This window comes from Squalius cephalus (assembly GCF_949319135.1).
Source record: "Squalius cephalus genome assembly, chromosome: 3".
In the NCBI taxonomy this organism is placed as follows: Eukaryota; Metazoa; Chordata; class Actinopteri; order Cypriniformes; family Leuciscidae; genus Squalius; species Squalius cephalus.
This window is the reverse complement of record NC_137124.1, coordinates 32898728-33135878: the sequence shown is the minus strand read 5'-3', so window position 1 is coordinate 33135878 and position 237151 is coordinate 32898728. Positions and strand designations below refer to the sequence as shown.

At 38.9% G+C, this 237151-nt stretch overlaps 2 protein-coding genes across 2 annotated transcripts; one reads left to right on the top strand and one right to left on the bottom strand.

The window, feature by feature from the left end:
- Positions 1-46156: 46156 nt before the first annotated feature.
- On the bottom strand, positions 46157-85303 carry LOC307155441 (uncharacterized protein). The gene is made up of 2 exons (XM_079866052.1): positions 85294-85303; positions 46157-48383 (listed from the first exon to the last, which is right to left on the bottom strand). Exon 2 carries the CDS (start codon positions 48187-48189, stop codon positions 47206-47208), a length of 984 nt encoding a protein of 327 aa, XP_079722178.1. The 5' UTR covers positions 48190-48383; positions 85294-85303; the 3' UTR covers positions 46157-47205.
- LOC307155254 (uncharacterized protein) lies at positions 64594-202732 on the top strand (the record flags this gene model as incomplete). Its single annotated transcript, XM_079865817.1, has 4 exons — positions 64594-64616; positions 149123-149161; positions 160386-160625; positions 202634-202732. The coding sequence occupies exons 2-4, from the start codon at positions 149138-149140 to the stop codon at positions 202730-202732; spliced, it is 363 nt and encodes a 120-aa protein (XP_079721943.1). The 5' UTR covers positions 64594-64616; positions 149123-149137.
- Between the last annotated feature and the right edge of the window lie 34419 nt (positions 202733-237151).

The following is a 237151-nucleotide window of genomic DNA, read 5'->3' as shown; positions in this document are numbered from 1 at the left end:
TTTCTGCTGACAAAATTCCTGTAAAATTGGCCAGTTTTCACAGACAAGCCCTGCTAGCATGGAAATTGGTATAAGCACAATTTTTCACCAACTATTTCATATGGAATAACAAAGACATACTATTTAAAAACAAATCACTATTCTATCATACTTGGTTCAATGAAGGGATTATATTAGTAAGGCAATTGGTTAATACCAATGGATATTTGTTATCATATACTGAATTTCTACAAAAATTTAAATTACCAGTTAAACCAAGAGAGTTTGTTATTGTTCTTGATGTGATTCCAAAGAGTGTGATGTTACTCTTAAAAAAACGCTGATTCAGTGGAAATCAACATGGACAATCTTTGTGATAAAATTTTCATTGATAATGTTGATGTTTTAAAACAAAAATGTAGCAATAAGCTTATAAGGAATGCTCTTGGTTCTGTGTCTTTTCTTACAGCAAGATTCTTTTAGTCTTCTTTATTTGGTGATATATCTTGGGTTAAAGCATGGAAATTGCCAAATAAGTTTTGTGTCAATAACAAAATTAAGGAAGTGTCTTACAAAATACTTCACATAATTTATCCTGCTAAGCATGTTTTGGAAAGATTTAAGCTTAATATTTCATTTACTTGTGAATTTTGTGCATTAGAAAAAGAAACAATTTTGCACCTGTTTTTTCACTGTATTTACTCAAGATTATTTTGGAAAGATTTAGAAACCTTTATTAATAGAAAACTGAAGTGTATGATGGAAATTTGTGTTTTTTATGTGCTTTTTTATACTCAGAATGACAATTTGGAATGTAAAGAACAACATATTATACAGTTATTTATTTTATTAGGAAAATACCATATAAAAAAGAAGTGGGCTCAAAGTAAACCAAATTTTCCACATTTTATAAATGACTTTACATTATATGTACATCTTTTGGAACAAGCTAAAAACAAAAAAGCAATGAAAACATGTAATGCTTTGAAAGCACTGGATTTTATGTATTTTTTTTTCCATTTCCTGGCAGCTAATGTTAATATGATATTGTGAATATGTAATACTTCTTGTTCTTGTGGCATTGAATTTTTTTTTAAATGGTCGGATGATTTCCAGGTTCTATGAACCTTCCACAGCCTGGAATACGGGGGGAGTACTTTGGGTTCGGGCCGAATACCGAGCCCGGAGCCTCTCCTCGGACAGTACGCCAAATATGCATTTATTCTATCTAACTTATTTGTAAGTTTGAACTCGTGAAATCTCAATTCTCCAGCGGCAGTCATCTTTGTTGTAAATGAATTCAACCCAAGCACTCTTTGGTGACGTGGATGATTACGTTACTGTTGATCATCTGTCCATCATCGTATAAAGCCCGCCCTGACAATTTGACTGGTCCGAACAGCTTTTGTTCAGGCATAATAGCTCCACAACGGATCAAGTCCAGACCGAACTTCCCGACCTAAAAATTTTGTGGGTGGGGCTAAGTTCGGCTGGCATCCAGGCTAATTATTAATATATAATTTTATTCTCTTAACTGTTATCATTATTCTATTGTCAACATATCTAATTGCAATGTTTCCTAACATTTTTAATCAAAACCGCGATTTTTTGTTTAAAAATAATAACATTGTGGCAAAACATTAAATGTGAATTCATCAAATAAAATCTGAAATATCGCCTTGCCATACTTGTATGCTATCAGTTTTCTGTCTTTCAGTCACTTCGACATTATGCTGACTGACAAATGGGGTCTCACTTGGGAGCCCCAATCCCCTCTGAGTTTTAGAAAAATGGCCAATGAAATTGGTGAGTAGAATTTGCATGCCAAACCACTACCCTGTACATATGGGTATATAAGATGGCAGCATGCATGCACTCATTCGATTTTTGATAGATCTGGAGATTAACAAAAGGTGCATTCAGCTGTGTTTCGCCAGTGTGTGTACAGATACAGTAAGTACAGTGATTCCCACCCTTGGTGCTTCAGCCTAAAAGAGCAGTTTTCCCTTAAAGAGGCTCAGTGGTGTTCTATTACCTCAGTGGGAAGCAAAGACACCCCTGTTCTGCGAGCGGAGTTTGCGGTTCTCTTGGCACCCCCAAGTTTGGTTCGCAGAGATCGACCTGAAGGATACGTACTTCCATGTCTCGATTCTGCCTCGGCACAGAATGGTTTCTTTGGTTTGCCTTCGAGTGTCGGGCGTACCAGTACAAGGTTCTTCTCTTTGGGCTGTTCCTGTCTCCCTGTGTCTTTACCAAAGTGTGGAGGCTTCCCTTGCCCCATTAAGAGAAGTGGGCATTTGCATGTTTAACTTTCTTGAGATTTGTTGTGCGAACACAGTCTGGAACCTCAGCCATCTGGGGCTTTGGGTCAACTGGGAGAAGAGCAAGCTCTCCCCTGTACAGACCATCTCTTTTCTCGGTATGGATTTGGGCTCAGGCAATATGATGGCACGTCCCATGAACGAGTGTGCATAGCCAGTGTTCAACTGCCTGAATATGTTCAGGGGGAAGACAGCGGTCCCACTGAAACAGTATGGCATCCACAGCCGTGGTAACTGCCTGAGACTGACTGTTCGGTGTTTGGTCAGGAAGGCAGAGGGGCAGTTCTTGATGGTTGCGCCTTAGTTGCCCACCCAGACCTGGTTCTCGGACCTTATGCTCCTCATGATGCCCCTCCCTGCTGGATTCTCCTGTGGAAGGACCTTCTTTATCAGGGATGGGGTACAATATGGCACCTGCAGATGACTTAAGTGGCCTACCCCTGGCAATCCCCTGGCAATGGACGGTAGGTCACTGGGAAAGCACAACCTGATCATCAGGTTCTTGAGAGGCACCATGAGGCTAAATCCTCCCAGGCCGTGCCTTATCCCCTCCTGGGATCTCTCTGTAGTCCTTTCGGGTCTATAGAGACCTCCCTTTGAGCCGCTAGAGTCAGTCAAGCTTAAGATCTTGTCTCTAAAGACAGCGCTCCTGACCACTTCCATCAAAAGGGTGCGGGACCTGCAGGCCTTTTCAGTCAGCGAGTTGTGCCTTTGATATGTGCCCAAAGTTCTCACCATTCGCTTCCGGGACCAGGTGGTGAACTTACAAGCACCCTCAATTGGCCCACTGGATAGTGAATGCCATCGCCTTGGCATACCAATCCCAAGGTGTGCCGTGTCCCCTCGGAGTGAGGGCTTACTCCACTAGGTAGACATCTGTAGAGCTGCAGGCTGGGCAACACCTAACACCTTCGAGAGATTCTACAATATCCGGGTTGAACCAGTTTCTTCCTGTGTGTTGGGTACAAACAGGTAAGTGGCGGGAAATCTCACTCGGTGTCTCCCTTGCAGCGCCATTCCCCTCTAAGGAGGGAGGCAAACACCTTCCATGTTCTCGATGAGAGTCCCCTAGTTGGTGAGCCCTGGATTGAGTATCCTCCAGGCATCTTTTGGACAGTCAGTCGCGATGGAGGCGTCCAATGCCAGGCCCAGTACTTGAGATGCATGCATGGTCAGTCAGCCCCTGTACTGGGCTTGATGCCCTACATGTTGTGATTCCCTGCTGGCAATCCCATATGTGTATTCTTCCGTGGTATGGTTTCCCTCTGTAAATCTGTTTTTTCCCTAGGCAGATTTGCTCTGGCCCATCTCTACATCTCCATATGTGTATTTCCACATGTTCCTCCCTACATATAGGATGTGGCCCTCTCCTCCTGGACTAGGTACGCTTTCCCAGCGTTAAACACACTGGTCGTGACTGAAAAAGGAAAATGGGAAGAGAACCAATCGAAGAACTCTTCCATGAAGAACATAGAAAAGCAACAGCAGCTAACTACCGTCTCCATAGTAAGCCCTATCCATTCCTCCCCATACAGCATGGAGGACTAAGATTTTGGGCTTATGTGGGGCGCTGAGTAGGTTACGACTTACTACTGTTACTACGCCAACAGGTTGCCAGCTTCTACATTGCTAGCACTCATAACACAGTTCAGTGGTTGTGGTGCTTTCCATAGTGACCCCATTTGTCAGTCGACATAATGTCAAACTGCAGTTTATTGACTCCAGCTGACTCAGGATACTCAGCAGTTCTTGTTTTATTGGACCTTAGTGCTGCATTTGATACCATTGACCACAATATTTTACTATCACGGCTTAAAAAGGTGGTGGGAATCCATGGTATAGCGCTTGCATGGCTTAAGTCCTTTCTTTCTAACAGATGTTTTTTCTGTAAATGTCTATCAAGAATATTCCCAACCTGTCTCTTTGCTTAGTGTGGTTCCACAGGGGTCCATTCTCCTCCTGAATGTTTACTTTGGATATGTTACCACTTGGGCCAATTTTTTCTAAGCATGGAATCTCTTTTAATTTCTATGCAGATGATATCCAAGTGTATCTTCCTTTGCAAAAGAATAGTAAGAAGCAAATGTAGTCTTTGTTGGACTGTATACATGAAATTAAATTATCTGTCTTTTAAATTAAATTTTAAATCTGAATGAAAACAAAACTGAAGTTGCGTGGTTTGGAGTCCCAAAAAAATCCTCTGATCTGGGCAGTCTAGCCCTCTTTTGAAAGCCAGTAGTGTGAAATCTAGGAGTTCTTTTTGACAGTGATTTTCAAGTTTGAGAAACAGATTTACTCTGTGGTTAAGTCCTGTTTTTATCACTTGAGATTAATATTGAAGGTGAAACAATTTCTGTCCATGCGTGATCTGAAAAAAGTAATTCATGCTTTTTTATTTACCAAATTAGATTACTGCAACTCACTATATGTTGGTATTATAAATCACTGCTTAACCGCTTCCAACTGGTCCAAAATGTTGCTGTGAGGCTTTTGACAGGTATTCGTAAGAGAGACCATATTACTCCAGTTTTGAGCTATTTACAGTACAATGGCTGCCAATCCATTACAGAATCAATGTTAAGATTTTGTTTTTTGTTTATAAATCGTTGCATAGTATGGCTCTGTTGTATTTGGTGGAATTGATTGAAAAACATGAGCTAAAATGGTTTTTGAGGTCAACTGACAAGCTGGCCTTAATAATTCCAAGAACTAAACAAAGAAGTGGATATTGAGCTTTTTTAGCGATAACTCCTAAACTTTGAAAGTATTTACTTTTTTCTCTTAGATCGGCACCCACACTAAGTGTTTTTAAACACAAGCTTAACAAATACCTTCTCGGTGTTGTGTAAAAATGCTCAATAAATAAACAAACAAACCAAAAAGTGACTGACAAATAGGGAACATCTTGGTTATTACTCTTGTAACCCTCGTTCCCTGATGGAGGGAACAGAGACGTTATGTCCCTCTTGCCACAACCTTAAACTACCCCGGTGAATGGCTGGTACACTGTCTCGTGTCCTCAGCACAAAGCTAATGAGTGAATGCCATCTTATCTACCCGAATATATGAGGAAGCATAAAATATAATACTAAAGTCCCCCTGTGGTGAAAATCAAGATTGTAATGTTGTTATGTGTATGTGGTGGTTTTTTTTTCTGCTTTAAGAAAAAACATGTGCAAATTCATGTCAGCACCATTGCTGAGCATTTTCTCAAAAACGTGGTTTGAAATCGCTTGCACAAATCACAAACTACCTTGTAACCAATCACGTCAATGTGTGATCATCAACGAGTGAATCTCTGAGGACATGGGGACTTTAAAGATGAACAGGCTAGTAATGTGTTATTTTAGCATGCTAAACAGTTAAAGAACGAGAAATATTTAATTTCATATACACAATCTATATCTTTGTTTATTAACCATTATAAGTTACAATTTTAAAAGGCAATTATAGTAGTATTTACGTAGTTAAGATGACATATATCATCTCTTCTATTAAAAAAGCTCCACCAATAAAAATTGTTCCAAACAAAGCCATGTAAAACCATTGCATACAGTACCTGTATTTTGTTCCTGAATGATTTAAGTTGTGTCCCAAATGATGCACTATACACATACTATGCATTATGTAGGCCTGTCCTAAACGGCACACTTTATATGCACTTACAGAATGCTTCTCAAGCGGAAGCCTGAATCCTAGTGAGGCTGCATCCTTCCTAGTCCAGTCCGTTGGAGGCTTGTAGGCTTCTCAGCAGTAGGCGCTAGAATGAACTGGTCTAGTAAGTGCACATGGCTGCGTAATACAAATGTTTCTGCCCCCGCAGTCACGGCACAAAAATACTATTACAATCATAATTTGAAAAATACTTTATATCAAAAGGCTTTATATTACCTGACTTTCTGTTAATGAAGTACAGGTAATGACAATCATCTGTGGTCTCCCAGTGATTTACATTATGCAAAGTTTAGCATTATGTGATTGCGTTGTGAAGTTGGATGAGCTCAGTGCCTAATTTTCTGATAATATTTTTTTTGTGAATTGAAATGTGGGTAACACTTTAGAATACTGTTCCTTCATTAATGAATAATTACACAGGAACAAATGAGTAACGAATTATTAACATTCTAGTAACTACTATTAACTAACAAGAAACTCTTATTAACAAATTAGTAAGTAATAGCGCTCAGATGAATGTAGTAGTTCACTATTAGCTAATCAAGAACTACTATTTTTTTCATACCTCCCAGAGAACTACTATCTACAGGTTCATAATTAACATGAATAATGCATAATTTATAATAAAAGGTAATGGTAACCCACTAGTAATGACTCAAGTATTACTACATCATTCTAAAGGAACTACTAATTATTTGGATCAGTATTCTAAAGTGAAAAACATGATAACTACCTAATATTGACTGAAGTCATTGTAAGCTTTTGAGATTTTTGTAAGGTTTTGAATAGCAATTCCTTCCAATGGATTTGATAACACTTGAATCATTACTAGTGTGTTCCCATGATCTTCACTTTAGAATACTGATCCAAATAATTAGTAGTTCCTTTAGAAAGATGTAGTAACACTTGATTCATTACTATCCAAAACAAAAGCCTTAAAAGCTTACAATGACTTCAGTCAATATTAGGTTGTTATCATGTTTTTCACTTTAGAATACTGATCCAAATTGTTAGTAGTTCCTTTAGAAGGATGTAGTAACACTTGATTCATTACTAATGGGCTACCATTACCTTATATTAAACATTGTGCATTATAAATATTTATTAACCTGTAAAGTTCTTATAGTCTTCAGTGAGGTATGAAAAATAGTAGTTCTTGATTAGCTAATAGTGAACTACCACATCCGACTGAGCGCTATTACTTACTAATTCGTTAATCAGAGTTTCTTGTTAGTTAATAGTAGTTACTAGAGTGTTACTAATGCATTACTCATTTGTTCCTGTGTAGTTATTCATTAATGAAGGAACAGTATTCTAAAGTGTTACCTTTATAAGTAACAATTTAAAAGGCAATTATTGTAGCATTTACATAGTTAAGATGACATCATGAGTCAAGTGTGTACAGTAGGTGTACTAAATAGACCAACCAATAAAAGCTTTTTTAGCCAATAGAAGTGGACCCATTTGTGCTTGGGCACCCATTGTTTACAAAACCATATTTCATACTACACATACTATATCGAACATACTTTTTTAACAGGAAGTTCTTATTCAAATGTAGGACATAATAAAACAGAATGCAATTTCGGATACAGCAAGTGTTTTGAATGAATGTTTTAATGACTCCTACTTATATATAGGGACAGTCACTTGTCAGCGTAACAACTTACAGAAAGAGTCACTGAACAGTCCTCACCATTATGCACAGAATCTGTGGATCACACACACACAAAGACAAGTGGAGTTCCTGAAACTACCATTTACTGTAGATGCAAGGAACTGAAAATAATTGTACGTTAAATAAAATATATTAAATAAATAGTTTAAACAATTAGCATATTTTATAGATAAATACAAGTTTAAGTTAGAAGCAAAAAAAGAACTGCAGTATGTGCACACTGCATATGATGACATCGAGATGTACAGTTTCACTGCTCGGATCAGATATCTGTCATTTTTCTTTGTGCCAGGGAAAAGGAATTCACCTGTTGGAAATAATAGCAGGTGTTAAAACTGTAGTGGATTAAAGCCTGCAGGAGAAAAAGAATAACGATTCATGTTGTTAAGAAAATTACTTCATAATAGACTGTCTGGTGAATTAGAAGAAAAAGACTGCATGGAGGATTTTTACTGTTCACTGTTTGACTGATTAAATGACAGATTTGCTGTTTGTCATAATAGACAATATACTGTTGACCTGGAAAAAGATGCGATATTCACTACCTACTGTACTTAATCAGCTTGTGCTTTGGCAAAAATGGACGTGACGTTTTCACAGACAGAATTCAAAGTCAAAAGTTGCTTTATCATTATGCTTGGATGGAGATGAAATGAAACGCAGTGAGCCACAGTTCAGAACATTTAAAGGAATCATAAAAATAAATAAAAACTTTTAGCATTCTGTTCAAATAGGACAGTAGATTAGGACAAAATATATAGATACAAATACATCCATTTCAAGTACACAAAAAGTACTGGACACAATATATGGGTTTAGAAAAAGGGCAGCATAAAAATAATAAAATCACATGCATTGGTTCACAAGTTAACTGTGATTTTCAACGGGTGTGATGCACCAACATTCAAGCTGAGACCAGAGTGTTATTCTACCTGTGAGCAGATCAGCGATTTTGCAGAATTTGCCACAAAGTTCAGGTAAACTTTGCAATTTACAGTTAACAGCTAAATCATAAAGAGTATGCACCCTTTTAGGCAATCTAAAATAGCTTTCCATAATGCGGTGCTAAATGGATAAATACCCAGTGCATCACATCCAAAGAGAATTTAGTCTGCTTTCCAAACAGCAACCCTTTGTTCTATTGTGTTCGTGTGTGTATGTGTGTGTGTGTGTGTATGTGTGTGTGTGTGTGTGTGTATGTGTGTGTGTGTGTTTGTGTGATTAGGCCTCTGCCACATATCCCTTGTGCTACTAGTGAAATATGAATTAAATTATCTGCAAAAGAGAGAGAAAGCAAGAGAGTAATAACAACACATTTGTGGCATCATTTCAGGGCACACGGAATAAGATTTGGTCTCCAGACTCACCCGGCCCCGGTGATGCACGGTTCCAGAATGGACACGGCTGAGGTCAGTGAGGCGAGAGGAGGGGGCCACTAATGCACACTTTGGATTTATTGTTTTAATTAAGTGCTACGGCATTTCATCATAAACTGTTTATGGACATAAGTCCACCGGTGCAAGCTATTGTGCGAGGGGAGGAAGTGGGGGAGGAAAACAGCTTGTTTTGTTTGAAAACCATTTCAGTCCTCTGTTCTCCGTAGCAGCTGTCAAAGTGTTTCATATCTTTGATACATTAAGTATGTTTTGACATGAATCATAGATGACTAACGCACTTATTGCCACAGGTCAGATGTGGCACTGCGCAGCCCCCCCACAATCCTCCAACCACAAATCCTTTCGAATGACTCCAGGTTGTTGTGTTTATTTGTCTGACTCCTCTGTATGTTTTCCAGATGACATGCATGCTGGGGAGTAGATATTGACGGCAGCCTAAATGTGACAGTTGTGTTTGCTGGATGACGTGCGAGGAAATACAAGTTGCTCTTGCAGCTCCTGGCCAAATTCACCGTAGAGCTGTGATGGAGCAAAGAAATAGCATTGATGTATGATTAAATGTTTTGAAATGGCGTGTAGGGGGGGCTGGGGTGTAAGAGGTATGTGGAGCGACACAATCTATCCGGACCGAGCTACAGTAAATAAACACACAGGTCATTCGCTGTGCATTATGCATTTAAATGGAGCGGCATACGGGTTGCTATCAGGGCTTGAGCCTTCTTGTCTGAGTGTTGTGGGCAAATGTAACGCCCCGCCCCGGCACCGCAGCACTTGGTCAAATGGCACATCTGTCTTGCTCTTTGTGATTTCATTAGCTCTAATATCTGCACTTCCTATTACCCCAGCTGCCTCTCATTCAAAGGCACACAGGCTCACTTCTCTAATGCAGAGTGACACGCGATATACTTTCACTCACACATTACGCGTTAGCCCGAAGCAAGGCCGCCTGCTCCTTTGAAAATGTTGGAATTAGGTTATTTCTATTGAAGTATTAAAGCAATTCTTCAGTTTAAGCTATTATTTCATAACTTTTCTCTCTCTATTTCTGTGGGGTTTTTTCCAGGCTGAGAGTGTGATTGAGAGGGAAACAGCGATTAGGGTTCCCATAACCTCCTTATTATCCTCTCTGTCCAAACAGAGCTCTGAGACGGATGTACTGTGTGAGGATGACATTATTATAACACAACAATCGGTTTCATTTCTCTAATATCTCAACAACACCAGTCCGAAGGCTAGATATTTTGTGATGTGGTGTTGTACTTTTCATAATGTAGTGAAGGTGATGGACAGTTGATTCTCACATTTTTTTGCACATGGTATAATGTTAATACCATAATAATACCATGTTATTCTTTGAAGTGCATGGTATACCTTCTAAATCAATATCATAAAACCATAGAGTATGAATCATTCAGTACAATGTCTATTGAGGTATATACATTACCTCGAGAAATCTATCCGTTAACATTTCCATTCACCTTGAAGGCAGATAGGGTTTTGTGTGGGACCAAGTAATTATTATATTTCATGAAATGTAAAACTAAAATATTTTTTTTTTAAAGTAACAACAACCAAAATAAAATAAATAGTTTGTTTACCTGCATGTCGTGACCATTGTCCAACATCAGTATGAATGTGTAGTTAAATTATTAAAGTAAGAATGAAGTTAAACTCTCAAGGGGTACTTCAAATTAATATTTTAGGTCAAAGGGATTTGGCTGACAAAATCTCTGCCACATCTGATGCCTTTACCATTGTTTCACCTCACTCACTACTAGTTTAGTCCAGTACGATAACGTTTTGAGTACAGGCTACTTGACACAAATTAAATGTGCCATGTGACACTTATCTGACTGAAAACTTATGTCAGTTCAACATTATGTTTTTTAATCACACAAACCAAATAACCTGTTTTTACAGCATATAGAAATCTGTCATAACAGAGAAATGTATTCTTTTAGATGACATCAATTTATCAAGTTACTGAATGTCTACTTAACACAAACAAAATGATGTCAGAACTTAATTTTACAGAAAACCATTTATTTCATTTATTTTTTATGTCAAACGAACATAAAATTCAGTTTATTCAGCTAAATCCCAATTTACTCACTCTACTCAACATTTTTGGAAAATGGCTTGCACACAAAAAAAGTCAGTACAGTAACATGAAATTTATACAACTGAAAAACAAGCAAACAAGCAAACAATAAATATGTAAATGTCACATGATTTGTCAGTTTAACAATTTTTATTCGAATGATAAAATCTCTTGTTTTAAAAACAGAATTCATAGAATCCCTATCATACTGGGTGGGAAATTAGTATTTGTGCATAACCATTTAATGTCTTTTAAACCTACTTGTTTTCTTTTATAAAGCATCCCTCAGATACTTGTGAATGAAAAACATTGTATTTGTATGTCACACAATCTTAATTTACCCACTAAAAACATTAAGTCGACATTACTAGAAGTTCAGTCACCTAAAGAAAACGGCATGTACTGTACATTTTGGGAGCATCATCTACTCAAAAATGAACATATGCAGTTAGTATAAACATTTCACTTGTGTGGAAAATGTTTATTCTACCAAATAAATTCAGCATCTCAGAACACATATTAATTAATAGAAGTACTGCTGGTGGGTATTTTATTATTTGTTTAGTTGTTCTAAGAAAGCCCAGCAAGTTCATCTACACACTTGTAATACCGATGAAAGTGATAACTCTCATTATAGAGACTTTAAAATATTGCCTTTATTTACTAATCTGTATAGCCTACGAATGTGAGAGAAATGCTTAAGATTTTTTTCAGTTTGTGAAATGATGTGTGAATCTGTTATTTGTGTCCCCTGAGGAGAAAGTGATCCAAACTCTGTCTCATGGTATCACTCACTCCATCCCAACTGACAAAAACATCGCATCACTCAACTGCTGTTCATGTCATGTTCAAAACTACAACAACAGTAGTGCCCATCTTCTCTTCTGTCACGCTGCCACCATCATCACATCACCACAAGTCCACACTTCTCGCTGAGGGCTGCTCTCTCTGCCACTCACCGTCACAGATTCTTCAGAATCCTTCAGATTCAAACGAAAGAAATAACATTCTTGTAGTCGAGAAGTCAAGATCGTTTAAAAAGTAGAGTAGGAGTGATTTGAGCACCTCTAAATGAAACAAAAGCTCACTTCACTGACTGAAGCAGTAATTTTGAAAGTGTCCAGTGGGTGGCGATATAGGTCTACGAGTACATGATTTTCCTGTCTGTCCAGCCATGACAAACCTAGATAGGGATTCATTTATCTCCCCTTTGGTCCAAACACAAGAACACCTCTGTATTTAGCTGTGCGTTACTCGCACAATAACACATAGTATTTGTGTGCCACGAGAGGTCAAAAGAAGACAAAGCTATATTGTTTTCTCTTTTTTAGGGGTTCTCTTATTTTCTGTTTTTCCCGTGGTAAATTGATGTGATCCATCTGACCATGTGACTCCTGGAGCATACTCCCCCTGTGACCACTGAGGGCTAGAATTGCATTGTGAGTCTTTAGGCAATAAGGGACAATGTATGTCTTCCATTTTGCCTAGGAGAACAAACAAAACATCAAACCATACCCCCTCTCTTTCTCATTTTTTTTTTCTCTCCCATACCTGCAGTCTAAAATATGTCCCAGTCAGTTGGGGAAATGTCGGTTTGCGCACTGGTCTTGGTTGAGAAAACATTTTCAGTTTGCCGCTGGTCCCTCTGACTCTATTATTCAGCCCCCTGTAAGATTTCCTTCTCTATAGCGACTATAACAAGTGTGTTTGGATTGTCTCTACTTTGCTTTCACTCTGTCTCTTATAGGATATGGATATAGGATATGCAGGTAACACTTTATTTTAAGGTGACACACACTTTGCACATTCTATAGTAATAATAGTGAATTATGCATAAATATAAACAAGTAACCCTAACATTTTAGGAGTTCCCATCATTCGTTTTTTATAAATTAAACAGTTTATAAATATGCTTTATCACTAGAAAAATAGGAAATAACCCATTAAACATGAAAGCATTATGCAATCATTTAAAGGGATAGGTAGTGAACATTTTGTCATCATTTATTCGGCCTCAAGTTGTTCCAAACCAGTATGATTTTTTCTTCCTCTACTGAACACAAAAGAAGATATTTTGAAGAATTTCAGTAACCAAACAGTTGATGGGCCCCATTGACGTCCAGTATTTTTATTTTTTTCTCTATATGGAAGTCAATGGGGCAAAAATATCTTAAAACAAGTAACCCTATATACGGGTTCCCATCACTTTATGGATTTAATTTAAATTAATTTTGTTTGAATTTTAATCAAATTTTATCAAATAAACAGCTCATAAACATACTTTATCACTAGAAAAATATGAAATAACCCATTAAACAGGAAAGTATTATGCAAACTTTTAAATGGATAGTTCACCCAAAAATGAAAATTCTGTCATCATTTACTCACCCTCAAGATGTTCCAAACCTGTATGAATTTATTTATTTAGCTGAACACAAAATAAACTATTTTGAAGAATGTTGTAACCAAACATTGACTTCCATAGCATTTTTTTCCCTCTATACTATGGAAGTCAATGTGGCCCAGAATATCTTCTTTTGTTATCAGCAGAAGAAAGAACAACATTAGGGTGAGTAAAGGATAACATCATTTTCATTTTTGTGTGAATTATCCCTTTAAGACATTTCTTTAAGACACCTTTTTGACATACCGGTAAATGCTTCTTTGAAATTGAGTCAAGAACCATAGGATTCTATATAGAACCCGCACTGAACCTTTTTTTCCCAAGAGTGTAAATGTATTTTAAATATCTTTGATTTTCAGTCAAATGACCTCTAAGACAAAGGATGACATCACATTCCATGGTAAAAAAAGAAAGAAAATGAATACATTCTCAGCTTTTTATGTATTTATTTCCATCTAGTGCCTCATTCTCATAGTTACATAACCATGTTACAGTTTAATTTGATTGTTCAGGCATAAACGCCATATATTTCTTTAGGTGGTAAAATGAATTACTTATTGATCGGAACTGTGTAGGACAAAATTAAATAAATAAAGGAATGAATGAATGAAGGAATAAATAGCGCTGAGTCTCTGCACAGGTGTCTGTAATAATACTTGCATTCATGGCATTATACTTAGCACTTTCTGTTCCTCAGCAGTCATTAATATGGAGCTTAAGGGAGTGTGTAGCCAGCGGGTTTGCTGGCTGACCCAAGCCTGGGTTCAACTGAAAGCGTGTTAGTGACAAATTGTAACCATATGCCATACAGCCACAGGGCTCTGGCCACAGTTGGCCTCTAACGACCGATCTTGGACCAGGTTTTGGTGTAGGGCCTCCTGTAATCTTAATCAATATGGGAGAAAAGCACTTAAACTGACCAGGGATCTGCTGACATGAACACAAAGTGCTCATTGGTTTTTTTAGACCCCCAAAGGTCTTGGGCTTTTAGTGGAGGGATGTTTAGCCTAAGATATTTTGAATGGTCCTGTATCCTTTGTACAGAGTAAAAGCATTTTGAATCGACTTGAATTAACTGTCAGGTGTGACAAAGCTGAATATAAATCAACTCAATTATGTCTCACTTTTACATGCAGTACTCACAAATAAGGACATTTGTAAAAAGCACAGCTTTTCTTATAATCAATGCTGGGGACTCTGACCGGGACAATGTGCAGAAAGTTGTGCGTTAATTGAGCATTTCTTGTGAATCTCCTTAAAGACATATCATTAACACATCAAAACAAGTCTGGCAAGCTAATAAACATTTATTTATAGCAAATTATGGCCTATAATGTATCAAGCTAACAACATGCAGCAACTACGATTTATACACAACATTCCTGACATTTATTACATTTACTTAAGCTATTCACAAAGCTGAGCACTTTTTTTTGTACAAACCTGATCTTTATAGATTACACTTTATGATAAAATATGTTACATTAACAACATTCCGTGTGTTTTTGTTTTTGTGATTTATGGTCTCTATAAAATGTGTTTATTAGACTGGTGGATGTAATTAAATGGTGGAGTTTTAAGTGCAATATTCACCTAATGTAACGAAATAATGTGTGAAGATATTGGCTTGTAAAACAGGAATTATGACACAAGTCAAGGTGTCAGTGTTTTCTCTGTGATAAATCTGTCGGTTAAATAGACGCCTGGTTGTCCAAAACGATGCGGCCTTTGTACTCCATAACAGATATGCAACCGTTAGATGCACTTTGCTGTTTATTATCAACATCAATAAGATTTGAAGATTTTAAAATTCTGTTTATTATATATATGAAGAGTTCAGATGCAAAAGCCTCTAAGAGCCATCTGAAATTTTCTTCTAAAATTATCATTTTTATCAAACTCGTATATTTAAGTTCAGTAATTTCACTTGAATGGCAATGAAAATGACCTATTAATTGTCATTTAAGTGAAATTACTGAACTTAAATATACGAGCTTGATAAAAATGATCATTCTAGAAGAAAATTTCAGATGGCACTTAGAGGCTTTTGCATCTGAACTCTTCATATATATATATATATATAGTCAAATACAGTCAAACATAATGTGTTCTTTGCTTTCTTGTATAGTGTCTGCTCTTTGAGTGGATCTTGTACTTCTATAGAGCCCTGCTGCTTTATTGACTTTAAACAGGCACTGCTGTTTTGGGTAAGGAGCCCAGCGTGTCTCAGGGCCCACACAAACAGATGTTTACTCTGTAAAATCTCAAAGCCAATCCTGTGGGTTGTCAAGGCCAGATATATTTATGGACAAGGGCAGCACGCAATCTCAAAGTCCACAAGTGAAGAAAATATGGTTTCAGTTGGTGCTTTCTGGCACCTACTGAAAGTAATGATTGATTATAGGCAGAGAGAGCCTTCTGTACTAATTTCATCATTGCTGACAAAATAAATAAATAAAAGAAAAAAAGGCACATAAAATGTTGTTTTCCAGTGTCTATCTTGTTGGGTTATTTTCTCTATTTCTTTATTTTGTGAGAGTGTCAGGGAAAATTAATGTAATTAACTCACCCTGAGGCAGAGTGTTGCACTTGAAGTTTGTCACCCTGAAATTCTGTTATCTGGGAATGAAGGAGAAAAACACAATCCCCCTCTCTGCTGTTATTTTTTTCCCTCTCATATTGAATTTTTGCTCAGTGCTTGAATGTCTTGAAGAGACACCGATGTTGCTGTCAGAGCTTCTGCTCTCATTTGGGCTGGAGAAGGCGAAGCGTGCGTCAGCTAGGCTGAAATCACCGCTAATACGTCTTAATGAGTAACGCTGACTGTCGCTCATGATTTGCCGTAAATATTTTCAATGCTACTTCGTCCTTTGCTTAACGTCTCTCTGGCGGAAGGAATCAAACAAACCATAAGTATCATCGCCACATGAACCGAAGTTATTTTGGGTGTCCAGCGGAGAGGAGATTCAGCAAACGCACTCTTGATGTTTGTCAAATGATCAGGAACTAGCTAGTCCTCCATATAACATCATAAAGCACAGACCTGTCCTGCATCAACCTCTGATGTGACACTAAAAGGCGTTGAACATACCTGTGCTGTCTGTAAATATTTAAACTTCACAAAGCATATTTTACTTTGAAAATCCCAGGCGCACAACCATATGACAAATGATTGCACAATGCACATAAGTGCAAATGGAGATGCAAAACTGGAATTAAACTCAGCAGGAAGGTAGATCTTTAGGAGCAGGATTGAACACATTTAATTCAGGATTTTGCTATATGTGTTGCCAGATAATGTCAGGAGGAAATTGCACATTTTGAGGCAGCTGGATCTTTGTGGTGTACATGTAGGCAGTGACCTTGTTTCTCTGCTTTTTGTGTTCAAGTCCATTAGCCAGAGTCACCACCACAAAACTGCCATTCACTGTAACCCTAAACCTTTAATGCACATGGAAAAGGAGTGCAACATGATTACATTAAGAGCTGGACTAGGCCAACACGACCTCTAACTGAACCGATGACCCCTCTGGCCAGGGTTTTCAGATGCTGTGATTACCTTAATTTGACATCACCTCTCTAAAATTACTAACATTATCAACAATACTAGCATTAATAGATCTCACTGAGCCCTACCGTAAAAAAAAGCGGTGACCAGCAATCGTTACCTTTAACAAGGGACAGTTCACCCAAAAATGATAATCCTGACATCATTTACTCACCCTCATATCATTCCAAACCTGTATGACTTTCTTCTGTGGAACATAAAAGAAGATGGTAACACTTTACAATAAGGTAACTAACACTGACAATGACCAATACATTTGTTGCAGTATTTTTTTAATCTTTGCTGACGCTAGAGCTGTTCATTGTTATTTCATGTTAGCTCGGGTATCAGATACAACTTTTGATTTTAGTAAATGTTGAAATTAACATGAACTAATCATTAACATTAATAATAAATGCTTTGGAACATTATTTTCGGTCTTAGTTCGTGTTAACTAATGTTAACATGCAACCTTATTGTCAAGTGTTATTGAAGATATTTTGTGAAATATAAAATTAAACATTTTTCAAAATGTCTAAAAGAAAGACATACAAGTTTGGAAGAACATGAGGTTGAGTAAATGATGACAGCATTCTAATTTTTGGGTGAACTATCCCTTTAAGAAACTACCCAATCTAACTAAATTCAGTTTTGTTAGTGTGATTTAACCTATTTAATTTGTTTCAGTAATGTTAGTAAAGGTTTTTGATGTAAACACATTTTTAGGTTAATATGTATTTTTTCCATGCACATTTTCCCCCATGCACTTATGAATGATTAGTGCATTCAATTTCATTAATTATAATTTAATAGGAAGGACAGAATCATAAGGACAATGTTCTTTTCCTTTTAAAAAAATGAGCACTATTTCAGCATGATTTCATTGATCACTGTTAGTCTGACAAAGCACTGATGAAAGCCGATACATCATAGACAGAGATGAATTCATGAAGGGCCTTAAAAGACTAAACCTCAGAGGCTTATTTGAGGCCAATCTTATTCTAACCTTTGACCCCTGAGGCTGCATACCTGACCACACATCCTGACCCTCACTCCTTACCGCCACTGTGGTGTATATACCACTTCAATTCAGCCAGTCTCTAGCGGGCTTTAAAATAGCACTGTGTGTAATTACACTATAGCAAAGGCAATATGTAGGGCACTGCCTAACTACAGGCTTTAAGTTTAATTAGCACTTAATTACCGACATTGCTTAACTGGTTATCCAGGAGGACTAGCAGGCATTAGCAGTGCAGAGATGAGAGGATATGGAGAAAATATGGTGACGCAAGGCTGCGGTCCTACCATTATTGCTGGAGCTCTGGAGAAACAGTACGATTGTCTGTGCAGCATTTTAATGAATTTGTTATGTGTGGGTGAGCCGTACAGATTTATAGAAGAAGAAAAAAAAAAAAAAACATTTTGTGGAGGCATAACTATGAGGCATTATTCTAAGGTGTTGGTCAGTGCCTAACACCAGCATATGAGAAGTGTGTGTGTGTGTGTGAGTTATAGGATACTGGAGGCTGAATGATAGGAGTGTGTGGGTGTGAGCGGCAAAAGAAAGACAAAAGGGGCACAGGACTGAATGTCATCCTGAAAATAATATAAATTAATTGGCTGGAGAAAATCAGAGAGGAAAATCTGCCCTGCTAGTAATTAGGTTCCAGATTAGTAATGACTGGATTCGGAAAAAAGGCAGTTTCCCCATTTAATTTTTTATCTTTTTGGTGAGACTTAATTTGTCATGAAAATATATTTTTAAAGGGCACCTAAACCTTGGTTTTAATTGGGGTGAGTGGACAGGCTACAAAGCATTGTTGGATTTGTACTGATGCTGCTTGTGTGTATCAATTTTTCTGAGAATGAGAATTTTCGTTGAACTTAACTAAAGGTAATTTGTTTAATAGTACAAAAAACAAAACAAAAAAACTTACAGACAATATGGTGCGGCTATCCGATTTATCACATGCAGATGAAAAATAGAATATGAATTTAGTTTTTAATTGTATTGTTTTGTTTTTATTTTATGCATGAACATATAATATGTATCCTGATATGTAAATATGACAAATATAAATATAGGCTAAATATGAAATGTATCTAAATATTATATCCTGTGTTGATCTAAAAACATGGTGTTTAAATGTAGTGTCCATTTCCATTTTTCTCTCTGCATTATGTTTGTAGTGATGTTGATATGCCATCATATGGGCTTTGCGTGTGTGTGTGTGTGTGTGTGTGTGTGTGTGTGTGTGTGTGTGTGTGTGTAGAAATGCCCAAAGAGAGAACACATTATAATAAAAGTATTTAAAATGTACTTTAAATTAATTCAAATGAAATGAAAGGGTACTTCAGTGTACTGTAAGGGATTACGCTGTAAAAGTATGTCTTAACATAAGACATTAGTTTGTAAAAAAAATTATTAGTTTTAATATTGACTATCATTTGTCATATTTGACATAGCCTATGTATTTGTCATGTGTTGATAGAAGTAAAATAAAAATAAATAAAAAATTCCCAAAAAAAATGAATTCCAGTGCATTGTAAAATACTGAACGAGAGGTTTATGCATCGCTTTTGAGTCTACATCACTGACAAATGACTTGATAACATTTAATGCTGACTTTAACCCTACAGAGTGCTGTTCCTGATCTATGCCCAGCAACCTTATTGCCTAAAAAGAAGAATGTGTTTGTGAGTGCGGGTATTTTTGCTGCTTATAATTATGTTTTGCAATGTCAATAAGGAGAAATACACAAAGACAATTAAAGGTGTATAGCTGCTAACAGAGATTTCTCAAAAAGTATTCACGTCATATTTTCTTCATGTTTCAAATGAAAAAAAAGCCACAGTACCTCTTTCCAGTCAATATCGCAAACTACCAACAGATGGCGCTCTCTATCATCTCTCTCGGCCTCGTTCTCCATCATGCAGTCTCACATTTACAGCACGCTGATGGTTGATTCGCAGAATGTAAGTCTTTGTTTCCAGTCCTTCCCTTCCCTTCCCTCCCGTCGCCCGCCAAAATCACACCAGATCAACAGCACATTTGCGTGTCCACATAGAAGTGACGCATTATAGGACAAACGCCATTTCATGTGTTCAACTCTCATTTGCATACAGGATTTGAAAACGTAGGCTATCTGCGGATATCCGCTGCTTTGACTTTCTCAGCATATTAGTGTGTGAGAAGCATGTGTGCTCAAACTTTTTACATAGACACTCAAATATATAATTTCTCTATCACACCATTGATCAAATTCCAACAAAGAATAACACATCTCTCATTTTTGTATTCAAATGAAAGGCCTGTAAAACATTTCATAGCATTTGTCCCCGCTTAGAGGATTATTTGGACCGACGCTTTCTAGGTTTTGTGATGGCAGTTAATCAGAACCTATTAAAATCATCAGGGAATGCTCAATTTAACCAAAAGGACGGGAAAGAAGAATTTGTTGTGAAGAAAATGTGATTTTTTCCCCCCGTCTTCCTCAGGCGCCCCCTTTTCTCTTTCTTTTTCTCCAGTCATTCAAACATTAGCATTTAGATGTGCTTAATTTGGCGTCCTTGCTCTAGTGAAAACATAGACCTGTGAGGCAGGTGACACTTACATAACTTTAATCAGCCTCTTCATCAGAGGAAAGGGGGAGTGGGCGAGAGAAAAAGAGTGAGAGAAGGAAAAATGGCTTCAGTGGTTTGAAAAACAGCTAGAAGAAAAGCTTCTGATGTAGCACTTGAAAGTAATGGTAAACATTTGACATCCTGCATCTTGGTTGTCAATAAAAGCCAGGCATGCCGTTTGATGTCTGCTGGCGGATCATAAATGGTAAAGTCGCGGCGCGCTCTCCATTGCCTTGTAGACCTCTGTTTGTAAATCATCTCGTACTACACCTTCACCTCACCAAGAATGCATTGCCATCTAATAGCACTTTGTTGTGGCAGGCACACGGCACGCAGTGAGAAATTTTCTCTGATTAAGGCTTAGAGTTTACATCTGCAAATATACATTCTTGAAATGTCTTGGCAGCTAGTGGCTAACTGCAGTTTCCTCCCACATGCTTTCAAATTGATGTGCTTGTTTACTTGTTGTTGTCATTTTTTTAAATGTCACATCATCATGCTATAGGCTATTTTTTTTTTCTTTGAGTAAACTTAAGGAGTCATCAAGTTCTCTAAATTATCAGGTGAACTAAAAGCAGCATTTTCTTTAATTTATTGTGAAAGTGAAATGTTATTGCTCATAAGTTGTTTTCATAGCTCATGGAGACTTAATGTAGTTCTCAGTATCATCTTCATCTTGGATATTCCTCCTAAAAACAGACCAAAATAAGACCATTGAAGACACGAGTAGCCTATATAGAGCTGTAAAACGAGCATGGGTAGTAACACAGACAATTTGGTCTTTAAAGAGTTTAGGAAATTTTAGTTCATAGTGAAATCTCTGGCTTTTATACTTACAGACTGACATTGTTGAGATCCTTTGTGAAATCGAATAGATATTGTCTTATTGTTTGAGATTACTGTAGTTGGACCTTTTTCTCAGAAGAAAAAAAAAATCTGAAAAGCAGGAGTCTCTATTTGTCCTCCATTATACCACATAAGCTTTTTTGTCATTTTTGACGTTTATTTATTTGTTTATTTTGATTAAAATGGATAATCAACGGTTTGAGAGGCTCAAACCTTGGTGACTTTTTATATAATGCAATCTAAAGAAAAATATGTCAATCCTTGGCTGTTCACTGTCAAACTTGACCAACCATAGGAAAATGAATGTAATTAAGTTAAGTAGCAGCTTTGGAGGTGTAAATAATATCTAAATAACCTGCCCCCCAAAAAAGTGCATAATTGTATTGTTACTTTAGGGAAGTTAGTTCTACAATATATCTACATGCAGCATTAAGATTTAAGACCACTAATTTGTGGATGTGATACTATACGTGTTATATCTCGCTTAAATGTCTCAGGGAACAGGGTTTCCATATTCACAGATGCAGGAGAGAACAGATAAGCTGAGTGCATCCTCCACATTAATTGAGAATGATGGAGAAACGGGGAGAAGAATGAAGGGAGAAAGACAAGGAATGATAACCTGGACTTGCCTTCATGCATTCATTGAGAGAATTAGAGAGAGGGACAGAGAAGTGAAAGGAGCGGCAGGAATGTGGTGTCTGCTGAAATGCTGCTCATGTCGATAAGTCATTGACGGTGATTGACTGCCTTGTTTAGATTGCTTCTTTTCTACTGCTGGTGAAAATATCTCTTCCTAATTATTTTAGTAAAACACATAAGCAAACAATCATTTTGCCTTAGGCAGTTTCTTCAAGCTAGTGCTTCATGATGTGATCAATAATATAAAATTGTCTATCTATCTATCTATCTATCTATCTATCTATCTATCATAAAATATTTAATATTTTATCAAATAAACAACTGGTAGTATATCATATTGAACATCTCTATACTCTGTTTCTCTAATTATTTGAACCCAGAATAAACACATCACACATTCTCACACTCTCACAACCCAAAAAACACAGTTTAACAAAAGTACAGCTAAGTACAGGTCGACAGACCTGGACTTTGGTTGGTCCTGCACTTGATCCAGCGCCTCTATATTGTCATTCAGTTTGTTTCTCCATTTTTGGGGGCTCTCATTCTCTTTCTATCTTCTGCTGATCAGGGAAGATTGATGTCTCTGTTTGTGTCCCCGGCTCTTTCTTTATAACGGCCTTATGAGTCGGCTGGCCAGCCGATAGTGGAGGCCCATTTGAGTTATGTCCCCAGATGGCTGAAGCAGTCCGAGCCAATGGGTTTTCACCCACCCTTAGCCTCCGCCAAAAACAAAGAAATCAAGACAAAAATGTGGAGAAAATGGGCACGAAATGAAATATTGGCAGCAAGATGGCCGCCAGGCATCTTTACAGAGTGTTGTTCTCTTTCATGGAAGTGAAGGTAGAAGTGTTTGTTGTATCAAAATAGTGCTCTTTTCTTTTTTTGTGTGTGGAATATAGTGGAGGCTATATTCCTGTAAATAAGTGGTCTCTTAAAGGGATAGTTCACACATAAATTAAATTTGTCATAATTTACTCACCCACACCATTTAAAACCTGCATGACTTTTTCTTCTGTGGAATACAAATTAAAGCTGTTCCAGTCTTTGATGAACAGACTGAAATCTAAGCAAAGTAATCAAAGTTGAAAGTGCCAGTTAATATTAATTCATAAAATTTGTTAAATCATAAAACATTCTTCAAAATATCTTATTTGTGTTCCACAGAAGAAAGTCATGTAGGTTTGGAACGACATGAGGGTGGCCATTTACTAACCATTTAAGTTCTGAAATATGAGAAATACATATTTCTGAAATATAAGATGCTTGCATCTTTGCTGTGACATATTGAGGCAGTGAGTCTGTAGTACTTGGTTTTGGGTGGTAGAGAGCATACAAGCTATTTTGAGATGCCAAATAATTATGGAAGTTTGTGTGACCTGTTTTTTTTCGTACGTGGCCTCTCCATAGGTTTCAAGAGAAGAATGTCTGCCCTCCTTTGTGTGTTTGTGTTTGCCTATATAAGTGTGTATGTAAGCACAAAGAGTGATATGGTGTGCATCTCTGCCAGTTTCTGTTTGAGATGAATATGCAATGCACTCGCTGTGTGGTCATAATTTTTGTACGTTACGGTGCTGGATAATTGCGCGGTGGACTTTGCAGCCCATACATGCCCATGCATCTATGTGAGTATGTGTGCAGTGCTCTGTGTATCTCTCTGTCTCAGAGATGCCATTGTTTAGCCTCTGGAGGTTTCATTAAGGCCTTGGTGTTCTGAGGTAAAAAGTCATTCATCTCTCCTGTTGCAAAGTGCCAGCACTACTCTTTGTCCCTCTCTCTGTCTCTCTCTTTTACTCTCTGTACTCATTCCCACTCTCTCTGTCCCTTCCCAGCATCCACTACTCTGAGATGGGAAATAAAAAGAGGGATCAGACAGACCACTATGGCCTGTTTGATGTGTGGCAGACTGACTTGTCTAATGAACCCAACGTCTTGCCTCCACGTTTTTCCAAACGCTCATTAATTAGCCCTGTCAAAACTCCCCCTGCCCTCTTTTTTTCAGGAGGGGGGATGGCTTCAAGAGCTTGAGTGGGATACCGTTAATTAAAAATATATCAGATAAAGACCCACGAGTGCTAATCGTGATGCATTAACCCTTGGTAACTGACAGCGAGAGTTGAACCAAGCCGTCCAAAGCTAGATGATCCCTTTTGTCCTAAAGTTCCAACGCATTGAAGTTTCCAAGGCCGGCAAAGAGAGAAAAAGCTTTGATTTAATTGCATATGTCCCATTATCCCAGCCCTAACGAGAAGACTTGACAGTGCTTTCAAATGTTTTCGTGAGTGGAGGCTGTGCGTTATGAAAAGAAGTGCAGATCTCCAGTGACAGAAGCAGGAGGAAAAGCACAGTCAGCTCGTGAGCTCACCGGATCGGTGAGGCCGGTCCAGGTTGTTCTGTGCTGGGCATCTTGGTCTTATCCACTGCGCTTTTGTTCCGCTGATAGAAGGAATATTAATAACTTGCGACTGCTTGTTTGAGTTACAGTGTGCTGGTCGCTGTCAGTTGAAGGCTTGTGGAACACACATTTTGCTCGTAGTCAAGCTCCCTCTCTTGGCCCAGTCACCATCTCTTGTTCATATCAGTTTGACCGTTTAAATAATTTGGAGGTAATCATGTGCTTCCGCAGAGTCTTAAGTTGGGGGTTGGGGTGAGCAAATGGGAAGCCGGGCAGGACCAGGACTTGTTCCAGCATGTTCTCGGGCTCTCTGGAGTGGAGAGAGCTGCGGAAAGAGACAAATGGGGACAGAGGGGCCAGAAGCCGGCCCAGGTCTTCCCATGCAGAACTCTAATTAATTTTGTGCTGTGTTTGAGAATGGATTGTGGTCATTGCTGTTTCTAATTTGTCATCCGTTTCATTCAGCCCCCTCCCTTGGCCCAGCTCTTAAGAGTAATGGTCATGCGTGTGCTGTACACATGTGTTAGCATGAATCAGACACACTCGTGTGTATTGCTGCTAGATTGGGGCTTTTGCATGTATCTGTGCATTTAACATGTACCCTCCAAGCTGATATGCATGGCATTTAAATCTGCAAATGTCTCTGAGAAATCTAATTATATGCAGATTTTTTTTCTGTGTTTTGCCAAAAACTGCCCGGTCATAAATGTTTACAGGTTTATAAATGATAACAGGTACAATAAATTACATATAGAACGAGTTTAAATAACAAACGCTTTTCAAAGGGAAAGGGAGGGGGTGTCTCGCATTCCCTTTATTTCCATGCACACCTGCTGTTTTTTGTGCATGACTGAGGCTAATGTCACTTTAAGAAAGCTTGTCAGGCTCAGAATGAGTAAAATTAATGAATTTGATTATAGCTTTGTCTAATAGCTTGTGTATCAGCTTTTCCTGTTTTTAATCACTACTGCTAAAGCTTACAGCCCAGGGGCATGTTTTTAATTCTTCCTCTCTTCTCAAGCCCTACTAACAAAAGAGAAAGAAAAATAATAATTGTTTGGTTCAGATTTAATAACAAGCAATAAAAACCAACCAACCACATTTTACTATTTCGCTTTTCAATCTCCTTGCCGTGCTAATATTAGTGTCAGGGATCAGCCAGGCTCCATTACCATCCAATCACAACGATCACTATCACCTGAGTATTAATCACCAGCACCTGCACGCCATCTGCTCATCACCACAAACACTTATAAGCACACACCTCACTCTGGCACATTGACTACGTTTACAAGCTGTCAATATTCGGGTTATGGTCGGGTTAAGGTCACTATTTGGGTTTCTGAAACATTCGGAATAACCCGTTTACATGCGTGAGTAGAGAGAGTTACTCCTGTATACATGGAATTTGTAATCAATTGGCAATATCCCGATGTAAACGGCAACTCACTGTTAGCGTCTGGACGTACGGACAACCTTAAGACGCAATATGCGTCATTTCCGATTCTTCTTCCTGTATCCAAAGACAACAACAACAACAGCAGCACGCGGATAATGAATAGTTCGGGGCAGATAGCGATCGCCTTTGTTTGCGCTTTCCTCCTCGCTCCAAAAGTGTGGTGCTGTGCTGCGTCTCGCCATGTTTACCTCTACTTCTTGTTTACTTCCAGTATACTGCACGCGGGTTTTTGTATGCGCCGTCTCTACTCAAAAGACCAAGATTCCTTGCGAATAGAACATGCGCAGAACACAAATCAATGTTCCTTTTGATGGGGATATGCCGATACGCGTTTACATGACCGAATATTCGGGTTAGAAAAGGGGTACCCCAGGTATCATATCCGGGTTTTTAAAAACCGGGATATGAGCATATTCGGGTTTTTGCCGGTATTTACATGGCCGTGCGCGACCGGGTTATTGCTAATATCACGGTTTTGAACGGGTTATTGGCTGCATGTAAACGTAGTCTTTGTCTGGTCTCGTACATGAGTAAGGACTCACCTCATTGTCTTCGCCTACCTTCCATGCGTCATTGGCAAAGTATCTTCGTCTCCCAGAGTGTGTCTCCTAGTCTCCAGTGTCTTCCAGTTCTTCATCATCCTCCAATCACTTATCTCTCTTCCCGCACCGGTGTGTGCTTCCACCATCCTCCGCTCCATCATTCACGACCTCCTCGACCATCTAAACAGAAAAGACTGTCAGTATCTCTGTTCATCATTACTCATAGACATTTACCTTTAAAGGTTCCCACTACTGCTATTTGCTTCATATTGTCAATAAACCTGTTTCTCACCTCTACCATTATTGTTTGGAGTCTCTGTTCCGTAACAGAAGACTAGACCAACACCGTTGAGAATGAGTTCCCCTGATCCATTCCAGGAGGTTGTGGATGCACTCAAGCGAGCATTCACCGGATCCACTTCCACGCCACCCATCACCCTTCACCACCAGTGGCCTACAGTCCCGTGGCCAATCCAGCGCCCTACTCTGGTTCGGCGGGGGATTGCGACGGATTTCTCCTTCAGTGTTCGCTGGCCCTGGAGATGCAGTTGCTTCGCTTCCCCACTGAGAGAGCGAAGGTGACTTTTATTATTTCGCTGCTGACAGGGAGAGCGCTCCATTGGGCCCAGACCATCTGGAACCAAAATACTGCCGTTACACAGTCTCTGAGTAACTTCACCTCACACTTCCGTGATGTTTTTGGGATTCCAGATGGTGATTCATCAGTCGGTGAGCAGTTATACCATTTTCATCAAGAGAAAAATTCTGTTTCTGATTATACCCTCAAGTTCCGGACCCTAGCGGCTGCCAGTGGATGGAATGAGCACTCGCTCCTCACCGCCTATCGGTAGGGACTAAATCCGCGTCTGCAACTGCATCGATCTCTCTATTGGTTCTGGAGAATTCCACCGCTGGTATCATTCTAGGGCACCCATGGTTATTGCAACACGATCCCGTTCTCTCCTGGGTAATGGGAGAAATCCTGAAGTGGGGCGATAGCTGCTTTCCACATCTTCCTCAACTGGTGATTTCCCTTCCGATCAACTCCACCTCCATCGAGAGCCCTGTAGAACAGCAGTCTATCGACATTCCAACCTGCTACGCCTGCTTCAGTGACATCTTCTGCCCCAAACGGGCTGCATCGTTGCCGCCACATCGGCCATGGGACTGCGCCATCGACCTCCTTCCGGATGAGCCAGTGCCCCATGGTAAAATCTATCCTCTGTCTCTTCCTGAACAAAAGGCCATGGAGAAGTAAGTGGAAGAGGCCCTCTAGCAAGATTACATCCGCCCTTCCACCTCCCCTGCTGCTTCGAGTTTTTTCTTCGTGGCGAAGAAGGACAAAGGCTTGCGGCCCTGCAACGATTACCGAGCCCTCAACAATATAATAGTCAAGTTCCGATACCCACTTCCTCTCGTCCCAGCAGCCCTGGAACAACTTTGTGGAGCAGCCATGTTCACTAAGGGTTAAGCCACCACGTTGCGGAGGTCCTCCAACATCTCAGATAACATCAGCTCTTCCTTAAAGCTGAGAAATGCTCATTCCATCAGTCTACCATCCAATTTCTCGGCTACAACATCAGTGAACACGGCATTCAGATGGACGAGAGGAAGGTGGAAGTGGTTCGGAACTGGCCAGCCTCTTCTACCATCAAGGAACTTCAGAGTTTCCTCGGATTTGCAAATTTCTATCGCTGATTCATTCACAACTACAGCTCCATCACCTCTCCGTTAAAGGAGAACTTGGCAACTTTTTTAACTTAATAAAACTGTCTAGAATTCATTTGGATGGTTAAACAACCTGTTCTGGTGATATTGGTGACTTTCCCCGCTCCCCCCAGCGTTCCCAGGCGGAAAACCAACCTTGCAACTTGGGGACTACCGTCCCGGCAAGATAGAAATTGGAAGTCTCGTGAGAAGCGAGAAGCGAGAACGAGAACGAGCGCGAGCGCGAAACACAAATTGCTTTACGGCAATTCGACATAAACACACACGCATGTATGATGTATTACCAGATTACCCACCTCGGTAGACATAGCTCCACACGATACAGTTGGCTTGCTCCGATCAAAACAAACGCACATGAGCAGCGGTAGAGAGGGGGAGGAGGCCGCCGCAAGTGAGTTTTTTACGACCGTGTTGTGAAATATACGCCCCCCCACAGCTGTAGGGGGAGCTCGTGGGGAAAACATGCGACAACAAAAGGAAAAATCAGCGAAGAAGTGACTAGAGTTCGCTAGAGTTGCCGAGTTCTCCTTTAACCAATCTCCTCAAGAATAAGCCCAAGTCTCTGTCCTGGACACCTGCTGCCACCCAGGCTTTTCCAGAGCCTCAAGGACTTTCACCAATGCGCTGCTCCTAATCCACCCAGATCCCAACAGGCCGTTCATCATTGAGGTCGACGCCTCCACCGCAAGTGGATGGAACAGGGTAGGAGTGGTGCTATCTCAGCAGCAGGGGAAACCATATCTCCATCCATGCGCCTTTTCCAAAAAGTTATCCCAGGCGGAGATCAATTACGACATCGGTAAACGAGAGCTACTGGTGATCAAGCTCGCATTGGAGGAGTGGAGACACTGGTTGGAGGGTGCGAAGGAAGAATTCACAGTACTCACCGGCCACAAAAATCTCCAATACCTCCTAGACGCCAAACGACTCAACCCCAGACAGGCAAGATGGGCTTTATTTTTCACACGGTTCCATTTCACCATCTCCTATCGTCCAGGTACAAGAAATCTTAAAGCAGATGCTCTATCCCGTATCCATACTCCCGAAGAAAGATCCGAAGAACCTGATCTTTGCGTGCCCCATCCAGTGGTCCCACGATCAACAACTCTCCTTCTCCAGTGTCTCCGAGCCACCTCCGCCGGGGTGTCCTCCCAACCGCACCTATGTCCCAACTCCCCAAGTCTCACCGCACCAATCTCACTCACTCGGCACATGCATCCATGGGCACTGGCCATCCAGGAGCCAACCGCACCTTCTCACTGCTACAAGATCGCTTCTGGTGGCCCAACATGGCCAGGGATGTGAGAAGGTTCGTTTAAGGATGTCCTGATTGCGCCATCTCGAAGAGCCCACGCCACCTTCCATCCGGCAAGCTCCTTCCGTTGCCCGTTCTCCAACAACCCTGGTCACACCTGGGACTAGACCTGCCTCCATCTGAAGGTTATACCTGCATCCTCATAATAATTCACAGATTTTCTAAATCCTGCCGTTTAATCCCTCTGAAAGGCTTACCCACAGCCATGACCACTGCGGAGCTCCTCTTCAACCACGTATTCCGGTAGTATGGAATTCCAGAAGACATAGTATCTGATCGAGGTCCCCAATTCATCTCCCAGGTATGGAGGGCCAGACAGAAGACCCAAGCGGACACTTGGAGAGCCGAACCACCTACCTTCCAGCCAGGACAGAAGGTCTGGCTATCCACACGGGACATCAAGCTGCACCTGCCCTGCAAGAAGCCGAGTCCCAGATACATTGGCCCCTTCACCATCATCCGACAGATCAACCCCGTCACCTACCAGCTCCAGTTACCCTCACTACAGAATCCACTCTACATTTCATGCCTCACTACTCAAACCTCACCACTCACCTGTGTCTGTTCCCTCCACAGAGCCTGGCCCGACAGAGGAACCCCCTCTTCCACTGATTCAGGAAGACGGAACCATCTACACAGGCCAAGAGATCTTGGACTCCCGGCGCCGTGGTGGCCATTTGAAGTATCTCGTGGACTGGGAGGGTTATGGATCAGAGAAACGTTCATGGACACCTAGAGAAGACATCCTAGATCCAACCCTCCTTACCACATTCCATGAGACTCACCCAGATCATCCAGCACCCCGAGGAAGAGGCCAGCCACCGTGACGTCGGGGTCCGCGGCCCTCAGGAACGGGAACGGGGAGGGGGAGGGGGAGGGGGTACTGTCAGGGATCAGCCAGGCTCCATTACCATCCATTCACAACGATCACTATCACCTGAGTATTAATCACCAGCACCTGCACGCCATCTGGTCATCACCACAAACACTTATAAATACACACCTCACTCTGGCACTTTGTCTGGTCTCATACATGAGTAAGGACTCACCTCATTGTCTTCTCCTACCTTCCATGCATCACAGGCAAAGTATATTCGTCTCCCAGAGTGTGTCTCCTAGTCTCCAGTGTCTTCCAGTTCTTCGTCTTTGTCGTCCTGCAATCACTTACCTCTCTTCCCGCACAGGTGTGTGCTTCCACCATCCTCCGCTCCATCATTCACGACCTCCTCAACCATCTAAACAGAAAAGACTGTCAGTATCTCCGTTCATCATTACTCATAGACATTTACCTTTAAAGGTTCCCGCTACTGCTTTTTGCTTCATATTGTCAATAAACCTGTTTCTCACCTCTACCATTATTGTTTGGAGGCTCTGTTCCATAACAATTAGACGATATTTTGTTCCCTTATGTTTCTTTTTTTTCTAGATTACAAATGATGATATTGAACATTTTCCACCGATAAATATTTCAGTTTGGTTATGAAAGGGAGAGAAGGTTGTCACATGAATATGGAATGATATTTCCTTCATGCTTCATTATCATTGGTCGCTTTTTGTAATGACAGCCTAGACTGGGTAAACCCAGCCCGATCTGCTGGCGATTTGATTTTGCCTCTTGTGCAGTAGAAAATACAGAGCAGACTCCCCAGACTAATATTCATTCTTAAAAGATTGAGCTTGGTCTGGTGATAGCCAGACTAATGACAGCCCAGGTGATATATTTACAGGAGGCTTTTTTTCGGTGGCCATTTAGCCCCAGCATTAGTTCTGAAGGGCACCTGCTTCATCTGCCTGCTTGTCATCTTATAACTCCGCTACTGACTGGAAAGTTACTTTGTAAAGGCATTTTTTTTGTCCCTGTGTCCATGAAATTCATTTTTTTTAAAAAGATGTACAATGGAGTTGAGTGGCTCTTTTATCTAGGTTTTGTTTTCTCTATACAAAATTGCAATGAAGAAAGTTAACATGTGTGTGAGAGAGGGACTATGAGAGTTTTGTAAAAGTTTAGATGTAAGCCCACCTTATCTACAACAGGTCTAAAAATGACTAGAAGCAACATTAGGAGCCAAAACTAACTTTCTAGCTGCCAAATCACAAGCTAGTTGTTCAGAAATGTGCATAGCATAGCATGCTTAACTTTTAATAACAATCAGTGTTATTTTTTTGTAGTTTGTATTCATGCAATATAAATATCACTCTGTTTGGTAGGAATGTGTCTGCCTTTTGAAAAAAGGTTCAATGTTGTGTTTTCATTATAGTTCCAAACAAAGTATCTCTACAACAGATTCAACCTTTTTAATTCAGACCTTACTATAGTCCCCATTTACACCTGGTCATTGACGGACATTTCCGGCTTTCCGTGTTTTATACAGTAGGGGGCATCATATGAAAGAGTACTGAATCTCCTGATCAAAAGACGTGAAGAAGAAGCAGAAACAAGGATAGCAAATGTAAGCAGATGTACAATAACACGATCATCAACATTAAACAGCATATAAATCAAAACTGCCTAATGTTACTGAATGAAATGTCGACTCAAGACGCGTTATAGGACTGTGGAAGTGTTGATGGACTTTATCTACCCAATCTTTGTTTTGATCTACCCCGTCTTTGTTTTGATCATCGTATTGAATCTGATCTAGATATAGTCTTTGACAAAAATTTGATTTTTCTCAGCTTTTTTTTTATTATTAAACTTAACTAACCCACATTCAAGTGTTGATAAAAAAAAAGAATGCATGAAGCTAGAATAAAATGTTTGTTTGTTTGTTTGTTTAAAAGCAGAGGTTCTGTTCTTTCTTTTGAAATATCGCATGTTCAGATATTCATACAACAAAAGCATTTTCATCCATCGGATTACAGGTGGATGACGCTAAATACAGGTGTAAACGGGGTCTAAAACATTTTGAGCTTGTCCACTTTCGACCACTTCCCGAGGTGGTCAAAAACGCACTCGACCGGATTGCTTTCGTAGTGTAAACGCTCATGTGAGGGGATTTAAACTTTGTTGACTGTAGACCCCAAGTTTGGTTTGAAGACGAACAACATACCAAGCACAATGTTCTCTCACAATTCCTGATTTCTAACATACACTCGCAGCGTCCGGCGTGGTCTTGCGGCTGTCCGAGCAGAAACAAAAGCTGCTGCTCTCCTTATTTTTTACATCGTCTCCTTTTGTGTTCATAGTAAATTACGCAAGGCCGCAAGCTTATTTTGTCTATTAGATTGAAAGATCTGAAAAACGTCCATACATTTGTCCACCCATATACCCTCCCCTTGAAGAAATCATGACACAAGTAGTCGAAAGTGGACAAAAGAGACGGATTAAAACACCAGGTGTAAACAGGTATGTGTCTGCCTTGTCTACTTGTGATCCGATTGACCGAAACGCATCTTAAAACCAGGTGTAAACAGGGCCTATGCTGAACAATTGCTGAACCTATGCTGTAGAATATTTGAATATTTTTTTTAGCATGCCATTTATTGCAAGAAAACTATGTTGTCATATTTATCACATGTATATTTAATTACATGTTTTCATATTAACAACAAGTAAATAGACTGATCCAGTTTCATGACCCTATGTTTTATAGACAAGTACATAACGGAGTCTATTGTAACTTAAGTGAACCATTCACTAAATGAGTGAGTTTGATTCAAAACGTCATGAGCGAGTTTGAGGTTTCTTAAATCTGATGACTTAAAAAATAACCTGTTCATAAGAATTTCAAAATAGTTTCCTGACAGCCACTAGCAACTATTGTCACCATTTTTTATTTTTTTATTTGGTCACATTTGTAACCATTTTAGCAGCAGTTTGAAGCCCTGCAATACTCTACTATATGACTGTTGGGAATTCATTCTCTTAGTATGAACTTCTGCAGACTAGGGGACTTTCGAGTATCATGACATCATATAAATGATCAAAGCCATTTGTTCCAATGTTTATGACATGTATAAAGTGCAGTTAGATTTGGCCATCTGACATTAACATTATGAGACTTGCATTAAAGCAAGACCCTGGAATAAACTTGAAGATGGATTCCCTGAGTTTTGGACCTTCTTTTAGGTCAGCTCTGTGTAGTCAAATCATTACTTGCAACCTTTCTACCTTATTCCACTCTTTTATGGACAGACATGCTTTGAAACATCATATTTTTGCAGGAGCACTTTCTGAAACATTGTTGAGCTTTATTTATCCTCACCGCCTCCCACCTGGCTCTCTCCATCGCAATATTTGCTGCTCTCAACCTGGGACATGAGCCTAGCTCAACCCCTCAGGGTCAGCGTGTTTCTGACTGTGTGTGAGTGAGAAAGAGACTGAGAGGATGTGGGAAGATGGGCGAGTGTGTAGGTAAAAATGTCAAAGGTGTCTCCATGAAATAGAAGAGCTAGAGTGGAAGTAGATGGGTGCTTGTGTAAGGTGGTGTGTGTGTGTGTTTGTGTGTGTGGGTCTCACAGTAAGTGCATATACATCACTCACGCTCTCCATCCCACAAAAATGCCATCTGACATCTCTCTGTCTGATTATGTGGGCACTTTACGGGCATAAATATTAATGCCACTCCATTTTATTCAGGATGTTGGCCTTTCACTGTGATAGGACACAGTCAGCTGTTTAAAATGGTATATGTGTGTGAGGGTGTGTTTGTGCGAGAGGTTAGGAGAGGGCTGAAATGTCATCATGTGTGGTAGACAATTCAGTGCAGTCTCTGAGACAGCCAATACTTTGAAAAGGAACACCATATGGATAGAACAAAACTACCTACAGGCCTTAGCCATGAAACAAAGAGATTAGGGATGATCTGAGGCTTTAGATACATTGACTTTGCCATCAAGAGAGCAGTGAGATGTGCAATGGGCCAGTGAAGCATTGCAGAGAGAGGTGAAAATAACTCCGTGTTCCAATCACCTGTTAGTACCCTGCAAAGTGGACTTTACAAATCTATTCGGCCATTACAAAAAAATATTGAGGTGGAAATGCACCCAACTGTCATTAAATATTTGGGGGGAAAAAGTGAGGATCCGACTTATTTATTGAGATTTTATGTTTCTTTTTTTACTTTGTTTTAGGGGAAATACAATTAAGCTGTCCATGACCATACAGAAAAATACTTGTCTTACTCAGACACTAAAATGCAATGGCCCATGTTGTCCTTTTATTAAATTTTAATGAGATGCTTTGGTTTGGAAATTTCCCCTTGCCATCTCCCCACAGGAAGCCAGGAAATATGTGACTAGGTCGTTTTTGTGTTACTTTGTGCAGCGACAGCTTGAGGTTGTCTAAATTCAGGACTGCAAGTGACAAGCAAATGTTTGCAATTGAAATCGATATACAGTAAATATATTGGGGGGGGGGGGGGGGGTAAATTTATTTTAAAGAATAAAGTTCTTATTCACTTTTGAATAAGAAATAAAAGTCTATAAACCTTGTCAAAACTTCGTGAAGCACAACATGCATATCTTTGAGAACCAGAACACTCGTTTAAACAGCATGCACACAAGGACATTTGACTGAACATCACATTTTTGACATTATTGATACTGCTTGCAATCGTAATGCAATGTACCGGTCTATACGGTACATAAATTAAGCCTTCAAATAAAAGGGTTATTGAGCTGTTTACTGTTGATTGAGGTATCAATCTGGCACAACATGAGTGATACCAAAGTGCACATAATCATGTGGCAAATCCCTCAGCCCAATTATGTAGGGCACTCAAATCAGCATCAAAATAAGTAGCTGACTTTGACTTGGCTGTCTGAAAAACCATTAAAAATGGAATGGACACACTTTTGTGCTGAAAAAAGTATCACCTGAAGCAACCATGGTTAAGCTTTTACCTTTGAACTGACATGAAAGGAACACAGAAAATGACTAATGCTTAAAGATGCATTCCGTAACTTTTTTTGGGTTAAAAATTATCCAAAATAAATGTTTTTTTATTTTGTACATAACTAGCCAGTGTTCAAAACTATCTTCTGGCCTTAGCTCGATTCAAAACAGTAAGCTTGTAATAATGTTTTTAATTCCAGTGGTACTGGTGGATTTCCGCGGGAAATTCGAGCATGTCTTTGTCATTATGTCACATCTGTACACATAAAGAAGGTGTCCTGGCTAGTAGGCTATGTTACGTGTGAGGATGTGTGAGGTGGAGATTTATAGATTTATAGTGGCTTTTCTCACAGCACTTGATATAATTAAACTTATCAATTTGATGGCGGATCCAGAAAGGTTCAAACGACAATCACCCATGACAACTGGAGATTCACCCGTTGTAAAATGGTGAAAGAAAATTCTTATGTTGGTCATACTTCCAAAAAGTAGAATCTGTGATTCCGAATGACAGTATCCACACCGGTGACTGACAGCCGCACGTTCTCCTCAAAACATTGGATTCATCCGTGCTGTGCCGTGCCGAGGCACAACCCATGCAAAGTTTATAATTCCGCGAATAACTGCAATTGCAGATTTCGAACAGAGATGTCAACAAAGAGGAAAAACTACGGACTGCAGCTTTAAATAACTGTATTTTTAAAGGAAGACCACCTCTGTGACAGAAGTGTTTTGACCACCCCTGACCTAGCCTCTCCCCTGTGGCAGTCTTGCAGCCTTCTCTGCAGGTCATCCTCTCCTCTGAAGACCATCTGTGAAGTATCTCCCTCCATTCATTACAACTGTCCAGGGAGGCTTGTGTTTTTTGGGGCTGCTTCTCCTTGTCTTGTTCCCTCTCCCCCTTGTTTGCATGGGACCATGGGACACAATATAACACCGGTCTAAGACTCTCTTTTCACAGAGTCACTCTCATACATCTTCACCTACCACATGCCGGCATCTCGCAGAGATGGAACGACCCTGACACCATTGCAGACCTACGTTACCGAAAACCAGATCGATTCAACCCCGTTTTCCTGGCGTACCAAAGCATGGGATTTGTTTTGTAAGTCATATAGGGATATAGGAGAGGGCGTCTAAGAGACCGAGACACAACAGAATTGAGTATACTTCTCTGGAATGCCCTGGGTTATCAGACTCATTAATCTACATGTCATGGGCAGTGGATGAATAATTGTATGTGGAATTTATCTGCCAACATGATGCGGAGTTGCTCATCGTCTTCCCCCTGCGCCAGCATCCCACGCTTTGTGCTTGGCCCTTTAATTATTGTATGCTTTGTCTTTGCCGTCTCTGGTCTTCAGGGGAAACGAGGGCTGAAATATTTTATTCCTGCGTAGAAGGACACTTTATCCTTAGCGTGACACTGATGTTTTCCTAAAACAAGGAGAAGAGGGAGTCCTGATCGCCCAGGACTCGTCTCAAACAAATATACAATGGAAACTTAAGGATTTTATATATAAACCGTATGTTGATTACTATATACAGTATAGAGTCATTGAATGGTTTGTAATATTTTGATCAGTAAATTATGGTATGTGGTATATATTTTGATTGTAATACCATGTTCTTTAATTACCACATGTCCTATGTAGGGTTGTGGGGATGCTGGAGCTTATCCCAGTGTCTTAGGCCAAAGGCGGAAAAACATCCTGGACAGGTGGCCAGTCCATCACTGGGCTAAATGCACAATATGTCCGACCATATTGGTTATCCAACCATATTGTTATCAACCAATCGTTTTTTTTTTTTTTTTTTCTCTCCATCCAGTTATTGGTATATTAATCAAATCAATACATATATATCAGCTGGTATTGGATATTTAATTGTGCATGCTCATTTCTTCTATTTTTAAATTTAGATTACCTTTGCTGTCATCATAATTTTTTTTTTAATAACTATGCTGTACATTATAGCGTTGCGAGCCTAAATTTACTTGTAGCATTTACAATATTTAGTGTTTTATTTTTTATGTGTTTAGACAAATGCTATAACATTTTAATACTGGTCAGTTATTGTTTTTTAGCCATGGAAATGATTGTTTGCTTATCTGTATTATACAGAATTTAATATTGGTGTATTCCTAGTTTGATATATACCATGGTTCTGAATAATTACTTTATTCATGTGCTGTGATATTTACATGGTACTCCAAGGTACTTAAAAAAATATTAAGATGCTGCCATGGTATTATGTTAAAAAAACATGGTATTATCATGATACTTTATGGTACTATATTGTTACTTTTTGGTAGTGGCATATCAATTATATAGAATACTTTGATTTGAATACTTGTTGAATGTGTTATGAAATTACAAGTGAGAGACAGTACTGAATCCTCCTCGCTGGAAAATACAGAGCTGTAGTGCCGATGACTTTCAGACGCATCATGCAAACATCTCCCCCAACATTTGTAAACGCCTCCTCCTCTTTGATAGTTCCTCTTTGTTACCTGATGCATGGTTTTAGAAGATGAAAAGAGATGAGGCAACATCAAAACACAAACAACAAAGTTGTTGACAATGAAAAGGGAGGGGGTAGACATAACAAACATTGCTTAGGTCTTTTGTGCTTTGCACAACCAAAAGGGAGAATAAGAAAGAGGGAGAGAGAGAGAGAGAGGGAGAGGGAGAGAGAGAGAGGCTGAGAGAGAGAGAGAATCAGTCAAGCTATGTTTCTTGTTCTCTCAGAAGTGAGAAGAACAAAGAGAGAGAAAGTCTTTTGAGATGAACCTCTCTGTTGCACAGAGGAGTGGGCCATACTTGGAGAAAACGACTCCTTTGCCATATATACCAGGAGCTGATGATGATAAAAAAATATTCCATTTTTTTCCAAAGGGCCATTTTTTTTTTTTTTTTTTACACATTCTGGTTGGAAGAAAGACAAATAACAGCTGATTCATCTTATTTTGCCTTTAATTCTTGCTACACTTATTCATCGCACCCCCAATGTCACCTGTGTCAGTTTCCAATACCCAAAATGCTCAGCGCTGCATTTATTCCTTAGCGCTGTTGAAAACGTGAGAAGTGGGAGCAATGGCAACCAGGTCAACCTTCAGATGCCCCTCTCCATCTCAGCCTCTCTCCCCCAGACAAAGAGAAAGAGGCAGTGGGCTAATGTATTTTAAAAAGATTCCCTGACCTGTGGGTGCATGGCTGAGGCTATACTTAATGGACAAGCTATAGTTTTAGAATGTGCTTTGTGTAGCAGATTTTTACCAATGCGCTATTACGTTTAAAGGACACCCACATATTCACCTGTGCTTATGAAGGTGACAGAGGGCATCTGTGTAAGTCCAAGGTTTTGGCCAAGGTGTCCTGGGTAATTCCAGTTCACCTTGGTGATCCTTTGAGTGAAATGCAATGAAGTTTTGAAGGTCAGAAAATGGAGGTGGTACCGGGGTATAATGTGTGTATGTGTCTGTCTGTTTGTGTGTGTGTGTTGTGTTCCACAATAAGGGTGAAGGAGAAAAGTTAGGTTTTATGATTTGATATATTTACGTAGAATTGTTTTCAAACTTAGCACACTAGAAAAGCATGCCTCGGCCATATTGTCTCAATCGTTTGTTTATCGTCTTCGCCTTATATTTGCCCAAAAGTTTCTGCTTTTTATTCAGCTACAGTGATAGCTGGATGCCTTTGTGCATATAAGGGATTTCTTTTAACGTCATAAGGTTTTTTTTTTTATGAGTCTGTTTTGGATTTTGTGCGAAAGAGCGCCTTCTTAGCCTGGCAAGCCAGACCTACATCAAGATGTTAGGTCTGGTAACTCACCATAGACACGGCTCAATCCGAGGGGCGGGATAAACGGCTGTCTTTCAAATTCACTCTGCACGCAATAGGACAGCGCTTTAACCAACCAGAGCGTTTTCCCAACAGCGGAGCTAACGTTAGTTGATAGATTCAACTTTTTAATCTGGCCGGCAAAACTACGGACATATCTTCCTTTTTTAAGAATGACTTAAATGCTGTTCTTTGCTCTTTTCTCAAAGAAAAACTTAACTCCAAGTCCTCCAGAGTCACGGCCAAAGCCTATTCGAAATACTGTTCTCCAGCAGCAGCCGCCATTCTTTGTTTTCAAGTAGCAGGGAACCGTCGCAACTCTGCCGTCATTATGTTAAGCCCGCCCCGCCTACTCTATACACGATGTGATTGGCCTGACCCAATTTAGGTTTTTACAGCTCCGAAAGTCAACGGAGAGTTGCTAGACTTCCCTGGCTGCAAAATAAATTTTGCTGCTGCTAGGGTGCGTCTAGATTTGTAGGCTAGCGCCTTCTGGCTTTGAGTATGAATTTAACGGTTGCATCTCAAATGACGCACTATACACTATGCATTATGTTTTATGTACTCAGCCGTGTAGTGTATGCATTTTATAAGGTTATTTTGTGATTCAACATTGGTGTCTAGCTCCTCCCCGACAGTTGAGTGTGTTTTGCAATTTTTTTGGTTAATGATGTGTGTCAACCGGGTGAACACACTCCTTGCACTATTTATACTACAGAAACGGCATAGAATAGTGGATTAGGGAATACGTGAATTGGGATATGCCTTATTATATTACATGAGTGTAATATAATTATTATATTACATTTTGGGTGAACTATTTCTTTGAAGTGGTTGACTGGATGAAGACACATAGACGACTTTAGATTGATACAAACCAGCAAAGCCTCCCAGTGTGGACTGTGATATTAGTACCCAACTGGCCAAATTTAACTACAGGTGTCAAATTACGCTATCAACATTGGCAAATGAGGAAAACCTGATCTGGTGTCGGTTCAAAAAGCTGTTGAAAACCATCAAACTATCAGCAGGAAGTTCACACTTTACTGCTGGAGTCATAGTTGAATTTAGGTTTAAAATGTCTAATGTTCATTTTAAAACAGCCACGGTGGCTAACTGCAATTTTTATCTCTGCTAACACTGAGTATGTGTACGGAAATATTTCAGAAATCCCATTACTCAAAAGATGCTAGTTGTGCCTTATTACTTTTCTCATGGTGTGTAGCCTTTTGACAACCAATTTGGCACCTACAGTTTAAAGCTTTTATTTAAAACAATGTAAAAATGTCATTTGAAGCCAAGCTTGTGGAATGAAATTGGAGATGAAAACAAAGCAAACAATCCTTCAAAATATGGATGCATAGCATTTGGGTACTGAGCACTCGTACTGTCTTTTAACATCAAATCTCTACCCTTAAATTGCAGATCTTCTCTCTGGGCACCTCAGTATGCAAGAGAGCCAGGGGGCCGTTTAGGGCCTGGGCGGGGTGAGGGCAGATCCCTTCCAAGCCCCCGGGTGTGTCGCCGCTGTTTATGATGTGCTCGTAATTAAGCGTGTGCTGGGCTGGCATTGAAGTGGACACAGAGGAACTGTAAGGGCTGCAGGAAGATAAATGAGGCCAGCAGATGTAATATCTCTGGACTTATGGGACTGCCCCACTGTTGAAGACTGTCAGTAGTGATTATTAATGTATGATATCCCCACCACTGTAATGAGCACGTAAAAGCAAAGAGCATGAACACACACGTACATTCATATACTTCACACACACACATACGTGCATATGTTGTTTATGGGCTCGAGCAGGCTCATGTGGACATAAAGCTTAGAACACAGTCCTTATTTTGTCAGAATAAACACAGCTGCCACAATGACTCACAGATGAATGCCAGTCCATGATACAAAGAATATCATAAAGAGAGTATGGATTGTTGGTCTGTTTAAAACAGTCAGATAATATATAATATTATTTTAGTAACTTGTGTCAAAAATATTTGGAAAGATGTGACTGTGAAAACAACATTCTGCGATTATAATGGGATTTTGGCAATATTGCGATTAAACTTTACCTCATGTAAACGCAATTTTAGCTCCTAATCGTAGTAACCATATTTGCATTAAATTATGTGGCGTACGCCGGTTTTAATGGCAATAATCGCATTATTGGTGCACATGTTAAAGGAGAATTTGGTAACTTTTTTAACTTAATAAAACTGTCTAGGATTAATTTGGATGGTTAAACAACCTGTTCTGGTGATATTGGTGACTTTCCCCGCTCCCCCCAGCATTCCCAGGCGGAAAACCAACCTTGCAACTTGGGGACTACCGTCCCGGCAAGATAGAAATTGGAAGTCTCATGAGAAGCGAGAACGAGAACGAGCGCGAAACACGAATTGCTTTACGGCAATTCGACATAAACACACATGCATGTATGATGTATTACCAGATTACCCACCTCGGTAGACATAGCTCCACACGATACAGTTGGCTTGCTCCGATCATAACAAACGCACATGAGCAGCGGTAGAGAGGGGGAGGAGGCCGCCGCAAGTGAGTTTTTTACGACCGTGTTGTGAAATATACGCCCCCCCACAGCTGTAGGGGGAGCTCGTGGGGAAAACATGCGACAACAAAAGGAAAAATCAGCGAAGAAGTGACTAGAGTTCGCTAGAGTTGCCGAGTTCTCCTTTAACATAGTCAATGTCATGGATCAGTTTACTTTTACAATGCACGGTATGAGCAAACCAGATTAAACTCATTAGATTGAGTTTGTGTTAAAGGAGTACATATTGCATGCGTGGAGTAGAAGAATACAGACAAACGTGAAAATTGCACTTTCACTTTAAAACAAGTGAATGACATGTAGGCTATATCGTGTTTTTGATTGTGTTTTGATTCATTGTGCAGCCTTATAAGACAAAGATATAAAGTAGAATATACATTCTGCTCATAGACTTCTTGGTTATTTAAGGGCCTCAAACAAATGTCACTGCACATTGTAGCTCCCTGCTATCACGGGCAGACTTTAAAAACCTGCTCACCTGACTCCTGGAAGTTTTCTGAAGCCAGCCAATCAGATCGAAGCTTGTGCTTCTAATGTTGAAGTGCTTGTATGAATTGATATGAAATACACGATGTTTATGTGCAAACGCTTTCTCTCGCTCACACACCCACAGAATGGCACGCAGTCAGAGTTGCAGAGGTGTGTATCTCAGTGGCAGTGTCTGTACTGAGCTCCTGCTGGTTACTGACATCAGGTCTCAGGAGACCCGTGTGGATCTAGACTAGCTGGAATCAGCCTCGACTGTATTAAAGGGGAATTACATGACACGGTCGCTACACGAGTGCTTTATCTACTGGCTCCTGCTTCTCTACTACACACACATAGAAACACACCTCCAGGCACCCTATGGGTCACACTCACTCAAATGTCACTCTGCCAGTGCTGTCCAAATGGCAGCGATAAAATGAAGCGGATTAGAGAAAGAGAAGGACAGATGAGTGGCAGAGAGCAAGAGAGAGAGAAACTGCAGCAGTGGCTGTTTAATAATGTATTTTGATAAGTCTTATTAAAGCACAGGGCCATGTTGGACTGCTCACAGAGAACTCTGTTTGAACATGCAGATGGATTAATTGATAAATATTTAGTCCATAACATGCAAACTGCTGCTTCAGTCACTCATCACAGAGGAGAAGAGGTGAAAGGTTTGGAATCGCTCCCATTTTTATCTTCCTCACGCACGTACACACACACACACACACGCACACACACACACACACACACACACACACAAGCAGAGTGTTTACTGTTTCACCCTACAGTCACCAACAGATGGTGATGCTATGGGCAATCGCACAGCTTTACGAGGGAAGAGAGAAAGAAAATGCCTCTCCTCTATCATCAATAGACAGTTAGTCTGACACCTCAGCCTCCACTGCATCTCTCTCTGATCAGTATATTCCTTCATATTTGTGACAAACCACAGCCTTAAAACACAACAGGACAACACACTGAGATAAAGAGGACTTTTTGATTTCACAGTTCACTCACAGAGGAGAATAACATTCAAAAGAAATGCTTCTGTCTCCTCCTTTGCCCTCTGCTGAAATGCCGCAAGGTTCAATGGTGCTGGAATATGGATGGAAGAGATAAATGTGTTGTCTGGGTTGTGTATGACAAAGTCTAAAATGTCAGTTTCACATTATTAGAGATGCAGACGATGGATAAAGCAGGTTACTAATTTGGTCCCTTGTTGGGGAAGCTATTTTAAAACTGTAGCTTGTCATGATTAGCTAGTGGCAAGCTACAGTTTAGCTGCTTTTAGTAGCACTTTTTGAACTATTTAACTAGCTAGCTAATTATTTAACTATAGTTAAACTACGCTCAAGCAACTGCTGTTTTAAAAATAGCATTTAAAAGTTTGGACATTTGTAATGTTACAAAAGATTTCAGTTTCAAATATATGCTGCTCTTTTATATTCATTAAAAAATATTTGAACAAAAGTGCATCACTGTTTCTGCTAAATTATAAAGCAGCACAACTGTTTTCAACATAATAAGAAATATTTCTTGAGAACAAAATCAGCATATTATAATGATTTCTGAAGGAATATGTGACTGAAGACTGGAGTAATGATCTAAAAAATACAGATTTGACATCACAGCAATAAATTACATTTATATTAAGATGGAAAACAATTATATTACAATGTAATATTTAACATTTATGACTGTTTTACTTTATTTTTGATCAAACAAAATGGAACTTCTGTGAGCATGTCAAAAGTATTTTTTTTCTCTTTAACCCTTAAACTTTTTTAGATTAGACATCAACCTTATTAGTATTCCTCAATCAATTCATTATAAACAATAGAACAAGGAAAAAAATAATAATTATAAAAGAATGCCCGTATGTTTTCCCCATTCATTTTTGTAAAAAAAAAAAGCAAAGCAAGTAACTCAATCTCATGAAATACGTCTCTATAGCATGCATTGTATTTATCGGGCAATTTATACACGGACATGAGTTTTTACGTGCATATGATACGCACTAAACCCCTTGGGTAGGATTAGATGTGTGGACTAGGGGAGCTCAGGTCACAACATAACACGGGGCTAGTTGTAACACACTTGTTTTAAATACTTCCACACATGCTAGCATGACGGAACTTTGTGTATTTACTAGTTGCCATATCAACACTATATGATACATATGAACCATATACATTTTTTTTGGAAGATATCCATAGACATTTATTAAACCATAGCAAAAGTAAATTTCTTAAGTTAATTTTTTCATCTCTATTTTTTGTGTTTATTTAAAATTAGACAAATCTGATATTATTTTAATCTCCAATATGTTATCTAACAGTTGAGATAGTTCTTTAATGCTTCGCTAACTAGCAGAAGACACTAGCAGGGTTTAAATTCCAGTTGTGCAGGCGGGGCATGTTGTAACACTGCGTTACAATGTGTCCCTATTAGAAATATGCTATTCTATTCTATACTTTTATGAATTCTATTGAGAAAACATGAGAAAAAGGTGAATAAAGACTGAGAGTCAATGTTCAGAAATTACTAATTATTAATGTTTTGAACTATGTTGTATAGCTGTGTTTTCCTGTGTTCGTATCAAAACGCAAACATTTTAAAAAGTTTATATTTAATTATTAAAAAATGCCATTATTTTTTATGAAAAAGTTAATATTGTATTTTATTGAGAAAATATTTTAATTTGTCTTGTTCGTTTGTTTGATTAGATCAGATTGCATTTTAAGCTGTCATATGGTCATGTTACAATGTGCCCCTCACATGTTACAATGTACTATGGGGCATGTTGTCACATTTCACTTCCATTCTTTTGGGGTATATCAAGAAAAAAGTATACAGTATTAATAAAACAAAACCACATAATTGTACTAGACGTGTGAAATTAATGTGGGAAAAAATCTAAGTAGATTTACACAAACTGAGAAAGTCAAAAAGTGTTACTTTGTGCCCCGCACTCCCCTACGTGCGTATTACACGTCATAAAGTGCGTATCATATGCACGCGAAAACTGCGTATCATATGCACGTAAAAACAAATTTTCGCGTATTGCACGATAAATACAATGCCTGCTATAGAGAATCATTTCATGAGATCAGGCTGTCACTGTCACTTGATGGTGTATCTGGTGAAGAAGCTGTCAGCGATCAAAATATTGATTTTGAAGATGTTGAAAATGATAGTTTTGATCAAAAATATGTTTGAGATGGCGAATTTCAGCCAGATGCTGAATGTACTGGGAAATGAGCTCTGACGAGGACAGTGATGGTGATATAAAACATCTGCTCAAACTGAACCCTTCCAAGATCTAAAAGGTAACAAAATATGCTTTATTTTATTCTTCTGTAATTGTTACTCTAATATCAGGAGAGTTTTATATTATCACGACAGGTCCATCCGTGTTAGATCCAGGTCGCTAAAGACCCGAATATGTAAAACTTATTGGCGAAACATTCATACATTTAAGGGTTAAAAAAGATGGCAAACTTTTGTATGTGTGTTTATAAAAGCAGTCATATTGTATACTGTATTGTTTATTTACAAAATTTTGACTTTTGAACAATGTAAAAAAAATATAATAATTTATTAATATAATAAAGACACAACTACCAGGCAGAGACTTCTTTATAGAATCAGGGAATACTTTTTTTATTTTTTTTATCCATTACATTACAATCTGAACGAACCGATTCACTAAAATTAATTAAGCTTTCCAAACACTACATATGAGAGTTCAGCCAGGTTTTAGTGGAGTGCATTTTTTTCTGCTTTGGTCGAAAGATTTTTGTCATTTTAATTTTGATCGCCTGGTCTACAAATCAATCTTCTTTAGATATTTTGGATGCCGAAAGTGCCAAGGACAGCACATGGTGTAATAATGGTGTTTAATTGAGGCTAAACACAGATGCGGTTTGAAGTAATGGTGCATGAGGGTGTCTCCATCTCTAAGTGCAGCTGTTCTTTAAAAATGTTGGGCTGGATCAGGGTCGGCTCCTCAGGTCGACTCTTAGTCATGGCTGCTGCTTGACGAGAGAATGCAATCGAATTTCTAACCACCTCTCTCATAACGCACACGCTCACACACAGTCACCCAGATAACCCCAAACTTTCTCTTTTCAAACTTTTCCCTCTTGTCTTTTTCTTCCTGTTTCTCTCCCCATCTCTTGCCAAGCCTGTGAATCTGTGTCTCTGATTGCTATGCATTGTTTAGTTTCTTTCATTAATGCTGTGTGCCAGTCCTGCTCCTCAGATGAACAATAGCAGGCCTGCTGCAACGGATCAATAGCAGATTGCTGATAGTGCCCCGTCCATTCGCTCTCCAGATTACATGATAAATGGTCTGGTCCATGTGTTTTGACACCCTTTCGTTCTTGTAGGGCCCGGGACCCGGCACCACAGCCTCCTGCGAGCCCCCTGACAGTAGCCTGGCCTGAGAGGAGAACAATGAGTAAAAGAAAAGGAGACGAAAAACAAACGTCCAAATTGGCAATCTACAGTGAGGGCCGCTCTGTGGAGGGGCCCGCGTCTATCAGCCGCTGGTAATTGTTGCTAAGAATGAACGGAGAAAAGAGGGCTCGGGAACATTTGATGCGCTGATGAGTCGCTGGCGAGATTGTGTATGTTTGTTATGTCAGCAGTCACATCCTTACTGAAAGATGAAAAAAGCAAAACTGAGTAAAGAGATCTGTGAAATGTAAAGTTGGAATCTGTGAATGCAAAGTTTTTTGTCTCTCTCTCTCTGTCTGTCTGTCTCTATATATCTCGCTATTTGTCTGTCTATCTTTCTAGCTATCTGTTTGTCTGTCTCTCTATCTACCTGTCTATCTACAGATTCCTTCCTTCCTTCCTTCCGTCCGTCCGTCCGTCCGTCCTTCCTTCCTTTCTTCCTTCCATCCATCCGTCCTTCCTTCCGTCCGTCCGTCCTTCCTTCCTTCCTTCCTTCCTTCCTTGCTTCCTTGCTTCCTTGCTTCCTTCCTTCCTTTTGTCCTTCCTTCCGTCCTTCCTTCCTTCCGTCCGTCCTTCCTTCCTTCCGTCCGTCCGTCCTTGCTTCCTTCCTTCCTTCCTTCCTTCCTTCCTTCCTTCCTTCCGTCCTTCCTTCCGTCCGTCCGTCCTTCCTTCCGTCCTTCCTTCCTTCCTTCCATCCATCCGTCCTTCCTTCCGTCCGTCCGTCCGTCCTTCCTTCCTTCCTTCCTTGCTTCCTTCCTTCCTTCCGTCCGTCCGTCCGTCCGTCCTTGCTTCCTTCCTTCCGTCCTTCCTTCTGTCCTTCCTTCCTTGCTTCCTTCCTTCCTTCCGTCCGTCCGTCCGTCCGTCCTTGCTTCCTTCCTTCCGTCCTTCCTTCTGTCCTTCCTTCCGTCCGTCCGTCCGTCCTTCCTTCCTTCCTTCTTTCCGTCCTTCCTTCTGTCCTTCCTTCCGTCCTTCCTTCTGTCCTTCCTTCCTTCTGTCCTTCCTTCCTTCCTTCCTTCTGTCCTTCCGTCCGTCCGTCCTTCCTTCCTTCCTTCCTTCTTTCTGTCCTTCCTTCTGTCCTTCCGTCCGTCCTTCCTTCCTTCCTTCCTTCTGTCCTTCCGTCCGTCCGTCCTTCCTTCCTTCCTTCCTTCTTTCTGTCCTTCCTTCTGTCCTTCCGTCCGTCCGTCCTTCCTTCCTTCCTTCCTTCTTTCTGTCCTTCCTTCTGTCCTTCCTTCCTTCCTTCATTCTGTCCTTCATTCTGTCCTTCATTCTGTCCTTCCTTCTGTCCTTCCTTCCTTCCTTCCTTCTTTCCGTCCTTCCTTCCTTCCTTCCTTCCTTCCTTCCTTCCTTCCTTCTGTCCTTCATTCTGTCCTTCCTTCCTTCCTTCCTTCCTTCTTTCTGTCCTTCCTTCTGTCCTTCCGTCCGTCCTTCCTTCCTTCTTTCCGTCCTTCCTTCTGTCCTTCCTTCCTTCCTTCCTTCTGTCCTTCATTCTGTCCTTCCTTCCTTCCTTCCTTCTTTCTGTCCTTCCTTCCGTCCTTCCTTCCGTCCTTCCTTCCTTCCTTCCTAATGGATAGATTAATGACAGTGTAGATGCAAAGTCCTAGGTTAACTTCACTTGTATTATAGTGACAGGAAAATGGGTTCTTACTCATCACAGAAGTCAGTCAAGATACATAAACAAGTGCAAGTTTAATCAAACAAAAATCCTGTTGCCTCCTGCATCCTATGATATACTTGTTAAGCCTTTATCTTGTGTTACCTTAAACGTTTAAACACATTTTATCCATAAATGACAGACAAAACGGTAAGAAAACTGTTTCTCCCTTTTTTCCTTGCCTGAACCTGTTCAAGTTCAATCTTAACAATTAAAGAAACAGAACAGAAATTATACATCAGAAAACATAGGAAATAATACTGAAATATATACTGTATAAACAAAAGAAATATCAGAATTGCCTCTCAAAGAAAGATAGTTTCAGTTAGTACTTGCAAAATCAACACTATAAGCAAACAGTAATAATGTACACATTATTGACATTAAATTGGCTCTTACAGACTATTTTATTTTATTATTCATCTATTTTATTTACTTTAAAAAGCTACAGAGACTGAGGGATAAACAAGCATTTTTACAATTTTTTTTTCTTTTATATTATTAGATTTTTAAAATTTATATTATAAAACCTGACATGTATATACTTTTAAATATACTTTATCAGGCATGCCCTTTGCATTGTTCTCACTGATTAGTCTAGTGGCCAGCTGTAGACATGTTTCTCCTATATTACAAACAAAAGCTGTCCTATTTATTGGAAACTGCAACAGAGGAAAAACTCAAGGTCCTTTGGACACAAAAAGTGTGACAGGAAAAAAGTTAATTTCCTCATTGACACATTGTCCTTTATAATAAGTGAAGGACAGTATTTCTTTTTTTGTCAAGACTAATGACCTCCACATATGGCGCGTCGCCCATTTTAAAAAGAAACAAACAGCCTCTGGCCGCGAGTACATGAGGCAGGAACTTAACCCCGTCTCTGCTGCTTCACCTGTTTTCCAAAAATGAAATGTTCCATTTGCTCTGCAGTCAAGCTCCATTAATACTTCTAAAAATTACCTCAAGAAGTCACTGACTGTGTCAATGTCTAATATCGTGGGATTAGCTATCCACATGCAACATACTGCTACTATCTCTGTTTTCTGAATTTTCTGATGCTAGATGGTCTTTGTTAAACTGAGAGAGAAGCAGGTATCACTCCCCCTCTCCCTGGTCTGCCATTGTTTCCATCAGGAGAGGGAGATTTATGAAGGAGGAGAGGGGCCCTCCATAACAATGTGAATAATTCACCTCTGTCATCTGTTCAGAAATACTGCGCAGATCCAACCTCCTGTCTGTCCGCCCTCAGCCAGTACGCAGCAGCTCCAGGCCCTTTGACAGACGGACATCTGTAGCTCTGTTTGTGAAGCTGCCAATAGGACTGAGGTGCTTCAAAGGCAGGAATCACAGTGACTGCAGGCTAATTCTCTCATTCATTTCAATCAAGTTCAATGCCACTGTGACCTCCGGATTATGAGAGCGGAGTATAATTCATCCTTGCATGCTTTGAGAGGGTTGTTTGATGAGCGTGTTTATCAGAGAGAGGAAATGTGTACTGCCTATGTGATCTGGACACTGCAGTGGGTTTGTCAGGTGTTTTTGTTTATTTTGGAGATTGTGGTCTTGAGACCACTGCAACTTTTTTTTTTTTTGTTTAATGTCACACAAAACATTTAAATGCTGGAGTGAATCCTCTAGATATAACATTGTTTTGTTTGTGTATGGAGTGCAGGTGTCACACCTGATTTTGTAATTATGGAAATAATCAACCAAAGCAGTGTGCTCAGGGCTGATCAATAAGAATGGTCTGCCAGTGTGAGAGAGTTTAGGGCCAGTTGACAGAACAGTCACTTGATCTACTGTGCTGCATTTTTGCTGTATTTTAGATTTGATGATCCTATACAGCATGTATTTTAATGGCTTGGAAAAACATGTTTTCCCATGACCTATGGTTGCCAAATCTTTGTCATTCAAAGGGACAGTTCACCCAAACATGAAAATTGTGTGATCATTTACTTACCCTCTTGTCGTTCCAAACCTGATTTTCTTTCTTCTGTGGAACATAAAAGAAGATATTTCAAAGAATGTTGGTAACCAAAAAGTTTTAGTGACCATTGACGCACAGTTGTAGAGGAACAAACATTCTCACAATGTTCCACAGAAGAAAGAACGTCATACAGGTTTGAAACGACATGAGGGTAAGTAAATTAAAGGTCCCATGACATGAAATTTTCACTTTCTGAGGTTTTTTAACATTAATATGAGTTCCCCTAGCCTGTATATGGTCCCCAAGTTTCTAGAAATTTCAATCGGTGTAAATCGAGCTTTTGCTATCTTTCTCTGCCTTTGAGAAAATGGAAGCTCATACGGGCTGATCTTGAATCTCCTCCTTATGACGTTATAAGGAGAAATGTTACCTCCCCTTTCTCTGCTTTGCCCGCCCAGAGAATATTTTCCGCCCATGAGAAAATGCGATAGGAAGTAGGAACACGCGCGCGCGATTTTAGTTTGTCCACGAGAGATATCATGGCTTTTGAGCGAGCGATGCATAACAATTGCTCATGTACAAATGAACACCGAAGGGTCAATACAGAGCTGGGCTTGCTGAACGTCTGAAACTAAAGTCTGGATCACTCTCTTTAGCTCAGCTACACACCTCGGACAAGTAAGTCAACTAATGATATATAAGTGTGTTGCTTTACTGTTTATGGTTACCTAGATTGTTACACGTAGAATGTGGCTGTAACATTAGCTATGCAGCTATGCAGTTTATGTGTGTGAATACACACACTGTAACGCGAGTGTTGTACACTTCTTTGTTATTTGGATAACCGTTTTCCTGTTGGTTATATGGCGCGCGCGATATCCGCATTTCAAGATCGCAGAGCTTGATTGTAATAAGATAAATACAGACGTTACAGATCTCTCATGAAAAGGCAACAGTAGGTTCGCGTTAGCTACATGATAATAACTGTAAACCATCCGAATAAAGTACCGTATCCAGACATAATATTTTAAACTAACCATTCGGAAACGTCCTGCTGGAGTCGCTGAGTTGCAACTCCTTCATCCGTTGCTTCTCCATCCGGATCAGATTCTGGGTCAAACTGAAATGCTTGAAAGACTGCGTGTCTTCGTGCCATTGCTATATCCAACGTAAACATGCACGCCACGGTACCGTTGCGCAAGATGGTCAAGGCCACACCCACCCTCCACCTTGCGCCGCCTTTCTCCTCCTTATTAGTATTTAAAGCTACAGACACCGAAACGGCCTGTCTGAAGGAAGCTCATTCTGGGACTGGCTTGTAGTGGCTATAATTCTGCACCGAGGCTGAATTTTTGGAAAGAGATTTCAGATACAGTACTAGGGACCACTAAGGCCTATATTAAAGCCTACAAAAAGTAGCATGTCATGGGACCTTTAATACAAATGTTTGTTTTTGGGTGAACTACCTCTATTAAGGAAAAATACTTTATTTTTTATTTTTTTATGACAAACCAGTCAATAATGTTTTGCCATACTTTTCAAAGCAAAATATGTACATGCATTTATGACTGTCTTGGAGTTTCTGGTATAGTTATAATACCTGCGTAATTACCATCTGTTATATAATAATATTTAAAAAATTATATATGTATGTATAATGATACATTTTAAATTAGTGACTATTTGCACTAAATTTTCTAAGCGATATGCTATTTACACCAAGTAAAAATAGTAATAGGTTCTATTTACACTATGGAAAAATATCAGTATTTTATTTGCAATAAGTGTACGGTATACAATAATAATATAGAATAGAAATGATTATATTTATTAAAATTATTAAATGGATGCCGCCCTATTGGGACAATAAAGGCTACATAGCAGTACATTATCATCTGAAAGTTTTGTTGACAGTTATACTGTAGTTGTCACTATAAGTAGTATATTAATAATTTCAGTTGTAGAATACAGTTGCCTCTCCTGTAAATAAACCAAATACACAAAAATGTGTACAGAATGAAACTAAGCACTCAGACAAGCCTGTGTAATTTATTTGAAAGAGGTGTATAAGCTGTATCGAGCACCTTTTCTTGTGCTTTTACCATGGTGAAAAGGACCATGACAGTGGATGTTTCTTTCTCTGTGGGGGGCCCAAGATAATGCTCTGAGGAATGTCTTGTTTCTGAACACGCACACATGCACATTAAAGACATGAGCAGTACATGATGTTAATCCTCTCATTTTGTCACAGCAAGTGGCAATTCCATCATCTCTATCAGAGACAGACACATCTCATCTCCTGTTGCTCCATGTCCAAAAGTAACTCCCTAAAACGCTCCCTGTTTTCCTTCTTTGTCTGTCAGTGCTGTAGACTGCGGTTCTGTCTGTGCTTTACCTGTCTGTCTGTCAGCTCCAGCAGCCAGAGGATGTTCCAAACGTCAGTCAGCTCTGCCATTTCACCGTTCATCCCTTCCAGCTGCTCAGACAGACGCAGGGGGCGGGACGTGTTGCTATGCGTGTTTGAGAGTGTTGCTCTGTTGCCCCATGCTCTGTTCTCACCCCAAGGCTATTTTAATAGCTCGGATACAAGTTTTAGGCTGATGCTACATCACTTTTCCTAACTGTTATAAACACAGTTTCAACTTAACAGATTTTAACTGTCCAAATCACCTCATGAATGTTAACATATTTGTGTCTGATTGGTATACACAATTTAGAGAACCACTTCTGCTATTTTATTTTTTTTTTTTTTTTTTTTTTTTTTTTAAATTTTTTTTTTTTTTTTTTAATTTTCATTCTGAGGGTTATATTAAATCCAAACAGAAGCAATGTAATGATAGGTAGGGATAATATTTAATAATCTAATTTTTTTTTTTATCAGATGAGCATTATAATAATGTATTATATTTTTTAACAGTAGAGTCCAAACAGTACAAGTAGAACTGTAGAAGTCAATTTCAACAAAACATGAGGGTTAAAAGTCTGAAAGCCAATGTGTGTGTGTGTGTGTGTGTGTGTGTGTGTGTGCGTGTGTGCGTGTGAGCAGCTTTGTGTGAGATGTGTGTGTTCTTTTTGTGCATTTGTGTGTGTTCAGTGGGCCTCACCTGTCCGGTCCCTGGCGTGTCCAGTGGCTCATGTCTTCTGTCAGAGTGAAAGCAAGAGAGAGACAGTGATGACGTGACCAGCGGGGCCAGCTGAAAGGGTCAACCCTTCAACCATTCAGAGATAGAGGGAGAAAAAGAGCACGAGAGAGAGAGAGAGAGCAAGAGAGAAAGAGAGCCATGTGGCAGTGATTTCCCTCTGACAGGCTGTCAAGGCCATCAAACGTTGCCATACTGCACTGTCATTCGCACCTGCATTCTGACGGCGCTCACAGCACATTGAGACAGTGAGAGAGGGAGAGCTAAAGAGGTGTTTTTGAATCAGCTCTTGAAAGTTTGAAAGTGTATTTTCTCAAAATCTCAGAAACTTTTCTCAGAAACGATGTGCTTTTTTTTTCTTAAAGAGCCATATCTGATCCGACCCTGAAAAATGACATGTAACCTGTAGCCTGGTCGATTCAGTCATATAGAAAAATATAATAATAATAATAATACTATAGTACTTCTTTTTCTACTTTTCCTACTTCTTCATAATAATAATAATAATAATAATCAAAATAAAAACTACTACTACTTTTTTATTATTATTATTGATGTTGTTGTTATTGTCAATGAAATAAGACTAGTTAATGTGGCTAGATGTAGAATTCAGAAACCCTTGCTGTGAGCGACACCGGTGGCCGTTAAGTGAACTGCTGCCAGCAACTTACTGCTCATGCTCGCACTCATACACTTGTAATTTACGAGAGACTGAGGGTACGTTTGCACAACAACGATATGCTTAAAACGTTTTTATTTGAAAACGCTGTTGCGTAAACAGCCCCTGCATGTGATTCAAGCCAAGGCCCCGATATGCACATGGCAAAGATCTTTTTCTTCCTTCGTTTAGGGGTAAAAAATAAGTTGGAAATACCTTTTCAGTAGGGCTGCATCTGAAGATTATTTTTGTTGCTGATTAATCTATCGATTATTTTTCGATTAGTCGACTAATCTAACGATTATTTTTCCGATTAATTGAAAGATTATTTTTTGGATTAGCTGATTCATCCTTTGGCTAACTTTCCAATAAATAATAAGTACAACTTCTATCATTAGTATTTCAAACTTTTATTAAATCATTTTCTAAAAAAATACTTTGAAACAGTGACATCCTTTTGATGAAAGAAATCTTGCACACAGCTTTGCATCTTAAACACAAAAATAACATCAGTAACATATTTAAACATGAAATCTATGAATGCTAACAATATATCAGCTGTATCTGTATATTATTTTAATGTGAAATCTATGAATGATGACAAATAATTGTATTTCAGAAAGGGTAGTGTATTCGTGTCATTTTATTATGAAATATACGAATGCAGGAAGCATTTTAAACTTTATTTTCAACTAATGATATTATTTATCATAAAATGTGAGATGTATACATTCACAGTGTAGGCCTAATTAGGAAGTGTGTTGTTTACTATAATATGTTATTTATTACCGTAGTTGGTAGTATGATTTACTTAATTAACTAGTCAATAGTAAACGAAAATGCACTTGTATTTATGTGCAAAAGGTTCACATACACTAGCTTACTGCCTAGTGTTAATGTAAATCTAACGTTAGTAATTTATTTTTAAAGTCTACCTGTGCATACACAACTTCTAACAACTGGCAAATGCACTGAAAACATTGTTGCAAGATTAAAGTTGAAGTTATAAGTTAAAGTCAGTTTTATTGTCGCTGTAATAAAGTAGATCTGCACCATTAGCGATTAACATTAGCATTATTACCTAGTACACAAGGACGTACTAGCCGACAGCTTTAGCTCTAAAGAGACTTCGATGAGTTTTTGACAGAAACACGAACGCATCAACAACTCCCAAAACTCACGCAGTTGGCTCGTCATTTTGAGGTCGGAGAGTCCCAGGATGTTTTCTTTTAAGGTGCTCGTAGCAGTTGGTATGCCATTTCAGCTTTACAGAGTGAACAAAGCACCATTTTATTTGGCCTCGGTTTACAGCATTCCCACACTATTGATGATCGTGTTCTGGATCGTGTGATAGATTCTCATTTTCACCGTGCCCGGGAGCAGTAGCCGGCATTATTCGAGATAAGCGTAAATAATGTGACCGTAATCGATGCGTCGATGCATTGTTGCAGCCCTACTTTGCAGCGATATACTGTTAACGAACATCCCGACGCCATCCATGCTGCTGAGAGCACCATTTAGATGAACAAGTGCTGTACTCTTTCCTCTCAATAACAAAATGAACACAACAAAAAATACTGCGGTGTGAAAGCAGCTGTTTAGAAAGCATCAGTGATGTGGAAATGTTTGCACAAGCACTGCAATTCATCGGCATGAAATGTAAAAACATATATGACCTGACATGAGGGGTTTTATATATATATTCAACCTGATCTCATGAAATGCGTCTCTATAGCACGCATTGTATTTATCGTCCAATTTATACCCGAAAATGAATTTTTATGTGCATATTGCATATTATACGCCATAAAGTGTGTATCATATGCACGCGAAAACTGATTTTCGCGTATAAATTGCACGATAAATACAATGTGTGCTATAGAGGTGCATTTCATGAGATCAGGCTGATATATTTGTATTAATGTCACTTGCCCTTCCTAGTAGAAAGTTCTGTACGTCTCATTATATGGACAATGGAAAAAGCAAATATAATTTAAATGTTTATATAACGTGAGTATTTGTATGGTACAAGAATGGTCTGGATTTGCATTTTAAGGGTATTCTGTGACTTCACCTGCCCCCAGGTGAACACAGTAGGAAGCGATTGAGGTGAGACCCCCTGCGGGCGTGCGCTGATCTGACGGCAGCTTTCGTTCAGCTCTTTACTCCCGGAGTGAGGGTCTCCCCTGCAGTCAGCTTCACCCGGAGGGAACCAGCTCCTTTAGATCTGAAGCCACGTGGGTGGATGTCTTTGATCACAGTGCTGCCTTATTATCGAGGGCCGCTTACTCCACACAGTGCCAAGAACTCTTACCTTAGTCGCACACACACACACATGCACAGATATGAGTTTCACATTCACAGTATTTACATCCTCTTCCTCAATCGGGTCCTTAAATAGCAGCACAACCTGAAGCATAGATAAGAAGAAAAGAGAAAGAGAGAGTACAGAAAAAAAAAATACAAACGACTGTGGCTAACTGGCCTAATCCTCCAACCTTTAATTAAAACCTTCTAATGATCTATGAGAGCCAATGAGAGAGAGAGAGAGAGAGAGAGAGAGAGAGAGAGAGAGAGAGAGAGAGAGAGAGAGAGAGAGAGAGAGGCAGAAGAAGAAAAAGAAGGAAAGAAGCAGAGCGAGAAAAGAGAAAAAGTCATTTTCCAGCACTGCAGTCTATTTTCTCCTCATCCCTCCCAGGCCTGCGTCTCGTCACCTCCAGACACTTTTTCGAAGACATTTGTTGAAGGATTTACTGGACTCCGGAGGGGCCCTAAATTTGCAATGCAATAACCAGAAGCATAAGAAAATGTAGCCTGTACAGACACTTTTAAGATCCTTTTATTATCCTGATAAGAAGACAGAAAAACATTTAAAAAAAGGAGAACTGGGGAAATGGAGGAGAGAGAGAGAGAGAGAGAGAGAGAGAGAGAGAGAGAGAGAGAGAGAGAGAGAGAGAGAGAGAGAGAGAGAGAGAGAGAGAGAGAGAGAGAGAGAGAGAGAGAGAGAGAGAGAGAGAGAGAGAGAGAGAGAGAGAGAGAGAGAGAGAGAGACCATCGTGCACTGATAAATTAAATATCTCAGAGGATAGAGTGAAAGAGGGGAAGTTGGGTGAAGGGATGGAAAATCCCTAAACATTTTACATTTCTCACAGATAGATTGAATCCAGAGAAGAACTGCTTAACAAACCTGTTGATAACAGATTGACACATTCAATAGTTTGGGGTCAGTCATTTATTCAGCAAGGATGTGTTAAATTGAAAAAAAAGTGGCATTAAATGTGTAATGTTTTAAAGAATTTCTATTTTGAATAAATGCTTTTCTTTCTTTTCATCTATAAGAATCCTGAAAAAAAAAAAAAAAAACTACACATAATATTTCCACAAAAGTATTAAGCAGCACATTTCAACATTGATAATAATAAGAAATGCTTCTTGAACAGCAAATCAGCATTGGATTATCTTCTCTTCTCTCAGGTAATATATATATATATATATATATATATATCAAGCCAATCAGAATCAATTGCAGTGCATAAAAGACGGGCATTAAGTTGCTGAAAAAATCTATTGTTCTTAAGCTGATATAGGCCTACTTTTAAAATGAACAATAGACTGAGGAGCCATGCAGAGCAGTGGCGCGGTCTACGACATGGAGCAGTAACTCACTTGAAGGGGGCTGAGCACTTGTAATCCTTAATATTACCAGGACAAGATCCTCTTCATCTGTGAGCCAATCACCCTTGTGCTCTGACAGCTTATTGTGCATTTTTCTCTCTCTGTGAAGAGACGCACAGTTTCAACTCATCCGTCTCCCACAGCATGGGGTTAAGACTAATCATACATGGTCTAGTGCTTAGTCACAGTTCAGTATCCTCCCATGAGCTGTTCAGCATGTAACTTTGTGAGTGCATAGGTAGTGTATGCATTACGCAAACACATATTATATTACACATAATGACATTAAACAAACATAACAACGCACCACAAAAGTATGTTCTAAGCCTCCTGAAGTCATACGATAATTTTGTGTGAGGAAATCTAGTACTGTTTTAGCCAGTTATGTGGGCAAGAGCTCCGACACAGGATGTGGATGCACTTATACTGCACTCTACACTCTAGAATTTTCAGTGAACTGTCACTTTAACCGAAGGCCCCATATCGTGACACACACAGTATGTTTACATTAACAGTTTAGAGCAAGTAAATGTACAAACAGGCATGCATATTAGCAAAAAAAAACAGCTTTGCATATGTTCCTGTAACTCATACAGCATAGTGCTGACACTGTAAACACACTAAACAGTATGTGTGTATTTAAGTAGAAAAGGCTACAATTATCTGATCAAAGATACAGTGAAAATAGTAATGTTGTGTGAAATATTATTACAATTTAATAGAAAACTAAATGTTACGTAAAAAAGTCGTTAAAAACATTTTATGTCCTGTAAGATCAAATAGGAATCCTATTTGAATAGTTTGCTAAAAATATTTTGTTTTCATTGCCAAAGGAGCCAAGTGTAAAACATTATCAGAAAGCGCAGCTTCAACCTCAGCTATGGTGTAATGACCTCCTCAGTGCTTTAATGTAAACCTTTCTGCTTGCTTCTCTTCTCTCGGGTAATTACTTACAGTCTGTAACTGTCTCTCGCATGCATTTACATTTTCAGATTGGTTGTCTTGCTGAGGCCATTTTAATGTCCTTTTTGTATTCCAAATCTGTGCGGTTCCACCCGCCTGGACTAATGATTTTTTTCTGTAGTGCATTTGTAATCAAATTCATTTGTTTTCCTGGCCGAAGCGCTCATGCTAACCTCAGTTGACGAGTATCCGTCTCTCTCTCTCTCTCTCTCTCTCTCTCTCTCTCTCTCTCTCTCTCTCTCTCTCTCTCTCTCTCTCTCTCTCTCTCTCTCTCTCTCTCTCTCTCTCTCTCTCTCTCTCTCTCTCTCTTTCTCTCTGTCTCTTTCATTTGTTTTTCTCCTTTTTGCAGTAAGGGCAGCTCAACATGATGAGGTGTGTCTTTAATATTGGAAGTGGAATAGGAGCACCTCAGCAGGGCATCTAAATTAACTTGAAGCTGAGGAATGAGGAAGTCTCATAAAGAAAATGAATAAACAAACAAACAAACGAAGAGACAATGACACTATAATCACCACCCATTGAGTTGGAGCTGTAATACAGAACGAATTGAAGATCCGAATACCAAGTTGCGCTTTTGTTGAATGTGCACATTTCCCGCAGCGAATGTTTTGTGTGCCTCGGTGCCTGAAGAAAGTGACAGGTGCTGTTTTTGTTGGATGATGTTTACAGGTTGGGTCATGCAAAGTACAGCACACGAGCTTGCTCGCAACGATCAGGATCAGTCGATGTGGAATCCGAAGCGTGCTTTTCCTGAGTCCTCATGACAGATGATTGATAGGCCTCAGCTGCGGCGCTCCCAATCTGATCCTCGCCGCCGATAATGCATTCTCCTTTTGTCTGCCTATCACCTAATGCAGTGGTCGAAGATGACAGAGCGCTCGCCGCACTTTGCGGAGAGAAAGAAATGATATCTTTTTCATTGGAGCAAAACCAGAAACTATGAGGAGGGGGCAAAAATGGAGGGAAAGATGGAAAAGTTCCCCCGCTTTCTGTCTCCGGAGAAAGAGAGGCCTTATTATCCGCCTGCATTTGCATGATGAGAAAACACAGCTCATATTCATCTTAGTAAAGTTGTAATAAATGATTTCAACAGCATCATCATCAATTTTACGCAGGTGCGCTTGTGAAAATCACTCACTTCAATCAAAAGAACCTTAGCTCCCCCTGTTAAAGACGGCTCATTTTTTACTATCACACACTATAACACTGAAATTTGGAGGAAAGAGTGAAAGAGCGAGGAGAGAGAGAAAGAGAGAGAGAGAGAGAGAGAGAGAGAGAGAAGTTGAAGGAAAAACAGAGACGGATCATATTCCGCTGGATGGCGCTACAATTAAGAAGAATGACAACCGAACAGCAAAAAGATCCGTTATGATGGTGGTGGTGGTGGTGGTATGATAATGACAAAAATGTATTCAAATGGAACTAAGACAAGTATAAACAAACAATAAATGAAGAGACCTGTGAATAAACCAAAAGCAAAGAGAGAGAGACCCGGGAGATGAAGAGGTAGGGTGATGTTCTGGGGTCACTCTGAGCTAAATCGACTACTTCAGCAGAATTCCCAAATGCCAAGACAACACCTCAGCCTATAATGACCAGAGATCCTCCCCGTACGCTTCAAACACACAGCAGCACACAGCTTGGGGAATTAACAACAGCATCATACACGACGCCGGCTGGATTTACTCGTTGTTGTGCTCCGCACACCTGCTCCTCAAGAAAGTCTTAATTGCCAATTACTGCAGTGCTTTTGTAACACTTGTATGCCTGATTGTGTTCAATCTAATTTTAATCAACAAAGGTCAAATCCAGGACAACAGCTAAAGTAATGCTTAATAAAGCTTTCTTACTTTGTAACAAGGACATATTGTTCATATTAAGCAGTGATTACTAAGATGATTAGATTCATTACACATTTATTGAAGCAGTGCTGTCTCTTTCGCTATAGCGGTTAACAAAGCTAGTCTGCATTTTGCAAAAAAAGGTTCAAAATACTAATCAATCAAATTTGTGCTTTACTTTTTTTAATTAACCATATTTTTAATGTTTTCTTTTTGGTAACATTTTACAATAAGGTTTAATTTGTTAAAATTAGTTAACTTCATTAGTTAACATGGACTAAGAACAATTCTTCTACTGCATTTATTAATCCTAATTAATGTTAATTTCAACATTTACTAATACAAATTTTGCATTTGTTAACATTAGTTAATGCACTGTGAACTAACATGCACAGTTGTATTTTTATCAACTAATATTAACAGATAAAAAATAAAATATATACTGTAACTGTGTACTGTCACTGTAAAAAGTGATCAGTTGACTTCATGCGTAATTGAAAAAATTAAGTAAATGTGGAATTGTCGAGTTCATTTTTTGGCCCTTATAGTCATCACGGCCGTAATTCCTTGTATGGGCACTTCTCCCGGAAGAGCGCGCGCACACACACACACACATCAACCAGAGAGAGCAAGTTCCTTACGGAGGCCAGCGCTGTCCTATTTTGTTTAGAGACCACGAAATCAACAATATCACCAAAAAAGTGTGTTTTTTGTTGTGAGGGAAAGATAACCACGTTCAGCTTCCCAAAGAACCCAGCGTTAGGGGAACAGTGGATGCAGTATGTTTTTCCGTGGCATTAAATGGAGTTGTGCAAGTGTGTTTGTTTCTTCCCGCCATTTCGGTGACGAACAAGGCCCCAGTTCGACGCTGGATTTGCAGATCGTTTGAAACTGAAAGATAGAGCAGTCCCAGCGAAAAAAAATCCAGATCATGAGTCGGAATTGCAGGCGGTAATATCAAATGTTTTGTTGGCAATCGGCGCATAAGTGAATGTAAACAACATGAAGGTAAGGTATAGTGAATCAAAAGTTATCCATGGATAATGCCATGATGTATTGTGCGTGACTCATTAGCTCCGCCCACGGCAGTTTTTTTCGGGGGGGGTGGGGGGGTGTACAGGTACAGGTACAGGTAGCCTATCTGTCTTTTATAAATCTGATAAAACTAAAGACTCTTCGGAGATATGCAGGGTGCCAGTGCCGTCGCTGGTGGGGTGCGAGGCCCTGCTTTTTTATGTGTACATTGTGCATGAATTACAGTCACACGGACGTAGCTGTTCTAATTCTTTTGCACGCATAATCTTGCTGCAATACGTTTTTTATCAAGTAGAATAATACAGCATAATCATGCACATAGTCTCAGCTATGACTTTTTGCTATTTATTTCAGAGGGGAAAAAAAATCACCTGTGCCACCACGAATGGCTTTACATCAAGTCAGCCCGAGAATCCGCCTCCGTAAACAACGTGTATCTTAATGGTCCAGTGGTAGAACTTTCGCCTAGCGTGTCAGAACTTGTAGGTTCGAATCTGCTCTCGTTTGGTTTTATTTTTCTCGTATAACGTTAGTTTTTTTCTCATCAAAACCGATTATGTTAATCAGTGGTTGTATATCAAGCAGGGACACATTTGTGTGCATTATGTTAGAGTATCCACAACGGATTGAAGCGCGCGTCCAAATGAAGACCGTGCGGCGTGTGCGCAAGCCACACGAGAAAACACTGTATCCGCGCCACTGATCGCAGCGGCAACGAGCACTTTGATCACTTGATTTACAAAACACATTTCAGCGCTAGATCTTCTCTTATTAAAAAAAAACGAACGAAATGAATGATCTGCCAGTTAACTGGATATGTTTTATTTATTTGTAGAATTGTTACATTCGTGCCGCGAGATGTTTTAAAAAGTGGTGAAAAAAACAACAACAAAAAAAAAACAACAGGATTGCGAGGCCCCCTATTGGCGCAAGGCCCTGTGCGGTTGCACAGTTCGCACAGTCTATGCGACGGCTCTGCAGGGTGCAATACTACTCTATTAGCCTGTCATACTTAGTCTAGATTCTAGTCAGAATATCTGATGCAAGCGGTAACCTCCCTGTCTCTCTCTTGAAACCAAGCGGCAACTTTCCTTTCTCTCTCTTGAAACCAACACGGAAGTGAATTAAATGGGAATTCATCAACTGGCCGCTTGAGGCTGGATGCAAAAGTGAGTCAAATCTGCATCTCCCCCATGTTGAAATGCCCAACTTTACAGCAGAAAAAAAAAACATGTTTACAGCCTGGAGCAAAAAGTGGCTTTGGTCTATACAGCTAATTTTGCCCTTCATGACAACTGTGAGGGGGGTGAATTTTTTTATAACTCATCCATTTAAATTATATTAAGCCTTAAATTTCTACATAATTAAGGGTGTGTCCACTTTTGAGTGACAGGTGGATTCCCGCTGCTGTGGTCATTAGTCATCATTAGCCGTTTGTCTGCTGTCTGTTAGCCGTAACGTTAGGGTTTTTCGCCCATTTTCGTTTATCCGGGAGTGACGCACTGCCAAGATGGCGACGGTCGACTACGCCCACTTTAGGCTTCAAAAACGTTCTTCAGAAACCTACGGGTGACGTCACGGACACTACGTCCATATTTTTTTACAGTCTATGGTCTGATGCTGCTCCTTTGGGCTGTATGAGGCGTTTTTCAACTGAACCAGGAAAGAAAATGCCGCTGCACTCAATTGGATAGACCTACAACCAATCAGAGCAACGGAGTAAGTGATGCATGTTCTTCATTCTTCTTTCCGATCGACAAATGCCTTGATCACGGTTCTCTGTTCCTCTTTTAAAATGAATGCGCTGTCGATATCTTCTTTAACAGACGCGATGGCGGAATCTACACATCTCAATTCTCCAGCGGCAGTCATCTTTGTTGTAAACTAATTCAACCCAAGCGCTCTTTGGTGACATGGATGATTAGATTACCTTACTGTTGATCATCTGTCCATCATCGTATAAAGCCCGCCCTGACAATTTGATTGGTCCGAAAGTTGCTCCACAACGGATCAAGTCCAGACCGAACTTTCCAACCTCAAATGTTGTGGGTGGGGCTAACTTCGGCTGGCATCCAGGCTACTACTCTATAGGTACTCAAGATTAACATGAGATTGGCAGAAACTGTGTGTGTTATGTGCCCTTTAACTAATGTTAACAAATGAGACCCTATTACCGTTTTTAAAATGATTATTTTAAAGAAAGAACAGAGATTGGTCGGGGGAAAAACTAGCAACAACAAACTGAAAGTGCAGGTTTATTAGGGTCAAATGAACCAACTGACTGTGTTGTCTCATTTGAATGTTATATAATGAAGTTTTTTTTTGAACGGCTCATTATACAGGTTGAAGTGCTCTCTCAGCACCTATCCATGACTGAGCGACCCTGGGTTAGAAACCCTCAGAAGTGGCCTCACATTGAAACTCATACACTCAGGTTGTTTTTAGCTTGATAAGCACAGTTGTCGCAATGGTAGGTGTGAGAGGATGTAAAAGGCCATTCATCTCTGTGAGAGAGAGAGAGAGACAGAGTGAGATCAGTAATGGCTTTTGTCATGAGTCTCAAACCCTTCTGTGCACTCACCAGTGGAGAAGCTGAGTGCTGAAGGGCTAAATATCAAAAATATAATAAGCTGGAAATAAAACAAAACTGCAAGTTTCAACTTTTTTTGTAATCATTTGCTGCCATGTGATGCAGCAGATTAATAGAACCAAATGTTTAGTTTCATTTTCATCAAAAGAAAAAATAAATTTTAATATTACTTAATTTCATTATGTCATCATAACAGAGTGTTTCCTCTCATTTGATTTGCAGATTTAGCAAGACCTGAAATTCTTGCAATGCCGAAATTGACCAACTGGTGTGGAAAAACAACAACAACAACAACAACAACAACCATCAGTGAGTTTTATTTATTCATACTTTGACACTTTTAAATTTGAACCTTTTGAATGAACTTACAAGAAAAGTCAGTGGGTCTTCGTCCCTAAGTGTGTGTTATAGCCTACATGTAAATGTGATATTTGGTGTGTGAATGTTTTCAACATGTTTTCAACAATGATGTGATTAATCAGTAACATCATGAAAGAAATTGTGACATTTTCCAGTTTGCACTTGGGCGGTTAATCTTGCATCATGTTTTTACTGGCCCTTCATGAAAAAAAGATTTGACTGTAAGTAGACATGGAGTTTTGTGTTAAAGGATTACTCAGTGTTACAGCACACAAGAAACTGAAGATTCTATAGGGAAAGAAAGTTGTTGGCCCCTAAAAAAGTCATGTTTTTACCTGTGATACTATTTGAAGAAAAAGTCATCATTACGAGTATGTTTACTATCCTGAGATGTGACACTCTTTAATGGTTGATTCCATTTAGTGTTTTGAATTGATTTTGATAATTAGCCTACATCAAGGGACTTGAAGGTCAAATGTTGGTAGATTTGAAGTTATAAAATGGCTCTGATGAAAATGTGCTGTGATGTGATGTGAAACTCAATCCAGAACTAAACAGCATTTTTTTTTATTATAATTATTATACATGCATTTTTCATGACCTATTATCTGAGACTATATTGAATGTTAGTCTTTTAAACTTTTTTTAACCTAAAACCAATTTATAATGCAAAACATGCCATGTCTATTTGTTTTACCCACTTATACAATTTATTCATAATTTCTAACAACGTCTAGAGCTAGAATTTCTAGAACACAAGTATGCTGTTTTTTATTAGAATATAGTTGAATCAAAAAGCATAGTAGGTGTATTTTTTTAAAATGGGCTTATACTTTAAAAAATGGTTTGTAGTTCAGCTGCATTCCCACTTCCTCCCAGCATACATTAGGGCATGAATAGCTATGGCTACCTATATTTTTTTTAGTAATCTGTTGTCCTGTTGTGTCAGAAAATAATCAGTTAAAATGATCAGTTGAGGTCTGTGTGTAGTGATAGGCGTTTTTATTTGATTTTATATTTCATTAGTTTTCGACAAAAGTACTCTATATGTAAAGTTTTATAGAAAGCCTGAAACTGAATGCGTAATATTGAACAACTTAAAACTTAAATTAAGGGAGATTTATAAATTTAAACAGGCATAAGTTTTTAAATGTACTTATTCTAAATAGTTGATTGATGCAGTGATGACACCTTCTCCGTTTAAGATCAAACCATTTACGTGAAATCATAAATCCGATGAATCCAACTCAAATAAGGCCCATGCAAACAGTTTCCTTCATTTTTTCGAAAGTTCCGTGAACACCATCTAATTTTTTGTTATTTTTTTTACACAGCGAGTGGAGCTGTAGGTAGATGCGGCGCTGGTGAATGCAATCACACTCCGGTTTGCGTAATTGGGTTTTAACACAGGGGAACAATAACATCTACCCTCAGTGTTTTTGACACGGCTCCAAAAACGCATTACTGCTCAGCGAGGATACCTCCACATTATGTCTTTCTTTCTTGTAATATACCAGCAGAAATGTGCGCGCTTGTTTCCTCTCCCACTCTTTCGCACGCTCTCTCTCTTTTCTTCTTTGGCAGGAAGCGAGGGAGTGAGAGGAAGTAGCGGCACATAGCATGTCTTCATTAAAGTGTCATCCTCCATTATTTGGCTCCTATCTCAATTAGCACTAGCTTTAATAAAGGAGCCCTTTCTCACAATCTATCTCTTTCCCTCTCCTTCCATCTCGTTCTGCTTTCCTCTTTCCTTTAGCTTTTCTCGAAGGATGGAAGAGAAGAGGTTTGTGTCGTTCTCCTTTACTCTCTCCTCGCTCGTGTCTGGATTTTGATGGCGTACGGAGGGCCGGCACTTCTGCGGCTTGCTTGTGCAGACTCTTTCTCACCCTCACCCCCTCTGAGAGCAATTAGACCTGCTTGCCTTTGGCTGAGCTGTGAACGCAGGCACCAGATCCCCCTGTTACACCACTACAGGTCACAGCGGGGCCCTATCACCACATGTTCCACGGGAGAGAGGGAGAGCAGCCGAGACTCAAATCCTCTCTTTCCTCTTCCTCGCCGTTCCCCTGGAGAGAACTCTTTATTTAAGTCTTGTAAACCTATATAAATCTAAAGGCAGAGATCACATGTTCCCCTCTGAGACGCTACTCTGGGTATTACCATACCCTCGTACGCTATTTCCCACCTCAACCCTTTTCCGGGGGGCCGCAGAGCTGCCATTTTATATTTAGCCCGGCCCTGTGGCTGGCTGCCTGAGCTCCGTAATTGAGCGCATACATTTGCAGTATCTGTATGTGACAGTAGGTGACAGCCCCTCTGTAGAGGTGAGGACGGCCTGGGCTAGTCAGCGGCTGATCTCTCAAATTGTACTCTAATTGGGGGATATTAAACAAGCCATCCCACTTAGCCTCTGGGAGGCCGATCCATATTCAGCCTGCTCTTCATATCTAGACTGCCTCGAGCAGCCCGGCTCGGGCTAAAAACACCGTTCTGGCTCACGGATGTCGTTCGTAGATGTGGATCATTCATAGACCGTTCGCGCTAGACAAACAAACATGGACAGTGTTCTATCACGCAATCTGCTCCCGCTGTTTTCAAGTCTTGTTTATGATAAAGTCTCTCATTATTAATGTATGCCAGCTCTGTTAGCAGTCTGAGGTTTTTCATAGCGCTCAGTTAGTGTTGTCTCAGGGGATCGGAATCATCAACAACAAAACTACTGATATACGTGATAGATGTGTGACTCCAGTCATCGTGTGATAAGAACATTTTTCTGTCAGCATAACTAAGGCAGCAACAGCGTTTTGTGTGCATACTGTATGTCATTTGCGATAATTGTTTTTTTTTTTTACATAACAGCTTTGAAAACAACTGTGATTGTGAGCAGTAAGGTTACTGACAGAATGAATGTTGGATTTCCTTAAATATGAGTGTTGTTGCTTTTCTTGCAACGTTATTAAAATGTACACTTTATTTTAACGTGACGTTGTTACAGTGTAATTGCACAAATCAATTAGTAAGCTAATATAAATTAACAACAGGTACTCCCTATAGAGTTCAGGTTAGAGTTAGTTGCTTGTAATTATGCATATTTTACTGTTGTCACTATAGTAAGTACATGTAACATCTGTAACAAGGACACTGCAAAATAGGGTAGCACTATTTTTTACAGTATAGATTTTTTTTCTGAATTATGTGATTGTCTATTTTTGAAATAAAGATATTTTCTCAATCTGTAAATCTTTTTTTTTTTTTTTTTTTTTTTTACACTATATTTGGTAACACTTTATTTTAGTGTCCTTGCTACATATGTTACATGTACTTACCATAGTAATAACATTAAATTGTGCATAATTACATGCAACTAACCCTCAACCAAATCCTAATCCTACCCTAACCCTATATTAAATACATGTAGTTAATTAATATTACTCAGTACCTAAATGTATAATTACACTGTAACAATGACACCTTAAAATAGTGTAACCCTTTATTTTAAGGTGTCCGTATTACAGTGTAATTATGCATTTAAATGCTGTGTAATAATAATTAACTACATGTACTTTCTATAGGGATAGGTGCATGTAATTATGCATAATTTATAGTTATTACTACAGTAACTACATGTAATGTGTAACAAGGACACTGTAAACTAAAGTGTTACCTCAATTAATTATTTCAGTGTTTTATAATAAATCCAAAATTCTTAACTGAACATTTTTATAGATTATATTATTTTAGAAGTTGAAAAAAACAACAAAAAAAACAACAACAGTAACTGATATGCCGCTAGCATTTTGTAATATAACACAAATGACAGCGGTACATTACAGGACTTCACATATTGATTTGACTGACGAATAATATAATTATGGTACAAATATCAAAGACATTCACAATGTGTTTTACTGTCGCTGAAGTACAGGACTCTTGACTTTGACTGAGAGGAGATGAAGGCCAGGCATATCCTGAAGTCCCACAAGAACCCAGAGGGATGAAGACCATGTACGAATACTAGAGGAGGTCGCAGTAATTCCCTGCCTCCGTCAACTTTTGCTTTCTAATTTAAGATGACTAAACACACAACAACAGAAAGCAAGGTGCTCTCGCTCACGAACACTCAGAGGTCGATGCAATTTAGCAGGGCAACACTCCATTAGAAAAGGCCAATGCCATGGCTTAAGGGGAACAATTTTAATGATGCAAATGTTGTTTCTCCAAATCAAACATATTACTTATGCAACTTTTTTCCCCCCACTCTGTCAGGAGGCATCTGTGATCACTCAGCCTTTTTCATCCTAACAGGAAGGATGAGGGGAAACGAAACAAAAAATAAAGGAGAAAAGAGAACAACAATAAACACAAAGATGATTTATAAGTACATCCTCTGGTGCTTATTCTCTAACCCCTTCAAACGCACGTACGCTTGCACTCGTACATATATTAAAAAAGCAGGGTGGATGTTTATTAATATATTATATGCCAGGCATGGGAATGTGGCTGCTGAGGAGTGTAATTGCAGCGTTGGAAACATTCCTCGGAGGAGCTTGGCACATATTAAAAGGGAAAACTTGAGACATGTTTGTGATAATATTCCTAATAAATCTCAGCGCGGGCCTCCGACTCCTTGACGTTAACAGTAACACGGCCGTTCATCTTGGGTAGAGCTCCAGAATTTAAGATTGGTCACAAACAATCTGAGCGGCACCGGATTGCGCGGGGAGACGCGGCCCCTGCGTGCGCCTCGCGCTCCCATAAATCTCCTCTTCCTCCTATGCAAATGATGCAAGGCTTTTAATTGATAATTTCTCACATGGGCCTGCGCGCTGGTGGACTGGAGGCTTCTAATGAGAGAGAGCCTATAGCATGTACTTTAAAGCCAGAATGAGCAATCACCCTGAGAAGTGGGGTAATTATTTAGCCCTGGGTAGGGTTGAAGTGTGTGTGCGTGTATGTACGTGTGTGTTTCTAACAGGACAAAAAGGGGGCAGCTTTTTTAATAATGTGTATCTTCAATGTTATACCTTGCTTGCGCAAGCGATACTGAGCATAAAAGGCCAGTTGAATTGATAAGGCGGATCCGTGTTCTCTTCTAATGTAGCTTGTTGTGTAAACGCACCCCGATCTATCTCATACATTAGAGAGCGTCGGCCAGGAACAATGGATTGTTTCTCTCTGTCACATGCGCACAAACTCACATATTACTGTCCGATGCACAATAACAATTTCATTTGATGCCACACAAATAATGGGCCAGGATAGAATCAAAAATTAATGTTCAACTTTTGGAAGGCCTCATGAATAATTTAAGATAATTAATTCTTTATGACGAATGTCAAAAATTCTGCACCTAGCCCCGATCCTTGCCAGGCCTCTTTATCGTTCTACGGTCCTTTGTAACAAAGAGTATTTGTGATGGTGACACATCAATCTGTTTTTCTTTATCTACGTTTGGCTAAAATATGAGGAGCTCAGACATATGTTCAGATAGAAATCTGTCTGTTCTGTGTCGTAAGTGTCCCAGTACTGTTTATGTAGGCCTGTTTGATTTGTGGCTTGTATATTTGAGTGTTTGTGTATGAGCACGCTAGTGTCTCTCTAACCTTTCTCTTAGTTTGCTCTGGCACCTAGACAGCATTAGTTTGTTCAATGGTGGCCCTTATATGACAAACTATGTATTAGAAATAAGGCATTATGTATTTATATACATCTTTGTTTGTTTGTTTGAAAGGCATCAGATACAATGGCATTTCTGTGATTCAGTTCACACTGGAGCACAGCAGTGTGTGTTTGCAATTTCACTGAATATCATATCATTTTTTTCATTATAGCCTATTCTTTTTATTCTTGCTTTACAAATTTTTGGGTTGGAATGGAAACCCGTCAGATTTGATTAAGGTTTCATCAGATTTTAATACAAAGCCGAGTGGTGTGAGCTGAGCGGTATCATGTAAACTGATGACAGCACCATAATTATATCTTCACACCAGTAGGGGGAAGAGTGTACAAAGAAACAAGCATTAGTGTAATGGATATTTACAGTCATTCAAGAGCTCTCAGCTCAGAACAACTTCACAATACACATGTGCACAAACATGCTTTTAAGTGCACTGTCCATTATGTCTAAGCATACATCAGCCACAAAAGTTTTTCAAATCATATATTTATATTTTAAATTCTTTGTTTGAAGAAATAGAGCACAGACACTTCAAAACATTTGACAAAATTAAGTTTGTAAAGAATTATACACACACACACACACACACACAATGAATTTAAAATATTAATATATGAAATATTTAAAAAATAAAAAGTAAAAATATAAAAGTCAAGTTAGTTTGGATAAAAGCTCTAGCAGCAGTTGTTTGCTGCCATGATATCTTATCTAATACATGTAATATTTTTCCTAAGTTTTAACTGTTAATGTAAATGTTAAAATACTTTTAGTGCCACTTTACCACCTACAACTATTTTTTAATAGCTCATAATAAAGACTGTCTTTTCCACATGCTTAAACCACACAGGTATAAACTATGTGGTGTGAAAAAAAACCCCCAAAAAAACATCCATGGTTTTGCTAATTGAAATATTATGTGCAGATGTTTGAATTTCATACAATAAACACATCTGAATTACTAGCGATTAGTAATGAACCATGGCCATCAATCAACAATCTTCATAGGTTTAGATTGTTTGGACATGTTTTTAATTTTTTGACAAAATATTACAATATTTCATTGCCAGTAAACCAACACACACACAATCTAACCCTACCCATGACAGAAAACGTTATGAATTTTTACCAAAAATAATAATAATAAAAAAGCCGGAATGGGAACCAAAAAAAAAAAAAAAAGAGAAAAAGACAAGGACTTTGAAAACTGCCATCTTTGTGGGAAATTTTGTCCCCATAACATAGGGTTTATCAGGACCAGGTATATTAAACATCTATATTCCCAGATCAGGTTTGAGAGTCAATTCAAAGAATCAAAGTGTCACCACTGCATTACATCACTAGCACATTTTATCAGTCCATCATGATTATCCATTTATCATCTTGATCCTTCTCTCCCTGTCTGTGACCCATTTTGCTCTTTCCTTTCCTACAATCTACTTACGGTGTGCTTGCCTTCCTGTCTCTTTCGTCCTCTTTTCTCCTCTCCTTCTTTCTAAAGGGGTTTCATCAACCGGCTTGTTGTACAGAGCAGTAATTAGCAGTGCATGCTTGTATTAATTAGTGGTGAGTGATCTCGTTTTATTAATATGAACTGGAGTGCGATGGGGTTGGAGCCAGAACAATGGTGCGGGTGATTCGGGCGGCCTTGCTATCGGCTGACCTCTCTGTGTTGCCGAGACACGGGACAGCCAAATGGTTAAACACATTATTAAACATTTTATGCTAATGCTGTTTGTTTTATAAGCAAATTAACGGTGTGGATTTGCCGAAAACAGGTGCTGTGGTGTGAATGCGTACTAAATGATGTGATACTGGAGGAATTAATTAGAGCCTGTGCGGTAATTAGATGCAATAATTTGTGTGATTAGCGGGCTGTTTAAGAAGGAAGACACACTCTCAAGTTAATGCGCATAAGCACACACACACACACATACTTTTTCTTCTTCACGCATATGCTGTGCATGCTCGGATGGGACAGTTGTTGTGTTGTCCCGAACCACAATAGAAAGAGAGTTTGTGAGATGAGGAACTTCCTATTGCGTACTTCAGAAATGTTTCATTAAAAAACGCTGAGGTGGCTATAGCTAATTACCAAAACGAGCCGGTGGTTGGGGGCTCGCTCATCCCTTTTTAATTCCTTTCCTCTTGTCCTTCCCCTTTCTTTCCTTAAGTCAAAAAACCTCCTTACCTCAAAGCGAAAGGGAAGCTTCTCCACACAGCACTTCTAAATTTGGAAAGGGTTTCATGATAAAAGACAGAACCTGTTTTTTTCCCCTCTTCTCATCCTTCCTTCTGTTCTTTTCATTACATATTATTAAAATCATAAAGTGCATAATTAATTTTTGCAGATGCAGTGCATTCTGAGCTCATTCGAATTCAGTTAATAAGGCAGCTCTGCGTTCATCTGCTGGAGTTACTCAGGTGGAAAAGATCCTGAAGAAGTTTGGGGAACAGATGAGATGAATGCAGACAGACAAGTGAACAGAAACACAGTACCAGTATAGGTATATATTATATATAAACAGTCACTCATTCAATCAATATAACTAAAGTTGCAGAAGACTAGAATTTTGTTGATAGTTTGGACAGTTTTGGTGCTTATGTTCTCATCCCATGACTCTTGCTAACAATAACACGGGTTTAAACTTCCAGCTCCAAACTCACCTCTCCGGTTAGGGTGATGGTCATCCTCTAAGGCCGTTACTGACACTGTATGTGAACCTTGTCAAATCTGCTGATAAATCTTCCTTTGTTTCAAACAGAGCCAAACTCAGGCTCACTTTTCATCACCCCGACACATCCCGTTCCAACCCCCCGCCATTCCTCAAGCATCACAGGCTAGCGGTGATTGAAACCACTTGTTGATGAGTGTGTATCCTCTGGGCTGCACTTTCTTATTTTTATTTGTGGCAGATGCACAAGAGGAGATTTGACTGACACCCAATAAGCTCAAACCTAACCTCGTCTAACCCGTAGACCCCTCCTTGTCTCCAATCGGAACCATGTTTACTTTATACTAACTTGTAGCACCCTCCTTTTTAGGCCACCAACACTTTGTGGTGTTAACTTCCATCTCGCAATCAAAACTGCAGATATAAGAAAAAGCCATTATTTGATGAATAGATTTGTTTGGGTTACACTTCATTTGTGTTTATGGGATAGTTCACTCAAAAAGTCTGCCATCATTTTGGAATGACTTGTGTAAGTAAATGATGACTGCATTTTCATTTTTTATCTATTTTAACCTGGAGTGTGTGCTTCATTTTTCAGTTGAGCATTCTAGACTTTCTGAATATACTCCATTGAGCATGGACTTGTTTCGTATGGACACGAACACGTTCAAAATGTTTTTCAAACTCAAGCAGGACAAATGCCTTCTGATATGCTTGAATATCCATTTGAGTGGTTTGGACCTTTTGTCTTTTGTTGATTTTATTAGCATTTTCCAACTTCTTCTCTAAGACGTTCTAAGAGTGCTGCCACCTCATGGACCCACCAATTAGTGCTGTCTATTTTGAGCACAGTCACAAATTATGGTCACCTTGATTTTTCCAAGCAAGACATATGTCCCTAGATCAACATTCCTGTCCGAAAACTTTGAAAACTTAACCCTATCCTTACCCTTAAACCTAACCTTGCCCATAAATTGTCCCTAAAATCAGAGGGAAATTATATGTGAACAACACTGATGTAGAAGCACCTAACCCTGACTGAAAGCCTAAACTTGACATAAACTGTAAACTTGCCTCTCAAATCTGATTGGTTGATTGGAATGTTGATCCACGAACATGTTGTGCTTGGTGAAACATTTGGGCTAAACATAACAATCCAACAAGTTGTTGAAAAGAAGAAAAATCATGGCAATATATAGTTAAAAAGTCTGGGGTCAGTAATCTTTTTTTTTTTTTTTAATGGTAATACATTTTTCAGCAAAGATAAGATAAATTGATTAAATGTGATAGTAAGTCACAAAATATTTCTATTTCAGTTAAATACAGTAATTTTGAACTTTCTATTAATCAAAAAAAATCTGGAAAAAAAAATGTCACAGTTGAACTGTGTTCCACGTTAATAAAAATAAGAAATGCTTCTTGAGCATCAAATCAGCATATCAGACACTGATGTGACACTGTGAATGTGACACTTAATGGGATAGTTAATCCAAAAATGAAAATTCTGTCATTTACTCACCCTCAAGATGTTCCAAACCTGTATGAATTTATTTCTTCTTTCTGAACACAAACAAATATATTTGAAAGAATTTCGGTAACCAAACAGTTTTTAGGGATTGACATAGTATTTTCTTTTCCTCCATACTAGAGCCCGACCGATATGGATTTTTGGGGGCCGATGGTGATCCCGATATTAGGGAGTAAAAAAAGCCCGTAAAATATTTGCGGCCGATATCGGCCGATAAAATCGGCAGACCGATAAATCGGTCGGGCTCTACTCCATACTATGGAAGTCAACAGGACCCTGGGCCTGTTTGGTTACCTATATTCTTCAAAATATCTTACTTTGTGTTCAGCAAATTCATACAGGTTTGGAACAAAATGAGGGTGAGTAAATGATGACAGAATTTTCATTTTTGGGTGAACTATCCCACTGAAGTAATGGCTGCTGGAATTTCAGCTTTGGCATCACAAGAAAAAAAAAAAAAAAAAAAAAAAAAAATATATATATATACAGTGCTATGCATAAGTTTAGACAGCCATGCTAAAGTTGACTAAAAAGAGGAATAAAAAATCATCTTTTGGAAATTGAACTTAATGCCTTAATTTAAAAAAATTAGGAAAAATCCAACCTTTAAGGACACCAATTTTCTTTGTGAATGAATAATGTATCGTAAATAAATAAATGTTCTTCCTTAAAATACAGGGTGCATAAGTTTGGACACCCCTATGTTAAATTCCCATAGAGGCAGGCAGATTTTTATTTTTAAGTATTTTTTTAAATTATTTTTTTAGGATACTATGCATCCTGAAAAAGTTACCTTGGCCTTTGGAATTAAAATAGCCCCACATCATCACATAGCCTTCACCATACCTAGAGATTGGCATGGGGTACTTTCCATAAGATCATCTCTCAATGCAAATCAAACTAGCTATTAGGCTAACTGAAATAAAACCATGCCAATCTCTAGGTATGGTGAAGGCTATGTGATGATGTGGGGCTATTTTAATTCCAAAGGCCAAGGGAACTTTATCAGGATGCATAGTATCCTAAAAAATAAATAAATAAAAAAACTTAAAAATAAAAATCTGCCTGTCTCTATGGGAATTTAACATAGGGGTGTCCAAACTTATGCACCCTGTATTTTAAGGAAGAACATTTATTTATTTACGATACATTATTCATTCACAAAGGAAATTGGTGTCCTTAAAGGTTGGATTTTTCCTAATTTTTTAAATTAAGGCATTAAGTTCAGTTTCCAAAAGATGATTTTTTATTCCTCTTTTTAGTCAACTTTAGCATGGGTGTCTAAACTTATGCATAGCACTGTATATATATAATAAAATAGAATTCAGATATTTTAAATTGTAATAATATATCACAATTTTACTGTTTTCATTGTAATTTTGATCAAATAAATGCAGCCTATGTGAACATAAGATACTTTAAAAAACATTAAGAAATCTTAGCAACCCCAAACTTTTGAGTGGTAGTGCATGTTGTAAGTTTTTTTTTTTTTATGTATCCTGTCCATCTTCAGTCTGTCATCATTTGTTCAGCGGCATTAAAAAAGCCTGTGGGGGAACACACCCCTTACACTCGTACCTGCTGTAATTGTGGAATAACAAGAGCAACCTGGGGGACGCAATTTGTCATCTGTTGTATTAGGAGAGAGAAAAGTGAGAAACATGTATTGCTCTTTTCCTTAATGACCACTTCCTATTCTCCTTCCCTTGGTGGAGCTTTGATATGTCGCTCATTTAAAATATGCATATGTAAAAAAGTGCCACGTAAACACACACAGATACAAACAATAAAATGCGTGTAAGGCCCGAATACGTGGATGTTACGAGAAGCAGAGCGCTAATGAACGAACAAGCTGAGATGAGGTGCACGGTTTATGAATCATTTATGTCATTATGACAAATGACATGGAAACCTTAAAAGGCCTTAGAATATGAATTTGTACAGAGCAAAAGTGTATGGTAGGAGAGTGCTCCCTGTAGAAATCAAGTAGAACTTGGTTAAACATGAAATTCATATTGGCTTCCTAAAGCTGAATTAGACAGGGGGGCCACACAGAGCTCACAGGAGACCGCCGAACATGAATTATTACCAAATATAATTTCAGCTATTAGTTCACCATGCTGAGTATCAATCACTAGCATCTGAGGTGGAAATTAATATTTTGTGGAAGAAAATAGAGCAAGAGTAAGACGGGGACTCATTTTCTCACACTTTTTTTTTTTTTTTTAACTCCTGCGGAGTTTGACATTTTTATACGTGGTGTTGGATGAGTATGACCCATTACCATACAGATTATCCATTGAGAACACTTACACAGTGAATTAACATAACCTGAATAAAAGAAAAAGGGTAAAACAAAAAGGAGTGGAATAGGAAAAAAAAGATTATGTGTAACATGCCATCCTTTGCAGTTTTGTCGAATCGCAGCCAAGATCTATGTTTTGTCTCAAACTGAAAGGGAAAATAGTTTAAGAGGGAAATCCTGTGGTCTCACTGCCTACTTTTGGCTGGCTTGTATTTTGGTTTCTTTGAGTTCTCTGTTGCTTGAGGAATGAGAGGGATCAGGATCAGGCTCAGTAGAAATCATTTAAATATGTGCATGAAAAGGGGACATATCTTTAGGAAGCAATTTTTTTCTTGATCTTAGATAAGCGTTTGTTGTATTATGAAAGCATATTATAACTTTTAGAAATAACTTATTCTCCAGTAAAATACCCTCAATGGAAACCGACAATAGAGTAAAATATGAGAAATTCCACTAAACATTGTGCACTTTCTGATAGCTTGTAGATTCATATATTCATATTCAGATTAATGGTTGATCTTTTAATTGGAATATTTGTTAAACTTTTCATATTTTACCCTGAAATTTTGAACATTTGATTGCATAGGGAAAGAGTATCTGATGTTTATTTTAACAAGGTCTGTGATTGTTTCAGTTCGACCAGAACAGCTTCAGTGAGGATTGTTTTGTGAGGAAGTTTTTGCAAAGAGGCTGTTCAGAGAATCTTTCCTTCTATTATGTTTTTATGCATACAGGCAAAGCAAGACATTTCTAAGACACTACTGTTCAAACGTGTGGGGTTGGTAAGATAAAAAAGAATAAGAAAAAAGTGTATATGTGTGTGTGTGTGTATATATATATATATATATATATATATATATATATATATATATATATATATATATATATTAGGGCTGTCAAACGATTAATCGCGATTAATCGCATCCAAAATAAAAGTTTGTGTTTACATAATATATGTGTGTGTATGGTGTATAATTATTTTCTATATATAAATACACACACATGCATGTATATATTTAAGAAATATTTGCATGTATATACTGTGTATATATATTTATATTATATATAATTTATATTATATATAAATATTTTATATATAAATAACACATTTTTCTTAAATATATATGCATGTGTGTGTATTTATATATAGAAAATAATTATACTCCATACACACACATATATTATGTAAACACAAACTTTTATTTTGGATGCGATTAATCGCGATTAATCGTTTGACAGCCCTAATATATATATATTAGGGCTGTACCAGAATATTCGAGTATTCGAGTATTCGTTCGGTGGGTTGGTATTCGATTTTCAAATTTGACATTCGAATATTCGTTTTAATTATTATTATATTTTTTTTTTACACCTGGCATCCCCCTAGAAACGGTTCCCATTCGCGCTTGAATGGGGCTGTCATGCGTTTTCTCAGATCGGATAGTTCTCTCTGATTTATCAATATGAACAATGAACACATAAATGTGTTTTTACAAAACGGATATGAATCCGAACTTCAAATCCCGCGCTATAGGCAGATGTAATGGAGTGCACGTCACTAGCAACAGATAAGCTGCATTTTACTGATCGTCAGCTAAAATTTCTAAATCAAAGACCGCAATAAGAGAGCGGCAACAGCCCTGGTAAGATCATTTCGGTTCTTTACTTTTAATGAAGTTGATTGTGTGTTAAAGCATCTGCGACCCACTTTCACTTTGATTTGCGATAGTTTGCACGTTGGCTTGATGAATAGATGCTGATCTGCGGTGACGCGTGCTGTAAGCGTCGTCATATCTGGCTATAACATGATATAGCCTAAAACACGCTCTCACACGGTTATTTTTTTAGCATTTTTGGGCGAAATACAATACTCTTATTTTAGAGCGCAGAACAGCGGAGTTTGTATGGGCAGAAGTGCATGCCTGAGCTTGTAGGCTATAAGCTGCGTTGCTTTGACATTGTGGAAATAGAATAGAAACAATATATTAGCCTACCCTTTACTGTGTCAGTAATTACTGTGCTGCTGATTTCTGATTTGAGAGTTATTTGTTACTCAGAAAAATATTAGGCTGTGTTTTGTATCACTAGTGCAGTGTCCGTTCTCGGAGCCCTGCGCGTGAGGCGCGCGCGCGCTTCCCGCTCGCGCTGTTCTGTATTAAAAGTTTATTAATTCTGAACGTGTCACGTCTCGCGTGTCTATATTGCACCAAATGTGACACTGCACTCGTGAAGTTGATTGGATGAACGGTTCTAAATGCAAGATAAATAATCTAAATGCAAACAGACAGACGCATAGAGATTCCTGCCTTTATTAGAGAGAAGAATATGTTCAGCCCCCTCCCTCCGAAGCTTCGAATATTCGATGTTAATTCCTATCGAAGCTTCGAAGCTCAAAAAATGGTATTCGGACCAGCCCTAATATATATATATATATATATATATATATATATATATATATATATATATATATATATATATATATATATATATATATATATTTCTTATGTTCACCAAAGCAATATTTAATTAATCAAAAATACAGTAAAAAGGGTAATATTGTGAAATATTATTACAATTTAAAATAATTATTTTCTATTTTAATATTTTTTAAAATGTCCTTTTTTCCTGTGATGGCAAAGCTGAATTTTCAGCATCATAACTTCAGAAATCATGCTGCGTTCATGCCATGTCGTAATTACCGTAAATAAAGCTCTGTATGCTTTTGAAACGCTCTTGTGGTGCTTTGTCATATTACTAATCAATGTGCACAATGACGCTTCTAGTCGAACACACCTGAAATCTGCAGTGGTCAGGTGGTACAAGTTGTATCTCTCTAGAAAAAAATTAGTTTACATGTTGTAATTACAAGTTCTACAAGCACATGAAGGTTTTGTACAGTTCAGAATCGTTACGGTAATTAAACCATGGCTTGAACACAGCATCATTCTAATATGTTGGTTTGCTGGGGACCCTCTGTCCTGCAAAGTTAATTTCCATCCTGCTTTCGCACACCTGCATGTGTACTTTCAAGTGATCCTTAAGAGCTTGATTAGCTGCTTCAGGTGTGTTTGATTAGGGTTAAACTCTGCAGGACAGTTGCTCCCTAGAGAAGCAGGGTTCAAGTATTTGGGTATCAACAAAATTGAGTTAAAGGATCATATTCTTACTCTTATTATCATAAATTATGCTCAATTCATTGATCGTTGATATGTTTTTAAAGTTCTAATGCGACAATCTGCTCATGTGAGAATTTTCAGTTGTAACTGTAAATGCTGGGAGGCCCACTGCTGCAGAATGAAAGGCCTTGAACTGTCACATGAGGCCGTTGCACATCCTTTCCATCGCTGCACATTACGTCTGTTTTGTTTTGGTCTGATTGCATGTCAAAGTGATGGAAAAAAGGAACAGGGAGGCTTTATATGAAGCTGGTCAGATTGCAGCTAATGGCCACTCTAGTTTGACTGCTTTACTCTTGTGTTTTTTGTTCCGTTCATTGTTTTGTGCAGCGACCTCTGGTTAAGTGTGTGGTAGGACTCAAGCGGACGCATTTCCTCCTGATTAACGTGACGCCTGTCAGCTTGGTGAGACGTTCCCCCACGACCCCTCTAGACCGGTCCCCCTCTTCTACTACTCCTAATAGACGTGAAACGCTGCAGTCAATACTTTTTTTTTCTACTCGTCTTCATCCCTCTCACTCTCTCTCTCTCTGTCTCTCTTTCTCAGATTGCTGCATGTCAGGAGGAGGTTCACATTGGAAAGTTCAGCCAAATGTTATCTAGCACAGGGAGGTTTCAAAGGGGAGGCCCGTTGCTCCCCCTCTTCCAACTTCTAGTTTCTGACTCTCTTTCTCACTCTCTCCCTGTGTCTCTCGCCCAATCTCCCCACCCCCCCGGCTGCCTTTCAAACTCGCAGCCAATAAGTGTCTGTGATAACATCAACAGCTGTCAAAGACCCAGGCAACTGTGCTTGTCTCGTAAACCCAAACACCTGTACTCTCTCATTCTTTTGATTGTTATCCCTCATACACACGCACACACACTGCTCTGCTCTCTATCACTCACATTGGTTTGATTTGCCTGTCAGAAAGAAGGGGATGTGCCAAGATCTGTGGAGCCGTGCGGAGGGGTGTGTGTGGGTGTATTCCGTGATGGGAGGGGGGGAATTTATAAACTGAGTGAGAGATATAGACAAAAAGAGAGAAAGAGAGAGTGTCTCTTCAAAAGTTTGGCACAGTTTGAAAGAAGAACTGGGGGCTTATGAAGAGGATGTCACAACAAACTATAGTGCGTCACCCCTTTTTTCACTCCTCTACTTCATTGTCTTGTTTAACATTGAGGGGAAGGTGTGTGTGTCAACATATGTTTGTATTTAAATGCCAGTCTCATCAGCACCTTTCACCTCATGCGCACCCACCACCCGTCAGTCTCCAGATGCGCATCTATCCCATTTATCGGCCTACAGTGCTCTTGCTTGGGCTGCGTAATCCAAGGCTGTGACCATGTCTTGAACATTAGGGGGGATGGTAGTAATGGTCTTTGTTCAAAGGAATTAAATAATTATAGGAGTTAAAGGGGTTTGGAATAAAGAAACAGAAATACATCATTAAAATAACTCAAATTTATTGTAAAGCAATGCATTTGAACTGTTTGCAAATACCATTTTTAATTTAAAAAATGCACAAATTCACATTGTTTACGTCTACATTAATCCAGATCATTTTTAAAACGCATCTTTTTCTCTACATTTTGACCTTACACTGAGACGTTTGTTGTAGTCCTGAGCTTTTTGAAAACGCTCTCCAAGGAGGATTACATTTGAAAACACCGTTTTTGCGTTGTAGTGTGGACTGTGAGAATGGAGGTGTTCAAAAACTCTGACGCATGTTTAGTCGTGTGACGTATATTGTATCCATACATAGTCTATAGATATATCTATGGTTAGCCAGCATGTGCCAGATATGTGCTATTCACTTGCACTTTGTTGTGGAAGATAAATGTTACTTTGTACAATTACATTGCTAAAATGAAAGAAAATTTACTCACAATTGTTGTCCTGCATCAAAACATGAGGGCAATTGTTATTTTTGCCCATAACAGACCTGCCAACCTGTACGCATTTTGCGTAGCAGATACACATTTTGACCTCAAAGTACGCTGGTACGATTTGCCACTCTAAACTACGCAAAAACCTGGTGACACCTCTGTGCACGCACAGTCCTCAAATCAAGCAATAGCAACAGAAGAGTTCAACCAATCATAGCGCTGGGTTCATTCCCCAAATAGCAAGCGGGGATGATTGACAGATGCGTAAGGCCTATCATCATTAAAAAGAGACTGAAAATCGACACCAGTAAAGAATCCCGATCGATCCCCCTTCCACTCCCACGGCCCGCCGTCTGACTGATTTCATAAGCGAGGACAATACAGTAGTCACGGTACTTCTGAGTCAGAAGTTCTGACTCCTGAAGGTAAACGGCCTGGGGTCGATGTGGAAAGTTGAAATATTGTATTGAGTTAACTAAATCCTATGGATTCGATGATCACACGGATCGCATGGATTATCTTAAAATACTCCGTTATTCATGGTCACTCAGAAAAGAGGAAGACATCATTCAGCCATGCAAATAATAAAATGCTCAAGTAATGCTGAACAATAAATCTTAATAAATTTGAAATCGCTATGGCTTAGTGATTATGAAAATGATGTGATTTGTGGATAACTGATAAGTGCAAGTCTGGAGAAACAGGCGTATATGTATTCATTCTCAGTGTTGAGAAACATAGCCTTCATGTGTTACGTTATTGTGTTAAAAATAACTAAAGTACCTAATTATGTTACATATTTATTTTGTATGAAAACTAGCGCGTTAGTTACTTATGGATTAAAAAGTAGGCTACCATTGTATCAGTGCTGCGCTCTCTCTCACAAACACAAGCACACAGAGAGAGAGAGAAGATAATTGTAAAATAAAAATTGACGGGCTAAGTTTAAATTTTGTTCTTGCTTGTTTTTTTTTCTGTCAAAATGTCAGAAAGCATTTTGTATTATCCATCCGTGTTTTTAAAATTCATTAAATGACGGACGTTTTACTGTTAACACAGCCCTCGTTATATGTCGGATTTGTCTAACTTATACTTGATATTCTTTTTAGAATAAGTGATTCGTTATGCTATTATTGGACTCCTGTCTATTCATTGTCAACTGTTTTCTATAAATATGTTTGTATTGGTAACATTTATTCAGCTAATGCGTGTCCTGTTTAAAATGTGCAATGTTCAAATGCAAAGACAGCACGTCACAAATAGAAGCCCTTTTCCCTGTGGTATTTAGTATCATATTTGGATATTGGAATAAAAAAAAATTAAGTAGCCTTTCCTAATTGTACACAATGTTCCTATGTTTTTTTGTTTTTTGTTTTTTTTACTGTTTTCTAGGGGTTTCTTAATTTTAGACTAGTCGACCAGCACACATTATATGCAATGCAATATAATGCATGTGTGTCGTCGTCGTCGTCATCGTCACAGTCACATTCAGCTATGAATTACATGAATCATGAAAATATTAGATATTTGACAAAAATTGAAGTGGTTTGCATCAAATACTGTGATAATACTTTGATACTACTGTTAGTCGATTAACATTTCTATTGTGAAACCGTTGTCAAATATTAGAGACTTGTCCCCCTCAGAGTCTTATGGTGTGTGTGTGTATAGCCCTGGTGTAATCCACCTTACCCTAAAGGCTTTGGCTCCCATCACTGCCGCTGTCATGCTGGGCTGCTATATCCATCATTTAGTCAATGAGAAGTAATGACAGAGTAGAGCAAAACAACAGCAGTCTGTCTGCGGGTTCCTGTTTGAAGGGAAACACACCAGGTTGCTATGAGACACAGCCCCAGTGGAGCAGGAGCGGGGCCGCAGACACTGAGGCATTCTGGGATTTGAGACTGATTCAGTCTTTATGATCAGGTGCTGACTGGAAATGAACAGGCTGCTTCTGTTGCGTTTTTGATGTTGTAAATGTGGACATCATGTTTCAGGGATTTGAATATTCATGAGCCAAGGAGAAAAGGGGCAGTGTCTTCGGACAGAGAGAGAGAGAGAGAGAGAGAGAGAGAGAGAGAGAGAGAGAGAGAGAGAGAGAGAGAGAGAGAGAGAGAGAGAGAGAGAGAGAGAGAGAGAGAGAGAGAGAGAGAGAGAGAGAGAGAGAGAGAGAGAGAGAGAGAGAGAGAGAGAGAGAGAGAGAGAGAGAGAGAGAGAGAGAGAGAGAGAGAGAGAGGCTGTGCCGGAGACAGGAAGTTCTCAATCACGGCCGAGAGGAAACATGTTGTGTATGAGTGTGTGAGCAAGAAAGCAGAGAAGAGAACGAGTGAGCGAGAAATGAGAAAGTGTTTGTTGAGGGTGAGCTGTTCGTTATTCTGATTTATGTGTCAGACACATTAACGGTGGAATGGCACGCAGTCGTTTTCCTCCTCCACAATTGTGAGCTACTGATGGCCACATTGCAGAGAGACAGAGAGCTGCTACTCACACTCAGTCTTCCTCCGTTTGAGTGTGTGGTTATCTGTGATCATGCAGGATTCAGCATGTGTTAAGGTTTAACCCGTAACTAATCGCATTGCCTGTGCTGTATCACGGCTGTGTTCTGAGAACACCGACCCTCCAGTCTTGGACTCCAGAAAGACCACACATCTAATAGAATCCCTGTGCCTCAAACAATAGAACATGGTGCTAAGATCGGATATAAAATAAGTTTTAAAATATTAATTACTATATTAACTAATAAATATATATTTATATCAATATATATAATATTTATTTTTTATATACTGTATATAAACTTCTTAAAAAAATATTACTGACCCTTAAACTTTTACAGTCCAAAGCGTAATAAAAGCTCACTTAAATGATACAGAGGGACCAGACAAAATTCTTGTGCTATTTTTTGGCACAAACATATTACTAGCAAAATTTCCAACTGCTGGTGCATATATAATTTATTTTTTTCCCAACAAGACTGCACTTAATTGGTCAAAAGTGACAGTAAAGACATTTATAATGTTACAAAAGATTTATATTTCGAATAAATGCTGTTCTTTTTAACTTTCTAATGATTAAAGAATCTGGAAAATCTGGAAAATGCAACCATTTTCACCATCGATAATATGAAATATTTCTTGATCACAATATCAACATATTAGTATGATTGTGTGACACTGATGACTGGAGCAATGACTGCTGAAATTTCAGCTTTGCATCACAGCTTTATTTTTTTTTTAAATGGTAAGTTGCAATCATTTTTTCTTGAATTGATATGCTTACATGCTTTTAAAATATAATTTTATGAAGGATTCTAACACAAACCCCCCAAAATTAAGAATGTCCAACATGTATGAAAGTTGTCAACTGTGTTCGTTAACTGCATGCCACAGCACTGTGGTTCACTGTCTTTCCGATCATGGATGTTTTATGACAATCCGCTGCCACATTTGCTGGCACTGGAGAAAATGTGACCAAAAAAAATAAATTCTATAAAAATCCAGGATTGAAGTGTCACAATAAGAAATCCAGTGGTATAAGCAATTTATATCTTAACACATAGTTCATATTGTTTAAGACACAACGTATATGTCAGCAGTGACATAAAATATGGCTTTAATTCACCATTGCAGACAAAAGAGGGGGTAGGGAGACGAAATATTTCTGCTTCTTTTATACTGTTCAAACTCAAGAGGGTTTGCTCTTTTTATTACCACTAAAAACGCTAAAGACTTTAGATGGGTCTCGTTTCAGGCACTCTTTTTTTTTATTTCTGGCAGCCATGGATGCCAAGAACAAACAAATGGCAGTGAAATGCATGACACATAAACACAAACCCATACGTGGAAGTATTTGACCTTTTCTTTCTCCCTGATCCTCGCTTCAACATGAAAGAACAAAAACAAGCTCTGCCACCCATGCAGGTGGGGCTTGAGACTGACAGTAGTAGTTGTTTGACACAAGCTTATTCATTTTAACCTCTCGAAATGAGAGATTAAAAGCTGGGTCTGTGTGCTTTGTGCGATAAACAGGAAATTTCGGATGTGCTTCCTCTTTTGTGTAAAGTCATTACTGGCAGTACAGAACATCCACATAAGGCCAGGATGGTACAGTAATTAAATATGCAAAGACAGTTGTATTAATTCGGTTTATGCACATTAGGAACAAGTTAGCCAAAGGTCCAGTTCTGTGTGTCTGAACAGTGTCTCCCCAGGGATTTGTGAGAACATATCATGGGCACCCAGGACGGCTGTGCTTTTCTCCTCTGTGCTCATGGAACAAAGTAAAATGCCTGACATGTTTTTTTTTCTTCTCTGCCTCAGTTGCTCTACCTCCTTTGTTGAGATCTCAGGTTCAGGGAACAGAGGCCTAAGGGTAGAGATAGAGGCGGTGCACTGTAAACATTTGGTAATTAGGAGTCCGGAATATCCGCTATCATTGCATATTTTATTCCGCCAATGAGGGAGGTAAAGGGGGCTGTTGTCTCTCTTTTTTTTGTCACTTTTCCCACCGTCAGCCACTCTTGTGATACACTTGTGGTATGAGAGGTTGATCATCCTGTGACTGAGGCCCATGGCATCATTAATGTTAATTAAAAGCAGTTTCACAGGCACATCCCAAGCTACGCCCTGCTGACTACGATGAAGTGCACCACAGCGCCCCCTCAGGGCTGAATGAACTGCACCACCCCATTCTGTCGTGATCTTAAAGGGATAATTCACCAAAAAAAAACAAAAACAAAATTCTTACATTTACTCAACATCATGTCATTCCAAGCCTCTATCACTGTACCTGTATTTTGTAATCTGTAATCTGAATGCTACACTTCAATTTCACAGTATAACTCTGTCACAACATTGTCGACTATCATGTGTGATCTCAGTGCTGCAATTGGCCATTACAGTGACAGCCTTTTCAATTCCGCACCAGTCCAACTCGTACCCGAAATGCTTTGTGTTAGTGTCACACACATGTTGTCGTGCATTAGCATAAGACACAGTCGTGTGCAAAACGAACCGGTCAGGATGTGTCTGATTTCTGATTGAAGATCAGAAGATGAGATCTGCATCAGCTCTGTGGGCAGTGGCGGTTTGTTGGTGGTGGCAGTGGCACAAAGGCTGTCATTGTTTTAATGGGAGGCGGTCCATGCTGGGCTGTAATTAGCTTGCTGCAGGTTGCTGGGCCCAGCTCATTTGTGTCAGGCGGCGGGTAATTGTGTTGTAAAGTGCGGGGCGCGTGAGTGATGGCGTAGGCCAGCGCTGCAGGTGATTTGTGGGGCTGTGGCCTTGCTGTACGCATTACTAAGCCATCTTGATGTATTTACTCATGCCATGCAAATAAAATCAGAGAATCAAGAGTGCGGACAGCCTCTGCTAAGATAACGGCAGAGCGGCGACTCGAGAACGAGACGGAAATATGGAGGTGTATATTTGTGTTTTTATGTATTGTTATAAAGTCGTAAAGAGCTGAGTGAATTAAAGTGGGAGGAGGGGTAGGTGTGAGCTTGTTTATATGCACAAGAAAGCTTAATAAAAACAGGTTAGTGTGTGTGTGTGTGTCTGTGTGTGTGTTTGCTGCAGGCTAGTGTACTATGTCTGCTCTCCTTCCTGATGTTGGGAGCTGTGTAAGAATAGACACTGCAGGCAGGCCCCCAGGCAGCCCTCGGGGCCTTTAAGACAACAGAGAGACACTCACCTGTTGTTACACACACACACACACACACACACACACACACACACACACACACACACACACACACACACACACACACACACACACACACACACACAAATCTGAGGCAGTAAGAATGAATTGATTCATCCACCTTTCAGCTGGCCAGTCTCCCTCTTGATTTCGTCTCTCTCTCTTTGAGACCACTTAATTCCCACGTATCCACTCAAACAGCAGTAGTACTTCAATCAGAGATTAAATAAAAAAAGAAGAAAGGAATGAAAGGCAGGACAAAAACATACCTCCAGTAACGCAATGGCTAAATCAAAGCTGAGGTGCTGCGGAGAGGTAGCTATTAGCACTACATGCATTTATTATGAGATACAGTAGGCAGGGTTTAATTATATGATGAAGTTGGCCTGGTGTATTTTGCTGCGAGTGACACAGGTTTATGCAAAGCCAGTCATTATTACTGTCAGGGAGAGGGAGAGCCAGGTTCCGCTTTCATGGCTGAAGGTGTCATTAGAGCTGTCTGAGATCCTGCCTAAACCTTCCTCACACACTCCTTTAACCCTGTAAAGCTTGACATGAAATAATAGTCAGAAATGTTTATTGAAACTTTAGACAAGTTTGCATATATGCATTTTATGTTTTGTATCATATATGATACATCAAGCTTTTATGGCCCATATACACTGTTCTTTCAGTGTTGTAAACAAATATTATTGGAGTATGTTTTATGAGAAAATACTTTTTCTATAAAGTAACACATAATGCAATGCAATACAATGATGAGTGAGACATAAACGTTCCTCAAAAGCCAATGTATCATATATGCAAACTAAAAGTTGCTTCAGTCTAACTATATAAAAGTTACTTACATTTACTTTCACAGCAAAAAGACACATGTACCACCACAACCTGAAGGCCTTGAACTTGCTAAAAAGTATAAACTATCAGTCAGAGGGCAGAAGGCATTGTGGATTGTGTGCAACAGGTTTTTCAGCAGTTTTGATTGTGTTGATAGTTTAGAGGCTTTAGAAATGTATTTTTCAACGATGCAGTGTACAGTGGGCTTTATAGGGTTTATATGTGTGAATGCCAATGTCTGCATTATTCTCCATTTTGCAGAGAATTTGTCTTAGCCAAAGTCATTCAATTTTTACCTTAATTCACAAGCAGTCATTGTCAGTGAACTTTTATCTATCCTTCTGATGCTCTGATAAGATTCAGCCACTTTCCCTGGCCGTATGATAGTAATGTAGCTTGAATAAAGAGAAGGACTCTGTCTGGTGTGTGCTCTGAGACCTCATAATATCACTAGCGGGGTGCGGAGGGGGTTCGAGACCGTCGCATGACCCCGTGCTGTCTTGATTTCATTTGCTATGATAACAGTCATTTCCTCCTGTCAGACAGCACACAAACAGCTTGTCTCTCTCCAGCCAGCAGGCTTCAGTTAAGGCCACAGAGAGAGGATTCACCCTGTCATCATGTTTACTTGATCCATTTCGTTTTTAATTAGTCACTTTCGTTCATTCGTTTGCAGTAGAGAAACATTTACTAGGCAGTATGATAGTTAGCATGATGTTCACAATTTGGTGACATACATTACAAAAGCATTATTTTACTTATACTACAGGTGTATTTGTTGTGTGAGTGTTCTGTGTGCGTAGATATATCTGTTCAAAGATAAAAAAAATCATGGTTTTATGATTTGTGAAGGATCATGCGACACTGAAGGCTAGAGTAATGGTTGCTGAAAATTCAGCTTTATCACAGGAATAAATTACATTTCAAAATATGCAAAAAATTTTTTAGCTGCAACATATATTACTATATCAAAGGTAATACTACCATGTTATCATATTATCCTAATGTCACACCACATGTTTACTATAGTACAGTGGCACAAGAAGATATATAACCACAGATGTTACCATAAGGTTTTCATTCGATTTGATCTTTCTGATCTGGATCTATTTTTTTCTTAATTAATCAACTAGTTATTCAGAAGAGTTATCGACAAGCCTGCAAGTAATTGTTATTCCTATCTAATTTAAATGATGCAACATCAGTGATGTGAAAGCAAGCTGTGCACTATACAGCTGAGATGTTGCAGTTGAGAAATCAAATCTTACAGATCACCATTAAAGTTGCTTTGTCATAAACAGCAACAACAGAAATGATCCATTTGCTGTCACTTTAGAATACTGTCCTGTCGTTAATTAAGAACTACTCAGGATGAAATGAGGAACGCAATATTAACATTTGATAACACTTTAGTTTAGGGTCCAATTCTCACTATTAACTAGTTGCACATTACTAGGATATTGGCTGTTTATTAGTGTATATATATATAAAGCACATATTAATGCGTTCTGCCATGAACTTATTCTACATTCCCAATCCTACCCAATTTACTAAACAACTACCGTACTAACTATTAATAACCAGTAATTAGGAGTTTATTGAGGCAAAGTTATAGTGATTTAATAATAAGTATTGGACCTTAATCTAAAGTGTGACCTAGCATTACTATTATTAACTATCAAGAAACTCTGATTACTGAAGTCATTTTAAGCTTTTGAGGTTTTAGTAAGGTTTTATATAGTAATGACTCAATTGTTACTACATCCTTCTAAAGGAATTACTAATTATTTGGATCAGTATTCTAAAGTGAAGAATGGTAACCCACTATTTATGACTCAAGTGTTACCAAATCCATCAAAAGCAATCACTATTCAAAACCTTACGTAAACCTCAAAAGCTTACAATGACTTTAGTCATAGGGAGTTATCAGGTTTTTCACTTTAGAATACTGATCCAAATAATTAGCGATTCCTTCTGAAGGATTTGGTAATACTTGAGTCATTACTAGTAGGTTACCATGATCTTTGCATACATTATGAATTATTCACATTAATTATTAACCTGTGTGTAGTTCTTAAAAGTCCTCTGGGAGGTATGAAAAAAATAGTAGTTATTGATTAGCTAATAGTGAACTGCCGCATTCAACTGAGCACTTTTACTTAATTCATTAATCAGTTTCTTGTTAATTAATAGTATTGATTAGCTAAAAGTGAACTACCACATTCTACCACTGAGTACTATTGCTTACTAATTCATTAATCAGAGTTTTTTGTTAGTTAATAGTAGTTAGAATGTTATTATTCCATTACTCATGTGTTCCCGTGTAGTTATTCATTAATGATGGAACAGTAAAGTGTTACCAGAAATGTTTCAGATCAGTTCACATGCATTATAGTTTGCATGTGAATAGTTAACTTAATTTTCACTAAAACCATTTTCACTAAAACATGCTTTATGAACACTAAGTGCTCCAGTTACACTTTTTCACTTTGTTTTTGTAATTCCAAATATGTACAGTTGTTTGTGTTATTAGTTACGTCAGATTGTGGTTGTCTATAATTGTGAGTAAATAAAGATCAGAATTAAGACTTATGCTTGACACTGTAGCAAGATCAATTGCAAAATTTTCACAGTTGTTCCTCACAAATGTTAAAACCTGTAGCTTGGTAACTTAATAGAGTAATAATTAACTAGTGTGCCACTGTAGAACTGCAGAATTAACACTACCACATCTCTTCCCCCCCATTCCGTTTGTAATTTCAGAAAGCATTTAAAGGCCCCTGAGAGAGATTGAGAGAAAAGGAGAGAGTGGGGATAGAGAGAGGTGTCAGACTGATCCTGTACTCTTGTCTTTCAAACTCTCATTGAGAGTTCTGCATCTCACTCTTTCAATTGTACTTTTTTGTACTTTTTATTCTCTTTACCCCCTGCTCTCTTTGCCCTCCCAATTCTTCTCTTGCAATGGTTAAAGAATGACAAGAGCGAATGATCAAAACCTCCAGCTCTTTTTACCCTTGTCCATCACTCTGCATTGTGTGCCTCTCTTTCTATCTCACTGTCTGTTCATTCCTCTCTTTCAGCTGACAGGCTTTAGCTTCAGAATGAATCAAGTTCTCTTCTCGTCTCTTCCACGTGACCTCATTCCTTCTGCAAACAGTCTACAATTAACAATCAGATGACAAGGAGTGAATGTAAATTATAATATATTCCCTTTGTATATTGAAATTTATACATCCTTTTTTTAGATTATTCTTCTTTCTTTCTTTCTTTCTTTCTTTCTTTCTTTCTTTCTTTCTTTCTTTCTTTCTTTCTTTCTTTCTTTCTTTCTTTCTTTCTTTCTTTCTTTCTTTCTTTCTTTCCATTAGAAAGCCATTACTCCAGCTTAAAAAAAGTGTTCATGCTGCATTAAAACCTAAGTTGAATCAACGTGTTTTGATTCATCACAAGAAAAAACCCAGCTACGTTTTACATTGTGAGAACTATTTTCAACAGTTTTTCTGATTCTAATATGCTGATTTACTGCTCAAGAAACATTTCTTATTATCAATGCTAAAAACAGCATTTAAAAAAAGAAAAATAAATAATTTGTAGCATTATAAATGTCTTTATTGTTAAAATGCTAAAAAAATGTTTCTGGCCACAAGCTTTTACTCAATTGAAACTAAATGATAAAATAAAATGAAATAATGAAATGAAACTAAATGAAATAAAACAAATTATAAAATAAAATAAAAATGGATATTAAGGCTGCACTGTTGTATACTCTCTCTGTATGTCTCTGACTCCATCTCATCTTACATAAAAATGCATACACACTCTCTGCTAAGGGTTCCATCAGACTGCGTTCTTTTCCTTTAACTACGGTCCATGGCAGGGCTGAGGAGAGAATAGCAATGCATGTGTCACCCGGTATCTGCACAGGGCCTGTGAGAGGTACAGTATTGCTGCCGTCGCCCCAGAACCACTAGCACGCAGCAGTGCAGCCATGCTTATCTGCTCTACACCTCCGGTGCATTACCTGTCTGCGGGCCGCGGATCACTTCGGACAGTATCATTAAATGCCATGTCATTACCCGTTATGGAGCGATGCCCCTATCCTTGCCGTCTCATGAGAAAGCAGAGAGGGGGTTGTCGAGAGCTTGCACGGGCGTGCATTTTAAAGTAACGCTGAAGAGGTGGTCGAAGCCCAGGACGGACAGCGCGAAAGACAGAATTGGCATTAAATTGTTGAGGGGAGCTGTATTGACTTTGACTGCTGCAGGAGAGGGCTGTTAGTGCGTGCGCTAGACGATGTTTGTCACTGGAGTGAGGGCAGGCTGAGCAGACGTGCCGGGCTCAGGGAGAGAAGGCGCGGGCTGAGCGATATGGATAGGTGAAGTCTCCCGGTGGGACGAGCTGCCGGGCTGCACGGAGCTGGGAGGAGAGAGGCTAAATTGAAGGTTTATTTATCCAATTCGCTGTCAAGGTCGGCTTGTCGAGAAGCTGTCCTGTGTGTGCTCACCAAATGCCAAAATCCCGACGAATTGTTAAGAGAAAGCTGAGGGCCCTGGAATCAATGACCTTTGTGCATCAGGCATCAACATGCCAGAGTCTCTTAAGGCCATTCTTTACTGGCTATTACACGTGCCTTTTAAAACAAGAGGGAGGCGAGGAACTGTCTAACAACACTCACACACACATATATACACAAACGTACAGACACGTACACAAACAGGTGAATACCGCAGAGCTGACAGACTACACCATATTGATGGCACACGTTTGACTGAAAGAAAATAGCATGAAGACCCTGATTACATTGAATGCCATTGTGGCAATGCTGTTAAAATTCCCTTCCTGCTGCATTGCATTTTGCAAAGCTCACAAGTGTCACATTTAATTTAATAAAGGAAGTGCATTTCATGATTATCACTGAGCTTAAATTAAACAAGGTGGGTTGAAAAGGGTCAGGCGTTTCACTTTCAATTAGGGTAACTCTCCATTGTTTATCATGCAGTATAAGATTAGGTGCAGATGGCTACAATGATGACGTCTATGTAGATCCTGTTTTCTTGTATTGATTCCCAATCTGAATAGAGAGCAGATTTTATCAGGTTTGTGTACATATGCTCTTACTGCATGCACATATGAAGATGACATAAACTTCATGTACAGCATCATGACAAAAAACACCAAGTAATATCTTTTGACTGTTCTCTCAATCAAAGGTACATGAAAATATTTAAACTAGTCCATTATTGTTGGGGCTCATGAGTTAAAAGCGTGGTCGGTTTATTTTAGATGTCTTTAACCACCAATGTACATAATGAAATGTGAATGTACATATGAAGATTCACATTTGCTGCTACGAAGGTTAGAGTTAGTCTTGTGGGTAGGAGTGTGTGTATGAATTTTGCATGAAAATCTTTTCAACAGTGCTACCATCTAGCAACCAACCTCCCTACATATAATGAAAAAAAAAGCAAATAATATGTTTCTATTTAGATTCCTGAAATACTGTTAAAATACTGTGCTGCTGGTATGTTTGATATATTGTCTATTAATTTATGCTGTGGAGAGATTTTCAAATTGCGAGTATTTGAGATGAGTCAGATTAAGGAGTCTGTCCACAAGTTCCCTGATCTCTTAATGAGGTTATCGCAATGTTTCCAGAATTTATACAGCGTGCTTTCCTCTCGATGTCTATACTGTTTTCATTCACAGTGTTTCTGCTTTGGCTGTTGAGTTGTGGGTCCAGTATTTTCATTCAGTTACTTGGTTTTCTAATCACTGCACATGAGTGAGCTGACAAAGGTTTGATAGGATTAATTCCTTCATAGCATGTGGAAAGACGGTGCGCTCCTACAGAGGGACCACCTCGTCAAAGTTTCAGAAGGCCCTGTCAACGTGAAAAGAACATGACCTTTAAGTTGTATCAGCATGTTTGCTGATGCATACAGGGGAGTAGAAAAGGTTCCACAGCCAGAAATAAATAAATATATATATATATATATATATATATATATATATATATATATATATATATATATATATATATATATATATATATATGAAGAGTTCAGATGCAAAAGCCTCTAAGTGCCATCTGAAATTTTCTTCTAGAATGATCATTTTTATCAAGCTTGTATATTTAAATTCAATCATTTCACTTTAATGACAATTAATAGGTAATTTTCATTGCTATTTAAGTGAAATAAGTGAACATAAACATACAAGCTTGATAAAAGTTATCATTCTAGAAGTAAATTTCAGATGGCACTTAGAGGCTTTTGCATCTGAACTCTTCATATATATATATTAGGGCTGGGAATCGATAAAAAAAAAAAACTAATTAATTGCACAATTTGCTGTAATTAATTGCAATTAATTGCATTTTCCCCAAGCTTGTAATCATCAATATTTAAACTTAGAATCACCTAATTAAATTAAACAACACAGGAAAAAAATAGCCCTATTAAAATAATATTAAACATCAATATATCAATATATTATTATTTTTCAGTAATCAATCAACATAATCAATTTAACAGAATTTTTTTTTTTTTTTTTTTTTTACTAATTATCAAAATAAAATATAGTCCTACAAAGCTATTATTACCAAAGCATGTGATCAGAGCAGGTAATTTTACCATTGTTGCCCAGCATGGCTATACCAGCTCAGCAGACAGAAGTCTACTACTGAGAAATTTCACGTTATATGAGCGGACTTCCAGTGTGTGGTCGGTACATGATTGGAGCGTTTGGGCCGTTAACGACAGATCAGAACATGCAGCGCAAACACGGAGGAACATTGAGCAGAGAGCGCAGCGCGCCGACACTCACACTCACACACACACACACACACACACACAGAACGGAGATCGCGGCGCACACACGGAGCGGAAACGACCCGCTCATGAAAGCTGCGCGAGAATGAAACATGATCGCCGAACACGGAGGGGCGAGACGGCATATGTTCTGCCTTTTCAATCATGTTCATGTTCTTTTCAATAGCAGTCGCAACAGGAAATCATTAAAACGAGGCAAAAAAAAGTGCTGCGTTAATTGCGTTATTTTTTTTTAACGCGTTAAACATCTCAAATTAATCGCAAAGATTAGCGCGTCAATTCCCCCAGCCCTAATATATATATATATATATATATATATAGTGCTATGCATAAGTTTAGACACCCATGCTAAAGTTGACTAAAAAGAGGAATAAAAAATCATCTTTTGGAAATTGAACTTAATGCCTTAATTAAAAAAATTAGGAAAAATCCAACCTTTAAGGACACCAATTTTCTTTGTGAATGAATAATGTATCGTAAATAAATAAATGTTCTTCCTTAAAATACAGGGTGCATAAGTCTGGACACCCCTATGTTAAATTCCCATAGAGACAGGCAGATTTTTATTTTTAAAGGCCAGTTACTTCATGGATCCAGGATACTATGCATAAAGTTCCCTTGGCCTTTGGAATTAAAATAGCCCCACATCATCACATAGCCTTCACCATACCTAGAGATTGGCATGGAGTACTTTCCATAAGATCATCTCTCAATGCAAATCAAACCAGCTATTAGGCTAACTGAAATAAAACCATGCCAATCTCTAGGTATGGTGAAGGCTATGTGATGATGTGGGGCTATTTTAATAAACTGCGTAAAATTGACGTCATTGTGGTGTGGGTGGTCGTGCGCGTTGGGTGCGCTTGGCGGTTTGCACAGCTTTTTTTGTTTCGACTTCAAGCCGAATCTGGCCGAGCATGTAGGCTACGTCTCATCACACCGGCACCCAGTTTGCACGTCTAAATTAGTTGCTTACATTTACAAAATGAGCCTATAGCAGACATAAGCCATTTTAATAAAGGTCCATGTTTTATAAAATGTTCACGAAACTTAATTAAATGTTTAGTCACGTGTGGACCTTTCTTCTTCTCACCGTTGATTCCTGATGGTTAAGAGGACAATTACTTGAGTCTCCCCTTGTCGTTAATAATATACCATTCATTAACATTACTTAATGCGTTATCTAACATCAACACATTGAGTGAACAATATATTTTTACAACATTAATTAATGTTTGTGAATGTTATTTAATACAAACACTTAATTGTGCATGTTTGTTCACTTCATTCATTGTGCATTAAATAATGTTAACAGATAAAACTTTTAATTTTAAAAATGTATTAGGACATTTTTTAATTAACCCCAAGGAGAATAATTGCTACAGTATATAACTATTGTTTATTGTTAGGTCATTTTATCTAATGTTATCTAACACATAGAATCTTATTGTGAAGTGTTTTTAATACTACAGTTTCCATCTTTGTAACCGTGATATACACTTTAATATATGTAAATTTAATCTAAATTAAGCTTTGGTACCGAGAACCGTGGATTTTCACAGGTATTGGTACCGAATTCTGAAATTTTGGTACCTTGACAACACTAGGGACTAGTTTGATTTACTGACACATAAATAGCAATAAATGATTTTGAGCCAAAGAACATCTGACTGTACATGAATCATTACAGAACACATAATCAGTACATATTAGCGGTGTAACAGTACATGTATTCATCCTGAACCGTTCGGTAAGGATGTCATGGTTTGGTGCATGCAGTCACACGACGAATACAGTTAGGCACAGGCGATCCACACTCCAATCCAGAAGGGGACATGTGCGGCAATGCAACGCTGTTTGCTACCAGTAAAAAGCGCAGAAGAAGTAGTAGAAGAAGAAGAGACGATCGATGGATATGTTTAGATCTCTCAACCAGTGTTTCAACTGCGGAAAGATATCAATAAAACAGTTTGAGAATAATATCTCACTTAGCATTACATTTACCTCAGGCATTCAGTGTCGGCAGCAGGTTAGTTCGCTAGAGAAAACTCTAGAGAGAAGCATTTCGTATATGCACTACATTAGCCTACTCATATTTACTTAACCTGTTAGTAAATGTCTTGATTTAATGTGTTTAAATAAATTTGTCATGAAAACAGGTCATGACAGCCACTGTGTAAAGGATTATATTTAAAAAAATGAATTTGAGTAGAAAATCAACTTTATAAATAGATTTAGAAGTTAATGCAAAGCCTGCCTTATATGCAAGTTGAGTGTTGATTATTATATCTAAAAATAAATAGCATCTGAATTTAATAATTTGGGCTCTGTTGTTAATTAACCTTTAAAATGATAGTAAACAGGGTTTGAAATTAACGTTTTCTCTCACTGGCCAATTTGGCTACTAAATTTGTAAGTTACTGGCCATTCAGAACTTCTACTAGCCAATTTTTTTTAAATAAACCAGATTAATTACGTCACAGCTTATATATAATTGTATTTAAAAAAAAAAAAAAAATTCACAATTTAAATTTCATACATTCATTTCTTATTCAACTAAAATCCTGTCTAGCCATCTCCTCCCTTCCTTTTTCATCCTCATCAAACACCATGCGGAAACAAAACAAACCTGTGGTCTCAGGATAAGCCAGGGTCTGCTAAAATTGTAGGATGTTAGAAAATTACAATGTCTTTTCTGTTAACCAAATGCTCAAATGTCCTCAAAGCTCTCATCTTCAGCTGTAATGAACGGAAGTGCTGTTTTTCAGCTCGTTCTTTGCGTGTGAACTGTGTGAACTCTGGTCTGCACACATTATTAATATAGAAATTACCCCCCCACATCTGTGGCGCATTCGGACAGGATAAGCGAAGCTTGTGATTTTACTCAAATTTACTGACTTATCTCCCGGATATGATGTCAATGGGCTATTGCTTGGAAATGTCTTGTCGTTATAGCTCTATCTGTATGCTATATTATAAACAGAAGATTGTTCCTTACCGCATGCTGCTATACATGTCATCCATATCCATCTAATCATTCTTTTTGTTTTTGCTCTTCTGATGGTTTTCAGCTTTCTCTTTCTGCAAATTGTATAATTGTATGGTGTATAGCGATATGACCCAGCACCCAAAATACTATCAAAACACTCCAACGCAGCCTCCATTCTTCGCGAAAGATGGATAAAGCGCACAGGAAACAAAAACCTTGAAAAAATTATATACGACCCCGCCTAATCACAGAGATGCCGATTTGCACGGGACTAATATTATCACAGGACCTTGGTGTTCGGTGAAATATGGTAGGTCATTTGCGGGGGAATTTTTACTTTACAAATTACAGACATGGCCGATTCGCACGGGATTAAGATCACAGACAACCTCCGCAATTATTACAAATGACTAGAGGTTACATGGTAATACTTAGCCTACCCATGCGAATAGGGCTTAAGATGTCATAAATAGGCACATTCCAAAAACTAGTCTTTCTCTGGGCTTGGTTTCAATAAAAGCTGTTTTTGGACTAACGAGGAATTTTCTTGATGCAGTGTCAGTCTGTGATAAGTGAAAACGGTTTTCCAAAGTACTCCTGAGCACATGCGGCTGTATTTACAGTTTTTCTCCATTGGTTTGGCTCATTTCTTGAAACAGAAATGACATTCTCAAAACAACATGGACAAACCTCCAAATCACCTTGGCAATTGTTCACAACAGAATTGAATTTCTCATTCATTTCATCAAATTGCAAATGTCTAAGTACATGTCTCAATGTCTCAGTACATCTTTGCAAATGATTAAGTACAGGTAGCCTACATTTAGCACAATTTCCAAGTGAATAGATCTTGTTGATCTAAACTAATTGTTGATTCTCAGTCTAATGGTTGTTCGCTCCAAAACGTGTCAGACATTAGTCAAGAACATAATACCATGAATACCATATATATATGGTATAGGAGGGTGAGGACGGTGGCCAGGAGAGGGAGGGTGAGGACAGCGACCAGTGAAGAACTGTTAGTTGTGAAACTCCAGCTTTATTTACAGCACTGCAGGCTGCATATAATTTTCATTGTTTATTGTTTGTGTGTTTATATTACAGTATATTATGCTGTACACATTTTCTTTTTACTCTGATGTATGGAAGTTACTTTATGTGTGTGAATGATAATGGTTACAATTTCCTTGGCAGTATGAGTGCAATGTGTGATGTCAAACCTTGGAGGCTACTCTTACCCTAAAATCCTATTTCTTTTTTTCAGTTTTATACACAATTGTATTCTGTTAGCTAGACAAAAAACAGTACAGTAACCATTGTCAATGAAGGACTGGGCTAAGACTGAAAGGTGGACATGAGGGATATTTCAATGGTCCTCTGCCATAGTGACAAAACATCTAAACATTTTGACTTGCAGTGCCTACACAATGCCAAAGGGACAAAGCATTTTGGGGGCACTGACTGTTTAAATGAGAAGGAAATTTAGTTTTGACACATGAGTGAACTGTTTTGGGAGAGGTATGAACTTTTGAAGGTGAACCATGGTGTTGTGCCGAACCATCCATGTTATTTTGGCAAAAGCACCAAGAGTGTTGAGAACGTCCGGTCTGTTTCAAGAAATGAGCCAAAGCAATTGAGAAGGATCTTTGCCATTTTCGTGGCACTGACTCTTTATATTGTAAACAAATTTAGTTTTGAAGCATGAGTGAACAGTTTTGGGAGAGATATGAGCTTTTGCAAGTGAGCTATAGTGTTGTGCTGAACTGTAAGACTGTTTTGCCAAATGATCTTAGAATTTTGAGAACATAATTTCTGTTTCAAGAAATGAGCCAAACCAATGGAGAAAAACTGTAACATGATGGTTTCTCATGCGGTGCCATCTGAGGGCTCAAAGGTCATGTACATTCAACGGAGGTCTCCTGCCTTGCTCTACATGTACTGGGATTTCTCTGGATTCCCTGCATATTATGTATGGTAGATGGTGAAAGACATAAATTCTTTGCAATCTTGCATTGAGAAAAGTGATTTTTTTTTAATTGTTTGACAAGTCTCTCATGAAATTTGGTGAGCCATGACCCATCTTTGCTTGCAAAGACAGATTAGCTCCTTTTACACCCAATCACAATACCTTCACCCAATCACAATACCTTCGCCTATTACCAAATTCACCTGCTAATTGTGTACTGTTTAAAAAACAATTTAATCTGGATATTCTATAATCTTTATAAAATTTGTTTATATTTACAAACTACAATTATGTTGGTCAGTGAAAACATTGGAAAATTTTCTTTGGGCTTTTGTCAGTTAAAAAAAAAAGGTTAAAGAGAATTAACAAATCACAGATTGTGGATTTTATTGCATTTGAGAAAATATCCCAACTTTTCTAGAAATTGGGTTTGTATATACCAAGATGGACAAGTTTTATGTCATTCATAAGAATAGAAATATAACAGTCAGCTTCCACAAAAATATTAAAGGAACACGCCGACTTTTTGGGACTTTAGCTTATTCACCGTATCCCCCAGAGTTAGATAAGTCCATACATATCCTTTTCATCTCCGTGCGTGCTGTAACTCTGTCTGACGCACCCACCGCTAGCCTAGCTTAGCACAAAGACTGGAGGTAAACGGCTCCAGCTAATACAGAAGTTAGGTTAGAAGATGGCTGTGTCTCATGTGACCTTGTTATTTGTCAGTACACGCTGTGACTATACAAATCACAACATGTAAATAGGAAAATGTTGGCGTTATTTTGTCACTTATTGGGAGCAGTATGCTAGCTGGAGCCGTTTACCTCCAGTCTTTGTGCTAAGCTAGGCTAGCGGTGGGTGTGTCAGACAGAGTTACAGCACGCACGGAGATGAAAAGGATATGTATGGACTTATCTAACTCTGGGGGATACGGTGAATAAGCTGAAGTCCCAAAAGGTCGGAGTGTTCCTTTAAGCAGCACAACTGTTTTATCTATTGATACGAAATGTTTCTTGAACAGCAAATCAGCATTTTCAAAAGATTTATTCGTTATATATTCTTTTTTTTTTTTTTTATTGGCCATTTTATTTCTTTATTAGACATGACAGTGTAGATGATAGAGCAAGCAATGGGGAGGAGAGAGAGGGAAACAGGACAGGCAAAGGACCTCAAGCCCGGACTCGAACTCGGGTGCCTGAGGCGCAGCTGCGCTATATGTTTGTGCACTGCCCAGAAGGCTATTACCCTGACATTAGAATTATTTCTGAATGATCACGTGACACTGAAGACTACTAATTCCTTGCCATCACAGGACTAAATGACATTTTAAATTATATTAAAATACAAAACAGCTATTTATATTGTAATAGTATTTCACAATATTACTGTATTTACTGTGTTTTGGATCACATAAATGCAACTTAGAGACTTAGAGACTTCAGAGCGTAAGAAACTTCGATCAAAAACATTAAAAAAATCTTACTGTAACAAGGTATGTTGTTCAGAGAAGAAGGAGCCGGGAACTACTTTAATGTCATAAAATAAACCAACAACAAAATGAAAGTAAAAGATATAGATAAATTAACACACATAAACAAAACATGGCGTAAAAGTCCAGGCCTGGTCCTCTCTCATCCTTCACTGTCGTCTCTCCTCCTTTAATGCTTCCGTAGGTTCTCTGTGAGATACGAGGCTGGGGCGGTGCGGTTCTCTCGCAGCTCTCGGCCCCGCACTGCTTGCCACACTTACCATCCCCAAACTTTTGAATGGTGTGTATATATGTACTGTACTGAAAACATCTTAATATTGATATATAATAACAAAGTCCAATTGCATGCATGAATCTGATCTAGTAACTAAAAACTTTCTGAATACTCCCTTATCTGAGATAAAAGTTGGTCTATTGGTTTTAATGCAGAATTCCAGTGGAAGGTCCGCATTGAAAAGCAGACCACAGCGCTCAGATGAATTAGTCTCAGTTTTTTTTCCTAGCTGGCCTAAAATCCTTGTGCGTGTTTCAGTCATGCAATCGGCATTTCTCACACACAACTCCAGGGTGCCGGGGAATGGCTTGACTGACAGGGGCTTTCAATCACCGCTGGCATGCTTCTCTCCTGTTGGCCTGATGGGAAACACAGGCTCAGGGATCAGAAACAGCAACCTACAGTGTGCCCTGTACTAATACCGTATTCATACCATTTATTCCATCTCACGGAATCACACATACCTAAAAATTTCCTTTATCGAAATGAAACCGAGGCTAACTGGTAATGTATGCCAACAAAAACCTTAGGGGACATGTTCTCATCGGACTACTGGCGTAAAGGAAGTGATATATAACAACGTGATATATGAACCTTCAGTGATTATTATTCAAATGCCCATTATCACCACGAACAGTGAATAATCCCTATTGAGCATGTACATGTATACACTCAGTTTAGTTTCATTTGCATTGTGAGGCTGCATTAGCATACAATGCCCTGTAGTGTATCTGTTTCTGTGGGTCGTGGATTAGCACACGGTGCACTTTTATCAGCGTTTCAAGCCGCAGCTCAGTTTTGCTCCTTTACTTTTTAACTTTTTTCTTTTTTTCTTCTTTCTTTCTTTCTTTTCTTTTCTTTCTTTCTTTTTTTATACTTGAATGCGCAAGGCAACGTGATACATATGTTGATTTGGAGGAACAGAGACTTTCAACTGAGCTCTGTGCCTGCATTTATTTTTTCAAACATGCTGGCCATTGCACATTTCAGATAGGCCCAGCCTTGGGATATTCATCCTTGAGAACACAAAGATATGCCGTTCCACTTTCCTTTGGCTTTGAAATGCTGTGGGAAATCACAATCACCGTTGGCTTAACGGAGAAGCAAGAGTTATTATTATGGTCGTCAACTGATTTTACACTTAACAATATAACAAACTAAATGGTTGTTTTGCAACACTATTTTTGATGGTACAAAGACAGTATTATTGTAGATTAAACTACTTTTTTATACAGTGTGTGAACTCATATGGACATACAAAGACTCGCACGTTCACAAAAACACACACGGTCTGTGGGTGGAGGCGGTGTGTGTCCAGTTAGAGATGAGAGACAGACGCTCGGTGGACACAATGTGGGTGGTGACTGATGACCAAACACTAGCAGAGTATCAACTCACCATGGGACTCAATAAACTGCATGAGGACTTGGGGGCATAGGCCACCTGAACCCGTGCCAATTTGTGTGTGTGTGTGCATGTGCATTTGAGCATGCTAGCAGAACGAAAGCCCTTATCACATAAATAATACACTGTTGAAACATGTTCATCACTTTGAGGGTGATGACCTTTGCTCCTAGAGCAGCTCGACTATTGGAACATGTGAGGTTAAAACCCTGCTGGGGAATCGAGTAATCGCTGGTGCAGTTTAGATACTGTCTATGTGTTCATCTGAATATATCCTTTTAACCCTTTCACAGTATGTGTAATATGTAAATAAGCACTTGAGTGTTAAAGGAAAAAAGCTCCTAAATGGATGGAAATAATTTAAGTATATGATTAAAAGTAGGCTATGTGTCTGTTATGCTGAACATTTTGACCTCTGACTTAAAAAAATGGATATGGTTGTGTTGGTTAGTGAAGTTCATTAAGTATTTATATAAAAGGTTGCCTTTAAAGGGATACTCCACCATTTTTTCATATTAAACTATGTTATTCCCTTAACTAAGACGAGTTGATACATACCTCTCTCATCTCAGTGCGTGCACTTAATCGCTCTAGCGCGCGGTGACACTTTGAAAGCACTTAGCTTACCCCAGTATATTCAATGATATCTAGCAGCAATGAATTTAGAAGTTACCAAACACATCAACGTTTTCCCTATTTAAAAACAGTTACACGAGTAGTTATACGACCAAGTATGGTGACACAAAATAAAACGTGCCGCTTTTCTAAGCGGGTTAAAAAGGATAACTATAATGTATGGCGGAATAGCACTTTTGGAAGTACTTCGACTCGGCGCAGTAAAAAGTCACGCCTGATCTTCTTCCCACTAGGAACCCACTAGGAAGAGGATCAGGAGTGACTTTTTACTGCGCCGAGTCGAAGTACTTCCAAAAGTGCTATTCCGCCACTAACTACTCGTGTAACTGTTTTTAAATAGGGAAAACGTTGATGTGTTTGGTAACTTCTAAATTCATTGCTGCTAGATACCATTGAATATACTGGGGTAAGCTAAGTGCTTTCAAAGTGTCACCGCGCGCTAGAGCGATTAAGTGCACGCACTGAGATGAGAGAGGTATGTATCAACTCGTCTTAGTTAAGGGAATAACATAGTTTAATATGAAAAAACGGTGGAGTATCCCTTTAAAATTAAATCAGAAATACACTGCAGCAGTTCAGTTTTTTAACATGCTATTTTACACAATGGTAAGAGAATTAGGAGGATATGAGAGTTTATTAGGATATAAATGCAGAGATAGCCTTTGCTCACAAAACTTAAGTCAACTGCATCCCACCTGTGGCGGCATTTTTTTGCAAAATGATATTATTTTGCTTCTTGCTTGTTTCGCAACACTTTAAAAGTGAAATTATGTAGTGAGTGGCATTAAAAGTGAGTTTAGTTTTACCGAAACAGATGAACGTGAATCTGACAATGTTTTATTACGTTGATTGTTGTACGTATCAATGCAGTTCAGAAATTGAATGTTTGTTGTGCGGCGCTAAAAGGTTAATGCTCTATCCCAATTGAAAATAACATACCACCTACACTAAACCTTAACCGATAGTGTTGCCAAAAACAAACATGAGATAAGAACACATTTGCTAATGCAACCATACCATTTTAGCTGCTTCTAAGTAATTGAGCTCTTAAAAGTGACTTGTACCTGAGCGCTCTGTATCGAAAGTGCAGTGTTGTACAAGTTTACTATGTCAGAAAAGCCATACATATGAAGCTGATTATGTGATGCAAAGTCAAAATGTGCTAGTTTACAAATCATACACTGTGGTAAAAGTGTTTTAAGGCCATTACATGGCATTTTTCAAGGAACCACATGGAATATAGTCTTTATTAATTTATAATATGCAGCTGTTATCATAAATATTGTGAAAAGTAACAAGTCACTGGTATTTTACTGCCTCTACAGCGTTAATTTCTTCAGTTTTGGAAAAATGTAGGTAGAGTAAAATTCTTACAATTTATTGTGAATACTTGCAATAATATTTAAACGCATTAATTTTATTATTTTAATTTAATAATTTACATTCCATAAATTCTTAAGAAATATATATTTTTTAAATAAATATATTTTTAACTGCAAGTTTTCCATGTTAGAAAAACATGACAACATCCATTCAAACAATATAATGAAATGTATTATATTTATATTTAGAACTTAATTGTGATAATTGTGATAAACGGAACAAAATAATATGGTTCACATCTTTAACAATTATGAGTTAAATATTTTATCCAGTAAATTAAGACATATTATGAGGACATGAAAATGTACTGCAAAAAAGCAATGACCCACCTGATAAATTGAAGTGCTTTCCTTTAATCTAATAACTTCTCAGCAATCTCATTGCCTTTCTCTTCGATAAATACAAACCAAAGGGGCAGGAGGAGTTCTCTTGAAACTCTGGATTCTTCATTAAGCGCTCACAGTAAACATGCACATATTTGTACTGTGATAGGTGAAATATTACACTGGCATATTACATTGATGTTGTGGTGCTAACACAGTATATCTATAGGCTTTTAAGCACAAGGCTAGTTTACTCAGCGCTTTGACAGATCGAAAGTAAAATCTAATTCCAGGGCCTTGAAACAACTTGCTTATTTTTGTCTGTTTTGGCTCTCCGCTAAAATAAAACATTGAGCGATGAATGCGCTGACAGGTCATTGTGTGTCAAGCTGTCACTCTGTAATGGGTACATCTTTCAGCTGCAGAGCTGATGGCAAGAGAACAGGAGGAGAGAGAAACTGGGAGGAAGAGGTGGAGATGAAGGGAGACAGAGAAACACAAACAGAGACAGAGAAAGTGGGAGGGAGTTACAGTAAAAAATAAAACAGTGAAAACAAGAAACTTATTTTCTTCTTCTCAGTTCACAATGCATCTTCTCTGTGACCAAACACTTGTCATGTGGAGGGAGAAGTTGAATAAATTTTTAATGATGCTGGGTACAAGTGCCGCTTTGAAAATCTGCTGCACCTAATTTTTTTTCTTCGTTAGCCAAGGCTCGCTAATGCATCAGAAACGCTAGCAGCGTGTCCTGAGGAAAAGCGCTATAATTGTGTTGTTCTAATATCACGCCTCCCCCTAATGTTCTCCTGGTAATCAAGCTGGGTTTTATTTATTTATTTATTTATTTACGTATGCTATTTAATACATTCTCTTATTGCATCATATCTCATACAAATCTTGTCAATTACAATCGCTTGTGGATGACAGTCCAAATAATTATACACATTTCCTTAAATTCTCTTTGTGAGCTTGGTTAATCAAGCCTTGAATGAATGATTGCACTGTTTATATAAATTCTGTCTGTTCACTCAAGTCCCTCATGCCAGTTTTCACCTCTCATTTTCAAACCTAATAAGAAAAACGAATACATTAAGCTCTAGTCAGAGGCTCCTGATGCAATCAAACTAAATGTATTCACAGCAAAATCTAGAATACAAAGCTCTGCGGCCGTGTTGATAATGCCGCCCATCTTCTCCGTGTCTGAACTGAATGAGCACATGTCTGTTTGCAGAACTCCATAGAAATTGAAACGAGTGCCAGAGAAAAGGGAGAGACAAGCAATATTTTCAGGCCTTATAAGTGTGAGTTTATGGGCCTTTTATTTGAATAAATGAATTGGAAGCATTTGATGTGATTGAAAGGAGCTTAGTATTCAAATAGGTGGCCTAAGGCCTTGGTGTGCGCCTCTCACTCCAAATCTCTTTAATGCCAGCGAACTCGGCTCAACCATATGCTGTGCGTTGTTTGGGCTGGGGAGAGAAACCGAGGGAGGCTGTTACAGCCGATCCATGCATTATTTATTGAGAGATATTAACTACTTCAGCTCTGTTATTAAAACAAGAGGGTTTGGCCTTGAATAGCGAAGACGAATGTTAACAATTCTCGCAATTGAATTCAACAGCCTTCCCTTCTCGGCGCTTTAGAAAAACTGCAAGCGTTGTGCATGTTTTACCAGTTCACTCTGATCTTGTTGCTGTGTTTTAAGCAGGATCCATTTTGCTAGTCAGCTGAAATGGTTCATTAATTTTTACAGTACTTTTGTGCAGTTAAAGGGTAGGGTAGAGTGAGTACATATATTATATTATATTACATTATATTGTATTATATTATATTATATAACAACATTATATTTTTTAGAGAGTTCTATGACAGAACTACCCTCCATGTATATCAAAGTGGTAAATACATTTTCTAAATTCAATAATTAATCAACAGCATTTGTGGCATAAAAACACATTAATTAGTTCATCCCTCCTTTTCTAAAAAAAAAAAAAAGGTTACTGTGAGGCACTTACATAGGGAAAACATTTGATCATTATGGTTAATTTATGGTTTATGGTGATGCATTGCCATTGCGACGAAATTGTAAAATTGGATACTGTGAACTTTACACAGAAAATATTGCTTGCTTCTTGTGGCTATAATATTGAAATAATGATTATTTCATCATTTACATATTGGCCCCATTTGCTTTCAATGTAAGTGCCTCAATGTAACCAATATTTAACAACAAACAAAACTAGTAGAAATACATTTTTGTGGTAATCAACATTTTGCCACAAATGCTGTTAGAGCTTAACTTGTATTAAACCAGAAGTATAATACAAAATTATTCAGGAAAGACAGAAAATGAGAAAGCGAGGGATGACAGACAGAGACAGAGTGAGCTCCTAGATGGATGATAAAGCATTTAAGGGAATTATTGAATTTATTTTGCTAAGTGTGTGCAACCAATTTTGGGTAAAGTGCAACCCACAGAGTCTTCTGTGGTGGGAATGAGGAACCCTTGACCCCTGTGGTCAGAGAGGTCAAGCTATTCCAACGACGCTGAGATGTTAGGCCATCCCTCACATCTCGTCCATGTGAAACAAGCCCAGCACCAATCATGTCTCGCAGGTGTGTGTGTGTGTGTGTACATGAGCTTAAATCTCAACCTCTAGCCCTTAGGTAAGATGGCGGGAGGTGGAAAATTCGGCCGGGCCCAGCAAGTCTTGCTGCCCATAGAGAATGAATGGCTCTAGCACTGCACCCAGACAGAAAAATCAATGCCTCATATGAGGAGACTGCGGGGGTTAGGCTCCCATGTTCATGTCAACAAGGCTATTGGTTTTCTTAATACTCCAAAGTTGGCGTTTCCCTTGCTGCGGGAGGGCCGATGCTGTGACTTGTGTGGTCAAAGCTTAACAAAGGGATTCTGCCTCCAACCTCCAACACTCAAATGCTGAGTCTGGCCGGGGCAAGGCAGAATTAATTCTACAGCGTGGCACATGGCCATTAGTTTCAGTCCTGTATGTTTGTGTTTTCAGTGCTGAACTGAACCGCAGTACAGCAGGTGAGCAGGTAGAGGACTGACAGCGCTTCTGAAGTGCTTGTTTAGTTGACTGTACCATGAGCTGGTGTTTTTAAGAGCTTTTCAGTGGTTTTGGTTTCTAGTGTGAGGGCGAGCTCAACCTAATTCCCACTTTCCTGTTGTCCTAGGATTATTAGGATGTTGTCAAGATGTGAGAGAATAGAGTGCAGATTTGTTCTTTGTTTAAAATTAGAGTTAAAACACAGAACCGTTGATGTAGATTTGGTGGGAGAAAGAGAAAAGGGAGAGAAATAAAAATAGACCTTATGCACAAGACATTTGAGAAATAGATCTGTACACAATGAATGGACCAGCCTGAATAAAGCTTAAACACAAAGTATGACTTGTGCAGGAGTTTTATTTGAATATGCAGGAATAAAAATTGTGAATTGTCATCCACATTGATTTATGTATATATAAAGTCAACATTGGAGAAAAGTTTAGTAGGAGATGCATTAAATTAAGCATTGATCAATGAAGTCATGCAGGTGATGTTAACCTTTTACTGACTTCCCATCAAAGCATTAACAGTGAAAAATTGCAATTTTTTCTTACATAAATAAATGTACAGAATATACACTTTTTATTAATAGTTTTATTTAGCAAGGACGCATTAAATTGATCAAAAGTGATAGTAAAGACTTTTATAATGTTAAAAATAAATGCTGTTCTTTTGAACTTACTAGTCATATGATGCAAACATGTATCATCAAGAATATTAAGAAGCACAACTGTTTTCAACATTGCTATTAAGACATTTTTCTTGAGCACCAAATCAGCATATTAGAATGAATTCTGAAGGATCATGTGACACTGAAAATTCAGCTGTCATCACATGAAAAAATTACATTTTGAAATATAAAATAATTATTTCAAATTATAATAATATTTCACAACATTACTGTATTTATATTTATATATTTATTTATTTATTTATTTAAAATAAATGCAGCTTTGATAAACAAGACTTTTGTGTACAGGTCAACAACTGAGTCACACACATAATCTTCATTATATCACAGCCTGTCAATAAACATTGGACTGCATTTTGCCTTCTAGATGTCCACTCTGTATATGATCACCTTACAAGAAACATTAATGATTAACGTTATTACACACAAAATCCAGAGCACTAAATGTTCAACAGCATTGCAAGTAAAATAAAAGTTTATTTTTGTGTACACCATCCTCATGTGAACATGGATTTGATATAAAGATTTGATAATGTCTTCTGCATTGAGCAAACTCTATGATTGTGTCTGCCCGTTTTATGCCCAGAACTATCATGTAATCAGCATTTCTTTATCCACCTTATTCCTGACGACCTTACTGTGTTTTGAATTATGGCTGGCACTTCCGGTTTGGGGAACTTCCATTCAAAAAGGCTGAAACGAATCATTTCAAATCATAAAATTGCCCTACAAATAAAGATGATCTGTCAGTTTGACTGGATGAGCTGTCAATTTTCCCTCATGATTTATTTTCAGACATCATGAGAATAACGTTATTCTCATGATGTACTTTAACGTGGTAACTCATAAGGTATTTTAACGTGACGTTTTAACAAGAATATCTATGGCAAGAGCTCTTTTCAGTCACTGCTTTCTTTTCCTCGTGATTATTTTCTTTGTTCCCTTTGCAATCCGCTGTAAAAGTATGAAAAAGGACAACACATCCTGCACATTTGTGGTCTGTTCTCCCGAATTTAATTTACGATATATTCCATTAATAATTCACTGGAATGCAAGAAGAATATCTCGTCATTCTCCTCAAATCCTCACATCTCTTTCCAGGTTTGTTTTCACAGGTAAATGCAATTTATTATCAGTCAAAATGACGGAAATCATTTTGAAATAGTATCATGTAATGCTGAAGTTAATGAACATTTTTGATTAAGGCAACATAAGTTACATAATACAGATATATATATTACTACAGTGATATCTAACCAAAGGCTCGCACTTTTGGGGTTATATGATCTGTTGAAATGCCTTGCTAATGCTTTTACACTTTTAAATTTCCTTTTAATGTTCGATGGTTGAAGGGTGAATAGATTAATGTCATCTCGTTGTGACACTTTTTAACGTATTGCGTTCATATAGCGAGGGTTTCACTGATTGTTTACAGCCTAACGGAAGTTACACCCATAATTCGCGCAAAGCGTCATGGGGCGCAGGAATAAGGTGGATACAAGTGTAATTGAGAAGCTCAGAAGAACAGTTTGTAATATGTAGTGTGATTTATATGATTCCAAACAGAATAATCCAAAGAAATTGATCGGAAAGTGCATTATTTAAAACCATCAGTATACATCATTTACTCAGATCGGTACAGATTACAGGTGCGCCTTCTGTTGGGGCTGAATGTTAACTAGGATGCTTAATTGACATGATATAAGCAAATCAAATCATGTAATAGTGTTAGATATAACAATCAGGCCTGATTAAATGCATTTGTATGCGTACAATCACACAGATACTCTTTCTCCCTCTCTAAGTGTACTTGATTCTCTATTATACAAAGAAAAAAAAAAACACACACACAAAAAAAAAAACACAAGAGGAATCGGTGCACAGGAATAATTCCATTAGGACTCTCTGGCTGTTTGATACACCATGCACTGATATATTTTCTAATAGGAGAAAGAGGAAACCAGCCAGGTAATTACTGCCATAGTACCTAGTCACGCAGACATACGCCGAAACTTGCCCTATACACACAGAGTCGACTCTCACCTAATCACTGCCCCCTCTAAGGAAAAAATATATATACGTATATATATAAATAATATATATATATTAATGTTATGCTGTTGTTCTATTGCACAGGTCCCCTCTCTGGTGTGTCGCTAATTTAGGCTTTTGTTTTTCTTAAGTAGCTTTCTCCTTAACCGCCGTCATGTGGCGCGAACCCCCCCTCCGGACACACTCCAGCACCATCGTTAGCCGCACGGCGCTGTGGGCGGAAGAGCATGAGGGAGGGTGTTTGTTGGGATGGGGGCAGCAGGAAAACGGGAGTGAGCATTGCTCACCCAGAGCAATCGGATGAAAACGCAGTGCAGATGTAATTTGTTTTCAATGGCTGTTTCAAAAGAATAATTGTGGTGACACTGGCCGATCGATAGTATGGATTTTTGTTTTGGAGTGCCCTGTGTGTGTGGTGCTAAGAGGAGCCAGGAAATACAGCACTGCAGCCTGAATACAATAAAAATGGATGGTGGGGGTCTGTGGGTATTTGTGGGGCTGCTCGCCTTCAGTGGGGCGGCAGACATCATTGGTGGGATTACTGAACGTGTCCTCTGGGCTACCAGAGCTAGACTGGTTGTGTGGCCATAGAAACTGCTGTTCCTGTCCCTCTTCCTCCCCCTCTCGCCTCTGCTACTCTTTCAGGGGGAAAAAACATTGACTACACTTGAATAAACTCACTTAAGATGAAACGCAGCAATGGCACACGAGAGAAAGAGAAAAGAAAGAGAAATAGCAATAGACCTCCTGCACAAGAGAAAGTGAGCTTCGAGAAATAGATCTGTACACAATGAATGGACCTGATTGAATAAAGCTGAAACACACTATTTGACTTTAGTGTGCATATAAAACACAATCCAAACTGATGCAATGAGACTGCGTTTGAGTAAGTAACTAGTTGATGACGAATGACAGGAAACGCTAAGCTTTACAACGTATTCAAAATAAAGCATATTCAGCATGTCAGGCACTGTGATGTTTAGCACATGCTCTTATAGCTAGTGACAATCGTGTGTTATTTGTTTTTCCACAAGGAACTTTGGAGGCGACTGTGTATTTATAATCCAGGTCATTTATTTTGTGGTGTAGACCCACATGAGCTCTAGGCGAAAACTTCTTCCTCGTAACCCTACAACAAATGATGCTTTAAGAAGGGTATAGATTCATGTCCTTCATTTAACAGATCTATAAATGAATGAATGCATGTTTGATATAAATGGTTTTTTTTTTGTTTTTTTTTTTCAGATTTTTTTTTCACATCTGCCACCACTTGGCAGATGTGGTGATTCATTCATTCATTCATTCAAAAATGTATTTGCTGTTTGATTTTATTACTTTGAAGTAATTTTTAGTAAGTTTTGTTGAGTGTTTTTAATTATTTTATGCTTTATGTAGTATTTTGTGATTGTATTTATTGTATGCCTGATTGTATTCTGTAAAGCTCTGTTTGTCTATATTCGTTTTTCTTTCTAAACTTTCTATATATGTGCTATATAAATATTTGTATTTATTTATTTATTTATTTATTTGTACATAAAAAATGAAAATAACTCTTATTTAATTGAAAAAACAAACAAAAAAACAAAAAACAAAACTTAAACAGCATTAACCACAGTAGAAACAAAACTTCTATTAGCTAGATCTGAAATAAACACACTGAAAAATCTGTATCTATTTAAATTATTATGTGTTTAGCTCCAGGAAAATATGTCTTGAACAAATGAACCAATGAGCATTTTTCTCTTGAATATAATTTCATTTGTGCTCTTTTATATTTAGGGTTTTAATAGGATATTTTCCCCAAGGCATGATAGTCATTGTGTTGACTGAGTATGGAGACCATTTTTTAGGTTCTTTCTCTCACTGACTCGCCCCGTGTCCTTAGGCCCTTTCCCAAATAGCCTCTCTGTGTGCACAATAATAGGCCGTTCGCACTTTGGAAAATCAGACTTTTGTTTTTCCAGCAGTAACTGTCCAGGGTTCCTCTAATTTGTCTGGGAAAATGTGAGGGCGTAGAGGTGGAGATATCAGTGATATGTTACACATATTTGCTTCTCTGTGTTGGGTGTGTGTGTTTCTATGCGTGTCCAGTGGTACAGGGCTATTTAAGAGAGTATCATTTCTCTCTTAGGCCTCACGTCCATGATCTCTCTCTCTTCCTCTTCAGTATTCCCAAGTGATCAGTTGCCACCAGAGGCTCAGGGGCTGATTTATTAGCATGGCCTGAGCTCCTGTCCTCTGCTTGAGTGCATCTGCAATGGAAAAATTTCCTCTTTTTTTCCCCTCAGCAAACTGGGAGAATAGGGCTACATCAGAGTTTGACTGCCTAATACACAGTTCTTTCCTCTTTCAGTTTCCTCAATCTTTTTGCCTTGCAACTTGGTTCCATTGGTTTTTCGCTCTCATACAGATTGCCACTTTGACAGGATACTTTATTTACAGAATTATTCAAAATAAGAAAATAGGGGCACTATTATAACAAATGTAGCACTTGAATATACATTAAATTCAAACATTTAAATGTTAAAAAAATGAAATAAAAAGGTGCAATATTGATTGATTTTGACTTAGCACTTATATTATTATTATTATTTGAATGATAGATTTTTAAGTACCTTTGATTGTAAATGTAAATACCATGATTCGATTAGTTACATGGTGTTGTAGTACCGTTCAGTACTATGGTGACCGTTTATGAAGTACCATGGTATTATCACCTGACACCATCACTTGTTTGTAAAGGTGGTGACATTTCTTTACATGCGGAAAAGGGTTAGACCCGGTGAGTGCGGACAGCTAAGGGTTAATGCAGCTCATATAATTGAGAGACAAGTGCCTTAGCATATTAGCTATTTTCCAATGAGAGGCCCCTGGCATATAATCAAAATGCACAGGACCAGCAAACCTAGATTACCTCAGATATTAATCCAGTTATTGGTAGCTTCTCCGAACATTGACATTAAAAAATCATTGAGGGTGTCATAAAGGCAGCAGGATAATAATCATTAACGAATGGATGGTCCGATCCACTTCCGAGAGCAGGGGACCTATTTAAAGCCTCACAGATCTGCCACCTGCTAGTGGAACGGGGTGAGATCTCCCACCCACAATGATATGAATTACATGGAAAATATGTGTGTGGTTAATGACTGTCTTTATTATATATGATGGCATGTCTTGTGGCAAGTGCCTGCCCTTATCATTCCATTATAAGCTCAAGAAAATGACTGCGTGTGTAACCAAAGAGTGTTTCCACAACAAGTGCAAACCCAGGCCTCCTGTTTTTCAGTAATATGACCGTGCTAGTATTATAATCTGTAGTATTACACACCAAACTGTGCAGTAATCTGCAATTTGGAGATGGTTTCCGCTCTGCAAACATATTCTCACCCTTTAACACGGCCTTGATTCTGCCCGGCAGCTGTTGACATTTCTGCAACATAGTTGCAGCATTGCGGAAACGTCTGCTAATGGATGTCTCGGGCTCAGTAACAGGCATGGTGTATAGCCAGCACGGTTATGACTTCATCAGACTTCTGTGGACAGCTCTACATAATTGCAAGAGATAGAATGATCCTGTGCTGGCTGACACGCAAGAAACAGTTGTTTTGTGATCAGAAAGAGATTTCTCATAGCGCCACTCAGGGTGTGCAGTCACACACATACACTCAGAGTTCTTTATTGACATCTATGGTTCCATGAAGAACCTTTATCATCCAACCTTTCCATTATTGGTTCTTTTAGTGTGAAAATAAAATAAAATGGTTCTTTAGATTTTTTAAATGTTCTTTACATCAAGTCAAAATGGTTATTTTAAGAACCTTCACTGAAAAACTTCACTGAACCTTTATTTGGTAACACTTTATTTTGATGGTCCCCTTTGAACATTCTGTTGACTATAAGTAACTTTGCAACTACATGTCAACTAGCTCATTAGAGTATAGTAGACTGTCTGCTTAATATCAGCTAACTCTTCATTGTGATGCTCCTCGATAAGCCAGCTCGGGCATTTCCGCTGAACATTCTGTACTCACTGTACATCCACACAAAACCATCAATGGTTTACTTTTTAATGTTGTATTTATATTTTAATGCCGTTATCACACTTACCTAATTTGCCAATAAAGCAGTTTTACTGATTGCAATAAAGACTTGAAGCTAATGTGAACGTTGGAATAAGAAACACGATGCCTGTAATTGGACACGCACACGCAACATTTTTTCAGCACTTCAAATGTTATTTTTAATGTGATGACCAAAAACTATAAAACTTTGTCAAATTGAAGTATCAAGTATTCACAAAAGTCTCATGAAAAACAATAACTGTCAGTCAGTGCAGCGCAAGCTCACTGATTTTGGCACACTCGTGAAAACTCCAGTTTTGTTCAATAAATCTAACTAAAGTACACACCAAATCTTGAATTTTTACAGTGTGTTGACGCTTTGTTTTTAAACGAAAGTGTGAATGATGATCGAATTTTGCTGAGGAACACGTCTTTTTTGATGTCGTCTTACATTTGAAGATACCATCACACCAGCAAATGACATTTCACCTGAGGTTTTCCGGAAGTTTTAAAGAACGCTCCATGCATATAGTCCATTGGTGCGTTTCATCATCAGTGTGCAATGCGAATGTATGTTTGCTCTCTAGCGGTTAATAAACACAACTGCATGTGTCTTGCAGAAGAACATTGTAGCCGGAGCTACTTCTCTCTGTTAATGTCTATGACGAGTCACGCAGGAACTGGGCTACTCCGCAGCGGAGCCGATCCGACCCCGGTCTAAAATAGTCAGAATATAAACACTTATTATAGGCGTACCATAGTGATTCAGGATAAGACAAAAACACGATTTGGAAAATGGATTCATGATGTACTCGTTCATTATAGAAATTTTGCTAATTTTGAACACAAAAAGTTACAGACTGCAGCAGTTACGGATACAACAGCGTTTTGTTGAGCACGCACAAATGCGACCACATCAAATTCTAACTCGCACATTCTCAAAAAATGGTTGCATATGCGTATCGTGATGAACTGTACGATTTACACCCCTAATACTATCCATCCTAAATAGTATGTGAGATTAGAATAAGTTTGTCCCAAAGCATAGTATGTTGAATAGTGTCCCCGAATGATCTACTATTTCCGGTAGATTTTCGAAGTGTGGATCCGTGCACACTCTAAAGGCTAATATTGCCCACCACCAACCCATTGCGCTTTGGAGGAGGATTCTGTTCAGAACTTCAAACACGAGTAAAAAGTGTTAAAAAACGTCAAAACATGGCGAATGTGCACGACCGACGGTGAGAGGTTTAGATAAAGGTTTGAGTAACTAATAATCAAAGTTTAACCTGATAAAAAATATTTAATGACATCCGTGTTATATTTCATCTGCAATAGCAATGTGGACTTTTATAAAAATCCGTTTGGCAATTTAACTTTTAAATGCATCATTAAGCATTAATTTGAGGAGAGTCTCCGAATGAAAGACCCACGACTGCAGATCAACTACAACGGTAATCAACGGACTTACTACATCGTATACGGCGGGAAAGTAAATGAAATGTGGAGGATTTTAAATGTGACAAGATTACTGACAGGCCAGTTTACAGAGACAGCCCCAAAGCTTGTCTACTCTTTTGCTACTCACTCAAAAGTATGTACTTTTTCTTCATAAAAAGTGTACATACTTTTAGGGTGTAGTACAAGTAGGCGAATTGGGACGCAGCACTTGACTCCAATCCGAGACCCACAGGGCCCCAGAGCTTCCTTCCTCTTTTCCTCGATTCATCCTCCCCTTTTCCTCCCCACCCCTCCGCATGGACTCGGGGCACTTCTCCGTTGTAAAACGCTGGCACACATAGTATTGATTTTCATTTAGATAACTTAATGCTCGCAAACAATCCACGCACCCCGACACCAGGGCCTGGCTTAGATCTACGATTGTGCCTTGCTGTAATCTGGGGCCATTTCTCTTCTGCCGTGCTTTTTTTCGGATTCATTTTTCCTAAACTTAACCGATTCGCAACGGAAGGGGCGAGAGAGATATAAATGAAAAGCGAGGTGGCCGTCGATCAATCACCCAGAGCGCAAACATTCCCCCACTGGCCTTTTCCCAACATTCTATTACTACCGGGTAGTTGGCCAGTCAAACGGGAATAAAAATTACACAGAAAACATCATAAGTTAGGCTTGATTTGTCGAGCGCAAAGCCTGACAATTCAGCAGGACTTATACACTGGGGCCGGTGCTGAAAATCAGCCTTGTTATGGCTCGGGCACGTCTATAAAGATTGTTCATTTCATATAAAACAGCTACCTGTGCTGAGGGCCCGGGAAGCAAGAGTGATGTAGGGTATAAATACAGGAGGAAATCTATTAGTCTAGCCCTGGCTGTTGAAACAAGCCTGGACCGGGTCCGCTGTTGTTACTAGGCAGCACTCATCCGTGCAGATGTGTGTTCGTGGGGGTGGGGGGTTAGTTACTGAGGTGACGGCCATCATCTCTCTGTGTTAGATGAGATGAGATAACGCGCTGATGTGTGACCGTTGGCACGGCAAACGTAGCGGCTGCCCACTGCTGGCCATGGCACTGTAGCGAGGGAATGGTAAGGGGAGTGAATGAGGTTTTCTGAGCAGCATAACACCCTCACAGCCCCGGTGTTAAGTGCTGCCTGCCCCCTCCACCCAAGCCCCACCACCTCCCGAATGCTCGTATAGTAGCAGCTAATTATGCCGAAGAGCTATTGCGTGTTGTTTTATGCTTTATTGTCCATTTACTCACAGCACAAAAGCTAGCGGGCTCGCTAATGCACACTTTGCTGCTGCGCAGGATGCAAAATCAATTTGTCAGGTCATACTGATTATTGTCATTCTGTAGAGAACACGACCCTTTGACCTTTCCATGACCCTCTGCTGTGAGTCTGGATTTTAGCCAGCAATAAACGGCCAAATGATCATAACTCATTTTTTCACGAACCATTAAATTTAATGAAAATGCTATAAAATAAATGTAATGCCATTCTTTGAGGCTATTTTCAAAACACGACTCTTTTGCTGTATAAGGACTTTACCTTACTGTGTTCTACGCTATCTGGATCACATTTATGGCTGTGTTATCATAAAATCCAAAGGGAACAGAGCAAGTCTGAACTGTATTCCCTTACAAATAATTGTGCCCCAGAGACTCGCCGTTCAAGAGATATTTGCAGTCGTGTGATATGGTAAATGTGGAGTTGCTGTAGAACGTTCTGGAATCCTCCACCCCCTCCCCTTTTTTTGTCATGGTATGACATGTGGGCCATCTGTGGACAGCTATGACACGTGTAAGTAATGCTGGTAGAACCGTGCCACTGTTCGTTTCCCCCTGAGATTTATATGACCACAGGGGCTGGTCCTGTGCTCCTGTACTTCCACAACACTAGTCGGGTGTGACTGTCATTATATGACAATCGTAAAAGAGCTGAGATATGAGCTGCTCTCAGTTTCTGCAGTCTTTAATGTGAATTTTAACATGTCCCTGTTCTGTTTCACAGCCCATGAGGAAGACATGATGGCACTGTTTGGATTTGAAGAGTGGTGCGTGAATGATTTTAACGATTTAAAGCAGGGATTGTGATTGCTGGGAGAAATCCAGACTGCATTGTGATGAGTTTGAATGTTTATTGCATTATTTTATTGTTATGTGTGTTGCTCTGATTGTGTTTTGTCTTTGTGTGTATTACCCTATGCACTGTCTACATACGAGTACTGCCCATTTTTTATTGACTGGCCACTTACAATGAGCCTTGATTCATCATATGTCTGTCTATTTTACCACCTGTATAATTATGGTGGTTATCAATACAATTTAAGTTAAAAATCAGATTTTTGTATTTGTATTTGTATTATTTTAGTTAATGAAATATATGGGGCCCTGTTTTAACGATCTGAAATGCAAGTATCAAGCGCAAAACGCAAGTTACTTTGTGGGCGGGTCTTGGGCGCCGTTGCTATTATACCGGTGGGATAAATGACTCTTGCGCCCGACGCAAATCTAAAATGGGTTGGTCTGAAGTAGCTTCATTATTCATAGGTGTGGTTTGGGCGTAACGTCAAATAAACCAATCAGAGCGACATCTCACATTCCCTTTAAGAGCAGACGCGCTTTGGTATTGTAACGGTGGATTTGCCAGGCGCACGCCAGGAGCGGTTCACAGCCGAGGAGAGCAACGTTCTCGTCAGGGCCGTAAAACACAGAGAAGTGACTTTGGGGATGGAGAAACACACCCAAATTAGGTTCGGTTAAACAGGCGCATGATAATTTGGGTAAATGTGTAAGCTAGATGTATGCTTTTATAATAAATTATCTATCAATCAATCAATCAATCAATCAATCTATCTATCTATCTATCTATCTATCTATCTATCTATCTATCTATCTATCTATCTATCTATCTATCTATCTATCTATCTATCTATCTATCTATCTATCTATCTATCTATCTATCTATCTATCTATCTATCTATCTATCTATCTATCTATCTATCTATCTATCTATCTATCTATCTATCTATCTATCTATCTATCTATCTATCTATCTATCTATCTATCTATCTATCTATCTATCTATCGTAATAATGTATGATTTGCAAAAATGAATCTGCTGCTTCTGTGTAGATTAGAGAATCAAAGTGTATGCGCGTTCTGCACACGCTACATTGATTATGGCCAAGCATGCACCCTTAAAATATCATATGAATAACATGTGCAACGCGCCACTGACTTTAGACTAGTTTTTTTCGGTCAGTGGCGGAATTGTTTTCTAAACCTGCAAAATAGCATGAGGGAACATTTGCGCCGGAACACGCCTCCTCTTTGCGCTGAACCGCCCCGGGGAACGCAAGTTCATTCCCTAGTTTACCGACGTGCGTCTGTGGAGGGAAAAGTCTGCTGTGTGTCGATTGCAAAATAGGAATGATACATGCGTCGGTATACAAAGTCAATTGCGCTGGGTGCAAGATAGGACCCATGGTTTATAAGTTATAAAACACAAATATGCCATCCTGTAAAACCAGATTTTATTATTTTTTTCAATTAATTTCTGGCAACCTCAGCTGACAGTCTTTTTAAACCATACATTTAATAGGATATTTTATACAGTGTACTGTATGCATACTATAAATCAAAAATCCATAACTGAATGTAATGTAACCTGATCTCATAGATTCAATTAATTCATTTTAAGATTCAAACAGTTAGGCTACATCCTCAACAGTAACTGAATTTGTGGGTCTTTTGAATGATTTATTAAAATGACCAGCTCATAATGATCAGATTCATTTATTCATGAAACTTGGTACACATTGGCACTGTAGTACAGCTCAGTAAAAATACATGTTTTCTTGCTAATATTTAAAGATCGTGATTAATCAGAAAATTTATATTATAACCCCCCGGAGAGGCATTTATTTTAAGTAAAATAGAAAACCGTATGTATACTGTAGGTATAAATCAAAAATTGCACAATGCTCTCAGTTATGTACCATATGTACCTAATGTTTTTTTATTAAAATATTCCATCACAGAAAATAATGTGACCTGATGTTGATTCAGTAATCACTCTCATGGATTCATAGCCTGGCAAGCCAGACCTACATCAAGATGTTAGGTCTGGCAACTCACCATAGACACGGCTCAATCTGAGGGGCGGGATAAACGGCTGTTTTTCAAATTCACTCTGCACGCAATAGGACAGCGCTTCAACCAACCAGAGCGTTTTCCCAACAGCGGAGCTAACGTTAGTTGATAGATTCAGCTTTTGAATCTGGCCGGCAAAACTACGAACACATCTTCCTTTTTTAAGAATGACTTAAGTGCTGTTCTTTGTTCTTTTCTCAAAGAAAAACTTTACTCCAAGTCCTCCAGAGTCACGGCCAAAGCCTATTCGAAAGACTGTTCTCCAGCAGCAGCAGCCATTCTTTGTTTTCAAGCAGGGAACCGTCACAACTCCGTTGTCAGTATGTTAAGCCCGCCCCGCCTACTCTATACACGATGTGATTGGCCTGACCCAATTTAGGTTTTTACAGCTCGAAAGTCAACGGAGAGTTGCTAGACTACTCTGGCTGCAAAATAAATTATGCTGCCGCTAGGGTGCGTCTAGATTTCTAGGCTAATGGATTCAGTGAGTTAATTCATTTAAAGATTCAAAAAGTAACTAACACAACAGTAACTGAATTCGTGAGTCTTTTGAATGATCCATTTAAATGATCAACTTAAGTGTTTAAGTTATTTATGAATCAGTCTACATTGGTTGTGCTGTAGTGCAGCTAAATAGAAAGACATTTTCTCTCTATTATTTAATGATCGTGATTAATTGGAAAATCAATATTTTACCCAGGCCTTGGAGAGCCCATTATTTTAAGGTATTTATTAGTAAAACATTAAAAAAAGGGATAACAAAATATGTCCTCCTTGGTTGGTGAAGGTTGGGTAGAGAAGAGCAGAGGCCAGTTGCATAAACATAGCAATTATGTTAAGACTGTGCCTTAAAGGAGCTGTATGTAAGATTGTGGCCAAAACTGGTACTGCAATCACTTTCAAATTACTGTAGAGCGGTGTATCCCCTCCCCCTCCCCCCTGATTTGAGGTTGCCAGATATGCTGCAGGATCCAGCAGGAACATAGGCTGCTACAAGGAGCTGCAGCTGTGGTAACTAGAGCAGAGCTGGCAACCCGGATGCCGAAACACTACTGATTTCGTGATTGGTAGATAGGTGGAGGGTGGGGCTTCAGGACAAAACACAACATGACAACATCAACATCAGTTGAGGGCTGCAACTTCACTTTTTAAATGACAATATCCTGGCCGTACTACTGTTGTCAGTGATATAAGTATTTGAAATGAACATGATTTCTTAATGTCTAGTGACATATCAGGGCCATTTTATGATTAATTGAAATACATTTCTTACATACAGCTCCTTTAAGATCTAGTATGACCAACTAGCAGTTAGTTAGGGTTAATCAGTCTTACTTTTTGGTATCATATTAGATCAATCTATGTTTTTATGTATCTTGAAAAATTACTTGGAAAAAGTTATGAACAGTCTTAAAGATAAAAATTTGATGACCAAATTGTAAGACTTGTCTTATATTAGCAGTTTGTACAACTGGCCCCAGGTTTGATCCAGCAGTCACAGTGAACCAGATTTCACCAAGCACAACATGTTAGTGGATCAACATCTTTGTTGATCCTGGAACAACACTCCAATCAACCAATCAGATTTGACGGACAAGTTTACAGTTAATGTCAAGTTTAGGCTTACAGTCAGGGTTAGGTGCTTCTACATCAGTTTTGTCTGATTTTAGGGATAACTTATGGGTAGGGTTAGGTTTAGGAGTAGGACTAGGACTACATTTTCGGACAGGAATGTTGTTCCAGGATCAACAAATATATTGATGCAGGAACATCTCTTACTTGGTAAAATCAAGATTACAAGCGGTCACACACTCTCCCATCTGCCACAATTCTTGCTTCTTCCACTTTCTTTTCAGTTTTTCCCTTATCCTGGTCTCGTCTAGAAATCCTACTCTTTCCCTGTTCCCCCCTTTTTTTTAATGTGCCCACAGGTGCCCTGTATACAAAGACAACCCATTCTTCGACACCTCTAACTCTCCTCAACCCCCATGCTGGGCGCAGCCATGGCTCTTCTCTCCTCCATCACCTTGCGTCATGTCACTATGCACTTCCACTAGTTTGCATTAGCTCCAGTCAAAATGTTGGCGTGGAACAAAGGGGCCCGTTGACATGGCGCAGGGTGAAGATGACTCAATGAGCACTCTGACAAGAAGGAGAGGCCGTTCAGCTCGTCCACTGTCATCATGAAGACAGAGAGAGACTTGGCTGCTTGACTGACAGATGGCCTAAACGTTGCCTTCTGGGCGCCAGGCCTCACGCTGAGAGGTGTACGCTGTCTCAGAGCAATGGTTTTTTGGATCCTGTTGAGTCACTTAGGATCCTGGTGGACAATTGAGCCCTTGTGACAGAAGAATAAAACAGTAGGAGAGAAAGTCTTGAGGATAATAGGATGAAGAAGCTACATTATTTTAATTAAGCTAAGGTTGGTCTCCGTAGGGCCGTTAGCCACTGGAATCTGTCACAGCTAGACATTTCCGTGAGAAAATGGAGGCATTTTGGGGCTTTGCAGAAGGTTAGGACAGTGAGTGTTTATGGCTAGCAGGCAAGGAGACATTAGAGAGGGAATATGAGGCGGGGTATGTATGTGTGTGCACATGTGTCGGTCCACCAGGCCCAGAAGGGTCCCGAGAGAGCCGTTATTAGAGTCTTCTCTTGCTGTGTGACATCCGTTTGGATCGCCGAGACCCAGGGGCTACCCCTCCCTTCCACGGCCCACACGGATCAACTCTCTCTCACAGTCAATAAAAACCCATTGCACATGTAGGAGGTCCAACCTACAGGGGACGTCTTTATCCTGCAGGGAGTGCAGAGCCTAACATTTAAGAGCAGAGAGTAAATTAAGACAAATAATAGCCATAATCTCCTGTAGTAGATTCCCACTCCTAGGCGTTTCTACTGTGAAACCATTGCTCAACTCTCTAAAGCCAGTCATAAGACTCACGGACCCCTTGCAGTGCTGCCGAAAATGTCTTTTTCCCTCTTTTTTGGCTTTGTCATGGAGGCAATTTTGCTTGCTTTTTTTTTCTCATTTACCCTTCCCTCCCCTCCTCGCACTGTTGCACAGGTCACGAACATGTTGGGTCTCAGCACAGAGAGCCTTTTGAAAGCTCTGCAGTTGATTTGAGGAGATTGAGTTGGACCAGAGACCTGAATAAGCTTTTAAGCTCCCGTGTACAGCACTGTACAGGTGCGGTGGCGCTGTCATGTCCTCGCTCGCACACCTCCTTTATTTACATATCCAGATGGATTTTCACACCCTGGTTTAGGGGGACGAAGTGTCGCTGGTGCGAACACGTTCTTGGCATGATGTGTCACAGAGGGGGTTCGGGATCTGGTCTCCCACGAGGCAGCTTCCATCAACACCAGCGTCATTATTCTCTTTTCTTTCAGACTCAGCTAAGCTTATTAAGAGGAGTCGGAGTATTAAGGATAGTGTGAGTAGACTTGACTTTCCACCATATACGTTATATGATATACCAATATCTATATATTTATAGTTTTCATAGAAGTGTGCATTAATGCTTCAAAAATTAAAGGTGGAGTGTCTGTGCAACTACCCTAAACAAACACAACTGGAAAATTGTTATAAAAACATGTGCCTAAACAATGACTATTGAGGACATTCATTCTGTTTGGATTGAGGTGATTTTACCTGCAAACTTCACCTTTTAGTTTAATAGTAAACTTTCTCTCTCTAAACTATTAACATTTTTAAATAAATTAAATTGTGATTAATTAATAAAAGCGTTTGCAGTTTTGAATTGTGGCATTATCAAAGTCCAGCTGGCAACTTGCAAAAATCATTACATATTAGAGTGGAAACAAATATTAAATGATAAATATTTAGAGGAAAACAACAAAAATTAAAAGCAATTTCAAAATTAAAGATTAAAAGATTAAAGATCAAAATTAAAGATTCAAAATTCAAAATTAAACGCAATCAGAGTGAGAATTAATTTGATGAAAAAATTAACAGAAACTAATGTTAAAATAGCCATTATTGAAGCAGCATATTTTTCTTAAAATCAATGATGCTGATAAACAACCAAAAAAGTAAAAGTAACTTAAAAAATAAAATACAAATTATACTATTAATTTTTATTATTATATTATTATTATATTATTATATAATAATATATTATTATTTATTAAAATTGTTACTATTATATATATATATATATATATATATATATATATATATATATATATATATGTATATATATATATATATATATATATATATATATATATATATATGTGACCTGATCCAGCAAAATGAGTCACAGTGACCCAAATTTAAAAATTGAGATTTTGGTATTAATTGAAAGAGGAGACCATAAGCTTTCAAATGATATCCAAGTCAAAGTCATACCTTGAATGGTTGTAAAGATATACGCATTTGAATTATGGTCGTCTGTCCTCTTTTTACAATTGAAAACCTGAGAAAATCGCTTTTAAAGTTTTTTGCCCGTTTTTTGTTGACATCTTTCAAAATCCATTGCATTTAAAGGGATAAACTATTTATTGTACAGCTTAATTTGACCAAAGACATTAATATATGCTATTAAACCAGGCTGAAGCTCAAATTATTTTAAAGTTTTTATTTTAATAAATAATTTAAAAGGCACTTTTACTAAAATCAGAAAGATTGAACAGAGGTGCTACAGTTTTCCTTGAGAGAGGGTGTGTGTGTGTGTGGGGGGGGGGGGGGGGTTTGTGTGTGTGTGTGTGTGTGTGTGTGTGTGTGTGAGAGAGAGAGAGAGAGAGAGAGAGAGAGAGAGAGAGAGAGAGAGAGAGAGAGAATTGAGAGAGGCAGAGAGACAAGGAAACAGAGAACAAAATAATGTTAGCCTATGCAATCATATCTTTGCACTCTAAAAACTGCTGGGTTGTGTTAACCCAATTTTGGGTCAAATATGGTCTCACCCAACGTTGGGTTAAAAAATGTAATTTAAAAATGGACAAATTGCATTTTGGACAAAATCAAAAATGGACAAAAATGCAATTTAAAAATGGACAAATTGCATTGGTTACATTAAAAATGTAAACCAACGGCTGGGTTTGTCCATTTTTAAATTTAATTTTTAACCCAACGTTGGGTGAGACCATATTTGACCCAAAATTGGGTTAACACAACCCAGCAGTTTTTAGAGTGTGTGTAGGCTAGTTGACAATAACAGTTTAACACATTCATAACGGAGATACCAACAGTTAAATATTGGGTTAAAATAAATCAAACACATTGTAATGGATTCTCCTTGCAGATAAATACACTCACAGAATAATTGCACTCACTCACATCCATACACAATAAATACCACAGGGCTGTCACTGCTGTCGCTGTCATCAGAGGATGACACGTCTCCAGATCCAAAACAAATCACTGACTAGCCTTAGCCACTCTTGTTGACCAGCAGCAGAGCTTAGGTTAGAAGCCTCTAGTGATTTCAACGCTTTTGGCGACTTTTTGGCGACTTTGCTCTCTTTTGACAGCGACATTTCTCAAATTAATAATATTTAATCTTTCTGAGGAGTCCTGAGGAGATCTGCTAGCTTGTTTACACATAGCGCTACGAGTCTGACAGGAGGATGGCTGGACCAATCGCGTGCCGGTCAGTCGAAACGGGGCTTCCCATTGACAAATGATCAGCGTTTGTGTACATTTCTAAGCTCTTTGATTGGTTCTATACAACGTGAAACACCATATTTGGAGAGCAGAGACGTTTGAGGGGATTCCCGGGAAATGCTCAGAGGTGACGAGAGAAGTTGAGAAAAGCAATATTCATTTTCAGCGAATTTAGTAAAACTTTGTAAACTTTAATAGTCATTTAAATACCTTTACTCAATTATCTGGACTACGAAACTTTAGGAGATTATTTTTGGATGTCTGTTCTTTGGATTTTAGCTAAAAAAAAATTTTTTTTTTAAATCTATTATTTCATTGTTTTTCCACATAATCGGCCCATATCTTAAAATGGAACGTTGCGACTTCCGACTCATTTCGCCAGATCGGGTCACATATAGTAACAAACGTGATCATATTTTTATTAGACTTTCCCCCAAATACTTGGGGTGCGCAAAAAGAGAAACAGGAACAAATATATAATACCAAATATTTTCTAGTTTGTGGTAACAACATTGACGATTTGGTGTAATTTCCCTGAGTTATTGTATTCTATTATTCTATTATTATTATTATATTTGATTATATTTAGTAATTATTCTATATCTGTTGATCTGATATTTTGTAGTTAGGGTTAGGATCTGAAATGAATCTAAATTAAAAAAATCTAAATAGGAAATAATAATATACATTCAGAAATAATCTAAAATAAAAAAAATGCTTAAATGTGGAAAACAAAACCCGTAAAAAAACAAACAAACATGTTTCTGATATGTTTGTGTATCCATATCCAGTACATGAACCAGTACACATACATGCAGAGTATCAAATTTGTTTACATCCAAAACACACTCCCACAATGTCCAAGTCAATGCTTTGCCCATTGATGATTCCTGTGTATGAGGTGTTTACAAACACAATAAATACTATGACAGGAAGGAGAGGAGGGAACAGAGGAGGAGGGGTGTTGAAGAAATGCAGAAAGCGTTTTAGCATTCCGGCTGCACAGCAATTAAGATGGAACGCCAGCAGATCTTCTCAGTTTGAGCACATTCCCCTTAAAAAATGTTACACAACGTGCAGACGTCCCTGACAGGCCAACATTATCCTTCGAGTTACAATTAATTACCCCCATGTCCGCCTCTTGCATCTCATTTCCATAACTTAAAAGGTGCAAAGACCTGCCAGAGGAGAGCACAGGTTAGTTAAGCATGCCAAACAGCAGGTTCACCACAACACTAGTCCAGGAGATTCAACCGATAAAGGATGACCACAAACAGGGCTCATTTTTCACCCAGTTCACACGTCACGACATGTCTTACAGCACATTGCGATGGCACCGTTGAAGTGCTTTAACGAAATGTCCATCCGGGTCCGGCATTGATGATTCTTTTGTTTGTTTGTTTTGGTGAGGTTGCGGAGTGCTGGTGAGGCTTTTTCTCCTCCTCCATTATTTTTGTTCCTTGTTCTCCCATAGCCTCTCATTTATAATGGGCCGGGGAAGAGGGAGATAAAGCGGATGGGGCGTTGAGACAGAGTGAGCGGTCACATTCTGTGATGTTATCTGTATCCCAGAACGCACTGCAAGTGGACGCCTGACATGTTCTATACATCTTTCCACAGGAGCACTCATTAAACAAATACCGCTTGATATATAGCTCTCAAGAAATGAATTTTTACCTCTGTGTGGAGGAGCTGTTCTCTCCTGATTCTCGTGGGCTTTAGGAAATATACACACACACACACACACACACACACACACACACACACACACACACACACACACACACACACACACACACACACACACACAGGCAATGAGGGCCTTGGTTTATCCGGCTGTTTGTATTACTCTGCTGTATGTTTTTATTTGCTGTCAGAATGACTTGATAGCTCTTTAAAGTGCTCCATAGTACATGCACAGATGCAGCAAGAAATCAGATACTGATGAAAAATAATTAGGATGGGTGACGAAGTCATCACTGAAGATGAGTGCTAATGATTTTAAAACAGAACATGACATTTCAGGATTTAACACTGTAGTTTATAATGCTTTTTCAAATGATTCAAACTAATTTGAACACAGGTATTATATATACAGAGTGTACATATTATATACAATTCAAAAGTTTTGGGTCCTTAATGCTAAATTAACACTTTTATTTAGCATTTGTAACGTTACAAAGGATTTCTATATTAAGAAAAAAATTCTGTTCTTTTGAACTTTCAGTTAATCGAAGAATCCTTAAAATATCACGTTTTCCACAAAATTATTAATGAGCAACTATTTTCAACATGTTACTTGAATGCTTTCTGAAGGATCATGTGACACTGAAGACTGGAGTAATGACTGCAAAAAAAAACCCTTTTTTTAAATTAAATTTTATTGTATTTTGATGTATTTTTGAATGCAACCTTGGTGAGACTTACCAAACCCAAACTTGAATGGTTGTTTATATTCATAAATTGGTGATATTTAATAATTAGTGTGCAATGGAAATATAAAAATAGTAGTTGATTAAAAAAAAATAATCAATCCAATTTGTCTGAGAAACACCTCCAAATGAAAATACTAAGTACTTACTCATTCTGTTCTGCCTGATCTCTTGAAATATAGTTTTGCTGTGCAAATGGCAAAAACATTAAGGTGTTACTTCCATATTATGGAATTTAAGGGGCATGATTAATTATGTTCACTTTTATCAAATTATTTTGTTCATAGTTAATCACACTACTTTAAATTGACAGCCCTATGAAAAATACAACTCTGCCGTTATGTTTTACCACCTTACAAAGACATAGTATGTGAATGACACATATAATAGAAACTAGAAAAATCCTAATTAATCTTATGTAATATCATTTTTGTCATTTTCATTTGTTTAAATTGAGTAATTATCAGCCCCTGTCTGTGTCAGGAGGATTTAATTAAATTTATAAATTAATTTAACACAATCAATTGATATTTTAATGGAAATCACAGAGCATATGTAATAAAGAGCACCTAACAATTAAGTTGGCCCAAATTTACTGATATAGTGATAGTATAGTATATATTTCAAAGACATGGATCCATACTACTGTAGACAGTCACCAAACATTTTAATAAACAACTAGATATGAATAAAGAGTGATTTAAATTGTACTGATGCCTAGCAAAGTTGGGGCCTCTAAAAAGGCCCCACATTCAAACATGCATTCAAACCTGGTCTCTTCTAATATGTTGTACTTTCAGAGCGGTGAGTTACACGTCCTCCATGTGAGGGGCTCTGCTGAGCACATATCAGGCCAAACATACCATAAATCTCACGATCGTATACAAAACATCCTCTTTTCTCCTCAACCCTTCGCAGAAGGGTCACATTCACATTTTCATGCATCAGAACATCAGATCCAAAATGTACTTTACAACATAAAGAGCCCTTGAGTAAGTGGGCGTCTCTCGCCTCGTGCTCCATATGCATCTGTTAAATGACTTGCTGATCTCATTAAATAAAGCTAATGTACTTGTAAAACAGTCGGTGGAGACAGTACATCATTGTAAGTGTTGGGGGGTAGATGAGGGAAGGAGAGGAGAGGAAAGGAAAGAGAGGAGAGAGAGAGAGAGAGAGAGAGAGAGAGAGAGAGAGAGAGAGAGAGAGAGAGAGAGAGAGAGAGAGAGAGAGAGAGAGAGAGAGAGAGAGAGAGAGAGAGAGAGAGAGAGAGAGAGAGAGAGAGAGAGAGAGAGAGAGAGAGAGAGAGGAGCAGAATGGGGTGAGGTGGTTGCTGGTCAGTGGAGATGTCTCAGGCCCATAAATCTTGGCCTCTTCCTGCCTAGTTATTGTGTATTTCTTTTGGCCAGAGATTGATTGTAGCAGGGGAGAAGATGAATTTGCCCATAGACCTTCTTTTCTTCCTCTCTCTCTCTTTTTTTTAAGCTCCTGATGCTTGGCCAAGGTGATAATGCTCTCGATTTTTTTTTCCCTTTATTTGTCTCTTCCCTTCTCGCTCCCTCCCCCTTCCATGTCGCCCTGTTCTTTCCTGAGATCATTTGTTTTGGATTAGAAACAGCGTGCTGAAAAGGGGAGCCATGGGGAGCTGTGTATGGGGGTCACTGGCAGTGGAAAGAGCGTGGCAGCGTACAAGCGTCCCTGGTGTGATGTGAGCATGTAGCGTGCACGTACACGGCACACCTATGTACACAACACACACACAGCTAAATCAGCTCTGGCTACCTACGCCTGGATCTGGGCAGATCTGCCAGGTTTGATCCTGTGGGACGGCAACTAGACACTCACGCCTGGATGTTCCAGCAGATGCAGACACATCATAATTGAACGCTTTCTTTGTGCTTTGAGCAGCAGCAGTCACCGATCCTTCTTTTGTGGGCACTGCAGCTGAGAGCTTCTCTCTCTCTCTCTTTCTCTATCTCTTTCTTTCTGAGTGCCTCCTTTAACCTGGAACTATCAGAACATGCTCATACATGCACCCCCAAAAAATAGGCCTCTGGCACTGGTTCAAAAGTAGATCAGAGCTGTTGTGCCAAGGGGTTTGTTTTGAGGCCAAGCGTTACCCATGTGAACGTATCAATCCACAGTGAGTGCATTATGTTGAAAAAATAATTAATACAGCAATAATTTGGTATGCCATTGTGTTTTGATCTGAGCCCACTTATATTAACGCTCATGGTCTGTTTGGGCATTTTAATGAACTTAACATTGAAGTATGAGGATGATACTTTAAGTTCAGGGTCTGTAATATTCTTTTTTTTATGGTTTTGTCACTTGTGCTCACCAAGCCTCATTTTGATTGAGAAATACAGTAAAAACAGTAATATTATTAAAATTTGAAATATTTCTATTTTATCATATTTTAAAATGTAATTTATCCCATGGTGACAGCTTAATTTTAATTTTCCAGTCTTCAGTGCCACATGATCCTTCAGAAATGATTCTAATATGCTGATTTAGTGCTTAAGAAATATTTCTTCTTATTATCAAGGTTGAAAACATTTGTGCTGCTTCATGTTTGTTTGTGGAAACAGTGATGCCTTTTTTCAGGATTCTTTTATTCATTTATGGCCTGGTTTCACAGACAGGTTTTAGATTAAGCCAGGATTAGGCCTTAGTTCAATTAGAATATTTAAGTAGCTTTTATAAACGTGCCTTAGAAAAAAATTACTGGTGTGCATCTTGAGACAAAACAATGGTACTGACAGTGCAAGTTGCTTTCAGTTAAGACAGCTCAAACGTATTTTAGTCTGAGACTAGACTTAAGCCTTGTCTGTGAAACTGGCCATGTAATGAAGAATGAATATAAAGGGAAAATTACTTCAAAATTACCATTATTTTTTTTGCACATACACCGTTGGGCTTCCCATGACCTCAAATGTAATGAATATAAAGTCAGTGTCAATATGAGGGTTAAAGTAGACCAGGTCAGTGGACAGACTACGGCTTATGTCCTGCTTTCATCCTGCGCACAAACAAACACTCACAGACACAAACAGACACACACACGCATTTTCGAACGAGAGCCGATAGAGAAAACTTTGAAAGTCACGCGAGGCTCACTTTTTCCCTTTTCCTCTCTCTCCCTGGCGTTGACCTTTCTGCAACGTTGCCCCGTATTCACTGCTTGTCAGCACATGCTTTGTCCCGAGCCATCCGTCTCTGTCATTCATCACTCCTACCCTGAATCCCCTCCGTCCCATTAGCCCAGGATGAGGAGAGAGAGGGAGCGGGGTGGAGGGTGGGGTGCCGGTGAGGCCCATAGCCTGCGGGATCATTAGTGCCCCCCTCCCGTCTCCCCTCCTATATCGAATTGTCGGTAAACCGGTGTGTGGAGGAAGTCCAGGTGGCCTGTTGTTATTTATAACAAAGAAAACAACACAGCAGAACCATCTGACATCAGGCCCGTACGGACCGGCCACGCTACGAGTGTGTGTGTTAGAGGTGGAGGGGTTTTCATCACTGAAGGACAGCTAAAAGTGGACCTTCTCTCCTCCCTTTTACCCTCTCTGTTCCCGGTAGACCAAGAGCGGGGGACTTATTGAACAGATGTTGGGTACACCGTCGCCAGGAAGATTGATTATTTTAATTGCCAACACTTTGCTTTTTTGTAACATCTGAATACTTAATGTCAGGATTTGAAGGATGTTACACTGCCTGATCTTTATACCCTCAAACCCTCCCTCTCTTTCTCATTTTCACAAACTCTCACTCGTAAAGTAGACTCTACCTTTTGGACCAAACCTAAAGCGCACAAGTGTTTTGGTTGGCGATTTGTGAGTGTCCTTAGGGAGTGGGTGAGTGAATACAGTGAGGCGCTGGATTATACATGGCGGTCCGTTGTGACATCTGGGTTGTCTCTCTCCCAGAGGGCTTGTGTATACCCAGCCTGTTAGTGCCTGTCCCGGATAATTAATTGTTAATGGCGGTGCGCTGTCAGCTGGGAAGTTGATATAAACTCGTCGAAGGACCTCTTGGAGGACTCGTTTTGCAGTATGTGATAGATTCCCATAGAGAGGTGTGTTCTACTAAATGCCCTATGGAAATAAACAGGGGCATATGCTTGACATAACCACCCATCTCTTCATCTCTGGATGGAATACACATGCTGCTCAGGGTGGAGGTGATGCTCACTGTTATAAAAGTTTGATATCTGTGCAGAGTCTGCATCCAGCTGACTTCAGCAACAAAACTCAGCCATGTATAGATTCTGCACATATAGGACTAGGAGAATATTTACATGCTAGTTGTACACGAAAATATGTTGTTTTTTTTTAGTTTTTTTTTTAGTCCTCACCTATTAATTAATTAAACTTTCATCTATTCACATATACAAATACTTCAATACTTTCGATGATTGATGAGTGTGTATTTAATTTCTGTATTGAAATATATATATATATTTTAAATATTTTTATATTTACATTTATTCATTTAGCACGTCCAAAGCGACTTACAAATGACAACAATAGAAGCAGTTAAACTAACAGTAGGACAACAATATGCAAGTGCTATGACCCTTCTCAGTTTGATCTAACACAGTACATGTTAATTATTATTTTTTTTTAAAGAATAGAATAGAAGAGAAAGTGTTAGTATTACTGGAAGTGCTGTCGAAAAAGAAGCATCTTCAGTCGTTTCTTGAAAGTTGCTATGGCTCTGGTTGGGGAGGCATTTTAAAAAATGTAAAATAAATGCTTAAAAATAAATATAAAAATATTTAATTCATATTTCATCAATATTTCATATTAGTTAACATTTCAGGAAAATGTATTTTTAACGCAATTTTGCATGCATTCTAAAGATATATCAGAAACATTTCCTCAACTGTTGCATGTGAGTGATTGCAGATTGAAAAAAAGAAAACAATAGTAGCAATATAGCTTACAATTTTTTTTTTTTTGCCTTTATCTGACTTTTCTAATTAGCTACAGTATAAAATATAGTCCTATTTTCTCATTAAATAATTACTCATTTAATAATACCAATATCTGCTGTAAAGTATATGCATTAAGTTCACTTCCAATCAAACTCCACATGGAAAAAAAAAAAAAAAAAAAAAAACACTTCTGGAAGTTATTTGATTCCACTATGCAACTAAAATGGGGCCAGAGACCACATCTAGTACAGAGGAAATGAGGACAGCTGCATTTACTTCCTGTATGTCTCCTGGCATGCAGTGCCTTAGAGAAGAGATTGACCACAAATGTTATTTTCTCTGCAGCCGTCGGCAGTAGGGCAGGTGTGTGTGAGTGCGTCCATACAAGTTGAATGTGGTATGGTGGGGATTGTCAAAGCTAGGGACAGGTGCTTTTGCCATCACTCTAGAGTGGGTGGGAGGGGATGAGGGAGGGCACAGACAATTAATGGCAAGGTGCAATGGCGAGACGGAGTCAGAGAGCAAGAAAGAAGAGTCTACGGATAATAAAGTGGCCCTGGCCGGCATTAATCTCCCTCACACTGCAGGCCTGTCATGGCCAGCCGGCCTGTGACTAATACCACGCTTTGCATACAGTGGTCACAGCACATCGGCAGCATGCTAGCAGGGCTTTGCAAAAGTAAAGCGGACTTTTACATACCACGTTATTGTATAAAGAGAAAATAGACAGAGAAGTGGTGAGAAAGTCTGTAGGGGGAATTGTAACAGGTGTTATATAAGAAAAATTCCAATTACACTGGTCTGTAAAGCAAGAAATCCATAAGAGTAGTATACCATATTCATTAGGGCTGTCAATTTAACATGTTAATTTGAAGCAATTAATTATAAGGAAATAATTTGATAAAAAATTAACACAATTAATCATGCTCCCACTAATGAAGTTTCCTGCTATCAGAGCAATTCAAGCTTGAAGTGCCACCTTAAAGATTTTCAGAGTGCGCCTAGCTGAACCACATACTGCACATCCTGTGTTATCACGAGAACTGTACCTTAGACAGATTGAATGGATTTCTGTGGGCTGTAGGCCAGTGATGGACTGGATATCCACCTAATTTTTAACGTAAGAGTGTGCCATTTTATGGTGTCAGTGCTTCTAGTTATTTTAGTTGTGCTAAAACAATCACTATGTTGCTTGATATTGCAAACTGGTATTTGTTGTAATATTTTCATTTATTATCCTAATCATAAACAGACTGGTTTGTAGTGCAATTAGTTTTACAGTTTACTGTGATTTGTTATTCTTCTAGTTATTTACTTATTGTGGCTATTGAATTGGAAGTCTTACACATTCACAGCTTATTTCTCTGGAGTCAACGATAGGGAAATGAACTTTTTGTAATGTATGTTTAATCTGCCACCATAATGTAATGTTTTGTAATGAGCTTTTAAAAAAAAAAAAAATTTTCAATTTTTTATTTTGGCCTTTTCTCTGCAATTATCAATATATGCAATATATTTTTTAAACGATTGACAACCATACTTAGTCGATTATAACAACAAATGTGAGGGGTTCCAATATGTTCTGAGAGAAAAAAAAGAGAAAAAATTAAACCTTTAGCTTTTTACTAAGGCAGTACCCTAAAAGGTAGAATTGTGTTTTTTTATCTATGAAATGTTGCACACTTTTTGCAGATGTTACAATGAACACACAGTGTACAAAGGCTTGCCAAATGGAACGGTGTCTTACACTTTAGAAAATGTTAGCTTGCTATCAAGAGCAGCACCTTTCCGAAGGGAGCCGGAGTGAGAAATGACCGGCTGTGTTTCTGTCAGCTGCTTCTATGTGTTTCTGTCAATAGCTCGTCCTGATCAATGGTATTTCTAGGTCTTAACTGCTTCCATTCATCCTACGCTAATTACAACCAGTCTCCTTGCTTCTGTCAGATGGTGTTTCCTCTCACTCTCCACCAAGTGTAAATCAGAGACACGGGCATCTGGAGCTCCTCACATAGGGCGCTGATGAGGACCATGTAATGGCGGATGAGCTGTTGTGTCGATTATTTTCGAATGCCATCTTTTTGGTTTGAGAGTCCAGTACATCAGGAGCAGACTCCCAGAGTAGCTTCATAAAAGTACCGCACGGCCCCTGACTTTCATCCGGAATGACATTATGGAAGTCTACATTTATAGCAGACAGCTGCGTAATTTTTGGTTGTGGTGCCTATGCAGGTTTATGCTTTGTATGGATGAGCATGTTTCAGCACCGAATACAAACAAAGCATTCGATTGTAATGTCTGTATCTGAGACATACAGTAATTTCTGTTCTCGTGGGTGTCTTTGCCTGCTAAGGTGATAAATATTTACAGTTGTAATCGAAATTATTCAAACCCCATTGCAAATTTACAGACTTTAAGCTGTTTGCAATGAACAAATCAAACAAAAGTAGTTGAAATAGCTCAACACAACAAATGTTTCAAGTGGTTTCCCCCAAATTCAACTGAAAATGCAACTTTTAATGACTTCTGCAGTCTCAAAATGATTCAACCCCCTGAATAGAATCCCTCACAACAGCACAAATCCACAAAACAGGTGTTGTCTCAAGCACACCCGATGCAACTAATCAAGGGCTTCAGTAGTTGCACCAGGTGTGCTTGAGTTAGAACACATGAAATATCTGAACTGGCTAGGTTTGTTGAGTGTCACATTTGACTACATGTTAGAAATATGGCTAAATCAAAAGAATGGTCCAAAAAGTTAAGAGAAGATATCATAGCCCTTCACAAACGAGGATATAGAAAGATAGCGAAGGCACTAAATGTTCCTAGAGACACTGTTGGAAGCGTAGTTCGCAAGTTCAAAGTTAAAGGAATAGTGGTTACACTACCTGGACGGGGCAGAAAAAGGAAGCTATCAACGGCTGCAACCAGATTTCTGAGAAGGCAGGTTCAGGAAAAACCCTTGAGGTACTGCAAAAGACCTGCAGCAAGACTTGGTGGCAATAGTGACACTGAGGTTTCAGCTTTCACAGTAAGGTGTGTACTAAACGCATGCGGTTTACTGCGCAACGCATACTGACCCAAAAGCACTAGAAAAGTGTTCAAAATCATATAAATAAGCCACAGAAGTTTTGGGATTCTTTTCTGTGGAGTGATGAAACAAAACTGGACCTTTTTTGCCCTATGGATCAGCGATATGTCTGGAGGAAGAAGAATGAGGCATTTGCTGAAAAGAACACTCTGTCTACAGTTAAGCATGGTTGTGCTCGCTGATGCTCTGAAGCTGCTTTGCATCCTCTGGCACTGGAAACCTACAGCGTGTGGATGGCAAGATGGATTTATTGAAGTATTTCAGGAAATCCTAGGAGAAAACGTCATGCCGTCAGTGAGGAAGCTGAAGCTTGTGCGTCATTGGACCTTCCAACAGGACAATGATCCAAAGCATACCTCATATTCCACCAAGATTTGGTTGCAGAAGAAGTCCTGAAAGATTCTACAGTGGCCATCACAGTCACCTCACTTGAACCCCATTGAAAATCTGTGGTGGGATTTGAAGAAGGTTGATTACAGCACACAAACCCAAGAATATTACTGAACTGGAGGCCGTTGCTCATGATGATTCCTCAGAAACGCTGCCAGAAGCTGGTGTCTGGTTATACATTTCATTTGCAGCAGGTCATAACAGCAAAAGGGTGTTCTACCAAGTACTAAAGATGCTTGCCATGAAGGGGTTGAATAATTTTAAGACTGCAGAAGTCATTAACAGTTGCATTTTCAGTTGAATTTGGGGAAACCATTTGAAACATTTGTTGTTAAGCTATTTCAATTAGTTTTTTTTTTTATCTGTTCATTGCAAACAGCTGAAAGTATATTTTGTATATTGTATATTTTGTCAATAAACTGATTTACAATGGGGGTTGAATAATATTGATTACAACTGTACATCAACAGTTGTCTTTTTTCTTGAGAGTAATAGTCCATACAAATCTAAAATCAAATATTAAAATCATTGCTAGTGTGCAGTGACAACGGATGCAAATAATGTAAAGCAAGACTAAAAAAGTGTACGTTTTGAACTTGAACAATAGCTGTGAGACCAGTCCCCAGTGAGAAATAAACTAAAAAAGTAGCACAGAGCAGTTAGGGAAGAGCAAGCGTTGTAGGGAGGAGGGAATGAGATGGCACCTTTCTGTAATGAGTGGGATGCAGAATGGCAGTCGGGTACATACAGTATTCCTTGTTACTGATTTGTTGCCAGGTAGTGCGCCAATTAGCAACACTTGTTATTATTTACATTTTGCACAATACATCACACTAATCACCAGGTCGATTTATCACTAGTTGAGGGGAACGATAGCGTTGATTTATGGGGCTTATGTGAGAGTCCCCAGTATTAGGGGTGATGAGTGACTGTGAGCGTGCAAAACACTTCAGAGGCCTCCGATGGTCTGCATCCATGCGGGTACACCTAGTCCTCCACCTCTCTCGTCAATCACGGCCACCGTTCCCCAATTCTCATCTTTTTGTTCAACATTGCAGTGGTCTAAGTGATGGGGCTGTGTACATGATGTTTTAGCTTATCTGCCTCGTTTTCTGATTTGTGGTCTTTGCATAACGGTCTGTCATCTGATGAGGTCATGTGCATGATAAAAAGTCTCCTGATTCTCTTCAAAATGAAACCCAACCTGGGTTCCTATAGAATGCATATTTAGTTTCTTTATGACAGGCACCGCAGTCGTCGTCAGCACGGCTCCCTTTCGGGGAGATACATGCTGAAACAGATGTTTCTCATTCTCCTGGCTCATCCGCACTCCTCTGTTCTCCAATCAGCCAAAGCTCTCAAATCAATCCAGATCACCCAAGTGGCAGACAGGGGGAGAGTGAGAGGGCTGAGCAGAGAAAGTGCTGTCGCCTTAGTTTTATGAAGTTTTCTCTCTCGCCGAGCAAACGGAGAGAAAGCAATATCCTCCAGCTCTTTTAATCATGTGACAGCATGCTGCCCTATGCAGCGGCAGGTGGGAACCATTGATCAAAGCCAGCAGGGTCCGTGATGTGAGAGGGACAGGCCAGCTCGGGCATAGGGCAAAGTGATTCCCACCAGCCGACTGCCAAGCCATTCGTCAAAGTTTTATCTGATTCCAAAGGTATTGGATCTATCAGTCACAACCTATGAAAGGAAGATTGACCCCTCGGCGGACATTTTTCTATATCACAGTCAGCCTGATGCTTGGCGTCAGGTAAGAGGAGTGCCGATGGCTAACGCACTACCGCTCATGTCCGGTCCTTTGTTAGGAGACGCCGCTGTGCGGTGCGGTTTAATTATGAAAGGGAGAGGAAGGATTTGACTGTTTTCTACATTAGAGCTCTGGTGTGAACTCCAAATGGCTCCTCTCCCCTGAGGTTTAAATTGCTTCTCCTCTGACAAAGCACCTGCCAGGAATTCATCAGCCACCCCATCCATCTGTCCATCAGCATGCGCCTCTGCTCTGCCATCAACAGGTAATGTCTGGCTGCTGTAGCTGCATGCTAATGAGAAGCAAAGAAAGCATCACACACTCTGTCAGCTGTCATTATGTCACAGATGTGTTCTACTTAGATGCAGTGGAAGCACATTTGCAGTCCTTGTTTCACTAATGCTAAAAATATAATTCTTTCACAACTCTGAATCATGTTGTCCGGTTGGAAAACAACATGACGGCAAAAGAAGAAGAGGAAGAAAAAAACCAAATGTGTTGACACAATACTTAAAGCACTTATTTGGTTAGGTCTAGGTTAGAAGAAAAATAAGTGCAAAATGATTTTTCAGTTCAACTGAGCTTTAATTACTTATACCAAATAAACAGAACAATACGAGGAAAGTGGTGTCTTTTTCTTCTCGCAGCAAAGTCTGACAAACACTGACCTTGCTTGCTTTTGCTCATGGGCAGTGGGGTTTAATTGGCACTTAATTATTACTTTTAGCCAGTGCAGCCAGCCTTTCCTGGGACAGGTCTCTCATTAGACAACAAGGCAGAAAACGGTATGTTGTACATAGCAGAAAAACCTAGCAAAATGCTACTTTTCAAACTTAACCACTGGTAAAAGAAACTCAAAAATAAAACAAATGCACCAATTATAATAGTATGTACCAGATGTAGTTGAAAATGCATAACTTGCTAGCACATATACACTCACCTAAAGGATTATTAGGAACACCATACTAATACGGTGTTTGACCCCCTTTCGCCTTCAGAACTGCCTTAATTCTACGTGGCATTGATTCAACAAGGTGCTGAAAGCATTCTTTAGAAATGTTGGCCCATATTGATAGGATAGCATCTTGCAGTTGATGGAGATTTGTGGGATGCACATCCAGGGCACGAAGCTCCCGTTCCACCACATCCCAAAGATGCTCTATTGTGTTGAGATCTGGTGAATGTGGGGGCCATTTTAGTACAGTGAACTCATTGTCATGTTCAAGAAACCAGTTTGAAATGATTCGAGCTTTGTGACATGGTGCATTATCCTGCTGGAAGTAGCCATCAGAGGATGGGTACATGGTGGTCATAAAGGGATGGACATGGTCAGAAACAATGCTCAGGTAGGCCGTGGCATTTAAACGATGCCCAATTGGCACTAAGGGGCCTAAAGTGTGCCAAGAAAACATCCCCCACACCATTACACCACCACCACCAGCCTGCACAGTGGTAACAAGGCATGATGGATCCATGTTCTCATTCTGTTTACGCCAAATTCTGACTCTACCATCTGAATGTCTCAACAGAAATCGAGACTCATCAGACCAGGCAACATTTTTCCAGTCTTCAACTGTCCAATTTTGGTGAGCTCATGCAAATTGTAGCCTCTTTTTCCTATTTGTAGTGGAGATGAGTGGTACCTGGTGGGGTCTTCTGCTGTTGTAGCCCATCCGCCTCAAGGTTGTGCGTGTTGTGGCTTCACAAATGCTTTGCTGCATACCTCGGTTGTAACGAGTGGTTATTTCAGTCAAAGTTGCTCTTCTATCAGCTTGAATCAGTCGGCCCATTCTCTTGTTTTTCCGTTTTCACACCATTCTTTGTAAACCCTAGACATGGTTGTGCATGGAAATCCCAGTAACTGAGCAGATTGTGAAATACTCAGACCGGCCCGTCTGGCACCAACAACCATGCCACGCTCAAAATTGCTTAAATCACCTTTCTTTCCCATTCTGACATTCAGTTTGGAGTTCAGGAGATTGTCTTGACCAGAACCACACCCCTAAATGCATTGAAGCAACTGCCATGTGATTGGTTGATTAGATAATTGCATTAATGAGAAATTGGACAGGTTTTCCTAATAATCCTTTAGGTGAGTGTATATTATATAGGTTTTCTGCCTCACTTTAGATCTTCAGAGCATAAAATCCTAAAGGAGTAGTTCACCCAAAAATGAAAAATGTCATCGTGTCCTTCAGAAAATGTATGACTTTATTTCTTCCTTGAGACAAAAATTGGAAGTTTAGATGAATATTCCAATGTGCTGTCCTGTACAATATAAATGAGAACCAGGAGCTGTCAAGCTCCAAAAAGCACAATAAAATGTGGTCCATATGACTCATTTACATTATATGGCTGCATCCAAAGACATACAGTATACTTCATTACTGTGTTGTAGAAACAGTGTGTGAAAGGAGTAGTATGTCCAAATTCACAGTTGTTGAGGAGTTGTAAATGGCTATAATGTTATGCGTTTTGTTCGATTGGATCACTAGTGGACAATGCTAAATACAGGTGTAAACAGGGTCTAAAACGTTTTGAGCTTGTCCACTTTAAACCACTTCGAGAGGTAGTCGAAAACTCATTCAACTGGATTGCTTTCATAGTGTAAACTTTCATATGATTGAATGCATTCCAACAGCCACAAAAGCTCTCCGTGTGGTAAATTGTGTAAGCTTGTTTTGTCCATTACATCAAAAGATCTGAAAAATAAACATACATCTATCCGTCCATAGACCCTCCCCTCGAGGAAATCAGGAAAAAAGTGGTTGAAAGTGGACAAAAGTCAACAGGTGTAAACGGGAATGTGTCTCCCTCGTCTACTTGTAATCTGATTGACCAAAACACATCTTAATAGGTGTAAACAGGGCCTTTGTTTTTGACAGAAAAAAAGAAAGTCATACAAATTTTGAAATTACATGAGAGTGAGTAAATTATGACGAAATCTTCATTTTTGGATGAACTATCTTTAATTTTTAGGTCTACTTGTTAACCCTTTTGAACCTGAAGCTAAAATAGGTGTTTTTCACATATTTAGATTTTTTGACTGTAAAATTCTAAAACAATGTGCTATCTTCATGTGCAAGGTGTCATCTTTTTCAGAAAAAAATGAGCTTTCAACAAATTACAGTTATTGACCGTTACTGTGTGTGGTGAGTTTGTAAATAGAATTAAAAAAACGAGAATAAATTTACTGATTTTTATTTAGAAAAAAAAACCCCCAGAAAAATCACGAATGAAAGAAAGAAAGAAACTAACACTTTAAAGTTGGAAAATGAACTATAATACATATATATTAGTCTTTACCCTAATATAAGTCTTTTTTGTGACATTGAGTTGCACAGTTTTCATTTAGGACACTTTTTTTTCATACACGCGCACACACATATACAAATGCATGCATACATAGGCATTCACACACCACATGCTAAGATGCCTGAAAGAGTAATGACCATCCGCCTCCCAAGTTTCATCAAAAATCATCCCAATCCCCTGTTCTGCTGTCTACAACTTCATTCGCCATGTATTTGTTCATTTCTTTTATTATTTTATGCAATCCAAAACACTCTAACCTGCCGCGCTTCGTATCTCTCTGTTCAAATACTTCCTTCCCGCTCTGCCAGAAAGCTGCTGTCATTTGCTGATGGAAATATTACCGTAATAAGCCGTATATTGCCGAAAAGTGCATATAATCTACTGTCAGGGGCAATTTGAACGGTTTTGATAGTGCAAACGGTTGAAGAGTTACGGTAAAATGAATCCAGCTTGCTGGTATGTGTCGGCAACGACACAGCCAGTTTAAAAGGGTTAAACAGGTCAAACATTAAAATGCCCTGTAACTCACTCCCTGATGAGAGTGCAGTTCTTGTGCCGATTGATTGGCCAGAAGGGAGTAGAAACTCCAGTTTCAGTCACATCTTTTTATTGGAGTCATCGCAATTAGGGGTAGCTTTCCATTTTTGATCAAATCCAATTGGCTTTGGACCCATAGGAGACCTTCTAGTTATATTCATGTGCAAGTAAGCAATCCTCTCACAGTTTCAAACAGGGCCCTTCTGGCAATGTCAATATACCCTCAAGTTTCTCTACAAAACACACACACACACACACACACACACACACACACACACACACACACACACACACACACACACACACACACACACACACACACACACACACACACACACACACACACACACACACACACACACCTTTACTGTGAAGCTTCGATCTAGAGTGCCTCATGGCCCATATCCAACATTCACTCCAACAAACAAGCTTTTTTTTTCTTCTGTGGTGCCTTTTAGGATGCCCATTGGCTCGCAAAAAGTCAATACAAAGGCAATTTTTCCATAATGGAATTTGTTTGCACTTGATTAGCATCAAGGTAATAAACAGCATTGTGTGTTTTTTAGTTTGCCTTTCCTCCTATTACTGTTCAGATGTGAGACAGGCTGCTAATACCACCCAGAGCTGGATCAGATAGCTTCTGGTTGCAATTTTGTTCGGTCTGATGGACCTTGCGAGAGTCAGACACTAAGATATCGGAAGCGTGTCATAAGAATGAATGAGGCACTCTCGCATTGGAGCTGCCAAGCTGTCAGACGCTGGGCAGACTGCATGACTGACATGCTTTGATTGGTCGATTTAATATAGCGAGAGAGCAGGAGCGAGGGAGAGGCGAGTGGGAAACTTCACAGAGCGCTCACAGAGCACCGATTTGAAGCGTTGTAAGACTCTTTGTAAAAGACGTGGAGCGCTAACTCTCTAGGTATCCAGCTTGTTAAAGTTTTTTTTTTCATCCTTCTTGAGGAATTGTGTTAAAGATATTGCTTGGATACGGTCTTACTCCAGCCATACGGAGTGACAGACCTACGGCGTGCTCAAACTGAGAGCGAAAGCCAGTCTATTTACCCTATGCTTTATCGACTGTATGCGCACTCAGGCAAGGTTAATCACAGGTCTGGCAATGCATTCTGGGTTATAGGGTCCATAGGTGGCATAAGCTGCGAGAGCTGATCTTGGGCTGCATCCCGATCCAATAAGGAGGTTTTCAGTTAAGAAATGAGTCTGGAGGAATAACTACGGAGACGTGTGAAACTGACAAGGCAAGGTAGAATTTAACACAGTTACCACTTGTAATTCCATGTTACTACAAATATAGCATTATTGTTTTTTCTCCACTTCAATTTAGGGGGAAATCAATATTCTGCTTTGTTTATCTAAGTGACAGGCTCTCGGATATTGCGTTTTTATGTTGCCTTTATAAAGGGGCATTAAAACACAATATATCTGAAGGTTTTTATGGAGCTGACAGTTGCTGAGGGAGATAGTGTTAATGGCATAAAATGGTTGAAAAATGGCTGTGTCTCTTATTTATCTGCATTTATTATGTACAAATATCCATCACAGAGCTATACTTTTCTGATGCACAATTATGAAGATGCACCTCAGGACAGACTCATCAATAAAACGGTAGGGGAAAAAGCTCTCTCTGTGTGTATGTGTGCTAAAAGGGAATGAAGCAGAAGCAGCTACCTGCGTGCTAGTTTGTACAACACTATATATTGTTTTCATCATTTGTTTCCTTTAACATTATGATTTTTTTTTATTGAAATCGCATTCTAATTCCTTTTCACGTCTATATTGCCTCCTTTACATGAGACAAATAATGAGTATTTTCTTTGCATCCATACTTTCTTTTTAGAATCATTGCAGAAAACTCAACAAAACATTGGTGTTATACAGTGAGCTACGGATGCAGGAAGAAGTATGCAATTTTTACCTGGATTTTTGCATTATTGATGCAATTGATCTCCAGCTAAGTTAGAAAAATAGACCCACAAATTAATTTTCATCTTAGTTGACAGCAATATTTGGCAGCAGTAACCTCCACCAAATGTTTTCTGTAACTGCGGATCAGACCTGCAAAGCGATCTGATTTGAACCATTCTTCTTTATAAAACCTTTCCAGCAATATTCTTGTGCATCTGGTGTGAATGGCTCTCTTGAGGTCATGCCAGAGAATTTCAGTCGGGTTGAGGTCAGGGCTCGGACTGGGCCACTCCAGCTGGCATGTTTTCTTCTGTTGAATTCGTTGTATATTGTTGATTTAGTCTTGTGCTTTGGGCCATTGTCCTATTGCATCGCCCAACTGCTGTTGAACTTCAATTGGTAGTCCAAAATGTCCTGATAAACTAGGAATGTCTTTTTTCACATCATAGCAGGCTGTACAGGCCCTGAGACATTAAAGCCACCATAAACCATGAGGGTTCCTGCACCATACTTCACAGTTGGGATGATGTTTTTGCACTGGACGTTTTTTTCTCTGCACATACAATCTAAAAAATGCTGGGTTGTTTCAGCCCATGTTTGGGTCAAAAATAGACAAACCAGCCGTTGGTGTAATCTTTTTATAACATTTTTAACCCAGCGTTTGTCCATATTTGACCCAAACATAAGTCGAAAGAAGTTAGAACCCAGCAATTTTTAGTGTACAGTGTAGGTTTTTTTTTTTTTTTTTTTTTTTGTCTTTTTACCACAGTGGATTACTTTGTGGTGTCTCTTCGTGAACATGTTAGTGTTTAACATTTTACATATCGTGGACGTCTAGAGATTTCTAGAGTCTTTCACTGACATTCTAGGATTCTTCTTGTCTTGACAAGGCTTTTAGACATACTTTTGTAGCTCTTTCCAGTCTTCTCTAAATAGCTTCTCTGAATAGCAAACTCAAAATTTGTGAGTCTTTTGTCCCTGAACCATCTCGTCTCATTGACTGAACTCCAGGTTAGCTTTTGGAAAAATCATTAGCTTAGGGATTCTTACTTTTTCCACTTTGAACTGTGAATGTTATATGGCATGTTTAAAAATTAAATGAAAACATTTTGTTTGTCTGTAATATGTTTAATAAGACTGTGTTTGTCTAATGTGACTTGGTTGAAGATGAGAGCAAAATGTATTACCAAATTATGTGGAAATCCAGGTACTTTTTCCTGCAACCACTACAGTATAACCATCTAAGCAAGAGAGCACTCTTAAGCATACCGTGAACGTGAATGATTGAGCACCACACCCATTTAACTTCTTTAATATTCACGTGTTAGCATGGATAAATAACGACTGTGTCCGTCTGCTCTTGAATATTTGATTGTGCTTCTCTAATTGGCCGGTTTCCCGTGCTACATCTCGCCAGAGACATCCTGCATGTGTCACAACAGACACTGACAGCCATCTATCTTTCCTGCTGCAGCCTAAATCAATTACTCTCCACCGGCACATGGAGTAAAAGGGCTCCTCTAGTCTGTTACTGTCACCGGCAGATCAAACACATCATATTCACAGAGTTTTCGCATCTCACAGCGAGTCTGCGAGGTGTTCCTTAAGCCACCTCATTGCACTGTCATTATGGGTTTATTAACAGCCTGGGGCGTAATCACTTATGGTATTCCATCTTGATTAGAGGATGCAATTAGACAGCTATAAAAATCAATGCTTCATGTTATTGGATTGCTAAACAACTTTGCCTTGATGGCGAGTGAGTTTTTGAGGAAATGAAAAAAAAAATACATAATGAGATTCTTGTGTCATCCAAGTCTTCATAATTAACTGTTATTAGCAAAATAATATTGACCCATAATTTCACGGAGTATGTACATTGCTGAAGCTGCAAGGACACTATGTGCTGCTCTCCCCTTCTCTGTTGTAAGTTTGAAGGGTCAGGTTCTTTGTCACACACACAAATCACTCATGCCATGCATCCAGACCAGAAGATAAGGGACAACAGGTAGCCCGTAGGCATTTTGGGATGAATATGTTTGTTTTTTTGGTCATAATCTTTTTTTCTTTCCTTTTTTTTTTATACATTTTGCCAGAAAGCAGAAGCCTCTCAGGACCATCCAGAACAGATTGACAAATGTAACCCTGGGCAGAGCCTCAGATTAGATAATAACTCAGCGTTGGCAGGGCAGCAGTGTCACCGCTGACCGTGGCTGTGGTCCGCTGTTGTTCACAGTGTCTATGTGAGTGTCTTAGTCGGTGTGTGTATGTATGTGTGTGCATTTGTGTGTTTGCACCCCAGGCTGTAGAAAGCATTGAAGGGCACTCAGACAAGCTCACAATATCAGCGCCAAAAACAGCCAACACATGTGTCATCCTTCACGGTGTCACTTCACAGTAATGGCTGGCAACAACTGGCAAACATTGCCACATTTATACAGATGCAACCACCTCTATAGTAAAATGTATAATTGATTGATTGCCATGTGCCATGTGATTTTAGATGAATGAATGTTTTAGGTCTATTCCCACTTCATATGTGACCCTGGATCACAAAACCAGTCATAAGTCGCACTGGTATATTTGTGGCAATAGCCAACAATACATTGTATGGGTCAAAATTATAGATTTTTCTTTTATAGCAAAAATCATTAGGATATTAAGTAAAGATCATGTTCCATGAAGATATTTTGTACATTTACCGTAAATATATAAAACATTTATTTTTGTGAGTGAATGCAGCACAATCGCGTACATAAATGGAGAACTTTCAAGGCGATTTTCTCAATGTTTTGATTTTTTTTTGCACCCTCAGATTCCAGATTTTCAAATAGTTGTATCTCGGCCAAATATTGTCCTATCCTAACAAGCCTTACATCAAAGCTTATTTATTCAGCTATAATACTATAAATCTCAATTTCAAAAAATTGACCCATGTGACAATATTTTGAAACTCACATTTATTAATTTATGTGTAGGTATATATGTGCATTCATTCATTAATTCGTTCGTTCGTTCATTCATTCGTTTGAACATGCTTTCTCTTTTTTCACAGGCAAATACTGAATTACAAATTTTAGTTGGAAAGTTGGAAAGCGACTCTATTGGCACTTTTCCATTACCAGTACCAGCTCAACTCGACTCGACTCGCCTCGTCTTGGCTCGGCTCGCTTTTCGCTCCGTTTTCCATTGCAGATAGTACCTCCACAATAGTACCTGGTCGTCAGAGCGACGCCGCAAGAAACTGCCGTGACTTAATCTTCTACGCGACACATGTACCCACGCTACCCACTCTCACAGGACAATGGAGGAAATCGAGTGTATGCTGTTTTTGGATGTTTTTGTTTTTGTTTTTGCTGTTTTCTATTCAGGATACTCCGTCTGGCGCGTGCAGTGATGACGCAGTGAATAGTGACGATTCTCTCTGACCAATCAGCAGTCTGCCGTGTTTTCACGTCACATTTTAGTATCGCCTCAGCTCGCTCAGAACCTCGGCGGAGGTGATACGAAAAAAGTACCTGGAAGCAGGTACAGGTACAACTTTTACACAGTGGAAAACCAAACAGAGGCGAGCTGGTACTGTGTAGTGGAAAAGCGCCATAAGTGACTATCACAACAGCAGTGTTGGGCATTAATGCTTTACCAATAACTCTTTACAGTAATAATATTACTTTATGCAGTAACTTGTAATGTAACTACTCACCAATAAGATTTCAGTAATAATATTACAGTTACCATCCATAAAATAGCTTGTTACAATGTTATTTTTGTTGCATCAATTTAAAATCCAACAATCCAATCATTCCTACGTGTTCATGTGACGTCACTATTGCAGAAAGCTAGCTTGGAATATGTAAAAGCTTACATTCAGTGGGTGGAAATATTGACATTACTTTGATTTTTTCAGGACTCGGGAGAAAGGATGACAAGAACACCGTTGTCAAATGTAAGTTGTGGCATTAATTTACTCTGCCATTACATGGCTTGCCAATCCTCATCCCTTTGGTCCTGATATAAATTATACCCACCTACTATCAAAAATCTTAACAAAAAAACATTTTATTAAGACCTTACATTAGTATTTTTGACAAGATACACTATGAAATATAATCGTAACAGGTGAATTATAGCTACTGTTAGCATGAAGCAACACATGACAATTTATGAGATTATTACTATGCTTTTACTCAAAACTCACTGTAAACCACCATTGAGTGTTTGTAGTACCTTCCAATTGCGATCTAATATAGCTTTTGATGAGACAGAAATATATTGTTTGTTGCACTTTAGAATAAATGAAACACTATACCTGCTTACCATTTCTGTATAGCCCAAATCACATATGCTGTCATAATCATATGTTTAGCTTCATGTTTCATGTGTAGAAACATTTCTTTGGAAACTTTGGTATGTACGGAACAGAACGTGGAAATGTAGTGGAACATTACATCGGAAGAGGTGGGTTATTAACACGTAATATGGTGGTGTGAGGGGGTGGTGTGGCGCAATGGATAAGACACATGCCTTTGGTGTGAGAGACCCGGGTTCGAATCCACTGTGAGCCACCAATGTGTCCCTGAGCAAGACACTTAACCCCTAGTTGCTCCAGAGGCGTGCGACCTCTGACATATATAGCAATTCAGCTAAATGAATAAATGTAAATGTAAATGTAAATGTAATATGAGTGACAGATGTCCAGCGAATGCTCTTCCCCTGAGTCATAAATGGCGATTGTGGAAGTGAAAACACAATTCATTGCAGATAAATGTATAGAAATACAAACTAAATAATTTAACTATACCCTAACATCCACAAAGTTGCACATGCAAAGTCAGAATTTTGATGAAAAAATACACAATTAACACTTCTGTGGGGTGTAACGGAAAAGTAATATTACTGGTAGTGTAAAATAGTACTGTTGCCAGGAAGTAATAAGTAAAGTAATAATATTACTTTTGAAAGAAGTAACGAGTAATGATTAATGAGTAATAAATTACATTTTTGAGTAACGAGCCCAACACTATGGAAGCATTTGGGTAGCAATATTCAATTTGAAATGTAGTAATGCAAAATGACAATGCAATATGTAAAATGCAGGGTTTCCGCGGAGTCTTAAAAAGTCTTAAAAGTCTAAAATTCGGAACTTTAAATTTAAGGCCTTAAAACGTCTTAAAAACGGCCAGATTTTCATCTGCGGTCTTAAATTTCATTTAGTCAGGTCTTAAAAAGGTTTTACCCTCGTTCATTTCCAGAAACGCTGGCCGCAGAAAGTTCTAGAGCTCTAGAGCAGGAGTCTCCAACACGTCGCTCGCGAGCTACCAGTAGCTCGTGGCCTGATTGGAGGTCGCTCGCCAAGAGGCCGTTCACATATCGCGTCTTTCGCACTCAAGTTCATTCAAATGTAGGCGCGCGGTAAGCGGACTAGATTTTTTTCCAGGCGCAGCGAGATGAAAAAATCTCAACTCTTCAGAATGCCGCAACACAGGTCATGTGACAAGAACCAACCAATCAGCTTCACCCTTTTCTGTAACTACATTGAAAACTCAGTCAACAGGAAGGAATCTTCTCCGTAAATAAATCTTGTAGCAGAGCTACAGCAAGCATTTTTCGGCGGTGGAAATCCATTAGCCACTTAAACTTTTTTGTCATTGTGGAGAGCGCAGTGCATGGTTGCATAGCAACGACAGACGCCACGGGAAAATCGGACAGATTTTTACTATTAATAATAAAAGATAAGCTAAAGTTCATTGTAAATGTCAGTAATTTATCTTTTTTGACTCATTCTTTTTATAAAAAATGATTTAAAGTCTGAAATATGTGAGGTTTATCTTTTTATAAAAACCTTTTTTTGTCAAAACTTTATTTGAACTTGTACATGTTAGGATATAACATGTTGCAAGACACTTTTAAAATCTGGCTATCATTTTTAATGGTATTATTTTAATGTTTATGTTAGTGCGTATTGATGCTAGATTTATTTGTTATTTGCTGTTTTTCGACATAAAACTTGGTGAATTGATTTCATTGTGTAGTATTAGTACTTTTTGAACAGGATTCTGTGATAACAGTGATAATTTTTGGCACTATAATCATGAAATGAAATGTTCATGCCATTTCATCTCTAGTTATGATCAACTAAAATCAACTAATTATGTGTTTTTTATAGTATAATATGCAAAGTACAATTTTCTATAAAAAAAAATATCTGATTCTGTTCTTTTTTCAATTACTGAATTCATTGAAATAAAATTAATTCTTTGATTTGAATATTTTTTGGCAATGCGTCGTGTAGGTCTTAAATTTCAATCTTTATGGTCTTAAAATGTCTTAAAAAGGTCTTGAATTTGACTAACTGAAACCGGCAAGAACCCTGAAAATGACAATGCATTTCTGTATTTAAATTTTCCATTACTTTTGTGCAACGTTTGGTGCAAAATGAAAATGATAATTCAATTATATAATTTGCATTTGCTGTTTCATACACTAGTTTTAATATGTAAATTTAATACATATTTTAATGCTTTATAAGTTGCAAAATTAAAATGAAAATGTATTACAGAAATTATTTGATGTTTAATATGTTCAAGCAAAAACTGTAGCAAAATTATTATTATTTTTCTTAATTGCATTTACACTCACAGTTAAGACACTTTGCGATTGCATTTTAAATGTCCCGCAATGAATGTAGCAAAATTCAGTGTGCAAATTGCAAATGCATTCTGAGCCGATCTCGGAATGCATTTTCTCACTGCCTGAAGTTGGCCCCGCGCCCAGCCCTAGTACAACGGTTTAAAGGTCCAAATTGCAGTTTCAATGCAGCTTCAAAGGGCTCTACACAATACCAGCAGAGGAATAAGGGTCTTATCTAGCGAAACAATCTGTAACAAAAAAAATAAAAAAACAATAAGGGGTTAGTTTTAAGCACAAATGCTCGTCTTGCACTAGCACTGCGATATGCCATGTATTACGTAATCACGTTGAAAGGTCATGCGTGTTCTGGTTCAAAAAGGTAGGGTAGGGCGAAAAACTCCATCTCAGTTTCTCCTCCAACTTCAAAATCGTCCGACATAATTGTTTTACCTTTTATTTATTTATTTTTTTGTAAATGGCATTTGACTTAGTCTTTGCATGTTCACTTTGCAAACACTACAGTAGGTCGGTACTTCCGCCTATGTCACGTGTGACCTTTCAACGTTATTACGTAATGCGTGGTGAATCGCAGTGCTAGTGCAAGACGAACGCCTGTGGTTAAAAAGTATATAAATGTGTTTTTTTTTTAAGTCCCCGTGAACCGGAAGTTGCAAACGACTTTTCTCCAGTGTTATGACGTATTTCCAAGTGAAACGGAATATTGAACAGAGGGCAGGGTTTTACTTAGCGCTCCTCCTCTCCATCTCTCGCTCATAGCAGACTAACGGTTTGAGGGGAGTGGTTAAGCGTTTTCAAACCAAGCCGTCAAACCTACGTCATCAGAAAAAGACGCCATTCCAGACCGGAAGTAAACTAGTAATATGCGCTAACAAAGTAAATAGGGTCAATTTTGATTTCATGGGGACTTTAAATGACAGATCGTTTTGTTAGGTAAGACCCTTTGTAGCTGCATTGAAACTGCAATATTGGACCTTCAAACTGTTGTACCACAATGAAGTCCACTATATGGGGAAAAAACACCTTTTTCACTAAACCCTATAGCTTCAATTATCATTCTAGAATAAGCTCCAGTAGCAATTTTGTGTACTTGTGCATGTGTGAGTACATGTATGAACAGTCAGGCCTTCACAGTTACAAAAATCAAAAATGATAGCAAACTACACAAATAATAAGCTACAGCGCATTGCAGCATTTTTTCTTCTTTTTGTATAGTTTGCTTAGGAACGCACACACATACACACTGCAAAGCTACAATCTGCTGACAACAGGAATATGGACACCGCAAATGAGAGTGGTGATTTGTAATAGGCAATTAAAGGTGTGAAGATATGGTTGGATGTATGTAATTATTGGGATTTTAATGAGTCAACGGGAAGCTTTTAGCTTTGAAAAGGTTGATTCTCTTGTCACTGTGCCACGGTCCATGTCAAAAATGTCCTCCAACTTGATATGTTACTCTTATGACAACCATTAATGACCCTGAATTATTTCCCTGAAATAACAAGAATCCACACAACAGACGGAAAATAAATGATTAATTTGAAACCTTAATTCATGCATTAATCACATCATCATTATTGCAATGCTCTATTTCTTGGTCTGCTCAAAAAACATATTGCAAGATTACAGTATGTTCAAAACTCAGCAGCAAGAGTTCTCACCTCCACCAGGCGTTCTGCTCACATTACTCCTCTGCTACATGACCTTCACTGGCTACCCGTGGCATCACGTATTCACTTTAAAGGTGATCTAAGTAACTTACCTTAACTGAACAGCTTCGGAGTCAGTGGAATGGTTATATTACTTATTTCGGGTTGAATGGTGGTGGTTTCGCACCCCCCTGGTGCCCGAGAGCGGAAAAAACTCACTTGCAACTTTGAGATGGCGGGGCGCCGGCCTCGCCGTCAGGAAGTATCGCGTGATATCAGGTCTCGCGATGTAACGAATTGCTCGACGGCACTGCACACGTACACGCCCCCATTCAAGCACCGGCTAGCTATAAGCAAAGGGCAACAATAGATTGAGTTCTTCACATTTTCGTCATGGCTGAGCCTGTAAAAAAGAAGCAGAAAGCTAGGAAATCTTTGTTCGGAGGACCAAAGAAAGAGGAAACGGGAGACTGAACGAGCAAGAAGTCAGACTCGAGTAAATATCGGACCGGCTTTTTCAGAATGGCGAGAACTGAGAGAAACAGAAGCCTGCAAAACGGATGCTGACCTGGCCTTCTTGCTGTTGCACTTGTAAGTATCTTTGGAATAAACTGTGTTTAATATTTAAATTTCAAGTAATTGTGACCTCAGTATGTTTGCTTTTGTCTGTAAAGGTTTTTATTATGATCGCTGTCTGTTACAGGCATACTAGTACGCTAGATACTATAACTTTGATGTTAGCATTGTCATTAGCAAACACGTTTGATTTCTGTAGTTGTTTGGCCGTTCCTCTGTTGGTTTTATTTGTGTAACTTAGTTCGCAAATAAATAGAGATCAAATTCTTCAAATCAAGACACCAGGCAATGTTTATGCTCATGCCCACTCTCCCAAAAAAACACACAAAAAAAACAAACAAAAAAACACGAAAGCAGTAGTTCGCCTCGTTCATATCGTTCGTTCCCGGTAAAAATACTAGTATGCATGACAACACAAAAAAAAAAAAAAAAAAAACTCGCCATCAGTTGGAAAGAAAATATTGCTTTACTTACCTCGGTAGACATAACTGGTTTTGAAATAGCCGGTTCCTCTTAGGGATGTCCCGATCCGATCACATGATCGGAAATCGGGCCCGATCACGTGTTTTCAGACTCGATCGGAATCGGACGTTACCTCCCAATCAGGACTCGGATATATATATTCTCATTATTTTTTAACACATCAATATTTATGCGGTGGCACAGAGTTATGCCGGTTTCACATTGCACGCGTTAGTAAGCAGCGCAGGAGCAGACACGTGCGTTTTGCTTTCACACTGGCAGCGTTTGTCACGCGCGGCTGAACCGCGGGTTGTGTAGGCTACAGACAGAGTACTCCATAATGGATAAGTTGGCATTGCTTTTTTTCGTTTTCAAATACATTTAAGAGAAAAGACTTGTCAAGAAGCTTATTTTATTAATAATTTCATTTATATAACTTTTGTTTAATCTTTGATTTTATTGTTATGGCAACAAGTTTGTTTTTGGACATTTGTTTTCTTTTTAAATTGCTGTTGGTCATTTGATTGACTGTTTAAAACACAATAGATATCATCAATGCACTTTTTGGATAAAACTGCGGTGTATTTTGGCCATGATCAATGTATTGTCACTTTAATTCAGCAAAAGCGGTGCAGCAAAAATAGACTCGGCGCCGAAACGATCGCGGCACTGCTGCTCTGCTCTACTACGCACTGCCGCGCCGCCTCTGCGCGCGGTGTGAATGCTCTAAAGCCTGGTTTAATCTGGTAACATGGGCGGCGAAAAAAAATACGCGCTGCACGCTCTGCTAACAGTGCAGTGTGAAACCGGCGTAAGAGTTAGGAGTGCAGTTCCTAAAAGCACATTACTGGCTTTGCAAACACTGTAGCACTTTTATTTTTTATTTGTTTACATGCCTGCCGGGTATTTTAAGTTGAGGTGCTATTTGTTTATATAGACTTTTTTATATTTACTGTTGCACTAAAGTCCAAAAGTGAAGAATTTATGTATTACTTGATTGTTCAAGCTACCTCACAGAAGTGCTCTGTTTGTTAACAGAGTTGTTGAATGTTAAAATAAGGTGAATTAAATAAAAAATAAGGAACATCCTGGATCTGTTTTTTCGCTCTTCTTTATTCTTTTTTTATGTATTAAGTATCGGATCGGGACTCGGTATCGGCAGATACTCAAAATCAAATGACTCGGACTCGGACTCGAGGGCAAAAAAACCTGATCGGGACATCCCTAGTTCCTCTGCTCAGCTGGGTTGACAGCTGATCAGCTGGGTTGCTCGTGGCGAGGGGGGAGGAACAACAGTTCGTTTTTACGACAGTGTGTTTGAAAGCATTTACTACCAGACACTAGGGGGGGCTTCGTAGAGAAAAAAGGCTTGCCTGGTGTCCCTTTAAGGTATTACTTCTAACGTTTAAGGCATTAAATGGTCTTGCACCTCCATATCTGTCTGATATACTTTACTCTTACCGCCCTGCCCGGTCTCTTAGATCAGCTGAACTTGTTTTTTTTGTCCATCCCTCGTTTCCGGTTGTCTACTGTAGGTGGAAGGTCATTTAGTGTTAATGCTCCTAAATTATGGAATTCACTACCCCTTACACTTCGTAATATCTCATCTGTGGCTACATTCAAGACTCAGCTAAAAACATATCTTTAACATGTATTTTGGATAATGTGACTATATGTGTCCTTATGTGATTGCAATGTGTGTGCGGGTGTGTAAATGTATTGTAATGTACAATGTAAAGCGACCTTGAGCTACGGAAAGGCGCTATATACCGTATTTTCCGGACTATAAGTCACACTTTTTTTCATAGTTTGGCTGGTCCTGCGACTTATAGTCAGGTGCGACTTATATATCAAAATTAATTTAGACTGAGATGAAAACATTACCGTCTACAGCCGCGAGAGGGCGCTCTATGGCTGAGTTGGTCAGAACCGACACCAAGGATGAAGAAAATTCAATGGATTCAGTGATGTGGAGTGAGATCGCGGGGACTTGGTGAACTTGTTTACTGGTAACTTGCTTGTTGGACTCGCTGGCTTATGTTAATTTAGCCTATTCAGCCTCCCAGGTATATGTTCTTTATGCTATTGTGTAGCTGAATAACTGTTAATGTGTTGCGTTAACATACCGGACACCTTCTCAGCCTGTTGTTCTGTGTGCTACTGTGTAGTTGAATAACTTGCCTTTCCAGATTAAATGTCTGTTCTTGGTCTTGGATTTTGTGAAATAAATTTCTAAATAAATGCGACTTATAGTCCAGTGCGACTTAGGCTATATATGTTTTTTTCCTCTTCATGACGCATTTTTTGACTGATGCGACTTACAGTATACTCCGGAGCGACTTATAGTCTGGAAAATACGGTACAGTACTGTGCAAAAGTCTTAGGCATGTTAATATCTCCAAAAAATAAAATCACAAATTGAATTTATTTATGATTTAACTTCTATTATCTAATTCAAATCAATATATGGTGTAACGACCCTTTGTGTTTAAAACGGCTTTTGTCCAGGTACACTTACACATAGTTAACATGCCTAAGACTTTTGCACAGTTCCGGAAATAAAACTACTACTTCTTCTATGTGATTAAAAATTACCCTCCTTATTCATACAGCTTCAAAGTTTGATGTTTTCTTATGGACATCAATTGAGTGCATTTTCGCACATTGAGCGCAATCAATTATGTGGCTTTTAACCTGTTCTCCATTGGTCATGACCTGAGATAATATCAAGGTAAGATGCTGTAGCAACATAACAGAAAAAATTATAATTGCAATGATATATAGCTAGAAAAGGGAAAAACAAGCAAATGTTAAAGATTATTTGTTTTTCTCGTTCTCTCAGATGATGTCTCTGATGAATCGCAGCAGGCTTCAGTGTTAAATCAACTGAGCTAAGTGAAGCAAATATGTTAAAGCGCACATCAGTGGCGTTCGGCACAGCCATTTCATCGCTGCAACTTTTTAGAATTAAGAGCAAATACTGACAGATGTACTTCACTGCCCCACCGCACTTTCAAAGAGGGATCGGGGCCCATTAAAATTGCATGAGGAAGGAATAATTAAACAGAATATTTTCTCTCTGAGAAATGAAGAAATCAAAACGGCAAGGGGCAAATTTGATTTCCCTGGCCTTAAAATAAGATGAAAGGTGAAGCGGAGACACAGGGCTAAAACACGTGCCTTGTCAGGAGCTCTGTCTTTTTTGTTCCTCGCAGCCCTTTAATTTGTCCCTTACTTCCTGCCGTTGTGTGCTCTTATTGTATATGCTTTTATAGTTGGGGCTCGGCTGCATTTGAATTGGTAATTAAACTTATTTTAATATATTTATAAGACTCATCAAGGCAGCCCTGCATATCAAAGTGGCCAAGCTTGTATTGATGTGAGAAATCAAAGCAGTGATTACTCCCTTACATCGGTGGGCTTTAGCTCTTAATTGCGCTGCATGTCCGAAAGATTTGTGGGGAGAGTGACTGGAAGACGACAGGGAGTTCTCATCTTAGGGACGTAGATACAGAAGGAAAAAAAATGTATATTGATTTCAGCCGAAAGTCTCAGTAAACTCATTACTCGACAAAGCTGAACGAAGGCACAGGGTTGTTTAGAACATGCTTGTTAGTGAATGCATCATCTGATCTTTAAGGTTTAAAAAAAAAAAAAAGTAAACAAATTGTATACTAAAACATTTTTGTAGCTAAGATAAGCCCCATGATGACCTCTTTTGCAAACAAACACGCAAATGAACAAGTGTAGCATCTGCTTTATTAAAGAAGCATATGCTACGATCCAAGCAACATAATAACAGGTGATTAACTCCAAACAAAGGATGCAATGCTAGCTAAGGTAACGGAGATGTCGAACCATTAGCGCTGAGCTACAGCTTTGCCCCCACCCCCGAACTCTAATTAGACCCGCAAACAATAGCATGGCTGCAGACCTTGTTATGAAAGAAAAGCAGAAAGGAGGGATAATGAAGGAATACATGGTCCGTCTCTGAACATGTCTACCTCTCCTTTGTGGCAGCAGGAAAGATATGGCACTCTCCAACGTAGCGTCATTGACTCCTCCTGCCACTTTCCAGGTCACTAATTTTTCAGCTATGAGTTCATTGTGCGCAGACCGATATGCTGTCTTTTTTAATGAGGTTATTTCTGGGTTATTACCTCGCTCCTTGCTAGGCCATCTTATGTGAGAGACCTAATTGATGTAAATCAAATATGGTTAAGCAGGGACCAACCCCTGGGCCACTCCACTTTCATTTCCACATTATAACCACAGAACATTTACCAAACACATACATACCTTCTCTGTATTAAAAAAAAAGGAAAGAAATGAAAGATGAGCAACTTTTTTTTCTCCTTTTCATCAATTACCCATCTCTGAATTGGAGAGAAGGATTTGCAGACAATCCCATTCCAAGCGTAAATGTGAGTGCATGCTCACAGATGCAGAAGAGTGAGCTCTGCAAAAGAGACTGAGGTGCTGGCATTTGACTTTTGCTGAATAAGCTCAAGGTGTGCTTTCCCTCAGGTTAGAGAGGTTATTGGGGAGGAAAAAAAAAGATGGGTGGGTGAATGAGTGGGGGATGAAATGTTTTAGCAGTGCCTGTTCATTAAGCTCTGTCTCATTCAACAGTGAAATTAGACCTGTGGAGAGAGAGGTATGATGGCAGATGAATCCCATTTACAGGGCCCTTGACCATTTGACAGTCTCAAACAATGGTTGTGGAACATTCAGAACTGAAGAAATTGCTCCCTTTCAATTTATGAGTGAATTTTAATTGAATTGGCCACACCTACAGGAAGTTGAATTCGAATGACATGAAGAACTTTGGCTGCATCTGAAATTGCCTTTTCTCTGAGTAGGTACTTCTTTTGAAAAAAAAAAAATAATAATTTTTTTTTATATATATATATATATGATTGTTTGTAGTATGAATGTAATCTGAAAACACAACATTAGTCATGTTGTCATTGTCATGTGACCTGCCAGTGTCATTTGTGTCACTTCACTGCCTTTCACAACTCCTTGGTCTCATGGGATGGTAAAGTGTCCATTGGAGGTGCACTTAGGTTATCCAGGTACTTTTCGCATACTATCTATCTTGCGTATAAACCTTCAAAACAGCAAGCAAAGCTTTTTCAAGACAGCATTCAAGTTTTTCTTGACAAAAATTGCTTTTCTAGTTACAAATTACAGTCTTGTAAATTTCTTTGATTTTTATTTAATTTCACTTCCTTATGTTCAACTTGCAATTCTGTTTTCTACCTCAGTTCAAATTCAGAGGTTTCATTGAAATTTAAAGAAATTCCAAATGTCACACAGCCCTTTCTGACACACACAGTACACACACAATCCCACAGTTCTTTCATCCTCTGTGAGTCTTCATCAAGAGTTTCGGGCTTCACTCTGGTTGGTGATTTAGCCACCTGCCACTCCTTTCCGCTGTTTACAAAGTCTGGAGACACACATGAGCTGTTAGTGTTTGGGATTAGAAGTGCAGACTCGGATGCTAGTGATCAAAAGCTGCCCATGACACTGAAACTCCAATATCACTCTCTAAAGTTGCTCTCCTTCATGCTGCTAGTGATTAGCGCCTCGTCCAGAGCATCATCAAAGCTCTCTCTCTCTCTCTCTCTCTCTCTCTCTCTCTCTCTCTCTCTCTCTCTCTCTCTCTCTCTCTCTCTCTCTCTCTCTCTCTCTCTCTCTCTCTCCCTCCCTCTCTCTCCCTCCCTGTCTCTCTCTCCGGGCAGCTGTGTCCCTATAGAACTAGGAGCATGTGTGATGTTTAGCTTCTTTCGGTAAATCCAGGGCTTTATGTCACCCCCTCCCCAGGTCCTCTTACCCTACCACTGTGACATGGCCGCCGGTGGCACATTGACGCCTGTATCCGTTCCTGACGAAGCTAAGCCGGATCAGCCGTGTCGTTGGCGCTCTCTCGCTTGTTCCTCCCGGAACATAATCACAGTCAGTCTGGAGCTTCAGAAATCCCCCAATATCACCAGCACTTCCAGCATCACCACCACGATCATCGTCATCATCATCATCAAAGGATCCAGCATGTCTGTCAATCAGGTGAGCGCTTAGTCTCAATGAGTGGCAGGAGGAGCCGGAAGAGTGACGTTAAGCAGGCAGCTCCATGGCCTTCCGTCAGGCCTGGCAGGCTTCAGTGACAGTGGGGGTGGGTATAACGTCCCTCATCCCGCCAGCTTAGCCTATTGAACTGCCAGCCCTGTGCCAGTCCACGGCAGGAGGCGAGATGGCACTTATCGATGGGACAGAGGCGTCCAATGGAGAGCACTTTTGGGGGTGGGTGACTTAGAGTAAGCCAGGATGTGTTAGCAGACTTCACTTCCTTCAAACCTAACAAGGTGCAGCTTCTAGACACAACCGTATGTATGTGGAGGATCGAGAGACAGAGTGTCACTGGGGTTTTTGTAGAAAAAAATGTCAAATTTGTTCAGATTTGGTTTAAATTTAGGTCAGTTTTTTTCCTTCCTCTGTCAAAACACTTTCATGTTTGCGGAGTGACTCTTGTTTGCCTTTAGCTAGACCAAAATAACATCAACGACATTGAGATTTTCCTTCAGAGACTTGATTTGAAAGTACTCACAACAAGTTCAGCCTCCTATTTAATGCAGTCATTGCTTACAGAGGGCACCACGCTGGGTATCAAATGTAATTAGCTGTATTTGCTGGAGCTCTACTTCAATCATTGGCAACGACTATTGTATTGCGCTACAAGACAGACTAAAGATGCATCCTGTTGCGAGTGGCATATAGTACAAGAAAAAAAAAAAAAAAAAAAAACCCATGGCATCCACATCACAGTACTTTCACCTTCCCTGCTGTTAACATAACACCCAGTATCAACTTTAGCTTGAAAAATAAGTGCTGTTGTCCACAGTCTGGCCAGCTTTAAGTTCGGGACATACTTTAATTTGTTCCTCTTATCTTATCGGTGAGCACACCCTCAGTTGATGGTGGTGATGCTCTTAAGTGAAGTGCTGGTATTATCCTGCTACCTCTGCGGGCCTCTTCTTTAATTTAGTTGTTATAATTAGCCATTAAATGGTGTCAGTTTCTACAGCTACTAACAGGCCCACTCTGTTCTGCTTGTCTGCATTATCAGTTTGGGTGCTTGTAGAGGGGAGGAGGGGGACCAAGAAAGTAAATTATAATGAAGGCCTATATAGTCCAATTACCGATAAAAGCAGCCAAGTGCAGTGCTGTAATGAGGTGCCACTACCTTTCCTTCTCCCCCTTCCCCTCCGAACACATCGATGGGAATAGCTAATCGCTAGTTTTATTACTTTGAGCCCCTCTCGCTGAGGGGTTTTAACCCCAGGACTTTCAATCTGAGTGGGACGATCACAGCAAACAAATACAGCGGTGGCGCTGTCCATGCTAAACAAAGTTGGTCTAGAGGCGGGGGTGACGGGATGATTGGGAAGGGAGAAAACAGACAGAGGGATGAAGGCAATGAAGTGAGGACACAGGGAGGAGGAGGATGATGTGCCGAAAGAGAGAGCGGAGGAAGCCTGTCCTCATGTTCTCACTTTAATGGGTCAGTATTTAATTATTTGGAATAGCAGAGCTGTCTTTTGTAGCCAGGGATGTAGTTCCTTGCTAGAGCACTTACAAGGCAGGCAGGTAATTAAACTGTAAGATCAACCGCTGGCCCTCCTCTTCCTCTCGTTCTGTTTCTGCTATGTCCCTCTCTTATTCTCCTCTTCTTTGTCAGGTGAGGCGTCACGCATCGGAAAACAAGTGGAATTCAGGAAATGGAGAGAACGACAGATAGAGAGGGAACAAATTAAGGTTGGGAAGACTCAGAAGTCTCCATCATAGCTAATAGCCGACTCTTCTGGGGCCAAATAAGCATAAATACTGACTATTATACATGAGTCCATTGTATTAGATTAAAGTAGTGTCCTTTCTTGTGTCATAGGCTTTATGTGAAAGTTAAGGCAGCTGTCTTTCGGTCTCACTGCCCAGTAAGTCAATGATTTCATTGTCAACGTTTTTGCATTAATGTACCTCATAAAGAAACTAATTTAGTAGCTTTAATAAGAATACATTTCTTTTTTGAATGCTGCTGTTAAATGCTCTGGCAAGGAGATTAACATATGGGACTGTGTACAGCTCACTCATGGGAGGAGCTAAGCAAATAGGGCATATTCAGTCGTCGGCAGGGCCTGTTCCAATGTGATGTCACATTGGAGCACATTTCTGAACGGTTTCAATTTGTCAAGTCTCAATTTGAGACACTGCTACAGATTTATAGGGAAAATTCCACAATAGGGTGGTTGTGTCCATTGCAGACACTTAAATATGTTAAAAAACAATATAAATGTGAATTTTGCTAAATACTGTAGGTCCCCTTTAACGTCATGATGGTTAAACTTCTATTAATCCGCGAATCACATGCATGCTGAACAGTGGGGCTTGGTCCGGATCATGGATCAACTACCAAAATAATGTGTTGACTCAAAAAATGTTTTGAGTTATGACAACTTCTATTTCATTCAACCAACAAACTACAGTTGAGTTAAAGGAACTTAATTTGTAGCATGAACATAACATTTTTTCACGTTGATTAAAATAAATAAATAAATAACTTAAGAAAAAATAAATAAATTAAGTTGCTCCAACTGTTTTATTATCTATTTTAGTTACAATACACAGTTATCATAGCACATGCTAAAGGTAACTTCAATATAGTGTTTACCTTCATGTTATCTACTCTTCAGCACAGTGGTATCCACAAAAACTTCAACATTTAAGAAACTCTTTTAAATGTCAAACTTAACAGGTCTTTCACTTCCCTAAAACCAAATAAAATAACATTTAATTTCAGAATATCCAGTCTTATGCAAAGCATGCTTCGAACTAGAAAAAAAATAAAAACATGAATTTGTTTAAGTTGTGGTAACAGGTCCCCTGAATTACTTTTTAAAGTGTACGATCCATTGCACCACAAGGCATCCTAACCTTATCATATCAAATGATCTAGAACAGATTCAAGTAAGCTTTAGTCATAAATAAGCAAATAATTATGATAATATTTCATATTATTATAATATAAAAAATGGGCATTTATCAAATTCTTTTCTTCATTTATTGTGTTCATCAGAACACAATAGACTCTTTTCCTGAAATCCTGGCCCAGAACGGTTTGTAATGCAACTGAATTGCAGAAAAGAAAACAGAAAAGTGCTTAATATTATTTTTTTCCACCAACCATCAAATTATGTGCTCAAAATTATGGGATGTTATTATATATTAGGATATACACTACCGTTCAAAAGTTTGTGGTTTGATCAAAAATATAGTAAAAACGGTAATATAGTGAAATATTAATACAGTTTAAAATAACTGTTTTCTATATTAATATATTTTTATATTTATTCTTGTGATGGCAAAGCTGAATTTTCAGCATCATTACTCCAGTCTTCAGTGTCACATGACCACTAACCACTCGGTGAGTAGCACAGTTTTGAAAACGAACGTTAAGGGTTGTTTTAAGGACATGTTTGTGCATGGCCATTGACTCCCATTCAAATGCGGTCATGGGCAATTCTAAAATAGTCAAAAAGTCGCGACAGGAACCATTGACAAAATTTCTTTGTCCACCACTCTTGTTCATCCAAAACAAACTACAAAATAGACTCAAAGTGTTAAATACCGGAATTGTCCTTTAAAAAAAAAACAAAAAAAACATAAACAAAAATCTTACTGACCCCAAACTTTTGAATGGTACCTTGAAGCCTTCCTACCTCTGTATACTGCCTGCAGCATCTTTCAACCTTAGGGCGCAGCCGTATAGTATTGCTCTCTTTCAAATTAATTTGGTTACTCTGATGAAGCTAAAGGCACATAAATTAAAAATGAAGGTTAAAGGTCCACTATGTAAATATTTTTGACCACAAGAGGGCGCAGTTTCCAACAATAACAAAGGCGAAGCTTGATGACGCTATGAAGGAGGTGACGATGGGAGATGTCGTTTTTAATGCTTTTTCACCATCTAGTGATGTATCTAAATGGAATTAATGAATCATGATCACGGATGAGGTAATTTATTCGTTTTTGTATTACCTGTATGTCTGATCGTATTATTTTATGTCATCATAATTAATGAACTGCAAGGAACGTGAAATGTTATACTATATTATTACAGGCATGTGGTGTAATTCATATCTATTAAAAGTACACACTTAAATGTTTATAAAGGTATATGGCTCATAAATGTGTGACAAGTATTCGCTGAGTTTTGTTTCAGTTTATAGACGTGCTCAAGAAAAAAAGTTCACCGCGACAGAGAGGCAGAACGCACACCCTGTTTATTTTCTTTATTTTACAAAAGCACAATGTTTTGATTTGATTGTAAGTGGACACATACAAAAGTAGAAATATCACAGATTCTTTTTTTATATTTCTTTTTTCTGTATGACCATAAATGACGGAGTAATTTAAGTTTATAGTGCTACAATGTGGAGAAAATCCAGCAAAACGCGCGGGCGCGTTTGCCGACCTCAGAGGGTTAAAATCATCTTTACTGTAACTATTACGTTACTTGTACAATAAAAAATAATTGATTTGCTTACCTGTCTATCAATACACTCGCGAGAGCAGAGTCTCTGTCAAGTCCAAGATTGTCGCGCAGCTCTCTCCATCTCGAAAACGCTTGGCCGATATTTATCCAGGTTTTATTCCTCCGTTTGTCACACAGTCTGCGTGTATCCGAATATGGACGCTTTCGTTTTGTTGGCACTTCAATACTCGCCAAAGAGTAATCGTGATCCATAACAGCTATAACCATACAGTCTATCTATGGCTATAACGCTATAACCACCACACTTCCGCATTTGACCATGTGATATTCCGGTGTGGTGGAACATCACATCAGAGAATGTAGACGGGCTCTGATCACATGGTCCAAAACGGAAAAAAAGGATAGAGCGGACATTGCATCACTAAGAGGCGACATTTCTTTTCCGGGACGGCCAGTTATTTAAAATCGGAATTTCTCTGAAATAAAAAATCTTTGGAGACTTTTGAGATATTGTAAGTACACAACTGGAGGAAATATATCACACTGTGCAAGTTATTTTCGGAAATTTTATTACAAAATTGTTACATATTGGAGCTTTAATGTTGAAGTTTAACCATTCTGAAGATGTGATTTTAGCCTATACAAGAATCGACTTCTTACAAAGAGCTACCAATTGGACGAGCAAAAGTAGTAAGTTAGAGAGTCTGGGTCTGGAAAGAGAGAGACGGTGTTAGCGTTGTATTGTTTGCCAGTCTGCACTGAGGACAGACGATGGATTAAACCATGAATGAGTGATTTATTAGCTGCTGCTGTCACGCTGCTTAGATGGATTACTACACACAACCTTTGACCCCACTTACCAGAGTCCTCACCGCCACAGTGTGGGACGAAAGGTGTTCCGTGTGTGAACGTGCACGTGTGTGACTTAGATCGCTGGCCAGCTGTATGTTGGTGACAGGATGGGACCGCTTGATCAATGGGCTAATGAACAGCCCATTTCATAGATGGGATGAACTGACTCTCTTGTGTTCATTGAGTGTCTATAGTAAAAGCCCACTCTATGTTCTCTGAACCCTTTGTAGAGGAAAAAACAATGCAACGCAGAGGACAACAGACGTTTCTATGAAAGAACTAGCGGCTGTTTACAAAAGGTTTATCTTCATCTCTCTTCTTTTCAATAGGTTCATCATTAACTGTGTGTTGTGAATAGTATTAAAGTACAACAGCTTCTTAACTTTCCCAACACAGATCATTTACACTTCTAGGGCTTAAAAAAATCTTTAATATCCCTGAGAGAAGCAGATACACCTTCAAGAAATATGAGTCGACGCTCACAGCTGATGGTTTTCCCTGATTACAGCAAAGTACAGCAGAACAATAGAGGGGTGCGGGGGTTAGTTAAGGCATTTTTAAAATAGGCAAATATTACAGGAGATGAAGCTTAGGCCTATACCATCTGCAAAGTGAGAATGTGGATTTTCCTTAATGCAGCATAAATCTAATAACAAAAGTGTCTGATATCGTTGTTTTGTTTTTGCTTTCTTTTCTTTTCTTTTCTTTCCCAATTGTTATGACACAGATGGCTCTCTCTTGCTCTCTCCTGTTCGTGGATTTCCTTTTTCTTTTCTTTCCTTTTTCCATCTTTCCTTTCATGACTTTCAGGAGTCTCTTTCTCTCTCACACACTTTTTCTGTAATTCGTTTCAGGAACTCTGGCAATAAAACCCAAAACAAAAGGAAGAGGCTTTTGTACCTTTGCTGACTTTGTTACTCGCTGGCGTAATAAAGAAAAGTAATATGCTTTAAACATTAAATAAGACTTTAATTGGAGCACATGAAAAACGTACCATGGGAAGATGTAATTGAATGTTGCCGGGGAGCCGGGGGAATTAAAATAGGTCGTTTTATGCTTTGCTTTATTTTTGATTGAATCTGCTCCTAATTGGCCTCGACAGTAGTATTATCAGTTTTAGGCGGTATGTGAGGAGCTCAATGGCACAGCTTCTCCGTCACATGAGATGAGAGAGAGGGAAAGGCTGAGAGGAGGGGAGAACCAATGACAGAGACAAATGTCTTCGCTTTGACAGCTGCCCTCCATATTGCCCTCCGCACAAATACACAACAAACCGTTGTAAGCGGCTGCATCAAATTATTAATCACTAAGCAGTTTGTGAGGGAAATTACAACTATTGCAGCATTTTTGTTCAGTTTAGGAAAGTTTAGTTGACTGGTGAAGAGACAGTCCTACACCTGGAGGCTTTTCTCATTTCATACAATCATTCCAGAGAGATTGAATGCTCGCAAGAGCCGATGACTTATTGGAATGGAAGATTGTAAACAAATAGATTTAAGGTGCACATTTTGGTGAAATTCCGTTGGCAAAAAGGATCCACTGTCTGTTGTCAATAGTGTAGCGATGCATGAAGCACAGCTCACCCAGAAGTCACTTTCAAAGCAAGCAGCTTTCTGTTAGTCAAAGCAGTGAATTCACGTGACCAGCTTGAACACAACAAAATCTGTGTGGGGAATTTTTTTCGCCCTCAAGCCAAATTTCCTATCATGCTGATTCCTTTTTAAATTGTTGGATATCACATGTAAAATTTCACTGAACAACAGTAAGTGTTGACAGCAGCTTTAGAAGAAAAAACTAAATCGGTAATGGCCAGTAACATCACTAAAAGTAACAAAGTTTAACTTAATTTCTCAGTAGGTTGATTGTACTGTAGTGTTGTTATTTTTCTTTTCAGTAGCAAAACTATTTTTTTGATTAAGTAATGGGGTAGTTCTGTGAAACTCCTGAATGTTTACATTATTTTGGAAGTAAAGACGTGTTCAGATTATTTTCTGTTGGCTGTTAAAAAATCTAAAAAAAAAACAATGTCTGATTCAAAAATTATTCAAGATCCTTTTTCCATGTAGGTTGTAGTGTAACTAGCTACTTTCTCTGATGGCTAGCAATATTTTTTTGATTAGATTGGCCAACTTTCTTTCTTTCTTTCTTTCTTTCTTTCTTTCTTTCTTTCTTTCTTGAAAATGGACTTGACACAAGCAGTGCAGGGCAGGGCAATAACATTTTGGGCTTATCCTCACACACACTGCTTTCATTTGTCTTCAGTAGGCAAGTTATTTGGACCATTTTTTAATGCTTCTGCCATACTTGGAGATTGGGAGTTGTGTAAAAATTATTCAAAGATTTTTTCTTTTTGTGCCTGATAGAAAACTAAAATGGCTTTGAAATAACATGAGAGTGAGTAAATAATGATAGTATTTTTTTGTGTGTGTGATCTATCCATTTAAGGCGGAAAATTAACAGGAGAAGAAACGTAATGACTGATAACTGGTGGGAGTTGAGTGTCTTTTCCCACTCAAGGAGAGGAGGAAGTTAAAAAAGCCCTGGAGACACCCTCATCCTCTTCCTTTCTTTTCTCTTTCTTTCTTTAAGTCATTCTCCTGTTCCTGTTCTCTCTTTCCTTATCATCGTCTCCACACTAAAATTAGGTCTTCTGTTAGCTGAGCTGCCGGTGCTCCAAGGAAGGCCTCATGGGAGCAACAATGCAGGGAGCACGGTTGTGTGTGTGTGTGCTGGAGGGAATCCACCTCACCTTGGCAGGCGTTTAAGAGTAAAAGGAGGGCTAAAGTGTGCATAGAGCTTAATCCAGCTTCCTGCGGTCTCTCCGGCATAAGGTGGCACTGCCCTGTGAGAGAGGAATTGCTCTGGTCTAGAACATGCTCTCAGGAGAGTGTTACTATAAAGAGAGAGAGTTTCCACACTGTTATCAGATGCACTAGTACACTATTGTTGGTGTTTTTATAAGTCGCTTACTGTACGGCTCTCACGCGCCATTGATAGTGCCGATGAGAGAGCGCTTACGTTTCGCATCGTTGTGCATGATATTGAGGGAAAGAAGGAGAGCACAAAACGAGAAACAATGAGAAACTCTTATAGTCTGAACTATAAGTCTGTCTCTCCTCACCCTCCTTCCTCTCTCTCTCTCTCTCTCTCTCTCTCTCTCTCTCTCTCTCTCTCTCTCTCTCTCTCTCTCTCAAATGGATAATTCTAGTGATGGCCCTGACAGCCCATGGTTTAGATTTTGATTTATGTTCTTCCAAAGCTAAAATCAAAGAATCCATCTAGTGCTATTTTATGGCAGCTGGGATGATGAATGGTGCAGTCTCTGGGCCAAACGAAGCCGCTGTGTCTTTGCCCCGGATTTTAATTGCTAAAGTAGCCAGTCATTGCTCAGGATTCAACAGTGAGTATGCTGCCTTTCTCTCCCTCTCCCTTCAAAGTGCACTGTAGATGGCTGCTTTGAACGAAAATTGAATTTAGTTTACTGTAACTTGCTGTTAAATCATTCATAGTGTGGCCATAGGGAACTCATATAACAAGTATAAGTAATGGCTTTCGTAATGGGCAGAACTTTGAAGTGTAAATTTCACATGTATATTTAATGTATGGAAATAAAAAAAATAATAATTTAAGTAATACACAAGATGAAGATTTGATACAGTTTTATGTTGCCTTTCTATGCAAACAGCCCTTTTGTGTTCAGACACAGTTTAGCATTTCTCATTTGCTCATTTTGTGAGTCACGCTCCCATCTCATCTTTATTTTGTGAAGGGAGAAGCAGAAATAAGCTGGAGGACGGAAAGAAAGTTGGATTATCTTGGGGGCTAAGCGCAAAAAAGTTGAGTAATATGTTTTTATGATGGACAAAGTGACAAATACAGTACCAGAGTAAATGAGATACTCTGTGTGTGTGTGTGTCATTATGAAAGCGCCTTGTTTAATAAGAAGTACTAGAAGCTCGGCGTTCCTAATTTTACAGGGACGCACACTTTCTGTGGCCGATAAAAGTCATAAATGCACGTAAATAAAATCAGCCTGTGTGCGTCATTAATCAAATGGGACAAGATGTCAAGATTTCCCCCTTCACGAAAAAAAAAGGCGTAAAAAAAGAGCAGTAGCAATGCTCTCTAAACTCCCACAAAATCAATGATGCAAATGAGAAAAACAAGCAGGCAATAAATTCTTTCACATCTGCACACCCCAGTGAGAATTTTTTTAATAATTTTTAATAAAGCATGATTGTAGTTTGTAGCACTGAATAATTTAATCATGCAGAGATATGGAGGAGAGAGAGAGAGAGGAAGAGAGGGGGTGGGGAATTCGAAAATTTCAATCTCAAATCTTTAGCTGTGTTCTATGGGGGGGTGTTTCCTACTTATGTACTTATGTATGTAACCCATTAGTTTGTTTCCCTCTTTGCTCTCTTGCCATGAGGGAGTTACATCAATGACACCAATTGTCCTCAAAGGACATTTTAATAAAAAAAAATTAAAGAAAACATTTTGCTGATGGTGATAGTGTAACTGTCAGAGGGAAACAATATATATGGTATTTATGGTATATATATATATATATATATATATATATATATATATATATATATATATATATATATATATATACAATTAAATTAAATAAAAAAAAAAAAAAACGTATGTATATGCATGGAGGTGTGGATGAGCAGCCTCAGGTGAAACAAAGACTTGCCAGTAATTTATAACAATGACACAGGAGCGAAGTTTCTCTAAATGAGGCATTCAGATAGCCAAACCAGTCATTTATCCTTATGATTAATACAAATGATATTCCTAATAATAAATATTGCTGCCTCGCAGCTAGCAGGCAGATAGAGAGAAAGTAAGAGGGAGAGATTGAGAGAGAAAGCAAGGGAGTGAAGAATAAAGCGAGACTGCAAATCCATGTGGCCGTACATGTCTCATTGTGTGACTGTTTGTGTGTGTGAGCATCGTTTGTTTACTGGTAAAAACTGCATGATGATCTCAAAGCCGTATCTCAGATTTTCTCTCCTCCCTGAGGTTTTTTGGCTTTTCACAGGTGCCTCATGCACATACTGTTTGAGGGGGTGCAAGTGGCTCTCATGTCCCTGACTCGCATGTCCAAAGGGTAAAATATTTTAGACAGAAATTCAGTAGTTAATTTGTTGTGTGTAGTGCATGCTATTCTAGTAGTACAATTTTAGATGAACAATTCATATGTATGTATGTATGTATGTATGTATGTATGTATGTATGTATGCATGTATGTATGTATGTGTGCATGTATGCATGTAAATATGTATGTAGCCTATTTATTTATTGTTACACAGAAAAAAGTTTGAGTGACATTAGGGTGAGTAGATGACAGATTTTCCAGTTTTACAGCAAAATTATTATTATTATTAAAAATAGTATATAGTTTTGCTGGGAAAAGTTTTTTATAATATATAAATATAAATATATGTGTATGTCTGTCTGTGTGTGTGTGTGTGTGTGTGTGTGTGTGTGTGTGTGTGTGTGTGTGTATACATATATACTTGCTTATATAGCCATCATACACATTTATTTGGTAAGTGTGTGTGTGACTGAATAGTAGGCCTATAGAGGGTAGAGACTAGACAGAAACCCCATGTGAACATCGTCTCACAGACATAGTCGAACCACTTATTTCCAAATATCAACCCCTTTAATATGTATTTTTCTCCTTGCTGGGCCATAATAATGCACAGAAGAGAGCTATCATAATCGGAAAAGGCGAGGAACAGTGGGAGCAGGGGCCTTTAAACAAATGAAGCTGTCAGTACAACACAAAGCCCCAGAGAAAAATTACTGAGTCGGACGCCATACTTATGCAGAGTATGCCTCTTCTTCTCCTCTCCTGCTCTCTCTGTTCTCCTGCCATCCCTTCTTCGCATCCCCCCCCCCCCCCTTCCCTTTCCTGCCCTGCCTGCCAGAGCAGTAGTAAGACGATCGGAGAAATTATTTAATACTCAGAGAAATTTTTCATCAGTCAGGAACATAGACTCCTAACTTGCATGCTTGCACACAGGGATGCTTTTTGAGGGGGCACAAGTGCCATTCCTTGTTCACTTTGTACCCTGGGTGTGAAGGGGAAAAAAAGTTTTTAACTACTGAATAGTTTCTTGTATCTGTAAGACAATATATGTTTTTTGTTGATTGTGAAAGGGAACCTGGGTCAAATCCCAAATTTATAAATTTATATATAATATATATATTTATTATATATTTATGTATATATATATACATTTTTCAAATAAATAATGCAGCATTGAAACCCAGTTTCTGCCTCGGGATAAAATTGTGAGATAAAGTAAGTGAAATAAGAAATAAAGTCACATTGTGAGAAATACATTTACAGTGGTGAGATATAAAGTCGCAATTACAGAAAATAAAGCTGTAATTGTGAGAAACAAAGTTAGAAGTGTGAGATATAAAGTCACATTGTGAAATTTAAAGTAAACTGTAAGACATAGACTTAATTTATGTGATGGGAGCTGGGTGGAGGCATGGCCAGTGATATTTTTTTCCATTGCTTGTCACGTGACACACCTCAGTATGACTGATGTACTGGATTTATTTAATTTTCCTTGTTTATTTAAAAGATTCACAAGCTTGTTAACTATTTCAGGAAATGGCATAGGCTATCTGATATTTTGATTTTCAAATACAAGAAAGTAAATGTATTTTGTTATTTAAAGGCCTTGACAATGATGTTAGTTGATCTATAACAGGAAATGTGCGCAGCTGCAATTCAGAATCAGAGTTGTCGGATGTACAACACGCAAATTCATCTATTCTCCTGAAAGTTTGCATGCAGATTTTAATTTAGCAGTTCATGATGTGCTGCTCTGAATGTTCTAATCTAACACCTGTGTGATCAAAATAATAATAATAATAATAATAATAATAATAATATTAACAATAATTTTGGAAGCTGCATTCAAAATCTATTTAGGTTCAAATTCTGAGGGGGCAACTGGATATGGATATGAGCAAATGCTAAGTTCTGTATTGAAACTCTAGATGGCGCAGGCTGATGGCTCCTTAACACAAACTGATGATATTTACAGCGTTAACTACTTGGCACAAGCTGACTGGTTGAAGTCGCATCTGCAGCCAATGAGCTTCCTGCTTAACATTTAAATGTCTGGTTACCAGTCACTATAGCAGTTTGCAGCGTGCTCTCTGAGTTCCTCTAAAACCCTCCACCTTCCCCAGCTCCACCTGTATAGATCTGCTACGGTAATTTATATATGCTATTTGTGCAGTATGTCTTACATACCCACCAGCATATCGGCGTATGTATTGGCAGTAGCAAGTTCCTGAAGTTGTTTTGCAGCAGCAGCAGCAATAATCTACAACAACAGCAGTTATCAACAGAAGCAGCAATTCAGCAGCAGCATAAGTAGCAGATCTATTCCGCCAAGACCAAATACATTAACATTGTCATATCCATTACCATGCTAAAAATCTTCTGAGAGTTGTCATGATAGAAATGTAGATAATGACAGAAGATAATTTGGAGAGTTTTTTTTTTTTTTTTTTAAAGCTTGTGATTATTTTTTTTTTTTTAAAGCTTGCGATTTTTACGAGTCTATCAAACAACTCTGGTAAGTAGACACTTCGTGTCACATGTATAGCATAGCCTTCTCTGTCGGCACAGAGGGCTTTTCATGTGATGAATGCAGGGAGATAGTCAGGCTGACGTAGAAGATTTCAGAACTAGAGACACGCATCCAAACTTTAATTGAGGATAGTAAGAATGCAAGGGCTTTAGATACTGCTTTGCATGCGACTAGCTTAGTGAACTCTGTACATTGTTCAGTTCCGGCTGTAGAGCCTGTGCAGCAGGGCAACTGGGTGACCGTGAGACACTGTAGTCGAGGGACAAAACACCGCTCTTTCGTTCTGATTACCATAACATAGATGCTCCCCACTCAGTGATACACCCACTAGGAATCCTGTTGAAAGTGCCCTAGTTATTGGCGATTCTATTACACGGAATGTGACAATAGAGACACCAGCCACCATAGTCACATGTTTGCTGGGAGACAGAGGGCCTGACATCAAAGCAAATTTAAAAGTCTGTAGCATATGGACAGGACTCATGATTACTTGTCATTATAAATTTTAAGGAAGCTTTTAACCCTTAAACTCATAATTGTAAATTAAAGCATGGCGCCATGAGGCTGGACTGAATTGATCTCTTTTGATACGTTTGTTACCAAGTGATGCTTAACAGAGAACATCTCAGAACTCGAGGAGATGGTTTCAAAGAGATTCTTATCTGCTCCCATCTCTCTCTCTCCAAGCCAGAGACCCAGGTGGCCAGGAGATATCCACACACCCACACACACACACAAACCACACACACACACACACACACACACACACACACACACACACACACACACACACACACACACACACACACACACACACACACACACGTCCTTTGTATGTAACTTAGGATAGAAATATCCTTTTAATGTATGTACATTCCTATATGTATGTGTGATTAGTTTCTGCTTTATAATAGAGGTGTGGTTTTCTAATGTGTAGTCTTGAATCAAAAGTGTTTTAGTTTAAGAACGTTCACCAACATTCTCTTGCAAACCAGACCTCCCCCCTTTGTTAGGTGGAAAAGGTTTTATGGCCCTAACGGAATGTCAAGCAAGCTGAGATTCTAGGAGAGGAGTAGGAATAAAGTGTTAATCCTACATTTTCTATATGTATAACCACTTAAGAAATGTATAAACATGGATTTGATTTTCCCGTGTCATAGTAGCCGATAACATGGCTTGATAGTCGTGTGAGTGAACTTTAAATTAGAGATGCACCGATTACAATTTTCTAGGCCGATTCCGATTTCCGATTTTTCATTGAGTTTGACCTGCCGATACCGATTTTAGCCGATTCCGATTTAATTTTTTTCTAACCACTTTACAGCACACACAAATATTTATTTTCGATCTTTTCTTTAACCCTTTCACGCGTAAGTTTAAAATATTCTAACTGACACCCCCACCCCCAGAGTGAGTTTTTTCAAGGCGAAGGTTCCCTTTAATGTTTCCATGGCGACGCGTCACGCAATACACCGCAGCCACTGTATGACAGATGTGTCGCTTTTATTTCGCTTTTCCTTTTTTATTCAAAGTATTCACAAACTTGCTTACCATGTCATCAACTAGCCTATCTGATATTTCTCAAATACGTGTAAGTGATACGTGCAAAAAGGGGCGTGGACGGGATTCCCTCAAAAGACGGAACTTGCCCGTTTCTCATTCTTCCTCTTCGGTCAAACTTCGGGAAACACCAACTTCGGCTTAGGCCACCGTCTTCGGACGCGCACCTCCGCGTCACTCCCGACCTTTCTTTTCTTTTCTTTACTAAGTTTTATTTTCATATTCGCCTCTCACTCCAAAAGGGAGATAAACTCTGAATCATTTCTTTGGTAACTTCACGTTCAGTGAACCTTTAAAACTTCACGCGAATCTGCTCGCACCGGAAGACACGAAAGAACGCACAGCTCCGAAAGACCGACACGCGTCTTCTTGCCTCAGCAACACAAAAGACTATATGCAAGTATCCGCTATCAAGCTTTTAATGTGTTTAAGATTGCCTGCACCACTAAGGTGATTTGATTTCTTGTTGTCTCTCTCAAAGGTTACCTGGTCTGTGATTTTTGCCTAACTGTGATCTTTCTCTGATCGCACATGTTGCTTTCACTTTCTCTCGTTCATTTCTCTCTCACCTCTCTCTCTTTCTCTCTCTCATCCTCTGTTAATTCGTGTTCGTAATGTTTTTCGTTTTGTTTGTTTCAGGTGTATATGCATACATATATTCTGTGTGAATTGTAGTTCGATGTATTCTCAGTTCAATTATTAAAACCATTAAATTCTTGATTGCTTCTGTCTAAAATGCTCATATTGCAAAGTCAATGAAATGTCTGATCTTAGCTACAAAGCTTTACGATTTGTTACTTTTCAGTAACCTAACTTGTATAAGGACAGGAGAATAGTTTCCATGGCCAGAAACTAATTTTCCTGAAACTATAAGAAGTGATAACTTTATTGAGAAGTTGATAGGTTAATCTTACGGCCGTTTGCTGGACAAACAACTGTTTGATAATTACATTAATTTCCATTAAGGGTTATCTCATAGAATCGATCTGAAATAAGACTATTGATATATGAATGAGGAATTATAATTCGTTGTGATTGATTATTTATATATACAATCAATCTATTTTCAACTTCGATAATTTAATGTAACTGTAATATGCAATATATTAATCATATTCATGATGAATTATTAAAATTCCCTATAGATCATTTGAGCTAATGTTCAATACCCAATGCGGTTACAAGTGAAAAGTGCTGGCAAATGCTAATCGTAAATTCTCTAAGATTATTATTCACGTCGGCACTAATGATGATCGACTTCGCCAGTCGGAGATCACTAAAATTAACGTTAAAGAGGTTTTTTTACTTGCAAGTATGATGTCAAGCACTGTTATTTGCTCTCGTCCCCTTTCTGTTCTCCGGAGTGATGAGATAGGCCTACTTAGTAGACTGTCCTCACTCAATGGCTGGCTGTCTAAGTGGTGTCCGCTAAATAATATAGAATTCATAGACAATTGGAAAAGTTTTTGGGGCAGACCTGATCTGTTGAAAAGAGATGGTATTCATCCCTCCTGGGATGGTGCTGCTCTTCTCTCTAGTAATATGGCACATAGTCTTAGAGCTCAAACATGAATTGGGGCTCAGGTCAGGAAGAAGACAGACTGGCTAAACCGACCGTCTGTTAGCTGTCTCACGCCACTGAGGTCAGATAAATCCCATCACATCTTTCACCTAGATACCATCATATAGAGACTGTCCGTTTCCCGAATTAGGAAATACAAAAAAACTCCCAAACCCATTTAAGGGTAAACATTTAATTGATGTTCAACAAATAAAAAACAGATACAATACAAATGACCAAATGATAAGGCTTGGGTTGCTGAATATTTTATCCCTTACTTCAAAAGCACTTATTGTTAATGATATGATCACAGATTATAACCTAGATGTTCTGTGTTTGACAGAAACCTGGCTAAAACCAGACGATTACATTACTTAAAATGAATCCTCTCCCAAAGATTATTGTTATAAACATGAGCCTCGTCTGAAAGGCAAAGGGGGAGGTGTTGCTGTAATTTATAGTAATATCTTCAGAATTACTGAGAAGTCTTGTTTCAAATATAATTCTTTTGAAGTGTTGGTGCTTAATGTAACACTATCTAATGTAAATTATAAATCACGTTTGAGATTTGTGGCCACCAGGACACCATACAGACTTTATCAAAGAATTTGATAATTTTCTATCAGAGTTAGTACTGGCTGTAGATAAAGTTCTAATTGTTGGTGATTTTAATATACACGTAGATAACAAAAAATATGCATTGGGACTGGCATTTAAAGGGGTCATATAATGGTACATGCACTTTTACAAGTTGATTGTACTGAAATGTGTGTTGGCAGTGCCTGTACACAACCATCATAAAATGATAAAAATCCATCCAGTGTTTTTTTTTAATATGTTTTCCCCCATCTCAAATCAAGCCGTTCGATTTTGTGACGTCACAAAATCGACGCCACTCCCACGATTGTTGATTGACAGCAGCGTTTCAACACAGACCCGCCCTCGCTCGTGAGCGAGCTGTCAATCATAGTCCGCGTGGACCGGCGCAGTCATTGTTGATACGCTGGAGCACTGTCTATGAGCAGAATGGCTTCTAAGCGATTGTGGTGTTCTGTTCTTGGGTGTAATAACGAACACAGCAGTCATTTTGATGCCACGCAGTGGCTGAGTTTGTTTTCGAAGGGAATATTCCCCACGATCAACGTCAATGCTTTCATGTTTGCGCGAATCATTTCACACACCAGACTGCTTTACAAACGAGGTCAGTATAAAGCTGGTTTTGCTAAGAAGCTGCTACTGAAAAAAGGATCGGTACCAACTATTCGTGTTCCTGCTGCACCTCCAGAAGAAGAAGTGAGTGTAACGTTTTATTATCCTTTATATTAATTAGGGGTGCAAAGGATAAAAAAACTCACGGTTCGGATCGTTTCTCGGATCAGAGTCACGGATCGGATAGTTTTTCGGATCAGAAAAAAAAAAAAAAAAAAGACAAGACAAATAAACATAAGTTTGTCTGTTTATTAACACTTTTAAATTATTAAATTAAAAATATATAAAATCAACTTAAAGTGCACAAGGCATAATATCTTCTTTTTATCATCTTCCTTGAAACATGGATAGTGAAATAAAGCCTATGTCCACATCATCTTTTCGCTGAAGTGGGTGCGCGACGGGATGTCGTAACGTGGCTCAAGCACTTTCAGCATGTGTTTAAAGCCCTCGTTTTGCACAACCGAATATGGCCTCATGTCTGCACCTATAAACACACCGATAGCGATTGTGATGGCTTTAGCCTGGTCTGATTGTGCAACAAGGGGCTGCTTAAATGCCGCGGTGATAAGCGGTTGTTGAGCAGCCTTCGTTTTCACTCCTGTCAGTGAAACACCAGGGTGATGTCGCTTCAAATGCGTGGCCATGCTTGATGTGTTTCCACTGTCATATGGCTTTCTTGTGCCACAGTGCCTACACACCGTCACGGTTTTATCCACTAACCTCTTTCCTTCATCAGTATATTTGACAGGGAAGCCCAAATGCTCCCATACAGGGGATTTAAATGACGCGGGGCGTTCAAGCTCCTCCAGTCCTCCGCTCGCCATGACCACGCTGTGTGTGGACTGAACATGCACACAACTTTTTTTTTTTCATAAATCAATCCGCGGATCACGTGTGTGCTGAACCGAAGATATTGATCTGAACGGATCACGGATCACGGATCAATGATGATCCGTTGCACCACTAATATTAATATTTATATTAATCTTTGCAAATCGCTTGCTGCAAGTTTCACGATGAATGCGGCTGTTTACACTCAGGGTACATTACGGCATGTTTTCTATGTACGACATTCTCAATATAATTCATACATTTGAAACAGTGGCTAAATTAACGAAAAAAAAAGCTTCAACCCCAGACATTTCCAAGCAGCACAGCAGTAATGACTTTATGAACTTCTTTACTTACAAGATTGATAATATCAGGGAGAAAATTATAACTATGCAACCGTCTACTACAGTATTGCATCAGACAGTGCATTGTAGTCTCCCTGAGGAAAAATTTGATTCCTTCAGTGCTAAGGGGGGGGGGGAAAGAATTTTCTAAACTTGTTAACCCTCAGGGGTCTAAGGTGTTTTTGGGCTCCTTGAAATGTTCTGACATGCCCTGACATTTGTGCTTTTTTCAGTTGCTTATAAACATATTAATGGCAAAGGTGTAATTACACTCTATTCAGCACAAACAGGGCTACCATAATATGTGAGCATCATATATGTACATGTTTGTATTTTTGAGAGAATAATGTTTATGTATGGTTATTGAACAAACTACAAATTAAAGTTTCTGAAATAAGGCCACAAAACACATACTAAATATGTGTCCACAAGACTTTTGGACTAATGGATGTTTTCGCCTAGAGTTTTTGCTTCAAAATCATCCTGCCTTCTCATTCACATAAAACAATACATTGATTTAAATTTTGTAAGACATTTTTTAGAAAGGCAATATGCGTGGGGGCGTGAATGATCATGAATAATGCTGTGATTCACACCTGAGAAGACAGTGACTCGCATAATGAGCTGCATAATGAGCCTTTCAGTCAGGTATGTCACTGAGAGAGAACCACAAGAAAGAATGTGAGGACAAAATAAATATATATATATATATATATATATATATATATATATATATATATATATATATATATATATGTATATATATATATATATATATCTATATATGTATTGTCCTCGCATTCTTTCTTTATTCTCGCATTAACAACAATATAATCCAAATATAAATTAAAGTCAAAAGCACAATTTTAGTACACAGTCATACCTGAAAACAAATCATGTTCAAATAGGCTATATGGGCCATTCTAGAGAATACAATTTTCTAGTAATTGTGCAGTTAATTCTCATACTGTATTTTCAGCAAGTTATGGAAGATTTATCCTCTCCCCAAATGTGTCACTAATAAAACACAATAATAAATACATTTAATAATAAGGCTTATATTGACCTATTACGATTTTGTTTACATCTACCTTGTAAATATATTTTTTGCTATTTTATTAAACAGTTTTCACATGTAAATCAATAACAATTACAATTTTAACAATATTTCAAGTGCAATCTTTCTTTGTAAAAAGCATACATTTTATCATACGTATTTCAAAGTTAAGGATTCATCAGTTTGAATTGGAATAAACACTATAATAACATCTTAGTTGATAATTCAATATGCCTACTTTATTTTTGACAAAACATCCCATACTATATATTTAACATGAAGAGAAATTGGCGAACAAAAGCTTATTTGATGTGACAATAGTCTATTTTACTGTAAAAACTTTTGGTCCCACTTTATATTAAGTGGCTTTAACTACTATGTACTAACATTAAAATTAATAATTAGATACAATAGACTTATTATGTACATACATGTTTTTACATTGTACTTATATTTTAAAAATACCTGCAATTAATTTATGTAATTACATTTATAATTACACTGTTGACCTTCCCTTACACCTTAACCCACTATTAAACCCACCCATATCACCACACCTGTCTCTAACCTTACCTGTGTCACACCTCAATAGCAGCAATATGTTTTACAATACAACATGAATACAATAAGTACATTGTAATTGTTTTTAGATGTAAGTACATAGTACATAAAGCCACTTAATATAAAGTGGGACTAAACTTTTTAATCTATCCAAAACTAGTCAACGAAATCTTGTCTAAACATTCATATTTCGTCTGTAACATTGTTTTTATAATATATTAATATGGGGTATATAAATGTTAATTTGCAGTTTAACCCTCTGGGGTCTGAGCTGTTTTCTGGGCCTGGAGGTGTTCTGACATGCTCTGACATTTGTGCTTATTTCTGTTACTTGTGACATTTTCATGGCTAAAGTCTGATTACACTGTATTCAGCACAAACTCTGCTACAATAATATATCAGCAGCATGTATGTAAAAGTTTGTAGTTTTGAGATAATGACATTTATGCGTGGTTTGTGAAAATACAAAAAAAAAAAAAAATTGTCACTGAAATAAGGTCATGAAACCCCTACTGATTATTTCTTCACAAGACTTTTGAAAATTGCATCACGTAGCCTAGAATATTTGCTCCAAAACTATGTGAAAATCATCCTGACTGCTCATTCAGAGAAGACAATATATTGATTTAAAAACTGTAAGACGTGTTTTGTGTGATAAAGCTTTATGCGAAGGGGCGGATCACCTCATTAATATGTAAGCTTTTCACACCTGAGAAAGACAAAGACACTCCCTAATGGCCCTATTTTAGGAGCTTTCAGGCCCTGTCATTCTGAGCAACCTTGCACAAAGAATGAGATTTAAAAAAGTATGGCTTTTTGATTGTTTGGATTTATTTACAACACAACATAATCCAAATATACACAACAAATGACAAAAAAGCACACTATTTAAAACAATCATCCAAAGACCTAATTCCTAAAAACTCCTAAAAACATTGTACATACGTTTCATTTCCAAGGTGTTTGATTTTCACTTTACCATGTTCATATACAGAGACTCATGTGAATGTTGAAGTCAGCAGGACTCAGTGGCATCTGGTCCCTGAAAGCAAAAAAAAAGTGAACATACTGATATCAAGAGAAACTATAAGGAATATACAGTACAGGCCAAAAGTTTGGACACATTACTATTTTTAATGTTTTTGAAAGAAGTTTCTTCTGCTCATCAAGCCTGCATTTATTTGATCAAAAATACAGAAAAAAATGATTTCTAAAGGATCATTTGATAGACTGGAGTAATGATCCTGAAAATTCAGCTTTGCATCACCAAAATAAATTATAATTTAAAGTATAATAAATTGAAAACCAATTATTTTAAATTGTAATAATATATCACAATATTACATTTGTTTCTGTATTTTTGATCAAATAAATGCAGGCTTGATGAGCAGAAGAAACTTCTTTCAAAAACATTAAAAATAGTAATGTGTCCAAACTTTTGGCCTGTACTGTAGTTCTAAAATTTATTGGGAATAAATTTTAGATTTTTCTGGTTAAAATTGCTTTTTAAAATTCACAGAATACACACACCGACACACACGTTTCCAACAATATATAATATAATGAACACCAGGTTTGTTGTGCCTTGTAAGCATAGGCTATGCACAGTGCTGCATAAAATAATAATAACAATAACCTATAGCAGCATATAAATCTTCCAAAAGATTTCAGTAACAACTACGCTAGAGAAAAATATATTGATTATCATATGTTACTTCAAATGTTTCCATTCGTTATGATGATATGAAATGAGATAATAGTAAAAACAAGAAGCCTTTGTTTGGTGCGTTTTGCTTTTCAAACGCGATCGTTTCAAACGCGATCGCGATACATTCAAAACCAGAGCTCGCTCCAAAATATGAAACATTATGGTTACCATATTATACATATCTACGTTTGAGCAGATATCCACAAACACAGTAACAGTAAACACAGGTCTAAATATTATAATATTCACCATATATCTAGCAACAGTTCAACTGCAATGTGAAGTTTATGCAACAATAACATGAACTAATAATTAAGAATTTCTTACCTTACATCTTTCTTGTCTTCAAATCACGTTCTTCTTCTTCTGGGGTAAATCCAATGTAAGTTCACGGCACGTCTTTCAAACTCGACGAAGTGTGGTGTTTTGTTTTTAGCAAGCGCGTGAGAAGCTGGACATCTTGTTGGTTTTATACAAATTACTTAAACAGAGAATATTTGTTTTCAGTTTGAATCCGATCATTTAAAAGTACACACTTAAATGTTTATAAAGGTATATGGCTCATAAATGTGTGACAAGTATTCGCTGAGTTTTGTTTCAGTTTATAGACGTGCTCAAGAAAAAAAAGTTCACCGCGACGAGGAGGCAGAAAGCACACCCTGTTTATTTTCTTTATTTTACAAAAGCACAATGTTTTGATTCGATTGTAAGTGGACACATACAAAAGTAGAAATATCACAGATTCTTTTTTCATGTATGACCATAAATGATGGAGAAACTTAAGTTTATTGTGCTACTATGTGAAGAAAATCCAGCAAAACGCGCGGGCGCGTTTGTCGACCCCAGAGGGTTAATACGTTGCTTATACAAAGACATTTTATTTCAACATTTTTCAGTCGATTTTTACTCATCTCAGTATAGCAATATAGTTTGGGAAAAGCTAAACTAGTAGATGTGTTCATGTTCATGTTCATGTAAAAATAGCATGTTGTAAGTGACTGTAGTAAACAACAGCACACATCTGTGTCGTTCATTCACACATAGGCACGCGATTCATATTTAAACAGTCATACACTATATTGCGATTAGAACAAAGCACTTAAGAATAAAGCACGTAAGGTCCTTGCACACTGAGTCCGAAATTTTCGCATGCGTTTTTTCAGATTCGTGATTCGGTGGCTCTGAATTGTCGAAACACCATTCACCATTTTATGTGTGTGTATATATATATATATATATATATATATATATATATATATATATATAATATTATTATAATAATTTTTTTCCTCAAGGCTTGAATCTTGGAACCTATTTCAAGGTTTGCGTTCTCGAGCCACCAGGCACTGTTGTTGTGCGGATGAGCAGCCGGAGCACGTTAAGGGTTTTCTGTTAGAACAGTGTCGTGTAAGCGGCCCCTAAGTTAAAGGAGAACTCGGCAACTCTAGCGAACTCTAGTCACTTCTTCGCTGATTTTTCCTTTTGTTGTCGCATGTTTTCCCCACGAGCTCCCCCTACAGCTGTGGGGGGGCGTATATTTCACAACACGGTCGTAAAAAACTCACTTGCGGCGGCCTCCTCCCCCTCTCTACCGCTGCTCATGTGCGTTTGTTTTGATCGGAGCAAGCCAACTATACGTGTGGAGCTATGTCTACCGAGGTGGGTAATCTGGTAATACATCATACATGCGTGTGTGTTTATGTCGAATTGCCATAAAGCAATTCGTGTTTCGCGCTCGTTCTCGTTCTCGCTTCTCATGAGACTTCCAATTTTTATCTTGCCGGGACGGTAGTCCCCAAGTTGCAAGGTTGGTTTTCCGCCTGGGAACGTTGGGGGGAGCGGGGAAAGTCACCAATATCACCAGAACAGGTTGTTTAACCATCCAAATGAATTCTAGACAGTTTTATTAAGTTAAAAAAGTTGCCAAGTTCTCCTTTAATAACTAATGATCTTTGCAACGGAAGTGAACTAAAACTAACTTTAGCTGGACAATAACTTTTTTCTAGAGCTGCTGTAAAGCCAAAACAATCTCTGTTACTTTAATTTCCTATTATCACTGTTAAGCTGCTTTGAAACAGTCCATATTGTTAAAAGTGCTAGATAAATGAAGGTGACTTGACTGACTTGACATGCATTACTGCAGCTACTGAAGCACAGAAGAAAGGGTGGGGTACAGTGGTGTCCGTAGACCTCTGTATTTTCCTAAATCAACTATTCTGTCTTAAATCATTCACTTCCTCTACCATCCACTGCCATCTGATGAAAGGAAGGGAGAAAAGGAAGAATATTGTATCTGTGAATCAACATAGAAAGTCACTCTTTTGGAGAGGCGAGGGGAGAAGAATATGTCCATGTCAGGCACCCAATAAAGTTTATGTCTTCCTGCCACATTCAAAAGTAAACACCCCTGCGGCCTACATGACATCACTAAGTAGGTTAAGTGTAGTCTCGAGTCGTCATCGATCATTACGGAATGTAGCATATTCCGCGCTGCGAATGCTGAGAGGTAAAAGTTTTCCACTGTACTGAGATGACATTTAATTTTTCATATCTCCTCCACAGTCCTGGAATGAATTTTGGCAGACCTGATGCAATTTAGCAGCTTGGCAGTTTCAAATTGGGCAATGAATCACAAGGATTCAATGGACTCGAGTGGCTGCATAATATTTTTTCTGTGTCAGGAGAAAGAGAGAGGTGCTGAAGCTTTGGACAGTGGACCCCTCCTCTAATACACTTTCTTTCTTACCTTCTTTGTGTCTCTTCCACCTTCTCTAGCCTTGTTGTGTCTCTCACCACACAGACCTCCTGTAACATGAGAACGTATGTTAGAGACCACTGACTTGTATGAATGCACATTTGAATCTCAACGTAAACACACTTTAGGTCTGTTGAAATGCACTGACCTGTTTCACTAAACATAATTTTCCATCTTATTTAAAGATAAGTTACTATATAGATTGAAAGGGAGCACTTAAAGTGGTTTCAGTTTGTCACACAATACCTTTTTTGATGCCGCAATTCAGTTATTAGGTGCATATATAACAGCTCTCATAAGAAAACATCTTTCTGCTGACTTTTATTCATGCTCTCCAAAACTCTGATGCCATTATCAACTTATTTCGCCATTCAAAACCTGTGAGTTGTAATCTTCTATATATTTTAAGCTGCTCCTTTTCATTACATTAATTTTTTTTTTTTTTACTGTACTCCAGCAACTCCTGTTCACCTTCTTTGTCATTTTAATCTTTTTGTTGGTTAAAAGCAATAAATATTAACCTTTTCAGTGTTGGTGTAACTGGGCTTCTATCTTTATCAGTTCACTATGACTGTAAAGTAAACTGTGGGCAGAAGAATATTGAATTGAGAACCCTATAGAGCTGGTAAGTCCCGCCCATCCGTAAAACCCCACTTGACCTCTAGATTGAAAAATCGTCAATGCAAGTGAATGTGAGAAAATAATTATTTTCTGGTCCCGTTTGAATTGTGCCATGAATGTGAACATATGTTGTCTGTGAATTTTTTTTAAATAATTTTTCATGTTACGAGTTTGACAGTATATTGTATGATTCTTTGGCTAGCAGTTGTGGAAAAGACATAACGAGAAAGACTACATGTCGCCTATGTGACGTCACCCCATAACACATTTTCCCTCCACTTGTCAAATCACGGTGCTAATGCTGCGATAATCTATGGAGACAGATCGAGATGCCTGTGTGTTTTGTACCCAAATGTCACCATTCAAACCAAATGGGCTGTTCTTTCTTCAGATTCCCGTCTGATGTAAAAACTAGGAATTGCTGGATAAAACGGATGTTGTAGTCCACAAAGTGCTCTCACACAAAGTCTAATCGTATCAAACTTCTACCCTCTAAATTGTAGCATTCTTCACACGAAAAATTATATTAAAAATTCACAGACAACATATGTTCACATTCATGGCAAAATTCAAACGGGACCAGAAAATAATTATTTTCTCACATTCACTTGCATTGACGATTTTTCAATCTAGAGGTCCAGCGGGGTTAGCGGAAGGGGCGGGACTTACCAGCTCTATATTATGAGGAGGCAGACTAAAGTCATTTTTGCAGAGTCTGCATGTTTAGGATTATTTAAATACTATTATAGTATTTAATAATATTTTGAATTAGCTTCTATTTTAATTATTTAATAATAATTTTTTACTTTTTTAATTTTAGATTTATCCTTCCTTTATTGTATTTCAGTTTAATCTTAGTAATTGTAGTCCTTCAACTTACTTATTTATTTTAGTTGCAAATGCAACATTTTTAAGTTTTTTTTTTTTTTAAATAAAAAATTTATTTAAATTACTAAAAGCTATTTTTAATAGTTTTAGTTAACAATAAAAACTATGGATGTCTCCTGACTTAACATTTAAGACATTAGTCTCTTAGTTGGGAAAGAAATACAGGTAAAAAGCATTTAAACGTTTTTGTGCTTCTTTTCTGAGTTTAGAACGTAAACAAAATAGTAAAAAGTAACAGCCTTATCTTAAAAAAAAATACAGCAAAATGAAACACTAAAAAGAGAAATAATCAAGGCAGATATTCTGGGAAACGAAAGAGCACCACATGACACACAAATTTGATCTGAACAGTTACGAAACACAATTAATCGGATTTGCACTGACAGAGTGAACATAGCCAATAATATGGACAATTAGGCTATACCTGTCTCAACGTCACTATTTTCACTTCATATTATGAGAAAGGAACACGAGTTTGTCTACGTTGTCTGGGAGAAGTGAGCTCTGTTTCTTGCTTACAATAAAGCTGTAACTCCAGCCTTTCAGAAGATGCACTCAGATGGCATGGACGTGGAAGTTAAAGGAAAAGTTCACCCCCCCAAAAAAAAAAAAAATATATATATCATAATTTACTCACCCTCAAGCCATCCTAGGTGTATATGCCTTTCTTCTTTCAGCCGAACACAGTTACTTTAAATAATATCTTGGCTCTTCCTAGCAATATCCATATTTAAAACGTTATAAACTATAATCATTGGCTTCCAGCAACAGCCGTGCGCACGTTCACGAGAGAGTCTAGTTCAAGCGGAAGGGTGACCTCTGACCTGATGTATGACGTAGGTGTAGCGTAAGCTTAGGTGAGAACTGACGAACACAGAAGCACAGAGGATACAGCAAAACAGGTCACAAATTAGACGTCTAAAACGAGAAGTTTTAAAGAAAAATGTCGGTGGATTTCGATATAAGAGAAGAGGAGCTACGTCCTACGTCATGTCGGGTCAGAGGTCACACTTTCGGAACTCAACTCTCTTGTGAACGTGTATATGGCCGTTGCTGAAAGCTTGTGATTGTAGTTTATAAAGTTTTAAATATGGATATTTTTACTTACAAAAACTCATTGCTTCACTTCAGAATGGATGGATGGATGCGCTTTTTGGAGCTTAAACTCGGGCACTATTCAATGCCATTACAAAGCTGGGAAGAGGCAGGAAATTATTTAATATAACTCAGATTGTGTTTGGTTGAAAGAAGAAAGTCATATACACCTAAATGGCTTGATGGTGAGTAAATGATGGGATAATTTTAATTTTTGGGTGAAATATTCCTTTAAGTTAAACATGTGGTTCAGTAAGCGCGGTACTTCCACTCAAACACTTGAGCTGCTTTCCCACCATTGGGCCATGTTACGGGTTTGGAGGGTGAGTAATGAGGGTGAGTAATTTGAAATTTGAACCTTTAACTGTTCCATTCCATGCCAATCCGGCCCAGCCGGTGCATACAAGGTTAATTTTCCACTGTGGGACTGATAACAGCCGCTCTTTGGTATGTTATACAAATGCTTTAGTCGTTGCCATGGTAACGGAAGAGTTTATAGACGATATGAGATGTAAATAGCGACCATTATGGAGGATGATCAGATATAATTTTATTATTAACTTGAGTTAACCACTCAAATAGAGCACTTGCCAGCTACAGAGAAACTGGAAACCAGGCAACAGACTAGTGGTTACATCACTACTTGCTTGTTACCAGCACGGTTAGCCAATCGTGATGAGAATTCCGGGCCAAGAACGGTTTATAATCGTGTCGTGAAATATAACTGGAACCTGTCTTTAATGTTCTTAGAACCATTCTTTAACCTCTCTAACCAGAAACCGGTTATTCACAGAATATTAGAGCACATTTATCTACGTTAGCATTAACGATATAGTGAGTTTTTTCCCCTTCTGCAATTAACCGACTAATTAAAATTTAGTCTACCAAGCTTCTTCTCGTCGACTAACATTTAGGCAACTATTAGGGGCAGCCCTTATAACAACACTGGCAGAGTGGAAACAATAAATGCTCTTTTTCGACAGAAGAGGAAGATTTTAGTTTTGTTTATTTATAATTCAATATTCTCTTATGTCAAAATATCAGGGAAAATTTTATTCCTCATGACATGACCCCTATAAAGTACAATAAATGTGGTCCATGTGACTATCTTAAGCCATTTTATCTTTATTTACTCATCCTCATGTTATTCCAAACCTGTATCACTTTCTTTCTTCTGTGGAACACAAAAGATATTTTGTGTCAATCAGAATAATTTTTTGTCCATATAATGGAAGTCAGTGGGGTCTAAAGTTGTTTAGGTCCCCACTAACTTTTCACCAAAAGCAGTAGTAAATTTCCAAAAGCGTTTTTGTATTTTTTTGTAAAGAATGTCATGTGGGTTTGCAACAACATGTAGGAGCGTAAATGATAACATACTTTTCATTTTGGGGTGAACTATCCCTTTTAAGACTGTACATAATCAATTGCTTTAACAGATCAATGGACCTGCTTTTTCAGAAAATTATATTTAAGGTCAAGATATTGAAATCATACACAGTAAGAGTAAATAGCATAATAACCCCCCCCCCCATGCAAACACACATATCTATTTTCACTGACCAGATACAACCTCATCTCAAACAAAGAGCACCATTCCTTTCGTACAAGAACACATAAGAAACAGACAGACACACATACACGTACATATGCCTCTCCGCCCACCACATAAGAGACACAGCGTATGTGTTTTAAAAGGTGAAGAGGTCCAGAGGGCCTCGCTGTATCTGATTTTTTTGACAAAGAGCAACGCGGCCAGAAATCAATAGCGCCTGTTCGGGGTGAGGCCAGTGAGAGCGTAGGTGCCACTGAGCACGCCCGAACACTCACTGGCCTCTCTCTCCAACCCAGTTGAACCCAAACAAGCAAAGAATGGACTGACAACGCTTTTGACACTAGCCGTTTATTAGGCGCTTCGCGCTGCTAAAGCCAATGTAGCCCCCGCTAGCTGGCTGGCATTGTTGACGAGGTGACCATAGCGGAGCTGGGGACGTTTCACACGACGCTCCATTTGTCAGGGTCAGCGTCAGGAAAATTAGTGTTTATTCTTGTCAAAAAAAAAAGCATGTGATGAATTGGTTTATTTATATGCTAAGGGATTTTTGGATACCGCCTCTCATGCTCACTCGCACTCACCTGCAAAAGCAATAATTTCACCCTGGGTTGGTTGGAGGAGCTTAACGTTGCATACGTGAACAGCAGAGAACCATGTAAACACGGCTGCTGACAGCAGACATAAGAGGCTGGGGTGGAGACATTAACCTTGAGGGTAATTCAGACAGAGACAATTACTGAAGCTGACATTTTTCACACAAGGAGCAAACAAACTTATCTACAAAACAATATCAGTGATATAAATAAGGTTTGGAGCACCTAATTAATATATTTCCATTTAGTCCAATTTATTTTGTAGTATATTATATCATTATAAGTGTGAACTGAAGTCAACGGAAGTGTTATGAAAATAGACATTGTGAGAAAATCATTCTTTAATAATTTACACTTTTCCGCTCAATTTATTTCTGAACAAATACATTTAATTGTAAATTCTTGTAATGATCTTTTTTCTCTCTTTTTAGTTTTGTGAACAATCAAAGCAAAATTGGTCAAACACCCAAAGTCATTCAGAAACACAATTTCAGACAATTATAATCTACTATAAACATCTTTGTATTCTTCCAGCAGTTTTTTTTTAATTTTTTAATTTTTTTTATTGAGCCTGACAATTGTGCTCCAAAAAAAGCTAAGGTGCAAAAGTGATTTCTGACAATCAGTCTATTCACTCTTCTGCAAGACCTGGAAGAGTCATTACTATTAAACATAATAATGGCTTTTAAATAGTCACATTGTGCTTTTGACGCAATGAATAATTTAAGGTTGTCATTGTGCGTGCCCGCTGCCCTGGCCCTGTTTAGTGTGGAGATGCCTGGTCAGGTAAAGCCTTGTACCTGAGACAACAGTCAGCAGACTGCCACATTTGCTTGAATTATTTATTTATTTCCCCCCTCCCCATCACGTTTATTTCGAGCGGCGTTAATTATGCTCGCGCAAGCTGTTAAGCTGTCGTCTGCCGATTAACAGAGTCAAGCACAGACCCACTGCTGCCACCAGTGCGCAGCAAATGGGACGAGGAGGAGGGGGAAAGTAACAGAAAGATCAGTTTTGTGACAGCATTTGTTAACTCAAACAGAGGGCCATAAAAAGTATGCAGTCTTTTAAAGGCAACGCAAGCAAACAATTTCGAGCACGCTTCATTTACTGAACGTCCCTGCTAATTAAAGACGCAGTTGCACAATGCAGCAGTGCATTAAAAGTTAAAACAAATTGCTCATCTTGGCAACTTAATTCAACTCGAGTCCATGGCTTCCAGCGGTTTCCACTTTCGCAGTCATTGCACTTGGGCCGCACATGGTTTGAAGTTGCTTGCATATGATGTTCATGCTCAAATGACGTCCAAGAGGATGAGATAAACAACATTTATATACAATAGTAAAATACTACATGTGTGATCAGCTTCCTGGATGAATACTGTTTGTTATTATAGCGTTAGCAAATCAACAAGTATATACAGTAAGCTATACACAACCATTCAAAAGTTGTTGTTTTTTTAAATGTTTTTGAAAGAAGTTTTATTTATTTGATACAAATAAAGTAAAAAAACATAATTATCATAAAATTATTTACTTTTGAAAATATTTTCAAATGTAATTTGTTGCTGTTATGGTCAAGATACATTTTCAGCTTCAAAAATCATTATAATATGCTGATTTCTTAATATTGTCAAAGTTGAAAACAGTTGTGCTGCTTAATATTTTTGTGAAAACTGTGATACATTTTTTGATGAATAGAAAGTAAAAAAACAAACAAACAAACAAAAAACAATATATTTGAAATAAAAATATTTAGTAAGATTATAAATATCTTTACTGTCACTTTAGATCAATTGAATGCATACATGTATTAAATGTATTAATAAATGCATTTTCATACATAAAAGTCTTACTAACCCCAAACTTTTAAATGGTACTGTATACAATGCACATTTTAAAGTATAGCTTTACATGTTTTGATGTACTGTATGTAATGTACATATATACCAGGTTTTCCGTTGTCTGGTAATTGCCGGACATTGGCCAGAAAAAAAAAAGAAATGTCCGACAAAATTAAATCTCTCCGGTCAAATTGTCCGATTAAAATTGCCCAATAATCCCGCCCCCCTAACACAATCTGAATTTGAGAATAAGCCTAAAATGTATAAAGCAAAAATACACCGATCTTTGGCTATGTTATAAAGGAACAGGCTCTACCGTTTGAAAGTTATTAAACAACATCGCATGCTGCATTTCAAATAAAGCGCACACCTAAAACGGCTGTAATATAGACCTAAACAACGAACGAATGAGTGAGACAATGACAATGACAATTTATTTATAAAGCACAAATTAAACACAGCAGGTGCTGACCAATGTGCTTTCCACAAAGTCACAGATAAACAACATAAAGGTTTTAAAAACACATACGAACGTACAAAAGTTTAGTCGAACGCTTTCGAAAATAAAAATGTTTTAAGTTTAGATTTAAAAATATTAAGAGTTGGAGCCTGTCTTAGGCTGATTGGGAGAGTATTCCAAAGTCTTGGGGCAGCGATGTAGAAGGCTCGATCTCCTCTGCGCTTCAGCCGCGATTTTGGAGTAGACAGTAGGGCTTGATTTGAGGAACGTAGAGACCTTGCAGGCTTATGTTCCATTAGTAGTTCCGCAAGATATGTGGGTGCTAGTCCATTTAAAGATGTATATACTAAAAGTAATACTTTAAAATCTACTCTATAGCACACTGGTAACCAGTGTAACGATCGTAAAATTGGTGTGATATGCTCTCTCTTTTTTTTTCCGCATAAAAAACGTGCCGTAGCATTTTGGACAAATTGTAACCTTGAAAGTGTTTGTTTACTAATTCCTAGATATAATGCGTTACAATAGTCCAATCTCGACGAAATAAAAGCGTGCACTAATTTCTCAAGATCTTTAAATGAGAGAAATGGTTTAGCTTTGGCAAGCAAACGTAGCTGATAAAAGCATGATTTAACTACGGAGTTTATTTGGCGATCAAATTTGAGGTTTTCGTCAAGAATAAAACCCAAGTCTTTCACCCAGGGTCTCAGGTACACGGACATCTCACCCAGATTTAGGTTTACAGATTTTGTCGACTCCGATGGGTTAAAAATAATGATTTCAGTTTTCTTTTCATTAAAGATTAAGAAATTTAAAGAGAGCCATGCCTTTACCTCTTCTAGGCATGCAGTTAGAGATGTTAGAGTTAGCGAATCTTGTTTCACAGGTAAATAAACCTGCGTATCGTCTGCATAGCAATGAAATAATAAACCGTGTTTTTTAAAAATGGCCCCAAGAGGAAGCATATATAAAGAAAATAATAAAGGAGCCAGGATAGAGCCCTGCGGAACTCCGTAATGAAGATATGCTTTGCTTGAATAACGTTCGCCGATCTTAACTGAGAAGGTTCAAATATGTGAGACACTGAGACATTTAACTCATATGTGAGACTTAACTTAACTTAGTCTCATATGTGAGACTTAACTGAGACATTTCAAATATGGCCAGGCCCAGGCAGACTAGCCTTAAAAGCTTTTTTCAGAGGCCAGACGCGACGGACGATGGTGAATCAGGAACGCCTGAAGCCTCAGATGTCCAGACAGCTCCACCACCACCGGAGAAAAAGCCGAAGTGCGTATCGGTCGGAATGGAGTGACAAGTTCCCTTAGCTAAGATGTGAGGTAGTTGATGGTAACGAAAAAATGTTCTGTTCGCACTGCGAAAAGGCAGGACGACGCAACGGATTCACAAGAGGGTCGAATAATTTGAGAATGTCTGCTGAGAGTGTATAATTAAGTTCGCTTGAGTAAAAACAATAGGCTACTACTATTCAGATATTTTATGTGGGGAAGGGGGATTGGTTTGTTAAACTATGAATGTGAAACCATAGTAAAAACAATTGGCGTTGATTGACGCCAATCGGACGTTCATGTTTTTTTCCGTCTATTTGAAAGTTAGGCTAATAAACATGTTGCATTCTATTCGGCCTGATTATGTCATTTTTTTAAGTGACATAGCCTGCCTCCAGTTTTCCTCAACTTGACTAATTAAGAGGCGATATTTGACCGGCATATCATCAAAATGTCCGGAAAACGAAACCTCTGCCTCAATATGATCAACTTGTACTCTCTTCCTGAACACATTGTGGTAAATGGTTAGGATGTTCATCTTTTATAACAGTACTTAACCAAATTGTTATAATAATATACAAACACACAGTTTTTGTATATAAAAAGTCTTTTCAGTATGGCATTATGTATGATGTCATTCTCTGAAGCCTTTTTACAGTTATGGCATCATGCTTTGTCATGCATCACCAAATGCATTTTCTGTCCTAGTACATCTGATACTGTCTTTCAAATACATTTTGGTTGTCTGAGTATGCATGTGTGTGTTTCTTTTGAGGCCAGGACATTGTCAGGATTTCTCAGATCATTCTCTGATGATTCTACAAATGACATGACTTTTCACTGGTCACTTGGATTTGCTCCAAACATCAGTCACGTATGTGTTCTCCTCAGAGTGAGCTGAGCTGCCAAGACAACGACTCTCACCACTGAAAGCACTTTCTGCTGCCACTTTGTAGCATCACATTATCCTAATGAGAATTCGACTGGAAGGAAAGTGACACAAAATGGTCATGGATGAGCCGCATGTCAAAATTCCTTTACTTAGTTTCTTTGTTTTTTTTTTTTTGTTTTTTTTTGCGAATGTGGGGAGAAAGTAGATGATGGAGTCATCGTGCCGCAGGCTCACGGCCAGCACCGAAACCCTCCTGTCCGTACTGATGTCTCAGATTCCTGCTCAAAATCCACTGGTTGTGAGAGAAAACGGCAAAAACAGACAAATGCCTTCATGCGTGATACCGTTGAACGCTTCTTGTATGTATCATAATCTGCTCCGCCTTTTCTCTCTAAACCTTGGACAAAATGTGTGATGGGTCAGAATCGCAATCTGGCACCATTAACTCATGACACCAATCTTACTGTGCGTAACATTGAACTCAGAGACTGGCATTTATGATCCCTGGATGCATCAATCAGCTCACCACATCTAGGGAGTGATAAATGCAATCATGCAAAACTCCTCCTAAATCAATGTAGTCGTATCACTGACAAAACACAACCAGTGTCATGGAGAGACACAGTGGGGAATGTTTGTGTCCTTTGTAATTCCTTGTCCCCTTCTTGTCCCAGCAGTGCCATGAACCATACCCCATCCCGACTCCACCCACAGCTCCGCAATCTCAGTAAAAAGGATGAAGGTTAGGAGAAAGTTTATGTGGCACATCGGCCTGATTAAATGCCCACAGATCTGAATGTAATGGGCTCCTTTTACTTCATTTTGCCATAGATTTATGAGTGTGACTGGAAATGAGTGGCAGGGTGTTAAAACGGTCAAACATTGAAGGAGAGAAACTCCCCCTTGTTCTAGGCAGCAGTACTTTACTTTAGTGAGCTTGAGCAAGACTATAGGAGCTTGGACAGTATATGTTTGGGGTTGGGAAGAAATGTTTCAATGGTTTTGAAAGAAGTCTCACCTTGACTGAATTTATTGGATAAAAAATACAGTAAACACTGTGATATTGTGAATTATGATTACAATTTAAAATAAAAGTTTTGTCTTTAAATATATATTTACATATATAATGTATTCATGTGATGGCAAAGCTGAATTCTCAGCATCATTACTCCAGTCTTCAGTGTCACATGATCCTTCAGAAATCATTCTAATATGCTGATTTGGTGCTCAAGAAACGGTACTTATTATTATCAATGTTGAAAACTGATGTGCTGTTAATCTGTGTGTGTAAACCATGATATTTAAACAACATTTATTTGAACTTTTGAACTGTAGTGTGTGTGTGTGTGTGTGTGTGTGCATGTGCAAGTGCAAGTGCAAGTAAATTCACCCTGCCTACAACTTAATCTGGTCATCATTTACTCATTACTCACTATTGCAAACCTGAATCATGCCTGAAGATTTTAAAAATCAAAAAGGACACAAAAGCACCATACATTTGATCCACAGGACTGCAGCTTTTAGTTCCAAGCCATACAAAGCATGTCAGCTTTGTGTGAGGAACAGAGTGAATGTTAAGTCGTATTCACTGATAATCGCTGCAACCAGATCACATAGTCAATGAGCTGAACAGTCCAATTCAGACTCATTTTGTGTCCAGACTCATTTAGATCTATTGATTTCATTTAGACTCAAAAGAACAATTTGATCATGAATCATTCTTGATGTTTTAAATATAAACTAAATACAAAATACAAAGTGAAATACAAAGTGGCATGTGCAGTATAAGACAAGGAAGCAACATTGCAGTAAAATGGCTGTGTGCTAAAAGATACAGTACTTTTGATACTTAACGCTTTCCCTGCCAGCGTTTTTTTTTTTTTTTTTTTTTTAAGTGGCATGATGCATCGATGCCACACATAAAATGTCAATATACGGCACCTTTATTTTGACTCTCCACATCCTCACGGAGCTTTTCTCAGCTGAAATAATAGACGCCTGACAAGATTGACTGAACCCTAAACACATTATGTTGCAAAAGACGGTATTGTCCACTGTCAAGGCATCGTGAGTTAGTTTTACAGCTAAAACCGACAAGCAGTACCCTTGTTGTTTGTGAACACAACCTGAAAAGTCAGTTTTAGTGAATCAGCACGCAGTATTCAGGTCAGGTGACAATGCTGTTAGTCATTTCGAAAAGACGCGTTAGCTGAGAGGAGTTTCGTCAAAGCTGACTAAAAGTGATCGAGGATGGATAATTTCAACGAACTTGATAAACCCATCACCCATCTATCTTCTTCGGGGTGTAAAAGGAAAATAAAAGCAGCACGTTTGTTGAGGGAAAAGCTCCCTGTTGTCACATTCACCGTCTGTCATCGTCCTGTCTGCACTACAGTTCCCAGAATCCTCCTTGTTTTCACACCTGAACTCACTCCCTTCATTACTCGTCATCATCATCATCTGCATCACCTGTCTTGTGTTCATCTGTGTGTGTATTTAAGTTCCTGGTTTTCACTCTTCACTTGTCGGTCAATGTTTAATGTTAGGTTTATCTTTGTTCTGAGCGCATGCTCCCTTTTTGTTTGTATTTGTTTATATTTAGAATTAAAATCTTGGAATTCATCATCTTCGTGTTCGTCTCCTACTTCATCCACCCAGAAGCCTGACAGATTGACCGACCATAAAAAAGGAAAAGATGGAGCTATGGAGGCAGGCCTTTGTGGGAACCCGCCAAGCTGTGTTCCGGGGTATCCGTGGAGGTCACAGGGGAGGATATGGGCGATATATCTGCACAATCAAACCTATCTCCAGGGATGACTTCTCTGATCTCCCTCCTCTCATCAGCCCAACCAAGCCTGCACTTCACGCCAGTCCAGCCGAGCCTGCACTTCACGCCAGTCCAGCCGAGCCTGCACTTCACGCCAGTCCAGCCGAACCTGCACTTCACGCCAGTCCAGCCGAACCTGCACTTCACGCCAGTCCAGCCGAGCCGGCACTTCACGCCAGTCCAGCCGAGCCTGCACTTCACGCCAGATCTGCCGAAGCCAAGGCAGTATGCGTCATGCCCGCCGCCCCTGAGACTGTGAGCGTTATGCCCGCTGCGCCTGTGACAGACAGCGTCATGCCCGCAGAGCTTTTGTTTTCTTTTATTCCGTCGACCTTGAAGCTCCCTTCGCCGCTGGTTCCGTCCAGCTCAAAGCCTTCACCGCTGGTCCCGTCCAGCACAGAGCCCTCTTCATCGCTGGTCCTGTCCAGTTCAGAGCCCTCTTCGCCGCTGGTTCCGCCCAGCTCAGAGCCCTCTTCGCCGCTGGTCCTGCCCAGCTCAAAGCCTTCTTCGCCGCTGGTCCTGCCCAGCTCAGAGCCCTCTTCGCCGCTGGTCCTGTCCAGCTCAAAGCCCTCTTCGCCGCTGGTCCTGCCCAGCTCAGAGCCCTCTTCGCCGCTGGTCCCGCCCAGCTCAGAGCCCTCTTCGCCGCTGGTCCCGCCCAGCTCAGAGCCCTCTTCGCCGCTGGTTCCGCCCAGCTCAGAGCCCTCTTCGCCGCTGGTTCCGCCCAGCTCAGAGCCCTCTTCGCCGCTGGTTCCGCCCAGCTCAGAGCCCTCTTCGCCGCTGGTTCCGCCCAGCTCAGAGCCCTCTTCGCCGCTGGTTCCGCCCAGCTCAGAGCCCTCTTCGCCGCTGGTCCTGCCCAGCTCAGAGCCCTCTTCGCCGCTGGTCCTGCCCAGCTCAGAGCCTTCTTCGCCGCTGGTTCTGCCCAGCTCAGAGCCTTCTTCGCCGCTGGTCCTGTCCAGCTCAGAGCCTTCTTCGCCGCTGGTCCTGCCCAGCTCAGAGCCTTCTTCGCCGCTGGTCCTGTCCAGCTCAGAGCCTTCTTCGCCGCTGGTCCTGTCCAGCTCAGAGCCCTCTTCGTCGCTGGATCTGCCCAGCACAAAGCCCTCATCGCTGGATCTGCCCAGCACAAAGCCCTCATCGCTGGATCTGCCCAGCACAAAGCCCTCATCGCTGGATCTGCCCAGCACAAAGCCCTCATCGCTGGATCTGCCCAGCACAAAGCCCTCATCACTGGATCTGCCCAGCACAAAACCCTCATCACTGGATCTGCCCAGCACAAAGCCCTCACTGCTGGATCTGCCCAGCACAAAGCCCTCACCGCTGGATCTGCCCAGCACCGAGCCCTCATCGCTGGATCTGCCCAGCACCGAGCCCTCATCGCTGCCCAGCACCGAGCCCTCTCTGGTACCCGGGACTTTTCCCAAGTATTTTTTTTGGGGGGGCCATAGGGCTCCGTCCTGGCCACTCGAGGGGCCATGGCCACCTGAGGGGTCCTCACCACCATGGCCACCTGAAGGGTCTTCACCGCCGTGGCCACCTGAAGGGTCTTCTCCGCCATGGCCACCTGAAGGGTCTTCACCGCCGTGGCCACCTGAAGGGTCTTCTCCGCCATGGCCACCTGAAGGGTCTTCTCCGCCATGGCCACCTGAAGGGTCTTCACCGCCGTGGCCACCTGAAGGGTCTTCTCCGCCATGGCCACCTGAAGGGTCTTCACCGCCGTGGCCACCTGAAGGGTCTTCTCCGCCATGGCCACCTGAAGGGTCTTCTCCGCCATGGCCACCTGAAGGGTCTTCACCGCCGTGGCCACCTGAAGGGTCTTCTCCGCCGTGGCCACCTGAAGGGTCTTCACCGCCGTGGCCACCTGAAGGGTCTTCTCCGCCATGGCCACCCGAAGGGTCCGCACCGCCTTGGCCACCCGAAGGGTCCGGACCGCCATGGCCACCCGAAGGGTCCTCACTGCCGTGGTCGCCTGAGGGGACATCACCGCCCTGGCCACCCGAAGGGTCCTCTCCGCCGTGGCCACCCAAAGGGTCCTCACCGCCGTGGCCGCCCGAGGGGTCGTCTCCGTCCTGGCCACGCCCACAGCCTGCTCCACCGTGACCACACCCACAGTCTGCTCCGCCCTGGAGGCTTCCTGCCTTGTCTCCCTTGCCTTGTCTTCCCCGTCAGCCTCCAGGGCGCCCACCCTCCCACCCCTTTGGTCTTTCTACGGCGCGAGGACGCGCCTACCGGGAGGGGGGAGTAATGTCACATTCACCGTCTGTCATCGTCCTGTCTGCACTACAGTTCCCAGAATCCTCCTTGTTTTCACACCTGAACTCACTCCCTTCATTACTCGTCATCATCATCATCTGCATCACCTGTCTTGTGTTCATCTGTGTGTGTATTTAAGTTCCTGGTTTTCACTCTTCACTTGTCGGTCAATGTTTAATGTTAGGTTTATCTTTGTTCTGAGCGCACGCTCCCTTTTTGTTTGTATTTGTTTATATTTAGAATTAAAATCTTGGAATTCATCATCTTCGTGTTCGTCTCCTACTTCATCCACCCAGAAGCCTGACACCTGTATTGCGTCTAATCACAACAGCAAAGTTTGTCAGACGTCTATGTCAGTTTAGTGTTTTATTATGTATCATAGCAATTACTTGATTTTAACTCTGAAACATGAAATATGGAGTTATCTGCTTTTGCCAAAAAAAAAAAAAAAAAAAGATTGTTGGAGTTATCTGCTTTTGCCAAAAAACGAACTTTTAATATATAAAAATTTATTTTGTAATTTACCTGTCATTTTTTTTGTTATTATTACTTAATCTAAACAACCCAACTTCAGTTTGATTGATATTACTTGCAGAATGCAAAAAAAAACAAAAAAAAAAACAAAACATGATTTATGAAAATGAACAAGAATTGCAATTTTCAAAGAGTTTAATTAAACATTCATGTTATATATATTTTGGTTGCATTTGTGAGTTAATAAATGTAACTGGTTGTGTAAACTTGGCACATAATTTCAAAATATTGATTAATTAATTGATATAGCCCTGAATCTAATCGTATCGCAGAATTTTTTTGAGGTATCGACAAATATCGTATCGCTGGCTGAGAGAATCGATATTGTATCGTATTGTGATGAACTGTCCGATTTACACCCCTAATTAGTAGACTGTCTGCTTAATATCTGCTAACTCTTTATCTTGTTGGTCCCCCAACAGACATTTCACTGACTACAAGTAACTTTGCAACTACATGTCAACTTATTCTAACCATAACCCTACCAGTGTATTAATACGCTAATGAGAGTTAGTAGACATGTAGTTGCAACATTATTTATAGTCAACAGAATGTGTTAAAGGGACCATCAAAATAAAGTGAAACCGCCGCAGGCTATAAAACAAACAAACAAAAAACGTTTTTATTCTAGCCCCATGAGTTTTTATTTTTTTGTATTAACTCTTGAATGTGTGTAAGTTTTATAAATAAAGCAACATTTTGAGCAAAATGTTCAAAATCGTGTTTTTTTCCGAAGACTACATCCAGGTCGGATTCAGTATGATGAAACGTAGATGGAGTAGATCGAGTCCATCAACACCCCCAAAGCATGCACAGTCCTATAACTCGTCCTGTGTCGACATTTCATTCGGTAGCGGCAGTTTTGAGTTATATGCTGATATTTAATGTTGATGCATTGTTCTCAGTTTGTTAAAAATTGCTATGGTATTCTACGGAAAGACAAAGTCGTACAGGTTTGGAATGACATGAAGATGAGTAAATGATGACAGACTGATTTTTTTGGGTGAACTATTCCTTAAAGTATACACACACACACACGCACACGACAGACAGACACACTGCTGCAACTCTGTCGTGATTCCCCACATATGATATCAGCCTGGCAAATGTGATGTGAAGCCCATGCACACTTGAAACTGATGTGCAGTGCCAGTCAACAGTGTGGGGACAGCACATCTAAACACGGTTGTCATCCCGGAGTGCAGAGACACATCCCTCTATCTTGCTTTGCCCGACGAACATGGTGCCGCTGATAACATTAGCACATCATTCCAGTAATGTGCCCTAATCTTCAAAAAACATGCCCCTGCTAGGCTAACCGCAGGCCTTCAAAAAGATATGCAGAAGCAGTCAATTATTCATCAATACCCCATTTATTAAGTCTTTAATGTCATTTATATCGCCCTTTATAAGTGCTGCCTCATGTATAATGAAGCACACACAGACTCTGCACATAATTTATCATGTTTATGGTGTGCTGAATATATTATTCATCAAGGCGAACCAATCATTAGGAGTCACTGCGTCACATTAGCGTCAACAGAAGATGGACGCAACGTGAACCATGTGTGCCAGGGCGTGTGAAAGAGCAGGGGGACGTGGGCAGTACGGTCGAGATGGGAAGGGAATGACCATCGAAGAAGAGCTAGCGTAGCGTTAGCGCCAGCGGCTAATGCATTGAGAGAGGCTAATGCAGTTATGTGGGGACTAGCGTTGCGTACATCCCTCCCTCTTAGTATGTCAACCGGAATCAGCAATGAATCTGCTTGTTTGGACGACTCTGCGTCTTCCTTCTGTCTACTTGACTAAAAGGCCAAAGATGCCACGTTCCATCTGTAAGACAAGATACGGAGTGTGGAAGTGTATGTACTGCATGAGATCAGTATGAGATTTTTTTTTAGCAATATATAAGGTTTGACGCATTTTATTGTCATGTCTTCCTGAATTCGATCTTGCCTTTGTCACGTATTTGTGCTCTATGTCGTCCACCTCAACTCATCTTCTGTCTCTCCTCAGTCCCGGTGACCAGCTCACTTTTACAATGCTCAGTTTGGTTTCAATTATTCATATGGCAGGAGGGACCATTCAGCCTGGCCTTTTGGTGAAATGCCACAAAGACATTAACCTATATATCTCCATGATGAGAAGTGGGAACCTAAAATAATGGAGAAAAGAATCCATTCTAAAACCAAATGTTAACTTTTGCATGTGAATGGAAGATGGCAGATATGTGAATTATGGGTGGATTTGCAACAGTTGCTCTCTTAGTACAATCGATAAATTGGAGGCAAAATGTTGATGTCAGGTCAGTTCAGTTTTGACTGTATACACGTTGGCCTCAATATCTGTCTCCCCACCTCTACTGCAAGTGAAAAGTACTGATACATGTTTAAAACAAGACATGCTTATGCAAACCGTAAATGATGAACTAAAAACATGTTAAATCGCACTGAACTGCAGCACACTGCTTTGGAGTAATTGAACAACACCTATGCAGATGTTATCTTGCTATTCTTTCTCTCCGGGTGCAACTACAAGATATTCTGTTTTGCTCAGCAGGAATCTATATTCATTGGTGATAAGAGCACATACATTTGTCATTTCAGGGTCGGTGTGTAATAAGCAAACAAGGAGGATTGCACCATGGTAAAGCAGCCTTTCATGGTCCTGCCCACAGATATTTGGAACTGGTTGTGCATAGATGAGAGTAGATGGAGCACACACTCTTGTCAAGGCTATTGTGGCAAGTGACACACAGTTGGCTTCATGTGCCATTTCTAAGAATAGAATCTTTTAATAAAATAAACTCTTCAGGGCAATGGACCTCCAGGAATGGAATTTCCCATCCTTGATATAGACATATTTTCATTGAATCAGTTGTTGTTGGGCTTAGGTTGTTGTAATATAATAATAAAGCAAATAATATTGCAAACAATGTTTCAAATGTTTCAAATGCCTTTTATACTCTCCAAGGCTGCATTTATTTGATAAAAGGCAGTAATATTGTGAAATATTATTACAATTTAAAATAACTGTTTTCTATTATAATATATTTTAAGCATTAAGTCATTTTAAGTCATTACTCCAGTCTTCAGAGTTAAATTATTCTTCAGAATGTTGAATATGCTGATTTGGATGAAAAGAAAGTGCAAAAGAACAGAAGTCTTTACTGTTAATTTTTGCTGTTAAAATTTTATGCATCCGTACTAAATAAAAGTATTATTTTCTTTCAACAACAACAAAAATCTTACTGACCCCAAACTTTTGAACAGTAGTGTGTAATAAATGATATTGCATTTAAAGAGAAATATTACTATTGAATAATATCAAGATTAGGGGAGGTCACTTTTAGGGCTGTCACTTTTGTGAAAAAATCCTGTTCGATTTTTGAGACATACGTGTTCATTGAATCGATTGTAAAATCGATTTTCCATGTCTAAAGACGTTTCCATTTTAAACGCCAAATATGGGCAAATCCACGGACAACTAACAGGAATTAGGACGAACGTGAAGAGGGCGCTTGAGACGCGCACAAGTCAGCAAATATTCCTGATGATTTATTGGCGTGAAGTTTTGTGCACAATGACAAACAGGAGTGGACCATTCTCGAAAAACAATAAGCAGAGTGGACTGCCATAACATAAATGAAAAACATTACTGCAGTCTTCAACATGGCTGTGTTTACGATTAGAAATGTCAAACAAATTTCGTATACGTAGGCGATTGTAGACGGCAGCCCGAATCTGTATCTCTATGCATGAGACTGTCTGCATACCGGCAGAATTCACAGTTCTGTTGTAAAAAGAGACACATTATCCAGAAGTATAATTTGCTGTTATGCGTGTTTGTCAGAGCCTGCAGTTGCGGTGTCATGACAAGCTAGACGAACTCCGAGAAAAGACCGTTATAATCGATTCCCTATTTTCGTTTTCGAAACTTGCGTTGGTTGGTCCGATCGATTGTGCAGTCGATTTTCCAAAACGTAAAGTGACAGCCCTAATCACTTTTGCCCATTGTCGTTTCATTCAATGTACAGTATTATAGGGTGTGTATTAGCCTGGTGACAGGTGCACAGTTATCCTCACGTCCTTCCAAAACACCTGGGTTTGTTTAGTTAAGACCCTATAAAAAAACAAAAAACAAAACTGGAATTCTAATTGGGAGTTCAGATCCATCTGTTTGATAATTGTTTCTCTCTCTCTCTCTCTTTAACATCTTTCAAAGACATAAAACCACTTCGAGAAACTACACGTGATGTTTTTTAATCCCCCCCTTTTGTTTTGTTCTGCTCTTTTTCATTCATATCACAAAGGAGAGGAAATAGGAAGACCTTGAGAGAGATCTCTGCCCTCCCTAAATGATAAAAAGGAAACATAAGGGAGCAGGAGAGAGAGGATAAGACGATCTCTGCTCTCGACTGTAGCATCAGTAGCAGCCTCCTCAGATAACACTGTTTAAACAATGCACTCCTATTGCCCAGAGCTATTGTCAAACACACAGCGTCTGAAAAACTTTCTATTATGGCAATTGATCTTTTATTTTTTCATCTCTTCTTCCTTCTTTCTAAGATTAACAGCAGGTCATTTGAGTGGCATCCGAGTATCTAAGAGCAGAGGAATATTATTAGGTGTTTAACAAAGCCGTTCAAATGGCTCCCTGAGCGACCGAGGTTCGATGTGAAATGAAAGAATATGTCATGGAGGAAGAGAAAGAAAGAGAGATCAGAATAATAGCATTAGGTGGGAAACATGTAGGATGTCAAATTGAGGGGGATTTCAAAGGGGAATCGACAATTAAAAAGTGCTCCACTGATAGTTAAATTGCCCATATATCATTGGGATTACCACTGTGTTTGATTAGCTTTAGTGTGTTGCTTTGAAGATCCTTTTCATCATTATTGTACCTTAATCGGAATGCGCTCCTTCAGCCCTCAATGCGTACCTGAATCATTTGGTTGGTTGAATACTTATACAATAAATGTGGCGTCTGTTGAAAATGTGCTGATATTTTGTGCACACACTTTCTCTCTCTCTTTAGCTGTCTTCTTTTACTGATATAGTGGTGAAAATATCCAGCAAGTGTTTTGCCATTTACTTTCAAGTTGGATATTCACACTCTGAGATTCGCAACGCTTCTCACTGCGACGCGGGCCATCACTCGCGACATCTTGTCTCATTAGGGAGATGGTGGATTTCATCGTGCGCTGGCGTGTGAGCGGAGAGAGAGAGAGCAGGCAATGAGAGCAGGAAAGAGTTACAGACATTGCTAAATGCCACCGTGCACTTGTTATTTGACAGACTTGATATTTTGGGCATGATCCACTTCCTGCTGAAAAGTGGGCTTGTGGTGCATCCTTATTTGTGTGTGTGTGTGTGAGTGTGTATACACTGTAGAAATGGGTCCTTTTTTGCTCGTCTGCAGTCTCTCTTCTCCTCCTTTGGCGCTCAGATGTCAGTTTATCAGTGTATCGCTTACGTCCCTTAATTCAAAGGGCACTGTGCATTGTAACCCGTCGGGTAGTCATGTCATTGAGACAGACACATGTTGGAGGGGGGCACAAGCTGCTTTATCCTGGGGACCTGTCCATCTCCCTTCTCGAGGAAAATGGACGGTGAGGAACGGGCCTTATCAGTCCAACCTTGGCTAGTGAATTAGCAGACCCTTGAGTGATAAGGCCTAGAAGCCATCGAGTGAAGGAAAGCGGTGTGTGTAAGTGTGCAGGGGGATTTGCCGGTGACAGCAAGCTGGCTGGTGCCTTGTCGGCTGTCAGTCATTCTCCCGCCAGCTTGTGACAGTCTCTATTTATTCCGAGCCGATTCGGCTGTCCGCTGGGCAGTCCACAGACTCCAGCTGACTGAATGGCCTCGCTTCCATTGTGAATGAAAAATGTGCACTGAAAGGGTGGGAGGGAAGCCAGATATTTTGTTGGAAAATGATAAAAATAAACATCCTTTCAGACTCCAATTTTGAGATAACAACCCAACCTACCCCCTGTCCGAGTATATTATTCCTCCCAAGTCGGTATATATGAGTGCTCCATTAGCACTGTCTCGAAGGGGGAGCGTCAAGACGCAGGTGAGCGGGCCTGGCGCTTCTGTTGGGCCCCCATTACATTCCATTTCCCAAATTTTTCTGTTTTCATCAGCCGACGGGAATTTCACATTTCCCCCCGTTGTGTGTTCTCACGCTGCTCCGGCACAATCAGATTGGATTTCCCATTTTAGATCGGCACGGAGAAGAGTCGGGGTTTGATTGTGCCAGACAGGGATGAATTCTTCAGCAGAAATCGGACCTGTCGGGACTTGTGATGCATGCCCGTCACCTCGCGATGACATGATCTAATGTGAGATGATATTGAACAACTCTAGTTTGGCACTTAAGCGATGGAGGGGGTTTCAGGGCTGACAGCAGCCACTTTATTGCTTTAATCCCAAGGTCTTTTAACCCTGTTTGACGCAAATTGAGGTTGGCTTTTGTAGAGAGGGGGGAAAAATATCCACATTGGCTTCCCATCTCCGTTCCTCTTCACCTAAAACTACTTTGAACAATTTATGCCGGCGTGTCAGCTTCATGTTTTGACTGACAAGTTGAGCCAGGGAGAGGGAGGGAGAATGAGAGAGAGAGAGAACGAAAGGGAGCGAGGTCTATTTTGTATTTTGCGGTGGAGGGGGAAAAAATGAAGGCCAACATGAAAAAGATGGCCTTGTCTTTTGAAATTAAAGGCTAGTGTTGCTCATTTAAATGATATTAAATGCAGTGTCCGCCAACAAATGGCTAACACGGTGTGATAAAAATAGAAAAGAGACAACACTGTAATTACAAACAAGGGCTCCAGTGGACATCAAATTACAGAGCATTATATCAGCTGTCGATTGTGATATCAATAAAACCTTCTTCTGTTTTGAGAGGTTAGGGTGCTGCAGTGTGTCTTTAATTAATTACTTTGAACATTCATTATTTTGGAGACAGCCTTTGTTAAAACCGGAGGGATTAAGATAAATTGTGTTTACTAGCCACTGGGAAAGAAAAAGAGAAGGGGTTATGAGTTGTTAGCCTGACTGGATAGTGTATTGGAAGAGATAGGTGGAGCTTTACCGAGCTATCAGGACTCTGAGAATAAGTGGAGGCAATGGTTCTTCAAAAGGAGAAACTTACATGAGGAAATCATTGAGTAATCAGCTATTTTGTGGAATTAGTATTAATTAAGGATTTTTTTTTGCAATACATGTTGAAGACATATTTGTCTTCACATGGTTGGGTCTAGGAAATATAAGACGTATTTATTTAACTATATTGTGCAAGTTCTTAGAAACATACACTTTGTGGTTTCATATAGTTGAAAACTATAAGTGAAAACATTAAGTATTAAATAAGACATTTTCCATACACCTTATGATATATGTGAACATACAGTACATCCTCATAATTAGTTGGCATGAAACTAATAAAATGAAATGAAAGTTGCGATAGTTTTTATTCTCTATTGTGACAGATATTCATGTGAAGCTGTTTCTGGAATGAGAAAAGTATATAGGGCACGATTTGATTTCCTTCTTTCGGGAATTGATTGGATCGTAGGAAGTTGGGCGTTGCTAACTAAATGGAGGCAATGGATGTCAGGTGTGGAGGATATTTAGTCCCACCCTCTGCCGAGACATACGCCATGACGAGAACAGACGTCATTTCGAGGGGCAGGGGAGGTTAACGTTTTTGATTTAAAGATTACGAGGGCATATGAATTAAAAAAAATAATGATGTGCATGGATAAATCATTTATAATAAGCACTGCAACATTCTGTAAAAAAGTATAAATATACTTTTAACCCTCTATGGTATGGTGTTTCCATATGGCAACAATAATTTCTACTCATTTCCTTGTTATTCAGAAAAAAATACAATATATTGCACTATGGGAATTAAAAGGGCAGGCCTTAAGGTTGCCAGTGATGTGCTGTTTTTAAGTCACATGACATTTAAATGTCCCTCCAAAACTCTCTTTCCCATTGTCACCCTCACATGGAAGACACTTGTTGAAGTGCTCCAGAAATTGTTTTATTAACCTAATTTCTAAACATCTCTTCTCAAGGGGGATTTTTTTTTTTTTTACTTTGATAAGTAAATTAGATATTTGTATTCACAAATCAACTTTTTAACATAGTTTTACTGTAAATTGAGAAAATATTAATGTTGACACATGGCAACACAATACCACCGTGGAATTGCAGTAATATATTTCCCCATTGGGATTTTTTATTGATAGTATCATCAACAGTATGAATGTAGTTAATTATTTATTTGAAGTGTTTATTGTAGTACATTTTGATTTCTTCATTTCAGAAAATTAATACAGCAATATTTTACAAAAAGGGCAATAGGAAGAGTGCAGAGTTACCTCTTCCATGTGATGAGAATGAGTTAGCCAAATGATTGGGAATGATAGGGATTAAATGATAAATGATGTTTGCATGAGAAATGTGCAATTAAATGGAAAAGAAAATCATAATTTTATAGAAAAATGATATACCATATATAAAAACTGTCTGTCACGAGGACAATTGTATATTACACTGATATCTTTAATTTCACATTCAAAACTTGAAAACAAACTGTAGAAGTGGCATATCCAAGTCATTGTGCGTATGATTTGCAATATATTTTTGGATAAATCAATAGATGGGACAAGGAAATTAGTTGCACTGATCCATATATTTTTGGAAAGTTTTGAATTTAAAGTGTTTGACAAAACTTTCTCATCCTAAACCCCTTCAACTATCGTTATTTTTATTGGTCATCTGCAAGAAGGCCTCTTTGAAAATAAAGCACTATTTCTGACAGGTTGACTGAACTTTAACATCTCCAGTTCTCTTTGGATGAGACTCTCTGAAGCATCTTGCTTCTGTGTTTTTATGCACAGTTTGTACATCTTTAAAGGGGACCTATTATGCCCCTTTTCACAAGATGTAAAATAAGTCTCTGATGTCCCCAGAGTGTGTATGTGAAGTTTTAGCTCAAAATACCCAACAGATCATTTTTTACAGCATGTTTAAATTGTCACTTTTTGGTGCTCAGAAAAACGCACCGTTTTAGTGTGTGCCCTTTAAATGCAAATAAGCTGCTGCTGCACGGCACAGGGGGCGGAGCTTCATGAGCTCGCGCTCAGTCTCAGGACAATTTCATCTCACGGAGTAATGATAATATCAGAAACTGTGATGGTGTTCATTTCGACCCGGAGTCGGACAATAATGCCTACAGAGTCAGAGTGCTGTATGGAGATGGAACAGGTATAGTTTAGTTTAATTACGGTTATAACGTATTTGTCATCTGCTTGTATGTATCCACTATTAATAGCCTACAAGTCTGCTGTTTCGGACCAGGTCCGAATGATGATCAAAAATATACTGATGAGTTTAATAAAGTTTATTGTACATCACACAAAAGATGAAGCGTCAGTTTTACTCCAGAAAATCACCGTAAGAGCTGAGTAAACACAGTATAAGAAGTGCATAAGTACATAAACGAATTTCGGTAGAGTTGAGGGAGCATTTTCTTTGAAAACAAAATAATTCCACCTCGTCTTCAGTGGCTGCCTCAGATTTCGGGAGTAAATGGAGAGAGAGCTATGTGGATTAATACATTCAGCCACACAACACCTACAACGCTTGGGAGACATTCTCGTCAGTGCTGCAATGGCGGATGTGTACAACTCGCTGTGAACTCGATCAGGTCTATGTTAAAACGGCAGTGTCTGTCAACACTCGTGGGCGGGGCCTGTGGCTTTACTGACGTCACTAAAGCCGCATTCTGAAAACAGGTCATTGGGAGACACTGCTGATGATTTATGGGGATTAATAAAAAAGGAGTGAGTGGATTTTTATCACTATTGGGTGGTTGTGTACACACACTGCCAACACACATTTATGTCCAAACAGCATTCAAAAGTGAATTTTGCATAATAGGTCCCCTTTAAGTGTTTTTGACCCTGTTTGACCTATGTTACTTCCCTTGCTGTACCGCTTCAGAACACACATCAGCATTAAGTCCCTTTGGTAAATGTAAATATGTGTATGAGTCAAGAATCAGTGGATTACTGTTTGTTTTAATCACACTTGACTGAGAAACTTCAAAAGTCTACCTTCACATGATTCCATCAGCGTCAACCCCCCTCCCCCCTTTAACCTTTCATAAATGCCTTCGCTCAGACAGAGGTGATACTTTGAGCCCCATAGGAGTTGTGGATCTTTCTCTCCTTCAGGCCTGCCCTCAGGCACTGTAGAGAGGGAAGGCACAGTGGCTTGGACAGGCCGGACTTAAGACCTCTCTGTTAAGAGCCCTAGATAGATCTAGGTCAGCTTTGTCTGAGCAACTGCCAGGGCCTATCAGGGGCTTTTGATGCACTGATCCTTGACTCTGCACTCAACACTCGCACACATATTTGTACATTTACTAAAGGGACTTAAAGTTGTGTGTTCTGAAGGAGCACAGCAGGGGAAGTGCTGACACGGATCAAATGTGGTCAAAAACGCTTAAAGACGTACAAAACTGTGCATGAAAAACACAGCAGCAAGATGCTTCAGAGCGTCTCCTCCAAAGAGAAAACTGGAGATCAACCTCGCTCAACCTGTCAGAAGTAGTGCTTTATTTTCAAAGAGGCCTTCTTGCAGATGGCCAATAAAAACGAATGATAGTTGAGGGGTTTAGGATGGGAAAGGCTTGTCAAACACAAGCTTTTTTTTTGGGGGGGGGGGGTGGTCCACCTGTGAATTAGATCAGTGCAGAATGAATGCCTCAGCAGCGCTCTTCAGTTAGTAGTGCAACAACCCTATTGGTGTTTATTGTCTCTTAAATGAATATTCTGGGTTCACTTAGTTCAGTACAATTTGTTCAGTGCATTTGTTCAATTGTCCATTGTTCAATATTGACTTTTGCCTCATTTTCTTCAAAAACAAAAGAATAAACAAAAAGAAAAATAGATTATGATGAGGCAGATCATGGAAATGAATGGGGCCAGTAATTGAAGAATTTAAAAGCATTCTTGTGAAGGCCATAATTTTCTAAAATCACTTACATCAATTATTTTGTTAAATCTGTTTTATTTGAGCTGTGCAATTAAAAAAAAGTAGGCCTTACATTGTCATGGCAATTGGAGAAAACTTCACACAAAATGTTAGTAAGGGATTTTTTTTCCATACAAAAATAATGTTAACCCCACTTTTGAGTCAGTATTTTAATGTTCACTTATTGCCTTTTTTCACTTTTATTGTAAGTGCCTCACTGTAACCTAGATTATTAATATTATTTTGTTTTGAAAGAAAAAGAGAGACATGTCAAAATTACTTTTTGTGGCAATCAAAATTATGTGCATATGTGGCGAGACAGATGCTGTCGATTGAACTTACTTACCTTAATAATACAAATCCATGTTACTACTTTACCTTGAAACATTCACACATCCTAACTACATCCAGCCTGTTTTCTTGAACCATCCAGAGTCTCACTTTGACCGTAAATGGGGGCTGTTTTATTAAGTAGTTATCGATTTTTGATTTGATTAAACTCACGCTAATTTGCTGTGAACGAGCGGACATTTAATCAAATAAAAATCAATGGTGTCTTAAGAGCTCCTTGCTCATCTCTGGAATAGAGGAACACAGTAGGTACATGATAAATTATCACTCACAGTTAGCCAATACAGCATGGCATGCTGGGTAGAGGGAGTGGAGGGGAGGGGTCTAATGCATGTCACACCCACACACTAGGGATGAATCTGCTGAAGACACTTGGGGCCATATTTAGTAGCTTGCGCCAGCACAAACCCTCTTTTGGCGTAAAAAAGGATTTACTAAAGACACGCAGTGAAAAATTAGCGCTGAAAAGGCGTGAACAGTTATTTTTGCGGCTGATCTTACTGCTTATACATTTGTAGGAGTTTCCCTTTCAGACGCAAAATGTATGGGAGGAAATTATTTAAATTAATCATGCTAGGTGATTTACTAAGGTTTGCCCTATACAAATTACTGGTATTTGCGCCATTATTTACCTCCCAAAAAACACGTGTCTTAAACCTGATGCTAATCTTGGTAGATTGCGTTGGTCATTATGGAAATGATCCGGATGCGTTTTATAATTTGCAGATCATTAGTATATTAGTACTAATATTATGATTGGTAGATCATGCGCATCCCATCTGCGCTTTTTCGGAATTGCGCTCACGCTAATTTGCCCTGTTTAGTAAATCTGGCCCTTGATCTGAGTGTTTACAATTTTTTATTTGTTTTATTTTTTTATCTATGAATAAGTAAATGTGCAAAAAGACATTGCTACTTTGTAAGATTTATGTTGAGTCACTAACACAAATTAGGTTATATTACGTGCAGCCTGTGTGTTAAAAAGAAACGTATTTATTCTGTAAACATTTGATTCAAAAGGGTGTTAATTCAGATGGCATCGACGTAAAGCCCTTGTTATCTGTAATGATCAGTTGAAGTTTCTTGTTCAGTTAGTGTAATCAGAGACTAATGCTGCTCCCATAATGCAAAAGCAAAAACAGACGTCAATGACATTAGCTCCTCACTTAAAAGTTTTTTTCTTTTTTTGCCTCTCTTTATTTTCGAACTAAGGGCAGTCTAAAGTGCACTCTTTTCCTTTTCACTGGCACTTCATCTGCATGTCTGCATTTGTTTAATTGCATCTGGCGAGTCAGAAACTGACCTCTGTGAGAGAGAACTTCCTCTCTCTGATTGCTTTCATTCACATAATTTACCATCATGAACAAACTCACATCGTGGCATAAGAATTTGATGACATCTTTTAGAAAGTCAGCAGGCAGAGTGAGAGACTGACAGGAAAATGGAGGCTTTTGAAATGTGAATCATATATACCACAGCTCACACGTTTAATGGCGATGTGCCCTCTGCGATTGGAGGTGGTGACATGGTGGATTTGAACAGGAGAGGGGATTAGAGGGGCCTTACACAGGCAATTATGCAGTAATCTGTTTTTAAACACTGTTTAGAGACATCAGTTCCTGCCAGCTTTTCAAAGACGAAGCCAGGGATTTTTGTTTTTTGTTTTTTTGTTGTTGCATGAAACAGTAAGGATTTAACAGAGCCACACAAACAGAATCCCACTGGACTATGCAGAGCTCCACTACACTGCATGAAAATGTCATTGTTACACTCATATTTTCTCAAAGTTAAAGACAAGCTCTTTTGCTTACCAATTATCACAGCTGAATTTATTTAATCTGCTAGGTATGGTCTGGAATTCATTATGAGAATGTCGTCTTTGTCTTAGTTAGGGTACGTTCAAATTACTCAATAGTGCCGAAGTGGACTTCACTGTGTATTCAACCATTTTAAAGGAACACTCCACCGTTTTTTTTTAAATAGGGCTTATTCACCGTCTTTCCTACATTTAGATAGGTGGGCAAACACATTTTTGTCTTAGTGCATGCATTGTTTTAGTTTGGCAGTGCCGCCGATAGCTTAGCTTAGCATAATGAATGGAATCCTTTGTTGCCAGCTAGCATGTCATGAGAAAACGTGATAAACAAATTACTTATTGTGGCCTGCGTATTCACAATGATTACAAATAGCAATGCAGATTAAGACTAGGCGATTTCCTAGGCAGATATTGACTTGGGACTATATTGGGGGGAAGCACAGGCGAAGCACTGCTACTTGGGTGCAGAGATATTCATTATGCTAAGCTAAGCTAGCGGTGGCGCTTCCAAACTAAAACAATGCATGCACTGAGAAAAAAATGCGTTTGCCCACCTATCTAAATGTAGGAAAGATGGTGAATAAGCCCTATTTCAAAAAACGGTGGAGTGTTCCTTTTAGAGAGATGCAAAATTGCAAGGAATATATATGTTCAGTCTAAATGGCATGGCAAATGACATTATTATGGAACAAGTGTATTTTGATATATCACTTCAGAGAAACATAATGTTGAAAATATTAGAAGGATCCTGTGACACTGAAGACTGGAGTAATTATGCTGAAAATCCAGCTTTGTCGTCACAGGAATATATTACATTTTTAAATGTATTAAAATGAAACCAGTTAAAATTAAAATGGTAAACTTAAGACTTCTTTCAAAAACATGAAAACATCTTACCGACATGAAACTATTTTATATTTATATTTTTCTCACAAGTATATCATGATATAATACCCAAAACCCCAAATCTGTGTGATTCAAGTCTGTATTTGATGGGTGGAGCAGTGAATTGACTCTGAGAAGGCAGAAGGCAGCTTTGGACAGCAATGACTTTAAATTTTCACTTTCGGATCAGATTGTAATTGCAATGCTAACTCTAATTCAGAACGATATAGGCTAATGAACATAGCACCTTGATCATAAAAACATGTAGGCTTTACCATATTTAATGCAAATGATACTTTTCAACTTCAACTACCCTTACTATTGATTTTCAGTTCTCTCAAACTGCTGGCTCAATCTGAATCTCCCCATTGGTTAAACTAATGCTGGCCTTTAATTTGGTGGCCTACGGTAACCCCAGGAGTCAGAGGGTCAGCACACACGTTAGATGTCAATTATACCACTTCCATACATCTTCTCTTAGTATCATTTGTCTTCATCCCTCTCAGTCACAACTTTGACCTCCTCTTTCCCATTAGAGGGAACCACACGTACTGGCCACCTGCTTTTCAGAAGTGCCAGTCTAGCTGTCCCAATGCGTCTGTCTGTTTGTAACAGATCCTGTTTATTATAGGCTTTTCTGGGTCAGATATTTAACTTATTTTTAGGTAGAGTAATTTCCTATGCAATTTAACGTTGTTAGCTCTGTAAGAATATGTAGCTCTTAGTTCTTAACTTCCAAATGTGTTGAACAGAGCTGATTGTAATGACATTGAAAAATAATAAAATTAAACAAAGAACGGACATCAAAGAAAAAGGGAACATATTGCAATGGTGGGCTGCTATCCCATCTGGCCAAATGGCTATTGTGTCTCATTGTCTAAAAATAGGATGAAGACAAATTGTTATCATTTGGGAAAGCCCATGACAATAATGATGAATGAGCATTTTTCCTTTTCGGTTTGCCCTCTCAGAAGTCATTGCTTAAGGCTCTTTTCCTCCCTCTCTCTCTCTTTCCCGTTTTCCCCCTCATCCCATCCCTCACTGTGTGATCAACAATGTTAAACCACTCAATCGGCCTCATCTGCATGGGCCAAACCCTCCGCAAATGGCCCTTCGTGTTCACGGCACCCATCTATGTAATCTGGTCAACAGAAGCACCTGATCTGGTGATTGATTAGCAATTTAAAATGACAACAAGGACCCCCTTCGCCTAGACCGGAGCCAAACTTTCCCATGACTAATGTCCCTGCTGACAGGAAAAGATAAGAGACATCCTTCACCCCGCTCACAGCCTGTTTTTGATAAATAACACTGCTGATGGAGAGCTCTGAGGTCATTATTGTGTGAATACTACAATATCAGGCCTTTCTTTCTCCTTGATACATATGATATTAGGCCACAGTCTTGCAAAACACAACTCTAGGTTTCATCAAATGTCTTGTAACTTTCAGTGCTACTGAAAGTACTACTGTGTTGAATGTTCTGTGTTGAATTATGCTATCAATCAAATTCATCTTTAACTTTCATTAATATTGAATAGTCACAGTCAATATACAAGTTTAGAGAGGTAGAGAGAGAGAGTTTGTAACCAGAACTGTACAAAAGCATTCATAAAGAACTTACTGTTGTTTGGCTCTTCTTGTTTTCGTATGTCATCTCCTCAAACATGACTTTTGGCTCTGTCCAAAATCACATAATTCCCTACTATATAGAAGGTGAAAAACAGTAGGCCTATGTGAAAAGAAGTATGTCCAAATTCAAAGCATTCATAAAAGAGTAGGTAAAATGTACCCGGATGACGTACTACTTCTGGTGAGATTCTGAAGTGTGCATATGTTGCACACTTTGCTATGAGGCCACGGGAGAGGAGGCCACACCGGTCTCGAGTCCCAGGCCTGGGACATTTATGTGGTGATTTGTTATGTTCATATGCGGCAGTCGTCTGTGAGGGGCTGGCGCTTTACTTTCATTTTGTTTCGTTGTTTTTTTTTTTTTTTTTTTTTTTTTTGATTAAAGTTTATTTTGAACGTTCACCGGTACCTGCCTCCTCCTTCCCTGAGCCTTGAAAATCGCTACAATGCGATTTTGGATGCAGCCTTTGTGCTGCAGTAGTAATCGTCTTCCATTTTATGATGGGTAGCAACCAGCATTAAGGTGCAATATTGACACCTACTATGTTGGAGTATCAAACAGATACAGGAAATTCTGATGCTGAAATTTTCTCTCTCTTTTTTTTGTATATGTAGTATTAACTCTTAAATGCATGAATGTTTTGCCAATCATTATTATTATTCGGCTCTTTATCTAGATTTAAGACGGATGGATGTCTACCTGTCATGATAATATAAAACTCTCCTGATATTAGAGTAACAATTACAGAATAATAAAATAAAGCATATTTTGTTACCTTTTGGATCTTGGAAGGGTTCAGTTTGAGCAGATGTTTTATATAACCATCACTGTCCTCGACAGAGCTCATTTCCCAGTACATTCAGCATCTGGCTCATATTCACAATCTCAAACATATTCTCAAAACTATCATTTCCAACATCTTTAAAATCAATATTTTGTTCGCTGACAGCTTCTTCACCAGATCCACCATCAAGTGACAGTGACACTAATATTTGACTGCGTTTAGTACTTTCTCTGCAGTAAATCACTGAGCCCCATTTCAAGTTTTGCTGATGATACTTCCTATTATTTTGTTTTCTGCCTGCGGTAACTATGAGTGAAATGTCACTTCATCATGGTGTATCAGACATTGCAAAGGTGAATTGCACTTATTTAGTCATCAAAGATTCAATTATTGTTGTGCAGAAAATAAAATAAAAAATAGGCCTACTTACACTGTAACACACCTCAGGTCATTAGCGACCTTATACAATGTTTACAAAAAAATATTGGAAAGAATGACCTGATTGAGGAATACTAAGAAGGTTAATGTCTAACTTTAAAAAATGAATGAGGAGGGGGTAGTGAATGACGTCTCGGGTCACCAAAGACACCAGGTATGCATTTAAGGGTTAACATAATATCAACATTTGTGATGCGATCTGGGAAAACCCGTCGGATGTCGCGCTGGGCTGTTTTCAGTAAATTCCAAAATAGTTTGAATGTCAGTTTTTTTGTCAATTTTTTTTTCCACTAAATTATTATTCTATAACATATTTTCTCTTATCTCTGAAAATATCTTGGCAAAATTCCCTTGTTTAGTGCAGAAAAACAGCGATTTATAGTGTCAAGCTGAAAATACTCTCTTTCTCTAATGCATTCTATGCGACCATTTTCTCTAACGCCCGGCAGAGGTGAAAAAAAACAACAATCGCCGTATATCCCATACACCTGTCCGTCTCTTAACACTACAAAGATAGTTTACCTTTAAAATAAACCACATACATGTACAGTGAATGTGTATGCGCATTTCACGCCAATCCTGTTTAAACTATAACGTCACGCAGTTTTATAACAATCGCGAGATGGACAAGAAGCGTCTCGACGGTGACAGTTAATTAAACCTGTTTTTCTCAAAATTCCATTCCAGAAAATCATAGCGATCGGCCGACTTCAGATAAACATAACTTTTGCTACCAACAAGCTATGATAAAAATAAAAACAGATTTGGAAAAGGCTTGATACCAGCTTCCATATGATATCAAAACCTGTAATAGGTAAAATTTCACCATGTGGTGGGTTTTCCCAGATCGCATCACATTTAATTTCATATTGTGACACCCTTAGTCAAAACCATAGTAAGTTGTTAACTGTCAGAAAGGAAGCCTCAATAAAGTGTGTTATTAATAGTCCTCAGGTAAATAAGAGGGATATTTCTGATTGGATTGAGATGATCATAAACAAATAATCTAAACTTTAAAGGTGTCAGTTCGACTGTAGAATGCAGTTGTCCCTGTCTTTTATATCCAAGTTGTATTGACTGTCACATTCTTCTGCTGTGTGAAAATAGCCTACAATAATGTTAAAGTTGCTACAATGATTGACAGTCACAAACAGCCTGCAATTAGTATAATATTTGATAAGAAAAATTGTTTATTCTGATAAATAATAATAATAATACATTTGATATTGATATATATATTTATCACAGTGCCACAGTGTAATAAAAGCAATGAGCCATTTGAGTCTGAGCATTACAGTGATTTGTGGTTTTAAAACACCCCTTACTCATAAAAACAAAATTGTGACACAACCTTGCATTGTTGCTTTATGAGACTCATCTGATGGTCATATGAATGACTGCGCTGTAACCATGTCAGCTCACTTGATTTGGCTTCGTAATCATTTTTTCCAAAAACTATGTAGAACAGAAAAAAGGTCTTCAGTTTGTCAAACGACGTCTGTCTCTCTTTCATGTTCAATTACAAGTAAACAAGCCAACCCTTGAAAAACCTTCAAATAAAAGCCACACCATGACTGAAAGACACATGCTGTATTAGTATACCGAAAACACAAGTGCCCAGTGAAATTAGCTCATAAATACAAAAATGCAATCAAGTGCTGCCAAGTTTCTGCTGACCATCAGCCCGAACAGCTCATTTGCTCTCCTAATTTGGGCTTGATTGTCATTATGTAGTTTGCAAACCATGTGCTTTTGTTACAGCTCACCATGTCTGCGTCTTCATCCAAAAGACCAAAACTCGCTCACTGTTTAACTTTTTTTAATGGTCATTCACTGTGCAAAATTGCTCTGTATTTTATTTTGCAGTCAGTGAGTTATTTTATTATCTAAAAAAACTAAAATGATAGATTTTAAAATTATATATCTAGATTTTAAACACATTGTATGACCACTTAAACCTGTGAGTGAGTGGCTTTGTTTTAGTGGTGATGTTGTTTTAAATCTTTATTTTATAATTAAATTGCCTATAATTAATAGTAAAAAAAAAGTTAAATAATAAACTAAAAATGTTGTCTGTTTTATTGGCACTTATTTTAAAGAAATATTTTGCGAGCATATATTATCTCTTTCACAGTTTAACTGCAATTATTATCTTTTCCTTTATTAGGAGTTGTCCCATAAAAGGATTGCAACTCTATAGCCATAGCCTTGAGAGAGAGATAGAGGGAGAGAGAGGGGAAGAGGGTTCAGAGCTAGTTCAGCAGCAGCGCTTGACAAATTATTTGTGGAATTGTTGCATTCACAGTCACTTAAAGAGGAATCTGTCAGAGGCTGCCTGCTCCACAGCGTACAACACAGCTCCTCGCTCGCTGTCCCCACTCTCTCTCCCTCTCACCTATGATGGATTGAGCCTAATGCAAATTTACAATCATTTTATATGTCGATGCCTCCCCTGCCCGAGCAGGAACATACCTCAACATCACGCTTCAAGATGTCCGCCTCGGAACACCCTGCATCATCGGCCTCCTCTCAATCTCGCCTTTCACAAATCTCAGCAGAATAAAGATAAATGCTCCGACTTTGGCTGCCTTAACATTGTGCCACAGAGAAACACCTTTAATATGATGCTCTGGGCCCGTGTCAATGCTCTGCGACGCACGTATACACCCGTGGTGCTTTTGGAAACATTATGTTATGAAAGACAGTCAGTTATGACTCTCCGCTTTTTATTTGCACTTTTTATAGTTTCGTTCGAGTGGTCAGACCGGTACTCTGTTCTTTGTTGCAATCAAGCGTTGTTGCAAACAGACTCGAAATGGTGGTTTGAATTTCTACAAAATGCCCTCTATTGTTAAATGTGGAAATATTTTCTGTTGTGAGGATAAAGTTATTGAAACTCTTTGTTAATAGGTCTGAATTGTCCAGAATAGGTGATGTCTTTATAACATAATATCACCCTGTCTGAGGAGAGAGACAGTGAGGGAGAGGATAGAGAGTGTGTTTTTCACCCTATCAGCTTGGAAAAGGTAATGTTGTGCCCTTGTAATTGTGCAGGTATCCCATCTATCAACTGTGCCACCCAGGATAATAAATATAGAGTACACACAGGCTCCTTTGAGATTTAGAAAAGGGAACAAGAGGTGGAGGGAGAGTGAGAGAAAAAGAGATAGAGAGAGAGACATGAAGAGTGAGAGAGAGAGCACAGTAGACATGGAGAGGAAGGAAGGGAGGGGTTTCAAAGCAGGTTTGCTGTGCTATCCATGCATGGTGACAGATGGACTTGAGGGTATGGCTTGTGTCATGTGTGCACCACTCTTGAGTCCTCATCCAGTCAAACACACACTCTTTGCATTATGGTTTTTATTGTGCACAGCGCCTTCACGCTCTTTGAGTGTGTATGCTACTGTGAACACTGAGCTCACTGCACACAGATGGTGCTCAGACACTGCACTGCGATGTGCTACAGTCCACACACAGAAGCAGAAACATGCTCAAAATGCACACAGTACTACAACTTCTACTACTACTACTTCTACAAATGTTTTTTCACTTATTAGAGACAAAATTGTCACATATTTATTAGTTCCTTAATAACTATATATAATAGTATTTGAAATTCGAAATACATACATTTGCACTATACTGTATAATATATTAAATACAAAAGTGTCAAGTTTTATTTATAGGTCTCTAATAAATAAAAAAATAAATATATAGATATATAGATAGATAAATAGATAGATGGATAGACAGATTGTATGTATGTGTGCATGTATGTATGTATGTATGTATATATATATATATATATAAACACATGTATTTGAACATTTAAATAAATAGAAAATAATAACACAAATAAATTGCTGTATGTGTAATTTGTGTATTTTTCTAAATTAAATATGAAATTGTCGCATCTTATTTATTGGCCTTAATTACATTTTCAAATATATTTATTAATCAGCTGATTGGAGTACTTAATTTGTGGCATTCTGCAATAACATTATATTTATTGTAATTACGCAAAATTTTATAATTGACTGCTCTTCCAGATTTCCTACGTAACTACGTGTTGTAGATTCATTCTTTTCACATAGTAAAATAATTTAAACTTGAATCAATTTATTTCAATTTATAAATGTCTATTTATTATTTGTTTGGTAAGCAGGACTATGTACTGTCAGCCATGCATTATCACAAAACAATGATTTGATGTGAAGCACAGATGTTTTGTATCACCCGGTTAGGGTTTATTAATAATAATCATTATTCTATATATGGTCTGTTTGATCAATTAAAATTCACAGTGTATTTTTTTTTACTTGTTTTTATATGTAACATTCGGTAATTCATACTCATTGTTATGATGAGGCGGCTTTCTATGCTGCAAGTAGTTACTCTCTCTTTGTGTGTGTGTGTGTGTGTGTGTGTGTGTGTGTGTGCGTGTGTGTGTGTGTGTGTGTGTGTGTGTGTGTGTGTGCGCATTTAAGCGTGTCAGTGTGTGTAAATCTGTAATGCTGTCAATCAGACGCTGTCCTAACACTGGCTTTTTCATGTCAGCTCCCTCATTAGCACCATTAGGCTAATTACCATGGGTTATGCTCACCATGACAGCGAGCGTATGAGTGGTGTAAACACACAACATGTTGAGAAAAGTCGTGGCATTAGTCATGACAGGGCTGATTAACAGAGAATCGACCGAGAGAAACCTATAAAACAATTCAGACAACATATCTAACATGTGAGCCCAGAGCCGTATTCCCGATAAGCATCCTGTATAAACACCAAAAATTAAAACATATAAAATTTCTATCTCAAACCCTACACAATGTCCACACTTTAACTTTCCTTAATGAATAACGCTGAGATGGCAGGTTTGGGATCTGTTTTAGGATGAATGTAAAAAAAAACAAAAAAAAACAAATGAAAGTATCTTGAGAATCCTAATTCTGGCTCTATCAATCCCAAAATGTTTGATTTCCTCATGGCTTGGAGAGCAGAAATACTAATTTATTAAATTTCCTCTCCATTTAACGAGCCCATTTGCTGAATTTGCGTTTGATCCTCACCGGCTCACTGAAGTGTGAAGAAGGAAGCGTGGAGATGGATCCGTCAGTGAGCGTGTCACATAAATATCTTATTAGCCAGTGATCTTATCATCATAAAGCTACCCATTTATACACTTAGGAATGTCATGTTGGTCAATTGCACAAAAACCCAGTGCGCATGCAATATTAAATGCTAAAATCTTTTGCCTGCTCCATTAGAATAGCTTCTGAAGATTCCGCTTTCTTCATTTCTTTCACCATTTTTTGATGTGCATATGTCATAAATTCTCATCTTGTGTGTTTGACTCTTTGGCAGAAGGAGGATTGAATGCCGTAATAGAGATTATGGTACTGTTTCCCATCAGCCATCATGCCAATCAGAAGCGTAATGCCCATTCAGGCCCATTTTAGGCATTTTTTTCTCTGAAATGTTTTAGATTTGACCCTGAATCCAAGTTTCACAGTGGAAAATCGAAATCCAATTCTTAAATTAAATATAATTGATATATAATTGCTAATCTTAGATAATTGATTGGTGACTTCAGTGAAAATACAGCAGCTTGATGTGTATTTGTGCAGCTCTTTTGCAGATGTTCCAGTGAAATGTGCTTTTGCTGCTGGTCACCGTGAGGCTCTATGAGAGGAAGTGATGACAGGATCTTTTTAACACAGTGGATGGTGAAAGCTGATAGAGAAAGTTTAATATGAACTAGTGAGATGTGATAAACAGTAAAAGAGAAAGGATGGGATGTTCAGATGAAGAGATGGGAATGAGAATAGAAAAAGAAAGAGGGGAGGTGCAAAGGAACGAGAGAGAGAGAGAGAGAGAGAGAGAGAGAGAGAGAGAGAGAGAGGGGAGAGAGAGAGAGAGGGATTATTATTCAGTTATCAGTGCTCTGTAGAGCAGAACTGACACGGACAGAAGCAGATTTCTTGCTTCTCACACATCCATCTGCCACCTCCCCATGCAGAAAGAGAGGAAGAGGAAGGGAAAGAGGGGGAAGCAGGTTGGATGGAGAGGGAGGGAAACACACATGCCAGACAAATCATACAAAACTATAGCACAGACATCTACATGTTGCTCTTACTCCACCATTGCTGCGATAATAAGAGCCAGAAGAATAAACAAAACCTCAAATGGAATTTGTTTTCACCGTTTACTCACTTTCATGTTGTTTAAAACCTCATTTTGACAATGTACCGGTCACTCTTTTCGACGCAATCACGAATGTGGACTGAAGCTTTTTAAGACAACCCCAGGGCTCAGTTTAGAGTGTCTGTCTTTCTAATTACTGGCATCAAGGCCATGTTTTGTCTACTTATGTCAAAAACGGTGGGATGGATCTGAAAAGCGGCGCTGACTAAATGGACCAGAGAGTACGGCAGAATATGTGCCCTGCTTGTGTTGACACCAGCAAGAAAAGCGATCACAGTGGCTGTCAATATATATGGACATCAATTATATTTTAATTGTAGGGGAGTACGGTACACTAATTAAAACGAGTATATCTTGCCATGCCAGGGGCAAAATTAATAATTAATTTTTAAAATTAATATTCACAAGTAGCACTGGGAATATATTAAAATGATTTTGCGGTTGCAAGGCTGATCTGGCTTGTAGCTCGTGAGATGGTGTTTCTGCTAAATTAGGCATCTCCACCTCTGTTGCACCTTGCGTGCCCCTCGATCTCACCCCGCGCTCTGCTCGCATCGGCCCAGTGCTGGTACTGAGGAGGTTCTGATAGGGCTGTTGGCCGGGGCAGCTTTAGCTTGTGAACCATGAAAAGAGGAGGAAGGTGGAGGGAAGGAACTCTCCACTGATTTAAGTAATCCTGAGGAACTGAGGCATGGGGAGTCTGTGCTCTGTACAAAGTGTGCTGCGCTACACTGGAGAAGAGATGTTATGGGGAGGAGATGGTCCACTCATATACATATGAATGGGAGAAAACGTGATGCTAAATATGGTGACTGAAGTCCTGCTTTCCTGATAGAGGCATCACAATGCTCAACATGAGTCAAGTCCCGCTTTACAGTTAAAGAGCCATTTGTCTGTTTGTTTGCCTGTTTGTTTTAGTGTAGTCCACTTTATTCTAGTCAATTGGTTCATTCGGAGAGTTCATTATCAACAGATTCAAACCCTGTAGGCTACTATGTAATACTTTTTTTTGCATTCAGTATACAGTGTTTGGTATAGTTATTTACCTGTTAAAGTTTGGTACTGCCAGCCTAATTAAATGTTCATTTATTTAAAACCCCTCATTGTTTTTGCACCAGCAAAAAATGAATCTGATTAAATTATATAATTGGATAATTATACTACCATTCAAAAGTTTGTGGTCAGTAAGATATTTTTTTCTTTTCTATTAATCAAATAATCCTGAAAAAAGTATTAGCCTACAATTTCCACACAAAAAAAAACAAAAAAAACAAACAAATATATATATATATTTATATATTAAGAAGCACATGTCTGGCGTGGGCATGGCGTGGTGCGCACACTGGCTTGGCTTACATTATTAGGACCCAATGTAGAGTAATGGGTTAGGGTTAGGGTTAGGGCTTCATAATGTAGTGTATTCAGGTTTCAGGCCACACTTCTAAACTGTAATTGTAATTCAAATCGGTAAATAAGCATACTAAACAGTGTTTTATTAAAAATGTAAAAATACAAAAAGGTTTTTTGTAAGGGTTATGTTTAGATGTGGGGTTAAGGGATATAATGTAAAGTTTGTAAAGTATAAAAATCATTATGTCTATGGAGAGTCCTCATAAAACATAAAAAATGTGTGGGTTTTTTTTCTGAGCTAAAGAAGTAAAACATGATTCCATTTGTTAGATTTTATCTCTGCTCCTCAGTACCATGTGCACTCACTTACCTTAAAGGGACTTCAACTTAAGTCAAGTGCACACTTACATCTAACCTTACATCATGAAATAATCATTCATCCTTGATTTTTCATTTTTTGTCACTTTATTGATGAATGTATAAATCCTGAATGTCTTTAAAAGAGGTTATTCAGCTAATCTGTCTGAAAGCTGTGACCTTACTGTAGTTCTGTGGTGTCATATAAATGAGTGCGGCAGAACATAAGGGAATAAGTACAGCGATATATTAACACTGTACCAGCAGGCATCATATTTCTGTTTTAGTAACACTGGCCATTCCTCAGGAACAGATCATTCATTTTTACACACAGTGCAATTAGTGTGAGTGTAATGTTGTTATATTTTATAAATTAAAGTATTGTGAATAACACCTCAAACTCTGTGATGAGGTATCTTATCATCGCGAAACTCTAATTAAAGCAGTATATCGTCAGCTCCACGAGAGAGCAGCATCATTTTCAAAATGATATCTCGTATTCACAGGCATCATTTTTCATCATTCTGCAAAATCATGGCTCCCTCCCCCTTAATATCAATTTCACCTCTGGATAAAAAAAAAAAAAGCTAAACAAAAAGATAATGACTTGCGTCTTGCTATTTCAAAAGCCACCCCCACCCCCCACATCACATTTTCAAAAGGGTGCAGAGGGTGTTTAGTATTTTTAATAAGCGTCCTCAATACTATTGAGCAGGGTCTCTTTGTTCATATGGCAAGATTAATTATACTGTCAGGCATTTTCAAGGCCTGCTTAACAAAGATTCAGTGATATAATTGGGCTGGCCTGCGCTTGACAATCACAATCAGCATTAGACAATTCCACATCCTCCCCTCCACGCGCAGCCACACACGCGCCACCTTTACATCAAAAAGAAAGTCATTTTTGCCAAACAAGATGGAGAATATTACTCGCCGTTTACACACACACGCCTGCTCGTACATGTAGCGCTGCTGTGCTCGGGTGTTGCGGTGTCATTTGTTATAGGACTAGAATAATGTGGCTGAGCAGAGGGGTTTCCTCTCAAGGACAGGCAAAACAAGGAAATATAATTGAGCGACACACCAGATTTGAACTCTTGCGTCGTTGGCGGCTCTTCATCAGGGCCCAGTTCCCCACCTCTCCACCCTGCCCCAGCACACTCAGATTAAAGTGAGGTTAATTTTGCATTGCAGATAGAGGCGAGCGAGGAGGAAGTGAGAGATGAGTTCCATCTCCGCGTGTGTCTCAGATTGTCAGGCGATGGATTGTCTGTGTTGAGCGGAGTGTGAGTGTGTGCCGTTTGGAAATGCGTTTCTGCCACTGAGGTGGATACGGACTGCATTAGTGCCTCTTTCTGTTGCCTGCTGTGGTCTGAAATATTTGTGAAAATTATCATGAAGTTAATTTCTATGTCTCTTATATCAACTGCAGATGATATTAAGACTTGGTTATCAAATGTTTAATTGAGTAAAGCATTGTTTTGAGTCAACCAACTAAATGCATTTGCTTTGGCAGAAATTAAGAAATTTGATTGTGTGTGTGTGTGTGTGTGTGTGTGTTCCTCTGCAGAAATACTAAATCAGTCCAACTCAAAGCATATATAGTTAAATGGAAGGGTTTATCAGTTTGACTTCTAATGGGATTATAATGAGAGACAAAGATGTATTATACTGTTATAAGCATGTTATAAGCATGTTAAAATTGGCATTATCTGGCAAAAGACAGTTATGAATCTTAATTTAACCAGAACTGTTTTAATATGCATCTTGTTTGTGAAAATTTTAGGTAATTTAGATGTTTTGTTTTGAAATTATGCTTTGTGCACTTAACATATCAAGGCATTATAGCATATCAAGTACATAAGGCCAGGCCTGCTATGCACTTTGCACACTTCATTTCATTTCACCTCCCTCCGAGTGTGTGTTTATCTGTATGTGTCCACATGCGTGCATATTGGCATTGCCTGGTGTGTATATATATCATTAATACAGCACTCTGTAGCAGAGTATTTTGAATGGGCAAACAGTACTCATTTTCTCCACATAACACACAAAAAAAGAGTGTTCTCATAAAACAGAAACCAAGAGCAAGCGTTCATTTATGTAATAATGACAATCACTATGTGACTAAAGGAAACAGGTGAAAAACACTGGCCACACAGCTTTAGACACAAAATGAGACAGATCACCCTATAATCATGATGAATGGAAGAGGGAAGACATGTCAGCCCCTCATCCGCACTTGATGAATGGTATCATATACACTTATTTAGCCAAAGAAAGAGAATAATAGATCATTTGAAATACTATAATTGTTCATATAAGCACACGTGAAAATCTATATGTGATTATTTCAGTTCTTATTAATATTAGATAGTGTCTAATATAAGCAAATTGCAAATTGCATTCCTAAATAGTGCTCGGATTGGTTTTCAAATCATTCACTGTATTAGACGATGAATAATATTTCATTCAAGTGGCTTTAAGTACATGCAAAAATATCTGGATGTTCATAAAGCCTTGCAGTTAAAGAAACACCACACATAGACAGCTTAATTCTACATTCATCTGAGTTATTACCAGAATTCTCTGGGAAAACAAGTCAAATGGAGGAGAAGGGAGAAAAAGCTTAATTGTGACAGACGATAGCAATGGCATACTAAGTGTGATATTTGCTTATTAGTCATTGACCCATTCAGAAGAACATCACAAGGGTCATTAGGTGCAGTGGCGCCATAGTTTGTCATAAGCTGAAGACCAAACCTAATTTCTCTCCAATAGAGTTCAATTGTCCTTGAAACCTGGGCTGCTACTGTGACATATTCCCCTTTTGATACAAAAGATGTCTCATTATAGAGGAAAGCCAAAACTAAAAAGCACCACACTTAAAGATTGCATATCAGGTCCAAAATTGACTGTATCTTTCAAAGTTGAATGAATTGAGAAAATGTACAGGTCATAAATAGTCATCACCACACTGAATCTTTTTTTATTTTTATTTTTTATAAAAAATATTTATTTTTTACTTATACCACCCGGATTACTTAACAATTCCCCCCTTGCATTAGTGAAAAACAGGTCAATCTGTAAGCTAGTCTTTATATCTCAGTGAAATGTTGAGACATTATGATTTTAATCATTTTTTAAAATTATTATTATTATTATTATTATTTGGGTTGCTTAATGCGAGGAATATATGTATCTCTACTCGTATCAATATATATGGATATCAAAGTTCAAAGGTCAGGCTATGATTCTTACAGATTGACTACATAATGCATTATGTTGCAGTATCTTATAACTTGACAAAGCACATTTCTATTTTACTATTATTATATTTACTATTATTTGATTTGATAAAAGAATAAGTATTTAATAAGTATTTTGAATATACTACTGTAACTGCATTAAGTTTACACATATCTGTCTATTTTCACACTTCATACATATTTACATATTATATACATGTATTTGTCTTAAATATTACTAATTGTAATCCTTTTATTGTTTTTCAATGTTTTATTATTATTATTATTATTGTTGCATGATTAGTCCAGTACTTGAGGATGAAAAGTTTAGGTGTCCTTGACCCTCTCCTCAAGCCCATACTCAGATGTAGTGTGTGCTGGAAGAGCGATCAGGAAACTACGTTAATAGATCAAGTGAACAGGCGGTGGGGAACATGATGAGATGTGCAATTACCTGTATAATTCAATCAGCTGAAGATGCATAATTCTAATTTTATTGTGGAAAATAAGGAAGATTCTATTGATTGAAGAAGTCACGTAAAGGTGTCCTCCGTGCATTTGTCACACATTTTATCTCTGTGCATAAAGACTTCTCTTAATAATGGGATCAAGGTGCTCAGCTTTAACATTATAAACATATCTGAGATCCTCCTGATGTGAGGGGGCTCAAATCTAAGGTGACGCCTTTTAACCGGTCATAACATACAAGCCTTTATGACCCAATAAAGAAAAAGCCACCGAGGTCCTCGCAGAGCTCTCATTGGAACAATGACAAAATTAAAAAGGATAAAATAACGAACAAAATTAAACAAGAAATTTGTGCGCTAATAAATCTAGAATAACCTTCTCAACCCTTTCAGTACCAATACTGGCTCTTTTGCCTCAAATACATGACCTATGCGTTTTATAGGGTGGTCTTTTGCCAGAAACATTTCTCGTTCCCTGATCTTTTTCCTTTTCGGGCTGATGTAACATTGACAAATCCTTTTTAATAAATGAATCATGAACTCTGCCGTGTTGTGACGATCAGCCCCGAGCATTTTTGAGAAAACTAAGTAATTTGCTCGCTAACATATGTGAGAATCAAAACGTCCATAAAAACACTCAACTAATCCATTACCCATAATACATTCATGAGTATCTTTTATATAGTCCTACTGTGCAAGGAAGTCATATTATCATTCAGAACATATTCTCTCACACACACACGCTACATATTACCGCCTCATTCTTTACAAGCATAGCCACTGGCGACATTCACACCTTGCTGAGATATTTGTATCGTAAGCCATAACAGCAGTAAATTCAGATATAATGGGACTTTTATGAAATCACTTGGATTCATAAAATCTTTGCCAAGTGAAGATGAAGCATTGCCCTCCAGCGTGTCTAAAGGCAGCCATGTAATACATACAAGGTCTAGTAAGTTAGATATAATCAGATTGAGGTCTCTAATTGATACATGGGACACGTAACGGTGCGTTGGATGTGGTGAGCTTGTCAGTCAGAGGAATCAAAGAGAAACTGTCAGTAGCAATGCTTTTAACACAACACATGATGCATGCTGATGCAGAGATGGCTTGTTTCATTACTTTGATCTAAGAGGAAAATTTGAAGTATGCGATTGCCACAATTTGACTTTAATGAGAACTTGTGGGGCAATTTCGATGACACTCATTCAGCACATTGTTTGGAGAAATTTGAACAAATATAAGTTACTCTAGAACTTCCATAACTAATGTGACAAAAGTAGCTAATGATCACTTTTATCGCTAACATTCTGCAGTGCACTACTCGAAACCCTTTGGCCTATTGTTTAGCCATTCTTGTGGCTTTAATTGTCTGTTCTTTATGAGCTAGCTGATACAAGTTTAATTACAGTGAGACCTTAGACAACAAAAGCCTCATGGACAATTTCTACATGCTTAATGAGCATTTTGTTGTCCTTTCTCATGATACCCATGTCACATACATTTTTTTTCCCCTAATCATTATAAATTACATTCTGACACAAAAAGGAAAAAAAGAAAGAAAAGATCTGCCATAATTTATAGCTGGAATCAAATTAATTGCTGGTGTGACAGGTGATAGGGAACTGCATTGACGATAAGGTCATTAAGTTGTGCTTATGCAGTAATGAGGCAGAAGAGAGAAAGGGAGAGGAGCGAACGCTAGTTGAAGAGCGTTGTTTACCGAGCCATGAGGGGTTGCCTGGTGTGATGTGACCAGTGCTGAACGAAAGAGAATTCTTCCTTTGGGGGGAAAAAAAATGAAGAGAAAGAAAAAGAAGAAGCAGCTAGGAAAAAAAAAAGAGTAAATAAAGCCTTCGAGGGGGAGAGAGAGAGAGAGAGACGGTGGGTCTTCTGCGACACAGGCGAGCTGTCTGGGCAAATGCCACTGGATGTGACACTTTTAAAAAGTCTCAACATGTAAATCAAAAGTAGTTTGGCCTTAATGGATGTGTTTTAGCAGATGTATCCAAGGCAGCCAGGTCCGACGCCACGGCAACTGCCAGCCATGTCGGTGGGGATGATGTTTACAATAATGGGGAGAGGCAGTCCAATTTCACGAAACACGAAGGCGCAAAAGCCACCTCTCTCCTCAGCCTGCCGCCACGTTGGAAAGGAGATGAGGTAGAAAACAACACTAACTTCATGTACAAGGCTTTTGGAAGAGGGAAGCGCCTCAAAAGCACATCAGAAACAATTTCACCTTGGCAGGGTGCTTGTCAAAATCAAGAAATATCATACGGCGGCCTCTTTCCACCCTTGTTTTGTATAACTGTATTTGTAGCCTCAGGGTGTCAGTCACACACCCACAAACAAACACTGGCTAACATGCAAGACCCAAATAGACTGTTCTTGTTGTGTGACAGCACTGAGATGGAGTGAGTACACACCTACAGACAGTGAAAGACACAACAAGGACCTGAGGGAACACTTTATAGACTCGGATATATTTCCTGAATGACAGCAGTTGCAACCGGGCTCTTCGTTTTCCGCGCTACTGTTTCTTTAGATTTTTATTTCTCTGTCCTTGCACCCACCTAACATTTTAAGCACCGGACTGCTTGATTAATGTGAAGTGACAATGACAAGACCGCTGCGACTTTCTTCCAGGCGGGTCTCTTTATTAGATCATGAGCGTTTGCATCAGCGGCAGTTTTTAATTTAACCTCACCTTTTCGAACGTGGTTTCATGTCACGAAGCAAATGAACAAACATAATATTTTCTAATGGATAAACTGTTTAAGTTAATCGGAGCCAAACTGATATGTCACCATGTGCGTGGGACTAATAATCTTAATATGTGCTTTATTTTTACACTCTATACATTTAACACCCGAGATGATATGCCTGTGAGCTAAAGTACAGAAACGATTTTCTGTGATGTGTAATCAGTGTGCACTTGTGCAATTATGTATTACGAGGACTAATGAGTACTTCTTTAGCTTCACACTTTTAAAGTGAGAATGGCTATGTGCCGTTCTGTCTAATGGTGGTGAACTTTGAGGTGAATGCTTGGTTTGAGGAGGTTAGGTCGTAACAATGGGCCTCTTGACCTCTCCCTGCTACAGACCGAGTGACATTTTCGTCACAAGCGTGCAGGTGCAAGAGGGCCAATTTAAGCCTCGCTGCCACCTCCACCCCTCTCAACTCTCTTCATCTGGACTACAATCTGACCTGTACGGCCTTCCACTCAAAAGCTAACGCTAGTCCAGTGTCCTTCACTGTACTGATTACAGAAACGGTCAGCGAAGAGCAGTAAGTAGGCAAAATGGAGGACTGGAAAGATGAAAAACTCACGGAGGGACTTGAACATGTTGGAAGGTCGGTAAGAGATGACCAAGGGGTGGCAGGCCCTCACTGTGATCTGAATCTCACACAGTTTGCCGCCAAAAGAAGTTCATTTTGTAAAAAGCCATGGCAAATTGTGCTGACAGTGGTAGTTTGAAAAGGTTAATTGGGCCATTATCTGCCTGTAGAGTTTGAGGGATTTATGGACAGGCGGGATACATCTCTGCCTCTCACAGACTCTCACCATCTACTAAAATTCTCTGATTAGAGAACATGTTACACTCTAAAAACTAAAACATGTTGAATCCATTTTACTGCTTAAATGTAAAGAATTAACTTCATTATGCAATTGCTTTTTTTCAGGGTTATTTCTATTTATGTTTAGTTCCATCGTGTTTTGGTTTCTTTTTTCCTTCTCCCATTTTGCCTGTGTTCATTAGTCATTAGTTGCTGATTAATGCCGCACCTGTCTCTGTTCTGGTTAATTAACTCTCCCTGTGTATTTATGCCCTTAGTTCTTTGTCCGGAATTATCTATGGTTTAACTTGGTTGTGTTCTCCTGAGTTTCTCCCTGGATTTATTATTAAAGACTGTTTCTTTCTCTGAATCTCCTGCGACGTGCACTTACTACAGCCACATACGACAGAATACCGGGCTCAGATGAGATTTTTGTTTGCAGTATTTTTTTCTCCCTATTTTGTAATGGACTTTGCGTCCGTCCAACTGCTCTTCTTGGAACAGAAGGAGCAAAACTAGAGGACCACTACAAGGACTTTTTAGATCTGGCGTGCCTTACACACTATCCTGACCGCTCGTTTTGTGTGTTTTATTATACCAGCCTCAGTGAGCAATTCAAGGCATGGCTGCCTGGTGTTGATTCTCAGGGAGATTTTGCCGTGTTTGTGGAATGGGTGCTGGTGAACAATGGATCGGCGCAAACGGCTGAATTTTCAGCATCATTACTCCAGTCTTCAGTGTCACATGATCCTTCAGAAATCATTCTAATATGCTGATTTACTGCTTAAGATGCATGTCTTAATATTATGAAATCAGTTCTGCTGATACATCAGACTTCAGATAAATGAGTTTGCTGTTTTTGCGTTTAAATTAGTTATGCAGTCAACTTTTTAAAGAGGAAATGTAGTCATGTCCTTCACCCAACCCAGTCATGTGCTGATCTTATCTGTGGTGTTAAATGGCCGTCTTATCAGTGACTTGGTGATTGTGCTCTAATCCTTAAATCATGATTGTTCTAATCTGAAGGTGGCTGTCTGCTGACCCTAGACAAATGACTGAAGAGAAGGATGAATAAATGCGTCCATGAAGGGGGTTTAGCTTGACCATGCATGAGTCAAGCTCTGAATCTTTGAGATGGCCACCTCAGAATAAGGGATGAATTTAAAATCCTGATGGTACTTGTTTTTCTACAGTGCTGTAAGTATCGATGGTACTGAACAATTTATGCACTATAATGTGTAGGTTGAACCCAAACAGATTATCAGAGCAAATCAGTCATTTTTAAACTTTCTGTGAGATAAACTTTCAAATACACACATAGCTATGTCAAAATGCCCGTCTTGGTGAGTATTAGCGTTGGTTATGTGAATGTGAACTGCATGTGTAACAGCATATTGTTTCAGTCCATTAGGTATTAGTGACAACAGCCTTTAAAACCTGCTACCGTCTACTATTCGCTGTCTGTATTAATAATGATAAGCAAACAACAAAAGAAAAGCTTTAATAAGGAGTAATCTATATTTAACTTTTACAGTTATGACTATGCAGAGTTATTTAATATTTGATTATTCAATTTCTGTGGTATTTTTACTTGAATACTACTTTTAGAACTACCTGAAAAAATATACAGCGTTGTTTAATTTGTATCTTTATTCTATTGTATTTATTTATGCTACTGCTTCTAATGTGTTTATTCATTGTTGTTTTATTACTGACTATTGCAACAAACTACCTCATAAAAACGTTTTTTTCACAAATTGAGTGAGCAAACAATTTGGTGAGATGATTGTAATTTCTCCACCTTAAAGTTACCGTTTAAGTAGGCCTATAATTTTTTTTTCTTTTTTGGTATCGAGTATCGTGTACTTTTGGTGGTATCTGTACCGACTACTAGATTTTTGGTACCGTGACACTATGCCTCTGTGTGTTTTGAGAACTTAGCATCTGGCAGGCCTAATATAGCTGGCCATATTCACAAGTGAAACATTGTTAAATATCAATCATGGAGAACTTCTGCGGGCATCAACATCCTCACTAACTCTCCTCCTCTCCCACTCTTGCTCTTGTCTCTTTCAGACACAAATGCTCTCACACACTTCCACCCCAGAGAGTAGCCTCTGATTACCAACCACTCATTTGTTATGCTCTCTGGCAAATCAGTGGCGATTCAGATGACAAATAAGAGGAAAAAAACAGCTGCTGTCAGGGTGTGATGTGTTAATTTCTTGACAGTCTCAGCACTGAAACCAATTACTGATTTAAGGGCAGGGAGAAAGAGGCCCTCAGCAACGGCTAATTAGGCTCCTTCAAGAATAAAGGAGTAAAAGAAAACAAAGGGAAGGATTAGGAAGTAGGCAGGTAGTCGCTGGAGCTCTGGAAAGAGAGTGTTTCCGGTTGTCTTTTTCTTTCTGTCAATCTCAGATGCTGAATTTGAAGATGGGTTTCATATGTTGATTCTCTCTCTCTCTCTCTCCCCCCTCACTCCCTCCCTCCCAAGAGGGAGTCAGTATGTTAAACCCTAGGGTGGATGTTGATTTGTTTAACTCTAGCTCAGGGATCATTTCAGATACATTTTTTCGCTTTAATGCATGACCCCTCTGAGCTCAGGTCCCGGAGTGGAGTAATTGGGAAGGGTTCATCGCACCTCAGAGCCTTCGTCATCTACCTTTTCATTCTAATCCCCAATTCTGCAGCTTTGTGAGATCTTGCCCCCACCATGTTTCGCCTAATCGGCTAATGATACTGATGTCCAATGGTGTCAATGGTTATAGCAAGAAACAGTATAAGGGAACGAGCTGGGAATGGGACCGTTGTTGGGACATTATCTAAGCAGCAGGTCAGGTGGTGTCTGGATATGGATATGTCAACCTGGAGAGTGTGTGTGTGTTCTAGAAGGGCGAGAGTGTATATTTATTGGCCTTTGTAGCCTACTTGTATCAAGAGAATTTACTGAAACAAATATATCTGCAGTTATCCACAAACACAATTCAAATGTATGTGAAGAATATACAGATACTCTCTCTTTCCTTTGTAGTTAGATGCACGTCAAACTAGTACAACGCTGAGCACATATCAAAAAATATAAGATTTAACGGAAGTATCATTAGAGAAAATTATAATTGATAAATTTTCTCTATGCCAGAAATGAGAACAAACATCAAAGACAAAAATGAATATAACTGTGTTTATAAATATATAATTAGTTTTAATTTTTTTTAGATCAAATGCAGATATGGCCTCTAGAGAGAACTATGGAAATTCAGTCTGTGCTGTTAGTTTGATTGCTTTGTCCATACTGTCTAGTATTAAAAAAATTAAATAACTGATATATTTTATATGTTAATGATTTTGTTTGAAGTCTAAGAGACATTTCCTTTTTCTTTTTCTTTCCAAAATGAGCATGTTAAATGAGTCACAAGTGTGTGATTTCACCATTTCCAAACTGAACCCTCTTCACCCCCTAGATCAGCAAGAGAAAGATGAATGTGTTTCATAAGCAATAGAAGATTGCTGTCGTTCACCGTTCCATAAAAATATACAATTTGAAAAACCTGTTGTTCTCTTGCTGTCTTGTTTTCTTACTTTGTCTCTTTCTTCTCAATTTTACATGCAGTGTTTAGTTCAGAAGGGAAAAGTACACTGTGATAAATGAGAATGTGCAGTTGTTACATTGAGGAGCTATTTCTTTTTGAGCTGAGCCATAAAACGACTTTTCTTGGGTTGATTCAATGATAGTAAATAATATTTTTTATTTATTGACTTGAATAATTCATGTTAATTTAGAATTTACCATGAGAAGCACATTTTATAAGTGACAAAACATTTCTTACGTTATACTTGATTTCATAAAATCAAATAGATGTAGGTAATTGCAGTGATTACCGCTTAGGAAAATTAAGTTCAAAATATCTCCATCAAATAGATCTTAACTGACAGTAAACACTATGCACAATAAAAGTAATTATGCCTGCAATTTTAATTGTTATATAAGCTGCACCAACTAAATGACAATCACCCAAAAAATAAATATAGAGAATGAAGTCTCATTGGAGTTTGATGTGTGAAAGTGACAGGTAAGACAACACACTTTTTATGTATTTTAATTCATAGTCATACATTACCAAATGACACAACATTATATATTTAAGTGATGGTTCTGATAGTGTTACACAATGTACAGTAAGTCTTTCAGATCCAGAAGGAAGTGCAAGGCCTTGCGATGATTCACTGCTCACACCATTCCCTGCTCACATGGTTCAGCGTTCAGTGTGTTCCAGTGTTGCTTCTGTATGGACTGTACTGTCTAATTACACTGAATCTGCAATCTTGCACATTTGAGTCTATATTAAATGCTATTCTCTGTGGTAAATTGTGAGAATGATTTTTCTCCTGCTGTGGTTCACTGGGTGAGAGGGTCTTCTATTGACTGCTGTCTCTCTGGAGTTCTGGGTCGCTAAATCTCTGCCATCAGTATTGGTGTCAAAGTAGCAAGAGCACAGAGTCATTAATCCACCGGCCGGCCTGGTCATCAGGGATATGCCAGATTCAGCTCACTTTTAAATATACATTAAAAAAAACAACGGCATCATTCAGTGTGTTAGATCGCACACTAACCAAGCATGCCGCTAATAAGCGGAGGAGCCACTTTCCTGTTCTTCCCCGGGCTCATGCATGCGTCTGTGCGAGGAGCCGCTCCGCGTCTCAGACAGGCCGATCATCGCTTGATTTATGGCACTGACCGTTGCCTGCATCTCTCAAGCTAATGACACATACACTAAAGTCATTGATTTGTATGAATGCCCTCCGCTCTTCATCTATCACAATTTAATGTAAGGGGCTTTGCAATGCAGAGGTGGAGAGGCAGAGAGGAGCATAAAGAGGAGAGAGGGATGGGGCCACCGGTCCCCCCTCTCCCAAGTCATGAGTCATTTGATGCTACTTTAATATATAGACTCCTCCGTTTATGTAAATGGC

Coding starts and splice junctions, on each gene's coding strand:
- LOC307155441 (XM_079866052.1), bottom strand. CDS start 48,189: ATGAAGGACAGAAGGAAGGAAGGAAGGAAGGAAGGAAGGAAGGAAGGA.